The following is a 268,232-nucleotide window of genomic DNA, read 5'->3' as shown; positions in this document are numbered from 1 at the left end:
ACAGTGGGAACTCCCCAATTTTGACTATTTTTAAGTGCACATTCTGTGGCATTAAATACATTCACAATGAGGACTCATTTAAACAAGCACCCCATATGATTCTGATGCAAGTTGAAACAGGCCATTCTTTGATGCTTAGTGTACCTGAGGGCCCATCCAGTCCTCTCCTACATGTTTTTCCTGGGGTGAGTTCCTCCACTCCCAGCTACCTATATGCTAATAACCCCAAATCGTTCCAGGCCCCACCTCAACAGTTCCAGATTAATATTATTTCCTGTTTTGTATCATATTACCCTAGATAGTTCTTTGGCACATCAGCATATCCCAAAAGCAAACTCATTACCCTCATTCCAAACCTAATCCTTTCTCAGTTGTTGGCACCCACCCATTGCTCAAGCTACAAACTTCAGTTAACTCTCCTCCCTTATATTTCCCAGTGGAATAGTCACACACAGTCCAGTGAATTCTACCAATAACACGTAAGTTCACATATTCTATCCACGGGGCTGGCGCCTACCAAAGATTTCTGCATTGTCATCTACCTTCCTATCCATTCCGTCTTGCTGCCAGTGTTCCCTTTCTCAAACATCTAGCTATGCTAGTATTATGCTTAAAAAACTTCAGTGGTTTCCTCGTGCCTAGAGTCCTGTCCTTTGTCCAGTGCCAAAACCAATATTTTTCTGTAAGGTAGCCCCTTGCTATTTAAATTTAAATGAAGTAGGAGTTCCTGTCATGGCTCAGTGGTTAACGAATCTGACTAGGAACCGTGAGGTTGTGGGTTCAATCCCTGGCCTTGCTCAGTGGGTTAAGGATCTGGCATTGCCATGAACTGTGGTGTAGGTCGCAGACACGGCTCAGATCCCAAGTTGCTGTGGCTCTGGCTCAAGCCAGTGGCTACAGCTCCAATTGGACCCCTAGCCTGAGAACCTCTATATTTGACAGGAGTGGCCCTAGAAATGGCAAAAAGACAAAAAAAAAAAAAAAAAGAGCATGGGCTTTGGAGTTACTGTGCTTCCTCAAATTATGGGTTCAGACCTGGGAATATGAGACCCAGCCAGGCCACTCTTAGCTATCCCTAATGTTCTTAGAATTCCCCTCATGGAAGTCAGGCCTACCTGAATAGTAGCCCCCGCTGCTGCCTACCAGTTAAACAGGCATGTGTAGCAAACACAGACACTTATGTCTCCATAAGTCTAAATCCCCTCTCATTGTACTCTTGACTTACCAGCAACCCTAATCTTCCCCTAAATTCCTAGAATTTCCAATCGGCCCCTAGCTTTGGCTTCCAGGTAGGACCTCTAAGAGTGGGTTTTAATCTGTTTCATGCTCAGGAAGTAGGGATTCCAAGGCCATCTCCAGGCTGTATGAAGATCCCAAGGTCAGTCAGATCCTGCTCAGCCCTCCAGGATTGAGTCTGGCCTGGGAACAGTGCAATGGAAAGAACATCAGGTCAGGAATCTAGATCGGCTAGTAACTCATTGCGTGACCACCCTATTCAATTCACTTAACCTCTCTGAACCTCTGTTTACTCATCTGTACAACTGAAATAACAAGACCTTCCTTTTCCTATGCCCAAATAAACTAAAGGATATGAAGGTATTTTGCCAAATATGGAGTATTAAACAAAAGCAAAGTACTGTTACACTCTTAAGCATGCTACAGACCACAACTATGCCTGTTAGAACAAAAGCTATGAGGGAAACATCTCATCTCTGTAGAAAACACTCACCTTACTATTTCAAAAAATTTGCTTTTTAGGATGAGGAAGTAATAAGGAGTTCAGCTTCAGCCTACAGAGCCTTGTAAAGGAAGCAGTCCTGGAGGGAGTGATCGTGGCTAGTGGGAATGAGATTTAGGATGGTCTCAGAGCGATAATAGTGATCACAGGTGAGAATTTACCTACTTCTCTATAGATCTTAGTTTAAGAACAATTTGAGGAGTTCCCGTCGTGGCGCAGTGGTTAACAAATCCGACTAGAAACCATGAGGTTGCAGGTTCGGTGTCTGCGCTTGCTCAGTGGGTTAACAATCCGGTGTTGCCGTGAGCTGTGGTGTAGGTTGCAGATGCGGCTCGGATCCCGTGTTGCTGTGGCTCTGGCGTTGCTGTGGCTCTGGCCTAGGCCGGAGACTACAGCTCCGATTCGACCCCTAGCCTGGGAACCTCCATATGCCGCAGGAGCGGCCCAAGAAATAGCAAAAAGACAAAAAGACAAAAAAAAAAAAAAAAAGAACAATTTGAAAGCTTGTGACCCAGTGCAAAGAAAAATATATGTGGCTATGGCAGGCTGAATAACGGTCTCCCCAGATGTCCACAGCCTAATCCCTGGAATGTGTGAATGCTACCTTGGTAGTGAAAGGCCCTTTGCAGAAGTGAACAGATGTGTAGATTAAGGCTCTTGATGAAGGACTTTGAGATCAAGAGATTAGTCTGGTTTATCAGGGTTAGCCCTAAATGTCATCACAAGTATCCTTATAAGAGGGAGGCAAAGGGAGATCTGACCACAGGAGATGTAATGACAGAAGAAGCTGGCGTGAGGTTAGAAAGGGCCGCGAGCCAAAAAACAAAGTTAGGAAAAGCAACAAAATGGTTTCTCCCCTGAAGCCTCCGGAAGGAATGCAGCCCTTGCAATAGACTTCTGACTTCCAGGACTATAAGAAACTAAATTTGTGTTGTTTCAAACCACTAGGTTTGTGATAATTTGTTTCAGCAGGAACAGGAAACTAATTCGGGGACTCTGACTACAGTGAGACCATGCCACCAGTCAAGTGGCACCTGTCCCAAATAACTCCTTGATGGCAGAAAATGGCTGCAGTGACCAAAGGAATAGGCTAGGGCTCCATCTACCTGGGTAACTGAGGAATCTTCAGTCAGTAAAAGCTTCAGGAGATGCTTCAGCATCTGAACCTGACTTGTTCCCTCCTAACATTTCTGTTGGCTGAGCAGTTTCCTGACCTGTTGGGAGAAACTGTTATATTTGAAGTCTGTGGCAGTTAGTTTCAAAGAAGATTTCTAAAGAGTGCTCATAAAGATGAGGCCCTGGTACCAAGAAGGTAATGATTGGATAATGGCCTAGGGGAGCCCTTGGAGATGGTGAGACTATCTTTGGCTCCCAGAAAGGATCGTCTTTATTTATCCTCAAACCAGTCTAATTTGGGAACCAACACCAAACATGCTGAGAGACTTCAGGACAAGAATGGAGAATAGTCCTGGATATACTTTAACTCTCTCTTTATGTGTGTGTAAATATGTATGTGTGTATTTATAAACATATAATTTAGTATATATATGTGTGTGTGTATATATATAAAATCTAATAGACCCAAAAATCATTTTAACATGCTGTAATATAAAAATTATTAGTGAGATACATTAATTTTTTAATACTGTCTTCAAAATCTGGTGCGTATGTTACAGCCACATTTCCGATGAGATCGGGTGTGTTCAGAGCGGTATGGCTGTAGACAGAGGCAGGTGCCGCACTAGACCAGCCACATTTCAGATGCTTATTAGCCACATGTGGCTAATGCTACATATTTATGGAAAATCAAAAAGTAATTTATCAAATTCTTTTCATATCCCCAGCATGCTTTTTAGCTGCTGGGGAGGTAAGGAAAAGTCAGTTAAACAACCCTATACTTCCAAAGGTTAGATTTGATTCTTTGAGCAAATATGTCAAAGTTGAGGAAAACGGAAGAGGCTGATACATGGTAGCATGTGATCATGTGAGCTTCAGAAAAGGGAAAATCTTTGTGGGCTACAATGGGCAAGGAAGATTTTTTTTTTGAGCTTCCCTGAAAGTCAACCCTCCATATTCACAGGTTCCACATCTACAGATTTAATGAACCATGAACTGAAAATATTTGTGGGGAAGAAATTCCAGAAAGTTCCAAAAAGCAAAACTTGAAATTGCTGTGCACCTCCAGCATAACATTTACATTGTATTTACAACTCTTTACATAGCATTTACATTATTTTGGTATTATATATAATCTAGAGATGATTTAAAGTAGGGGAGTTCGTGCGGAGGCTCAGTGGTGACAAACCCGACTAGTATCCATGAGGACGCAGATTCAATCTCTGGCCTCGCTCAGTGGGTTAAGGATCTGGCGTTGCCGTGAGCTGTGGTGTAGGTTGCAAACACAGCTCGGATACTGCATGGCTGTGGCTGTGGTGTAGGCGGGTGGCTACAGCTCAGACTTGACCCCTGGCAAAAAGTCCAAAAGCCATAAAGATAAAGATCAATAAATTTGACTACCTAAGGCAAAGGAAAAAAAATTCCACTAAAGTCACAGGACAAACTCCTAAGGGCAAATTTCATTAAAATACAACCAACTCTTACACATCTATGAGAAAGACATTCACAGAAAGTGATAATGGCAGATAAACACCTGAAAATTGTTTAATCTTACTCCTTATTAATTACATGCAAATAAAAACAATGAAAGAACATTTCATCACTTAGAGTAATATTCACAATTTTTTTGTTTTGGTTTGGTTTTTTGGGGGGTTTTTTTGTTGTTTTTTTTTTTTTGCTATTTAGGGCTGCATCCGCAGCATGTGGAGTTTCCCAGGCTAGGGGTCTAATCGGAGCTACAGCAACACAAGGTCTGAGCCTCGTCTGCGACCTACACCCCAGCTCACGACAATGCCAGATCCTTAACCCACTGAGTGAGGCCAGGGATTGAACGCGCATCCTCGTGGATACTGTCGGACACATTTACGCTGCGCCACAATGGGAACTCCCCTATTTTGTTTTATTTTGTTTTTTATACCTTGTTAGTGGAAATGTAAATTAGCATAACCATTCTGAAAGGTTATTTGTCAATATTTACCCAAAATAATTACTGCACATACTCAGGAATTCCATTGCTAGGAATTTCTGCTGTGGATATATTTACCCTGCAGATAAGTATGCAAGGATTTGTGTACCCTGTTATCCATTACAGTTGGTTGAAAGCTGGAAACAACACAAATGCCCATCAGCAGGAAACAATGTGGTGCAGCCATAAGTAGACTACTCTGCAGTTGTTTAGAAGAACAAGGTAGATCTGTATATGCTAATATCAAAAGGTCTCCAAGATATTTTACCTACAAGAAATAAGGTGCAGAACAGTATGAATGGTAAGATCCCATTTTTGTGCCTTTTAAAAAGAATATATAAATAGAGGATAATGAAAAATCAAAGAATTAGCATATAAGCATATTCAATCATATTGAAGAATCAGCCCAGAAATTAAAACGGCTCATGGTTGGGGATGGGAAATACAGCAAATAATTGCTTCTGTATTGTTTGATTGTTTTAAACCATCTGCACACAATATTTTTTTAAATAATTTTGAAAATTAAATTAAGAAGCCATGTCTTTCTAAAAATAATTTTTCTAAAATAACTCTCATCCCCCATTGCCACACCCACCTACCTGTCTAACTTCTTTCTCACAGCATAGCCAAAATTCTTGAGAAAGCTTTAAATGCTTCTTGTCTTCATGCCTTACTTTGTACAACCTTTTCGACCCCTCAAAATATGGTTCTGCCAAAGTCACCAACCACATGTGGCTAAAGTCAGCAGATTTGTCTCAGTCTTGATCCAGCTTGGCAGCAGCAATATCATAAACTTATTAGTCTCTTTTTGGAAACCAACTGGGCTCTGGTGACAGCAGTCAGCCAGTTGTCTTCCTCCTTCTCTGGAGACCCCTCTCTAATGGGATTCTGTTCCTTAGGGTTCTGTTCCAGTCCATCTGCTTGCCTTGCATGATCTCCTTTACCCCCTGGCTTCAGTTACCACCTACATCTTTATATTCTTTCTGATGACTCAAAAAGGTCTTGTCTCTAGTCTAGATATGTCTCCTGAGCTTCAGAGTTATTTACCCAACAGCATTATACATCAGTACTTCCCAGCCTTTTCCACATCATGGCACACATAGAATATGATGGTGTTTTCATGGCAGTCCGTCTTACTGAGACTGCTGCCTGTTGGAGGGAACTTGTGCTGCTCTGAGTTTTGAGAAGATCAACATACAGCACACCTGTAACCTCTTCCTGAGGCACAACGTTTGCAGAGCTCTGACCTCTTGGATAGACATTTCCACTTGGACGCCTCCCAGGCATTTCAATGTCAACATATTTGGAAGTGAGCATATCATCTCCCGAACTGCTCCTCGGGTGTTTGATGTTTCAGTGAGTGGTCCTACCATCTGCAGGTTACCCAGTCCAAAGGTCTTGACTTAGCTCTCTGCTTCTCTCCACTGCAATCCCAAGACCTGCTGACTCTAATACTGTTTATTTCTTGAAGTCATCTCCTCACCATTACCACTATCATTTTTCTAGTCCAGAATACATCATTTTTCCCCTCAGTTACTACAAAAACTTTCTGTCTGGTCTGCTTGACTTCAATCTTGCTCTCTCTAATCTTTTCTCTACACTGCAACCACAGTGATCTTTAAAAAATGCAATTCCAGGAGTTCCCGTTGTGGCTCAGAGGTAACAAGCCTGACTTTATATCCATGAGGATGAAAGGTTTGATCCCTGGCCTTGAGGGTTGAGGATCTGGTGTTGCCGTGAGCTATGTTGTAGGTCACAGATGCTGCTTGGATCCTGCGTTGCTGTGGCTGTGGCGTAGGCCGGCAGCTACAGCTCTGATTAGACCCCTAGCCTGGGAACTTCCATATGCCACAGGTGCGGCCCTCAAAAGCAAAAATAAAAAAATAAAAATGCAATTCCAATTACAACACCTCCCTGCTTAAAGCCATTTAAAGGCTCTTCATTGCTTTTAGGATAAAGTATGACCATCCCACTGCCTTTCAATCTCATTGCTTATCATACCCCACATGAATTCCTTATCAGTCATCTAATACTATATACACAGTGTCTGGCATACAGTAAAGACTCAGTCAGAATTTTTGAATGATGAAAATGAGGAGAAGGGGTTCAAGGACCCGAGGAGATCCATCATTTCTGTACTAGGTAGAAAGTTTCAAAGCACTTATTGAAAGTGCTGCCAGAGCCCAATGAATATGTTGTCCTTGCAGATTAGGCAGCACTAACAAAGATCTATTCCCGTTCAGCAAATGGGCCAAACATTAGCCTCTCCCCAGTTCCTTTCTTCCTCTTACTGAGCCGGAAAGACGTCAAGAAAGCACTTAGAGTCAATCCAGTCTGGAGAATCGTCAGATTATTTAAATGTTTTGAGAGGCCAGTTACCAACCTGACCATCTCCTGATGTCAGGAATTCTAAACTGGGGTCAGTTCATCAGCCAATGTAACACAATAGCCAAATGACTACAGTGCCAAACTGAGGAATGAAGGTGCTCCAGTGCTGAATGAATGACCACAGAGTATTGAAGCAGAGGACCCCATTTAAAGTACTGATGTGCGCAATGAGGACATCGTTCTCCTAGATACCATCTACCAGTCACTCATCAACACTATATGCAGTTAGACCAGGCCACCAAACTAGTGTGTTACCAGTAGCTTGCCAAAACCAGAGATTTAAGAGGCCTAGCTTGGTTTTTGGTTTTGTTTTGCTTTTGCTTTTGGGGGCCATATCTGTGGCATATGGAGGTTCCCAGGCTAGGGGTCAAATCAGAGCTACAGCTGCCAGCTTACATCACAGCCACAGCAACACAGGATCCAAGCCTCGTCTACAACCTACCCCACAGCTCATGGCAACACCAGATCCTTAACCCATTGAGCGAGGCCAGGGATCAAACCTGCAACCTCATGGTTCCTAGTCAGATTTGCTTCTGCTGTGCCGCAATGGGAACTCCTTGTTTTGTCACACAATAAGTCAAATGAAGAACAATTTATGATCAGTAGTATATAACAAGGATGGAAAACCAACTTTGGGACTTCAGTATAATTTTAAGTAAGTGAATAATACCATTGTGGAATTAAAGTATGTTAAGCCTCATGAAAGACAAAAAGGAATCATGGAACAATGGTAGCTATATTTCTTTCACCTCCTCTCAGTAAAGATGAAGATCTGTGAGGCATAGAGAATCTGCCAAAATCTGAATGTCTAAACTTTCAAGCGTGCAAGTTCTTTTAAGTTAAGGAGGGCAGGTACTTGTTCGGACAAGTGCAGATGTTCTGGTTGTGTTTACTAAACAAAGGCAAATGGACCAAACATTAGCCTCTGATCTTAATGAAAAGTAAAAAATCTAGATGGTTTGTTTACTTTCAAAAATTTAGTTATTTGGAAACATCCAAAAATAGTTAGAAATGCTTGGCAGACTTGTAAGGTTTTTCCACCCCATTGCTTTGGAATGCAACAGATTCATGGATTTTACTGGACTTTTAAGACCTTTGAGGAAACTATTATGTCTTAATTTTTGCTTTTTGTTTTGCCTTTTCTAGGGCCGCTCACGCAGCATATGGATGTTCCCAAGCTAGGGGTCTAATCAGAGCTGTAGCCTCCAGCCTATGCCAGAGCCACAGCAACTCGGGATATGAGCCACATCTACAACCCACACCACAGCTCACGGCAATGCCAGATCCTTAACCCACTGAGCAAGGCCAGAGATCGAACCCACAACCTCATGGTTCCTAGTCAGATTTGTTTCTGCTGCGCCATGAAGGGAACTCCTTAATTTTTGCTTTAAACCCAGGACAAGGATACTGATTCCTATTCAATAAATATTAGATGATTGAATGAATAAGAATTAATCAGTGCCGTCAGATTCCAAAGTTACCACTATCTATCATCAAGAAATAAGGTGAGCTTTCTCAAAATGGAAACACATTCACAAGATTTGCACGAGAATATTTAGAAAGGCTTCATTCACAATAGCCCTAAACTAGAAACACCCAAATATCCATCAGCAGGAGAATGGGTAGACAAATTATGATACATTCATGCAATAGACTATCACTCAGCAATATAAAAGAACAGACTACACACGAATCTCAAAAGCGTTACTAAACTATGGAGTTCCCACCGTGGGTTAAGAATGTGATTGCAGCAGTTCGAGTTGCTGTACAGGTGCAGTTCTATCCCCCTCCTGGTATAGTAGTTTAAAGGATCCAACAACATATCCACAGCTGCAATGATCAGATCCAATCTCTAGCCTCAGGGATATTCCATATGCCATGGGTGCAGCCATAAAATACAAATTTTTTAAACTTACTAAGCTAAAGAATACAGACACAAAAGAATATATACCGTATGGTTCCACTTATGTGAAATTCAAGAATGGACAAAACCATGGTGATAGACTCCAGGAAGTTGCAAGGGGTGGGTATTGGTAGGTACAAGGTAGTTGACAATACAGGGGCAGGAAGGAATTCTCTGAGGTAATGGTTCAGTATCTTGTTTGGGGGGTTACGTGGGTGTATATCACTGTTGAAATTAACCAAACAAAAACCTAGGATCTGTGCATTTTATTGTATGTTAAGGATAAATCTGTTTTTTTTTATTTTTATTTATTTATTTATTTATTTTTGGCTTTTTAGGGCTGCACCCTCAGCATATGGAGGTTCCCAGGCTAGGGGTCGAATTAGAGCTATAGCTGCTGGCCTACACCACAGCCACAGCAACGCAGGATCCAAACCATGTCTGCAACCTACACCACAGCTCATGGAAACCGGGGATCCTTAACCCACTGAGCAAGGCCAGGAATTGAACCCACAACCTCACGGATACTAGTCGGGTTCATTAACCACCGAGCTATGACGGGAGCGCCCTAAAATTGTTTTAAAGTAAAGTTGAGAGAGCTGGTGGGAGTAACCTTCATGACATCTCTTAGGGTTCAGTAATCACTATCCATAGGTACTCTTTTCACCAAGGTAACTCTAGGCTCAAGAATCCAAAATGACTTTTTTTGTTAAATCACCTGTCCTGACAATTCCATATCCTTATTCTGTGCCCCCCCCCCCATACAAAACTTCCTCCATTAACTTCTCCCCCTTCCCACTTTACCAATGTGCTCCCACTCACAGGTGATTCCCACTGACCCATCCAGATGATTTGCCCTTTTCTACGTGAATCTCCTTGTGTCTTTGTCTTGCCTGGATCTTACTCAAGTTCTCTCTGCCCTTCAAATCCCATTTTAAATTAAGGCGCCTCCTTCAGAGGGGATCTCTTGACTGATCCTAGTCAATTTGAGCACCTTATGCTCCCTCGGCTTTTATGTTCATTTATCAGATAATATGACGCTTTAATACATCCCGTATACCTTCAAGAGAAGCAATTTTAATAAAATGGGCAGAGACTATAGCTAGGAATCCCATTGTATTTCTCTGCAGAACCCCGTTCTGAACCTGCACTAACGGGCCAGACTGTGAAGATTGTATGGTATCCAGACAAGGGCAAAGAGTTGTTTAACTAAGAACCAAAGAGAATGATATCAAAAGGAGGTCTGAGCCCCTGCAGGGGCCTAGGTGGGCTGTTTGCTTTCCCTCTCTTAAGCACGCAGTTAGTTTAGCAGGGGAGGAACTCATCCCCACTGAGACAGCAAGTGGCTGAGAACAAGCCTGCATCTTTTTTCTGCACAGCCTTCCCTCCTCCTAAACCAGTGAGCACTGCTCTGAGAGGAACAGAGCCCGTTCCCAGCGCCCAGGTTTCCCAACTGCTGGAAGGACCGGATGCAGGGGGAAGAAATGGGAGGCGGGAGCATTTAAGGCCAAGCAGGCACTCAAGCCCTTCCCCATAGATTTGCACCCAACACGTACGCAGTAAGGCAAATTACAAACACCAACGCTCACAACCACATACACGTGCACGCCCAGCCCTACAGAAGCAGACGCGCATGCCCATGGCTCCGCGTGCACCTACTTAGTTTTCTCTGCTATAGATGTCCCCCCACCCATTCCACCCCTGCTCGACCCAGCCCGGCTTCTCCTACCCGGGCGCTGGGTAGGTTTACAAAGCCAGACCCCGCCAGGTCTGAAAAGACTGTTTCACTATAAGGGGGAGGGGCGGTCCTTCCCTGCAGGGCGGAAGCGGCGCCCTCCGGACGGGCGGACTTAGCTCTCGTCCTGGGAACATCTGGAGGGGGCTAGGAGGGGCGCGCATTCAGGGTGAACGTGGATTGGCTGCGCGAGAGGAGGGAGGCGGGGTCTGGGCGAGGGGCGGGGTTCACTGGCCCCTTTAAAGCCTTGACATCAAGAGGCGGCCCCAGCACCCCCCCTTTTCTCTGCCCCCCGCCCCCGAGGCGCGGTCATGGACCCGTTGGATCCGGCCTGTCCTGGCCCAGCTCAACACCTGATTTTGGTGAGTTCTCGGCCTACTTGGGATTTAAAGGGCGGCGAGTGGGGGGGGGTCTGTAAGCCCTGGGCTGGGTGGGAGGTGTGGAGGGGGTAAGGGCTCTTGTGGCAGCCTTGGGTCGGAGAGGGCGGCGCCGCTTCCTGCGGGACCTCGCTCCGCACCTCTCCCTCCGGCCTCACTACCCTGGGGGGTCCGGCCGCGACTCTGTCCACCCCCACCCCACCCCCTCCCGCCCCCTGCGCCATCCTCGCGCACACTCCGTGGCCCCGGAAGGGAAACTTTCCGGAGAGGGGGATGTTCCGGGGGCCGGTCTCCCTCCCCCTTTGAAAGCCCTGACCTTGCCCCGGCTGCGCACCCCACCCCACCTGCATCCCACTGTCCGGGTGCAGCTTAGCGGTGCCGGGTTGTTGCGGAGGGGAGGCTCTCCCCAAAGCGCAGGCGCGGAGACGAGCCCGGGCTTCCCTTCTCACTCCTTGCAGTCCCCGTGGCCTGGGGCTGTAGGGCGTGGGGGAGGTGGGATGAGACGGAGAGATCGGGGTCTCTCTGAACGACTGTTCGGTGGCTTTGAGGGGCTGCGGGAAGGAGAACGGGAGCCCAGCGGACTGAACACTAAAGAGAGGCTGAGGAAAGGAGAAGGGCTGGGCAGGGAGTGGGGCCAGGGCAGCGCCTGCAGGAAAGGCTCTCTGGGTCCTGGCTGCGGTGCCAGAAGAATGCAGAGAATTTATCTGTGCCCGACACTCCCCTGGCCTAGACCGACTAGGAAAGCGGCTGTCCGAACCCAGCTCCCCTTTCCTTATCCTGGGTCCAAGGCCGAGCAGTCCCTCCAGTCCTGGCACTGCCCCAAGGACAAGGAGGACCCTTACACGTCCCACAGGCCTGGTCTTGCAGGTGTCTCAGCGCTATCCACCAGCTTGTCCAGCTGCTGCTTCTTAAATGCCCACCTTCCTGAGAAGCTAGGGGTCTTAGGCTGTCGGCTCTATGGCCATAAAGGCAATTCTTCTATTCCCTCCCCACCACTGCTCTTCCTCCCACAAGGGTCGTCCTGCTAAGCAGAATTGTGTGCCAGAGGTGGTGGAAGCAGATGCCTGGGACAGGTGTAGTCCTGGAGGACAGTAGCAAGGGGTCAACATCTAACCATCCTGTGAGCAGTACTTTAGGGAAAGTGAACCTGGTCCAGTTGCCTTGTTGCACACCCTCTCTTGCAAGACATTCCCGCTGACTCCAGGACCCCTGCCTTTCAAGAAAGGAGACACAGGACTTCCAATTGTGGCTCAGCAGTAACAAACCTGACTAGTATCCACAAGGAGTCTGGTTCGATCCCTGGCCTCACTCAGTGGGGTTAATGATCTGGCGAGGGTGTGAGCTGTGGTGTGGGTCGCAGATGCGGCTCCCATCCTATTTGTGTTGCCATGGCTGTGGCGTCGGCTGGAAGCTGCAGCTCCAAATTGACCCCTAGCCTGGGAACTTCCATATGTCACAGGTGTGGCCCTAAAAAGACAAAAAAAGGAAGGGAGGGAGGAAGAGAGAGGGAAGACACAAAATTCACTTCTCACGCTGGGTCTCTGTCTTTCTAAGAACAGCCTGGGGTTGGTGGGTTTCTTACCTCAGAGGAACACCTGTTTTCCTTTCTGGAGAGATGCCCACTTAGTTCAGCTCTGTTTTCAGTCCATGTTCTGTGCATGAGGTGGTATGAGCCCTCCAGTAGCTCCGTCCAGCTCAGGCCTTTAGAAGAGAGTGAGAACCCGGAGAGGCAAATGGCTTGGGCTACGGGGAAGAAGGCCCTTCTACCATAGAAGCAGGCAAACACCAGCGTGTATGAGGACCAAGCTGCTATCACTGTGGACTGAGAGTCAGAAGCTCTGGTCCCCGTGCTTCATAGGTTGCTGTGTGACTTTAGCCAAGATCGTTTGCTTCTCTGGTGCTCATTTCCCCCATCTGTAAAATTCAGCAGTTGGACTAGAAAGCCCTGTCATTCTCTTCCACTTTTTGGTATTGTGTGCTTCCACTGATGAGTGAAGTTGGAGGGGAGTAAGCTTCTCCAGCAGGGTGGCTAAGTTTGGAGAGATAGGTTGCTTAGGATTAGAACCTTTGGTAGAGGGGAGCAGACTCCCTTATCCTGCTTAAGAATAGCTACTGTCCTCTTCACCCCTGGTGCCTTGGAGTATGAATTCCTGCTGGCTGGGATTTGGCCCACCCATCGAGGCCTCTGGTGGGCCACCCTGGCAGGCCAGTCTTTGAGCTGGGCCTTTGGGGAGGGGTTGAGAGAGGAGGAGGCAGCCAGGGGCCAGCGGGGTAAGCAGATTCCCAGGAGACAGTTTGCATCTCAGCTGTTGGGACTTGTTTTAGGATCTGAGCCAAGGAGTACAGCATGCTCAAGTCCCTTCTGATGGGGAGAAGACAAGGAGAGCCCCACCGCTACTGCCCATCCCACCCCCGGCCCTACTCACCTCAGCTCCATACTCAACACCCAGCTCCCAGGCAGGGGGCTTAAGGAATCTTCCCCACTGCCCTCACCCAGCCCAGCCAGCCTCCCAGGCCTTGCCGTGCCAGTCAGGCAGCAGCAGGGAGAGGCTGCCCCAACCCCACCTTTCCCAGACTCCTTCTCTCCTGGGGGTAGAGCTTTCTCAGGAGTCAGGCTTTCCAGGTTGGGACTTGCTCTGTAGCCCAAGAGCCACAGGCCTTCACGTTTTCCCGGTTTGTTTTCATCCTTGGTCTCCCAGGTGCTAAGAGGGATGTCAGAGGAGAGGTGGTGATTAGAGAGGCCGTGGTGTTGGTTGGATGTGGGGCACATTCTCCTGCATTGCTTGTCCCTCTGCTGGCTCCCCTGGGACTGGGGAGTCCTCTTCCCTGGGCCCTGCTGCCCATGGGAGTTGAACTGCAGCAGGAGGTATTCGGGTGAGAACCCAAGGAAACCTTCCTCGCTGCAGGGCCCCCTGGAACAGAGAATGGATGCTCCCAGGGAGGTCAGTTTCCCAGAACATGGCTAATGGTGGAGTCCCTGTCAGAGTGAAGGATGCGGCTGTTGCTAGGCAGAGGCTGCTGCTTCCTCTTGGGGTGTGGCTCTGAGGCCGGCCAGCCAGAAGCCCCGTTAGAAGTAGGAGGAGAAAGGACTCTTGCTTGATGGCTGAAGAGGGGTCCCTGGCCCCATCAGCCCCAGGTCACCAGAACCACATCTCTCAGAGCAAATGCTGCCTCTGCCCTTGCTTCCCCGGCTCCTCCCCTAATTCACTACCATGTCTCCTTTGACGATCCTTGCCGAATCTGGCAGGCTCCTCCAGCCCCAGTCTGGCTGCACTAATGGACTGATTGGATTTTCTATACTCCGGAGTTTGGGGTTTCTGATTGAACATGCAAATTTATGTAAATCAATCTGGGATCTGCCACCACATCAAAACAACATAGAGTCACAGGCTGGAAGGAATCCTAGAGACAGTCTAGTCCAACACCCTCGTGTTAAAAATGGGGAAACTGCAAAAAAAGGGGGGGTGCCCTGGAGTCCAAAGGGGGAAGTGATTCATACCATGGTGAGTGTCAGAGCAACGCCTCCTGACTCCGGTCTGGTGTTTTAAATTGTACCATTCTGCCTTAATTTCTTGTGTTCAAGGGGTCCTGGCTGGGTTTAAAGCGGAGAGGACCATTCTTGAACCTGAGATTTCGGAGAGCTGAGACCTTGGGGTCAGAGTGTTATCTCAAAGTCCCCCAGAGGCTCTGGTCAGCATCTCTTAAGAGGCTGAAGAAAAACAACTTCAAATCCCTTAGAACAGCACCCTTAATATTTTTGCCCAGGCCCTTCCCTGGAGAGTTGGAAGACAAGGTCATTGGTTGCTACCGGACTTCGCCCTTAGGCTTCCCCAGAGCTGAGACTGTGTCTGTTCCCAGCATCTCTCAGAGTACCAGGCATGTACTGCAGATGGATCTGCAATTGGCAGTGCCTCCATCTTCACACTTCTGTGTCCATTCCCATCTCTGCTGCTTTACCCTGTGGCCACAGCAGGAAAAGACCTTTGGTCTTCTGTGACTCTTTGCCCACCCTCCGCTAACCTCCTGGAGGAGGCACAGGCCAGCTGAGCTTCCTCTGCAGGTTGCTAAAGCAGTGACCAACTAGGCAGGCCTTGCCATAGGAAAGATCTCATTTTAAGATCAGTGTCAAAGACAGGCAGGGGGTGCAGCGATGGGCTTGGGGCCCCAAGAAGCAGTCTCCCACTTGACATGATTTTGATCTGATCTACCCGTCCGGCTGCCGGGTTCCCCCTGCTCCCTCTTCACAGATGGCACCTGTAGTGTGGGACCCTTTGGAGAGCTGGGCCCTCATTTACCCTGGAGAACCTGTGCCTGTCGCAGAGATGGCAGAGATGCTCAAAGCAGCTGTTGGCCCTCTTTGCAGTGCTTTGGGAGAATAATGTTTTGGCTCAAGATTAGAACCCGGGACCCCCAGCCAGGGCTACCTGCAAAAAAAGGGGGGAGCACTGGAGTGATTCATACCATGATGAGTGTCAGAGCCAGACACCCCCAGAATGTGCCCATCCTGCTGCAGCCTCGGGATGGGGGCTTGGGACACCTGTGTGGGGTCTTCTCACCTTCCCCCCCAAACCCAGATCTGGCTGACTCTGAAAGGAGTGCCGTTGTCTTCAGCATCCTCTCAAAACATAGTAGATACGGAGCTGGCACCTCTGGTTCCTCATTGGCCAGCCGGCTTCGGCACCTGTATCCTTAGCTCTGTGTGAAAGAAATCCTTCTCCCTGGGCCTCAGTTTCCCAGCCTGTGCTGATGGATTAATAAGACAACATGATTGGGGTGTGGTACCTGCTTGATAATTACCGTTTTCCCTGCTCTGGGAGTTACACAGATGAAAGAGGGCTGAGGAGGCCAGGCTGTTATTAGGGTGAATTATCATTGCTGTCATTCCTGATTTCTCAAAATCCAGCAGCTGCTGAGAAGAGCCCAGTCAGGCACAGCTCTCTGAACCTTATGCTGGTCCTTAAACTCTAAGGGTTCTCCAGTACTCACTAAGCTGTTTAATTAATTTATTTATTTATTTATTTATTTTAAGTGTAAAGGTATTTTGAAAGGAGAGATGCCCCATTCTGCAGTTCATACTGTTGCCTGCAGGGTTTGAGTGGTGAGTGCTCCTTGAGGCACTGGTCTGCAGTCTTCACTCTCATGCTGGGCTCACAGTTGTCCCTCCCTGAGGACCCTCTGGATAGGAGAATGGTGAGGTTTGTCCTAGAGGGAAATGTGAGGGGCCCAGAACTCCAGGGGTGTGGCCATGGGGTTCTCACCAGCTGCAGTTCCCAGGGGCTGATTCATTTCACTCTTAGCTGGCTTGATGTGGGGGCTGTAATTGGCCCTTTTGTGTGAGGATCTGTTGAGACACCCCCGGAACCTGCCCGCAACAGCCCCAGGCACTTCCAGGAATCCTTTACCCCTGCCCTTATCCCTACCTGCCCCAAGCACTCCCCTTGCCCAAGCTCCCACCTCAGCGTCTGCCCTTGGCTAAGACCTTCCCCTGTCACAGGAGTGGGAATGAACCCAGTCCTTACCCAGCCAGAAGTGGCCCTGACCAGCTTCTGAGCAGTTTGTTGCTCTCAGTGCACCCTGGGGTGGGGGGGGGGCGGCTCCCCTACCCCAGGGATAGGTGGCCGGGAAGAAAGGGCGTGAAAACACTGGCGCTCCGTGGCCAGACACCCCCCACACACTCATCTGTCTAGACCTCCTCGCCCCTCCCTTGTCCCAGGGGCCTGGTCCCTACTTCCTAATATGGGAAGGGAGTAGATGACCCCAGGTGGGAGGGGCTTTAGAAATCACCTGCTTAAGTGGTTTTTCCATCTAACATTTTCTTTTAAGTTTTATGTTCTTTTGTTTTTTCATTAGATTTTTTTTTTTTTACATAGTCCAGAGATCAAAATGATACAAAAAGACATACATTGAGAAATCACACTCCCATCTCTACCTGCTTCTTCCTCTGTAGATAATCACTTACAATCATATAATATCAAGCTATGGGAGTTCCCATCATGGCACAGCAGAAACGAATCCAGCTAGGAACCATGAGGTTGTGGGTTCGATCCCTGACCTCTCTCAGTGGGTTAAGGATCCAGCATTGCCCTGAGCTGTGGTATAGGTCACAGACTCGGCTCAGATCTGGCGTTGCTGTAGCTCTGGTGTAGGCCAGCGGCAACAGCTCGCATCAGACCCCTAGCCTGGGAACCTCCATATGCTGTGGGTGTGGCCCTAAAAAGACAAAAAGACTATATATATATATCTCAAGCTATGGCCTTGGTGCTTGGTGTGGTGCCAAACTCTGGGGGCACAGTGGTGATCTCAGAAGTCCATGTGAATCAAATAATCAAACAGATATAAAATTACACCTGTGATGGAGGCTGTCAAGAAACATCAGGTACTGTCAGACCAGGTAATCAGAGGCCCCGCCCACCTTGGTGGGCACGTGGCACAGTGCAGTGCTGGGCTGCAGACCAGGGGCCATGTGACCTGGGAATCTGGGCTTCCCAACTGGACTGCCGTGGAGTCTCTTCTCCCCCCACGGCAGTCTGGGCCCATTGAGTTTTACTGTGTCCAAGAACAGAAGCCCCTCCTCTGCCAGATGGTGCTGCCAATAACACCCTTCCCTCACCTCCATCCCATCCCCTCCCCGACCCGCCTCTCCCCCGTTCTCCTCCGTTCTCCCCCCCACCCCCCGACTGCCCTGGCCTGGGGGCTCCTGAAGCTAGAGCCTTCCTTTCTACTGCAGGCTGAGGGGAAGTTGGGGGGTGTTTGCTTCTCACTTCCTCCGTAGACGGCACCTCACTTCCTGTCCCCGGGGCTGGAAGAAGGCTAAAGCTCTTGGCTTTGCTGCCCCTTCCTCTCTACCCTCCTGCTTTCCTGGGAAGCCTGTGGGGCCTGCAGGAGGAAGGCAGCATCAAAGCCAATGGTTTGTCCCTAAAGGCCCTGCTGGATTCCTCACCCGCATGCCCGCACCCCACACAGGGGCACTGTCTTCTCAGCGGCAGTTCCTTTCCAGACATGATCTCATCCTTCTCCTCTATGCCCTGCAGGAAGAGAGGAGTCCGAGAGAGCTCACCCCGTTTCACAGATAGGAAAACCGAGTCAGGGGGGAATTCTAGGCTTCACCTAGGGGCATGCAGTGTGATGGAGCCGGACCTGGAATCCAGGAAGCCTGACTCCCATTTGTGGGCACAAACGAGCAGAGCCCAGTGGGACTTATAGGTGAACCAGAGCTACTTTCTCAGAGCAGACCTGGCCACTTAGGAAGTCACCTGTGGGCTCTGGCCGAATAGCAGCCATAAGTCAACACTGAAACTGCCTGGACGCGGAAGGTGGTTGGCTGACCAGGGCCTGTTCCCTTTATAGAAAGAGGCCAGGATATAAAGCTTGAGGGAGTGAGCACTAGGGGCTGACATGGGGCCCAGCTCTTTGGGGCCTGCAGGTGCAGTGTGAGAGCCAACAGCCCCCTTTTCTCTCAGATCCGAGAGCAGGTAGCTGACGTTCTGGTAGTCAGCTCTGCTATTGCCTTCAGGAGTCTCTCTGCCTGGGTTCCTCCTGTGGGACCTAGAATGTGTCTCTGGTTACACCCAAGATGTTGAAAAGATGCTGACCCTCGTATTCAGTCAGGGGAGAGGAGACAAGTTAGCAACTGCCATGGGCCAGGGCACCAGGCAACACTCACCTTCAAATGCCCTTCAGTCCAGCTGCACTGTTTCCATGCACACCCAGAGATTTCCGCCTCCTGCTGCCTGGAATGGCCCGTTTTCTGTGTCCCTAAACCCTACCTCTCTGTAAAGGCTCAGTTCACTGGATGCCTCAAATTCTTGAAAACTGTTCTGGTTCCAGCCTAATATTTCTCTCTCTCTCTTTTTTTTTTTTTTAAGGGCCACACCCATGGCATATGGAGGTTCCCAGGCTAGGGGTCGAATCAGAGCTGTAGCTGCTGGCCATGGCCAGAGCCACAGCTACACCAGATCCTTAACCCACTGAGTGAGGCCAGGGATCAAACCCACATCCTCATGCTTCCTAGTCAGGTTCATTACTGCTGAACCACAATGGGAGCTTCTCTCCTGATTTTTAAAATTCTCCAAAGTCTTCTCTCGTGGAAACTTCTTCACAGTACAACTCTTTACCTCCATGTCTTTCATCCCCTACTCACCTGAAAGCTCCAAGAAGTCTGAGAAGAGCTGGCCCATCTCTAAATAGTCCTCCAGTACCCAGCATTGTACCCTCATGCTGAGTGATCTGTCCAGAGTGTCTGCGGCGTGAATAGGTTAGTCCCTTTCCCAGAGGGTGTCACCGAGGCCTGGCAGTGGGTTGAGAGCTTGGAGAAGGTCCCATCAATGTTGGGGGCATATCCGAAAATGGCCCTTGTTCACCTCCCAGGGTGGCTTGTCATGTGGGCCTTCCAAGCCACTTGGGTGGGGGTGGGGATAATTGGGGATCTTGAAGGGAACCTGATGTGCCCACTGTACATTCTCACCTGTTCTTCTTTCTGGTCTTTTTCGGTCTGGAATGAAAGGGGGTCACCAGGTTAGGGCTTTGCTGGCAGGAGCTGTGCCCTGGTAGGAAGTGGCGGGAGTGGGGGGGAACAGAAGCATATGCAGGGCCCCTCAGGGAGCTCCCCATCTCACAGCGTGGAAGTGCCCCCTTCGCACAGGGGGACAAGAGAACAGGATGCATTACAGTTTGAAACACAGATCCTGCAGGAGGGACTTGAATAAGCGAGATCCATGTGGGCCTCGTCAATGCAGGACAGCTTTTCAGAAGAATCGTGCTCTGGGACCAGCCCAGAGCAGGGCTTCCAGGGTCATGTCGAGAGCTTTCATCTGTTCCCAGAGCAGTAGGAGTTCATGGGAAGATTTGAAGCAGGAAAGACGCAATCAGATTTACAGTTGTAGAAAGAAGGTTCCTCTGCTAAAGCTCCTTGGAAAAGAGACTGTGCTGTCAGGACAATGCAAGATAAGCCTGGAGCATCTTCTGGCGCCAGAAAATAAGCACATGTTAAAAAGTAATAGTAATAACTTTTTTAAACAGAGGCATATTGAAAAGACATAGGAACCAACCTAAAAGAAGGGCCAAAGCTGGAATTTAAGCAACAAAATAAGTGGTGATGACAATATCGAATTAGAATTCAAAGAACATAATGCATGTGAGTCCATACTAATACAAATATGTATATAAGTAAATAAATGGGAGTGAAGAAACAGCTTTTCCTCAGAAAACTTCCAGTTAAATGACAAGGAGCTGGAGTTCCCGCCACAGTGCAATGAGTTAACCATCTGGCTTGTCTCTATGGAGGCGCAGATTCAATCCCCAACCCAGCCCAGTGGGTTAAGTATCCAGAATTGCTGCAGGTCCCAGCTCTGGCTTGGATTTGATCCCTGGCCCAGGAATTTCCATTTGCCATGGGTACAATCAAAATAGAAACAATTTTAATAAAAATGTTTAAAAATGAATTACAAAGAATGAGGGAAACTGAAAACTTATTATTGGAGCACCGTAGTAATTGCTGCAAGCAAGATTTGCTGATGAATCCTTAAAATTAGTGGGTGAAAATTTAAGCAGAAACAGGATTTTGCATAGTCACCGAGTGTTGCCCCCTCCGAATTATTTATTGATTATAAAAGGAAAATAGTCATGAAGTTCCCTGGTGGCTAGCAGTTAAGGATCCAGCATTGTTACTGCTATGGCTTGGGTCACTGCTGTAGCATCGGTTCAATCCCTGGCCCAGGAGTGTGTTCATGCCACAGGTGCAGGCAAAAAAAAAAAAATTACTAAGGACCCAGCAATCCCACTCCTAGATACATACCCACGGAAATGAAAACATTTATCCCCACAAAACTTGGACACCAGTGCTTAGAGCAACGTTATACATAATAGCCAAAAAGTGGAAATGGCTCAAATGTCATCAGTGAAATGGATAAACAAATTGTGCCATAGCCATAGGGTGGAATATTACTTGGTCATAAAAAGGAATGTAGTACTATACGTGGTACTACATTTTCCTACTTCAACAGGGATGAACCTTGAAAACATTATGCAGAGTGAAAGAAGCCAATCACACAAGACCACCTATCATGTGATTCCATTCATGTGAAATGTCCAGAATGGGGACATCTATAGAGATAGTAAGCAAATTAGTGGTTGCCTAGTTTGGGGCGTGAGGGTGATAACTAAGGAGTAATGGAAGCGTTCTAAAATTGACTCTAGTCACGATGGCACATCATCTGTGACTGCACTACACACCACAGAATTGTACCCTTTAAATTGGTGAGTTGCGGGGCAGTCCAACTATGTCTAAAGCTAAAACAAAATGAAACAAAACAACAAAACCAGTCCAGCAGGAAATGGCCATCAAAGGCACTTGTGCCTGAGAAGGCAATGAGGACTGGGAAATATTGTTGGATTTAGTGTTGGATTCAGTTATTGCCGAAGTTGGACCGGGTTGAGGAAGGAGTGAGCAGTGAGGATGGCTTTTTTTTTTTTTTTTTTTTTTTTTTTTTTGAGAAGATTGGCTGTGAAAGCAAAAGAGAATCTGGAATATCTGGAGACATGTCAGGGGGAAATTATCATTATTATTTAGAGCCCAATATACTTTACTTTTTCGACTTTGAGGACCTCCGAATCTTTAATTTTTTTTATTATAGTTGACATACAGCTTTCTATCAATTTCTGCTGTACAGCAAAGGGAAATTTTTTTTTTTTTTTTTTTTTTTTTTGCTTTTTAGGGCCTCGCGCAAGGCATGTGGAGGTTCCCAGGCTAGGGGTTGACTCAGAACCATAGTCACTGACCTGCACCACAGCTCAACGGCAACGCCAGATCCTTAACCCACTGAGGGAGGCCAGGGATCAAACCCGCCACCTCATGGTTCCTAGTCGGATTCATTTCCACTGTGCCACAATGGGAACTCCAACGGGAAATTTTTTTTTTTTTTTTTTGTCTTTTTGTCTTTTTGTTGTTGTTGTTGTTGTTGTTGTTGCTATTTCTTGGGCCGCTCCCGCAGCATATGGAGGTTCCCAGGCTAGGGGTCGAACCGGAGCTGTAGCCACTGGCCTATGCCAGAGCCACAGCAACGCGGGATCCGAGCCGCATCTGCAACCTACACCACAGCTCACGGCAACGCCGGATCGTTAACCCACCGAGCAAGGGCAGGGACCGAACCTTCAACCTCATGGTTCCTAGTCCGAGTCGTTAACCACTGCCACGACGGGAACTCCGGGAAATTATTTTTAAAGATGAAAGACACTTGAGAAGGTGGAGAGGTAGATCCTGAAGACGTAAATGGGGAGTGTCTGGGGTGGGAAGGACCGGCCTTGCCCGGGAAGAGGGCAGCCCCTCTCCTATAACAGGAGGAGGGGGAGAGGTACGGGGGGTTCCAGTGGGACCAGGACGATGGTGGCGGGAGGCTTGAGGGGTTTCCCCTCTGCTGGTTTTAATCTGGGGAAACGAGGACCAGAAGTTTAAGGCGAACGGAGAGGGTGAGAAATAGCCATTGCAGAGAATGAGAGAGCAACTCTAACAGTAAGGCTTGGTAAAGGCGCCCGCAGAACTGGCCATTTGACTGAGATGGCCTTGCTTCGGTGAAGAGAGGCTGAGAAATAGTGGGGGCCAAAGCCTGGGGACAGGAGTGTCAGGTCCTGTCCTTTCCTACCCCCAACCTCTAGACTGTGGGAAGAAGTATTGACCACAGATGCTCAGGTCAAGGAGTCCCAAGGACCTTCTAACCGTGCTGTCTAGTGTAGACGCCACCAGCTGCATGTGCTATTTAAACTTAAAATTCAATTCCTCCGTTGGACTAACTACATTTCAAATGTTCAGTAGCCGTGTGTGGCTGGTGGCTATGGTATTTGACAGCAGAGAATAAACATTATCATTATCACAGAAAGTTCTGCTGGACACTGTTCTAGAAAAGTGATTCTTTTCAAACTCTGTGATCTACACTCTTTAAAAATTGAAGATGCTGGGGCGTTCTCTTGTGGCTTGGCGGGTTAAGGATCCAGCGTTGTCCCTGCTGTGGCCCTGGAACTTCCACATGCCGCAGGTGCATCCAAAAAAGAAGGAAAAGAATTGAAGACCCTAGAGTTCCCGTTGTAGCTCCCAACTAGTATCCATGAGGACTCAGGTTCCATCCCTGGCCTCACCCAGTGGGTTAAGGGTCCAGTGTTGCTGTGAGCTGTGGTGTAGGTCACTTTACATGGCTTGGATCTGGTGTGGCTGTGGCTGTGGTGTAGGCCGGCAGCTGCAGCTCCGATTCAACCCCTAGCCTGGGAACCTCCGTATGCCACACCCATGGCCCTAAAAGGAGAAAAAAAAAAAAAAATTTGAAGCCCTTGAAGAGCTTTGGTTCATCCGTGTGAGTTATACCTATTGGTGTTTACTGTCATATGGACTAGAACTGTTAGGTTTAAATATTTAATTCCTTTTAAAATGATAATAAACCCATGTTAGCATATTTTGTGGAAAATAATTGTGTATTTTCCAAAACAAAAAAAAAATTGTGAGAAAATGGCATTGTTCTTCATTTTTGCAAATCTGTCATGTGTGACTTAGTAGAAGGCAGCTGGGTTCTTGTATCTGCTTCTGTAGTCGATCTGTCATGTTAGCACATACCACATAGTCACTGGAAAAGGCCGCTACATACTCATGAAAGAATGAGAGTTACAAAGGCAAATAATGTCTCAGTGATATTATGAAACTAGTTCTGAGCCTGTGGATTCCGTGAAAGGGCCTCAGGGTCCCCGGACCACACTTTGAGAACTGCTGTTTGAGACCCACCTCCTCTTGGCCTGAAGGAACTTGTCCCCTGAGAACCTGAGTGATTTGCCTAAAGCCACACAGCAAATAAATCGCCTCGCTGGGACCATAAACCTTCTGCCTTCTGCTCTGAGGTTTTTTCCAGTACCCTTGGCTGGGCTAAGATGGGGCCTGCTGGGCTTTTGGGAGTAGGACCTGGGCTTCTTGGCTGCAGAGCCCCTGGCATGTGGCCCTATAAATAAACCCATTGTGTCTGTGTTGGAGCCCCTTCCCTCTCCCCACCCCCAGCAGCTGCTTTTATTGTTACTGGGTTGTGCCTTGGACAGGGAACTCGAAGGATGGGGTGGGGGGAAGGGAAGATAAGGGGTGTTGAACTCTGTAGGCCTTTTGGACTCCTAACACTGCTGCCCTTCCTCCTGCCTTTCCAGGCAGGGCCGGGACTGATCCTACTGTCGGTTTGAAAGAACCTATGCTATGGTCTGGCGGTTCTTGGAGCGCCTGTGAAGAGGAAATGGGAGGAAGGCTATAGTGGGCCCCTTCCCTGTGGACACATGCCTCTCAGAAGGGCTATTGTGTCTTGGGGCCAGTTGTCAGGAGGAGGGAAGGAAATTCTTGTCTGCCTCTTTCCCTGCGGGGTGGGGTGGGGGAAGAGCAGTTGAAATGCTTAGGGCTGGAAGATGCTTTAGGCCGGACTGCGGTGGTCACGTTGGGGCTCAGGATGCACTGGGGCCTCGGTCCCTTCTCTTCTTCCCCACATCCCAGGGCAGCCCAAGGCTGCTCTCGTCTGGAAAGGCGTGTTTGCTGTGGGTGCCGAAGCTGCTGTTTACAAGTGGACTTGGGTGTGACAGGGATTCCAGAAAGCAGCTGGGGGAGGGGGGAGCAGAGGGAGGACGGTTGGTGTTATGGAGGATTCTGTTATTACAGGGAGCTCCATCTCTGCCTTCCCACAGCTGCCCACTCCTCCCCCAGCCCCCGGCCCCTGGCTCTTTTCCCCGGAGGCCTCTGGGGGGAACAGCTGGTGAGTGAGGGGGCTCATCAGGGCCCGAAGGCCTTGGCTGAGGACCAGGGTAAGGGAGCCTGCAGGACAGGCTCCCTGCCATCTCCCCGGCCCCTTCCTCCCGGGCCTAGACTCTGAGTTTAGGGAGGGGTCTTGCCTGTGCCCTGGCTGGGGAGGGGTGGGAGCAGCAGGCTCCCCTCCTTTGATCCCGCTGCCTGACCATCGAAAAAAGGCCAAGACCGTCTGATCTTTGGGGTGGGGTCGGGGGTGCCGACCAGGCTGAGGAGAGAGGGGTCACTCAGATTCACTCAGCGATTGGGCTGAACCCGCCTCGCCACTGGTTACCCAGAGACCCCTGAACAGCTGTTCCCTTTCCCTGTCTCCTCTGAACGAGGGCCAGAGAGGCTCAGAGAGGCCGGGCTCTTCCTCGCTTCCCCTCCCTCCCTCCCCTCAGCACTGAGGTCACCTCCCTCTGAATCAGCCCTTTGTGGGGGGCGGGGTTGCCCGTTGGCAGTTCTGGCGGGAGAAGCCTCCCCGATTCAAGTTCAAGCTCCCACCCACTGCAGCTCGGTCCCTACCCAGCCTGGCCAGCATCATGTGTTCCAGACCCACATCCAACATCCGGGATATTTTGTGGGACCATCAGAGGAATGCATGAAACCAGGGCCATCCTGAAAAACCCAGGCCAGGGGTTTTCCTGGGCCCCAGGTGGGGCTGAGCACAGAAGCTGTGAGTAGCAGTGGTGGGGCCTGAGGGAGGGAGGGGGCCCCCCAACCCCTGCCCTGCAGGGACAGCCGCTGGGGGATCAACTGGGTGGTTTTGTTGGTTTTTTTTTTTTTTTTTTTTTTCCTTCATGAGATTTGGGTTGAAAACCCAGACGCAAGGGCCAAATTCCTAATTGGGTTCAGATCAGGAACTAGAGGTGGTATTTTCTCTCTGGATCTTCATGTTCCCCCCCCACGGAGGGTGAAAACGCAGGATGTATTTTCACCATAGAAATCTTGAGCTCCAAGAGCGTGCGTGCCTCCCTAGCGCCAAGTTTAAATGCAGGCCTCTTCCGAGTGACTCAACAGTCTGGGCTGACAGCTTCCTGCCCTCTGCTTGTTGCCCTGCAGACCCCGAGGAGGCCTGTGGTCCTGAGCTGGCCCGACCACTTCGGCTGAGGGCAGAGAACTTCTCCCCAAAGTGGGGCTGAGTCACAGCCCATCTTCAGCTGACATAGCCAGGGCCTCTCCCAGGCCCTGCGGGGGCTAGAGACCCACCCACGTGACTGAGCGCTTACGCTGGGGTCGCCTGTCCCTTAGAGGGACTCCCCCAGGTCACAGTGGTTCTCGGGCCACCCTGCCTTGGCCTCACATGGAGAAGGTGGCAGAAGCTGGCTTTGTGGCGTGTGTCAGGTCCCCGCCCTCCTCGGCACGCACAAAGCCACACGTACATGCTCCACAGTCAGCCCTCAAAGTCTGGGCCTCATGCCGAACCTGGGTGCTTTTTTATTTTGGGGGGAAAAGATGTTCTCCTAAACCACCTTCACCCTGAGTCGGGGTCTTGTTGTTGTGCGAAGGACACCAAGACTCAGGGTGTCTCCGACCTTATGTTGCCCCATTCTGGCCCCGGACGCTGCCCTGGTCATCCCACCCCCTCCCCCGCCCTCCCATTTTCTGTCACATGCCCCAGCACTCGGTCCCCTCCCCAGCCTCCTGTTCACTGGGGAAATAAATGGTCAGGGGGTTGAGGGGACACTAGTGACCCATGGGGACCGGCTTCCCCTAGAGCAGTGGCAGCTGCCACCTGGCAAGAGGATGGTGGCCCTGAGATGAGCCCTGGGAGGGGGCTGGACCTGGGCCCATGGTGGAGGTCACCGAGGACTTTCTTGGTTTTAACGCCTATTTGTGTATGTAGGAAAGAGGATTTTTCCAGAATTTTTTCTTTTTTTTTTTTCTAGGCCTGTCTGCTTCTAAATGTATCAAGCTTGATAAAGCAAAATTGCACTTGGTACATTTTATGATGTGAAATGACAAAGGGGTTTAGATTTCGGTGGAGTGTTAACAATAAGTATCATGGAAGTTCCCACTGTGGCTCAGCAGGTTAAGGACCCAACGTTGCCTCTATGAGGACACGGGTTCCATCCCTCACCCCGCTCAGTGAGTTAAGGATCTGGTGTTGCTGTGGCTGTGGTGTAGGTCCCAGACGCGGCTCAGATCCCAAGTTGCTGTGGCTATGGCGTAGGCTGGCAGCTGCAGCTCCAACTCCACCCCTGGCCTGGGAACTTCAGTGTGCTGCAGGTATGGCCCTGAAGAGAAAAGAAAAAGAAAAAAGGTATTACCCAGTTTTTCCTTTCTCTCTAGTTTTCGGAAGCCCCCTTCCCACTATTGTGCACACAGGCTTGTTCTCTGTTGTGCCTCTGCCTCCTGAGAACCAGCATTCTTCCTTTCTCCGCCCTGGAGCTGGAGGGCTGGCAGGGAGGGGCCTGGAGAAGAGAAGGGCCCCGAGGGCTGGCAGGGGGGCAGCACCTCAGATGCTCAAGAGCCCCTCCTACTAAGACCCTCCTGCCCAGGGTGAGGGGCCTGGGACTTAGAATCTGCTTACACGTGAACAGCTGGAGTAGCAGCTGGCTCTGAAAGGTAAAAAGCCTCCGTTTGTTTGAGTCTATGAAAAACACCCTACATACCTTATCTCACTTTATCCTCCAACAACCCTTTAGGCTAAGTATTCTCACCCCTTTATATGGGTGAGGAAGCCTTTCGCAGAGTCAGATTCCAGCCCAGATCTATCCAGCTGCAGAGCTCCAGGAGCACTGGGACTGATGGTACGCGCGTCTACAGAGAGGCTGCCTAGGAAGGGGGCCTCCAGGCCCGTCCCGTGTGCTTTGGGAACCAGCCAAATGGTTTGGGCAGCATCCTTTGCCTCTGGAGCCTGCTTCAGACCAGGCTGGCACCTCGCATCCCCCTTAGAAGGTTGATAGGAGAAGCAGATGCAATTGGTGGTACACGAGGAAGTGCCAGCACACAGGACGCACACACCGGGTATGTGGCATCACTTCCTGTGCCTCGGTTTCCTCAGCTCAAGTGTAGGTGTGGGTCATGGCGCTAATTCCCTTGCGGCGATGAGGATTAGAGAAGGCAGTGCCTGTTGTGGAAAAGTGCCTGCTGTGTTCATTCCTCTCCGGCTAAGAGCTCGGGACCTTTTCCCTGGCTCTTTCCTCTGCCCAGAATGCTTTTCCCATTCCAGGGTTTCATCCGGCCTTCGTTCAGGTTTCAGCCTTGCTGTCACCTCCAGTGCCTTCTCAGGGTCTGTTGTTTGTTCTTTGGTTTATCCCGTATTACTTGCCTCCCCCAATAGAATGGAAGCTTCATAAAGGCAGGGTTTCTCTGGCGTCTTCATCCCTTTGGCCCAGGGTGCCCAGCAGCAGGAACCCAATAAATGCATGGCTGACATGGTCTCCCTCTGTGTCTCCCCAGGCAAGGTGACCATTCTGGCTGCTAGCGTGAGTGTGCCAGCCTGGGTGAGGAGGCAGAGACAGGTGAGGGGTTTCGGCACCTGTGCATGCTGGTGGGGGGACTGGAGGAGGCAGGCTGGTGGTGAGAGAGGCCGCCCCTGGGTCCCCTGGGAGGGATGGAGCCCTCAGATGCCTAGTAGGTGAGCTGCCGTGGGCTCCTCTCATCCTTGGTCCAAAAGCACTAAGCCCCTTTTGTGGGGGCTTCCAGATCAGAGAGGCAAGCGATCAGCTGTAGACTGGGGGCCTCCACCCTTTCATATTAGGAAGGGTTTTGCATCTCCTGGAAATTTCTGCAATATTTGTGCAGAGGAAGGAAATGAGTACTTTGCTCTAGCCAAGACATGGAAACTCGGAAGATGAAGACTAGTCAGGTAAAGCCAGTAGCTATGGCAACAGTTAAGGGTGAGGGGGATCACGTGACGTGATACAGGTCCGAACCCTGGCTCTGTTGTGTTCAGGCAATGACAGACTCATCTGTTCAGTCATCAGTCCATCTCTTACTCGCCAGTAAGTGTGAGTCTGGACCGTGAAATGAAAAGTGTCCCTGCCCTCGCAGTGTAGGCAGCCTGGAGGGACAGGTACAGAAGCATGTAGGAGTGGTCCCTGGCCTTGGAGTGGGGGCCCCGAAGAATGAATAGGGAGGAGGGCGGGGGACAGGTGTCAAGAGACCCCTGCAGAGGGCCCAGCGAGTACAAAGAAGCTGCTCTGGGTCTCACCAGATGCAGGGAGCCTTGGAGGCATGAAGGCCGCCTCCCCCTGTGCCCAGGGGAACACAGGTGCCAGTGCGAGGCCAACCTAAGCGGAGAATTCGGGTTTCTTGGCTCCTGGCCAGTGTCTGTGTGACCTGGGAGAGGGCGAGGGGAGTTACAGGAGTTGATAAAGAAATGGTCTCTTGTTGAGATGGGACGAGTGCCTTTAAGTCTGTCCTGTGAGCTGGAGTCTTAGCCTGACCCAGAGTCGTTACAGTGTCGGTGGCACATTGGTTACACTGATCCAAGACTCCGAGAATACTGACAAGTTTGTCTCTGCCCTCCTTCTCCTCCTCCTCCTCTGCTCCCCTCCCTGTGCCCTGGAGTAGCCTGCCAGGGCTTCTCTCACTTGCCTGATGTCAGAGGCCATGGACCAGCCGGCTGAGAGCCCTGGAAACCCGAAGCCTGGAGAGGGTGGTGATGACAGCATGGAGCCGGGCACCTGCCAGGAGCTCTTGCACCGGCTGCGGGAGCTGGAGGTGGGCAGGGGGCCAGGGGGGGCAGCAGTGCTGGCCAGAGCCCTGGGGGAGATGGGTGTGGGTTTATGCGTGGGGGTGGACCCTCCTCTCAGCCCTCTTCGCCAGGCTGGGGCAGAGCTGAATGTTTCTTTAGCAGAAGCCCTTTCCTTGCTCTTAGCTCTCTAGCCCACATGCCAGCTCAGGGCAGGAGGTGTGCACAAGGGTGAGCCTGTCCTAACCCCACAAGGTCTCCCTTCTTTATGCTGCACCCCCCCCCCATGTCCATGCCCCCGCAGTGGTCACAGAGGGTCTCAGGAGTTGCGGGACGAGGGCATGGATCCTTCCATGAGCCCTTTCAGCACATTTTTAAGACCCTGCCCTCCTCCCTCCAGCCTCCTTTCCCCTCTCCCCAGGGAAATAAGGGCTACTTTTGGCGCCTCCCTCCTTAGGTTCTCCTGGCCACTGCGTCTCCCCAGCCCCTCCAGCCTCACTGACTCAAGTCGGGGTGATCAAAACCCAGCCCCCTCAGCTCTGCCTTCTGGATGCCCTTGGCCATCTCTGCAGGCTTTCCCGCCTGGCAGAATCGGACCAGAGCCAAGAGCTGGGGCAAGGCTGGAGCTCGAAGACTCCTTGCCTCCCCTTCCCCAAGAGGAATTTGCCCCAAGGAAGAAAGGTCCCCTGGCCTCTTACCTGCCCTCCCCCTCCCTCCTGCAGGCAGAGAACACGGCGCTTGCCCAGGCCAACGAAAACCAGCGGGAGACCTACGAACGCTGTCTGGACGAGGTCTGTGGGACGGATGCTGGGGGAGCAGGCGGGTTAGCTTGTCTGCTTGTCTGCTTCTCTGCCCCAGGCAGAGGCTGGGTCAGCTAACAGCTCTGCCTTTCTCTCCCCAGGTTGCCAACCACGTGGTGCAGGCACTGCTGAACCAAAAGGTAAAAAGGCTGCGGGAGACGTTCTCACCACTGCCCTGCCTCCCCCCCAGCAAACCCAGATGCCCTGGGAGGAGGCTGTGGGGATCGCAAGGGAGAGCCCTCCTGGGGACCCCTGAGCCTGCTCAGCTAGAGCAGGGAGAAGGGGGCCTGGTAGAAATGGCCTCTTGGCCCTCCAACGAAGTTCCCCTTTCTCTGCCTTGGACAGTCTATGCTGTTCTACCTAGAGCCAGGGTGGGCTAGGTAGGGCCAGGTCTCTGAGCTAGAGTAACTTTGATTTGGGCTTGAATCCTTCTGTTATCCTGGCCCCAGCCAGTTGCTCCAGGTTGTGATGGCTCTGATAGCAGTGTTGATGTTGTGAGCATGAGGTGGCAGCTAAATATTTACCCGGGCATTGTGGGTAATTTCTCGACATGGGAGCCACTCTGACCCCTGGGGTCTTCCTCTGCCTTAGAGGGGCCCTTCTTCTGTTTTTTTTTTTTTTTTTTTAAGATATTTTATTTTATTTTTGCCTTTTTTTAGGGCCAAACCCACGGCATATGGAGGTTCCCAGGCTAGGGGTCAAATCGGAGCTGTAGCCACTGGCCTATACTACAGCCACAGCAACGCCAGATCTGAGCCACGTCTGCAACCTATACCACAGCTCACAGCAACGCCGGATCCTTAACCCACTGAGCAAGGCCATGCTTCCTCATGGATACTACTCAGATTTGTTTCCACTGAGCCACAATGGGAACTCCCCAGGTGGGCCCTTCTTTGATATGTGGTTTCTAAGAGGCAGCAGATCGGCTCCAGGGATGGGAAAGCCACCAAAGAGAATGAACTAACCTTGGACCGTGGGTGGTAAACTTTAGAAAATTTACCAGCCCCAGAAGATGCACTAGCCATAAATATAGGCCTCCCTCACAGGAGGTCGCGAGAGAAGGGCATGCCCAGCAGGCGTGTCCGCTGCTCTGACAAAGGTGACGGTGCTCATGCTACCCGCTCCACCGTCCCCTCCTTGTCTTCCTCCTCCTCCTGGGCGGGCGGCAGGACCTGCGGGAGGAGTGCATCAAGCTGAAGAAGAGGGTGTTTGACCTGGAACGGCAGAACCAGATGCTGAGCGCGTTGTTTCAGCAGAAACTCCAGCTCACGGCAGGCTCCCTCCCTCAGGTAGGCACAAGCTCTCCTCCTCCTTCCTCCCAGCTCGGCTTCCTGCCTCCCCCCAGCCCCGTGGTCATCGTCACCCTCTGTTCTCCCAGACACCCACAGAAGCAGGCTGTGAGCCACTGTCCTCCATCCTGGCGGCCCCCCTTGCCTGATAGATCTGAGCCTTAGATGGGGGTGGGGGGACTTCCTGAGTCCCCGTAAGCTTGACTGTCCCCCACTTCCAAGATGCTCCCCACCGCACTGGATGGTATCCCTTCTTGTTGACAGAGAAGGTCCTTGCTTCCTCCACCCTGTGTAGGGAGCTGGGTGGAGGCTGAAATTGCAGTTATTTCAAGCTCCCTAGGGGCCCCTTTGGCCACTGCATTGCCTCTTCTTGGCCAGGGGCCGGGGTGGGGCTGGGCGTAAGGCACCCAGTGCTTGGTGTCACAGAGAGGTCAGGAAAGGCACTTGACCCGGATCTCTGCACGTCTGGTTGCCTGTGCTCAGCCACTGACACAGGCCTGGCCGCGGATGCCGCTCCCTGCTTCCCATCCTGATGCCTGCTTTACCCAGGAGAAGCAGGAGGCTGCTAGGAGCGAGTCCTGGGCCCACTTAGGTTGTCACTTGGGGTCCCAAGTTGTCAGGAAGCCCCAAGGATGGGGTGAGACCTGGGGGCCTCAGGAGCAGCTCCAGGAACCTGGGGTTCTGAGGTCAGCCAGCACACCTGCAACCTACCCCGACCTTGACAAAAAGAGAAACACCTTCTGGGTGTGTGTCTGAATTTGTGTGTCTGTGATGCAAACCAGGCAGCTCTTTCTTGGCCGCCAAACCCTGAGCAGGATGCCCTCAGCTCCCTGGGAAGCTGGACCCCTGGCGGAGGAAGCTTCTCACTGCCACGGCCTTTCTACACCCCCTGTCTCACCAGGCTGCTGCAGGCCTGGGGGGAAACTCTGCAGCTCCCACTACCCTGGGTCTGTCCCTGCTGTCGGGTTCACCCAGGAGTGCCCAGAGGCCTGATTACACCGGCCAAGTTTATCCCGTCCCATACCCTTCTCAGTGACCGCAGAGGTGTAGATCAGCCTTAAATCATTTCTTTTTTACTTAAATGAACTCTGGGATTTGAGTTGGGGATTTTTAAATGAATTTGGGGGTTTGGGACCGTAGAGTTCTCTTCCCCAGAAGTAACATGACATAATGGAAAGAGCACGAACCTTGGCCTCAGATAACCTTGGGTTGGGTCCCTCGCTTAGGGAATTGTTAGCTGTGTGGCCTTGGGTAAAGTATTTAACTATACAAACCACGGGGGTTTTTTCCTTTATAAATGGGGATAAAAATACCTATATTGCAGGTTGTCATGATTAAATGAGATAATATCTCATGCTTGGCCCATAGTAGATAATCAATAATTAGCAGCTAGTTGTTGTTATTAATGTTATTTCCAAGTTGTGCTTTGCTAGGATGGAAGCTCGGTTGAGCAGGTGCTAATTAAGCTCTTACTGTGAGCAGTGCCTTTGCCAACACACATGGAGCTGTGGCCTGTGCAGAGTGAACGTAACCCCTGAGAGGTAGGGCTCTCGGGCACTAAGACAGGTATACAGAGCATAACAGTGCTGCCCCAGAGCCCGGAGGGGAGAGAGGCCATCGGAGATAGGCTGGAGAGAGTTCCCTAAAAGAGTTGACATTTGACCTGGGACCTGATGGACGGGCCATTCAAAAAGAATGCAATGGAGGAGTTCCTGTTGTGGCTCAGTGGTAATGAATCAGACTAGGATCCATGAGGGTGCAGGTTCAATCCCTGGCCCCTCTCATTGGGTTAAGGATTTGGCATTGCTGTGCACTGTGGTGTAGGTCACAGACTCAGCTCAGAGCCCACATTGCTGTGGCTGTGGCTGTGGCTGTGGCGTAGGCTGGCAACTGCAGCTCCGATTCGACCCCTAGTCTGGGAACCTCCGTATGCTTCGGGTGTGGCCTTAAAAAGCAAAAAATGAATAAATAAACAAGGAAATAGAGAGCGGGAGGGGTGGGGCAGAAGGGAGTCCCCGTGGAAGGAATAGAGCAGGGAATCCTAGGGAGCAGAGAGCTGTTCAGCTGGACTTGACCAAAGGATGTGTGAAGAGCAGTGAGTGAGACAGAGGTGGGCACGGGGTCAGGGAAGAACTGGCCAGAATGCTGGCAGGGGCGTTCAGACTTGTCTCTGGAAGCAGTGGGCAGGCAGAAGATGCTTCAGACAAAAAAGAAGACGACAAAGATGCTTCAGGCTGCTGTGGGCACAGGAGACTGAAAGACTGCCCAGCCAGGTCAGGGAGACCGAAGTGCTGAGAGGTGCCCAGGCCAGAGGTGTGAGGGTTTTGGGCTGAAGGAGCAGCTTCCAAGGGCCAGGCCATGGGGGAGGCAGAGACGCCACAGAGACAGGAGTTAACAGCTGTGGAGAATGCAAGGTGGGGGGAGAGTAGTTAGAGCCGACCTGTGCATCTAGTCAAGATGCTCAGGAGAAGGAAATGACATTCTCGGGGATGAAGAGAGAACTGATCTGTGATTAAACACTGCTTTTGTCATCCTCGGAGCCACAGCAGTGGTGGTTTCACAGGAAGCCATTCAGAGGAGTCTCAAGCGATAACTCCCGCCATCCCCTCTCCAGGACCCAGGAACAAGTGCCTCTTCTGTTAGTCACTGTCACCCCTGTGGGTGCTGGGGTCACAGGTGGTCAGAACAGGAAGGGGCCTCGAGGCTCATCCTCTCCATAATCAGGGAGGAGGCCTTGCAGAAAAGCAGAGGGTCCTGGGGGCTTGCTGGACACCCAGGTTAGGCCTGCCACTGCCCTCTGGCCCAGAGCCCCCGTCCTGTCCCACCTCCCGGCCACTTGGGCTTGCCCTTCTTCAGTCTCCCTGTGCTGTGGTCTCGCGAGGCTCCTCAGACCAAGTGGTGAAAGCAACACCTTGGGCCAGGAGACGTCACTGAAGGAGCAGACCTGGAAGAACGTTTCCCTGTCCCTGGATGGGACGACATAGCTTCGGGAGGGAGCGGGGACTTGGGACAGACAGCACCTGTGCTAACCCTGGCCTCCCTCCTGCAGATCCCACTTGCCCCACTCCAGCCGCCATCAGAGCCCCCAGCCTCCCCGTCCCTGAGCTCCGCCGAGGGACCGGCCACCTCGCTGCCTCTGGGACGTTGTGCTGGACAGAGAGAGGTAGGCGGGCTGGGCACAGTGATGTGTGGCTCTGCTGGCTCCGGGCTTGTCAGCTGGGGCTCCACGGCTGTTTCCTAACGAGTCCCAGGGGAAGGGCTGCTTCCGGGCTCACAGATTCTTGTCCAGACTGGTGTGAGCCCTCAGCTGTCAGCCTCATACCAAGAAAAACAGATCGCCAACCCCCCACCACTGGCCTCTCGAGCAAAGGCATTAGTACTGCAGTGAGACTCACAGTTAACACCTCCTGAGCTCTTACTCTGTGCCAGGCACTGCACTGGCATTTATCTTTTTTTTTCTTTTTTTTTTTTTGGTAATTTTTGGCGCAAATGTATAATTGTACACATGCTTATTTATCTCAGTCCAGAATTATTATTCACTCATTCTTTTGCATATCCGGCTTCACTTTGAGATTAAATAGAATCACATCCTATTTCACAGATGATACAATGAACTTTAGACATTAAATCACTTGCTGAAAGTCATATAACTAGTTAGCAGTGGGCCTGGGTCTTGAACTTACACAGTCTGGCTCCAGAGCCCAGGTAATCACCCACTGTGCCAGACCGGACTGGGCATGAGAAGGGGCCAAACAGAAGCAAGAAAGGGCTCGCAGTGGAGCGGTTCCCGGTCTGCTTTGCCATGGGGATCAGCTCAGCGGAACAGCTGTCTGACCTGAGAGGGCCTGGTCTTGCCTGCAGACCGACTTAGAACTTGGCCACATCACTTCTGCTTCTTGAATCTCTGTGTTTTTTCTGAAGCCTGGAAACTGGACAGGCCTCCCTCCCCTGGGGTAGCCATAGATATCAGGGTTGTAGGTGCTCAGCCCTGCTGACCCAAACAGTGGTGGGAAGTGGTGCTGTGATAACCAGGAGGGGAAGTGGGTGCCCACTCAACCCCAGGTGTGCCAGGAGGAAGAGTTAGGGTAACTAGGGCTTAGAGACTTGAGGAAGCTTTCTGGCATATCCCAGAATCTCTCAGTTTCTTTAGGGGAGAAGTTCCCGTTGTGGCTCTGTGGGTGTGGGACCCAACTAGCATCCATGAGGACACAGATTCGGTCCCTGGCCTCGCTCAGTGTAAGGATCTGGCGTTGCCATGAGTTGTAGTGTAGGTCGCAGAGGCAGCTCGGGTCCCATGTTGCTGTGGCTGTGGTGTAAGTGGGTAGCTGCAGCTCTGATTCGACCTCTAACCTGGGAACCTCCATATGCTGCTGGTGCAGCCACAAAAAGACAAAAAAAAATGGGGGATGGGGACACAGACAAACGAGGCCAGCTCTGTTCCTGACCTACTCAGTCATGCCCACTCAGGTTCCGGGTCTGCACTTGGTCTCCTCCTCATGCCATTTCTCTCCCAAGGTGTGTTGGGAGCAGCAGCTGCGGCCCGGAGGCCCAGGACCCCCAGCCGCCCCTCCCCCAGCGCTGGATGCCCTATCCCCGTTCCTTCGCAAGAAGGCCCAGATCCTGGAGGTGCTGAGAGCCCTGGAAGAGACTGACCCCTTGCTCCTCTGCTCACCTGCCACCCCCTGGCAGCCTACAGGCGAGGGCCCCGGCTCCCCAGAGCCCATCAACGGCGAGCTGTGTGGCCCGCCCCAGCCTGAGCCCTCTCCCTGGGCCCCCTACCTGCTGCTAGGTCCTGGTAGCCTGGGAGGCCTGCTGCACTGGGAGCGCCTCTTGGGGGGCCCAGGGGAGGAGGAGGGTGCTGGGCGGTCATGGGGCCCTGGTCGGGGCTCCCTGCAGGCCCAGGGCACAGGTTCTGGGCCTCCCTGTGCCCCAGGCAGCAGCTCCTCCTCCTCTTCTGATGAGGCAGGTGACCCCAATGAGGCCCCCAGTCCTGACACCCTGCTTGGGGCCCTGGCCCGAAAACAATTGAACCTGGGCCAGCTCCTTGAAGACACAGAGTCTTATCTACAGGCCTTCTTGGCCGGGGCTGCTTGCCCACTCAGCGGGGACCACCCGGCTCCCAGGCAGCCATCCTCCCCAGACCCGGGGCCCCCGCAACTGTCCAAGTCCAAAGGCCTCCCCAAGTCAGCTTGGGCCGGGGGTACCCCAGAGGCCCACAGGCCGGGCTTTGGTGCTACCTCAGAGGGCCAGGGGCCCCTCCCCTTCCTCAGCGTGTTCATGGGTGCAGGGGACGCCCCCCTGGGTGCTCGGCCTGGCCACCCCCACTCCTCATCTCAGGTGAAAAGCAAGCTCCAAATTGGCCCCCCTTCTCCTGGGGAAGCCCAGGGACCCCTTCTGCCCTCTCCAGCCAGAGGTCTCAAGTTTCTAAAGCTGCCTCCAGCCTCAGAGAAGGTCCCTAGCCCAGGGGGCCCCCAGCTCAGCCCCCAGCTCCCCCGGAACTCTCGAATTCCCTGTCGGAACAGTGGTTCAGATGGCAGCCCCTCCCCGCTCCTGGCCCGCAGGGGTCTGGGCGGAGGAGAGCTGTCCCCAGAGGGGCCACAGGGTCTGCCCACCAGCCCCTCACCCTGCGTCACAACCCCGGACTCCGCACAGCTCAGACCTCCCCAGCCAGCCTTGCCCACTGCGCTTTCCCCGGGACCAGTGGTGTCTCCTTGCTATGAGAACATTCTGGACCTTTCCCGGAGCCCCTTTAGGGGGCCTTCCCCAGAGCCACCTCCATCCCCCCTGCAGGTGCCCACCTACCCCCAACTAACTCTGGAGGTGCCCCGGGCCCCTGAGGTCCTCAGGAGCCCTGGAGTCCCATCCAGCCCTTGCCTCCCAGAATCCTGCCCCTATGAGAGCACCCAAGAGAAGAGTTTGGACAAGGCAGGCTCGGAGTCTCCCCATCCTGGCCGCAGGCCCCCAGGCGGCTCATCCAAGAAGCCTGGCCAGGGGGCAGGGCGGCGACCTGGGGATCCTGGCTTTACCCCCTTGAGGGACAGACTGGCAGCCCTGGGCAAACTGAAGACTGGCCCCGAGGGGCCCCAGGGCCCAGAAAAGAATGGGGTGCAAACCAGGCCTGGTACAGAGAAGGCCCGGGGAGCAGGAAGGTCAGGGGAGAGTCCTGGGGACATGGTGCCCCCTGCCTCCAGGCCCCCTGAGCCACCAGAAGTCAAGGGGGCCCTGCGGGGGGCAGTGGCCTCAGGCACAAGCAGCCTGAAACAACAGGAACCTGGGCTCCTGGGAGACCCTGGGGCCCGCGTCTACTCCTCCCACTCCATGGGGGGCCGGGTGGACCTGGAGCCTATCTCACCAAGGAGCTGCCTCACCAAAGTGGAGCTGGCCAAGAGCCGGTTGGCAGGGGCCCTGTGTCCCCAGGTACCCCGCACCCCTGCCAAAGTGCCAACCTCAGCCCCCAGCCTGGGCAAGCCCAATAAGAGCCCCCATGGCAGCCCGACAAAGCTGCCTTCTAAGTCACCCACCAAGGTGGCACCCCGACCTGTGGGCCCACCAGCCACCAAGGAGGCCCCCAAGGCGGACAAGGGGAAGGGCCCGCCTTGGGCAGACTGTGGCGGGACGGTGGCCCAGCCTGCACCCCCAGCGCCTGGCCCTGCCGACCCCAGCCCAGGCCCCGAGGGGCGGCCCCCACACTCAGCCATCGAGGAGAAGGTGATGAAGGGCATCGAGGAGAATGTGCTGCGGCTTCAGGGCCAGGAGCGGGCGCCCAGCACCGAGGCCAAGCACCGCAACACCAGCAGCATCGCCAGCTGGTTCGGCCTTAAGAAGAGCAAGCTGCCAGCGCTGAACCGCCGCACAGAGGCCACCAAGGGCAAGGAAGGGGCCAGCGGGGGCTCCCCGCTCCGGAAGGAGGTCAAAGTGGAAGCCCGGAAGCTGGAGGCCGAGAGCCTCAACATCTCCAAGCTGATGGCGAAGGCGGAAGACCTGCGCCGGGCGCTGGAGGAGGAGAAGGCCTACCTGAGCAGCAGGGCCCGGCCGCGGCCTGGAGGCCCAGTGCCAGGGCCCACTGCAGGCCTGGGGCAGGTGCAGGGCCAGCTGGCCGGCATGTACCAGGGGGCGGACACCTTCATGCAGCAACTGCTCAACAGGTGAGAGCTGCCAGGGGCTTGTTGCCTGGGGCCACTTTTCCCTCCACGGACACCCCTGGTGCTGGCAGCCGGGCCTTCCCAGAGGCCAAAGGGGGTAGGAAGTCAAATGAAATGGCACCAAAGCAGATGGAGGTTCATGTCCTGGCCCAGAGGGGAGATCAGGGGCTCAAACAAGGATCTGGGGCTTTGTGCCCCAGCTCCCCTTCTCTCTGGCTATCTGACATTAGACTTCCTGAGACCCAGTTTCCCATTTGAGAAAGAGTTAGTAGCCCACATTTTCCTGGATCGTCTCAAGTCAGATGCAGCGGCCTGTCTACGGTCCGTGTGCCTGGTAATTAAGGGAGTGCTGGTCCCTAACTGTGGGCTGACAGGGTCTTCTTGCTCTGGGGTTTTCTGTCCTGTAGACCAAGGAAGCCTCTCTTCCCATCTTGCCCTTTGGCACCTGCCACAGACTCAGCAAAGGGAGCTGTGGTTTAGCAAAGGGGCTCCCCCATCTTGGGGTTGCTCTCTCTGGGCCCGGGGAGGCAGGATGTCTACAGGAATCAGGCTCCAGGTAGGAGGTTTGAACAGCAAGTGCACTCACGTTCAGCGGGGGCAGGCAGGGCATGTCACATGTGGACCAGGATGTGACTGTGGCTGCTGTCTCCCGGCAGATGTTGTCAGAGAGGCCTCCAGGCTTGACCCTGGGTAGTTTTAGGGGAGTTCTCCACCTTCCCTGGCCCTGCTGGTCCTCTGGGGTTTTCCCTGGGGTCTCTGCCTCTTCCCAGTGTCAGGAGAGAAGGTACCAGGAACATGTCCCCGTCCCCAGGGGCAGTGGCTCCTCACTAGACCCGGCACCATTGGAGGGAGTGAGGCCAGAAAGATGTGGGGGGTGGGCCCGGGCCTCCCTCACCTCCTTCTACACTGCTTTTAGGGTGGATGGCAAGGAGCTGCCCCCTAAGAGCTGGCGGGAGCCCAAACCTGAGTATGGTGATTTCCAGCCAGTGGCCTCTGACCCTAAGAACCCCTGGCCAGCCTGCGGGCCCCGAAATGGCCTGGTGGGCCCACTTCAGGGTTGCGGAAAACCTCCTGGGAAGGTAGGTTCCTGGGGAAGGGGCTGGCTGGAGGCTCTGACTCTGTGGCCCTGGCGAGTCTCCCTTACCCCCTGGAGGGCTCCCCTTTCCTGGGGCTTGGAAGCTGCTGGATGCATTTCTGGTGTCTGACGAGAACAGGGTGGGGAGAAGGTGGCCTGAGGGCTGGCAGAGTGCCAGGACTCTCAGACTCAAACTCCAGGGCCCTAATGGAGGGGTGCGGGATGGAAGAGGAACGGACTCTGAGCTCTCCTGTCCCCCGAACAGCCAAGCAGCGAGCCAGGGAGGCGGGAAGAGATGCCCTCAGAGGACAATCTGACTGAGCCAGTGCCCACGTCACACTTCACAGGTCAGCAGGGTCAAGGGCTGAGGCTGAGATCTCCCCCTGCCCCGCAACCCCCGCTCACTTTACTCCTTTCTATCACTGCAGTTGGTGCCAGTCACCAGTGGGCACTGGGGCTACACAGGAACAAATCTCTCCCTGCCCCATAGGGAGGTGGGGGGGAGAGGCAGGGCAGGTGGGACTGAGCCCATGGTAGAAGTCCTGACCAAGGGTAGAGCCTGGGCGGGACCAGGAAGCCAGAAAAAGGGGAAAGGGGCTGAGCCACGCACAGCCTAACGTCCCCGACTTCCCCTCCCCTCCCCAGCCTGTGGCTCTTTGACTCGAACCCTGGACAGTGGCATTGGGACCTTCCCACCCCCAGACCATGGCAGCAGTGGGACCCCCAGCAAGAATCTGCCCAAGACCAAGCCACCTCGGCTGGAGCCCCCGCCCGGGGTGCCCCCAGCCCGGCCCCCACCGCTTACCAAAGTCCCCCGCCGTGCCCACACGCTGGAGCGTGAGGTGCCCGGCATAGAGGAGCTGCTGGTGAGCGGGCGGCACCCCAGCATGCCAGCCTTCCCGGCCCTGCTCACCGCTGCTCCCGGCCACCGGGGCCATCAGACCTGTCCCGACGGTGAGTGCCTGGGCAGGTGGGGGGGGGGCCCCTCCGGGAGCTCCACCCACCACCCACGTTCCCCTTGTCCCTGGACAGATCCCTGTGAAGACCCAGGCCCTCCCCCTCCTGTCCAGCTGGCTAAGAACTGGACCTTCCCCAATGCAAGGGCAGCCGGCGGCTCCTCTGACCCTTTCCTGTGCCCTCCCCGGCCACTGGAGGGGCTACCCAGGACCCCCATGGTGAGCATGGCTGAAGGGGAAAGGGAACAGCCCTGGAGGGAGTGAGGTACAGCCCTGCCCAGAAGAGGAGTGAGCGGCCAGCCCCACCCCCCATCCCCCTGTCCCCTCACCCACCCCCACCCCCGCCTTCTTACACCCCCTTGGGGAAAGGATTTCTCCCCCTCCGGCACCACGATGGGACTGTGCTCGGTCCTGCCTCCAGCCTGCCTGCTCCCGAGCCTCCCCTCCTTCCCCAGGCCCTGCCCGTGGACCGCAAGCAGAACCTGGAGCCCAGCAGGCCAGCCCCTGCGCTCCAGGGCCCGGCGTTTGGGGGCAGCCGCACCCCCAGCACATCGGATGTGGGCGAGGAAGGGAGAGTGGCCAGCGGGGGCCCCCCGGGGCTGGAGACCTCGGAGTCTCTCAGTGACTCGCTCTACGACTCGCTGTCCTCCTGTGGGAGTCAGGGCTGAGCGGCTGCGCGTGCCTCGGCCCTCTCTGGACTCGGAGAGCGCGGACTGGACCCGCTCTCCTTACGCCCGCCCCCTCGGGGCCCGCGGGGCCCCTCCCCAAAGGGACCAAGGAGGCAGATGGACAGGAAGGGGAAGGGGGTCCCCGGCACACCCCGCTGCCCGCCGCCGCCGCCGCCGCCGTGGAGGAGATGACCGCTCTCAGCTCAGGGAGAGACCCCACCCTTGGTCCCTTCTCTCACCCAGAGTAAGGCTCTTCTTCTGAGGGACTGGGGCTTCCAGGCCGCTGTGTCCCGGCCCCCAGCTCCTGCTTCAGACTGAGCCACCTTGTGGTGCTGGGCTTCTGCCCACCGGCCGTGCCATCTCACCCACCCTGGCGGCTCCCCCTGCCCTGGAGCCCCCGCTGGTGCAGTCTAGGAGCGAGGGGTCAAGTTGCCTTCTGTCTGTGTCTGCCCCGGTCCTCCCAGATGTCTGGATGGTGCTGCCCTCCCCTGCCCCGTGTCTTTGGGGTCCATTTGTCTTTTTTTTTTTTTTTTTTTTAATTAAAGCTCCTGGCCCGGTCCCACCCCACTATCCCCGCACTGCGGTTAATTTATCTGTCGTTTAAAATGCGGCTGCTCTGCTTCCAGCCTCTGCTTCTGCCTATCCCTAATAAAATGTGGAGGCCTCTCCCTGCCCAGACTCGGCTTGTTCTGTGGGAGGACTCAGGAGTGCACAAGTGGGTGGAGACTGCGTGGGCCCCAGGGTGCTGGACTCCATGGACCAGGACGCTGCCCAGGCGCCCTGGCGAGGCAGTGCCCATACCCCCACCACCACCACCACCAGGGGGACTGGTTGGAGTCACCCTAAAAGGTAACTAAGGGCTGGGGCAGAGGGACTTGTTTAGGCTTGGATTGGTGCCTGAGGGCAGGGAGATCTCCTGGCCCAGGGCTGGGTCAGGCCAGAGGGCTGAGCTGCCCCTTGGAGAAGGAGGTGGGGGGTGGTTCTGGGCATGTATCAAACCTGGGACTTGCCAAGTGTGGTGGGGATGTGCCATCTCTGAGCTTTGGGGTGGGGTGGGGAGATAGAGTTAAGTGTCTGCAGCCTCCTGTTGCCATGAAGTGGTGCACACCTGGCTCTCAAACTGCCACCTTCGAATTTCTCCTCAGACTTTGGGCCTTCCTCAGATCTTCTCGTCCCTATTTCTAACTCAGATTTCAACCAGAAGTTCCCCTGGCTCGTAAATTCTCACTCTAGGAGTTCCCATCATGATGCAGTGGTTAACAAATCCGACTAGGAAACACGAGGTTGCGGGTTGGATCCCTGGCCTTGCTCAGTGGGTTAAGGATCCGGCGTTGCCGTGAGCTGTGGTGTAGGTTGCAGATGTGGCTCGGATCTGGCATTGCTGTGGCTGTGGTATAGGCCGGTGGCTACAGCTCCAATTAGACCCCTAGCCTGGGAACCTCCATATTGCCACGGGAGCTGCCCTAGAAAAGGCAAACAGACCCAAAAAAAAAAAAAAAAAAAAAAATTCTCACTCTAGAACAGGGAGGCCAGCAATGAGGCCATGTGTAAGGGTCTAAACGTCTAGGAGTTATTTCAGACTCCCCACACAAGCTGAGAAGGCTGTGGGAGTGGGGAGAGCAATGGTGGTGGCCCTCTAGCCCTCAGATTTCTTGCGGAGCGTGTAGCTGGACAGTGACCTGAAAGTGAAGCAGGTGGGCCCCAGCCTGTCTCATGCTGGCAGCCAAGTTGGGCCTAGGAAGGCCTCCTTCCTGCCCGGGTTGCAAGGTGTGTGGGATGACTTGTCGAGAGCACCACCTGCGGTGGTCTACACTCGCTGCCTCCCCCATGACGTACTGTCTGGAGGCCCCCTGGCATTGTGCATACTTAACACTCCCGGCCTGTGGCTGGGACTCTGGACAGTTCATCATGCAGGTGGGGGCCCTGTAGGGAATACATGGTCTGTGCTGACCACACGGGTGCGAACTGGGGTCAGGAGTGCCTGGCAGGGGACTCCGTCCTGTGCTCTGAGCAGCCCAAGGAAGGTTGGGTGAGGGGACGGTGTCAGTGCTTCCCTTTTTACTAGCTCCTTCCAGCAGTGTCTTTCCAGCCTTTGAACGCTCCAGAGCGCAGGGAAAGAACTCCCCATTAAATACTCCCCCGACTGGCCATTATTCTTCTTGTTTCCTTGCTGATGTCATCACTGGAGAAATTAACACGATGCAGAGAAGGGGCCAGTCAGATGTCTTGATTTTCTTAAAATGTCAGGATCCTTTTTTTTTTTTTTGGCCACCCCTTGGCATATGGAGTTCCTGGACCAGGGACCAGATCTGAGCCGCAGCGATGACCTATGCCGCAGCTACAGCAACACCACTGTGTGTCCTGGGCTCCAGAGCACTGTCAATCCCACTGCACCACAGAGGGAACTCCAGCATTTTTCTTCTATCTTCTACTTCCAGGTACCAATCCTGCTGTCCCTTCTGCCATGTTTTTTTTTTTTTTTTCTTTTTTCTTTTGGCTGTGCCTGCAGCATGTGAATGCTCCTGGGTCAGGGATCAAACCTGCACCATAGCAGTAACCAGAGCCACAGCAGTGACAACACCAGATCTTTAACCCGCTGAGCCACCAGGGAACTCTTTTTTTTTTTTTTTTTTTTCGCTGCAGAGTGCTTGATGTGGGATTTCAGTTTCCATACCAGGGACAACCAGGCCGCAGTGGTGCAAACAAAGAATCTTAACCCCTAGACCACCAGGAAATTCTGCATCCCATCTTGCTTTTATGGGCTTTGGGGTGTTTTTGCCAAGCTGTAGATCTCTGCCTCTTGCCAGCCAGACTTAAGAAGTCTACATCCCTCTCTTTAACTTTTTATTTCTTGGTTTCTTAAGCCCTTTTCTCTGATTGAACCTGATGGATTACCTCATTTCCTTGTTAGAACAGAATTGTTTGCCTACAGGATATTTATCCTATTTCCTTTCTAGGAAGGAACGTGGCATGGTGGGTTCAGTTCTGGACTCCGCCTCCTGCAAACTGAGACCAAGGGTTACCAGGGTCGGCTCGGTCTGTTGCTGGGCCCTGTCGTGCAGTGTTTGCAAATGTAAGGTGGCACCTTGGGCCCCGGAGCAGGGTAGGCTACCTGGAAAATGTCTCACTGTCATTCACCAGAGCAGAGCAGCATCAGTCACACCTGGTCCCTGGAGCCTGCCCTTCCCTACCTACTGTTCCAAAGAGGGGAGGTCTTGTTCCCAAGTCCCCCGTGTGAGACTAAGGGATGCCAGGCCCAGACAAGCCACCTGCAGCTCACATGACTGTGTGCCCTCCACACCAACTGAATAATTCTGTGGCAGGAGACACACAGATGAGCTCAAGACGCTCCCAGTAAACTGAATTCTCCTTGCCCTTCAAGGAAAGGTTTGACTAAACGACCACTTGGTCCTCACTCTGACAGAACACTTCATATCTCAGTTTCTCGGTTTGCAACATCTGTTTGCAGGGTTAAGGTGACCTCTCTGTTTCTCTGTGAACAATGGGAGAATATTTTGCCTCACCCCTGGGTATGACCCTTTCTGCTGGATTTCCCAAACAGAAAACATCAGAACTGCCAGACCTACTTTGTCCTCCACAAATGGCATCAGTAAAAGACTATAAAAAAGCAGAGTTTCCGTCGTGGCTCAGTGGTTAACAAACCCGACTAGCATCCATGAGGACGCGAGTTCGATCCCTGGCCTTACTCAGTGGGTTAAGGATCTGGCGTTGCTGTGAGCTATGGTGTAGGTTGCAGACTCGGCTCAGATCCTGAGTTGCTGTGGCTCTGGCGTAGGCTGGCAGCTAACAGCTCCTATTCAACCCCTAGCCTGGGAACCTCCATGTGCTGAGGGTGCAGCCCTAAAAAGCAAAAAAAAAAAAAAAAAAAAAAAAAAAGTCCATGTTCATGATTTTAAGAAATAATAAAGGTGTTCCAGTCGTGGTTCCCTAAAAGGACAAATAAATAAAATATAAAATTGAATTAAATTAAAATAATTGAAATTGATTAGAGTATTATATAAGGAAGTAGAAGTGTCTCTTATTCCAACTTCCGGTCTCACTCTCCAGACAACCCAAGTTGATTAGTAATCCTTTCAAATCACCTTTTAAATGCACACACACACACACACACACACAGCGTGTTTATGTTGACCTTCTATTAGGCAATGAGATCATTTTATAATTACTGATCTGCTGCTGCTTCCAGCACTTACTGATATCTCCTGGAGAGCTGTCCAAGCCCATGAATCCCCACGATCATCCACGGTCTCCCACTGTTGGTTGTACGAGGTTCGCCTGTTTTGCCACATGACAAACGAGGCTGTGGTAAACATTGCGCCTGTGTCTGTGGCCACTTGCGTGTCTCCATACACCAAATTCCAATAAATGGAATTGCTGGGTCATGGAATATGCTTGATTTCAATTTTTTAATAGATGTTAACAAGTTACACTTCACTAACAATGTATTGGTGGGACCATCTTCTACATAATTGAGTATTATCAAAGTTTGTTTTGCTGTACACTGTCACTTTTTTTAAATTTATTATTTATTTTTATTATTTTTTTTTCTTTTGTCTTTTTAGGGCCGAACCCGTGGCATATGGAGGTTGCCAGACTAGGGGTCTAATCGGAGCTGTTGCTGCCGGTCTATGCCACAGCCACAGCAACCCCAGATCCAAGCCACGTCTGTGACCTACACCACAGCTCATGGCAATGCCAGATCCTTAACCCACTGAGCAAGGCCAGGGATTGAACCCGAAATCTCATGGTTCCTAGTCAGATCCGTTCCCACTGTGCCACAACGAGAACTCCTAACTTTTCTAAGAGTATTTTATCAGACTTATCTTATCAGACTTTTTTTTTTTTTGCTTTTTAGTGCCACACCTGCAGCATATGGAGTTTCCAGGCTAGGGGTGCAATCAGAGCTGTAGCCAACGGCCTATGCTATAGCCACAGCAATGCCAGATCCAAGCCACGTCTGCGACCTACACCACAGCTCACGGCAACACCCTATCATTAGCCCACTGAGCAAGGCTGGGGATTGAACCCGCAACCTCGTGGTGCCTCGTCAGATTCATTTCCGCTGCGCCACGACAGGAACTCCTTATCGGACTTTTTATTCTTAGCTAATTTGGTAGGAGTAAGTGATGGTGTCTTGGAGTCTTGGAGCCCAATGTAGGGACTTTGGCTTTTACTCAGAGTGATGTGCAGAGCCATCACAGAGTGATAAGCACAAGTTCCCAGGTGGCTCAGCAGGTTAAAAATACAGCATCGTCACTGCTGTGACAGAGTCTAGCCCTGGCTCAGGAATCTCTGCACACCATGGGCACGGCCAAAAGAAGAAAAGAAGAAGAAACTGCAGAGAGCCAGTAAGGAAGCCTCTTGGATCACTCCAGAGAGAGAGGGGGTCTGTTCCAGGGCAGAAGCCCTATAAACAACAAGATATGCTAATGTAATTGATGCGAGGAGAAGAGAAGAGCCAAGGATAACACCAGGGTCTTTGCAGCAGTTGGTAGGAAGAAGCTGCCGTTAAGTGATATGGAGAAGACGGCAGATACAGCAGACCTGGGGGAGTGAAGATCAGGAGTTAAGAATTGGACACATTAAACATGAGACCTCTGTTGGACAACATCCAACGGAAAATGTGGAGTAAGCTGTGGGTTACAGACGTCCAGAGTTCAGAAAAGAAGCCTGAGCTGGAGATAGAAATTGGTAAGTCATCAGCAGATGGATGTTATTTAAAGCCAGGGGACTGGATGAGATCACCAAGGCGGGGAGAAGAGGAAAGGTCTGAGTCCTAAGCTCTGGGCTACGCATTTCTTTAGAGTCAGAAGAATGAAGAAGAAACAGTGCAGAGCTTAGTGGGGAAGTACTTTGAAACTATGTAAATATTTCACTTTCACCAAGCTTTCTATTTATGCATTTATTTAGTACGGACTCATAGCTTCCCATTCTATTCAATGGTTTATCATCCATTACTCTCATTATTTACTTTGGTGCTCAAGTTGTCCTTGATTTGGCCAGTAGACGCCCCTTCAAATTGGCTTCTGGGGTTTTAATTGTTGAGTGTTTTTTACAAATCCTCATCATTCTTTTTGAGCCCATATTTACTTACTTTCTGGCATAACGTGTTCAAAATTCATCTTCTCAAACCCAGCCCTGGAAGAGCCCTCGTTTCTTTTAGTGGGGAAGGATCCGGGGGCTGGATGTGCTCATTTGTATGGGGGAGTTGCTGCTCCCAGGCTCTAAGAGAGTGTTTCTTTTTGGCCACGCCCATGGCATGCAGAAGTTCCCAGGCCAGGCATCAAACCCTCGCCACAACAGTGACCCAAAGCACAGCAGTGACATCGCTGGATCCTTAACCCCTAAGCTACCAGTGGTTTTTTTCTCTTGATATAATGTTATTTTTATTTTATTTTAAACTCAATGAATTTTATTACATTTATAGTTGTACAATGATCATCACAACCCAATTTTATAGCATTTCCAACCCAAACCCCCAGCTCATCCCCCCACCCCCCCCAACCTGTTTTCTTTGGAAACCATACATTTTTCAAATTCTGTGAGTCAGTGTCTGTTCTACAAAGATATTCACTGTATCCTTTTTTTAGATTTCACAGGTAAGTGATAGCATATGACGTTGGTGTCTCACTGTCTCACTAACTTCACTTAGCATGATAATTTCTAGGTCCATCCATGTTGCTGCAAATGCCATTATTTCATTCCTTTTTTATGGCAGAGTAATATTCCATTACATATATGTACCGCATCTTCTTTAACCACTCCTCTGACCATGGACATTTAGGTTGCTTCCATGTCTTGGCCATTGTATTCAGTGCTGCAGTGAACGTTGGAGTACATCTATCTTTTCAAGTCATGGTTTTCTCTGAATAGGTGCCCAGGATTGGGATTGCTGGATCAAATGGTAATTCTATTTTTAGTTTTGAAGAGAGGGTTTCTTAAAGAAAGAAGCTAAAGCATTTTCTTAAATTGATGGGAATGATAAAATAGAAAAAAACGGATGATGCAGGAGAGAAAAGAGGAAGCTGTTGGGTTTTAGTGCACAGGTGGCCTTAGCGGCATCCACAGGTACAGGAGGAAGGAGGGCCCAGAGGCAGGTAGGTGAGTGTACGTGGTGGTGTCTACTTATACAGGAACTCTTCTGATTGCTTTTATTTTCTCAAGGAAATAATCAAGGTCATCAGCCAAGAGGAAGGATGGGAGGAAGAGGTGTTGGAAGTTTGAGAAGAGAGGAGATAATATGGACATTTATCTAGGAACTCAAAAGCTAGTGAATGGGCTTGAGAATGTAGAAGGGTTACCAGGCAGTATGAAGGGTCCACTTGGTGATTAGGAATTAAAAGTGACGAGTTCCCTTGTGGCACAGCAGGTTAAGGATCAGGTGTTGTCGCTACTGTGGCAAAGCTTCCATCCCTGGCCCCAAACTTCCAGTGAAGCCCACCCTCCCACCCAAAAAAATTCTGAAGTCCTAAACCCTAGTACTTTGGAAAATAGCCTTATAGAAGTCATCAAGTTAAAATGAGGTCATTTGGGAACTCCCCCTGTGGCTCAGTGGGTAAAGGACCTGACACTGTTGCTGTGAGGATTCAGGTTTGATCCCTGGCCTCAATCAGTGGGTTAAGGATCTGGTGTTGCTTCAAGCCGTGGCTTAGAGCACAGATGAGGCTCAGATCTGGTATTGCTGTGGCTGTGGAATAGGCCTCAGCTGCGGCTCCAATTTAATCTCAAGCCCAGGAACTTCCATATGCTGCAGGTGCTGTGGTAAAAATAAAAATGAAATAAAGTCAGGTCATTTGGATGAGCCCTAGTCCAAAATGACTGACATTCTTAGAGAAAGTGGAAAATTGGAGACAGAGATAGCCATGTGAGCAGGATGGCAGAGATGAAGATGGCCAAGGAAGGTCAGTTGTGGCCAGCACACCACCAGAAGCTGGGGGAGAGGTCTCAGGGAACAGTCTTCTTCAATAGCTCTGAGAAGGCAGTGACCCTGCGGACACCCTGACCTCAGTCTGCAGTCCCCAGAACTGTGAGACCATACGTCTCTGTTGTTTAAGCTGCCTAATCTGCGACACTTTGTTACAGCAGCCCTGGTACAATGATACAGAGGGGGTGGCGCTTATCTGTAATGACAAGGGCCAGGGAATGACCAAGGGAGTGAGTGGCTGAGATAGGGTGGAGGGCACCCTCATTGGAGAGGACATCATGGAACTCAGAGGCCAGGGGAGTCGGAGGGGTATCTCCGTAGACGCTTTTTTTTTGTCTTTTAGTCTATTTAGGGCCACACCCGCAGCATATGGAGGTTCCCAGTCTAATTAGGAGTCTAATTGGAGCTGTAGCCGCTGGCCTACACCACAGCCACAGCAATGCCGGATCCGAGCCAGGTCTGCAAACTACAGCACAGCTCACAGCAACGCTGGATCCTTAACCCACTGAGCGAGGCCAGGGATGAACCGGCAACCTCATGGTTCCTAGTCAAATTCATTAACCACTGAGCCATGACGGGAACTTCTATAGATTCTGATCTCTAAGAATCAGGACAGAATTAGCATCAGAGGGGGTGACAGTGAGGCAGGAGCCCAAACCTCAAGAAATAAGAGGAAGTAACCCAGAGACTCACAGATGAGTGGAAACGGGGGCTGGGGGGCAGGGTGGGTGGAAGAGTCACATGAGATTCAAAGCTGAGGGACTTGGGGCAGAAGAACGACCTGAAAGCAGCGCTGAAGAGGAAGGAGGGCGCCCATACCCCTTCAGCACAGGGGCTGAGGGAGAGAAAGCAGCGCCCCCTTGAGAGGGCTGCAGGGATGGCAGTGTCCTCAGGGAGACCCAGGGCGGGAAGGGAATGTGGAAGAGGCGGTGCGCACGGGGAGCTCGCTGATGAAGAGCCATGCGCTCTAGGGGGCCTGGTGGAGGGCTTTCAGGAGACGGGAAGAGGGGCGTGCAGGACCCTGAGGATCAGTGTTTTGGAGGTGAAGGGTCCTCACCCGTCAACGGGAGCAGCTACGAAATGCTGAGGCTGCCCTTTATCAAGTTGCCACCCAGGGATCCTTTTTTCACTGTAACCTCTTACACCTATTGAATTTCATACCCCATGGACAGGGAAGGTGGTGAGAGCATGGAATGGTCCCTGCAGGTAGAGGAGAGAGACCAGGCTAAGGACAAGTCAAGGATTTTTCAAAGGAGGCTGGAGCCCAGTGAAGGATGAGAGGCACGAATGTCCAGTGGGATTTTTTTTTTAAGGGGCGCACCTGTAGCATATGGACATTCCTGGGCTAGGAGGTCTAATCAGAGCTGCAGCTGCCAGCCTGCACCACAGCCATGGCATCCACAGCCACGGCATCGCCAGATCCAAGCTGTGGCTGAGGCCTATGCCGCAGCAAGCAATGGATCCTTAACCCACTGAGCGAGGCCAGGGATCGAACCCACATCTGCAGGAACACCATGCTGGGTTCTTAAACCGCTGAGCCATAACAGGAACTCCCAAGAGAGTGGGATTTTTGTAGTTCCTGTTTCTTCTCTTAGCACAGAGGTGTGTTTCTAGGACTAGAAGGGGAAGATTGTAGGGTTAGTGCAAGGATGGGCTTTGTTGAGGTGGCTGGTGAGGTCATTCAGCATAGGCTCCTGCTGAGCAGTAAGGATAACATAAGAGCAAACCCTTTTCCAGTGTGCCAGGCAGAGTTATCCTCACCACAACCTTTTTAGGTAGGAATTGTTTTTATCCCCATCTTAATATGAGTGAGGCTCAGAGAGCTGAAGTAGGTTGCCCAAGGTCAAAGCTTGTCCGTGGAAGAGCTGTGGTTCCAATCCAGGGGTTCAGCTCCAGAGTCTGCCTGAAACAAAGAGGGAGGTGATGCTACGAGGGCATTGAAAGGAGCAGGATAAAGTGGAGGGGTTAATGGAAGTTCCCCCGTGGTGCAGTGGTTTAAGGATCTGGTGTTGCCACAGCTGCGGCATAGGTCCAATCCCTGGCCCCGAACTTCCACGTGCCTCGGAAATCAGGTTTTTGCCATTGACTCGTGGGGATTCTCTAAGGCAGAAGCACTCAAAGGAGTTGCTTAAAACTGCAAATTTTAGGAGCGATGGGATTAAGATGGCGGAATAGGAGGATTGGAGCTCAACTTCTGTCCTAAAAAACAACAAAATTCACAACTAAAGGCTGAGCAATCTTCAACCAAATGGACCGGAAACCTTCAAAAAGATATCCTACTCCAGAAGACAAAGAGGAGGCCACATCAAGAGGTAGGAAGGGCGATTACGTGATATAAGCAAACCCATACCTCCCGGGTGGGAAGCCCCACAGTCTGGAAACTAACTGATCACAGAGACTCACCTACAGGAGTGAGAGTTCTGAGCCCCGCATCAAACTCCCACGTGGGGGGATCTGGCACTGGGAGAAAGAGCCCCTGGAGCACCTGGCATTGAAGGCCAGTGGGGCTTGTGCGCAGGAGCTCCATGGGACTGGGGGAAACAGAGACCCTATTATTAAAAGGCGCACACAGACCTTCACGTGCACTGAGTCCCAGGGCAAAGCAGTCTCCATAGGAATCTGGGTCAAACCTGACTGCAGTTCTTGGAGGACATCCTGGGAAAACAGGGGTGAATGTGGTTTGTTGTGAGGGAAGGACATTGAAAGCAAAGCTCTCGGGGATTTTCAGCAGCTGCCTTTCTCTGGAGGGGGCCATTTGGGGAAAATCTGGCCCCACCTGTCAGCGCTGAGAAGGAAGGTCTGGGGCAAACAACAACCCAGATGGGATCACAGCCCCACCTCTCAGCAAACTGGCTGCCTAAAGACCCCCAGGCACACAGCTGCCTCTCATCCCATCCAGAGACTAAGCCCCACCCACCAGAGGGATTAGAATCGGCTCCACCTACCAATGGGCAGGCATCTGCCCCTCCCATCAGGAAGCCTACAGCAAGCACCCCCCCCCAGCCATACGTACATCAGCCACAAGGGGGGCGGCCAACAGAAGTAAGAGAGGCTACAACTCTAACTAAATTTTCACTTTTTATTTAGACATTTATCATAATCGAGAAGACATACATTACATGGCCAAAGTCTCCTAAAGCTAGTTCTGATTTTCTAAGTTATCCAATGTCAGCTATTTTTTTGTCTCTCTAATTTGCCTAATTTTCAAGCTAGAGCTAACTTGAACGTTATGGTGAACAGCTATAATTTTTGATTGCCCATAGTCACACTTTATTTGGAGAACTGTCCCTTGATACTTTTTTTTCTTTTTTTTTTTATTACTCAAATGAATTTATCACATCTGTAGTTGTATAATGATCATTCACAGGATTTCTATCCCATAACCCAAGCACATTTCCCCACCCCCCAAACTATCTCCTCTGGAGACCATAAGTTTTTCAATGTCTGTGAGTCAGCATCGGTTCTGCAAAGAAGTTCCTTGTGTCCTTTTTTCAGATTCCACATGTCAGTGAAAGCATTTGATGTTGGTGTCTCATTGTATGGCTGACTTCACTTGGTATGATAATTTCTAGGTCCATCCATGTTGCTAAAAATGCTGGCATTTCATTCATTTTAATGGCTGAGTAATATTCCAGTGTGTATATGTACCACATCCTGATCCACTCCTCTGTCGATGGATATTTAGGTTGTTGTTTCCAAGTCTTGGCTATTGTAAATAGTGCTGCAATGAACATCAGAGTACATGTGCCTTTGCAAGTTGTGGTTTTCTCTGGATAGATGCCTAGGGTGGGATTGCTGGATCAAGTGGTAGTTCTATGTTTAGCTTTCTGAGGAATCTCCATACTGTTTTCCACAGTGGTTGCACCAATTTACAATCCCACCAACAGTGTAATAGGATTCCTTTTTCTCCACACCCTCTCCAGTCCTTATTGTTTGTAGACTTTTTGATGATGGCCATTCTGGCTGGTGTAAGGTAATAATGAGTAATGACTATCTGTAAAAAGGTTACCACACCAAAAAGCTCTAAAAATGAAGACAGAGAACTATAACTCAGATGAGGGAGAAAGGAAAAACCCCAGAAAACCAGCTAAAGTGATGAGATTCTCAGCCTCCAGGAAAAAGACTTTAGACTGTTGATGCTAAAAGCTGCAAATTTTAAATCAACTATGCTTCAATAAAACTTTAAAAATGGGGAAAATAATAGTTAACCACGAAGACAATAAATAATAGTACTAAAAATGCCGCAAATTTATGTTTGCTGCATGTGTTCTTTTGCGATTCTTCATACTTAAAAAATCATTTCCTACGGAACAATTGGAAAATGTATGGCCACCAGGTGGCGCAATGGCGGCAGCGCCCACGTGAGAGGTTTGCAGGCGTGAACTGCCACCCTGTGGCGAGAGTAGGAGATGCAGGGTGCCCTGCTTTCACCGTTACTGACCAACACACGGAATCCCGGCTACTCTTTCCCCACACCCACCCCACACATTGCACAGAGAACGTGAACGTGGACTTGGACCGATATAAACTCTTTTCTGTCGGAGTCTGTTACCCCTGGAACCTCCCCTGCCAGTCGGGCCCCCAGCCGGGCCTCGTGGTGGCCACTTTTCCCGCAATAAGGTAGGTAGCGTTGGCAAGGGAGCAGAAGGGGCTCTGGGCCTGGTTTGCCTCTCCCTGCCCCTTCTGAAATCAGGACCCTTGGCAGAGGCCCTTCCTCCCCACGCCATGCCTCCTCCTCATTCCTTCATTCTCATCCACCCATACTTGTTTATACAACAAACATTCATTGGGCACCTAGCAGGTGTGAAGCTTCAAGCTAGATCAGGGACCGGAGACGAACGGGGCATGTCCCAGCCCTTGGGTCTCACAGTTCTACTGGGTGATGCCAGTCACCGGGTGATCTGTCATAGGAGAACGTGGGCAGTGCTATGATGGCGGGTGCCCCAATGCCATGGGGGCCCCCGGAAGGGGCTCTCACCCAGTTTGGAGGGCTCAGAGGATTCCTAGAAGAGGTGGTATCAAAACTAAGACCTGGAGTTCCCGTAGTGGCGCAGTAGTTAACGAATCCGACTAGGAACCATGAGGTTGCGGGTTTGGTCCCTGCCCTTGCTCAGTGGGTTAACGATCCGGCGTTGCTGTGAGCTGTGGTGTAGGTTGCAGACGCGGCTCGGATCCTGCATTGCTGTGGCTCTGGTGTAGGCCGGTGGCCACGGCTCCGATTCGACCCCTAGCCTGGGAACCTCCATATGCCGCGGGAGCGGCCCAAGAAATAGCAAAAAAAAAGACAAAAAAAAAGACAAAAAAAAAAAAAAAAAAAAACTAAGACCTGCAGTGGAGTTCACTTGTGGCACAGCGGGTTAATCATCCAGTGTTGTCATTGCAGAGGCTCAGGTCACTGCTGTGGTATGGGTATGGGTTCGATAGCAGGCCTGGGAATTTCCACATGCCATGGGTGTACCAAAAAAAGGGAGTGGGGTCGTTCCCACTGTGGCTCAGCTGGTTAAGAGCCAGACTGGTATCCATGAGATGCAAGTTCAATCCCTGGCCTCACTCAGTTGGTAAGGATCCTCCATCCCTGTGGCTGTGGTGAAGGCCTGCAGCTGCAGTTCCGATTTGACCCCTAGCCTGGGAATTTCCATGTGCCGCAGGTGAGGCCCTAAAAAAAGATAAATACATAAATAAATAAAACAAAAAATTAAGAGCTGCCGTGTACAGTGAGTCAGGCAAAGTGTGTGGAGGTGAGTGTTCTAGGCATAAAATTAAAAATACCAAGACCTAGCAGTGAGAGATCAAATGGAACATTCTAGCATAAAGACGAGTTTGTTTTGGCTGAAGCTCTGAAAGAGGACAGAGATAAGCAGGAGACTTGAATGTATGATGGGAAGTTTGGACTTTATCCTGGCAGCAAAAACACGTCATTGAAAAGTTCAGAGTTCCCCATCAGAAAGATCTGTCTAGAAATAGTGTGCAGAGTGCACAGGAGAGACCCAGGGCTGGGGCCTGGGAGGCCAGTGAGGAGGCCAGATCAATATTCCAGGTAAGGCGTTCCCGTCGTGGTGCAGCGAAAGTGAATCTGACTAGGAACCATGAGGTTTCGGGTTTTATCCCTGGCCCACTTAGCGGTTAAGGATCTAGTGTTGCTGAGACCTGTGGTGTAGGTCGCAGAAACGGCTTGGATCCTGCATTGCTGTGGCTGTGGGTAGGCCTGCAGCTGTAGCTCTGATATGACCCCTAGCCTGGGAACCTCCATATGCCTTGGGTGTGGCCCTAAAAAGTGGGAAAAAAAATTCCAGGCAAGATTCAGTAGAACCTGAACTTAGGCAGCAGGAGTTGGGTTAGAGGGCAATGGATAGATTAAAAAGATTCCCAGGAGTTCCCACTGTGGCACAGTGGGTTGAGAACCTGAGTAGCAGCCCACGAGGTGAGGGTTTGATATCTGGCCCAGAGCAGTGGGTTAAAAGATCCAGTATTGGAGTTCCCGTCATGGCTCAGTGGTTAACGAATCCAATTAGGAACCATAAGGTTGTGGGTTCGATCCCTGGCATTGCTCAGTGGGTTAAGGATCCGGCATTGCCGTGAACTCTGGTGCAGGTTGAAGATTCGGCTCAGATCCCGTGTTGCTGTGGCTCTGGCGTAGGCCAGCAGCTACAGCTCTGATTCAACCCCTAGCCTGGGAACCTCCATATGCCGCGGGAGTGGCCCAAGAAAATGGCAGAAACACACACACACACACACAAAAAATCCAGTACTGTGGCTCAGATTTAATCCCCGGCCCAGGAACCCATATGCCCTGGGTGTGGGCATAAAAAAAATTTCCATATGCCCTTTTTTTTTCTCCTGTCTTTTTTTAAGGCCGCACCTGCAGCATATGGAAGTTCCCACGCTAAGGGTCGAAATGGAGCTGCAGCTGCTGGCCACAGCCACAGCAATGTGGGATCCTGGCCTCATTGCAAACTACATCACAGCTCACAATAATGCTGGATCCTTAATCCACTGAGAGAGACCAGGATCGAACCCACATCCTCATGAATACTAGTCGGGTTCTTAACCCACTGAGCCACAACGGGAATTCCCCCCATGTGCTCCTTAAATGATGAGGTTCCTTGAGTTCCCACTGGGCTCACTCATTCTTCATAAAATAATGCCTTTGAGATCCAAGTTGTATGTATCTGTGGCTTATTCCTTTTTATCACAGAGTAGTATTCCATCGCACGGATATACCACTGTTAGCCTGTCCATTCCCCATTGAAGGATGTTCTGGGTTTTGGGTATTACAAATAAAGCTTCTCTGAACATTTGTGTACAGATTTTTGTATGAACACACATTTTGTTTCTTTAGGTTAAATACCCAGTAGTGCATTTGCTAGGTTATATGGTTAATATGTTTAATTTTATGAGAAACTGCTAGTTGTTTTCCAGAATTTGTACTTTTTTTGGGGGGGGTCTTTTTGTCTTTTCTAGGGCCACACCCGTGGCATATGGAGGTTCCCAGGCGAGGGGTCTAATCAGAGCTGTAGCCACCAGCCTACGCCACAGCCACAGCAGCGTCTTCAACCTACACCACAGCGTCTTCAACCTACACCACAGCTCATGGCAACGCCGGATCCCCAGCCCACTGAGCGAGGCCAGGGATCAAACCCACAACCTCATGGTTCCTAGTTGGATTTGTTAACCACTGAGCCACGACGGGAACTCCAAGAGATTGTACCATTTTATCTCACCACTGGTAGTGTGTGAGGGATCCAGCTGCTCTACATTCTCAGCAGTACTTAGTTTTTTATTTTTTGGGTTTTTAAAATTTTTTTGTCTTTTTAGGGCCGCATCCGTGGCATATGGAGGTTCCCAGTCTAGGGGTTGAATCAGAGCTGTAGCCACTGGCCTATGCTACAGCCACAGCAATGGGGGATCCGAGCTGCATTTTCAACCTACACCACAGCTCAGGGCAACGCAGGATCCTTAACCCACTGAGCAAGGCCAGGGATCGAACCCACGTCCTCATGGATGCTAGTTGGGTGTGTTAACCACTGAGCCACAACGGGAATTCCTTGTTCTTTCTTTTTCAGCCGCACCCTTGACATCCTGGGCCAGGGATCGAATGTGCGCCTCAGCTGTGACCTTTGCCACAGCTGTGACCTTTGCCTCAGCTGTAGCAACACCAGATCCTTAACCCACTAACGAAGCCAGGCCAGGGATCAAACCCAAATCCTCACAGAGACAACATGGGTCCTTAACCCACTGAGCCACATGAGAACTTTTGTTTAAGAAACCAGGCTTTTTGTCCTTAGGGTTTTCCATTTACTCGATTTTGCTGCTCACATCCCTATGATGTCATTTAACGTGGTCCTCTGGCCACAGTCTTTTCTGGAAACGGGTACTCAGATCTAGAACTTAATATGACTGAGATTCAATTTTTTATTTTTATTTATTTATCTTTTGCTTTTTAGGGCCGCACCCATGGCATGTGGCGGTTCCCAGGCTAGGGGTCAAATCAGAGTTGCAACGGCAGGCCTGCACCACAGCCACAGCAACCCCAGATCCAAGCTACGTCTGTGACCTACACCACAGCGCACGGCAATGCTGGATTCCCGACCCACTAAGCAAGGTATGATTGAACCTGCATCCTCGTGGATACTAGTCGGATTTGTTTCTGCTGAGCCACAACGGGAATGCCTTCAATTTTTTTTTTTTTTTACAATTTAAACTTTATTGGTAGTGTTGTTTACGTCCATCAAGAACATATAATGTCAGATTGTGTCTCTTAATATGTTGGTGGCTATTGATCATTGTTGCCTAGCTTCATTATTTCATCAGAAGTTTACAAAATAGTGATGCAAATCCTATTTTCTTTCATCTATTAACTGGAATACATCTATAGAGAGAAACTTTGACTTTTTAATTACCCTGAAGTACAGTTTTACACAGAAAAGAAAGAATAAATGCTGCTTTCTGCTTATTGATAAGTATTCATAAGTGACTGGTTTCTAGTATCCTCCAAAGGTGACAAAAATATCATCATGAACTTAATTATGAGTTTAAAAATATTTGATTTCAATCTTTTGCCCTTAGAATTCTTTTTTTTTTGGTCTGTCTTTTCTAGGGCCGTACCTGCAGCATGTGGAGGTTCCCTGGCTAGGGGTCTATTTGGAGCTGTAGCTGCCAGCCTATGCCAGAGCCACAGCCATGCCAGATCCGAGCTGCATCTGTCACCTACACCACAGCTCATGGCAACGCCAGATCCTTAACGCACTGAGCAAGGCCAGGGACCGAACCTGCAACCTCATGGTTCCTAGTCAGATTCGTTAACCCCTGAGCCATAATGGGAACTCCTGCACTTAGAATTCTTATTGATGCTCAAATGATCCCATCTTGGCCAGGAGGAGCCTCTTTAGATTAGCCCCTGAGTCCCCCCCCCCTTTTTTTTTTAATGATTTTTATTTTTTTCCGTCACAGTTTGCTGAGTCCTTTTGAATTAGACTACAATAGTCACCTTTGATCGCTTCTTTGCTTTCTGGCATAACACTGTGTTCCTGGGGTCCCCTTTGTGCTTTTAGTGGGTTAAGAACTGGACTAGTATCATTTCTCCAAGGAGCTCTGCTTCTAGTGAGCAGTGACACCACAATCTGGGCATTAGTGTGTAACTGCCTGTCAACGAGCCCCTTTTCTTTCACCTGTGAGGTGACAGCGCAAATCTGATTACTCCCTCCCTCGCTCAAAGCCCTTCAGAGCACCCTGCCGCCGTTGGGACAAAGCCAGCTCCTTTGCATCACCCATCAGGCCCTCAGTTACTGTTTACCCACTCCTTCTCATTTCCTACTAGTCCCCCTGCCTTAAAATTTACAACCCAGCAAACCCTCTTCTGCGCTGAGCACTCTGCACTCCTGTGCCTTTTTTCCTACTAATCTCTTGACCTGAAAACACCCACTCTCACCACTGCCTTTAACCTCGTCACCCATCCCACTTGACTCAGCCTTGACATTTCACCTTAGTTCAAGCGTCATCTCCAACACACTTTTCCCTGAACCACGGGCAAGGCTGTGCCTCACTGTTGTTCTGTGGCCCTGTGTTTATGTGTAAGGACTTAATGTCTGCATGTAGCTTTTCTGTGCTGCTCAGCTGTGAGGACTGAAAAGCAGTAACTGCCTTACTCATCTCAACTCCAGCAGGGAGCACGTTGCTGGTGCCCCGTGGACACCCCATCTGACGTCCTGCCGAGGCAGGACAGACCGCCTCTTTTCCCAACACAGACATCTTTCTACTTCAGCCACCCACCTTGGCCACGCTGGCTCAGCCTGCACGTCTGCCAAGACCAGGTCATGCTCTTGTGTGTCATGAATGGTGGGCTGGTGGGGAGACTGCAAGGAAACTCTCTCTGACTCTGGTTACAAAGATTGGGGGTGGGGAGATTTTGCTGAAACACCTCCCATTTCCTGCTCCACCTCAGCTGGAGCCTGGCCAGGAGCCAGAGTAACAGGAAGGGGTTTACAAGGCGCGTGACAATCAGAGGGGGAGTGTGCCAGAACGAGGAACCTGACCAAAGCGAACTTGGGGTTATAATTGCAGCGTATAAACACTGTGAGGACAAGGATTTTTGTATTCTCACTGATGATTCCTAGCATCAAGAATAGGTTCTGACCCAGTGGGTGACCACAGATACTTGCAGAATGAGTGGACTAAGATGCTTTTTTTCACCATGCATCCCCAAATGTCGCAGCTTGGTTGGAGGCTGGAAGCAACTACACATGCCCATACCAGGGACACCCTACAATAAAGGCTGGGGTAGGGGGAAGACCAGAAAAAGGCAGGGGCTCTGTATGGGACAGAAATTTCCAACATTTGTGGCAAGCTGGGGCTACACAGTGGGAGGCCAAAGGCGGGGAGCGGGGAGGGGGGTCGTCTCTGTTTCCAACATACCCAGAGCAGAAACTTGACCCTGCCCCATCCCTAAGAATAAGTCAGACAGCAGCCCAACCCCACGTTCGGCTGTGGCCTTGATTTTCACACACACACACACACACACACCATGAAAGGTTAAGGAATTTTCTTTATTTTTTACAAATTAAGACTATGTAGATTTCATATATTTCTGAATCAAAAACACCTTTGTCTTCACAGTATGAGTTAGAGAATGCAGCCTGAGCTGAAAACCAAGGAACTAGAAAAGAAAGTAATAATTACAGTGATTACTGTATTAAAAACCTGTTAGGCATTTTCTTTAAAAGTAGTTTTTTTTTTTTTTTAATATCTTGTCATTCTTGGCACTGTTTCTAAAGAAAAACTCCTTTATCCCAAGCAAAAAAAAAGCACAAGATGTGGAGTTTGGCTTCAAGAGATGTAACTCAGATTCTCAGGCCTAGCAGAGAATTGACAACTTTATGGAGAGTTGCTACTGGGGGTTGACTGGGAAGGAAATCCCTTTTAGTAAATTCTCAAGCCACAGGCTGGAGAGAGCAGCTCAATCAAAGGGCAGCATCCTCTGCAGAAGTGAGCCATTCGGGGTGGCAAGCCCCTCCAGGAAGCCACGTCGCCTGGGACCCGAACTATTTCATGGGGTGGCACAGTGATGTGGTTAGCTGTGAACCAGAAGCCAATGGGTCCAACTGTTTTGTGTACTGGTTGTGAACAGGGAAAGCCAAAAATGGTGAAGCAATGAAAATTCCCATGGCTCAGTCCCCCTTATGCTGAAGCCCTGCAAGAAGCCAGAGCCACAAGCGCTCCTGAGGCTGCTCGCTCTTCTGTGCCTGGCTCTTCTATGCTTGCAACAGTGGCAGCTCACAGGGAAGGACTGGGGATTCCCATTAGCACTGCCCCACCCCCCACCCCGCGGCTTCCTTGCAAACACAAAGCTGTAGAAAATCAGAAGTCTTGCAGGTTGGGTCACCTGGCCCCTGCCTGAAGAAGCCTGCGGATTCCTAGAGAACAGGTGAACAGACCAAAAACTAAAGTGCATCTATAAACAGACATCTATCTACTGCCCCAAGTCTCGGGCCTGACACTATTAGTGCCCAGATGGGATAAGACAAAAATACACCCAAGGACTTTTGAATGCTGCTTCCCCAGTCATCACAGCCCATCCCACTGGTCTGAACAAAGATCCACTCAGCAGAGATTTTGTTCTCCTCTGCCCCAAACAGGTCCTTATCTTGGTTTGTCTGGCAGGATTTGTTATAATTACCCTAGAGACTCAGCCAATCCCCTGCTCTGTCCTTCCTCTCCAGGGACCCTTAATCATAGCCGCCTGGTAGAGGCCACTCAGTAACTAAGGTGATAATCAATGAAAAAAAAAAAACCAGGGGAATTTGGGAATTCTACAATATATCTTGCCATACATAATCAGCCTTCATAAATGCCTGACAAGAATTAGTCTTCCCTTTGTGCTGAAATCCTCCCACCCCACAAATGTAAAGCAGGCAGGTTCCCTGCGGGTGAGACAAGGGACGGGAAGGGAACACACAATCCACACTCCTTTTGTGACAGCAGGGCAGAAAGGTGTCTTTGCCAGACCAGCAGCAACTCCGGCAGCTCAGAGGAAGCAAAGCATCCATGGGAAGAGGCTTTTCATTTTCCTTGTAGGGGTTGACAGCTCAGATATCACGAGCCTGAGTTAACAATGGGATCAGCAAACTTCTTTCCCAGGGAACCCACACTGCCTAGTCCCACAGGAACTGCGCACAAACCAAACAATGCTGAGGAAGGAAGGGCCGCGGCGGCTCTACCAAACGGTTTAAGTCCACTTGATGAAGCTCGGTGGAAAAACGGACTCCTGGCGTTTGCTTCCTCTGCAGATCCCGTTCCTCACCTCGGTGGGCTGGCTGCCTGAGCAGAGGAAGACACTAGGCATGGGGCTGACAGAAAAGGGAGCGGGGACGAACCCCAGGAACACGAAGCCAAACTCCAAACTATAGTCTGCTAATCAGTTTTTTGATCAAAAAAGTCAAAATAGAGAAAACCACAAAGTACAAAAGCTTTTCTGATGCTTTTCATTATCACAGAACACGCCACCTGTAATGTGTGCAAAGAGGAAATGAGGGGCGGAGGGAGAGGAGGTCAAACTGGGGAAGGCTGGATGGTCAATTCACTTCTTCTCTTTCTTCTTGTCCTAGAAATGGAGGGAAATTTCCAGTTAGCTCCTGGTACTGACATTTAAGCCAATACCTGACTTCCTTTAGTTAGAGACTGGAAGGGAGCAGGACAATAAAAAGGAAGGAGAAATGCCCCTTCAGTGTAGGAGCCACTGGTGGGCAGGCCCCCACGGTGCCCCGGACCTGACAAGAACAAAGGTTAAGCAGCTGCCCCCACTCGGACCTCACCAGTACCTGGGCCCCCTGACCCCTGCTGGCTACTCACAACCAGTGAAGGCTGCCGACTGGCAGTCTACCCTAGAAGAACTAGAGGCCAAGAGCAAGCCGAGATCAACTTTCCACTAGGCCTGAGAAGTAATAAGCATAAATCCTGAGCATAAACCAACATTCAGAATCCTCTGGTCCCGTGGAACTCTTTATTGCCCAGGGTGGAGGCCCAGTGCACTCTGACATGAATACAAGGGAGGTGTGCTGACTGAAACGGGGGGACCTGCTTGGTGCTCAGCCCAACCATGGCACAGATGACCATCAACCCCACCGAGTCCTGTTTCCACCACCACTGCACTGTCCCCCGTTCCATCACCGCTTCTGTAAAGAGAAGCCTGGGCCTCCATTTGTTCCTCTACTACCAGAGAGAATGATGTTGGCCACTCATTGATCCTACGCAGAATATGCCTCTACCAAAAAAAATTAAGACCAGTGAATGGGTAAAATTGGTCTACTTCTGAAATCTATTTACAAAAGCTGGCTGTCAATATTATACAAATCCTCTAGGATATCTTTTTGAATCACAACTATCTTTGCAGCCTTCAATTTTTTTATTTTATTTTTTTTTTTTGCTTTTTAGGGCTGCATCTGTGGCATATGGAGGTTCCCAGGCTAGGGGTTGAAAAGGGAGCTGTAGCTGCCAGCCACAGCTACAGTAACTCGGGATCCGAGCCACATCTGTGACTTACACCACAGCTCACAGCAATGCCGGATCCTTAATCCTCTGAACAAGGCCAGGAATTGAACCTGCAACCTCTTGGTTACTAGTCAGATTCATTTCCACTACGCCACAAGGGGAACTTCTCAAATTCTTCATATAATAGATTGTTTCTTGCTGCTCCTGAAGCTATTTCCCTTTTGATACTAATCTCAGAGATTAGCTTTTTTTTTTTTTTTTTTTTTAAAAAGGATTGTTTTTACTTGCTTCTTTTTCTCCAACGGCTGAAGATTTATGGTTTAACTCTTACTCAGTGGCCTGCCTCACAGTCACCCTGGACCCACCCAGAGTGTGAGCAAACTCTCAAGTTTGAAGTGCTGAGCTCATGAGCCAGTCTTTCACCTTTGGGTGGTACTGACTAACCTTCTCATTCATAGCCAGAATCATCATGAGTTTTCTGAAGAGAGTAACAAAGTCTAAGAAGAGGTCAACACAGTGCCTGCAAGAGAAGAACCAGGTTATACAATGCACTTCCTACTTTGCTTTACCCACAAGCCCACAAAGGTGCAAAACATAAACCCCCACCCCAACCCCACGAGTCAGCTTCACCAGCGCTCCACCACCAACTAAGCACAGCTCTAGTGTCTGAGATCTCTTGAAACTCAGCAAAGCCATATAGCACAGAGGAAAGAAAATTTAGACTCTGCAGCGGCCCAAGCGTGAACCCCTGAGTTACCACCTAACTAGTTAGAAGACTGAGAGGATTACTACATGTGAAAAAGTGTATGCATATCTTCTCACTGTTAAAGGTTTAAAGAATACAATGATATAAAGAGTAAAAGGTGGAAAGATCCCTTTCCCTCTCCTCGGCCTAGAGGTAACCACTATTCAAAGTATTGATAATTAAATATATACTTATTAGTCCAATTTTTAAAAATGCGATCTCTTTTAGGAATTGAGGGAGACGATGCTATGGGGTGCATAGCTCCATAACCACGGATATTCGATCATGGACACCCTGACACCCTGAAGGCTGGTCTCGAACACCAGCCAGTGCCCTCTGGTCCACTCTTTTTCCTACCGATGTGGAAACAAAGTGAGTAAGACAAAGGATCATCCCAGAGATTCAGAAAAGAGACGCGGAATGGAAGAGTATGCCTCACCCTTCAGACTCAGTTTTTGAACTCACCAGATATAATCTTTATCTCCATTTTCAGCCTTTTCAATAATGAGTTGAGTATCAAACAGGACAAAGCCACACATGACCACCAGCCCCACATACAGGTTTGCCTAGCAAAAGAAGAATAAGACGAACTTACCATATGGTCCATATGGTAGACACCGTAGGGAGAAAAACAGCCATACCTCTTTCTGGCCCTGGGCCGCTTGAAAGTACGTCAAATGCTAACCCAACCGACGAGAACATTCACGGGAACAGACGCCTACAGTGAAGACCATACATACACTTCCCCAGGCACTTTTTTTTTTTGCAGGGGGGGGGGATCACTGGGAGAGCTTCAGTCATTTTAACAAGGAGCCACTGTTGGAACTGGCTTTAGAAAGATGATCTCTGAGCAAGTCATCTTCTCCATTGCAATGCCCAACCCCGGTTCAATCTGTACTTTCACCGCTACCTGTAGCAGAAGACTCCATCCTGGAAGGGTTTGTGGAAAGGCTTCAAGAGCACTGCCCAACAATAATGAGAATTCTGGAGGATTCTTAGTCTATCTTGCTTTAGAGGATTAAGCAAGAAAACGTGTGAGGTCAATGGCTACCGGCAAGTTCTATGCAAAGTCTCACCTGGAAAAGCCAAATGGATCCAAAGAAAAGGTTCCCCAGGGAAGACAAGACCATCAGGCTCATGGCTGACATCAAGATACCTGTGAGAGATAACAAAAAGCCATCTTGAGAAAAGCCAAAGCAAGGTAAAGCAATCCCATTAAGGCCATTCCTTATTTCCCCTCAAAATGAAGGCTTTCCAATTCAACCCAAGAGTAGGGAAAGGGTCCTAGTGAGAATTCTGGCTGAAGCAGAGAACCTCCCTCTGTTTCCCAATCCACACGTACCTCCCAGAAAGAGGTAGCTACGGCGCCTGGCATAGAGCGCGCTCAGGGTGAAGCAGGTGAAGATCATTGCCGTGCCCATGAAGGCGGTGGGAAGGATGCTGTTAAAGGAAAAGACCATTATATCAAGGGCTACAGGTACATCACCTAGATTTCGAAGGTATATTCCTAAAGGGAGAAAGAAGACACTACTAACAGAGTTACCTGGGGTTAATGGCAATGCACAAGTCCAGTGCAGGGCCGAGGCCAACTCCTAGAAAACAAAAAGCCCCAGGATACGGTATTACCACCAATTCTTGAAGAGGACCCTTATCCACAACCATCAATAGTGTGGGATGTCGACAGTCCTAGGAAAAAACAATAAAACTATGGAGTCTGTTCCCATCGTAGCTCAGCAATAATGAGCCCAACTAGTATCCATGAGGATGAGAGATTACAAATAATGAAGCAGGCATGTCAAACATCTTTGAGCTAAACCGTAAGACTGCACAACTCTGAAGAGCGGTGATGTGTGACGGTCATGTGAGCCAGATCAGGAATTAACAACAGAAAAAAGGAGAGCAGGTAATGTGGCCACCAACCTGTAGTCAGAGACTGACCCCCTTTGTAGCGGAAAACGCTGGACCAGTTCTGCAGGTGCACACTTGCCAAGAGGAGGGTGCAGCGGCAACCGGTTCCAGCTCCATCACTTCCTCTACTCTGGCTATTCCTACTCCTTCTGAGAATCCCGCCCCTTTAATTCCTTCAAAAACAAGATTTCCCTGATCTAAACATCTTAATCTCTAAATCCCTTCCTTTCTATCATTTCTTCAACACTGTACAGATTAGACACACTCAGAATGACTTGTACTAACTTAAATGTTGCTTTGCAGGTATTTTTATTATGTAGCTTGAGACCTGTTTTCCTTCATAATTCTAGAAGAGCTGTGCTTTTTTAATTCTGTTCTTGAGAATCAGCAAAGTGCCCTGCAGGAATGGATCTCAATGTATGGCTTTAATTTAACTGTCAGCAAGATTCAGAACAGAGGCTCCTATTAGCAGCGTGAGTCCAACTAAGCAGATTCCTGGGCCTAGTTTAGTCCCACATCACCATTAACAAGTTATGCTACCTAAGCTCTTGAACTTCATTCATTCGCACACAAATGCTGATTTTTGGATGTAAAAGCAGAAGTCACAGTCACTAGTAACAAAGCTCTGGAGAGAGAAGCAAGATGCATCTGTATAAAACAAGGAAGCAAACAGGGGAACTATACCCAATATTTTGTAATAACCAATAAAGGGGAAGAATCTGAAAAAAAAAAAAAGATATAATGTATGTATAACTGAATATCACTTTGCTATACACCTGAAACTAACAAAACATTGTAAATGAACTATACTTCAATTTTAAGATTTAAAATAAACAACTCAGGATCCAAAAAATTAGAACAAAATACAAGGCACACTCACAAACAAATAGGATAGATAGTACTGTGTGCCAGCTGGGAATAAATACCTATCTTGGGCCTTAGTCTAAAGAGATACTAAAAACACAGTTTCCAGCCCTCAAAATTAGACCAATCCCCTCACATACCTGTAAGGAAAGCAAATCCAGCAAGAAGTCCCAGTCTTTTTTGCTCAGTTTCATGGCTATGAGGTGTTGCCATCAGCCAAATCATCAACCCCAGGGAGCCCAAGGCAGACAGCAGGCCAGCCTGTCAGAGTCAGAGTCAACAATGAAATAATTGAAAGTATCAAATTTATTCTGCAGGGGACTTATTGAGTTCAAATATGCATGTGAACTTCCTCCTATTTGCTTCTAACCTGAGGCAGTGGAAAGGCAGTGAGAACTGGGGAGAGAAGCCAGAAGGCTTTAAAGGCAGGGTTAGGACCATGGTGGATGCCAGGGGCAGTCCATCAACTGTTACTACCAAGGCAAACTGTGAGTCTTGCTCAAGAAATAGAAAAGATGAATCAAAGTGACAAGTGCTTGAAGCACATTCCAATCTGTAGAACAAATAGAAACAACCCTTTTGATCACTTTAAAACACACATATACACAAATACACAGAGAAAAACTGAATGACTGTGTTCCCCTCTACCTAATTCATGTTTAAGCCTAAACCCCAATGTTACGGTATTTAGAGGTGGGGTCATAAGGGTGGAAGCTTCATGGAAATTAGTGACCTTATAAAAGAGATCCCAGAGAGCTCCCTTGTCCCTTCTACCATGTGGGGACACAGGAGAAGATGGCCATTCACAGAGGAACCAGGCCCTCAACCACACAACAAATCTGCCAGCGCCTTGATCTTGGACGTCCCAGCCTTCCAAAGTGTGAGAAGTATTTGTTGTTTCAGCCACCCAGTCTATGGTATTCTGTTATGGAGGCCTGAATGAACGGAGGCTGAGTGAGAACAAAACCATTGTTAACAGTTATTTCAGGGTGATGGAGTTCTATATTTCTTCCTCATCAGTCCGTTTTTCAAATCCTCTACAATGACATGCATTAATTTTGTGAGGAAGGAAAAAAAATCTTAAAAAAAAAAATTTTTTTTAAGCAAGTAGGAAAAGTTCCAGGCATTAGAAAGAGAGGGAAATCATTAAGGATGTATGTAGACACCAGAGTTCCTTCTTGCCTTTTTTTTTTTTTTTTTTTTGCCTCACCCACAAAAGTGGAAGTTCCTGGGCCAGGGGCTGAACCTGCACCACAGCAGCGACCCAAGACACCACAGTGACAATGCTGGATCCTTAACCTGCTGTGCCACAAGAGAACTCTCTTTCCTGATTTTAAAGAGAGAGCCATATGCGTTTTTCACAGTAGAAAACTCTTTATGCTCTATAAAGTCACTGTGAGCAATGAATTAGTAAATGCAGAACAAATGCTTCCGAAGGAAATAAAGGTTTGAGTTCTTTCGAGCCTCTTGTCATAACATTTTCATCAACTGATAATACATAACCTTGTTTTATATGTTTTCTGTTTAAAGATACTTTTATACTGCTGACTCATTAACACGAACTCATGTTCACTGGAACTATAATCCATGCCTGAACAAAGCTTAACACACATATTTTCTCCATAAGGCACATCACGGGCTTGCACTGAGCAATATCAGACAGCACTTTAGCCCCTTGCCTGGAGCCATCTTAAACATCAAAATCACCAACAAAAATTATAAAAATGCAAAAAATGCCGCACTAAACGGACTGTGAAAAGAACACTTGTTAACAGTTTGAGAATTTGAAATAAGGCAGTGTTGCCTTGTCCAACCTCAGCTAGAACATGATGCAATGTACAATCTGAATATTTTTACTGCTGTGTACGGTTGCAAATGTCTGCAAAATCACAATGAGGACTGATTTTAGATTACAAATGAATTTTGGCCAGTAGGTAAATTCACAAATACGGAATCCATGAATAATAAGGATGACTGTATTACACTATATTACTTAAAAAAACAAACAAAACACAACCAGACACCAAAGGGCTTTGTTTGCCTAGAAGGTAGAATACGTTTTAGTCTAAACCTGAGGAAGTAAAGCCTTATCTTTGAATGTCTAAAATAATTTTTCATACACATGCTGCCAGGAGATGCCTGAGCACAGGGATGGTTCCCCTCAGCAGTGGCAAATGCCAGCACAGGTACACCTGTGTACTTACAATAATAAGGACACTCTAAAAGGGACAAGTCTTAGTGAGAGCTTCAAATTTTTGGTTATTCTTCAACCATCCCTTTTATTGCGCTAGCCAAACTCAAATTCTCCCTCAGCACAGGAAAATGAGCTGTTGGTTTTCATTCAACCACACAAATATAAGTCTATCAAAGGAAAAAATGGGCCACATCTTTAAAGGTCTCAACCCTGTCTCTCCAGATAATTAAGCACACAATCAGTGTTTTGTATCCAAGTACTCTACAGTCATTTAGGCAAAAAAGAGGAAGATTGGAAGAAAAAAGGCTACTGTGTGGAACCACCCCAGCATGCATGTCAAACCCCTACTCAGTGGGTGGGGGTCTTGTATGTCAGCAGCACACCAGTGACAGGGTCAAGACATCCTGTTTTTAGTTGCCAGAAAAATTAAATGGCCCTGCATGTCCTGATTTACCAGTTGGCTTTGGCTGGGTTCAGATTCCAAAATACTGAAAAGGATTAAGGAGGGGCAAAGGTTTGTACCACCCTACGGAGCTAGCTTCTTCCTAATGCAATTTGTGCCATAGCAACTAAAAGAGAAAACTGCTCTTACCTGAATGAAACGGGTGACCACATGGACATAGGCCCCCGCAGCCGCCACAAACATACAAAGGGCAAAACTGGCATAGACCTTCTTCAGGTGCTGCTGTGTCGAGGGGGTTCTAGGAAAGAATGTTAATAATGGCCATCACTCTGGAATCAATCTCATCTCTAAGCGAAGAATAATTTCCCTTCTTCCAAGGGAATATGTGAAAGTTATAATTAAAAAAAAAAAAAACAACAAAATGCTTTAAAAATTGGGTAATAAACAGAAAATCTGAAATGTTGAGGAAGAGCCCAAAGCCCAAAATATGAACAATCAGTACCCAAACTAAAATAACTAAATGGCTTTTCAGTGACCACACAGCAGCCCTTAAAATGTAGGTGCTTTTGGAGTTCCCATTGTGGTGCAGTGGAAATGAATCCAACTAGGAACCATGAGGTTGTGGGTTCGATCTTTGGCCAAGCTCAGTGGGTTAAGGATCCAGCATTACCGTGAACCGTGGTGTAGGTTGCAGATGCGGCTCAGATCCTGCGTGGCTGTGGCTGTGGTGTAGGCCAGCAGCTATAGTTCCAATTCAACCCCTAGCCTGGGAACCTCCATATGCCATGGGTGTGGCCCTAAAAAGAAAAAAAAAAAAAAAAAAAAAAGTAGGTGCTTTTATCAGATCCTCCGGATTTTAGTAAAGTTAATGTTAGTTTATACATACAAAAGTTAATACATTAGGAAAAGAAAACAAAACAAGATGTGAAAGAAAATGTAATAAGGAAGGTCAAAGCACTTACATGTGGGAAAACTTTAAGAGGGCATCAAAGTTGATCTTCCGATCAAATATATTCATGATGCTAGCGTCTGTGGGACACAGCCTCCACTCTGTGGAATCAAGGATAGAAAAAAATTATTTTAAAAGATACAAAGAAATACAAAATTACAAAAAACTTTCTTACGAAAAACAGCAATATACAACCTTGGAAAAATGAAAGTTATCTAAAATCCCACTGCCCCAACACCACCATTTTCTTTTCTTTCTTTTTTTTTTTTGTCTTTTTGTTTTTTTAGAGCCACACCCGAGGCGTATGGAAGTTCCCAGGCTAGGAGTCTAATCAGAGCTGTAGCCACTGACCTAGGCCAGAGCCACAGCAACACCAGATCTGAGCCTCATCTGCGACCCACACCACAGCTCACAGCAACGCTGGATCCTTAACCCAGTGAGCGAGGCCAGGGATCGAACCCGAAACCTCATAGTTCCTAGTCAGATTCGTTTCCACTGCACCACGATGGGAACTCCCCCATTTTCATTTTTTAATACTTCCTTCTAGAATGAATTTGCAAGCATACTCAACCATTTTAAAGGGGACAGAAGTGTCTCACTAAACTATTTCATTAATAGCATTTGGATTCTATTCTTTCAGAAAGTAACCTGCTCCTTTGAAAGACAGTTTGTTTCTTTGAGAAATTCTCAATTAGCAATCTAGTTAAAGGGAGCATAAAGCAGTCCTACTGGAACATAAAACAATTTATGTCACTGCTTCAAGATGCCAGAAAATTTCCTCAGCAAAAGCACAGAGGCTTAAAGATAAAAAAGAAAAACTAGAAATCTGGGTCTGGCACCAAGGCTTGCATTTTAAAAATACACATTTAAAAACTTTCCAGCTAATGCATTTTAAACTGAAAGGGATCCACAATTTTAAAAAGAGGAAAGTTCTTCCATGACAAAGGAATTTGTGCAGAACCTTTCTTACAGAAGAGTTGGAATAGTACAAGGAATCTCTGCATACTTCACTCAGATTTCCTAAATGTTAACGTTTCACTCTATCTGCTTTTTCCCCTCCTCTCTATATAGCAATGTACAGAGACTTAAAAATATTTTTTTCCTAACCATGCATGACACAATGCCACTTTACACCTAAACACTTTAATATGCATATCCTGAAAACAATGATCAAAAAGCAGCAAAGTAACAATGATGTAATGCTTATCTGATCTGCAGACCTTATTCAGAACTTAACAACTATCCCAAATGTCAGAAAACTGAACTATACCCAGATTACATTACATCTATACCATAAAGTCAGGATCTTAAATTCTGCTCCCTCCCCTATCTCACATGCAATCCTAAAAAAACACATTCAACCTACAGACTCAAGATCTAATCAAGAGCTTTCATCTTTCCTAAATATCAATCCTCCAGGTTCTCATTAGACCCATAATACCCAATCATTTCAAATCAACCAAAAGGGAGGAAGCGGACAGGATTAAAACACAGAAAGCAAATTGTGTGAAAGACAAGCGAGGAGTTCCCGTTGTGGCGCAGTGGGTTAAGGATGGGGGTGGGGAGACAAGCCAACTACTCATATCCATTCTATCAGCACTGAGCCCAACGATTGACAGCATTAATCCAGGCAATAAAAATTAAAATCCCAAAACGGACTTCCTTAGGAATCCTGGGCCAGTGGAAAGATGGCATCCTTAGAGTTCACAAGCTATTTGTTTCCCTGAGGCTCTCTCACGAATGAAACAATTACAATGGCTGGCTGGCTTTATCTGATTTCCTCTTTCCTTTCTTACCTGCATCCCTTACTCACCCCAACTCTACTGCTAGTTTTGTTCTTAAGGATGGAAATAGTGAGAAGCTGCAGAACCTACTGAGGCTGCCTCTCTCACCTCTAAGTCACAGGGCTCTGAGCTCTCTTGATCTAGATGGTGCAATTATTGCAGGCTGTTGCACGGCCAAGCACAGCCTTCCATAACCATGATGAATAAGTCCTCTAGAGAATACACCTTACAGGATGGCAGAATCCAGCACCTGGAAAGTGTCTTTGTTTAAAACTTCCATTAACAGCCCTAATGACATCCCTAGACAGCACTGAAGCAACCTTCAGAGCCAAGTTTCTCAGTATTCACAACCAAGCTAGAGTGTCTCTTGCTTCCAGTTTCAAGAGTTAAAGTGGGGGCAGGTCAGCTCCTCAAATATCCTGAGGATTATTAGTCAGAAAGGGGCAACACTCTGTAACCAAACCCTACTAAGTGGAAACTGTGGGAGGGGAGAATGGCAGAAACTTCCCCTTCCCACTGTGCGCTCTGGCTATCAAAGGTTGTGGGGGCAGGGAGGGAAGTGCCAAATACGAATTTCTTCATGATTTAGGGGCTTGTGATTTACAATCATTTAAAAATTAATCAAATAAAACCAGTTTTCCAACATTATGACCAACTCTAAAATTCAAGTGAAATACGTAACCACCGAACTTTCTAGATGCAAAAGTACACAGCAATTTTAGTAGAAACTTTATGGGAAAAAAATGCAATGAAGTATACATTTAACAAACTGATTGATTGATTGATTGTCTTTTTAGGGCCGAACCCACAGCACATGGAGGTTCCCAGACTAGGAGTCAAATCCGAGCTGCAGCTGCCAGCCTATACCACAGCCACAGCAACACGGGATCTGAGATGCATCTGCCACCTACACACAGCTCACAGCAACACTGGATCCTTAACCTGCACACAGCTCATGGCAACACCGGATCCTTAAACCCGAGCGAGGCCAGGGATCGAACCTGCATCCTCATGGATGCTTGTCAGATTCGTTTCCGCCGAGCCACGACAGGAACTTCTATTTATTTGACATGATTTGTAATTTATTTCAGAAGTGTTAAAATTAGCAGGGAAGGAGCTTAGGTTTTAGAATCAAGGAAATAAATGACAGTTTGCTCTTGGTCTGTTCCAAATAGATAAGAACCAATATATGGGGAAGTAATGAGTTAAAACTGTTCTTGCAAGTTTTGCCAGATAGACTAAACTTACCAGTTTTCTATCTGAGCCTCAACTACTTGTGCTCAGAAGCTGCACAGAAAAGATATCTACATTTCAATGGTTCATATGCAAACTCAGCTGAACAAGATTAAATTGCATCCGTAACTCAAAAATAGCAGCTCCCATATCCAAAGTATTTTCAGTCCCAGGAATAGTCAGCTCTCAACAGGGCTTGAAGTGTCAAAACCATCAACGAAGTAACTTAGCTAACATTCCAGAGGGGCCCCAATAGTTAAATAAAAACCTTTGTTTAAAAAGAAAGTAAATTAAAATGATAAACTTTAGCAGTTCCTTTGCAGGGCAGAGAGTTAAGGATCTGGCATTGTCACTGCAGCAGCCAGGGTTTGATCCTTGGCCTGGGACTTCCACATGCAGCAGGCATAGCCAAAAATATAAAAAATAAACTTTACATTATGCATATTTTACCACGATAAAGGAAAAAAAGTACAAGTTACTAAAAAATTACTCAATATAGAAGTCCCCCTAACAGACATCAAAGCCCATTACAAAATGGATACCAGCACTGGTCTATCCTGAACCCTAACTCATACACAATTCTATACACAAATCGAAATCAAGGAGGAGGACAATGCCTCTGAGGCTCCTGGGAAAATCTGCCTGCATTGCATTTGTAAAGGAGAAGTATATGTTCAGGTGTTAATCATAACCAAATTCCTTTAATTTAGTTCAGAGCCTCATTTTATGCTTTCATCCTTAGAAAGGCAGAATGGCAAAACTTGTCAGTCTGTCAAAATCTGTCACGCATGAACTGCTAATGCTTTGTTGGAAGTGTCACCATCTGTGGTTCTCCAGGCCAGCCTCCTCTGCCAGAGCCACTCAAAAACAAAACAAAAAACTTACTGCATAACTTTACGAAGAAAGAAAAACTTAAACACACTGTTTTGACTCCAGTATTCCGAGGGTCTGCCTTTTAGGAGGAAGAGATGGCAGGGGCAGGTAGGAGAGTCTCATCAATGAACATCTATGTCTTAAATATTATTAAGTCTCTTGTTTTGCTTTAGGAGTCTTTCTTACCCTTGTCCTAAAACAAAATATTATTATCAAGGGCCAAGCCTTAAATGAAAAAAAAAAACCCAATTCTCCTCAACCTTATTCTAATACCTATTAAGTACAAAGCATATGAAACAGAGCCAAGTAGCCAAAAGCTATGCAAAACAATCATCCATTTAGTATTCATTAAAACAAAAAAAAATCCTTTTCTTAGAAAAAGAAAAGCTTGTGAACTGGAGGCAGCACAGAAGCTGCCTCAGTGTACACAATTAAACAACATTACACTAACAAGTCAAAGAAACATTGTTCACAAATTAAACATTTAGTTGTGAATTACAGGATTCTTCATTCCTGCTATAGTATTTTAACCATCTTGAATCCTGTTCCCACATATCCAAAAGGGAACAATTTGGAGTTCCCGCTGTGGTGCATTGCAAATGAATCCGACTCGTAACCAAGAGGGTGAGGGTTCTATCCCTGGCCTCACTCAGTGGGTTAAGGATCTGGCGTTGCTGTGAGCTGTGGTGTAGGCCGGCAGCTGTAGCTCCAATTAGAACCCTAGCCTGGGAATCTCCCTATGGCATGAGTTTGGTCCTAAAAACCAAAAAGAACAAACAAAAAAAAAAGGGGGGGGGGAAACAAACTGATATGAAAGAAGAAAAATCCCATGTGGTTAAAAAAAGTGGGAGATCGTAATTTTTCAGCAATTTTCCCTACTAAACGTTTTCAGACTCTCTACAACCATGTTCCTATCATACAGTTAAGAACATGGGCTGCTGCTCTTTGAACCCTGGCAATTTCATTAGCTGTGTGATGCAGCAAGTTTCCGGCACTTAATCTCGCTGTGCTTCAGTTTCCTCATTTGTAAAATTGTAACACATAATATTCCCTATTTCATAGACAGGAGGACCAAGTGAGATAATACAAAATAAAGGACTTAGACTAGTGCTTCATACATGCAACCAGCTCAATATATTAACCATTGTCATTACTGGTATAACTCATTACTCTCATGCCCTCAGTGCATGATTTTGCCTTTTAAAGGTCTGGTGTTAGAAGATATTTATCACAGGCCTAATTTACATATGCTTTCAACCATTAACTCATAGCTGGCTATATCCTGAAGGCTTAATATTTACCCAAATGAGAGTTAAATTAAATGGGGGGAGGTGTCCTAAGAATATTATAAACTAGAATTTAAAGGAACTTGGTAAATTTCATCACTGATTAAAATGACTTTTGTTTAAATGGTTTGTCTCTCCTCTGGTACGTTTACCCTGTACCTCCCATCCCCCAGGCCCACAAAAGTGTTTTGAGACAGTCTAATAACCACTAAATGATAATCTGATGGGGTAGAGAAGCAATGGAGCAAACATTTACTTATTAGCTTGATGCTTTCCTTGCCATCTCTAGGAAGTAGGTCAATTTGGTTTCAGGAAAGCCAAGGAATTAATTCTATTTCAACCAGGGCTGTGCTTCGCTCATCCTAGATTTGGACTTTAGATGTCCCAGCCTATCCCTTAACTTGAACCAAAATCTCTGGATTAGCTAACACTGGATCTCTAGGGGGTTGCCTCAGAATGAAAACTGGTAATGAGATGGAATGCCTACTGCCTTCAATAAATTATTTTTTTGCACCAAACTCTGACACTACCGAACCCCCTTCCCTATAAGAACAACTGTTTGACAGGTCCTGGTGTCCTAAATACATAATCATCCTCCAGTATAAACCAGCAATCCCTCCCCAATAACATGAGATTTAGCCCAAATGAGAGCATGGATAGATTAGGACAGAGAGTACAACCATTCAAGCCTCACTCTTGAAGCTCCTTTCAAGTGTTTCGGATTCCAGTTAATTACATTTCATTGTAAGCACCCTGAGAGAAGAGCTTGCATCTGATTCATCCCATTATCCCCCACACTTAGGCACATCCAGAAGTCTCCATAGTAAATCTAGACTCCATCTAACCAAGTGTTGCAACCACAAATCCACATTCCCCAGATGGCTCAGAGAGGAACCTACTCGAAAGGGTCAATCAAGTGGCCCCCAAAGCTAATCTCTACAGTCTTTCTCTACTTGGTTTAAACACTGTTTTTGGAAAACAAAAATGTATATGATACAAAAGCTACTCCATGAAATTTGGTTAGAAACTCTAGAGGGAAACAGTGTGGAGTTTAAGATACTTGTACCAGATTCTACAGCCAAGTCAAAGTAGCAAAGGAAAATTTAGCAGGTAGAGCATCATGGGAATATTCAGTGTTTTCCCAGAGGAGACTAATACCCTTGGGTAGTTTATGAAATAAAGTGAAACACTTCAGGCCAGCAATAGTACCATCTCTAACAACACCACTGACTACATTCATATAAAATTTTACAACTTTCAAAGTGTTTTATTATATACATTATCCCCTTTGATCATCACACCAATCCATGAAGAAAGGGCATGATTAGTACCACTTTAAAGAATAAAGTGAAAGTTCAAAAATACAGTGTCATAGTGGCATAAGCACTGGCTCTGGAGCCACAAGTCCTGCCATGTTCTACCACATAACTTTGGGAAAATCATTTTACCTAAGGACAGCGAGGCTTCCTCATCTGTAATATAACGATGATTAATTAAAACCTGCACTACCAAGCTTACTGAATGTCAGTAAGAAAATCTGTGTGGTGCTCCAGTGGTTAGGATTCAGCACTTGCACTGCTGTGGCCAGGGTTCAATACCTGGTCTGGGAACTGAGATCCCACATTAAGCCACTGCAGACCGCAGCCAGAAAAAAAAAAAGAAAATTGTGCAAGATTATTATACAGTGCCAAATATTTTATGATGGACATTAAATGGACGGTAGTACCAACCAACATGAGAAAGTTAAGCATGAGAGCCAGAACCAGCTTAGCAGCCTTCTGATCTCCAACGCCTGGTGGGTGCTCTTTCTATTACACCCTACAGTGGAAAAGCAAGTTTTCCTTAAGGCAGTTTCAGCTACAGGTCAAGAGAAATCTTAACAACAACAAATATACGCTGATTCCTATTATACTTTTTTCTGTACTTTTCATCATTTCTACAGCAAGCATGAACCATATGCATATTTAGAAAAAAACTCAGAAATGCTAAGTATCTGGATTAATTTTATTCTTTAGGAAGGTGAGAATGCAGTGGATCAATAATGGGGAAAGGAGAAAGGAAGAAAGAGGGTACTAAGCCATGTTTCCACAATAAGATGAATAAGAAAATTCTGAATCCAAACTAGAGACTGCACTTTCTCAAGGATTCAACTATTCTGACCCCACCCCGAAGGAAAACGGCAGAAAATCTAAATGCCAAGATATTCTTGAAGCCAGAACAACAATAAAACATCCCAGACAAGGACGAGTAAGAAAACACCAGAGAGTAAATTTAATACATAACTAAGCATGTTTGCAGAAGCCGTAAGAAATGTGGTTAGGCAACTCTGATCTTTCTTGAACTAAATTCTTAAAACTACATATTTGACCAAAAGATAAACTTGAATAAGTATCAAAAAGTAACTAGACTATCCAATATTCTGTAATAGCCTACTTGGGAAAAGGATCTGACAAAAAATGGGTATGTGTATATGTATGACTGACTCACTTTGTTGTACAGTAGAAATTATCACATTAAAATCAACTATAATTCGATAAAACTTTTTAAAAAAGTAACTAGAAAAGCCCATTCGCCATTAACCTTTAACCTGAAATCTTTGTTTCAAGTACAGTCAGCTCTTCCACCAGGTTACAGTCATTAGTTAACTATTGCTAAAACAGAGTCTCAAGTTCAGAAAGGTTTTTGTTGTTGTTTGGTCGATGAAAGGTTGATGGGGCAAGCAATGTAACCTGGCTGGCACGGGGCTGCAATTCCTCACTTAACAAACACACGAAAATACCACAGCTCCAGCAAGTAGGTCCAAGAAACCGCCCAACAACGCCTTTCCTGACCGGACTTTGGGAAAGACGCCGCCCACGGGGCTCAGGACCAGCAAAGCCAAGGCCACCTCACCTGTCCAAAGGTAACCAATCAGACCAGAGCGGGGCCGTCCAGCGGGCCTGGCAAGCCAGGCCTAGCCCGGGTCTCTCCTCACCTCCCGCCTCTGCTGTTGGCTTCAAAGTAACGAAGGAGCCTAGCATGTCACAGAGGAGTGTGACATCATCCACTCCGCCGTGACAGGGCAGCTTGCCGGACCAGGCCCTCCTGAGTCCCGGCCCCCACCGCTCACCCAGAGGCGGCCCAGCCAGAGGACCCCCAGCAGGCCAGCGATCTGTCGGGAGCGGCGGGGATGACCACAAACCCGTGAGGTTTCGCTTTCATTCTCCCCGGAAGAAAGGCGCAGGGGACGTGCCCTGAATTAAGGGGGTCGAAGCTGGGCCTGGGCCAAAGAGCCTCCGAGTCTACACTTGGCGGAGGAGGAGGAAAGACGCGGACTAAGGGGGAAGCAATTCCGGCCAAAAAAGGCCCTTAGCCAGCGCTCCCCAGCCGACTGAGCGCCTCGACACCCCCAAAGACCCAGCAGACTCGCCCCGCCCCTCCCCCACTCCGGTACAGTTGCGCCTGCGCGGTACTAGTTCCCCAACTCCTCCCCTCCCAGCCTAGCTTTCCGGAGTCCCGCCGCCCAGCAGGGCCCAGTTCCTCCAGGGTGCGGTCCGTCTGAAAACGGAAACTACTCCCACTCTTGCTCAAGAAGTAACTAATCCCCTTTCCATTTCTCAATCCAGGCTTGCGCAGTCCTAGCTTCAGACGTACCTTCTAACCCGCTTCTCAAGAGCTCACACAGCTCCTCTAACACCGGATGTGCTTCTGACTCTCCCAGGGTCCGCTCCAGACTCTTTACCTTGCGTCCGCCCCTCGAGGGAAGCCCCGCCCCCGAGTTCCGCTTGAGGCCAGTCCTGATTGGCCATGGTTGCTCTTCTGCCTTTCTGTTGGCTGTAGGTGCATAAACAACGGCTGCTTACTTCAGAGCCATTTGCTTAACGCCCTTGTCGATCAAGACTCTGGCAGCCAAACAGCGCGTAGCAAAAGACCTCCGCCTTCTTCCAGCATAGTAAGGCAGGGTCGTAGTCCGAAGTCGCCTCTAGTGGACAAAGAGAAGAGGGGAGGCCCCACCCAAGGCATAAGGCAAGTAATGCAGCCTCCACCACAAGCGATGGAATAGCTCTGCAAAGTCCTGGGATTTGGGTTTTATGCTTGTCGTAGAATGCTAAAAGGGGAAAGAGATTCAGAGAACACATAGAAAAGCATTCTCATAGGGAATGCTTCACGGTAAATTCTCAATTTACCGTGAACCTTGTGAAGCTTAAACTTCAGAACATCTTTGAAGGCTCAGAGAATTTCTCAGGAACGGGGGGAGGAGGAATTAGCAGCCCCAGTCCTGCATCAGACGAATGTACTCCTGGAGGTCACCCTCTTGGCCCAGATTGTGGTCCTGGAGTCGTGGGCGGGGCCAGTGGGCTGCCACCTCCTCATCCACTTTGCTCTGGGGAAGGCGGTAGTAGTGGGGTGAGTAGGGCAGCTATCTGGCTGAGCTGCCCCAGCAGCTCTGAGGAAACTAAGCCAAGGGAGAAAAAGGGCTGGAGCGCCTTGGGACGTGTCTCCAAGAAGCAACACTTACAGAAGAACTGAGAGTAAGGAGTTGTGAAGCTGCTTAAAAAACGTTTCTACACTGTCAAATTTTTTTTCCAAAACTTTTTTGCTAATTTATCTAACATCTCTATATAAATAATACAGCATGGTCATACGAAGAGGCAAAGCGTATGCAGCCAAAAAAAAAAAAAAAAAGAAAAAAGAGCTTATAGTGGTTAACAGGCAGTTAATAATAATGTGGTTTTGTGGGGTTGTGTGATATTTGTATTTTGTCAGCATTTTAAAATCTGTAATGGATCACTATTAAAAAAATTTTCAATTTTAAAAATTAAAAATTTTTTAAAACCTGTAATGTTTTATTTTCTTACTCTAAATACTGATTTTATTACATAATTTTGTATTCTTTTTCTTAAATACAGCCATACAACTGTAGATGTTTCCAGCTGCACAAAACAGCAAATGAGGAAACAAGACCATGGACAGAAAAGGTTCTGGCAAAATAAGGGAAGAAATTTAGACTAAGCATTTGATCAAATCAAAATGCAGGATTCAAGAAACTGCTTTCTAGATGGATAGACTAGCCATCTTTTCCATAAAGAATACAAATGTGCAGGGTATGATTCCCAGTACACATTCAGATCTGCAGTAAACATTTTTCTGTAGTGCAATCTAGTGTTTACTAGTGCAATCTAGTGTTTACTCTGAATCTTCCACTGGAGTGGGAGAAAATATATCATCAGTCTTCCTTGAGGTGTTTCTCCCTACTCTACCCTAATTTCTGCCACATTTCTGAGGCTAAAGTGTTTGAGAACAGGGCCTGTCTGGTTCCTGGTCATCAGTTCACATGGGCTGTGAACTGGTTTTTTACCTTGGTACTGGTATGGCCCTTTTCACGTACAGCAGTAGCTATTTCCACACCATACTTAAGGCACAAGAAACTGTTTGTCAACCTGTATTGAATTCTCCACCTAGAACAAGAGGTTGCTAAGAATTTGGCCGTACAGTGTTGACTGAAATAGGTTATTCATTCATTGATGACAGATTACACCGTTTCTGACTCAGGGTCTCTTGTGAGGTTGCAGTGAGATGTCGGCCCAGGATCCAGTCATCCAAAGGCTTGACTGGAGCTAGAGGAGTTACTTCCAAGGTATGGCTGACAATTTGGTGCTGGCTGTTGGTAGGAAGCCTTAGGTCCTCTCCAGATGGGCTCCTCCAGAGGGCTGTTTGAATGTCCTCACAGCATGAGGATTAGCTTAATCCAGAGTGAGCAATCCCAGTGGCAGAGAGAACTAGATGGAAGCTCTTTTTACAACTCATCCTCATAAGTTGCATAGCAATCACTTCCTTACAATAATACCCTTATTCCCAAACCCCTGACCTGGTTCCTGTGCCTCAGAGGGCCTCATGGTTTGAGGGCCTTCTTGGAAATTTTCTAAGTCTCCCTTATGTACATATAACAAACCTAGGCCATCAAAGCTCAGCGCAGACCAGGTTATACATGAGTCTTTGTTCCAGTTTTTCCCCTTCATGGGATTCTCCACTTCTAGGATGCTTGAAGAATTCTGGAACTCATGTCTATGGAATTACCCCAAGGCCCTGTGATCAAGTCTCAATTTCATGACAACATCCTAGTGCCCTGATCACTCTTGCTAGCCAGTACAGTATTTCTTTTGTGGAACTGCATGAGACTGGGTCTCCAGGATCATGCCGAAATGCCTACTTGGAGGTCAGACAAGATGAGCTCAGGTCTCTGGGCTACCAACAGTCAACAGTCCTTTACTAACCCTTGGGCTTGAGTTGTGTGTATGGATCACTGTATTGATCCTCTCCTGTCTGTTCTGATTGTGGAGCTGTGTGTGGTCTAAAGCACCAGAGGACAACAGAGTAACAGCAAGCATCTTTTATCCCATATATCACCACACACAACCCCCACCCCCGTCCACCCCACCACTGGCACCCAGGGCAGTTACTCCATCTCCTCCAAAGATTCTAGAGCATATGGCAGGCAGTCCTCCGGGAGCAGACACACTTTTCTGCTCCAAGACCATTCCTGGGTGCTTTTGAGACTGTTGTTCCACCGTGCCAGCAGGCTCTTCCCAACTAATGTCCTCTTTTGCTTCTGAATGATGTGGGAATAGAATGTTCTCTCATATGTCAGTCTTAAGTCATGCCGAATGAGGTGTGTACAAACGGCATCAGCCCTCTGGTTCTATCCGTGATGTGTGGAAAGTAGGGCTGTGGTCAACACTGAACGGGGTCATGAGCTGGGAATGCCATGACAGTGGCTTAAACAGTGTAAGAGAAGACATGGTTAGAAGAGGTGTTGTTCTATGGTTAGGGTATAAAATTCTGAATAAAAGATAAAGTAAAATCCTGAATGAAAATTTAACATGATCATAAAACAAATTATTGTTCAAATTTCCATAAGAGTCTGGGTAAGACTTGCGTTTTTTTTTCCCCCCACTGTACAGCAAGGGGATCAAGTTATCCTTACACGTATACATTACATTTTTTTTCCCCCACCCTTTGTTCTGTTGCAACATGAGTATCTAGACATAGTTCTCAATGCTACTCAGCAGGATCTCCTTGTAAATCTATTCTAAGTTGTGTCTGAGAACCCCAAGCTCCCGATCCCTCCCACTCCCTCCCTCTCCCATCAGGCAAGGACTTGCGTTTTTGGTCATCATCAACAAAGCACAGTAATAGTTTTTGAGAGAGTCATGGGAGACATGGTAGATAATGTGGTGTCATGAGTACTGATATAACCAGGAATAAATAAACAGTATAAGGGAACTATAAGAACAAGAATACAGATTCCAAAGACCCTTGGCATCGTATTTACAGTGTTACTAGGCAACCAATCAAAAAATGGGCAGAAAAACCTAAATAGACGTTTCTCTGAAGAAGACATACAGATGGCCAACAGGCACATGAAAAGATGTTCAGTGTCACTAATTATTAGAGAAATGCAAATCAAACCCACAGTGAGGGTATCACCTCTCACAAATCTGAACTGCTATCATCAAAGTGTCTACAAATAATAAATGCTGGAGAGGTGTGGAGGAAAGGGAGCCCTTGTACACTATTGGTGAGAATGTAAGTTGGTGCAGCCACAATGGAAAACAGTGGAAAACACTATGGATCCATAAAAAACTACAAATAGAGTTACCATATGATCCAGCAATCTCATTCACAAACATATATCTGGAAAAGATGAAAACCCTAATTTGAAAAGATACATGCACCCCAATATTCATAGCTGCATTATTTACAATAGCTAAGATATGGAAGCAACATAAGCGCCAATCAACAGATGAACTGAGGGAGTTCCATCGTGGCTTAGTGGGTTAAGAACCCAACTAGTAGCCATGATGATAAGGGTTCAATCCCTGGCCTTACTCAGTGGGCTAAGGATCCGGCATTGCCATAGCTATAGCCAGCAGCTGCAGCTCTGATTCGAATACTAGCTGGGGAGTTTCCATATGCCACAGATGCAGCCCCCCCCCCAAAAAATACACAAGATGAACGGATAAAGATGATTTGGTATATTTATACAATGGGCTATTACTCAACCATAAAAAATGGAATGTTGCCATTTGTAGCAACATTAGTGGACCTAGAAAATATCAAGTGAAGTCAGAGAAAGACAAATATTACATGATACAACTTATATGTGAAATATAAAAAAGTAATACAAATGAATCTATTTATAAAACAGAAACAGACTCAGACACAGAAAAAAAACTTAGTTACCAAAGGGGAAAGGGATAAATTACAAGTATAGGATCAACAGACACATACTACTATATATAAAATCGATAAGTAACAAGGATTTATTGTCTAACAGAGGGAACTATATTCAATATCTTGTAATAACATAATGGAAAATAATCTGAAAAAAATATAACCGAACCATTTTGCTGTACACCTGAAACCAACACAATATTATAAATCAACTATACTTCAAACACTAAAGAAGGGTTTCTATTACTTTTCTCCTTGTAAAAGATATTAAATTAGCCAGGAATGACATATTTGACAATAAAGAACATGAAGAACATAATTTCTGAACCTGAACAAGAAGAGATGATACCTAGACACTAAAGAATCATCACATCCTTTGATGTGTACAATTAAATGATACCTTTCTCTACCCATTATTCTAAATCTTCATCCATAAATCATTATGCCTCACATAATAAATTTGGTAACCCATTTTGAAAATGAGCTATAGGAATTCCAGGTGTGGCTCAGCAGGTTAAGAACCTGACTAGTATCCTTGAGAAGGTAGGTTCCATCCCTGGCCTTGCTCAGTGGGTTAAGGATCCCACGCGGCCACAAGCTGCAGCAGAGGCCTCAGATGCAGCTCGGATCCCATGTTGCTGTGGCTGTGGCATAGGCTGGCAGCTGCAGCTCTGATTCAACCCCTAGCCTGGGAACTTCTGTATGCTGCAGGTGTGGTCCTAAAAATAAATAAATAAATAAATGAGTTAAAGGAGTTTCCTAGTGGCTCAGCAGGTTTCCGGCATTGTCACTCATGTGGTGGAGGTTCAGTCCCTGGCCTGGGAATTTCTGCATGCCACAGGCACAGCCAAAAGAAAAAAAAAAGAAAAATTTAAAAATGCAATATAATTCACATACTATAAAATTCATCCTTTCGGGAGTTCCTGCTGTGGCACAAGGGGTTAAGGATCTGGCATTGTCACTGCTGTGGCCTGGGTCACAGCTGCAGCTCAGATTCAGCCCCCAGCCTGGGAACTTCCATATGCTGTGGATGCAGCCAAAAAAGTAAAAAATAAAATTCACCCTTTTAAGCTGTACAATTCAGTGTATTGTGATTTTTTTTTTTTTTTAGTGTAGTTTATAAGGTTGTGCCATCAACACTGCTGTGGAATTCTAGAACATTTTAATTACCATCAAAAGAAACCCTGTACCCATTTCCCTTTATCCAGGGCTAGTAGCCATTAACTTACTGTCCAACTCCATGAATTTGCCTGGACATTTCATAGAAGAGAATCATATAGTATTGGTCTTTTATGTCTAATTTTTTTTTTTTTTTTTTGGCCACAGAACAAGCATGTGGAAGTTCCTGGGCCACAGACTGAAGCTGAGCCACAGCAGCAACCTGAGCTGCTACAGTAACAATGCCAGGTCCTTAACCCACTGTTGCACAAGGGAACTCCCTGACTTCTTTAACTTAGCATAATATATTCAAGGTTCATCTATGTTGTAGCATGTATCAGTACTTCGTTCCTTTTTATGGCTGAATCATATTCCATTGTATGGCAGTACCACATTTTGTTTGTCTATTTATCCATTGACATTTGGGTTCTTTCAACTTTTTGGCTCTTATGAGCAATGCTGCTATGACCACTCATGTACAAGTTTTGTTTTGTTCCACACACTCACAGCATGTGGAAATTCCTGGGCCACAGACTGAACCCTTGCCACAGCAGCAACCCTAGCCACTGCAGTAACAATGCCAGATCCTTAACCCACTGTGCCACAAGGGAACTCCTCATGTACAAGTTTTTGTGTGGACATGTGTTCTCATTTCTCTTGGGTATATTCCTAGGAGTGGAATTGTTGGGTCACTGAAGCCATACTATGTTTTTTTTTCAAACTGGCCTTGTATGCTTGACACTTATCAAGAGATTGAATCTATTCCCTTCCCCTTGGATCTGGGCAAGCTTCTGACTGCTTCCCAAAATAGACTGCAAAAGAAGCTGTGTGACTGCCAAGGTTAGGTCATAAAATGCCATGCATATTCTGCCTGTTTCTCTTGGAGCACTTGCTCTCGGCCACTCTCTAGAGACTCTCTTAGAACCTAGCTGCCAGCTTGTGAGTTCAAGCTACTTGAAGAGGCCATGTATAGGTGCTCCCATAAATAGTCCCAATTGTGGTACAACCACTATGGAAAACAGTATGGAAGGTCCTCAGAAAAGTAAATATAGAACTACTGTATGATCCAGAAATCCCACTCCTAGGCATATATCTAGACAAAACTACAAATCAAAAAGATACAGCACCCGTATGTTCATAGCAGCACTACTCACAATAGCCAAGACATGGAAACAACCTAAATGTCCATCGACAGATGAATGGAATAAGAAGATGTGGTACATATCTACAACGGAATACTACTCAGCCATAAAAAAGAACAAAACAGTGCCATTTGCAGTATTATGGATGCAACTAGAAATTCTCACTCTAAGGAAGTAAGTCAGAAAGAGAAAGACAAATACCATATGATATCACTTATATGTGTAATCTAAAATGTGGCACAAATGAACCTATCTATAGAGCAGAAACAGATTCACAGACATGAAGAAAAGACTTGCAGTTGCCGAGGTGGAGGGGGAGGGAGTGGGATGGACTGTGAGTTTGGAGAAAAGAGATGCAAACTATTACACTTAGAATGGATAGGAGTTCCCATCATAGCGCAGTGGAAAGCAATCCAACTAGAGACCATAAGGTTTCAGGTTCAATTCCTGGCCTCACTCAGTGGGTTCAGGATCCAGTGTTGCTGTGAGCTACGGTGTTGCAGGTGCGGCTTGGATATGGCATTGCTATGGCTCTTGAATAGGCCAGTGGCTACAGCTCTGATTAGACCCCTAGCTCAGGAACCTCCATATGCTGCAGGTGTGGCCCTGAGAGGACAAAAGATGAAAAAAAAAAAAAAAAAAGAATGGATAAGCAATGAGGTCCTATTGTATAGCACAGGGAACTATATCCAATATCTTATGATAGAACATGATGAAAGATAATATGACAAAAAGAATATATATATGTGTGTGTGTGTGTGTGTTTGACTGGGTCACTTTGCTGTACAGCAGAAATTGACACAATAAGTTAACTATAATTTAATAAAAAATTAAAAAAATATTATTAGCAAAAAGAAATGGATGTTTCTATGATTGATCAGCATTGACAAGTGGGATTAAACCAACCTGTAACTGTGAAAAAAAAATCCCAGTTGAATCCAACTTTTGAGTCATCCTCACCCAGATGTGAGCAACAGAGGCTTCAGAGGATTCTAGCCTCCAGATGATTCTAGCAATTTCAGTCTTCCCAGCTGATACTTTGCTGTGCTCGCTCCAAATTCCTGCCTCATAGAATCCACAAGCCTAATAAAACGGTTGTTGGTTTATGCCAAGTTTGGAGTGGCATAGATAACTGTGTTCTCTCTACAAATCAGTAAGAAAAAGACCACAACCAAAATAAAAAGGGGCAAAGGGTATAAACAGGCAAAGCAATTCACCCAAGAGAAAATCCAAATGGCCAATAAATGCATGAAAGTATTTTCATTCTCACTAGTAATTAGGAAAATGCAAATTGAAACAATGGTACACCATTTTACACAAGATTGGTAAAACCAAAAAGTCTGACAACTCCAGTACTGGTAAAGAAGAATAATTTAACAAGATCTGGCAAAGCTGAAATGAACATGTCTCATAACTTCTAGATATATATTTTAACATCTACATTTAAAGATACAAAACTAAAGCTGTTCATTACAACTTTTCTTGAAAAGCAAAAAATTAGAAACATGATTTTTTTTTTGTCTTTTTGTCTTTTTAGGGCCGCACCCACAGCATATGGAATTTCCCAGGCTAGGGGTCGAATCAGAGCTGTAGCTGCCAGTCTATACCACAGCCACAGCAATGCCAGATCTGAGCCATGTCTGTGGCCTACAACGCAGCTCACAGCAACTCCAGATCCTTAACCCACGGAGCGAGGTCAGGGACCGAACCCGCAACCTCATGGTTCCTAGTCAGATTAATTTCCTCTGCACCACAACGGGAACTCCAGAAACATGGTATATTTATATCATTCATTCTCAACAGGGACAGTATCACCCTGAAAGGAATGAGTAGGTTCTTAGAGGTGCCAAAAATTGGATGTGGTTTGTGGTAGTGACCCTCGAAAGCTCAATTCTAGCCAACAAAAATCTTCCTTAGTATTTAATTTCTTTTATTGGGAGAAATTAAGTTAAAATTAGGAGTTTCCTGGTGGCACAGTAGGTTAAGGCTTGGGCATTGTCACTGCTGTGCTTTGGGTCACTGATGTGGCACAGGTTCGATCCCTGGCCCAGGAACTTTTGCAAGCTGCATTTGCGGCCAAATAAAATAAAATTAAATATTATTCATTTAATAACTAATAGTTACATTTTCTGTCGGGGGGGGGGGAATAACAAAAGAAAGGTTAAGAAATAGATTTATACAGTGAAAAACCATGCAGCTGCTACAAATGTAGTAGACTTGTACTATCAGCTCGGATACATCTTGAACAAAATGTGAATGAAAACAAGTTACATAATGTTACATGCAAAATGGTGCAATTGATATAAAATAACACCAAGAACAATAATATATATTGTTTAAATATACACATAGCAAAGGTTTTTTTTTTTTCAAACTTGTACTGTATAAACATTAGATTCATGATAATAGGTGCCTCAGAGAAGGATGGGTGGTGAATGAGATTAGGGAAAGGAAGTTTCGACATATTGATAATATCCTATCTTTTTTTTCCCCCCTTTTTAGAGCCCCAGGTGCACATATGGAAGTTCCCAGGCTGGGGGTCAAATAGGAGCTGCAACTGCCAGCCTACGCTGCAACAATAGCCACGTCAGATCGGAGCCACATCTGCAACCTACACCACAGCTGGCAGCAATGCCAGATCCTTAGCCCACGGAGCAAGGCCAAGAATCGAACTCACATCCTCATGGATACTAAAGGGGTTCATTACTGCTAAGCCACAAAGGGAACTCCCTATGATATCCTATCTTTTTGAGAAATTATCTGAAGCAAAAGGTATAAAATCTTAACATTCATTAATTCTGAGCAATGGGTACTTGGGCATTTGTTTTCTCTATGCTTTTGTTTTTTCCCCCCCAAATTTTTCAAATTGAAAGAAAATAAAAATTTAAATATTAAAAAAATTCTTATTTGTTTTAGGTATGTGTGAAGTGCATCTGTTGTGAGTGGGTCTGTGCCAATGAAAACCAATTTAGGAGGATAGAATATTAATGGATGGAGCAGACAGGGTTTGCTTGTAAAACAAATAGTTTTTAAAAACCCTGCCTGCTTCTCCCCATTCACATTATCCTCCTGGCCCTGAAGATATTTAGGTTTACCTGGCCCAGAAACTCTGTTCTTAGGCCCCTGGAGACCTCCCCCGGCTCCTCACCCTACTTACAATTCAGAGAAAGGAAATTCTTCTTAGTTTGGTGAAGTGAAGGTCCTTCTCCTTCCTTATCTGGCTAAGACACCATGCCCACGCCCTTGAGTACTTTGCCAAGGAGCGAATTCCGTGGCTGCATTATTTGTTCACCGACCCGGATCTTACCCTACTTGCCATATTTTCCTCTGAGACAAGAAGCATAAAGCCAAAAAACTGCTTGATAGGGAAAACAGGGGAAAAACAAAAGAGAAAGTCTTAAAATGTGATTTAAGGTACTCGGCCATAGCTGCTGTGTTTGTGCTGCGCTCTAGATCCTCTTACATGTTGCGAAATTTAAACTGACAAGACTCCTAAATCAGGCTTTGTCTGCTTTCCCCCTTGCTTCTTTATTTGCCCACATCACTGTCTGCCCTTAGTTTCCTATTCTATCCACCTATAAATGTGTATTTAATATTCTGTTTAAGATTCAGGAGAAGCCTTTTCAGTTCCCAGATCTTATTTGTATTTCCATTGACATCTGAAGGGCAGGAGTGAGGAAAATTGAGCCTCCTTTTTCCAACCAAAGTATTATGGGCTATTATTACTAAAGACTGGTAGAAAAAAACCAAAAAACTAAAAAATAGAGTTTGCTATATTTTTTACTTTTTTTTCTTGTTAGGGCTGCACCTGCAGCAAATAGAAGTTCCTGGGCTAGGGGTTGAATCAGAGCTGCAGCTGCCGGCCTACACCACAGCCACAGCAACATGGGATCTGAGATGCATCTGCGACCTACACCTTAGCCTGCGGCAAAACGCCCGGTCCTTAACCCACTGAGTGAGGCCAGAAATCAAACCTGCATCCTCACAGAGACTATGTCAGATTCTTAACCCGCTAAGCCACAGTGGGAACTCCAATATTTTTTACTATCAACTGGCCCCTTGTAATTTTTCAGAATGCAGTGGTAACAGTAACAAGAACATTAGGAATTCCGCTGTGGCTTAGCAGTAATGAATCTGACCAGTATCCATAAGGATGCAGGTTCAATCTCTGGCCTCGCTCAATGCGTTAAGGATCCAGCATTGCTATGAGCTATGGTATAGGTAGCAGATGTGACTTGGATCCCAAGTTGTTATGGGTGTGGCTGTGATGTAGGCTGGCAGCTATAGCTCCAAATCGACCCCTAGCCTGGGAACCTCTATATGCCAAGGACAAGGCCCTAAAAAAAAAAACCAAAAAGGAGTTCCCGTCATGGCACAGCAGAAACGAATCCTACTGGGAACCATGAGGTTTTGGGTTCAATCCCTGGCTTTCTTAGTGGGTTAAACATCCAGCGTTGCTGTGAGCTGTGGTGTAGGTCGGCAGCAACAGCTCTGATTGGACCCCTAGCCTGGGAACCTCCACATGCCCACAGGTGCGGCCCTAAAAGGACAAAAGACAAAAAAAAAAGAAAAAAGAAATAAAGAAAATCAAGCAGAAAACTATCAGTAACATTTTAGCCTATCTAGTTCCATTCATATATAAAGAGTGGGGTTAAGAATAACTTTTTATTGTTTATTTTTGTTTATGTTCTTGTTTTCACTATGGTGTAGGCCAGCAGCTGTAGCTCTGATTTGACCCCTAGCTTGGGAACTTCCATATGCTGTGGGTGCGGCCCTAAAAAAAAAAAAAAAAGAAAGAAAGAAAAGAAAAAAGAACATTAGAAGAACGTTTTACTCTTTTCAAAGTAATTTTCCACCTGCCATTATCTGTATAACAATTCAGTGGAGAAGGTAATGCAGATATTATTAATCCTATTTTACAGATGAGGAACCTGAAACTTAAACAGATTAAATTCGTTTCTGTAAAGAGCTATGAGAGCTGCTTCATTCTTAGAAGTAGTTAGCTGTCTTCATTTTACTGTGGACCTTCTGTCTGAGTTTCCGAGCAATTACTTCAGTATTCCCAAGCACTCAACAGTCTACACTCTTCTACCCCATCACCATCTCCAAGCCCTAAACACTTGGCCAACCTCTTCATCTGTTTCCCTGGTCCTGCCTCTGTCATGTAGAGCAGAGAGTGAAACCAAGCAAAGGGCTCAGGAGCCAACCTCCGACAGCAGGAGTTTGCAGCAAAGTCAGGACTTACTGCAGGGGGCCAAGCAAGGGAGCGGGAGACAAGCCTCAGACCCACTCCCACTTGAAGCTAGGGGCTCTTTAAAGGGGAAGAACTAAGAGGCTGGAATTAATCATCATGTCATGGTATTCCTGTGACTTTTTTTTGGGGGGTGGGGGTCTTTTTGCCTTTTCTAGGGCTGCTCCCAAGGCATATGGAGGTTCCCAGGCTAGGGGTCGAATCGGAGCTGTAGCCTCCAGCCTATGCCAGAGCCACAGCAACGCGGGTTCCGAGACATATCTGCAACCTACACCACAGCTCACAGCAATGCTGGATCCTAACCCACTGAGCAAGGCCAGGGATCGAACCCGCAACCTCATGGTTCCTACACGGATTCGTTAACCACTGTGCCACCATGGGAACTCCATGACTTTTTTTTTTTTTTTTTTTTGGCTGTGCCCAGGGCAGGGATCAAACCTGAGCCATAGCAGCGAACCCAAGTGGCTACAGTGCCACTGCTGGATCCTTAACCCATTGAGCCAAAAGAGAACTCTGTGATGTTTCTTAACCATGGTTTTGGGAGTCAGGATATCTCTGGTTTATGATTCTCTGGCCAGGTGGTCCATGGCTTGGGGGTCTGTTAGCTCTCTTGCCCTGGAGAAACAAACCGAGTTTGTACAGTAGTGACATTATCTACGACAGCAATTTTAGTCATTAACGCTGTTCTTGACAGTAGCAATTTTAGCCATCTGACTCTATTTGATTAGCATTCAGTCAGTACAGGATTGAGGTCAGAGGAGACAAGAAAGGGAGTACAGCTTTGGACAGAGAAGTTAATCATAAACTGCACAGGGAACTTGGCTTTAGGGGGACTCAGTTTCAGTAGAAAGGCACTGGAGTTCCCGTCGTGGCGCAGTGGTTAACAAATCCGACTGGGAACCATGAGGTTGCAGGTTCGATCCCTGCCCTTGCTCAGTGGGTTAACGATCCGGCGTTGCCGTGAGCTGTGGTGTAGGTTGCAGACGTGGCTCGGATCCTTCGTTGCTGTGGCTCTGGCGTAGGCCGGTGGCTTCAGCTCCAATTCAACCCCTAGCCTGGGAACCTCCATGTGCCGCGGGAGCGGCCCAAGAAATAGCAACAACAACAACAACAAAAGACAAAAAGACAAAAGACAAAAAAAAAAAAAAAAGAAAGGCACTGCACTTACATAACTGTTGCTTATTGCATGGACTCCCTGAATCACTATTCACAACTGATGAAACAAATCTTTTCTTCCTCAAGGGTTCAACCTGTCTTTTTTTCCTTGCCTTATTGTGATCGTTTTAAAACAGGTTCAGAAATTCTTTGAGACTCCTCCCTGCGAGAGGGGGAGCTTAATTCTCCTCTTCCCTTCAAGCATGAGCTGGACTTAATGAGTTAACTTCTAATGAATAGATTATACATCTTCCTCAACTTATAATGGGGCTACATCCCAGTAAACCCATCAAAAAACTGAAAATATTCCAGGTTGAAAATGCACTTAATATACCTAACTTACCCAACATTGTAGCCTGGTCAACCTTAAATATGCTCAGAATATATACTATTAGCCTACAGCTGGGCAAAATTATCTAACACAAAGCCTATTTTATTCATTTATTTTCTTTTTTGGCCACCACATGGCATATGAAGTTCTTGAGCCAGTGATCAGATCTAAGCTGCAGTGCAGGCTACACTGCAGATTCTGTAATGCCAAATCCTTTAACCCACTGTGCCAGGTCGGGGATTGAACCTACGTCCTGGTGCCACAGAGAAGCCGCCGATCCACTGCACCATGTAACAGACACTCCAAGCAGCAATGTATAACTAATACCCTTGCTCAATTTCCTTTCTTGATTCCAGCTTGAGGGTTTCTTGACATAGCTTGAGGGTTTCACAGCCTAAGCACACGGGCTGCCAATCATCCTCATAAAGACCCAATTAGTGCTTTATAACCACACCCTCGCTGATTTGTGACAAACGGATTGTAAGAGAACAAGAGTGGGGTCCAAGAAAGGAGTTAAGCTATTAGAATAGAACAAGTGAGAGAGGATGAGGACTTGGACTAGAACAGCAGCTTGTGAGGATGGAGGGGACCAAATGGGTATTTTACTCTACAGGAAAGTTTTGTGTTTTGTGTATGGGGAACACCACAGGAAGGAAAAACAACATGCCTTCTGTCTGAAATCACTTTCTTCTAACTGCTGAACACAGGAGTTCCCTTTGTGGCTCAGCAGTTAATGAACCTGACTAGGATCCACGAGGATGCAGGTTTAATCCGTGGCCTCTTCTCAGTGGGTTAAGGATCTGGTGTTGCCGTGAGCTGTGCTGTAGGTTGCAGACATGGCTTGAATCCCGTGTTGCTGTGGCTGTCGTGTAGGGAGGTAACTACAGCTCCAATTCAAATCCTAGTCTGGGAACTTCCATATGCCATGGGTGCAGCCCTAAAAAGCAAAAACAAAAACAAAAAACAACAACAACCAAAAAAAAAAAAAAAACCTTCAAAAAAGCAAAAAAACAAACCCCAAACTAATGGCTGAGCACAAAAATCCAATGTCCTTTTCCTAATCCTTCTCCTCCTTGAAACGACCTCTTCCTTTGGCTCCACTGGCACAGCATTACCTGGCTCCCCTTTTGCCTTCTCAGACTGCTCCACCTCTGCCTTTCCTCCCAATTCCTCTATATCTATACCCCATTCTCTCCTACCCAGGGTTAAAACTTAAGAGTTATTCTTCTCAATTCTTCTCTCTCTCTTTTCTTTCTTCAGCAAATATTTGTCACAACCTTAATATGCACCAGATTCTGCATTAAACATTAGAGACACACCAGTGCATATGGGCATGGCCCCAGCCTTTACGTAGTTTTCACTCTACTGGGGAAGACAGACAACACTCACACAAGTGAATACACACAAGGAGTATAAGGGTTTTGTTTTGGTTTTTTTTTTTTCAGTCCAAATGCCTTTGCTTCATTTTAATTTTTAAATAACTTTGTTTAGGTATAATTGACATATACAATAAACTGCCCATATTTAAAGCGTACAGCTTCATGAGTTTTGATGTGAATTATCATCATAATCAGGTAATGAACATACCCCTTACTCCCCTAAATTTCCTCAGGCCCTTCTGTAACCTCTCTTGCCTTCACCCTCCCCTACTCCATGGCAACCACTGACCTGCTTTCTACCACTACAGTTCAGTTTGAATTTTCTAGAATTTTAGTTGTTGGAATCATAAAATAATGCACTCTTTTCCTTCGGCCTCTTTTTACTCAGCATAGATTTAAGATTTATTCATCGTTGTGCATGCAGAAGTTTTCAGGGCCAGGGACTGAACCCACGCCATAGCAGTGACCCAAACCACAGCAGTGACAATGCCAGATCCCTAACCTGCTGCACAACCATGAAATTCCTCATTACTTTTTATTCCCGAGAAGTATCCCATTGTATGGATTACTATAAATTGTTTATTCATTCATCCAGAAATGGACCCTGGGATCATTTCCAGTTTTTTTGCTACTAGAAATAAAGTGCCAAGAATATCTGTGTAGAAGTACAAGTCTTTCTGTGCTCATCTATCTCCTTTTTTTTTTTTTTTTTTTTTTGCTTTTTTTAGGGCTAAACATGCAGCATATGGAGGTTCCCAGGCTAGCAGTCGAATCAGAGCTGTAGCTGCCAGCCTATGCCACAGCCACAGCAACGCAGGATCCGAGCCACGTCTGCGACCTACACCACAGCTCACAGCAACACTGGATCCTTAACCCAGTGAGCAAGGCCAGGGATCGAACCCAAAACCTCATGGTTCCCAGTCAGATTCGTTAACCACTGAGCCATGATGGGAATTCCGCCATCTATTTCCTTTTTAGGGGGTTAAATATCTAGGAGTGGGAGTTCCTGTCATGGCTCAGTGGAAACAAATCTGACTAGTATCCTTGAGGACACAGGTTTGATCCCTGGCCTCACTCAATGGGTTAAGGATCCGGCATTGCCACGAGCTGTAGTGCAGGTCGCAGACTTGGCTCAGATTGTGTTGCTGTGGCTGTGACTGTGGTATAGGTCAGCAGCTGCAGATCTGATTATACCCCTAGCCTGGGAACTTCCGTATGTCACAGGTGCAGCCCTAAAAAAAAAGAGAAAGAAAATATCTAGGAGTAGAATGACTGAAGTTCCCTGGTGGCGTAGTGGGTTAAGGATCTGGCATTGTCACAGCTGTAGCTTGGAATGCTGCTGTGGTGCAGGTTTGATCCCTGGCCCCAGAACTTCTGCTTGCCACCAGTGCAGCCAAAAAAAAAGAAAACAAAAACAAAAACAAAAACATATGGTAGGTATATGTTTAACTTTTTAAAAAACTGTCACATTTTTGTTTTCCAAAACGGTTGTACCATTCACTTTACACCCCCACCAGCAGCATATGAGAGATCCAGTTTCTACACATCCTCACCTATATTCATGTCAGACATTTATTTATTTATTTTAATTTTTTTTTTTTTGTCTTTTTAGGGCTGCACCCACAGTATAGGGAGTTTCCCAGGCTAGGGGCCCAATTGGAGCTGTAGCCATCAGCCTGCACCACAGCCACAGCAATGCCAGATCCAAGCCTCATCTGTGACCTACACCACGGCTCTTGGCAATGCCAGATCCTTAACCTGCTGAGGCCAGGGATCAAAACCACGTCTTCATGGACGCTAGTTGGGTTCATTAACTGCTGAGCCACAATGGAAACTCCTATATCAGACTTTGAAATGTTAGGTGTATAGGAGTATCTCACTGTGGTTTTAATTTGCATTTCCCTAATGACTAATGATACCATCTTTTCATGTGTTTATTTGTCCAGTATCTTCTTTGCTGAACAATCTCTTTAAATATTTGTCCAATTTTCTTTTCTTTTCTTTTTTTTATGGACACCCCCCATGGCATATAGAAGTTCCCAGACCAGGGATTGAATTCCAGCTGCAGCTGCAGCAAGCGCTGCTGGATCCTTTAACCCACTGCAATCACTGGGGATTGAACGTACCCCTCTGCAGCCACTGCAGTTGGATTCTTATTTCTTTTATTTATTTATTTATTTATTTATTTATTTATTTATTTATTTATTGTCTTTTTTTTTTTTTTTTTGCTATTTCTTGGGCTGCTCCCGCGGCATATGGAGGTTCCCAGGCTAGGGGTCCAATCGGAGCCGTAGCCACCAGCCTACGCCAGAGCCACAGCAACGAAGGATCCGAGCCGCGTCTGCAACCTACACCACAGCTCACGGCAACGCCGGATCGTTAACCCACTGAGCAAGGGCAGGGACCGAACCCGCAACCTCATGGTTCCTAGTCGGATTCGTTAACTACTGCGCCACGACGGGAACTCCGGATTCTTATTTCTTAACCCAGTGCACCACGGGTTGGTGGGGGGACTCCTACCCCATTTTTTTATTGGGCTGTTCATTTTCCTTTTCTTTTTTTCTTTTTATTTGGCTGTGCTCATGGCATATGGAAGTTCCAGGCCAGGGATAGAACTTGCACCACAGCAGTGACCCAAGCCACTGCAGTGTCAGCACTGGATCCTCAACCCACTGCACCACAAGAGAACTTCTGCTTGTTTTCCTATTATTGATTTTTGAGAGTTATTTCTATGTTCTTGATATGAATCCTTTGTCACATATGTGACCTGCAATACTTTCTCCTGGTTTGTGGCTTATTTTCAGTCCTCTTAACAATACCTTTCAATGAGCATTCATTTTTAACTTTAATGAGGTATATTCATTTGTCTTTTTTTTTTTCTTTCTTTCCTTTTAGGACTGCACCTGAGGCATATGGAAGTTCTCAGGCCAGGGATCAAATCAGAGCTGCAGCTGCCAGCCTGTGTCACAGCCACAGCAATGTGGGATCTGAGCCACATCTGTGACCTACATCACAGCTCACAGCAACGCCAGATCCCTTAACTCACTAAGCAAGGCCAGGGATTGAACCTGTATCCTCATGGATACTAGTTGGGTTCTTAACCTGCTGAGCCATGATGGGAACTCCTTCACTTCTCTTTTTAAGGATTGTGCTAAGGATGGCTAAGAAATGTTGTCAGAGAGGGCAAACTGTAGTCTGAAGGAGAAGACTAGAGAGACAGGACCAGAGATTAAACCAGTCGGGGTGGAGTGGAGAGGAGGAGACCCAGTTACAGGTAGACATCGAGTAGATCCACACAAGCAGAATGGTGGATATGGTTAATGAGCATTTGACATATATTCCCGTATTCCCAGCATGTATTCTCCTTCTAGTGTGCTTCCTATATTGCAGAGGCTGAACAGATAAGGATTATATTTCTCAAAATACCTTGCAGCCAGTCAGATGTACCAAGTGGGATTTAGAAGGCAGACGTGAAACAAAGGCCATCATGCTGTTACTCTGGCTATTTCTCCTGGTAAGCAAGGCCATTGGGATGTGATATATTCCAGTGATGTCAAGCTTTGCAAATATTGAGAGGTGGTTGCATCAGAGGGTAAGTGGCAATGTCCTGATTCCTTGATCACAGTTGCAAGTACCTGCTCTCAAGCCCCATCATCAATGGAGACCTCCAGGTGCCCTCCCACCCCCGACTATGGCAGAGGTAGCAGCTTCCCTGAGGAGCACTTTTTTTTTTTTTTTTTTTTTTTTGTCTTTTTAGGGCCACACGCGGCATATGGAGGTTCCCAGGCTAGGGGTCTAGTTGGAGCTGTTGTTGCTGCTGGCCTACGCCAGTGCCATGGCAACGCCACATCCAAGCCGCATCTGTGACCTACACCACAGCTCATGGCAACGCCAGATCCTTAACCCTCTGAGCAAGACCAGGGATCGAACCCTCAACCTCATGGTTCCCAGTTGGATTCGTTTCCACTGCGCCATGACGGGAACTCCAAGGAGCACTTTTTATCATGTTCTGGAACTCATTGCTAGAGTTTCAGCCAGAGTGGGCCCTCTAGACTTTCCAGTTGATTTTGGAAGCACCTATGTCCTGATATATCCTTATACTGTTTGGTAGGGGGGTTTTGTTTCCTGCCTTGAACCCTCAGTGATACCAGCAGTCAGACCATATCTGAATAATAATGAATCAAAGGGCCCCGTGGTTTAGGAAGAATGTCACAATGTATGAAGTCATTCATTTGTTCAATGAGCATGTAACCGACACAACGTGGGTGCTATTTCTAGATATTAGGAATACCAGCTTGCCCTGAAGAAGCTTACACAATCTGATGATTCATAATATGATGAAAGAGATATTGGGACATTATGTGCTCTCAGACATGTTCTCATCAAATTTGGAGAAGTTATCAAAGAAGTGACGTGTAAGCCTAGTTTTAATGGATGAGTAGGAATTAGCCAGCCAGGAGGAAGGCTTCTTCTATCTAATAATAGTGTAAATTATTATTATTATTATTATTGTCTTTTTTCCTTTTATAGGGCTGCTCCCGTGGCATATGGAGGTTCCCAGGCTAGGGGTCTAATCAGAGCTGTAGCTGCCAGCCTACACCACAGCCACAGCAATGTGGGATCCGAGCTGCGTCTACAACCTATACCACAGCTCACGGCAACACCGGCTCCTTAGCCCACTGAGCAAGGCCAGGGATCGAACCCACAACCTCACGGTTCCCAGGCGGACTTGTTAACCACTGCGCCACCATGGGAACTCCAATAATAATAGTGTAAATTATTAAGAAAAAGTTTAAAATTTCTGCATTCACATTTCCCACATACACACCTCCCAGAAAAAAAAGAAGAGAGAAGGAGAAGATGTGTGTTTCTAAAGACCTTATCAGATGGGGCTAGTGATCAGGTAGGAGCTTCCTAGGTGGGAAGGGAGCAGGCAGAGGCAGGGGTTTGAAAGTGTTCTGAGTAAGAAGGTGGAACCCATCAAACTAAGAGAGATTCTGGGCTTCTCTGGAGACTAAGGGTCAAGCATCCTCAGGCCAGCCTCAACATTTTTTTTTTTTTTTTTTTTTTTTTTTTTTAGGGCCGCACCCATGGCATATGGCAATTCCCAGGCTAGAGGTTGAATCGAAGCTGTAGCCATCAGCCTACACCACAACCACAGAAACGGGGGATCGGAACTATGTCTGTGACCTACACCACAGCTCATGGCAACACTGTATCCTTAACCCACTGAGCAAGGCCAGGGATCAAACCTGCATTGTCATGCATGCTAGTCAGGTTTGTTTCCACTGAGCCACAACGGGAACTCCACTTTTCAGTCTTCTTCACCCCACTACTTCTCACACGAGAATCAGAATAGCATGGGATTCCGAGTCCAAGGCCAGGTTCAGTGCCAGGGTCTTCACTTACTAGCTATAAGGCCTTGGACATATTATTTAATTGCTTTTAGTCTGTTTACTAATTTATGCAATGAGGAGAATGACAATATCTCCCTTCTACACTGTGAAGGTCCAACCAGATAATGGATGTAGGGACATCACTGTTTATTATAAAGCAGTATAAAAATGCTAGTCACTTTTTTGTTGTTGTTGTTTTTTTTGGTGTGTGTCTTTTTGCCTTTCCTAGTGCTGCTCCCATGGCATGTGGAGGTTCCCAGGCTAGGGGTCTAATCGGAGCTGTGGCTGCCGGCCTACACCAGAGCCACAGCAACATGGGATCTGAGCCGTGTCTGCAACCTACACCACAGCTCAAGGCAAGGCCAGAATCTTAACCCACTGAGCGAGGCCAGGGATCGAACCCGAAACCTCATGGTTCCTAGTCGGATTCGTTAACCACTGAGCCACAACAGGAACTCCAAAATACTAGTCACTGTTACCTAATAGGTAACTAAGTCTTGTGGATTCTATCTCAGGGCTAGCTCTATCATAGACTGAATTGTGTCCTCCCCACATCCATATGTTGACAGTGTGACGGTATTTGGTGATAGGGCCATTTGGGAGGTAATTAAGGTTTAAGGAGGTCATAAGGATGAGGTGATAATCTGATAGGATGTTGTCCTCATTAAAAAGAGAAAGAGGAGTTCCCGTGGCTCAGTGGAAACGAATCTGACTAGTATCCATGAGGATGCAAGTTTGATTCCTGGCCTCACTCGATGGGTTAGGGATCTAGTGTTGCCATGAGCTGTGGTGTAAGTCACAGACATGGCTCAGATATGGCGTTGCTGTGGCTGTGGTGTAGGCCGGCGGCTACAGCTCCAATTTGACCCCTAGTCTGGAAACCTCCATATGCTGTGGGTTCGGCCTTTAAAAAAAAAAAAAAGAGGAAGAGAGACACTAGAGCCCTCTTTCCATGTGAGTACAGAGGAAAGGCCACATGGGGGCACAGCCAGAAGGAGGACATCTACAAGCCAGGAAGAAAGGGCTCACCAGAAACCAACACCCATGGCACCTTGATCTTGGATTTCCAGCCTCTAGGACCGTGAGAAAATAAACCTCTGTTGTTTAAGGCACCCAGTCTCTGGTATTTTATTATAGTGGCCTGAATGAACTAATGTAATATTTTCCCCCAATTTTACTGCTCTTCATCTCCCTATCCTTTTGTGTGTGTGTGTGTGTGTGTGTGTGTGTGTGTGTGTGTGTGTGTGTGTGTGTGTGTGTTTAGGGCTGTACCCATGGCTAGGGGTTGAATTGGAGCTTCACCTGCTGGCCTACACCACAGCCACAGCAACACAAGATTTGAGCTGCCATGAGGTTGAGGGTTCCAGCCCTGGCTTCGCTCAGTGGGTTAAGGATCCAGCGTTGCCATGAACTGTGGTGTGGGTCACAGACGCAGCTCGGATCCCACGTTGCTGTGGCTCTGGCATAGGTCAGCGGCTATAGCTCCAATTAGACCCATAGTCTAGGAACCTCCATATGCTGTGGGTGCTGCCCTAGACAAGGCAAAAAGACACAAAAAATAAATAAATAAACCCACTTCCTCATGGATACTAGTTGGGCTTGTTACCCCTGAGCCATGATGGGAACTCCCCTCTCTCCGTCTTGATTTTCTTCTGGGCCTTCTCTTCTCCATATCATCTCTGCAGACCTCTCTGTATTCTCAAATGCTGCTAAAGGAATCTTTTCAGGAGTTCCCACTGTGGTGCAGTGGGTTAGGAATCTGACTGCAGTGGCTTGGGTAACTGCGGAAGCCTGGATTCAATCCTTGGCCTGGCAGTGGGTTAAAGGATTCAGCATGGCCGCAGCTGTGGCATAGATTGCAGCTGCTGCTCAGAGTCAATCCCTGGCCCAGGAACTTCCATACGCTGCAGGTGAGGCCATTAAAAAATAAATAAATAAAAAAGGAATCTTTTCAAAGAGTATACTTAAAAACTGTCTAGGACACAGGACTATCTACAGCATAAAGGGCTCAGCTGAGCATGAGATGCCTCTAAACTTTTTTTTTTTTTGCTTTTTAGGGCTGCACCTGCACCTGTGGCATACGGAGGTTCCTAGGCTAGGGGTCCAATTGGAGGTATGGCTGCCGGCCATAGCAACTCTGAAACTGAGCTGCATCTGTGATCTACACCACAGCTCATGCCAACGCCGGATCCTTAACCCACTGAGCAAGACCAGGGCTCGAACCCACAACCTCATGGTTCCTAGTCAGATTCATTTCCACTGCGCCACAACAGGAACTCCTCTAAACTTTCTAGAGGAACTAACTCCTTTCTAGCTTTGTCTCCTGTCCTCCCACTACATACTCTATGCTTTAGCCTCACTGAAATTCTTTTTTTTGTTTTTTGTTTTTGTCTTTTCTGGGGCCACACCCATGGCATATGGAGGTTCCCAGGCTAGGGGTCTAATTGGAGATATAGCCACCAGCCTATGCCACAGCCACAGCAACATGGGATCCGACTGCATCTGCAAACTGCACCACAGCTCATGGCAACACCGGATCCTTAACCCACTGAGTGAGGCCAGGGATCGAACCCATAACCTTATGGTTCCTAGTTGGATTCATTAACCACTGAGCCATGATGGAACTCCATAGTCTCACTGAAATTCTTACCACTGCTCAGACATTCCATGTTCTTTCACAGTTCTCCATTTTCACCTGCATGGTTCCACCTTCCTGAAATGCCTTTTCCCCTTCCTGATCACGCCTCTTTCCATCACAGTCTCACTTTTTCCACTGACACATCCATTTGTCCTATCCTTTAGCCCTGGCTCAAGTGTCATCTACTCCCTGAAGGCTTAGGCAGCACTTTGCACACCCGTTTATTACAAAACGTATCATATTGTTTTGTAAACATAATTTTGAGAGTCTTTCCTATTAGATTCTGAGAACATGAAAGAAAGACACCCATTCATCATTGAATCTTCGTTTATACTTGAAACAAAGCAGGCACTGGATACATCTATCTTATATAAACAAACAAAAAAAAAGCCCACAGTCCAGACAAGACATACACAAAAAATTAAACAAAAGGCAGTTCAAGAACCACGAGTGACACATTGGGTATCCTTCATGGCACCAAGCCCAGTGTCTTGCATGGAGTCGACTCTCAGTAAGATCACTGAATTAAGCTCCAAGTGAAAAGTAGAGAAAATAAGAATCAGGATCATTTAAATCTAGGAGAACAGCAGGATGGGATTTAAAAGCTGGTACCCATTAATATAATGCCAATGATCCTATCTGGTGCCTTCAAACTTAGTCCATCCTCCTCCTCCTCTCTGCCTTTCCTCCCCTGCCCAGACTGTGAGGTCTTTTGAAGTCATAGGGAGTGGTGGTGGTGGGGAGACCATGAAGGGGGTATCTCTTACTCATCTTTGTATCTTGTATTCTTTTTCTATCTACTGGTATTTAGCCAGATGCTTTGCACATGATAAGCATCCAACAGTGGTTGCTGCATCTTGTTAAGAACCAAAGATTATGCTGAATCTGGGGGATTTTTGAAGAGGCCACTTAGAAGAAAGTGGAAATCCAGATCAGGGACACAGCAGGACTATATATGTCTCCTACTGCTGCTCTAACAAATGGCCACAAACTTAGCGGCTTAAAACAACATGGGTTTATTATCTTATAGTTAGATAGTTATCTTAGAGGTCAGACATCTGAAAATAGGTCCTACATGGCTCAAATTAAAGTGTTAGGACTGTGTTCCTTCTAAAAACTCTAGAGGAGAATCTGTTTCCTTGCCTTTTCCAACTCTAGAGGTTGCTACATCCTTTGGCTTATGACCCTGCATCACCCTGACCTCTGCTTCTGTTGTCACATCTCCTTCTCCTGATCCTCCTGCCTTCCCCTTTAAGGACCTTGTGGTTACACTGAGCTCACTCAGACAATCCAGGATAATCTTCCATCTCAAGATCCTTAACTTAATCTAATCTGCAAAGTCCCTTTTGCCACATAAAATAACATATTCACAGGTTCTTGGGATTAGGATGTGGATACTTTAGGGAATCGTTACTCTGTCTTACCGCAAGGATCAAAGCTGAAGACATAAGATTGCACAGCAAATGTATGGAGATGGATCTTTCCAGCTGAAGCAAAGCATTCATGAGTATTAGAGTCAGGTAAGATAGGAAAAGTAGATTGAAGAGGCATTGGGGTTTGGAGATGATACACATCACTGAATAACAGATTCTGTTTTGGACTTAACCTTTATAAAGTAAGAAAGCTTTGAAGGTGAGTGAACAGAGAGTTAGCAAGGAATGCAGTAACCTAGCAGATTCCAGAAGACCCTAGAGTATAGAAATTTGGTGGTCAACAAAACCTGAAATAAAGGTTTGGTATCAAGCAATCGCACAGGTTAGTACACTGCTGTTTCTGTCTTGTCAAGTCTTTCCTTTCTGCTAGCTATCACTTGAGCATCCATAATAAATGACTGATGAATTATTTCCCCTCTTGAATTCTAAATTTTTGTCTAGTGGAAGTCTTTAGTTTTGTTATAGCTTGTCTATCCTAGAAGAGTCAGCTATAGCAATTGGGAAAGTATGTTTGGGGTGGGGTGGGGGAGGAAAACAGGGGACAAGATGTGAATTAACTGATTTGTCCAACTGACTGGAAGAAGCTGAGCTTCCTGGGAGTTTCAGTGGTCTGCAAAGACAAGGACTCCATTTTTTTTTTTTTTCCTTTTTAAGGCCGCATCTGTAGCATATGGAGGTTCCCAGGCTAGGGGTCTAATCGGAGCTGCAGCTGTTGGCCTACACCACAGCCATAGCAACGCCAGATCCGAGCCACGTCTACAACCTATACCACAGCTCACAGCAACACCGGATTCTTAACCCACTGAGCAAGCCGGGGACTGAAACCTCATCCTCATGAAAACTAGTTGGGTTCATTCTGCTGAGCCACGACGGGAATTCCCTGGACTCCACTTTTTGGTTGTAAACAATAGAAACCTAACTCAGACTGACTTACACAAAAGTAGAATATATCAGCTTTAAATAGCATCAATATGCTGATGATTAATATCGTCAGCCTGCTTCTCCAGTCTCATACATTTCCAGTCATCTAGTGACTACCTCTAATTGGATGTCCGATCTGCAAATCAAACTCAATATGACCAAAACACTATTCCTGAGCTTCCCCCTTTGGCTGTCTCTCACCAAATCTACTCCTCCCACAGTCTTTCTCCATTTCAGTTACTAGAAACGTCAGTTTCCCTGTTGCTTAGGTGAAATGCTTTGGAGTTAACTTCCATTCCCCTCTACATTCACACTGTCAAACAATTTTATTGGCTTTACTTTCAAATCCATGGAGACTCTGACCATTTCTCGCTACCTGTACAGCTACTACCCTGCTCCAAACTACCATCATCTCTCACCTATATTATTGCAATAGCCTCCTTAACTGGCCTTCAGGCCCCATGTCTCTTTCAGTTTGATTCAATGCAAGAGCCAGAAAATCCTTTAAAACATAAGTTAGATCATACCACTCTTCTGCTCAAAATCATCCAATGGCTACCTGTTCCACTTAGAGAAAAATCAAAGTCTTTGCAGTAGCCTACAACACCCTACACAATATGACTTATGGTTACCCTTGTGACCTCATCTCCTCCCCCACTGCCCCCCACAAACCTGTGGCATATGGAAGTTCCTGGACCAGGAACTGAACTTGAGCCACAGCTGTGACCTATGCCACAGCTGCAGCAACACTGGCTCCTTAACCCACACAGCAGGAACTCCTCTGACCTCATCTTTTACTACCCTTCCCTTTGCTCATTGCACTCCAGCCACATTGGTCTCCTTCCTGCTTCTCAAATACATTAGACATACTATGCAGCTGCCATTCCCTCTGTCTAGATCACTCGTCCCCCACATAGTCACATGGCTTATTTCCTCACTGTTTCAGCTCTTTATCCAAATGTTATTTTATCAGTGAGGTCTGCTCTGATCATCCTGTTTAAAATTTTAACCCCCTTCCACCTCTCTCCTTTCCATTTTATTTTTACTAACATTGATCACTGACATCTGTACATTTTACTTAGTTTATTGTCTACCTCTTCTTCTACCCATAATGCAAATTCCAGGAGAGCAAGATGTATGTCTTTTTTGTTCACAGATGTATCTTCAATGCGTAAAACAGTATTTGACATATAATGAGCTTTTTAGTAAATATTTGTTGAATAAATGAATGCAAAGTCAAGGTGATAACTTCAGGCATAATTGGATTCAGGTTCTTGGTATGGTGTTGTTCTGTTTTCCTTTTGACCACACTTGCAGCATGTGGAAGTTCCTGGGCCAGGGACTGAACCTGCACCATAACAATGACCCCAGTCACTGCAGTGACAGTGCCAGATCCTTAATCCACTGCATCACAAGGGAACTCCTTAGCATTTGCTTTCCTCTGCATTGGCTTCATTCTCAAGCAAGCTTGAAGTGTTATGGGTGATGGTATGGGAAGAGATTGCCTCTTTTTTTTTTTTAAGTCTTTTTAGGGCCACACCTGAGGCACATCGAGGTTCCCAGGCTAGAGATTGAATCAGAGCTACAGCTGCTGGCCTAAACAACAGCCACAGCAACGCCAGATCTGAACCACCTCTTCAACCTATACCACAGCTCAAGGCAACACCAGATCCTTAATCTACAGGGCAAGTCCAAGGATCGAACCTGCGTCCTCATGGATGCTAGCCAGATTTGTTTCCACTGAGTCACGATGGGAACTCCAAGAGAATGTCTCTTTCTTGATTATTCCAGTGAAAGCCTTAGAAATGAGTTTTATATTCTGGCTTAAGTCAACTGTCAATTCCTAAAACAGTCTCCAAAGGTAGAGGAAGAAAATGCTTTGATTCGCCAGGCCTGGGTCATGGGACCTCCTGGAATGGAGGTGAAGTTCAGCTCTACATGGACTGAGGACAGGCGAACGTAGTTCCCTAAAAGGAGACGGGATGTTATCGCTTGAGGAAGAGGTATGCAGGGTGGCAGAAACAACAGAAGGCCATCACATCATAAATGACGACCCTCCCAATAGACCTAGCCCAGAGCAGCATCCTTCTCCTGCCTCACCATTTTCACATTCAAGCAGATCAACGTTTGAACGTCGGTAAGGTCCTCTCCTAAATCCTTTTCACCTGTCTCAGGCAGTTAAGGTAGTCCCCATTCCTAAATGCCCGATTCAAATTCTCCCTCTTACCGTGACTCTAACAGGTGTGGTCTCTCTCCCACTTCTGAGTATCCTAGACGTTTCTACTTCTCTTGCAGTTATCTGTTCACTCGGTGCCCTGTATCTTATTTATTTGTATATATTATGAGCTATTATGGTAAAGGGCCGTTTCCCAGGGACCAACCCAACACCTCACGCCCTCAGCAACTGCGATGATTAGATACGCACCAGGGCCGCCAGGGCGCGCCAAGCGCCAGGCGCGAGGCCACCGCGGTGCTGGAGGCACTGTGATTGGCAGTTGAGGCCGTCAATCGGACTCAGGAGGGGGCGGGGCGAGGCGGGCTGCCCGGGAGGCCCGTGGGCGAGAGGCGGGGCCTGCATGAATGGGGCGCGCGGCTGCAGTCGGCGCTCGGGGGGGAAGCCGGAGTCCCGGCCGGGAGTGGGTGGGAGGAAGCGAAGTAGGGGGGGGAAGGGAAAGAGCGCGGGGGGCGGGGAGGGGCAGCGCCGGGGCGGCGCGCTGAGAGCGGCGAGGCGGCGGGTTTTAGCTGGAGCCGGTCGCTTCGGTGCCGCTGTCCGCTCCGGGTCTTGCCGGACCCTAAGGAGCCCCTCAGCCCCCGACCCGGCCGAGGAGTCGGGACTAGGGTAGCCGGCCCTGAGGGAGGAGCCGAGTCCGACAGGCCCAGCCCAAGACCCCCGGGCTTGGAGGTGGGGGGCTGAGGCCCCCGAGGGGGCCCCGCAGCGATGGGCAACCTGGAGAGCACCGAGGGGAGCCCGGGCGAGCCGCCCTCTGTCTCGCTGCTGCCGCCGACCGGCAAGATGCCGATGCCTGAGCCCTGTGAGCTGGAGGAGAGGTTCGCCTTGGTGCTGGTAAGAGCCGAGCCTAGTCCCTTCCCCCTCCTACCGCCCCCCCCCCCCCCAGGTCCCAGCGCCTCAGGTGGGACTTTGCCCGAGTCCCTTGGTCCGGTCCACCTCTTCAGTCAGGGCCTTGGACAGACCTCGGCCCCCAGCGCCTTCCCGGGAACCTCTGAGCAGCCCCATCAGGGACCTCCCGACCGACCGCCTCAACCGCTGGACGCTTAAGAGGAGGGGTCCCCAGCCCGGGACCGCCCCGGGACCCAGACTTCTTCCTCGCCCCTCCCCCTTCTGCCGCCCTTCTCGCTCCCCCCCCCCCCCGCCCCACTTCCCTGACAGTCTCCCCAGGTCCTTAGAATTCTCACTCCTAAGCCTCTGGCTGGTGCGGGGGGAATTCAGAAGCGCAGGGCCGGCCCACTCCTCAGCCTAAGTCTGCGTTCTCTGACTGGGGAGACCACCTCTGATGTTAACATGGAGACTTTCCAGGGAGTGGGTCCTACTCCCAGCCGGGACCAGATGTTTGGGGGAGAGGGGGGTGGGTAGGGAATGGAGGGGAGCTGGCAGCTCTTGAAGAGGGTGGAATAAAGAGTGCTGCCATTCCTCTTATTTTCAGAACGGCCTGCAGGCATCCTGCAAAGTTACAGTGGGTTTGCCTAAAAGGCCTGAACATGTGGATAAGCCATTTCACTAGTGTATTTTTCCAATTGAAACAATACACGAACCATCCTGCCTCCCCCGCCTCCCCACTTTTTATGTTAAGCCCTAGCGACTGGGTTTGGTTTTTGGGGCTGTACTTTTTTTAGTCTTTCTGTAGGTTCCTAAGTGATCTGTATGGATGAGTTTTTAGAGCTGACTTTGGGATTCTTTGGTGTGGGAATTGGACATTGATGTCAGTGGCTCTGTGGACAGAGAGGATCTGAGCTGGTATCACTGAGATGGAGCCAGAGAATCTGTTGGAGCTAAAAATGAAGTTTTGGAGAAAGAAAGTGAACTAGGAGATGGAACATTTACTAACAGAGGTAAATCTTAGAGAAACTTGGGGAAAGGGTTTCCAGTTCCTCAAAGAACTCTCTAAGAGGCAGTGTTAGTACTGCAGTAATTGTTACTATGGCCTGAAGGGCCGACTTTGCCTTTGCCTGTAAGGAGGAATAAGTTGTGGACTTAGCAGCCTTATTGGATTTCATCTGCTTTGGAATGATTAGATCTGTTGGCATCAGTGAAGCTGTCTAGGGATCCTGGCCTACTCTGATGGTGCAGAGTCTGACACCAGCCCACTGGCACCATAGCCAGATCAGGGGGGGTACATGGGTTCCGAGGGGAAGCTGGTACCTCTCTGCCCATCAGCTCTCTGAAGGGCCAAAGGGATCTGGGCCACACATCCTGTGGCCCTCTGCATTTCCCCCAGCCTCCTCAGAGGGATGGGGTGAGTCAGTGATTACTAATATGCCGTGGCCATCTCAGAGGCTGAGGAGGAGAGCCTTGGACTTGGTGCCTTTGAGAACAAGAGCTCAACTGTTGGGGAAAGAGTAGGAGGGATTTTGCACTCCAGTGGGGGTGTAAAAACCTCCATGGAGTGGCATGAGGTAGCTACAGAGAATGGAGAGAAAGGGATGGTCAGAGATAGAGTGGATGGGGGCTGCCAGGCTGTTTGTCGCAAGAGCTCAGAAGCATAGTCGATCATGTCCTTATTGGAGTTTAACTGACAAGTCTGTTTAGTTGGCAGATTAATGGCTTAATATTCACAAAATGTACACGATACCCTGATTACTAGCCAGAGCGCCCAGGTCAAGCCTGGGACCAGACCACCCACTTGCAAGCCTGCCTTTCTGTATAAAGTTTTGATTTGTTTCCTCGTGGCTTTTGTTTTGGTCCTATTTCTCGGTGCCTGAGCTGTGGATGATAGGGGGCTGAAACAGGCCAGGCCAGGACGAGTTAGCTGTTTTAGGAGAGGAGGGGATTTTACCCCAGTTTTCCAACACGGAGAAAAATCATGCTTTCTTGGGGATTTGAATCCTTTCTGGGGGCTCCTAAAGATTCCTCTTTCCTCTGTTCATGAAACATGTCCTTTCCACTCTCCTTTGGGAACAGTACTGTTTCTTGGATGTTTGACCCTGGAACAGGCTCAGGTGTATTTCCTGACAGCAGGTGCTCTGTCTTAGCAATTGTCTTAACCTCTCTGAGCCTAGATTTTTCTCATCTGTACAATGGGGCTAATAATTCCCATCCTGGTGGGATTTTGAGAATTAGGTGAGCCATGTATATAAGGTGCTTGGCACCCAGTAGGTTCTTAATATAGATTAGTTTCTTTTCTTTTCTTTTCTTTTTTTTTTTGTCTTTTGTGTCTTTTTTAGGGCCCCACCTGCAGCATATGGAGGGTCCCACGCTAGAGGTCCAGTCGGAGCTGTAGCCACCAGCCTACGCCAGGGCCACTGCAACGCAGGATCCAAGCCGTGTCTTAGACCTACACCACACCTCACCGCAACGCCAGGTCCTTAACCCACTGAATGAGGCCAGGGATTGAACCTGCGTCCTCATGGATGCCAGTCAGGTTTGTTAACTGCTGAGCCACAATGGGAACTCCTAGTTTCTTTTCTTGATGGTGTAAGAGAGTCAGACAAGTTGCTCCTTTTTCACCATCTTCTTTCCCAGATTGTCAGCTTCACTATGATTGATTTGGTTTAAGAAAAAGCTGTTTATTGGTTTTGTTGAGGTGACGTACTGGTGTCCTGATTAAGCATATGGATTTTCAAGTCAAAACTAGTGCAAATATTGGCTCTTCACAGTATCCAGTTAGAAAAGTGCTTGACTTCAGGCAAGTTACTTCATTTCTTGGAGTCCCAGTTTCCTCTTATAAATGAGGATAATAATAGTATTTGCCACATGAGGTTATTGTGTGACTTTAACGAAACTAGAAGTCAAGTACTTTGCTCAGTAAATGGTAGTTTGAAAGTTTGTAGCTCTCAGCAGTGACTCAAATCTGAGATCACTTGCATTCCCAAAAAGGTATTTTAAGTTCGGAAATCTGATGAAACCAATTACCCCATTCTGTATAGCCAGCCTCAGGATATGCTGCTGCTGGAGGGCTTCCCCAGTCCCAGGGTATCTATGGAAAACCCCCCCTGTAAAGCACCCTGGCTGGGGAAGTTGTATCATTGCTGAGTCAAGACCACAGGCTCCCAGCTTTCTGGTGCAGACACATGATCTGACCCACAGCCTGTCAGCCGAGGTTGGAGAACTCGAGGTCTGAAGCCATAAGGTGATTTGTGCAGGACGTGGCTCCCAAGAGTCCTACCTAGCCGGGTGCCCTAATTCAGGGCTTTCCTTCTGGTGTGCTGGGATACAGAGCCCCTCAGCCCTGGGAGCAGCTCAGGACCAGGATCGGTCCCCTCTGGCTGTATCAGCTTCCACCATTTACCCCTTGTGTACTGTACAAATTATATTATTTTCTACGTGTGCCCTGATATTAAAAAGGTTGTGAAGTTGCTGTTATACTGTTTCCTTGGGATCCTTCCTTACCCTTTGTCTTGGCAGCAGCCCCTATTCTATTGATGACTGACAAGTTTAGGATGGGCAGTTATTGGAGCTCCCCTTTATTAATAATACCTTAGTTAATACCGTGATAAGAGCCAATCTGTGGTCTCCTAAAGCACTCCCCTGTGAGTTTTGTCCTAACTAGATTACTATCCAGCCTAAGTTGCTCAGAAGCTAGTATACTGGCTAGTACTGGCCTTTCCTTAGATAGAAAGGGGAGGCAAAGGGCTTTGATGGCTTTAGAAGAATAGCTGTCTGCTGTGTTTGCGCCCTGATTTTCCTATTTGCTGACTTATTACAGATTTGAGATGAAGTCTAAAGGTTCTGATGATGCCAGAAAAAGGCCTGGATATCCCTCAGGTGGAGGGTCTCAGAGCATGAGCGTTGGGGCTGTGTGACAGGCGGTCCCTGCTGTGGTTCCTTCTTTCGCATTTCCCTAGTGATGACCCATGACTTGGGGTTTTGCTAAAAGCGTAGTATTAAGGTAGGAGCTAAACTGGCCTGGGTGCTAGTTGTCAAGAGACTTTGAGAGGCCTCCTGTGACATAGGAAGGGGCTGGGAAAAACTTGGACTAAATATCAAGTTCCAAATCACCATGGTGGAAATGTTTTTCCCAGCCCTGGGGATTGTGGTGAATTAGTTCAGGCTGCGATAGGACTTGGGGGAGGGAAAGGGCCCTTGACAGCAGCTGGTCAGAGGAACCCCCTTGTTTGGAGACCTCACTGAAAGACCCCAGGCCATCGAGGGGCGCCTCATTCCCTGACCTTCCCATATGACCCTACTTTAGACTGGGGAGGTGTGGGAGTGGGTGGGAGGGGGATGGAACCGATGCAGTGGACTTCTTGTCATTTGGGAATGTTTTCATTGCTCAGAAGGAGTCTCAGCTTTTTTTTTTTTTTTTTTTTTTTTCGTCTTAGAGTAATACTCATTTTCTAAAAAAAAAAAAAAGCTTGGGCAATTTAGAAAGAAGAACAGATTGAAGATTTAAACTGAAAAAAAAAGTCCATATTTTCACCATTCCTTTAGCAACTGAAGATAGTATATTTTAAAACCTTTCCTAGTTTTTTCTCTGCATAGGGCTTTGTACAATATTGTGATAGTAGCATATATATGTGTATACACACACCACACACACGCATGTATATATCCAATTTGGCTTTTCTTCTTCTTCTATTTTTTTCTTTGCTTTTGTTATTTCATTAGTTTTCCCAGGCTAGTCCCTGTAAATATTTTAAAATGCTTGTATAGTGGTCCATCAAGTGAATGTACCATTGTCTACTTAATTATCCTCTTATTTTTGGACATTTAGGTTGTTTGTTTCCGTTTACCTTCATAAACAGTGCTGTGATGAACATCTGGCTGTAACTTTTAAATAGTTGGAGTTTGCCTTGGGAGAGAAACCCAAAATTGAACTTGGTAGATTGTAGGATATGATATTTTTAAGACCCTAAATACATATTTAGACATGGTTTTTTTAAAAAAAAAGGTATTTTAAAAAAATGTATGTGAGTTTCTTTAAAGGGAGGGAACAAGGGAAGGATTGAGAATGGCTTTTTTTTCCTCCTGATTATGAAAATAAGATACGTTTATTAAGCATATTTAAAGCAAAAATATGGAAAATATAAAATATATAGAAAGTATAAAGAGAACTAAAATCATCTGTAACCTCTCCATCTATTAACATTTTGATGAACCTACATTTATTTTAACAATTAGAATCATACCATGCATATTGTTTCCTAAACTGATCTTTATTTTACTGTTTTAAGCATTTTCTCATTTGTGTAAATATTCTTCAGTATCATGATTTCATAGTTGCAAAAAAAACCCTCCATAATATTTTATTACTGCCTTATATTTCTCTCTCTCCTTTTTTGCTACTATAATTAACACTGTAATGAATATCCTGTGCATAAGTATTTGTGTGCATCTTTGATTATTTCCTTGGGATAAATTGCCAGAAGTGGAATTATTAGATCAAAGGTATGTGCTTTTTAAAGGCCTTTGAGAACTATGCCTTCTAAAAAGTTCTACCAATAGCCTTTTCCACTGATAGTGTCTCTCTTTCTTGATAAGCTAACCATTACTTTAAACACCTTTGCCAATTTAATTAGTGACAAATAGTATTGTGTTTTACTTTGCATTTCTTTTAACATTTCATCGTAAGTGTTTTGGCCGCCTTTTATTTGTGCCCTTGGCTGTCTGTTGGGGGTTTATTATATATACAAATTTCTGTGTAATAAATGTATATATTTTTCACACTTTTTTATTATAAAATATTTGTCACATATGAAAGAGCATATCAACTATTACATAAGATTAATAATAAAATGGATACCAGTGTATCCACTGGGGAGTTGGAATTGCTTCCTATTCCTTAATTTCTTCTCCCTGCTGTTTTATCTGGGATGAAAAAGCCCTTTAGCCTAGGACTTACTGGGTCTGTTTCTGCAGCTGGGACAGTCCAGGTGGCAGCCACACCAGTGCTTCATAGCTCTGTCTATGGGGAAACAACTTCTACAGCTGGTGAGAACAGGAACTTGTCGGGGTGGAAATAGCTAATCTTCAATGAAGTGAAAAAACAAGCCAAGGTGGAGAGGAAACGAGAGCACAGATCCTCTCCTGCCCCCAAGGTTGCCTGGGAAGGCTGGTCAGAGCCAGGACCCTGGTTCTGTGGTCAAGACTAAAGTATCTGGCCCAGAGCTGACTGTAGTCGGCCCCGGGGACGGCAGTGCTGGCTGCCTGAAGTCAGCATGTTATCTGGTCAGCCAGGCTGGTCACCTCCATTCTGGGAAAATGTTTCTCCCAAGTCTGAGCTGAGCTGAAGCAGTGCCAGGGAAAGGCTGGGGGTTCATTCCAGTTCGGAAATGCACTTCAGAGAAGAGGAAGGACCTTATTCTTTGAAGATAAGAGAGAGTGCTGTCTCCACACAGCCCCTGCCCCCTTCTTCTTACTGGGTCCTTGAGGGCCCCCTCTTGGCATAGCACTGTATGGGAACTGAGGGTTTGAAGATGGGCAGCCATGAGGAGCCTTCCAGAATAGAGATGAACTAGGCGGCTTGAATTCCTGAGTTCCCATTTCTAGTCTCTTTTTTGCTTCCCTCCGTGGAGCCACATTTTTATGTCTCGTTTCCCTTTCATGTGGGAGAATGAGTCCCCTGAGAAAGATGTAGAGTATCTGGCAGCCTCTCCGTCCTCGAGATACTCTGTCTTTGCCTCCCACCCTCCTCTCTACTTCTCTCTTTATCTTTCAGAATCCTCTTTCCAGAATCTCCTTTCTGTCTTCCATCACTTCACAGCAGAGTTCTGGGTTGGGAGTTGATGTGTGCTGGGTCAAGGAGGACCTGGGTAGGGTTTTAGGGAAGCAGTTTTCCCTCATCTGCTTTGCTAAGATGCATACTCTTTTCAGTTTATAAAGCACTTTGAGGTCCTTGCAGGGTGTTCTAAATACTGTTCTGAACCACAAGGGGATAGCAGAATTATTCATGTGAGAAATTTCTCAAGTAGAGGAAGGATCTAGGCTGTTACATATCCTCCATGGTTCAATTCTAGTCCTCATCTCTTTCCTCATTCCCTCCCCATATCTTTTACCACCTTTTCACCCTTAAAGGTTATTGCCAGGGCTGGGTGGGCTGGTGGTCCTGCCTCTGGGTCTCTAAAAACAGGGAAGGGATGTATTCTCTTCTTGCCCTGCTCGCTCATCTCTATTCAGATCGAGACTAGAGAATGGCATAGTCCCTATTTTAGTAACAACGAGGCATGAGCCTGGTATTTGGGTACCTCCAGAGATGGTTAGCCTGTTTTAACTATCTACAGCTTAGAGTAGATGTAGTTTCTGCTCAGTTTTTACTTGCTTCCTTGAAGGGAGCTGGGGAGCCAGTCCCTAGATCTTTCCAATATTTCCCATGGAAGCTTAAAAAAAACATCTGTCCTTGGTGGAAGAAGCTGGTTTGAGATCTTGCAAGCTAAGGATGTTTTGAAAGAAAGAACATCAATTTTGGAATCAGAATTGGGTTCTGATCCAGCTTTATAGCTTTTTTTTCCCCCAGCTGAATGACCTTCACCTGTTAACTTTTCTGAGCTAATTTCATCCTTATGAGATGGGTGATGATAATACTACTTTTCAGGGTTTTGAGGATGTTTAAAATAGACAACATAGTGAAAACACTTTGTAATCTATAAAGGTTCTACAACTAAATGTTTGTGGCATATGCATTACCCATTATACATCACCTCTATTCTCATCAGTTAAAGTGGTTTTCAGCTGTCCCAGGAGGGAGTTTTTGGCAAGTGAGGATGTTTTGGTTATCACACTGACTGGGGGTGGGGAGGGGGTTGCTTCTGAGGGTGTTAACCATCCTTCAGTGTTTGGGTCAGTCCCACACCATAAAGAATGATCTTACCCACAATGCTGATGATAGCACTTCTGCTGAGACTTATCCGCTACTAATCTGTACCTCCGTTATTTTGGGTCCCATGTGGGGATGAAACTTTAAGCGCAGTGGAAGTAAAGGCAGAGGAGTTCCCATCGTGGCTCAGTGGTTAACGAATCTGACTAGAAACCATGAGGTTGTGGGTTTGATCCCTGGCCTTGCTCAGTGGGTTGAGGATCCGGCGTTGCCCTGAGTGTGATGTAGGTTGCAGATGTGGCTCGGATCCCGAGTTGCCGTGGCTCTAGCGTAGGCCAGCGGCTACAGTTCCAATTAGACCCCTAGCCTGGGAAACTCTGTATGCTGCAGGTGCGGCCCTAGAAAAAACAAAAAGACAAAAAAAAAAAAAAAAAGACGGTAAAGGCAGAGCAACAGTTTTGGTGCTTTCTTAGTTTTCTCATCTCCTATTACACCTTCAGGTAAGAGGTAGACCTTTGTCTTTTTATTACCTCTCTCTGTAGGTTTAAAGGACTGATTCCCTGGTTTCCCCAATACTGTGGGCTCTTCCCTAAAACTTGTCAAGGAGCAGTTTGGGGTATGCATACTTTACCTCCGACCTTTACTAACCCCATTGGCTCCTCAAGCCAGGGTAATGTGTTTAGCTTGGGAATATGTTTGAGAGATCTTTGAACAGCACTTCTGGATCTTTTGAGTAAAAGGCCCTTTTGAAAATCTGATTAAACCTGTGACTCGTAATTCTGTGCACACATACAGTCCTTTGTGGGTTTAAAATCCATTCTTGGACCTGCTAGGAAATCCTGGGCTTTGAGCCTCAAAGAATGGGAAGGGAAAACTGGGTGAGAAGCCACTGAAGGAGCTCCTTGATACAAACAGTACTCAGTATTTTTGTTAGGGGAAGGGAGCCCGATTATCAGTTCAGATAAAATGATGCCTCCATTGGTGGTTCCAAAAAGAGAGCTTGTTGAAACTTGGTTGACTCCCCTTCAAAGGGAGATATTCTGGCCCCTGGACATCTTAATTTAACTTTGAGGATACTTTGTGGTGGGGTCTGCCCCTTTGAGCCAGACCCTCAACCTCCAGGAACATCCAGGTAGGGATGACAGGACGTATTTAACAAGCTGGGGGAACCAGTGGCATTCTTGCAGTGAGGCCCAAAGGTTTGGTCATATCCTGTGTTTGGAGGTACTACCTGCCCAAAGTCGCAACTCTCTTCCACAGGCCTAAGGTCTCTTGGAAAATCCAGGCAGTCGTAGCTTCCCAGGGTGTGCCTAAGAGGAATTTTGAACAGCAGTCTCTGGTAGTTAATTTAATTCTATGCTTAAATCCTTTTGCTTTCTACCTTAAAAAAAAAAAAAAAAAAAAAATCCCTGGGAGTTCCTGTTGTGGCTCAGCGGTAAGGAACCCAGCTAGTATCCACGAGGATTTGGGTTCCATCTCTGGCCTCGTTCAGTGGGTTTTGGGGTTAAGGATCTGGCATTGCCATGAGCTGTGGTGTAGGTCGCATATGTGGCTTAGATCCTGTGTTGCTGTGGCTGTGGTGTAGGCCGACAGCTGCAAGCTCTGATTTGACCCCTAGCCTGGGAGTTTCCATATACCACAGGTGCAGCCCTGAAAAGCAAGGCAAAAAAAAAAAAAAAAAAAAAAAAGTCCTCTACTATTTTGACTGCTCAGAATATTTCATAGCCGTATTTTTGAAGAAAAATTCAGATCTTGAGGGGAGGCTTATTATGAAAAAAAATTTTTTTTTTTCAGGACAGCATTCATTAAAAATGCTTTTTCTGGGTGGAGTCTCCTTATCTCTTCCTTATAGAAATGGCTCAGTTTCTGGTCTCTACTAAATGCCTAGATTTAACTTGTATAGGTTAAGGAAAGAGAATTCACATTTGTTGGGAATATGCCACATGCTTCTATATATATTATCTCATTAAACTTAACAATAGTGCTGCAAGACACTTATTTCACTTTTGTTTTACAGGGATGAAACTAGGGCTAACAGGGGTTAACTAACCTGGAGAAGGTCTCAAGCTAAATATCACTTACTTAGGCCCTAAGTAAAAAATTTCATTAGTTTTTTTGTTCATGCTAAACTGCTAGAAATACAACTTCTAAATGATGCTTCATCCTTGATTATATGTACATATTTTTAAATGCATAGAAAATTTTCTGGAATTACATGAATAAATCTAGTAACAGTGGTTACCTCTGAAATACAGAGAAGAATTGTAATAGGAGGAATAGAAAAGTCAAAGGGAATTTAGCTTTATCTATGATGTTGACATTTTTTACAAGGTGAATGCATTTATATATTAGTTATATAATTAAAAGTTAAGGAAGGAGTTCCCGTCGTGGCGCAGTGGTTAACGAATCCGACTAGGAACCATGAGGTTGCGGGTTCGGTCCCTGCCCTTGCTCAGTGGGTTAACGATCCGGCGTTGCCGTGAGCTGTGGTGTAGGTTGCAGGCGCGGCTCGGATCCCGTGTGGCTCTGGCGTAGGCCGGTGGCTACAGCTCCGATTGGACCCCTAGCCTGGGAACCTCCATATGCCGCGGGAGCGGCCCAAGAAATAGCAACAACAACAACAACAACAAGACAAAAAAAAAGTTAAGGAAAAACTTCTTAACCTTATTAGAAATCAGGGAAATGAACATTTCAATGATACACATTTATACTAATCATCTAGAGATTGATGATGTCTGTGGTTGTCATTAATGGTAATGTAATTTGGTTGACCTTTCAGGGTCTCCCGGTTTGAAATGTACATACCCTTTAACTGGTCACCTCACTTCCAGGAAACTGTCCCACAGAACTGTTTATACATGTGCATGAAGGTTCATGGGAAGGAAGCTAAGGCTGCTTTGCTTAACAGTGAAAACCCGAGAGGAACCTAATTGTCCGTTTCCTGTCCATATCTATTTCTTTTCCATTCATCTAGTTACTCAAGGCAAATACTGGGAGTTATCTTTAATTTTTCCTTTTTCTTTCTCCATACCCAGTCTATTAGCAAGCCTTGCCAATTCCATCTCCAAAAACATGTCTCAAATCTAGCCATTCTCTCTGTCTCTACTGCCTTTGCCTCAGTCCAAGGCATTATCAACTCTTGGCTTGTATTACATCTGGCCAGCTGGCTCCCAGATTCTTCTACTACCCCCTTCTCCATCCTCCCATCCATTACCCACAATGCAGCCAAATTTAAAATATCAGTCAAATAGCATCATTTTCCTACCTAAAAATCTTTAATGATTTCCCTTTGTACTTTAAAAAAAAAAAAAAAAAAAAAAAAAAAAAAAACCACGCTGGAGTTCCTGCTGTGGTGGGGTGGGTTAAGAATCTGCATGGAGTTCTGGTCATGGCGCAGTGGAAATGAATCCAACTAGGAACCATGAGGTTGCGGGTTCCATCCCTGGCCGTGCTCAGTGGGTTAAGGATCCAGCATTGCTGTGAGCTGTGGTGTAGGTCGCAGACCCGGCTCAGATCTGGCATTACTGTGGTGTAGGCTGGCGGCTACAGCTCTGATTAGACCCCTAGCCTGGGAACCTCCATATGCCACAAGTGTGGCCTTAAAAGGACAAAAGACAAGAAAAAAAAATCTTACTGCAGTGGCTCAGGTCACTTCAGAGGCGAAGGTTGGATCCCTGGCCAACATGGGTTAAAGGATCCGGTGTTGCCACAGCATAACTCGCAGCTGGGCTCAGATTCAGTCCCTGGACTGGGAACTTGCATATGCCACAGGTACAGCCATTAAAAAAAAAAAGTGCATTATTTGCCTCCTGATTGTCAGCCTCCGCATTAGTCTTCCTTTAGTTCAGGACAAGCTCCTTTCTCATCTCAGGGCCTTTGCACAAGCTGTTTCCTCTCCTGGAATGCCTTGATCCTGGATGTTCAAATGGCTCAATCTAATTTATGCTTCGGGAATCAGTTTTAATAATACCACCTCTCAAAAAGGCCTCTCTTCTTTGCATTCTCTATCTTAGCATCCTATTAACTTCTTTTGCATTATTTTCTGTTTTAAAATTATTTGTTTAAGTGTTCACTGTCTGTCTCCCCAGACTATTGACTCCATGAGAGAATAGACTTTCTTTATGCTTATCACTGTCCAGCCAAATATCTGGCACCTGGTAGACGTTCAATAAATGATTGTGGCTGTTGGGAATCTCCAAACTGTGTGTGTGTGTGTATAAATCATCTAAAAAAGGCAATTAAAAGGAGATTACACATTATGTTTATTAAAAGGAGATTACACATTATGTTTCACAAAGCCACATGTTTGTATGTAAATGCATGGAAAAAGTTCTGAAAGAATCAACACCAAGCTGTTGATCCCCATGGTGACTTATGGAGGGGGAAGGGGAAGGTTGGGGCCTAACAGTGACACTCCTTTCTTATTCTGTTTGAGTTGATTAATTTCACAATCTATTCCATGTGTGTGTTCTTCCTTTAAGGGAAAAGGAGGAATAAAAATAGGGGAGGAAGGCTCAACCTTCATAACAAAAAAGAAACCTCCTGTCTCTTACTCTCTGCGCTGAGCCCAAAGAAGAGAGCAAGAGGGAGAAAGGACACCAGTGGGGTCATTCCCTGCTCTGTGCTGAGCTTGGAACTGGTTTTTGTAGTAGAAAGAATCCTAAGAGATGCCATTCTGCCCTGAGGCTGTATTTTAGATTCTTAAATGTAGGCACAATCTTGGTCCCCCAGACACAGCCAAGTCAAATATTTTTAGCCTCTTTCATTTCTAGGCCAGTGAAAGCTGCACCTCCAGTCTTAGCAGAGCTTGAGCAGGTGAAGTCAGCGAAGAGAATACACATGAGCTCTGGGCTTCACTGCAGCGAACCTCTCAAAGTCAAGTCAGTTCAGCAGCCCTGACCCCTAGGGAAGCTATGTTCTCTAGATTCTTGTCTCCCAGAAATATGGCTAGCTAATCATTTTCATAGCTAATGTTTGTTGCATGCTAATGGCTTGCCAGGCACCTTGAAAGACTCCTTACACATGTTATCTCATTTAATCACCACAACTCTGGTCATTACTGTTATCACCATGTTATAGATGAGGACATGGAGGTCTAGGAAGGTTAAATCACTCATGTAAGATCACACAGTTAGTAGGTGGTGAAGTACAAATTTGAATCCAAGCACTTTGACTCCAAAGCCCACGTCCTTAACCACAATCTCCTTCCCTTTGCAGGATCAGCCCTTGCATTCAGTACTGCTTTGGTGGGGATTGTGTAGGTTACAGCAGCATACACAAAAGTAGAACAAGTCTCCCTTTGCTAAGAGGTGTGGTGGGAAGATTTGGGCTTTGGAGTCAGCCAGACGTGGGTTTGAATCCCAGCTGTCTTACTAGGACATTCACTATTCAACAAGTATTTCATGGGTTTTTTTGTTTGTTTGTTTTATTATGTGCCAGTGATACTACTGGGTATACAGTGATTAAAAACGAAACAAATATCTCCTTTATGGACTTTATGGGAATGACAAGATACTAAACAATATTTAATTACAGGATGTCCTTGAGAGGCAAAGAACAGGTTGTTAGGAAAGGGTGTAGCCAAGGCTCCCCTCTAAATGAAGGCCAGAGGCAGCCTTGGAATCTGTGAGAGACTTTCTACTTTCATTTTCCTTCCTTTTTCTTGATTCCTTTCATTTTTATTAAGGAAATATGTTTTAGGTGCCTGCTGTATGTAGAGCACTTTCTCAAGTGCTTTGGAGAGTATCAAAGAATTTGAAGATAATGCTAAGTTGGAGAGACAAAATATATATTTAGAAATGTACTTTGAACAAAGTACATTTTTTTTTTTTTTTTTTTGTAGAATGAAGTGCATATCCTCAGATATCTGTGAGGCTCTCTGTGTGCTTCAGTTATTTTATCCTTAACACGAGGATACTGTTTGTCTTGTCCAATTGCATGTTTTTATGAAGACCCAATGAGATCCTGAGGTGATGAAGTCCCACACAGCTCCAAGCACAGAAGGACAGGTGGGTTAGGGGATAGCATGGCATAGGATCGCTGATCAGGCAGTGCTCTCAGGAGGGCATGGAGTTTAAGTTGGATCTTAAAGGTGACTGGTGTGGATCAGGAGAGAGGAGGCTGTAGGCCAGAGTGGTATGAGAGGGAATTAAAGAGGAAGAATGAGCCAGACATATGAGGGGCAGCCAGGAGCCCCACCTACTGGGGGAAAGGATCCTAGTTAAAGACAGAGAGGTGAGCATGGATCAGGACGGTTGGTCAATTCACAGAGTTTTGTCTGAAGAGCCCCTGATTGTTAGAAAGTGCTCTGGAGACTTTCCTGCCCAGGGTTTCGGTGGAAAATAGAGATGAGTTGGTAAGTGGTTCCTGGCCATTCGTGATTTTGCTGGTCATAGTGAATGATTAAAATATATAAGAAATAAACTCTCATTCCTTACAGATTAGAGAATCAGAATAATTCGATTTAAGTAAAACTGGATGCAAGATGGTTCCACATGTTACCCCTGAATTGCAGAAGTCTAAAAAGTGTAGATGCTTCTCTATCTAGTTACCAAGTTTGGGGCTAAGTTTTGTCTTTGCCAAATCCATCTGGCCTTCATTTAAGGTGGAATGTTGTCTTGTACTAATTAATTTGTATTAGTAAACATTGCCTTGTTCGTGTTCAGTAAATACTACTCATTGCGTAGTGTCCAGGGTCTGTGATCTACTTCCTACCTGCTAGTGTTTTCTTGCACATTGTGTTAGGGTGGGAGGTGAGGGGATGCCACCCTCTTCCAGCCAGTCTTCCAGGCCAGACACCTGGAAATCACTCTAGACTCCTCCTCCTCTCCCCTTCTTTCCATATGCACTGCCACTGCTGTGACTGGTCCTCATCTCTTGCCTGATCCATTATAGTAGACCCCTTGGTGGTCTCTCTAGTCTTCCAGACCCAGCCCACCTACCCGCCTCCCATCCCTCCTTGTAGCCATATATAAAGATCTGGCTGAAGGGTTTTCTAGGAAGAGAGAACAACCTGAGTAAAGCTTTGGGTGGGAAAGAAGTTTGCATATTCCAGGAACTGAAGGAATGCCAGATTGGTTGGCAAGGATGCTAAAGAGAGATCCTGGAAGACAGAAGAAAGGTGAGCAGGCCCCAGGTCATGGAACCTTGTCAGCCTTGATAAGGACTTTGAGGAATGACCCGATCCGCTTTACAGTATTAAGAGTTCGCTGTGGCAGCTGTGTGGAGAGCCCTGGAATCTGGCTTCCCTCTGGGCAGCACATTGACCTGAGTGAGACCGGGCTCCTCAGTCATCTCTGCCCAGCAGAGCGATTGTGCCCTCTGCCCTTTCAGGTTTGACTGGTGCTCAGCCCTCCCTCTTCTACCCACTTCAGCCAGAAAGGGCAGGGCCTCTGCTGGGCTGGTCCCAGTGTTTGGCGTGCCTGCCCGTGGCCTGAGCCTATAATTTGGTGGGTTGGCTGGTTACAAAAATAAAAAGTGCGACCTATAACTAAAGCTGAGTGGATTCAGTAAAGAGGGAGCTTTTAATTTGCAGAGGCCCTGGGCTGTATTTAACTGGAGGAGAAATGTGTCTCCTCCCTCGGCGCTGCTCCATTTTCTCCCTTTAGTACCTGCTCTGGGTTTGGTGGGTTAGGTCTTGTGGGCCTTGGGGCTGAGCTTTAGGGAGCTCTTTGGAAGGGAAGTTAGGGTCCAGCAACAGGTTTGATGGTGCTTCCTGGGAAGTTGGCATTATTCAGTTTTGCCTCTTATATAACCTGCTGGGAGGGAAGTAGAGTTTTTAACTGTTTGATCATGTGATCACTCATTTATTCATTCAACACAAATGTATTGAGTGTTTACTGTGTAATTTTTTTTTTTTTTTTTGTCTTTTCTAGGGCTGCACCCACGACATATGGAGGCTCCCAGGCTAGGGGTTGAATCGGAGCTACAGCTGCCGGCCTATACCACAACCACAGCAACGTGGGATCTGAGCCGCGTCTGCAACGTACACCACAGCTCATGGCAACACCGGATCCTTAACCCGCTGAGTGAGGCCAAGGATCGAACCCGAAACCTCATGGTTCCTAGTCGGATTCGTTAACCATTGAGCCACAACAGGAACTCCTACTATGTAATTTAGACATTAGGGATCCCATAGTGGACAAAAGAGACAAAGGGATTTGCTCCATAGAGTTGATGTTGTAGATGAGGACAACAATAAACATATAGAGATCTGTAATAGAATATACTGAGGAGGGGTAAGTGCCATGAAGATAAAGAAGGTAAAGGGATAGAGAGTAGGGGGTGATATCTTAATGAGGTGGCAGTTTGTGGGGGGTTGAAATAGAAGAGAAAATAGAAGTAGTGAAGACGACTTTCTGTGGACTCTGGACCCCAGCTCCTGAGAGTCCCTCTAGCGCAGGGGCTCCTTGAGCAGCACAGCCAGTCTGGGCTGAATCAGGTCCATGCTCATCCAGGGGCCTGCTGGTTTCTAGCCCCAGGTGGGCCCAGTCAGAGCCTGTGGTTGCCTCTTCCTGGCTCCACTTGTCAGAACTGTCTGCAGGGCTGGGCAGGGTGCTGATTAACTGTAAATAGATACTTGTCTGTCCAGGGCTCCTCAAGCTTGATTCTCTCAAGATTTCTTGACATTGTTGAGTGTTCTTGGCTAGAGGGGGACTAAGAAGTCTGGGCTAGGAAGCTGGAGGGGGTGCAGGGGTTCCTTCTGCCTGTGACTGCTGCTCAGCCAGGCATTTTGCAGGGGCTTTGAGGCTCAGTGGATTTGGATTTGAATTTGAATCTTGGTTCTGCCATTTATTAGCTCTGTGACCTTGGGCCAGTGCTGTAACTTCCTGGAGCCCCAATTTCTTTATCTGTATAATCAGAATAAGAATACTTAGCTTTAGGCATTTTGTGAGGATTAAATAACATATATAAAGGATGCAGGGTGATGTCTGGCATAGTGGGTGCTCAACAAATTTTAAGTAGAAATAATATTCTAAGACTACTAACCTCTTAAAATCAGGGATCTGGTATTAAGGACTCCAAAGAAAATTTTAAAGACATATAGATTATTATTGATGGGTAAGAGTCTCTTACTGGTTCTTTGTACCTCAAAGTTGCAAAATTGCTGAACTGCACACCGCATATTAGTCACCTTGCTTCCCTTCTGGGTGAGGTTGGCCTTGTCATGACCCCTCCACAGGCCTTGGGACCTCCGGGAACCAGCATAGCTCTTGGCCTACCTTTAGCACATTTCATGTCTATGGAAGGATCGGACTTCAAGAGCCTCTGGACTGGGGTATTTACCACGGCCAGAATAGCCAGCATAGGCCTGCTGAGGTTCACACCTGTGCTCCTGGGACTGAATTGAACTCTGGGGTGGTCGTGGCCACTGCTGAGTGGGCTCATTTGCAGAAAGAAGAGATCACACATTCCCTTCCCCTCAAAACCAGCCTCACAGTGAGTCCTAGACAGTGTTCTAGAGTGGATGCATGAGGAGCTCCCTTGTGGCACAGCAGGTTAAGGATCCGGCATTGCCACTGCAGTGGCTCAGGAGGCTGCTGTGGTACGGGTTCACTCCCTGGCCCAGGAACTTCTATATGCTGTGGGTGCAGCAGGAAAAAAAAAAAAAAGATGGATGAGAGATAGCTAAATGGGAAAGAGCATCTTTGTTTGAACCTTCTGTGTCGAGAGTATGCTTGGACCCTTTACTTTGGACAGACTTCTTGTTTATGGTTGTGGTTATTTTGTTTTTACTTGCCACTCAGCAGAATCAGCATCACACAAACACTCATTATCCTCAGGCCCTTGGCAGTCAGGGCACTTGGTAAATCCCTTGTAAAGTGCTCACGTCTGCAGATTATTTTCTGATGCATCTGGCATGAGTTCCAGATTGATGGTCCAATAGCAACTATTAATTGCTCCCTTTGGGCTTGGCTAATTACCGCTGGTATTGTGGGTGAGTAAGGAATTAGGAATCTCTTATGCATTTATGGAGCAGCAGGTCCTGGTGAGCTCCCAAAGCATTTATCTGTCGTTTCCCCTGAATATCTTTGTTAAAAGTTGGGAGCAAAACCTCAGGAGTTGACGAGTAGCCAGCTAGACAGTATCTGGTGGCATTTGGCTTCTCAGTTGATTCCCACCAAGGATTGTAAAGAAACTGTCTGGTACTTGTTGGCTACAGATGCCTAGGGAGATGTCAGGTGGTGTCATAATGTTATAAACACACGACCAGCTGCTTCCGATCATCTTGGAGGCAAGTGAGCAGAGAGGTTACTCCAGCCTTATTCTGTGGCGCGGTGACTATCCACTCAGTGCTCTGGAGGGCCTCTGAGGCCGCGAACTGAGAATGGCCAAGGTGTCATCTTCCTCACCTGGAGACAAGGAAGGACAAGCGATGCTCTCCAGCCCTCAGAGGCTTCCGCGTGCAGTCCGGTGTTCACTCATCCAGCAAGCACTTATTGAGCACTTAGGATTGTGTTGAGTGCCAGAGAAATAAGGGTGACCAGGAACCATGAGGTTGCCGGTTTGATCCCTGGCCTCACTCAGTGGGTTAAGGATCTGGCGTTGCCGTGAGCTGTGGTGTAGGTCACAGATGTGGCTCGGATCCTGCATTGTTGTGGCTGTGGCCAGCAGCTGCAGCTCCGATTTGACCCCTAGCCTGGGAACTTTCAAATGCCACAGGTGCAGCCCTGAAAAAGCAAAAAAAAAAAAAAAAAAGGTTAACTTTGGGAGGCTGGCGGACAGATTAGATTTGACCTTGAAAAGGTAAAGATAAGGGAAGGGGAAGAAACTCAGGCTGGTGCTCAGATTTCTAGCTTAGGATCAAAATGCGTATTTGAGGGTCATTGGTATCTACTGGTCAAATAAAATTTGGGGCTAAAATATCCTCATGCCGCTCTCTATATTCCCATGGACCGCACAGCGCTTTAGCGACTGGGAGGGACAACTCCTGGGACTTAGACAATGTCACAAGGAGAGAAACAGAGTTGTTGAGAAGAGTGGTTAGGTGGGGTGGCGGGGGGCGGGGGGGGGAGGCAAAAAGAGATTCATGGTCGATCAGACCTCAGGTTGGCAGACCTCAGGCTTAACCTGAGGAAGTCGGGAGACAATGGGGAAGTGGGGGCTTTGAGATAAGGCGGAAGACTCAAAACAACTGCAAAATCTCCCCCAAAAGGTTAGAGTCGTCATCCCAGATCACTCAGCAGAGCACCTTAGTTAGTCAGGGACTCAATTTTGTCTCCTCACTTTTTGGTCCCAGCTTTCCTCTGAATCCCTGAATGGCGCTTGGTGTTTTCAGTCTTGTCTTTCAAAGGGGTATGTGTGCAACTGCTCTAACCTAGAGAATTAATAAACATTTAAATATGTATATTTCGCCTATACTGTTCAGCTACATCTATATACTCTCTCTTTTATGTATTTTAAAGTACTGTGAAATTGGAGTTCCCGTTGTGGCTCAGCTGGTTACAAACCCGAATAGTATCCATTAGTATCCATGAGGATGAGGGTTCAATCTCTGGCCTTGCTCAGTGGGTTAAGGATCTGCTGTTGCTGTGAGCTGTAGTGTAGGTTGCAGATGTGGCTTGGATCTGACGTAGCTGTGGCTGCGGTGTAGGCTGGCAGCTGCAGCTCCGAGTCAACCCCTAGCCTGGAAACTAATAATATGCCTCACTTGCGGCCCTGAAAAGCAAAAAGGAAAAAGTACGGTTGAGTTGTATTTTACTCATGTGCTTAGAAGCTATCTAGAGTAACTCCTGGGGTAGCTTATCCATTTATACCATTTATATAGACCTTTTCCTGGGCCATGCACCATGCAAAGTCCTTTTCATTCATTTATCCCTTTACTTAATTCTTCTAAGAGGTAGCTATTAAGATTCACATTTTATAGATGAATAAGCTGAGGTTCAGAGAAGTCTAGTAACTTTTCCACTGTCTCATGAAAGAGTACCAGGATGCAAATCTAGGCCCTTTCTGATTCCAAAGCCCACGCTGTTATCTGTTGCACTCTGAATGTTTAAATGCCATTCAAGTCTGAGAGAATTGTCACCTTGTGGTGTCCAAGAGGAGAGTTCCCTTGTCTCTTTGCTCTGTGTGGTCTCCCTCTTATCCTGAGACAGAAGCCTTGAACTTCAGGAGTCCAGCACCCATACCTCATTGAGCTGATTTCACCCAGTCTTGCTGGACAGAGAAGCAGTCTAATAATTAACCGGAACCAGTCAGGTAAATCCAGGTGGACTTTCCCAAGTTAGAAATGGAGACTTGTAAGAAACCAATAAAGATGACTTTCTAAGCAAAAAAAAAAAAAAAAAAAAAAAGGAAAAAAGAAATGGAGACTTGTTTTCTTTGTAAGGAGATGGCAGAATATGGTAGAAAAAGCCCATATCCTGGCAAAAGTTTTGTTGGAGGCCACATATCTGTGTTTGAATCTGGGTTCTGTCACTTTCTGTATGACTTTGAGAGCCAGTTAGTCTTAGATTCTTAATTCTTTCCCTAGTTAAACAGGCATAGTATCATTTACCCCCACTGGCTATTGAGAGCGGTTAGTGAGGTTATGTGAGGAAAGTGCCTGGTATGCAAGAGACGCCCAGTAATGTTTTCCTCCCCATCCGCGGTCCCTAGTGAATATGGCACCAGGATGCCAGACATTATGAGAAGCAGAAGCAGAGAAGAGTCAGGGCCTCTTTGAGTCATGAGATGGGAACTCGCAGAAGGCTACCTCTGAAGAGATGTTTTTTCCTAGGTGGAAAATCAGATGTAAAAAAGCTGGGACCCTCAAGGAAGGGGTTGAGGTATAGGCAGTCATGACTTCTGTGTCAAGTTCTGGTTTTAAAGGCGTGAGGGTCAAGAGCAGCCTGGGGTCTTTACTATTCCTCTGCAAAGAGGACAGGAGCCCTGAGGCACTGAGGTGGACCCCCATTTGGGAGCACTCGAAAAAGCAAGGAGAGACAGGACTTGTGCCTGTCCCCAGTTGATAACGACTGGTGACAGGTGTGAGCCCGTGCTGGACCTCAGTTTATCCTTCCAAAAAGCAGGAGTCATTTGGTCTGGATGTAGGAAGGGATTCATTAAGTTTTATGATTTGATAATAAGCTCCTGGATTTGTAACAAGACTCCTGGAAAGCCTGAGCTGGGCCCCCAGCTGGTACACTGAGAGAGGTGGAATGCTGCCCCTAGCCAGCCTCTACTGGCCACATGGGCAGCTCGCATCATCCACTAAGCTGCTTCCGTGTGTCAGGCATACTTGTCTAGGAACAGGTGTATTCAAGGAAAGTTCATGGCCTCCCAAAGCTTGTGGTCTAGTTCAGGAAATAATACAGAATGTGAAAGGTAATGGAGTTTCCTGATGGCCCAGCAGTTAAGGATTTGGTGCTGTCACTGCTGTGGCTTGGGTTCGATCCCTGGCCTTGGAACTTTTGCATGCTGTGGGCGTGGCCAGAAAATGTGAAAAGTAAGTCATAATATAAGACTGAAGTAATTTTTTTCATGAAATCTTGTAATTAAAGGGTCTAGCTTAGTAGATGTTTATAAGCCATGGTTTTCCCTTTTTGGGTAAATATACAAGAACTATCACAAGGCAAAACAGGTCTTGCAGTTGGCACAATGCACAATACCTAGAAGACACTGGTGTTGAAGGAATGACTGAATATGATTGTTGGTGGGAGGCAAGAGCAGTAAACCCTACAGAAATTCAGAGGAAGGAGTGTGCAGAGCTCTGGGTTGTTTGGAGGGGGCTTCGTGAGGAAGGTTGATTGTATTGATCCTGCAGGATGCATCCATTTGAAAAGATGCAGAGAAGGGCTACAATAATTTATTGTCTCAGAAGAGGCATTGTGTGGGAATACAAACCCAGGCTTTGGGGTCAGATCTGGTTTCAAATCCAAACTCCATCACATACTGGCTGTGTGACCCTGGGCAAGTTCTATAGCCTTTCTGAGCCTTTGGTTCCTCACCTGTAAGAAGAAATACTATTAGTCTCAACTTCACAGCGTTGTTGTGAGAATCTGACTGCAATGACTCAGGTCACTGCAGAGATGTGGTTCAATCCCTGGCCCAGCAGCGTGGGTTAAAGGACCCTCACACTGTGAGATTTGTTATAGGATATTTACTGAATACCTAAGAAAAGGCAAAGAGACATTAGCCATAAGTTACAAGTCCATGAATATATTTTAAAAGCATTAGTAGGAGTTCCCTTCATGGCTCAGCGGTTAACGAACCCTGCTAGGATCCACAAGGATGCAAGTTCCATCCCTGGCCTCACTCAGTGGGTTAAGGAACCAGCGTTGCCACGAGCTGTGGTGTAGGTTGCAGATGTGGCTCGGATCCCTCGTTGCTGTGGCTGTGGTGTAGGCCAGCAGCTGTAGCTCCAATTTGACCCCTAGCCTGGGAACTTCCATATGCCGTGAGTGCAGCCCTAAAAAAAAAAAAAAAAAGTAAAAAGCATTAGCAAATGTGTGGAGGCACTTTTGTGGAGTGCATTTCGACTTTACCACTCTCGATTATGAAAGGTTTGCTAGAGAGCAGGGATTTCATCTGTTGTGAATTGGAGGAGGGACGTGGCTCGCAGTTGGGGACGAGATGATCTCTCTGAGGATAATGGAATAGAAATCTTAGGGCAGGAAGAAGAGGAGTATACCTATGGGGAAATTCAATTTGCCCAGTCTTTATTGAACACCTACTGCAGTGATAAACAAGCTGGTGGTGATGGTTCCTGTGCTCCGGAGCTTGTGGTCTAGTGGGCTGTAAGATGAGTCTGGGGAATTCCCGTCTTGGCACAGCGTAAATGAATCCAATTAGGAACCATGAGGTTGCAGGTTTGATCCCTGGCCTCGCTCAGTGGGTCGAGGATCCAGCGTTGCTGTGCGCTGTGGTGTAGGTCAAAGATGCGGCTAGGATCCTGAGTTGCTGTGGCTCTGGTATAGGCCGGCAGCTACAGCTCCAATTAGACCCCTAGCCTAGGAACCTCCATATGCCGAAGGAGTGGCCCTGAAAAGGCAAAAGACAACAAAAAACAAAAAAACCGAGTCTGGTTAAAAGATGAGTCAGGGGAGTGGCTTAGATTTATGGCATAGAGTTGAAAAAATGAGAAGTGGGAGTTTGCTGAGGGAGGAACAGCATATGAAGAAAGTGATTTGGGCTGTAGCACATAAGGCAGATTATAAGAGAGAGACTAGAAATAGCAGGGTCAGTTGTGAGAAGCTGGATAATTAATTCCCTCCAGGGGCTGAAAAAGGGACTTGGTGATAGTAGAGGTGGTAGCAGGATCAGTCACATATTTATTAAGCACCTGCACATGATTCAGAAAAGGATACGGCATGTCCTCCACCCTTTTTTTTTTCTTCTTCTTTGCTTCACTCATGTGAATCTCATTTCCAAGATCACCTCATGGTCTGGAATAGCTGCTGAAGTTCCAGCCATCACCTCTGCATTCCAACCAGCTGGAAGCAGAAAAGAGAAAAGAAGGGTGTACTCCCTCCCTTTAATGATACTTCTCAGAAGTTGTACACACTACTTCTGCTTGCATCCCACATGATCACATAGCCACACCTGAATTCTAGGGAAGATGACAAATATATTCTGGGTTGCTAAGTGCTCAGTTGAACATTGGAAATAACTACTAAATAAGATAAGTCAGGGATAATAAGTCTCTGCCATATCATTCTTCACATATGATTATGCGCTAGAGCTCAGAAGAGCGGCTGATTATTCTAGGTTGAGTAGTCACAGAATTGGATTTTGAGTCAGGTAGTAATAGGTAAGGATTCTGAAGATGGGGGAAACATCATTTAGAAGCAAATCCTATGGCAGGAGTGACCTTTCCAGAAGAGAAAGTCCAGGAGAGCATGAGCTGGTCAGAGATGCTGGGGCCAACCCTGGGGAGAATCTCACCTCTGAAGCTCTTCCTTATTTTAAGATGCTAAGAACAGCAGGCCAAGGACTTTAGGTTTTCTTATGTAAATGAAAAGAGTCAGAAAAGATTTCTGAACTAAAAAGAAACATGATTTATCTTAAGTGCTAAGAAGTTTAGAAATTTCATCCACATGCAGGTTGGAGGGAGGGAAGGGCTGGAAGTAGGGATGCCAGCTCGAAGGTTATCCCAGAGGGTCAGGCGTGAACAGAAAGGTCCATCTGATGGTGATAGTGGGAAGGGCAGCGAAGGTATGAATGAAAGACCCTGGGAGGGACACGCCCGGGGTGAGTAATGGGCTATGGTCTGAGGAGAGAGAAGAAAATGACTTTTGTGGGATGTAACCCCAGAAATGGTGTGTCCTCTGTGAGGGGTGCTGCCTATTAGGGCTCTCAGGTGGAGGGCAGAGTATCATGAAGAGGAGGGACGGCCTTGGTTGGCTACAGGGACAACGTGAGGCTCTGCCCCAAGACTCCTTCGCTTTGGAAAGCCAGCTGCCCCCAGCAGAATAGTTTCCATTCTGCGTAACTGGGGAGTGTGTGGGTCTGGCTAACCGCGAGGAGGGGCTGAGGAGCCAGCAGACAGATCAAGTTGCTGTGGCAGTGGCTTTTTAAGCTGGGGCTTGGGGGCCTGTAGCTAACCAGAGTTTTTTGGCCTGAGGTTTTGTGCTTCTTGATTGAATGGGCCAGAAAGGGCATCCTCTGCCAGGGTCTGGGGACGAGGTTACCTGCCGAGGTTCCGAGATGTCAGGTGTGAAGCCAGCAGAGGGTAGAGCGTAGAGCTGGGGGGCTTTGCTGGCACTGGGGACGTGGCTGCTCAGGATCCAAGGCAGGAGTCCTCCAGGGCGAAGGGGAGGCCTCGGGGGATGAAGCCACCTCTTTGTTTGATTGATGCTGGCCTACTAAGACCTCTCCTTTCCCCGACTGCCCTGGTATGAGCTGCAGAGCTCAGCCTGAGACATCTGGCAAATCCATCTCTTTTTCCTTCAGACTGCTCAGGGACTTGGCCCATAACTGCCCAGCAAGTCATTTCTGCTTATAGAGTCATCAGTGACCACAGAAGCATGTTCTCCAGACAGGGTTCTGAAAGTTGGCTTTTCCCTGACAGCTTGTCCCCCAAGTGATAGCTCCAACTAAACAAAACCAGAAAGCCAGGCCTAAGCCGCTACAGACACGTAAGTCAAGGAGCACCCACTTTTCTGATGTCTTTTGTTGTGAGGTACCCCAGCCACCTTCCCACAGGTCTATTAGGGCAGCTCAGGCCTTGAGGAAAGGGTGTGTGTGGCTGAAGCTGTGTCACACCCCTGAGCGCTCCCTCCCCCCCACGCGAATAGGGCTGCAAATGCAGGCAGATGAGGAGGGATGGGGAGCTGCACTGTCGAGCCTGTGAGCCTGCGGGGTTTGCAGCACCAGGGCGGGAGGCCTCCAGTCCTGGGAGGTGACTGCTGCTGTCCATCCCTTCCTGGTTTTTTTTTTTTTTTTTTTTTTTCTTTTTTTTTTGCTATTTCTTGGGCTGCTCCCTCGGCATGTGGAGGTTCCCAGGCTAGGGGTCTAATTGGAGCTGTAGCCACCAGCCTACGCCAGAGCCACAGCAACGCGGGATCCGAGCCGCGTCTGCAATCTACACCACAGCTCACGGCAACGCTGGATCGTTAACCCACTGAGCAAGGGCAGGAACCGAACCCGCAACCTCATGGTTCCTAGATGGATTCGCTAACCACTGCGCCACGACGGGAACTCCCCTTCCTGTTCTTGAAGTGTTCACCTCGCTCCGTTGTGGGCAGGGCTACCTGCCCTCCAGCCAAGGGTCACGAACTGTTCCTGTGATTTCCTTTCTGTCACAGGATACAGTTCTTCTCCCAGAGCCTTTCCCAGTTGATTTAGGCTCATTCTAGGCTCTGTCTCAAGTTCTCTCTCTGGATGGGAGGCCGGCCGACGGGGAGAGCCGTCTTGAGCTTCATGTCCCGGGTTGGCAGCAAAGCCAGGCACTGCTTCAATCCACGGGGGCTGCAGGGGGACCTGGCCGCTGATGGAGTCCGCTTCCTCCCCTGCGCTGCTCCTGCCAGTCACAGAGCTGGGGAAGTGTGGGTGTTTGCAGGGGCTGCTGTACTTTCCATGTCTGGACCTTCTTAATTTTAACTCTTGGACCTTTGATCAACCTCCCCCAGTTTTTTGGTTTCCTTTTGCCAGGATCATACTCTTGGGGGGGGAGTAAAAAGGAGCCATGCTGAAACAACGAGATAAACAAACAGTGACGCAGAGGCGGCAGCAGCGTAAGCAATGGGCCGGGCCTGCTGTCTGGGCGGGCTGGGTGGAGGAGGACTCCCGCCCTGCACACCGGCCAGCTGGCTTGTGTTAAAGCGCTGGCTGAAAATAACTCTTATTGTCTGGGAGCTGCTACTGCGGCAGGGCTGGCAGGACTGGCTGTGGCCGCCAAGGGGCCCGAGGCAGCGGGAGCTGGTACCTCCCACCTCCTTGGGCCCTTGCCCTTCGGGAACAGCGCCCAGCTGGCCACAGCTGCGTCTACTGCCCAGCACTATAGACACGTGGAGGGTAAGCTGGGCCACTCCCAACACTCCATCCTTTTGGCAGCTGGGCACAGGCTTTTGTGCCCGGGTGTTGCCTGTTTCACCATTGATTGGGGGCAGAGATGTTGGCTTGTGAGAGGGACCCTGGCAGGAACACAGGGTGGGGACACAGTGCTCCAGCTGCTCCTCCAGCAGTCTCCTGGACTCCCCAGCCTTGTACCTTCTGACTGCATTCTCCTTTGCCCATCTGTACAAAGGGCTGATCTGCGGATGCCCGAGAAGACTTGCTTGCTGGCAGCTGTGACTAGGGCCTCAGCAGCATGTAGTGCCCAGGACAGTGCCCCATTTCATCTCTGGAGAAGTTCTAGACTCGGCTTCTCAGGCCTCCCCACCCCCGTGGGCTGAGCATGGTGGCTGGGGATACCACACTGGGGAGAAGTGGCCAGCCATAGGGCACTCGGTGGGGAGGTGGTTCTCAGAGGGAAAACATTGAGAAAGCCACAAGCTCACATTCTGTATTTGCTCAAAATCAACAGCCCCTGCCTGCCTTCCCTAAAGCCTCCAGAATCCTCTTCGCAGAAAAGCTTCAGACATCTCTCTCCCTTCTCTCAGAGAAGCTCTGCTGTTTTCGTCTCTGTTCCTAAGCTTTATCATGGTCGATTGGGACCAGTAGAAGCAGTTGGAAATTTTTGGTGGTTCCTATTTCTGTTTGTTGGGTTTTCCCCAGGCCTGGCCCAAGGAGAGCGACAGAGTCAGGGGTGAGTCCCAGCACAGGACCCACAGCTTTGAAGGAAACTCCAACCCCACCGGCATTTCCCTTCCCCTGCATGGGAAGGAAACGAGGAGGGGCTAACTGGCCAGTTAGCAGGGGGTGGGTGTGGAGGGGTGCAGGGCAGGAAAGGGAAGGGAACCTCTGTGACCGGAGCTACCTCCCTCCTTGGCTTTGCGGGGGCTGATGGGGGTCGGGGGAGTCAGGAAAGCTCGCTGCAGGGACTGACCAGGCCCTTGTTCCCACAGAGCCCAGGAAGCGGGTGGCCACTGAGCAGAGCACTCTGCCTGGCCTCACACTGGCAGTAAACCAGAGCAGCCTTGCCAGACGCATCAGATCCACCCCTTTCTGCTTCTTCCTGTTATAGGTTTTTATTATTAGACTTCTGGCTGGTTCCCTCTGATTTAGGAATCCGTCCCAGAGTTGCTTTCAGTCTGAGTTCATCTCCTCCCATCTCCCTGGGGTCTCTCCCTCCCTTTCCAAGGAGGGTGGTATTTCATGGCCTCCTGGTCTTAGAGGAAACCAGAGAGGGATCCACGGAGGGTAGGGGATTGCTCTGTCCTCAGGGTGTTGAGAAGCAGTGCTGCGGGAGAGACAGCCCAGGAGCAAGTGGGCAGGTCCTTGGGATGTCAAAACATTACTCAGGGTTTCTAGGAGCAAGAGGGAGGGAACCGCGTTGAACACCCACAGTGTTCCAGACACATATGGACCTAAAGTATTTATCATTTAATCCTCATAAGACCCTGTGAAGTAGTGAGATTATCTCTGTTTTATGGATGAGCTCACCGAGGTTCCTTGACTCTGAAGAGCCCAAAGTTGATCTTGAGCCCTCTGATTGCACATTCAGTGTCCTCTGCCCCAAGACAGCGGAGCTCTCCTTGCTGTTCAGCAAGGGTTTCAGTGAGGAATTAGCCGGAACTCAGCCTGGCTTCTGCCTTAAGAGAGCCCACGGTCTCTGCGGAGCCATGGCAGGAAAATGTCAAGGAAATAAACCTCTGACCATGACCGGAAGGAACATTGTCACATTTGCTCCCTGGCTGTCCCCCCGGAACTCAGGAAGCTGCCCTTCCTCAGGACGTTGAGCCCTGCTGGCCTCACACACATTATCAGGTGGAGGCAGAAGCCCTGATGCCCCGGTCTGGGAGAGAAAGAACTGCCTAGCCAGGCCCTGGTCCTGCCCCCTTGGTGGGTGGCTCCTTCCCCACAGTCATTGATGGATTTCTTGTGAGTGTTGGAGGCTGAGGGGTTCCCCCACCCACTTCCTCCCCCATCACACTTGGGTCCCAAAGGAGCAGAGAAGGCAACCATCACTGTCCAGAAAGGGCCACTCAGAACTCTAGACTGGAGGATGTGGGCCTGTGGTCAGAATCAATTCATGCTGCTGCCACCTGTTTCCATACTCTGGGGTCCCTCCCTCCTGGGCATCCAGAGTTTGGCCTGGTCCTTGAGGTGCTTCTTCCTTGGTCTCCGGTTAGGGGGCCCGAAGGTGATGACTCTGCTCTGTCTTTGAAGCCTCCGGTTGCCCAGATGTTTTCTCACCAGTTCACCTGGAGGAGGAAATGCGAGGCCACAGCAGCTGACTGTGGGTGGCTAAGGGAGGAAGTTGGTGTAGACGGGATGTGATGTCTGCCACAGTAGCGACAAGCTCTCCCTCCCCCTCCCCAGCTGCCTTCTTCCAGGGGACACAGCTGTTTTATATCTTCATGGCACAGACTTGGGAGAAAGGGGCAGATAACCGTGAAGTCATCTTAGGATGTGCCCAGAGCCAGAACCAGGCCTGCTCTGACTTGGGCTCAGTTGGCAGCAGGCTGGCCCTGGTCAGGTGGGAGACCTTGCTGAGGGCCACCTTTGATCTCTGCGTCCTTGTTCTGTTGTGGCCTCCTGCTCCTGTCCTGCCATCCACACAGACATACTGAGATTGGCTCTTACCACAGTCGTTCCAGAGAGAACATCTGGGGTTGTATTTGCCCATCTGGCCACCCCCTGCTGTGTCGGCAGTGGGGAGGATTGGGGTAGCCTCTCTTCCCTGCGGAAGCTCAGACAGATTCCCAGGGCAGCAGAAGCCATGGGGAGAGGTGTAGAGTGGTGGTCTCCTCCCTGACTTTTCTTCTCGTAACCTCGTCTCTATTCCACAATTCCTCCATTTCTAAACACTGAGCAGAAATCCCAACCCTTCGAGCCATAGTGACCCTGTTTCCAGCCAGGGGCTGGGCCCAGAGATCAGAACCAGGAGATCTTAACCATAGGTTTACCATCAACCTACGCTCCACGAGGTGTCTGTCACCGTGTTAGGCATTATCGGGGCTTGGGGATCATGTGAACGGCCCCAGTCCTTTAGGAGCTAGATGAGCATGCAACTGGCTTAAAAGTGTCTGTGTAGATAAATGCATAGTAAATAGATACGGGTAATAGAAATAAATCATGTTTAAGAATTTTCTTTCAGTTTCTCAGCAAACGGAGGGCCCACTCCAGGACACCTGCTGCTTCTGGAATAATGCAGGGCCTGTGTGACTCCTTGGAATCCAGGGCCCACGCAGTTTGTGTTCCCAGGGATGAGGATGGCAAGGAGTGAGCACACCAAGTGGTAAACCACGTGATCATGCTTCGTTTGCCTGGGAGCTAGAGTTGAATTTGGAGTAGTAGGTAAAGGAGAAAAAGCTGAGAGGAAGGCCTTCCAGGGGGCCTGCAGCGTGCTAGGGGAGGAGGCTGGGTTTGTGGGAAGTCACGTGGGTCATCAGACAGCTATGACACTTTAGGGAGGAGATTGTGTTTGATTCAGGAGTTGGGAATAGTGAGCAGGTGCAGTGAGCTGCCTTTGGAGCAAAGGCAGCTGGACTGGTTAGAAGGGAGGCTTGGCTGGACAGGGTAAGGAGGGGAAGGTAGGGTTCGCTTGTGGATGTCATGGGCTTTTACTCACACCTGTATTCACTTATTTGGCAGATGGTAATGGACAAAATAAAGTGAGTCCTAGTCTGTCCTGTACTCTAGGTTTGAGTGTCTCAGTAAGGGGTTGGGACACTTTACTGTGTCTTAAATAATTGGGAGTTGTGTCATAAGTAATTGATACTAATAATTAAGCACTGAAATTTTATAAGTTATCTCCTTAAAAATTTGAGCAGTTAGGAGGTCCCATCGCGGTTCAGCGGAAACGAATCCATCGTGGTTCAGCATCCATGAGGATGCAGGTTCAATCCCTGGCCTCGCTCAGTGGGTCGGGGATCTGGCGTTGCGATGAGCTGTGGTGTAGATCGCAGACTCAGCTCAGATCCTGTATTGCTATGGCTGTGGCTTAGGCCAGCAGCTCTAGCTCCGATTCGTTCGACCCCTAGCTTGGGAACCTCCATATGTCTCGGGTGCGGCCCTAAAAAAAGCACAAAGATAAAAAATAAAATAAAAAAATGAGCAGTTATCTTTATGTTAATGTCCTACTCATTCAGTTGTATCCTGGTATGAGGGAAAGGGGTAGCGTTGTAGCATCTGCACAGGCTGCGGGTGGCCCAGGATTCACCCATGGGCTTACCTGGTTCAGGTACCTATCTCTCAGGCTGGGGGGGAAAGCGATTGAAGGTTGTCACTTTAGACTGGTGGCTTTCAAACTTTTTTGACCTGTCCCATGTTCGGAAGCACATTTTACAATGTGATCTCTGTGTGTGTATATATGTGTGTGTGTATATATGTGGGTGTATATACATAAAGTATAAAAAGAAACAAAAGCTTCATGAAACATGATTTGTACTTGCCACTTGCAGTGCATTCTGATATCGCCAATCTTATTCTGTTTTTAATCTGCTCGTTTTCATTTAAAATCAAGTTACTCTTGACTCATTAAACTGATTCCACGACCTGTGGTTTGGAAAACAAACCAAACTGAACCAAACTGAACCAAATACGAAGGGGCAGCAGGAGGATGGTTGTGCCTCTCCAAGCCTTCCTTATCAGCCACGGAGTGTTGAGGTGAAGCCTGAGGGTCCTGGGGGACAAAGCTGAGCACAGTCTAGGCTGTCTCTCCTCTGGGTTGGGGGGACTTTCAGCCCCATTGACGCAGATTCTCTCCTCAGAGCTCCATGAACCTGCCTCCTGACAAGGCCCGGCTCCTGCGGCAGTATGACAACGAGAAGAAGTGGGATCTGATCTGTGACCAGGTACGGGCTTTGGGGGCAGGGCCAGAAGTTGGGGGCAGGGGGGTGTCTTGGGCTGGACAAGGCAGCAGGGCCAGAGCCACTGACCACAGTTCTGGGGGCCCTTGAGGAGCCCTGGCCTGGGCCTGACTTCAGTCCACACTCACTTCCTGTTCCAAAAGGACTGTTTTAACAGACAGGGCTGGTAAGCCAAGTTCCCCTCTAACTCCCCCACAGAGCTGTTGTCTAGCTTCCCAGTGAGCAGCAGCCTTAAGGAGGTTTGAGTAGGTGTGGGGTGTCGGGTCTGCTGTGGAGGAGTTTCCTGGTTTTCCCAGCAGAGCCTGTTTCTCCCTTTCCCCTGGGTGAGGGCCATGCCAGCGGGGAATCCACCGGACCGCTTTTCTCTCTGACAAATAGGGTTTTCCCCACTATGTACAGGCTTCTAGTTTTCTGTTCCCAAATCTCAGAACGTAAGGGTTGGAGGCTGTCCCTACATGAAAGCGTAGAGCTGAAAGAGAAAATAAAGATTATCACTTAGCTCAGAATCAAGAGCTGACGCCTTCCCCCTTGCCCTTTCCCCTGTACACATTGGAAGCTCACACGTCACGAGTTTCTGAACTCAGCCAGGCCTGTCTGCACTGCTGGGAGAGTCAGCTTTTCCTTCCTTACCTCTTGGGAAGTGTGGAAGCTCCTGGACCGAGTATAGGCAGTCTGTTGACCCAACACGTTTCTTTTCTTTCTTTTTCTTTCCTTTTTTTTTTTTTTTTTTTTTTTTTTTTGGTGTTTTTAGAGCCACATCAGAGGCATACAGAGGTTCCCGGGCTAGGGGTCCCATCAGAGCTACAGCTACCAGCCTACACCACAGCCACCACAATGCAGGATCTGAGCTGCATCTTCGACCTACACCACAGGCTCACGGCAACGCTGGATCCTTAATCCACTGAGCAAGGCCAGGGATTGAACTCGCAACCTCATGGTTCCTAGTCAGATTCATTTCCACTGTACCACAACAGGAACTCCAGCCCAGCACTTTTCCAATGGAGCTTTGCCATAAACACATTTATTATTTCTTTTCAAGCCCTGAATAAAATCACAATCATACCTACATTTAGGGTGCTGTTTATGGCTGCATAATCCCCACATCTTCTTAGCAAGCAGGAGGGCTCTTAAAATGATTTTTAAAATATTTTAGGCTCAGGGAGTACTAATTGAAGAAGAAGATGGAAACAGATGGGAAGTACCTGAGAATTAGTCAAGGCGGGGAACCTATGGTTTGGGTGATGCTCAGGGCCAGGTGACAACTTTGGGAGGCTGAGTCCCCCGGACGTCTGGGTACAAATGCATGTTTCCCTTACAGGAACGATTCCAGGTGAAGAATCCTCCCCACACTTATATCCAGAAACTCCAGAGCTTCTTGGACCCCAGCGTAACTCGGAAGGTGAAGTGCGAGGCCAGGAGGCCCCGTCTTGCTGCGCTTTATCATCCTGCGGGGTTTAGGGGCAAACCCTCTGATCTGGGTTGGGACTGCTTCTGAGCAAGGGCTGTTGGGTGTCTGTGTTCTGAGGCCGTGGCCCTGGAGCTGCTGGCTAGGAACAGAGGCGGGGACTGTCACTGCCCTCTCGTCTGCCTTCCCCTTCCTTTTCTACCCCCGTGGCTTGTATTGTGCCGTTGAGTTGGGGGCCTCCATCAGTGACAGCCAACCCCATGTTTGCAGAAGTTCAGGAGGAGAGTGCAGGAGTCAACCAAAGTCCTGAGAGAGCTGGAGATCTCGCTTCGTACCAACCACATTGGGTGAGTCAGAGTCGGCTCTCACAGTTTTCACCTGGCGCCTTGGCACCTGCTGTCCTCTGAGGAGCGTTTGCCTGTTTACCTCCCTACCATGGGGTCGAGCTGCCTCTTGAATGGCCTTTGGTTCCCCAGAGAGCTTCAGACTGTTTCTTTTCTGGCTTTTCTCCCCCTCAGCTCTGCCAGCTGCTGACTGGATGCTCCTGGCAAGTTTGGGGCCTCTCCTGGGGTCGCCAGCATGTGGCTTTGAGAGGAAGACATTCCCACAGCAGCTGAGACTGGAGTCTGCCTGTGGCCTGGGGCTGGGCCAAGGGAGGCCCGGAGAAGGCTGGGACAGGGAGTATATTGCACTGGGTAGCTGAGACCTAGTTCATAGACTCTTTGCTGCCCAGAGATTATTTGCTTGATTATAAGACCATTTTAATTCATGAGCAGAAGCCGCTTCCTGAAGCACCAGGAAAGATCTAAGACAGTGGGGGCCAGGACTTGAAAGTCTTCTGTAGTCACAGACCCTGGCACTGCCAACCCATCGACAGGCTCCTAGGAACTACACGAGATTTTTTTTCCCAGAGGAGTGGGAACCGGACCTGCCAGACAGGCAGAGGGCTAACGTGTGAGGTATAGTGAAAGACAACAGAGAGGGAGTTGCTGCTGTGGTGCAGTAGCTTAAGGATCCAGCATCATCTCTGTAGCAGCACGGGTTCGATCCCCAGCCTGGCACAGTGGGTTAAGGATCCAGCGTTGCCGCAGTTGTGGCATAGGTCAAAATTGCAGCTTGGATTTGATCCCTGGCCCAGGAACTTCCATGTGCCACGGGTGCAGCTAAAAAAAAAAAAAAAAAGACAGCAGTGGTCTCGGTTTTATGAAACCGTAACCAGTCAGAGTAAATATAGTGAAAGTGAGAGAGAGAGGAAGAGAGTGTGTGTGAGTGTGTGTACAAAGGACAGGGAAGGTCACCTATGGAGGACTGTGAGCAGGGGCCTGGCACGAATGTTGAGAGCTTACACATGTGACAAAGTCGAGCCTGCGGTGAGGGTGGGGGTTGCTGGGCAGGTGCCAGCCCCAGGGTCCTGGGCTTCCTGAGAGCATGGAGCCAAATGACATCATCTGCCTTCCCCTTCTGTCCCTGGCAGCTGCCCGCTCGTCCGCCCCCAAGCTGAGCCTGCCTGGGGTTCTTACAGGGGCTACCTGTGTGCAGCCAGCTGCCGCAGCAGCAATCACAGGGGAAACGGTACAGGAGGGAACAGGAAAGGGACAGTTCCTGGCCTCGGTAGCTGTGCTTGGTGGCCAGAGTTGGCTTCCACACCTCATGTCATTAAGAACTGACTTGTTCGGAAATGCGTAACTAAGCCTTCACCTTTATTTGGTGAAGGTCACGGAAGGAACAACTGCAGAGCCTCACGAGCTACCCCACATGTGAGAGCAAGAGCAACACAGCCGACAGCTCAGACCCCACCTACCGCCTTGCGTTCCTCCACAGGCCTTTGCCTGCCTCCTTCCCTCTTTCTTTGGTCCTCCTGTCTTCCTCACTAAGTCCCACCGTGAGGCCCTCCTGTGAGGGTGGGGGGTCTGCTCTTCTCAGGAGAGGGCCACGGAGCCGTGCGTGGCAGTCCCCTTGGCCCGCCCCTGCTACCTGGTGCCGTCCCCTCTGGCCACTGGCCAGGATCTGGGGCCAGAGCAGCATGGTTCCCAGGCCCAGGCCTCTTGGCAGCCGGCACACAAGTCAGAGGTCTGGACCTGGTGCTTGGTTCCCAGGGAGCAGCTTGGTGTCTGGCACTTTGGGAGCTCCTGTTATCCGTGTGTGGCTTCTCTGTCAGTTATGCGGGAGGGCCAGGATCCTTCCTGGATTTCTGGGCAGGAAGCGTCTGTGCGTTTGTCAGGCTGTCAGGCTGGGCTTGGGGTGCTCCGGGGCAGTAGGAGCCCAGGGCGAGGTGGGGAGAGGAGGATCTTGCTTCCGCCCATCAGCCCCAGGCCAGGAGAGGATGGGAACTCGGGCCCTGGAGCGGGCGGGCTGGGATCAGGCTGGGAAGTGGAATTCCAGAGCTTCTCCAGCTCCTCCTCTCTCTGGTTTGTATTGGTTTCTTGGCCTTGCCTAAGTGCCCTTTAACCTCTCCTCAAAGTGTCAAGATCCCGAAAATAGCAGTGTAGACTCAGACAGGAAATGAGAAGGGGGTGGGGAGCTGGAGAGCAGACAGACAGGAAACGGGAGGCCTGTCGGCCCCCAGAGAGGAAGCTAACTTCAGGCAGCTCCGGTGTCAGTCAGCCTTAGCCAGAGCCTGCTGCCAGATCTTGGCGGGCCTGGTGCTCTGCCCGGCCTCTCTCTGTCATCCCGGGGTGTGGCCATCGTCAAACATGGCGCTGGGGCTCCAGCTGTGGAGGAGAAGTGGCCCCGCAGGGCTGTTTGGCACAGCTGGCCTAGGAAGACCCCCTCATGCTCATGGGGAACAGAGCACAGGGGGAAGTCAGGGATTCATCCTAAAAGTTTTATGTCTCTGGGTCCTGTGTGTCGATAAGACAGGAAGAACCAGAGTTCCCATTGTGGCTCAGTGGTTAATGAACCCGACCAGTGTCCATGAGGATGTGAGTTCAATCCCTGGCCTCGCTTAGTGGGTTAAGGACCCAACATTGCCATAAGCTGTGATATAGGTCTCAGACGTGGCTCGGATCTGGCATTGCTGTAGCTGTGGTATAGGCTGGCAGCTGCAGCTCTGATTTGACCCTTAGCCTGGGAACTTAAATATGCCTTGGGTGTGGCCCTAAAAAGGGGGGGTGGGGGGGGAGACAGGAAGAACCTGTCCTTCTGAGACTCGCTCCTGATTTCCCTTCCAGGGATCTCTCAGCTCAGAAGGCCTAAAGGCAGACGAGTGGACAATGGATCCCTGGTCTGCCCACCCACCCACTCCACCCCCAGCCGGTTCAGTCTCTCAGTGGTCAGAGCCATTCTGGGGTTACTCGAGTTCCTGACTGTTCCTCCATCCTTTTTCTATTCTGCCAGACTCACCCTCACCAAACACAAAAGTCCCACTATCCCTCTGCTCACTGCTTCCCAAAATACCTGTCCTTGAGCTTGGTGGAAGCCCTCTGGCCTCATATGCCTCTGTTCCAGAGCTCTCTTTGGCTCTGCCTGTCTTTTGACTGAGACTTTGATTAAGTTGGGGGCGTGATGGTCTCTCTCAGGCACAGCTCTGCCCAAGGGCTGCAGTAAATGCTCTGGATAACCCCCGATTCTTCCCACCAGGGTTGTGCCAGGATGGTGTCCCCAGCTCATGCCAGACACCAGGGACCCAGAAAATGATCAAGGGGGGGGCCTGGTCCTTGAGGAGGGGGCTTCTGAAAGCTGATTAGGCTGACGTGGTGTTTCAAGGCTTATACCTTTCCCCATCCCTGGCTGCCCTACCTCAGGGAGGTCCAGGCCAGCGACGTGACCTTGGCTGGGTCTGCCATGGGCTTTGATCTTCAGAATTCTCTCAGCCTGGTGCTGAGTTCAGAGGATCCAAGAGGGGGTGGTATTTTGTCAGAGGCACCTTGTCCTCCCCCTTGACCCACTTTAGCAGACCCCTCCACTGTGTTTCTTTTATCTGCAGGTGGGTGCGGGAGTTTCTGAACGATGAAAACAAAGGCCTGGATGTGCTGGTGGATTACCTGTCATTTGCCCAGTGTTCTGTCATGTAAGTACCACCTGGGACTAGGGTTGGGAACCCGTGAGGAAGGACACGGTCCCCTTCTGCTTTGATGAGGAAGGACAAGCTTGCAGGAGTGAAGATGGGAATGGGAACCCCAGGCGGGAGGGAGGAGCCCAGGCAGCAGGGTGGGAGTGACAGGCGGCCCAGGATCAGTGAGGAATGCCGGATGGCTGGAGTAGAAGGTGTGTTTTGGGGAGCAGGAGGGGAGAGATGGAAAGGGGGCTCAGAATTCCAACTGAAAGGATCCAGACTCCATGCTGGGAGCAATCCAAGGAAATGTCCTGGCCTCTGGGAGAGGTGCCCTGGGAGATGCGTTTGCTCTGGGAGAGCTAAGTCTTCAAACATTTCCTTTGGGGCTCTAAAAATACTTCCTTTGGGTTTGCAGTTGTGAGAGGGTTACTCCAGGTCACCCCAGGAGCCATGAGCATGACCTTTGATGCTGATTGAAAATGAAGCATTCAGGGGCCTTTTTTTTGGGGGGGGGTGGCTAGTGCAAAGGCGAAGGCGATGTGGGGTAGTAGAAGGAACGAGGGCTTTCAAGTTAAGACAAAGCCCAAAGCCGGCATGGGTCTCTTCTCTCCTTTACTATGTGCATGACCTCAGGCAGGTTTGCTGAAGTCCTCTTATAAAGTGTGTGTGGAGAGGGGCTGGGAATCCATGTTCCAGAGTTGCTGTAAGGATGAGATGATAATGTGTGTCAGGTACTTTGTAGAACAGTCTATACTGTGGTGGCCACTTTATTGTTAATTGTTACTATTTAAGGTGATATTCCCTACCATAATTACCTAAATATATGGAAAGAGGGATTCATGGATCATTAACAGCATGACCAACACACTCAGGCTTATGCTCAAGACTTGGGTCAGCCCTTGGGTGACTGATCATCCTGGTTTGCTCGTGACCTTCCCGTGTTAGCCCTGAAAGCCCCAAGGCCTGGGGAATCCCTCAGCCCCAGCCTTGACTTTCACTTTTGTTGCTAATGTCCTTGCCTCCTGGCAGTTCTCCTGCCTCCAGCAGGTTTTCACTCTCATCTCCTTACACATTCGAACCTAGGTTTGGCCTCCATCACTTTTTCCAGGTCATCCCCTATGAAGAATAAGAGTGGCCCATTCCCCATTTCTATCCCCACGGAAGTCAAGCTTCATGATCCTCCTAGCCCTTAAAAAAAAAAAAAAAAAAAAAAAAAACCCACTCTTTTTATAGAAAGAAATGAAAAACATTTGCTGAAGTGTTTTTTAATTCAGAGCTTTTATAGTAAAACGATGTAGATCATTTTTCCAAATAAGCTTATCTCGTTTGAAAAGCAAACAAATTCCAGCTGCTTAAAACCAAAATACACTGGAACCTCAGTATTGTAGTGTCCACAGCGGTACCTTGGACTCTGTTTTAAGAGAAAGACTTGGGAAGAGTATGTGTTTTGGGAAGGGTTGAGAGGAAAAGGGTGAAGCCAGATCGAGTTTGTGTGAAGGCACTTATTTGGAAACTGCATGTCCCAGTGCTGGGGAGTACTGTTATCGCTGGAGAGAAGCGCCTGGCAAGCCGTCTGGCTGTCCCGGAAACCCCTCTGATGTCTGCTCAAGAGCCCCATTAAACAGCTGATCGTCAGGGTCCTGAAGTGTTTCCTTGGGAACATCCAGGCATCTGCAGATACCGCTTCCTATTTGAGAAAGCCTCGCCTCTTTCCCTTTGACCCTGGGGCTGTGCAAGTCTGAGCCAAAGGCTCCTGGGGGAGGAGCCTGTAGGAAGTGCTCAGTCCTGAGTGACCTATGGGGGATGGGGGTGGGGTGGGGGGAAGGACAGGAAAGAGGAGTGGGGCTTGTTTGTCAGAGGGGGTACATCCTGATGTGGGCATGTGATCCTGAGCTGTCCTCCTGGCCCTACCACTTCCCAAACTGCCCGTGGTAGGAGGCATCTGGCCCCAGAAGCAGAAGTGACAGAGAAACCATCCCAACTCCTGTAGGGACCTGTGATTTCTTCCCCTAAGGAAGCTGAAGCCCAAGGAGCCTCTAAACCAGAAAAACCTAGAAGCCCCAAGTAGGACTATGGAAAACCCAGACATTAAATCCCAGTGCTAGGAAGTTCCCACTGTGGCTCAACAGGTTAAGAACCTGACTGGTGTCTGTGAGGATGCAGGTTTGATCCCTGGCCTCGCTCAGTGGGTTAAGAATCGCTGTTGCAGCAAGCTATGGCACAGGCCGCAGATGCAGCTCGGATCTGGCATTTGCAGTGGCCGTGGTTGTAGGCCTGCAGCCACAACTCTGATTTGACCCATAGCCCAGGAACTTACGTATGCTGCAGCTGCAGCCCTAAAAAAACAAAACAAAAGCAAACCTAGTACGAGGGTGAGACCGTGGTGCTTTTCCTGAATGTAGAGGCCTGTCCCACTCTGGGTTTGCCAGGACCCTGTTCTCTTCCTGCCCTCATGAGCCCAGTCCAGAACTTACTGGGCCTCAGGGCACTGAGAAGCCTCTTTGGCTGCTGTCATGTGTCACCTAGCAATAGCAGTCATTTTCCTGTTCTCCACCCCTGTTCCACGGGGCAGATTCTCAAGGGGAGCCACAGCTCCTCTGAGAGGTCCCATCTGCAGTTGGGAGTTCTGAAAGAATGCCAGCTCCCGTGTTCCCCCCGCCCCCAGGCCTGTGGGGAGGGGACTCTCCTGGGACAGCTGGCTTCTGTCAGCATCCCCATCTCCTCAGATCCCTCTCCTGGTCGCTGCTATGCCTCCTCTGCCCTTCTCAGCCCTCCTGTGCTGGTGGCTCCCCTGACCAGGGTTGGGTCTCTGCTGCCCAATTCTGCCTTCTCTTCTCGCAGCCCTTGCTTCTTGTTGCCCTAGAGGTCTAAAGGACGGGGGTAGGCTCGCCAGGGGGCTTGGCACTCAATTTCTCCTGTGTGTGCGCTTGTGTGTCCTTTCCTGCTCCAGGTTTGACTTTGAGGGTCTGGAGAGTGGTGATGATGGTGCATTTGACAAGCTCCGGTCCTGGAGCAGGTCCATCGAGGACCTGCAGCCACCCAGCGCCCTGTCAGCCCCCTTCACCAACAGCCTCGCTCGCTCTGCGCGCCAGTCTGTGCTCCGGTATGTGTGCGCTCGCTCTGCCCGCCTGCCTCCCACCCTCGCCCCGGTCCAGATCTTGGGTAGCAGCGGTGAGTGCTCATGCTCCTCCCTCCACTCTTGCTTCCAGGCTCAGCTCTCTTGCCCTCTGCCTGCCAGTCTGTCTCTGGTCTGTCCTCTCTGTCTCCTTGACTCTGCCCAGCGATCTGTCCTGGGTAAGTACATCACCCTTGGCTGTGCCCACCCCATCTGGGGTTCCAGCCCTCCCCTCTCCTCTCCCCCTCTCCGGGGACCCCTCCATTCCTCATTCTCTCTCTGCCGTTCCTCCCAGCCTCTGGGCAGGGCTTGTCCTCGCTCAGCTCCCTGGTCTTCACTGGCTGGTCCAGCACCTGCCCTCATGTCTGTTTCCCTCTGCTCTGCTCTCTGCCCCATCAGCTGCCCGGAGACTAGCTCCCACCAGTCTGCTGCTGCTCACCTTCCCTTCACGTCTTCCTTTAGGCCTTTTTGCTCCAAGACTGCAGCATGTTCATCGTCTACAGTATCTGAAGAGTCATCCTGCCCGGAGGCAGGTGGATGGAACGGAGGAGTTCTCCGAGCCCCTCCGACAGAAGGAGGCTTGCCTTTGGGTCCTCTGGCCCTTTCCGTGGTCTCTGTCTCTCCGCCATACTTTGCTCCTAGCCTCCTTTGGGTTTTGCCGCCCTGACACTGCTCATTATTCTTGTCGTGCAGGACCAGATGCCGTTTGTGCTTGCTTTTTCTGCCATGAAACACCACTGGGGGCAAAGTCAGATGTAGTCCCTGGCCCTCCTAGAGCCCTTGGGGCTCTGCCTTTTCTAGCACATAGAAGTGGGATGGGAACCAAGGTGCTCCTGCCCCAGGGAATGTGTGGAAGATGCAGTGACTGGATGGAGGAGGAGGAGGGAAGGCTCAAATGAACATCTCCTGGATCCACCTTGAGATCCAGCAAGGCCAACACACCTCCTGGTGTATTTTGGAGGCTCTCCGGGCTTGGGATGGTTTGGGCACTGATTAAAACGCTGGGGTCCTGGGTAGTTACCGACAAAGACCTCTCCCGTGGAGATGCAAACAGTGGAATGCCCTGGCCCCTGGCCCCTCTCTTTCAGAGCTCTTGGTGCACGGTTCTCTGTCCCCCTTTTCTGCTGCTGTTGAGAGGCATTCTGCGTCTGGGTGATGATGAGCGCCCTTAGAGCCTTCTCCAGCAGCCCCCTCTCCCCCAGGTATAGCACCCTCCCCGGGCGCAGGGCCCTGAAGAACTCCCGCCTGGTGAGCCAGAAGGATGACGTCCACGTCTGTATCCTTTGTCTCAGAGCCATCATGAACTATCAGGTAAGGCGAGCACACTAGCCATGGGTGCTCTGCCTCTTCTGCCTCACCTCCCAAAGCAGGAGAGCTCAGAAGCCACCCGCTTGTACAAGACAAGTTCGCTGGTGGCCCGGGCTGGGATCTGCCTTCCCCACCATCAGTCTCCCCTCCCTGTGTCCTCTCCCCTTGCTACAGTATGGATTCAACCTGGTCATGTCCCATCCCCATGCTGTCAATGAGATTGCGCTCAGTCTCAACAACAAGAATCCAAGGTGAGTTCCTTCCATCCCCGTTCCTCTGTGCTCTGCCCAGGGCTCTGGAGATCTGGGCTCCCCTTGTCCCTGCCAAGAGGTCCTGCGGCCTTGGTCAGCACCTTGGTTTGCCCCCCTCACCTCTGCTGGGGGAGAGGAGTGTCTTGCCTCCCTCTGGTCTATGCAGCTTAGTGAGGGAGCAAGCCTGCCTTCTCTCCAAACCCACCCTCTCCCTTCCCCGCCGAGGTTGTCTCTGCTCTCTGAAAGGGCACACCCAGGTGTGGGGGTGAGCTGTGTGGTGGCCAGGGTCAGGGGCCAGGGTGTTCATCTTCATTCTCCTCCCCTTAGGACCAAAGCCCTTGTCCTCGAGCTTCTGGCAGCCGTGTGTTTGGTGCGGGGAGGTCATGAAATCATTCTTGCTGCCTTTGACAATTTTAAAGAGGTCAGTCTCCTACATTGGGGTGTGTGTGTGTGTGTGTGTGTGTGTGTGTCAGGGAGGAGGTGGGAGCCAGGTAAGTAAGCACCCTTTCCTGTGATCTCACAGATCCCAGGCATTTTAACAGCCCAGTGCTTAGCAGCCTTTTAAACCCAAACCAGAACTTCATTCTTACTCGGTCTTGTATCAGGAAAGCTCCTGATGGGCCAGCAAAGGATGCCCCCACTCGAGGGCTGTAGCCAGCAGTCCTCGCCTGCTGCGCAGCAGAACACCCGAAGAGCCTGTTAAATGAACAGATCCCTGGGAGGCCTGGCTATCTGTGCTTTAAGAGCCTCCCCAGATGGTTCTGGGGTGGTGAACCAACCCCCTGGCAGAACCTGAGGCCCTTATATTCGCAGTGGGAGGAGGGGGCAAGCAAGGACCCTCCCGGGTTGTTGGCTGTTGTCTGTGGAAGAGAGGGAGCTCCTGCCTGGAATTTCCCCAGCCTCTGGGCCTGGCTCTGAAACCCCCATTTGCTAGAGCATGGGATTCCTCGACATCCAGCCACAGCTGCTGGTCCCACCCCTTCCTCCTCTTTGGACCTCTTCCCTAGCATCCATTGTTCAAGCCAGGAAATGGCTCTTCCTCCTTGAAGCCAGAGGCGCAGAGGAGTCTCTGGACCCCTCTCTGCCCAGGGGCTCTCCTGCGCCCCCATTAGGACATCAGCCTCAGCCATGGCCTCCACCCTTCCTCTACTACCCACCCCCTCAGTGACCCAGCAGCACCAGACCCCTGTGTTTCTTCTTGGCCCACCCCCAGAGGCACCCAAGGCCCAGACCGTGGGCATATGCTTTACTGAGTTCCCTCAGGGACCCAGAGCAGATGCCAAGTCCCAGGCTTTCTTTTATCATGGCCCAAGTGGCCCATAGCATAGAAAGAGTTGTGTTTACATTTGGTCTGAACCTGTCCCTTTGCTGCATGTTCCTTGGAACCAGGGCTCAGGGACTTGGGTTCCACATGGGACAGATCCTGCCACTGAGAAAGTCTGCTTGTTCTCCAGGTATGCAAGGAGCTGCACCGCTTTGAGAAGCTGATGGAGTATTTCCGGAATGAGGACAGCAACATTGACTTCATGGTGAGGAACCGGGCCCGGGGCAGATGTGCAGCCCAGCAGGGCCGCTTGCTCCTGGAGAACAGGGCCCCGCCGTCAGCCTGCTTTGACAGTCTGGGTAGAACCTAGAGTGGCTCTCTGCGCGGTAAATGCTCCGTGTCCACTCGCTTCCCCCAGAGAGCTTTTAGAAACTCCAGCACAATGTCATTTTTCTGTCTTGGGTCTACCTCCTTTTCCCCTTTTCGTGGCCTTTCTGTCCCTGATTTGGATCCTTTCTGAGCTGATTTCCTTTTCTCCAGCTTTTCCTGCAGCTTCACGTCCTTTCAGTCTGGGATCTTCGGCTAAGTAAGGTTGTCTCAAGAAATACCTGCTGACGTACAAAGGCAATCAGAGAGCTGAATCTTCATTTACAACTCTTTCTCACATGACTCTCGTCTTCATACACTGAATATTAAGTTTGACACTTTTTAAGTTAAAATGCTTTCGTTGTTCCCCAGAAGACTGACCTTTTTTTACGCGCTCCTTTTGATTAGCACCTGACGATGCTGGTTCTAACAGCACCCACCCTCCCCGTCTTCTCCGCTCTCTCTGCCCCTCTGGGCCGCTCCTTCCCCAGGTGGCCTGCATGCAGTTTATCAACATCGTGGTGCACTCGGTGGAGGATATGAACTTCCGGGTCCACCTGCAGTATGAGTTCACAAAGCTGGGGCTGGAGGAGTTCCTGCAGGTGAGCGGGGCTGGAGTCCTCCCAGGGCGAGGCGCTTTGGGGCAGAGGACCAGTTAGCTGTATTGCAGAGGGCTTTTCTTTTACAAGAGCCTCGTCATGGCTGCTCCTGGTACCCTGCCTGTCTCCTGTGGCCTCGGACTCAGGCCTCCTCAGTCAGTCAGCTCTACGGGGCGGGAATGGCCGCAGTAGGAACTCCCGGGCCCTAGGCTCTAAGAAGGGGTCAGGGGGGCTGGTGAGGAGGCTCCCCCAACTACTACTCTCTCTGCTTTTCCCCAGAAGTCAAGGCACACAGAGAGCGAGAAGCTGCAGGTGCAGATCCAGGCCTACCTGGACAACGTGTTTGATGTGGGGGGTTTGTTGGAAGATGCCGAGACCAAGAATGTGGCCCTGGAGAAAGTGGAGGAGCTGGAGGAGCATGTGTCCCATGTAGGTGGCCCCCCTTTGCTGCCAGAACCACTGTTGAGGGTGGGGAGAGGGTGGGGACTTCCGAGTCCCAGGAATCCTAAGCTGACACTTACTTTGCATTTGAGCCCCCGAGAAGCCTCAGGACCCATGGGGCTCTCTAGAGCGTGTTCTGGCTAAGGCACTGGATCGTCTGTGGTGGAGTCCACGCTGACCTCAGGGATGGGGTGTGAGGTGGCTTCAGGCTGCAGAGAGTCGGATGTGGCTGTGTGCCTTGTACTGTTTCAGGCGGTCTCAGACCCTGGGGCCACAGGAGTGACATAGGGGAGCTACTGGGCCAAGCTGCCTTTGGAGCCCTGGGTGGAGGGGTCAGACCTGCGTCCTGACTGGGGTTCAGGTCGTGCTGAGTGCCCAGGCTTTAGGGCCAGCTCCAGACCTGCTCTTCTCCTCCTGCAGCTCACAGAGAAGCTCCTGGACCTAGAGAACGAGAACATGATGCGTGTGGCAGAGCTAGAGAAGCAGCTGTTGCAGCGGGAGAAGGAACTCGAGAGCATCAAGGTACCAAGTCGTCTGGGGAAGGGCTCCCTGACTGGTCCTGGGTGCTGAGCCTGGGGATCTTGCTTCCCTTCCTGAGTCATGTCAAGTCCCTGAGAACCCAGATCCTGCTTCACCCTGGAGGCACTCCGATGAGGGTGGGCTGATGATTTCGCCCCAGGTTTTAGGTGGAGAGGGAAGCTGGAGCCAGAGCGGGCCAGACACGCCCATGCACACACCAGGGTGGGAGCAGATGGGGCACCTCCGTCCACGTGGCCTCCTGCCTACCTATCCCCTCGCTTCTTCCTGACCTGCACCTCCACTGCTTCCCCAGCCCAGTGTAATGGACAGGCTCAGAGTAGCCCAGGGACCCGGGGCTATTTATGAGGACATCCACCAGGTATCCTGAATTGGAGAGCAGGGGATCCTCATATTTCAGTGTCTTCTTTGTCCTTCACCTAACTTTTTTCTTTTTGTCTTTTTAGGGCCACACCTGTGGCATATGGAGATTCCCAGGTAGGGGTCGAATCGGAGCTGTAGCCACCGGCCTGTGCCACAGCCACAGCAACGCAGGATCCAAGCCACATCTGTGACCTGCACCACAGCTCATGGCAACACTGGATCCTTAACCCACTGACCAAGGCCAAGGATCGAACCTGCAACCTCATGGATGATAGATTCGTTTCCTTTGAGCCATGACAGGAACTCCTCACCTAACTTTTTGTTAGTTATAAAATCATGCCCCAGCCTACCTCTTCTTCCACAGGAATATAATTTATGCTGGCTCTGTTGAGCTCAGCATATGTCTGCCAAGCCCCTGCTAAGAGCCTGAAGTGCTGTATCGGGAATGAGGAGGATACAGAGGTGGCCCAGGCAGGGTCTTGGCCGTAGGGGGCTTCCAACTGAGTGATTGTACAAAACAAGTGAAATGAGAGCAGAACGGAGGCTGGAGGGCCGAGAGCAGCCATGGCAGGCTGCTGGTGGGTCAAGGAGCGTTTCACAAGGGCAGCCTCTACCTTGGCCTTGAGGGACCAGTGGGACTATGCTGCAGCCAAGCGGGAGGACACCTCAGCCCTGCCCAGAGCCCTGGGGACACTCACCTGCTTTTCCACTCACCTCTTTGGTTCTGCTACATTCCAGCTTCCCTGGGTCCCCACCCAGGTTACTGCCACTCTCTTCTGAGCCCCAATGCAGAGACCCTAGATGAGACACCCTTGGGTAGGGGGTACCCTCTCGGTACTTCATCGCCTACTGTGCCTTCAGCTGCTCTTTTCTTAATGGTGCTGTCTGCCCAATAGGAGACTTACGAGAACACAAGCCACCAAGTACACACCCTGCGGCGGCTCATTAAAGAGAAGGAGGAGGCCTTCCAGCGCCGATGCCACTTGGAACCCGGTGCCAGGGGCCTGGAGTCAGTGGGCAGTGAGGCCTTGGCCCGGGTAGGCCCTGCGGAGCTGAATGAGGGCGTGCCCCCCTCCGACCTAGACCTCCTGGCTCCAGCCCCGCCCCCTGAGGAGGCCCTACCTCTGCCTCCACCACCAGCTCCCCCCTTGCCCCCTCCACCACCCCCGTTACCAGGTGAGCAGGACCCTTACCTGGTAAAAGGGAAGAGGTGCAGCCTTATTGTTGAGCCAGACTAAAACCCCAGTCAGCAGTGTATTTCCACGGGGAGAAGCTGGAGATGTGGCTGGAAGGATGTCGAGTCAGGTGGGAGAGGCTGAGAGAGGAGGGCTGGAGTCCCAGGGAGGCTCAGGTTACCAGGGAAGGGATGTCTGAGAGCAGATGTGGATCTGCTTTAAGGATCGTAAACATGCTGCTCCTGATCCTCCTGAAGACAGCCAAGGAGAGGGCTTGACCAGAGCAGGAGAGAGTGGGTCAGACCAGCACGGCCTGCCCTGTCGGGGTTAGGAGCCCGGGGAGCCTCTGGGGCAGGGAGTTCATGCAGCCTCCTTCCCTGAGACTCTTTAAGGACAGGTAGGGTGGGCAGAGGGGAGAGTCTCTTGGCCCCTGGGTCACTGTGCCAGTTCTTCTTCAGACAAGTGTCCTCCAGCTCCTCCTCTCCCTGGCGCTGCTCCCTCTGTGGTGTTGACAGTAGGCCTGTCAGGTGAGTGTCCCCAGGATTCTGGGCAGGGCTCGTGGGACCGCGGGACTGTGTCCTTGGCTCCTGCCTCACTGATCCTCTTTCCAAATTAGCCATTCGAATTAAGAAACCTATCAAGACCAAGTTCCGGCTGCCTGTCTTCAACTGGACAGCACTGAAGCCCAACCAGATCAGTGGCACTGTCTTTAGTGAACTCGATGATGAGAAGATTTTGGAGGTAGTGGGGCCTGGGGCCCTGAGGGGAGAGGCTGTGGGCTTGGGACTTGGTTGCCCTTTTAGCTACATCTCCTGGCCTGGAAAGAGCCGTCAGACTCAGCCTTCCGTGAATCAGAGCTGAGCCAATGCTGAGCTTGCTGCCAGGCTGTCCTCTTATAGGACAAGGCCACAGCATTTTCCCTTCTCATCAACTCCTGCCAGGACTTGGACCTGGACAAGTTTGAAGAACTTTTCAAGACAAAAGCCCAGGGCCCAGCCCTTGACCTCATCTGCTCCAAGAACAAGACAGCACAAAAGGCTGCCAGCAAGGTGACCCTTTTGGAAGCCAATCGTGCCAAGAACCTGGCCATCACCCTACGCAAGGCTGGCCATTCAGCCGAGGAGATCTGCAGGGCCATCCACACGTGAGGCTCCCACTGACCTTGCCCTGGTCCCCAGGCAGTTGGTAACCCACTGAGGATCTCACCTAGGATCCCAGCCCTCCCTGGATTCCAGAGCATTGACAGAGCTCCCTCAGCTGCCCAATGGATTGGCCAGAATTTACTGCATCTGTGCTGTGTGCCAGGCACTGTGTGAGGTGCTGGGGATTCAGCCTAGACCTTTACTCAGGGAGCTCCCAGCCTAGTGGGAAGAGTCCAGTAACACTGGGTGATAACTCTCAAGGTGGTGGAGGTACAGACAGCTTTGGGGGAACAGGCAGCTGAGCTTGGTGATCAGGGAAGGCTTCCTAGAGGAGGTGATGTCTCACTTGTGACCTGAGGATATGTATGAAGTCCAAGTCAGGGCCTAAAGGGAGAAGCATGGTGCCCTGGATGCTGAAAATCAACTCTGGCTTTAGGGTAAGGAAGGGAGTAGCAGACAGAGGTGAGCAGAAGTCTTGCAGGCTAGGCCTCCTAAGCCACTCTTAGGTGTTTAAACTTCTTCCTAATTACAGAGTGAGGCCGAAGGATTCTTTTGCTTTTTAGAGCTGCACCCACGGCATATGAAGGTTCCCAGGCTAGGGTTCAATTGGGGCTATAGCTGCCGGCCTATACCACAGCCACAGCAATGCCAGATCCGAGCCACGTCTGAGACCTACATCACAGCTTATGGCAATGTTGGGTCCTTAACCCACTAAGCGAGGCCAGGGATTGAACTCACATCCTCATGGACACTGGTCGGGTTCATTAACCACTGAGCCACAATGGGAACTCTGGTTCTTCCTGTCTTATCGCCACACAGGACCCAGAGAGACATAAAACTCTCAGGATGAATCCCTGACTCCCCCCGGTGCTCTGTTCCCCATGAGCATGAGGGGGTCTTCCTAGGCCAGCTGTGCCAAACAGCCCTGCGGGGCCACTTCTCCTCCACAGCTGGAGCCCCAGTGCCATGTTTGACGATGGCCACACCCCGGGCGACGGAGAGAGGCCGGGCAGAACACCAGGCCCGCCAAGATCTGGCAGCAGGCTCTGGCTGAGGCTGGCTGACCCCGGATCATTCCTGGTGCTGCTTTGCACCTTACTGGAGATGAGGCGTTGGGTTCTCTGCCTCTGTCCTTGTAGGAGCTAGAAAATGAAGGGATGACACACTGAAGTAATGTGGGCGAAGGCGAGACCTGACGTGCGTCCTCCCTCCTACACAGGTTTGACCTCCAGACGCTACCGGTGGACTTCGTGGAGTGCCTGATGCGCTTCCTGCCTACAGAGGCGGAGGTGAAGCTACTGCGGCAATACGAGCGGGAGCGGCAGCCCCTGGAGGAGCTGGCGGCCGAGGACCGCTTCATGCTGCTCTTCAGCAAGGTGGAGCGGCTGACCCAGCGGATGGCTGGCATGGCCTTCCTGGGCAACTTCCAGGACAACCTGCAGATGCTCACACCGGTACGGCCTCCACCCTTACCATGGTCGTCTGTGGCCACCCGTCTACCCTCCACCTGCTGGTCCCCGCCGCTGCCCTGCCAGCCCCTCCCTGACTTTGCCCCATCCTGGCATGGAGTTCCTCAGCCAGCCCTTCATCTTGCCTTCCAGCAACTCAATGCCATCATCGCAGCCTCCGCCTCCGTCAAGTCCTCGCAAAAGCTGAAGCAGATGTTGGAGGTGGGGAGAAGCTGTGGATGGGGACGCTGGCGGTTCCCAGGGCCTGGGGCTGTACAGAGAGGAGGAAGGAGGGTGTGGCCTGAGTTCCTCCCATGTATCTTTTGGACAGATCATACTTGCGCTGGGGAACTACATGAACAGCAGCAAGCGGGGAGCTGTGTATGGCTTCAAGCTCCAGAGCCTAGATCTTGTAAGATGGGGATTGGGGCCACAAGGGGCCAGGAGGCTTGAGGGGCAGTGGCCTCGGAGCCAGGGTGTTCAGCCCTCTTGCCTTGCCCCCTGCCTCCCTATCCCAGCTACTGGACACCAAGTCCACTGACAGGAAGATGACACTGCTGCATTTCATCGCCCTGACGGTAAAGGAGAAATACCCAGACCTGGCTAACTTCTGGCACGAGCTGCACTTTGTGGAGAAGGCTGCAGCAGGTGAGGGGAGCCTGGCCCAGTGAGCTGCCCTCATGTCCAGCCCAGGACAATCCCAGGAAGCTGTGAGGAGGGGGACCACTTGGGTGCCTTTGTTTCTGGTTTTTATTTTCTTTTTTTGTCTGCTTCAAAGCTTTCTGCTGGGGCTGTGGGCAGGGCCACCCCAGGGGGAGCCTTCCTACAGGCACCAGGCCCCGCCCGGCCCTTCCCACTGGGGAGCTGGCAGAGAAAGGCAGCGGTGGCTCTTCACTCCCGCTCCCCCAGGCTGGCCCTGGAGCCTGCGTGTGTCTGTGATGTACGTGGAGTGCTTAGAAAACCTGTGAAGCCCCCCCCCCCCCAGACAGAAAGTCACAGTTATTTTTGCCCCATTCATGAAACTGGGGCAGGCCTGAGGCAGCTCTGTCTTGGTGAGCAGCAGCCTCCAGCTCGCCTGCCTTCGCTACCTTGTGGACACGAGCCCACAGCTTCCGTTCCTTTGCCTGGCCCCCTGAGAGCTTGGCTGGCCTGGCGCGTGGGTGGCTCTGGAAGCGGGGGCACAAGGAAGCGAGTGAGCCCATGCCAAGAGGGCAGGGCCCGAGCTCCCTGTAGCCTGCCTGGGCTGGGAAGTGGGCATGTCGGGCCCTGGGTGGGCCTCATCCTGGGCTCTGGTGACAACAGTGTCCCTGGAGAATGTGCTGCTAGACGTGAAGGAGCTGGGCCGGGGCATGGAGCTGATCCGGCGGGAGTGCAGCATACACGACAACAGCGTCCTGCGCAACTTCCTTAGCGCCAATGAAGGCAAACTGGACAAGCTCCAGCGCGACGCCAAGACAGCCGAGGTGAGCACAGGGTGGAGGCAGCTGGGAGCAACCAGGCCAAGACACTGCCTCTCTAGGTGAGCTTGGTTCTGATTCTCGAGTCAAAAAACTTTGGCCAAGGGGCTGGCTGGCTGATTGTGGTGGGGAGGGGGCCTTGGGGGTGGCAGGCAGCTGCCTCTGGAGACATCACTCAAGGGGCTCTAGGAGCCCCTGGTTCTTTTCCCTCCCATGGCAGCTGCGGGGGTGGCTGCTGCTTTCCGTGGGCCTCCTGTCCCTGGTGGAGCTGGGCTTCTCCCCACCCCGCCGGGCTGACCCTTCTGCCCCCCCCACCCCCCCCCAGGAGGCCTACAATGCAGTCGTGCGCTACTTCGGTGAGAGTCCCAAGACCACGCCGCCTTCTGTGTTCTTCCCAGTATTTGTCCGATTCATTCGTTCTTACAAGGTGAGCAGGGAGGGGCTCTTAAAGAGGACTTTGGCTGAGAGAAAACTGGTAGGGGGAGAGAGGGCTGGGCTTCAAGTCTGGGCCTTTTCTGTCTCCTCCTTGGAGTCCTGGGAGGGAGCGAGGGAAGCTGGCCACAGGCCTCTTAGCTGTGAACTGGTGGGCAGGGTGGGGGCCCAGGCCCTTCCTGTCATTGTTTGGGCCAGGAAATGCCCCTCCAGAGCGTGGCCACCTGGGGTTGCTGGTCCCACTGACACCCACTCTCCACCCTCAGTGTCAGCCCCTCCCCTCACCACATACACACACAAACACACACACACATCCCGCCCCCATCTTTCATGATTCTTAGGAAGCAGAACAAGAGAATGAAGCCCGCAAGAAGCAGGAGGAGGTAATGCGGGAGAAGCAGCTGGCTCAGGAAGCCAAGAAACTGGATGCCAAGGTGGGTGGGACCAAGAGCTGGGGCCTGGAGAACAGGGCAGAGGATTAGGAGGGGGTGGAGCAGAGAGCTGGAGAGGAGAGGGACCACCCAGAGGGCCTGATGCTGGAGTCCAAAGCAATGGGGAGCGGGGCTCTGGGAGGGGATTCCAGGCAGTGATGGGGGCTGGGCCCAATCAAGGGCGTCGTCCTCAGACTGTAGACGGGGGGTCTTGGGGCAGGAACCAACCCCTGACAGGTTAGTGGTGACCTCTTTCCCCTTCAAATGCACAACCCTAGACCCCATCCCAGCGGAACAAGTGGCAACAGCAGGAGCTAATTGCGGAACTGCGGCGGCGCCAGGCCAAGGAGCACCGGCCCGTTTACGAGGGGAAGGATGGTACCATTGAGGACATCATCACAGGTGGGGCCTGCCCTCCCTGGTGCCTGGCCACTGGGCCCAGCTCCCCACCCCCACGGGGCCTGACCACTGTCTCTCTCCTGGGCCACAGTGCTGAAGAGTGTCCCTTTCACGGCCCGTACTGCCAAGCGGGGCTCACGCTTCTTCTGCGATGCAGCCCACCATGATGAGTCAAACTGTTAACCCCCGAGGCTGGGGCTCTTGACAGGTACCGGGCACTCTCTCTGCATGCCCACCTTGCGGGGGCCCAAAGGCACCTCCTCTCCTGCATGACTTGGACTCATCCTCTGGCAGCCTGGTGGTGATGGGGACACGTCCTTCTTCCCTTGTATGCCCCATGCTCTGAGAAGCATGGCTTACCCCCTGCATGCACCCTCAGGGAAGTGAGCTCTCTCCCACTAATGCTGTCCTGGCTTCTACTAAGACCCAGGGGAAGGGAGCTGCCAGAACAGGCAGGACCAGGCCACCTCTGACAGCCGAGGCTGAGATGCCCTGGGCCCGGGCTTCTACCCAGGGGCATCAGATGACTCTTGTCCTCTGTTTTCTGATATCCAGTCTTCCGGCCTCCAGTACCCTCCTCTGTTCCTCTGAACATGCCGAGCCCACGCCAGAAATCTCCCTGACCATGCCCTCCAGCCTCTCTTTAGTTTTCTCCCTCATTGGCCTCATGGCCAGCTCCTCGCTGACCCTACCTGTGGGGCTGGGCCTACAGAGGTTGGGCCTGGCCCTGCCTCCCTGCCTGTTCACAGCCTTCTGTCCTTCCCACAGGCCTCCACCACCAGCCCCTTGTCGTCTGCCACCAAGCCAGGAGTGCTGCACCACCCACTGGCCCGCCTCGGGCTCCAGGCCCTCACTGAGACCCTCTTGGAGGCAGAAGCACTTCAGCTCTGAGTCCTGCAGGTCCAACCAGTGGACCTGAAGCCCTGGAATGGCCAAGGGCCCAGCAGAAAGCTCTGCTGCTCTCCTCCCAGTGTCTACCAGCTCTCAAAGCTGCATCTTGCCGCCACTGTGGGCACTAGGTCTTTTGGGGCCTAGCGCCTCTCTGGTGCCTCCAGTACTGCACTTTGCTCCCAAGGTCTTCATTTCCTCAAGCATCAGCTCAGTGCTGGAAAACACTTCCAGCTTTAGGCTATGCAGGGGCACCTAGGCCCTCCATCACTTGAGCCAGAGGAACAAGAGGGAAAGCAATTACTCCTTTTACCTTTTCCTTGTTGCAGCCCAGTGGTCAGCTGTGAGCTAGAAGTGTCCAGGCTTAGGGAGCCCTGGGACCCTGCTAATCTCAGACCATCTTCTTCCAGGAGCAGGGTTCTCCTAAGCCTAGGCCTATACGGCTATGCCCTAGTGATAAGGGGAGAGGAGAGGCCACGCTCCCTGCCCTTGGCCCTTTGCATCCTAGGCTGACCCTGTCCTTGCCGAGGTGGGCATGAGGTAGTTTTCTCTGCCCCAACCTCAAGACAGAGAAGGGGTGTGCCAACAGCACCCTCGCCTCCTTGCCTCGGCTAGTTTTTTGGGGCAGGGGGCAGGGTCATGGTGGTCTTAGCTGACTATTTTCTCAGTCTCCTGCCAGCTTCTTCTCAGCCCCTAGAAGGAAATACAGGGGCCTACTCCTTTTTGTACATGTACCATTTCCCTTCTCTCTTGTACATAAACCCCAGACCTTCTTTCTCTCAACAAAGGCTTGAAACACCAGGCCTGACTCTGTCTCCTCTTTCTGAGTGGCGGGGGGGCTAAGGTGGCCATTTAGCCGGACAGGAGCCCAGGGACAGAAAGGAGGCTGGGCAGAGCTGCCATCTGCATCGGGGAGGTGAGCAGAAGCCTGGGGAGGGAGAACTTGGCTAGGTGGGCTCCAACCACACAAAGGGAGGCAGGCCTGCCGTGAGCCAGTAGTGCCCTCTGCTGGCTGTGTGTGCACCTGTCCAGTCCCCAGCCTGTCCCAGTAGCACACAGTGCAGACAAAAGAGCCACTCGTCACTTTATAAATACTGTTATTTAAAAAACAAAAGCAAAACAGAACACACATACACTAGGCCCTGGGGCTGGAGGAAGGAGTGGTGGAAGCCCAAGGGCCTGGGCAGGCAGGAGCAGGCACTGACGCTAGCGGGTAGGGACCCCGCCCTCTGCCACCCAGGCTGTGTCCACCGGCCTGTCACTCTTCCTAGAGGCCCCTCCTCACATTTTATCTACTGGCACCACCCTCCCCACACGGCATCCACCACCAATCTCTGATCTGGGGCTGAGGGCAAGGACTGCACTAGTTGTCCGGGAAGTGGGGGACCTTGAACACCACGAGCAACCTGGGGAGGTGCTGGCTGCGGTGTGTTGGGGTTGGGGTTACTTGAGGAAAACTGGACACAGACCCGACTAAGGAAGAAGTCTGGAGTGGACGGTGAGGGTGACCTAGGCCACAACCTCACACTGACGGGGCAGGGGGGCTCGTTGGGTCACTGGTGGTCATCTAGTTGCTGCAGGAGTGTCCGCCGCCGTCTTTCCAGCTCTCCCTCGCTCAGCTCACTTTCCGACGTGTCCCAGCCCGTCTGGTGGAGCAAAGGCACAGCTCACCCATGGCCTCCCCTGAGGGCTGCGGAGGCCTGGGCAGAGCGCTGACTGGGCTGGGGTCGGACGCCTGCCTCTCACCTTCTCCTTCTTGATTCCAAAGCCTGGGGAGCGGTTAGGGAGCTCTGCCCGCCGGAGGTCCCTGTCCTTGTCCTGTTCTGGTTCTTTCTCATCACTCTCCTTGCCAGCTTTCTCCTCAGGGTCTGTCTCGCTCTCGGGACTGTTCTGTAAGAGCCCAGAGCCCGCCTCGTCAGTTCCCGTGAAGGACAGGCCGGGAGGCGGGCGAAGACGTCTCCTAACACAGCAGGGCCGTGAACGGACGCTCCTTCGCTACGCACCGACTTGTGTCTTCTCTTCTTGGTTTTCTTTTTTGGTTTCTTGGCTTTGCGAAGACCATGATCTGGAGACAGAAAAATCCCCACTAAGTCCCACGGGAGAAGGAGGCCTCGTCCTGTTCTCTGCTCCTTCTTCGCAGCCAGGGACCTGTCTGAGGACGTCTCAGTCCAGCTCGCCTTCCTGCTCCTGGTCTCCTGCCCGGGCAGGGATGGGACGTTCTCACTCTGACAGGTGCAGCCCAGCCCTCCCAACCCACTCTACCCTCGGTGGCAGGGGAGCGGGGGAGCTCCCCCAAAGGCCTCCTCTCCAGCTCCCGATTCCTTACCTGATCCAAGGAGAAGGCGTGAGGATGGGGAACCCCGTCCTCCAAGGGCAGCACCCCCACTTTCAACAGAATCAAGTGAGGAAGAGGGCTCGGAGCCCGACTCTGAGGGGTTCCGCCGCCTCCGCCTGGGGGGCCGGAGAGATGGTGGGGGCAGCTCCTCCTCTTCTGACTCGGAGCCCTGGGGAGAGCAGCAGATGTGGGTTGGCACAGAGGTTCTCTGGGCTCCAGAAGCCCTCAGGGCTGGGAACTGGGGATGGAGAAGGAGGCTCCAGGGCCAAAGGAATCCTCAGATCCCCCTCCGGGGAAGGTGATGTAGGGGAGAAGCAAGGAAAGGGGTTCTCATTTCCCCAGACAGTCCAGCCTCACCTCCCATCCTTTCTACCCGCCAACTCACTGAAGGCGAGTGCGAACGCTTGCGATGGTGCTTCTTGCTCTTTCTGCCGTGTTTTCGGCCTTTGGTGTGGAGGTGCTGGCATTCAGTCTGGTGAAGGCAGACGGAGGAGTGAAGAAGGCACCAGTTTAGCCACAGGAGGGACCCTACATCCTAAAATCTAGTCTGGCCCCATCCTCGAACGCTCAGCTCTTGGGCTTCTGCCAGGCACCCTAAGACCTCCCCTTCCCTGGCTGTTCCAGAAAGGGGAACCCAAAGGGTGGAGGTCACCAGGATTTCCCTTAAGCTGGCCTTGGGTGTTGAAGAGCTGGGGCAGGTGCAGAGAACTCAAAGCTCTGGCTCACCTCCAGTACCTGCAGGAACTCCCGGAAGAGCCGGATCCTCTCCGACTCCAGGGTGATCTGCTCAAAGGCTGAGTCGCACACAAAGCGCTCACGGACCTTGAACAGGAGAGCACTGCTGATCAGACCGGCCCCAGCACGGCATGGATGCTGCCATGAGCACAGGGCAGGGCTGGGGCAGAGGAAGGAAGGGAGCCGGAGTTGGCCCCGAGCCGTGCTATGAGGGGGGTGGGCCCCCAGTGGTGGAGAAGCACTGCTGCCCTCAGGACTGAGGGGGTGGTGTGTGGTGCCAGGCCGTAGTCCTGACCTCTTCCCAGGCAGTGCCCAGCTCCAGAGCAGGCACAGCCTGCCTCAGCATGCTTCGAAAGGCAGCTTCCCTGCGCCGCAGCCTGCGTGCCTCCTCCTTCTCCCGCTCTCTCTCCCGTGCCTCTGCTTTTTCCAGCAGCTGAGGGCAGACAGGACAGGGTCACCCAGGAGGGCAGGCCCCCACGCACTCAGACAAACCTCAAAAGGTGGGAAATTGGAGTCTGGGCTCCTACTGTCATCCCCGGCACTGGGGCAGAGTCACACCGGGGCGGTGAGTGAGAAGGAATGGAACAAGACCGAGGGATGAGTTCGAGAACGGAGCCCTGGCTACAGCCCCACCCCGCGCGGCCCCTCACACTATTGAAAGTCAGCTTGATGTTGCCTGCATCCAGCGCAGCAGCCCTCTTGTCAAAGCTTATGACGTGGGCGAAGTCCTCAAAGGCTGTGTTCACTTCCACGCAGAAGCCCCGGTCCTGTGGGCACAGCAGTGCATGAAGCAGGGGACACCACAGGCCTGAGGCCTGGAGCTGGCTGGCCTCCAGGGCAGGCAGAGGGGTCAGACTGCAGGGATGCTCAAGTGGCCCCCTCCCACCCCCTGGCAGGGATCCCCAGGACTGGGATGTAACTTCGGAGGCTAAGTCATCCAAGTCCTCACCATCTAACAATTAAGCCTCCTGGGCCCCCCCGGCTTGGTTGTCACAGGGAACTGGGAGGAAGAGGCTGGGTCATGGGGAGGGGGTGCAAGGGGTGTGTGTGCCCTGTCTGATGCCCGAGTTTCTCATAATTCTCTGTCCCCTTGGCTTAAAGCTTGAATGCCTGCTGGGTCCAACTACTGCTCAGTAACTTCCTTGCATCTGCAGGTTCCACCCTTTGGCTGTGCTCACTATGTCCCAGGTACCATGCTGAGTGCTTCAACTATCTCATTTAATCCTCACAAATGTGAATTGAAGCACGGGTCCTAGTCTCCTAATTTTACGTGGAAGGAAAAAACAAGGTTTAGAAGAACTAAAGCACTTGCCCAAGGCCTTCGAGGCTAATACACAGCTGAATGAGAATTCTATCCCAGGTCTTTCCAACAACAAAGCCCCTACTTTTAAGCACTACACTCATCTGGATCACTCAGTCCACGAGAAATAGAGGCCATGAGGTGTGCAATTCCCGAACGATACTAAAAACACCTCCCATTGTAAAAGCACCACAGCAGCCCCATGAAGCAGAAGCCTGGAAAAGGACTCACTTGGCCCCGGACGACTCAGTGGAAAGTGAAGCCCCTGGAGTCTGAAGTCTGGGGCGCAGGCCCAGATCCCCGTCCTCTCCCTGTCTCAGCTCTGCACTGCTCTGGCCTTCCTGCTGATGGCAGCGGCAGATTCGTCCTGCTTCTCCTGAGCGGACTTCCTCCACCCGTGCTCTCCAGCCCTTCTCCTCAAAACACACCAATCTCTCTCGCTTAGGGAATTGCGAACTTCAGTCTCACCCCTTCACTGGCTCCTTCCACCAAGTACACACTTCACTTAACCTGGAACACCCTTTCCACCCTGCTCTCACCTTCAAGCTTACAACCTCTGCTGCTTCACCTTTGTTTCAAAATCTTTAAATGCAGCACAAAGGAAAACATTTATTGGCCTATCATAAGCAAGACACTACAAATATTATTTAAATCTCATGACCTTCACACATATTATCCCTACTTTACAGAGGAGGAAACTGAGGCTCAGAGACTTTATACAACTTGCTGAGGTCTCAGAGTTCCCGTTGTGGCGCACTGGTTAATGAATCCGACTAAGAACCATGAGGTTGCGGGTTCGATCCCTGGCCTTGCTCAGTGGGTTAAGGATTTGGTGTTGCTGTGAGCTGTGGTGTGGGTTGAAGACGCAGCTCGGATCCCGTGCTGCTGTGGCTCTGGATTGGCCGGTGATTAGACCCCTAGCCTGGGAACCTCCACATGCCACGGGAGCGGCTCAAGAAAAGGCAAAAAGGCAAAAAGACAAAAAAAAACAAAAAAAAACAAAAAACCTTGCTGAAGTCTCAATGAATAGCCAGGAGTTACCACCTCTAAAGCCTGTGCTACACACACTCCACTGTCTTCACGGACACTGCTCTCCTAGAGGTTGCTCATGTCCTGAGAGTCAACTCCAGGGACCCCCCTCTCTGTCCTTGCTCTTCTGGTGCCCAGCAATCAGCTGTTCCCTTCTTCAGTGCCCTCCTCTCCAGGGTCCCCTCCTGTCCCTCTGACCTCTTTTACCTCTCCTGTGCGTGCTTGTTCCCCTGAGGACAGCAGTTTGTCTTTTCAATCCACACTGTCCCGAGCAACCTCCCTGTCCCTCTGCCCCTCTGCTGATTTTCAGACCCATGAGAGACTGGATATTTCACAGACACTTCAAATTCAGCAGATCCTAAGATCCTTGTTTGCCATGAGCCCCACGCCCCACACCCACTCCTATGCATCCCCCAGGCCTGGATCTTCTGGCTCCCAGCTGTTCCAAGTCCAGGACTCTGTATTATCCTAAAGGATGTAAGGAGCTATCACAGTCTGCCTGGCTGGTGGATGGCCACAGGGACTCCTGGGCTCAGCGGCCTTCCACAGGAAGGAACAGAAGGGGAGCTGTTTAAAGAAGATTCTTTCTCAGGAGGTGTGGAGAGACAGGACTCAGCAAGGACAGAACACCCACAAGCCTGTCAGCAGTACCAGCCTCTCTGCAGCTCAAAGTGTCTGATAAAATTTGGCTCTCCTGGAATTAGATATTTCTACTTTATATGATCATCTTATTATATTTTTGGCCATGCCTGCATTATGTGTAAGTTTACAGGCCAGGGATGGAACCCGTGCCACAGCTGCAACCTGAGCCACTACAGTGACATCAGATCCTTAACCCGCTGTGCCACTAGAGAACTCCTGATTATCCTATTTAAAACCTGGTATTTGCTTTATTCTTCCCTGCCCTAGGTTGCTTTTCAGAAAAATTCCACAAATGGAATTCCTATTTTCTCCAGCCCTGTTCTTCCCACCTAATCCTTATCAATGGTGCCATCAATCCACTCCCACATCTCTGACTCCTTTCTTCCCTGGATTTCACACACACAAAAACCTGTCAATTCTACCTCTGAGTGACTCTAGCCTACTGGTTTTAAACTTTCATTTTTTTTTTTTTTTAAACAGCAAAAACATCTATTTCAATAAAAATCTTATGTAGAACCTCAATGTATAAAAGAGAAACAATGCTGTTGCAACTGACCGTAGAGGAGGGAGGATGAGGCCCTCCCCCCACCGCACCCCCAACACCCGCTCAGCCCAAGGCACCTCTGGGGAAACCTAGGAGTTTCAGGAACAGCCGGAACACCACGGCTCTGCTCACCAGCCATCCCCACTGCACCCCCCCGAGCTCACTCCCACCTGGATCACGGCAGCAGCTCCCACCTGGTCTCCTTGCTCACCCCCCATGCTTCTAACCCTGCCTGGAGAGTCCAGGGCTGCCCAGACTTTCCCACCAAATGGCCCCAACAGCAGGGGCCATGACTCACTCTGGGGGTGAGTCAGAAGAGCATGACACAAGCCCAGAATTTATGAGCCACTGGCCACTATCACTTCTAGAATCCTTAAGTCCTATCTTCCTGCCCCCCGCCCCCGTCTCTAAGCACACAAGCATCCTGGCTGTGAGCGCGGCTCTACAGCATCACTCAGGCTTTTCCAAGACATCAGCCGATCATATCACTCCCTTGCTCCCCATTACTTACAAGATAAAAACCCAAATGCCTTATTTTAGCATTCAAGGGATTTTACATACAGGGTTCTCCTTCCCAACTGGGGCATGTGGTTCCAGAGAAATAGAGGAAGCCACAGGACAGTAAGATACCTCTTACCTAATGGTAAGCAATTTTAAAATATTAAGTCTATGTTAAACGGAGAATTATTATGGTATTAAAATGCAACACCTGCATGAATTTTTGAGGCAAAACACAGGGCTTCAAAGAAATGTGTGTGGAGTGGGACATTTCTAGCTTAATTCTCAGATCCTCCTCACCTCAGGTACCAAGTCACTCCCCCTGGTAACAAGGTGCAGTCTGGGGGAATGCTCCCCATTTTTCAGTAACCTGCTCGAGGCCACACACCTGTAAGTGGCGTGCTGGACTTTTACCCCCACAGCCTTCCAGCCCTGCTCCCAACCACTGTGCTACGCTGCGGCCTCAAACGCATCAGAATGCTCGTTTCCAGAGAAAAAGGCTTCTCTTTATCCTTTTCTGAAACAGGGCTCGCCTGGTCCATCACTCACTTTTCCCCTTTGATAGACGTGGATACTGAGAATTCAATGTGCACACATGACAGTAAACAGCAAGTAACCTCGCTCCCATGTCAGGGAGGTGATAGGGAGCGATAAGGATGACGTGCCCCTTCTAGAAGGCACTAGCATCTGAGCTCACGTCCACTGAATGCCTCCAAGAGCAGCCTAGTGCCGCTAGGTAATGCAAACTTCCGAGAGAAGCTGAGATCTAGATTTTAACTGTAATCTCTTGATTTTAAAGTTAGCAAAAAAATCCAGATTTTTCTAAAACACTGTACAGGAGGGAACATATCTGGGGGCTACCAGTTTACGATGAGCTGTGCTTCTTGCCCCTCAATCGCGCCGTGCCCTGCCAACCCCTGGGCCTTTGCTCCTGTAGTAGCCTGTGCCCAGGACATCCACCCTCCCCCGCCTACTCCTTCTAAGAGGCGCAGTTCAAATGGCAACTCCTCCGACTCTCGCCTCTCTAAGAGCACTCGCCCCACTCCACAGCCACTGTCACGTCTATCTTCCTACTGAGACCAGAGCTCGAACTGGATCTTCCTCATTTCTGTGTCCCCAGTGCACAGTAAAAGATGACAGTAGCTATCCCTTGAGCCCAGCAAAATGCGGGGCAAAACGCTTCAGCACAACAGGACTTAGAAGGGAGTCCTGTCCTGGACGCCCGCCCTGCACCCAGCCTGCAACCACCCACGACCCCAGGCCTCCCTCACCTTAAGGATGTCCTTAATGATCTTCTTCTCATCATGGAATCGTGCCTTCAACTCCTCCACGTAGAACTTGAACAAGTCCAGAGGGGTGGAGCCTGCGGGGGAGGGAGGGAGGGGGGCCTGGCGGGCGGCAGCTTCCCAAGGCCTAGGGGTGGGGTCGAGGACAGGACCAAGGAGTGGGCGTGCAGAGAGGCTGGCAGGGGAGGAAGCCAGGCCACGAGAGGGGGTGCCTGGCTGCCTTACCCGGCTGGCCCAGCATGTTGGCAAAGCGGACATCAGTGCTGACTGCTGGGTACAGCTCCATCCAGGTGGACATAGAGTGCAGCTGCCCTGTCTCGTGCAGCTCATCCAGGAAGGTCTGAGCAGGGAGAGGCCAGTTACAGGGAGAGTGAGAAGGGGAGGGAGGCAGAGCCGAAGACTGGGGAGGGACAGAGGGGATGGCGGGGAGGGCAGGGACAGCCCAGACTGAGGAAATGCAGGCAAGGGAGGCAGAGATGAGGAGGTACAGACGATGTGAGAAGATGGAGTGTGAACACAAAGGGGCCGACCTAAAACGAGAATGAGCAGGACGAGGAGCCAAAGAAAAGGAACCTTGTCTGCAGCATTATCTTGCCATGACTTGGTTTCAGCTTTCCAAATGTGTTACAGCTAAGGAACCCCCACCACTACCAGCACTAATGCCACCTCCAAGCTGGGGGACAAGCTAGCCAGGCCTGTTCGGCTCCCCACCGAAGGGAAAGACTTGGCCTAGCCGTGGAAGCCAGGCTTTGAGGGTTCTCTCTGCTGGCCCTAGAGGAGCCCGGCCCAGAGCTGAGGGGACACAGCAGGAGCAAACTGCAGGCACAGAGAGGCCTTAAGGAGCTGGCACAGGACTGGGCCTGGCCGAGAAGGGACAGGGCCCGGGTGAAGAGGCGACGGTCTAGGGCAGAGCTAAGCTCAGGTCGGGAGGGTGGCCAAGATACCTGGAAGGCCTCTCGGTTCTTGCGCTGCTGGCGCCGCTCCCGAAGCCGGGCCCGCTCCCGCTCCTCTTCCTCCTCCCTCTCCAAAGCTCGGATGTGCTCCTCAAAGCAGATCAGCGCATCTTCTTTGTCCATGTCTAACGCGGGGAGGAGGCTCAGCGGGCACCGCGCCAGAGGGACACCCCTCTAGACCCAGCACTCCCAGGGCTTTGAAGATACTGCCCCTGTAGGTGTCGAGGACACCCAGGGTGGAGGGGTTGGGGCAGCAGGGGGCTCTGCGGGAGAGGCTGCTGGAACGGTGGTTCTTGAGCAGGGTCATGGATGGTATGAGAAAAAACTAATAAACATTCAACTCTTGTGAATTTGGTTACTAGCGGTCATCATACGCAACCAGTTACCTCAGGATCAGAGGTTTTACTTTTTATGGAAATAGGACCCAATCAGGTGTTGATGCAACTTCAAAGGGTGAACATGAGAAGACACCGCCGTGGTTGTAGGCCAATGGCAGTTTACTGCACCATGTGTGACCACTTAAGGCCCCCGATCCCTTGGCAATTTACCATCATATTCACATGAGCTATTAAAATCATCCCCGGGTCTTCTGATTCCTACCCCAGTGCTCTTCCTCCAAAGGCACACAATGCCCCAGTCAACAGTGGGCCCCCGAGGGAGGGAGGGAGAGTGTCCTGAGGAGTCCAGAGAGGTTCTGAGGCTGAGTGCTGGGGACTCCTAGATGTCCAGGAGGGCAGGAGGGGCAGGGAGTGGTGGGAGCCAGGTGCTGGGGGTCACTGAGGGAACAGGAAGGGACGAGAGGGGGTGGAGACCCAGGCTTACTCTGCAGCTGATGGTCCTGAGCAAAGCTGGGGTTATCCATGAGGTACTGCTGGGCCTGGGACCACGTGGTTTGGAAGTTGACGCTACTCATCCCATCTAGGATGCTCTTCAGAGCCTGGATGTTGCGGCGCCGGAGCTGCTTGGCCTGTTCCTAGGGAGCCACAGGGTCAGGGTGAGACAGGACAGGCCGAGGCTACTCAAGTGGGCCTGGGCAGGGGAGGAGTCGGGGAAAGGAAGGTAGCTAGGGAACTCAGGACGGCCAGGCTCCTGTCCCTGGAAAGGGGAAGGAGCCCAGGTCACAGACCAAGCCCGCAGAGACCTTGCTGTCCTCCCACACTCGGAGGTGAAGGCCCAGAGCATGTCGGGACATGCAAGAGCCACACCAGCTCCTGAGTAAGGAGCTGGGACCCTGGGGCCACGAGCAGTGAATGGCCAGAGTCCACAAGGGAGCGAAAACACAGAGGGTCTACGACGAGGTGGAGTCAGCCCGGTGACTGTTACCTTCTCCTTCTTGGCCAGGAAGAAGAGGACATCGTCATAAACCTCTTTTCGATCCCTCTCGGGGACCACAGCCCAGACCTCCAGCTCCCCGAAGGTCTGTTCTGCCCGCCTGTGGAGCACAGGGGCCGTGGGTAGGCAGGCAGAGAAGCGAGGCTGGGCCCACAGGTTCTCAGGGTTCCCAGGCCCCAGCCCAGCCCGGCCCCCTGACCGGTAGCGGGTGGTGGAGGTCATGCGCTCGTGCTGCTCCAGGAAATGCTGCAGGGTCTGCTTGGCCTCCTTGGCTCTTAGCCGAGCCTCTTCCTTCTCCTCCTTCTCCCGCTGCGCCTTGTAGGCATTGAATGCCTGCTTTTTCTCACTCAGTTTGGGCAAGGCACTGCGGTGGACAGGGTGGGAGTGGGCACAGAGGCGTCAGCCTGACCTGCACCACAAGGCCCACCCTGCAGCATCGTGGCGCACATGGGGGCTGGCCTCACAGAACCGACTGGGGGGTCCATGCATGGATGCAGCAGGCTGTAGGGGCTCCAAGGGACAGGGCGGCAAGACAGGTCTCCAGGATGTGGGGTGGGGCGGAGCAGTGAGGGAATGAGACAGGGCTCCAAGGCCCTGCTAACACTGGGCCCCTGTGCTCTGGGCTTCTCAAGTCGCAGTCAGGCCTCTGCCCTACCCAGCCCGCTCTTTGCCCAATTAATTCAATTCAAACCAATTCAATTCAACAAGCATTTATTGAATGTCTCCCATCAGGTCCCTCTGCCCTCCTTTTCCTGGAGGCCCTCCTGCTTCCCTTCCCCCACACACCCACCCATCTATCACTCTCCTCCCTCGAACCCCCCGGGGTTTTCCAGGGAGTCCCTGGCTCAAGTGCTCTCATGAACAGGGTCTGGGGTGCCTGCCCAGGCCTACCTGTAACGGGGGTCAGTGACCACCATCTTCATGGCCTGTTCCCACGAAGCGTTGGAGGGGACAGCCTGGAATGGAGCAGGTGGGGGGGTCAAGGGGCCTGCCCACCTCCCGCCCTCTCCAGGCCTACCCTGGGGGCCCCGCCCTCAGCACCTTGTCTCGCAGCAGCTCTTTGAAGGCCTGCTTTGCCTTCTCCCGGTTGCTCCAACTGAGGCCAGACCTCTCTGGTTCTGACTTGGATTCCTCTTCCTCCTGCTGTGGTGGCTGATGCTGTCCAGCAGAACTGAGGGGCAAAGGGGACTCAGCCATGGTGTCCCCCAGGCCCTAATTTTCAGTGCCCTGTGTGACCAGGACACCCTTCCCTTGCTCCCCAGGGCAGCCCTTTTCTATTCTTCAGAGGTCACGCCCAGATCCTCACACCCTTCCTGAAAACCTTGGCAGAGGTCAAGGGTAGAGCCTAGATGGGAGCCGGAGGCCAACACGGGAATGCCACTGGGTGGGGGCAGCCCTCACCTGCTGGGGCCCTCCTCCGGCTGCTGCAGGAAGCCCTGCTCCAGGGGCTGGCCAGCTTCTGACACATTGCAATCTTCACTCCCACCTGGCTCAGGTTCTAGGAGGCCTGTGGGCACCAAGGTGGAGCCAGGAGGCACAGGCGGGGGGTCGGGCTGCGGCTGAGGAGGCTGGGGCTGTAGGCTCTGCGGCTGCTGCGGCTGTTTCCTGCAGGTGAGCAGGAAGGGCAGTGTCCAGCAGAGCAGGGACAGAGGCGCTCAGGGGCTGGCTGGGCTCTAGCCTATGAAGGACTGGGGCCAGAGGAGACCACTCCACAGGAAGACCACTCCCTAGAGCTGGCTCTTCCTCCCACAGAGTGGAGCTCATGGGGAGAGGCCACTGCCAGCCCTCAGGTGGCCCCAAGTACGGACGGATAGGTAGGCAAGGTAGCCACATCACTCACCCTGCAGCCTCCTGTTTGACTAGAGCTGCAAGAGGAAAGGATAACATGGTTATAAGGGCAGCAAGGGCCACGCCCCACAGCCCCTGCCTGCGCCCACCCCCTCCTCACCCTCCAGGTCATCCAGGTCCTTGGGCCGGGTCCAGCGGGACTCCTTACTCTGGTTGTTATAGTAGTAAGGTTTGCCTGTGTCCGACTTGTACTCTTTCCAGGGACACTGGGACAGCAGGAGCTGCAAGAGGATGGGCCAGGGAACATCAGTGGGCTGGGCATGCCTTCCAGACACAGCTGGGGGAGCTAAGGGGACCCGGGAGTAGGGGACACAGGAGTGTTTAGCTACCACCTGGCCTGGTCACACACAGGGGAAGGTGGACTTCCTGAGATCCTAGGGAGGTTGGGGAGTACTCCGGGGTCTTGGAATCAGAGGAACCGTGTGTGTAGTTAGAGACTCAGGGGAAGCCAAGAACTCAGAAGGGTCAGGGCAGCTGAAAGGGCCAGAAAGCCTTGCTCAGGACCTCTGCCTTGGACTTGAGCACGCTGGGCTTCTCCCACACGGACTGCTTGTCGTCAGCATTGTAGTAGTAGATGCGCCCATCGGGGGCCACATGCTCACTCCACAGGGCCCTCTGGGGGTGGGGGCACAGAAGGGTGGTCAAGGCCCCTGGCCCGAAGCATCTCCTCTTCACCCCAAAGATTTTAACCATCAGCCCTCCACTTTCAGCCTTTCTACCCAGAGACCCCTGAGCTGAAAGAACTCACCGGAGGGCCAGTCCCAGGCACAGCAGCTAGAAAAGAAGCCAAAGGAAACAGGTTAAGTCCTTGCTCCAACCCCTATCTTATCCCCACCTATTCCTCCCTTATTCCAGCCCCAATAAATATCCCTGGTCCCATCAACATCCCAGGCTCCCTGGCACCCCAACAGGCACGATCCAGGATGGGCTCTAGTCCATGGTCCCCACTCCCCCCACAACCTCCGAGCCTGGGGGGAGCAGGCCCCCAGAAGACTCACAGCTGGCGGTGTCCGCACCCGGAGCCGTCTGCCGAAGAAAGAGGAGGGGGAAGGGTTGGGGCCAAGCCCAGTGGCCCCCAAGACCCAGGCCATGGGGGATGGAGAAGCAGGCCAGGCCAGGATCCATGTGTCCTGCTCCCAGGGATCTCTGTTTCCTAACAGGCTCCCCCCACCCTCTGGTGCCGGGGCTCTGGGACCCCAGGAGGAACTTGTACAGCAGCTCCTTTCTTCGTTTTCCTCAAGTGAGAGTATTTTGTTGAGTCAACCTCCACGGCCCATCTCTTGCACAGTGAATACCAAATGCCACATCCTACCCAGACTCTACTACACTGAGCAACAGCATAAGAAGGTACAGCGAGATCCCCAGGTACTGCTGCTTCCTCCAGAGACAAAGGAGATGTGAAGAGGAAATTGTATTCAGGTGTCCACAGTGCTAACTGTGTGAGGGTGAGCATGCCTGGCATGGCTGTGTTCCTTCAGGGAGCTGGGCGCCACGCGGGGAGCAGCAAGAGAGGTGTACATGCCTTTAGGGACAAGTGAGAAACTAGAAGAGCCGAGTGTGTGGCTGGAGAGGAGGACGCCGAGTGGGGAGTACTGCTGGGCCCAGGACAGAGGCGACGAGAAGAGGGAAAGAGTAGAGGCCACGTCCCTGGACTCCAAGTCAGACCCACAACGCTGCTGGGCAGAGCCCACTCCTGCTCCTTGCCCAGTGCTTACCGCTGCAGTGACAGGCACTGCTGGCATCAGCATTCCCGGCATCATGGGAGGTACCATTCCTGGTATCTGTGGATGCAAAGAAGACAAAAACTAGCTACCGAGGTGAAGGCAGGCACAGACTGTGAAGGGTCCTGAGAGAACCCACTGGGTCCATGACCCTCATGTTTGTGCCTCCTCAGACAATCCCCTGGCTCTGGGTTCTCAGCCAAGCCTGAGAGTGTCCTCCAGGCAGTCGGCAAGCAAATCCACACAGGCCTGGCCCCCAGTCCCCTCCCTCCCCTCCCCAGCTTCTAAAGTCCAGAAATCCGGCAGTTCCCATCGTGGCACAGCGGAAATGAATCTAAGAACCATGAGGTTGTGGGTTCGATCCCTGGCCTTGCTCAGTGGGTTAAGGATCTGGCGTTGCTGTGAGCTGTGGTGTAGGTCGCAGATGTGGCTCGGATCCTGCATTGCTGTGGCTCTGGCGTAGGCTGGCAGCAACAGCTCTGATTAGACCCCTAGCCTGGGAACCTCCATATGCTGCAGGCGCAGCCTTTAAAAAGAAAAAAAAAGGAGTTCCCATCATGGCGAAGCAGAAACGACTAGGAACCATGAGGTTGTGGGTTCAATCCTTGGCCGAGCTCAGCGGGTTGAGGATCCAGTGTTGCTATGAGCTGTGGTGTAGGTCGCAGATGCAGCTCAGCCCTGGCGTTGCTGTGGCTGTGGCGTAGGCCTGTGGCTATAGCTCAGATTTGACCCCTAGCCTGGGAACCTCCATATGCCAAGGGTGCAGCCCTAAAAAGGACAAAAAGACAAAAAAAAAAAAAAAAGTCCAGAAATCCACTCTCATCTCTACCCCCAGCTATATGACAGGGTTTGCTGAGGGGCAGGGAAGAGGATTACCTGTGTGAGTGGTGGTGGCGCCCCCATCGGTGGAAGCATTGGGGGCATGATGCCAGGCGGCATGGGGGGGATGGCTGGTGGTCTCTGACTCATGGGGGGGAGCCCCATTGGAGGAAAAGGTGGGGGGATTCCTGGAGGGGGCATCTGGAAATGAGGAAAGGAAGGGATACTAAGCAGAGAAGACATGGCTTTGCACCTGTCAGGAAACAGCCACTCATCTCCCGTCCCGACCCTCCACCCTGGCTCGGAGACAATTCCATGGTTTTAGTCTGAGAGACATCAAACTGCCTCCCTTCTCACCACTGAGATGGATAACAGGGGGTCCTCTGGGTATGACGGCAAGCACACGGGTTCTTCAGAGGCAGGGAGGGGAGAGGGAAGAGGGAAGTGGAACTGCCACCAGACCGCGACTGGAGGACCCCACCGCTCCAGCCATTCTCCCTCAAGAGGCCTCTCAGATGCAGCGCCAGAGGCAGGTGTTCAGTCCCCAAATCGCCCAGTCCCCTGCCTCCTACCCCTTTTTTTCCCAGCTCAATGACCACCAGTTGCCATTCCAGCCTGACTTTGTGGCGTATTTAAAGAATACAGACAAGGAGTAGTGAGAGAGAAAGACAGCCCCGTCCTGCCCTTGCACTAACGGGGTCTGCTCCCGTCCCCTTCTCCTTCCCCCAGCCCCTGTGTGTCCCAAGGACAAAAAGACAAGGCGGGGGGGACTGTCAACGTTATGGACTGAGAGCTTAACCACAGCTCCTCCCACCCCAATGCCCAAGCAAAACCACCCCTCTTCCAAGGGCAGCAGAAGAAGGCATTCCACCAAAACCGTGCTGGCGATGCAGCAGTGCTAGGGACGAGGGAGTTGGGGGTGCAGGCTGGAAAAGCCAAGCCCAGGGAAAGACATAAAACTTACGAAGGGTGGTGGCATCATGGGGGGCCCCGGTGGGAAGGGGGCAGGCGCTGCTGGGGGCCGGGGACCAGAATCGGGAACCGACTGTTGAGGGAGAGAAAAGTCATAGGACCCAAGATGGGCAAAGAGATGGGCTTTTGCAGAAGGGAAGCAGAGGGGTAAGGATGAAAAAGGAGCACAAAGTTCAGAGGAAGGGTCTCCAAGCCCAGGTTCCTGCCCACCTCCAGCTCTGAGCCCTGCATAGGTCCGTTCTCTCTCCCGCCAGCCCAGAGCCAGCTGGCTGAGCTCTTTCAATGCCATCTTTATTTTGGAAGTTTCCACTTTGCCAAAGCCAAGAAAAGATGGAGGAGGCCCTACTATGGGCACAGACGGGCTGTCCCAAGGCTTTTCATCCCCTCTCCTGCCTGTGGGCAAGGCTGTGCTTCCCTCAAACCAGTCAAACGCAGGTCTCCCGGGCCCAAAATACTCAGGAGGAAGTGGCCCTCTTTTCCTGTTTGCCTATCTGAATTCACTGTTACAGAGATTCAACCCAAAGCCATCTAAACATAGTCACTAGTCCTCCCTAAGTACTAGTTTCCCTAACTCTCCTCTCCACTACCAGTCCCTTCCTCTAACTGGCCTCCTCTTCAGTCACTCACTCACTCTTTGACATCTTCCCTTCCCAATCGCCTCCCTCTTCTCTTTAGCTCTATTCCCTGCACCCCCTCCCAGTGGCCACTGCCTCCCCAGTGGATTCTGCACTCACATCCCAGCGGATGAGGCTTCGAACAACCTAGGTCTCCCTGTCCTACACCTAATGGCCAGTCACATTCCATCCCTTAGTTCTCAGCTTGTTCTAAGAAGCCTTCAAGACTCTATTTAAAGCACCTCCAATTTAGCCTCTATCTCATCCTCTTTTTAGTTTCCTCATGTATACATTTTTGTAATTATTATGTTTGCTGGGATATGTGTTTCCTCTTACCAGAGAGTAGTAACATTCCATGAAGGCAAAGATTGTATCTGACTTGCTGAAAGCTGGATTCCTGGTACCTGCCACAGTGTCTGGCACATAATGGGTACTCAACAAATATTAAGTGAATGAGTGAACAAATAAAGAATCTTTACATAGAATCTTCTGATTCTAAAACTTCATTCTGTAGATAGAGACAGCCTCACATGTCTGTACAAGGCTTTTAGATCAACATTATTCTTAAAAACAGAAGACAGCAATCAGCCTAAATATCCATAAGTAAGGAACTATGACATTTGACACAAACATAAAATGGAATACTATGCAGTTATAAAAAAAAAATGAAGAGGCTCAGTGTCTTGATAGGAATAATCTCTAAGATACAGACACACAAAAAAAGCAAAGTGCAGCAATGTTTTACCACGTGTATAGAAATCAGAGATAAAAGATGACACACAAGAAATGAGCAGGGGGACAGAGATGGAAAGAATGCTCACTGTACGCCCTTTGAATATGCACCCACGTGACTACATTTATCCATTAAAAAAATTTTTTTTAAGGAAACCAGGGCACAGAGATGCAGCTAAAAGGCCCTGCCCTTCTTCCTTTTTGCTTGAAAGGTGAGGGGTGGTACGGAAGAGTTCCATGGAAAGGTGGGAGCTGGCTCAATGCTGCCCAATTTCCCTACTTTTCCAATTATTCCTATGGTGAGAAGGCTCAGCATTTAAAAACACTCTCTAGGAGTTCCCGTCGTGGCTCAGCAGTTAACAAACCCGACTAGTATCCATGAGGACGCAGGTTTGATCCCTGGCCTCGCTCAATGGGTTAGGGACCCAGCATTGCGGTGAGCTGTGGTCACAGACACAGCTGGGATCCCGCGTTGTTGTGGCTGTGGTGTAGGCCAGCGGCTACAGCCGATTTGACCCCTAACCTGGGAACTTCCACATGGCGTGGGTGTGGCCCTAAAAAAAAACAAAAAAAAAACCAACAAAATAACAAAACACCTCTCTAATCTTTACCTTTAGCAACATCTGTCCTTCCTCTCTTCCCACCCATCTTGCCCCGAGAAGAGAGGGGGTAAGTCAAACTACTCCAACCTGAATCACCTTTTCTCGGGATTCAACTACACTTAAGCCCTGTAATCAGACCTGTTCCTGCCCCTAAAACTGTCTTCAGTGCGGGAAGTCAGCAACCAATCAACACTTCTCTGCGCCACAGTTTCCCACCCAAGCTGCCTGAGAATCCTCTCTAACCTCCCAGATGCTACACGACCATCTTTGGTGCCTGCCAGGCTCCAGGGTCACCCGGCTCAGAGACTGGTGCCACCATCCACAGAGTTGTTGAAGAAACGTGTCACTCACCACACCTCCCTTGCCAATACATCAGTAAGTCCTATTCATTTGACCTCCCAAAGACTTCCTGATTTCCATTTCCTCCTCACTTACCACCCGTCTTTTTTCTCCTGACCTACAGTCATGGCCTGGTCTCCCCACATCCAGCCAACTGCAGGCCATGTTACTCCCCTGCTTAAAACCCTTTAATAGCTTCCCACTGTTCCTAAGATAAAAACCAAAGCCCGTGCCCAGGGCCTGGGAGGCTGTGGCGGGTTCGCTCCCCACCTGGCTTGCCTTCCTCACCCACGCTGAGCACCTGCTCTCTATCTTCCCACCTCAAACAGCCGCCTTTCCTGGGGCCATCCTCCCTCCAACCCCACACACCTGGCCGACATAACCTTCGCATCTGGCAGCCACCATGTCCTCGGGAAAACCTTTCTCCCAAGCCAGCCGCCTCATCAGAGCCCTCTCTTCCCTGCCCCTTCAGCAATTATCCACTGGAATTTTAGTTATCTGTACAATTCTAATAGAATTATTATTTTATGGGACACTAATAAAAAACACATGCTACTAGAGTTCCCGCTGTGGCTCAGCGGAAACAAATCTGACTAGTATCCATGAGGATGCAGGTTCCATCCCTGGCCTCGATCAGGGGGTTAAGGATCCGGCGTTGCTATGGCTGTGGTGTAGGCCGGTGGCTACAGCTCTGATTCGACCCCCAGCCTGGGAACCTCCATATGCCATTGGTGTAGCCCTAAAATGACCCCCAAAAATAAATAAAAGCTAATTAAATTATGATTCTCTGTTGATTTTAAGAGGCACCTTGACTTCAGAAATGTTAAAATGTCTTAGAAACAATGGAATATCTGCTACCTCCACTAACAGGGACTTTGCTTTTCCTCACCATCCCCATCACACACAGTATTTGTTGCCTTAAGGCCTGAATGGTCTTGGAAGGTCCCACAAAAGCATTGATAAAGCCTAGCGGTTATTCAGGGAACACAGAAAGGCAGAGCTGGAGAGGATTCTGGCAGCCACCCTAGGTAGTCCCCTTTTTTTCAGATGGGGGAATAACTGGCTCCAGGTCCTACTGCTGGTTAGAGACAGAATCAGGACTGGATCCAATCTGCCTTCCAGATCTATTCCCTTAAAAACACAGTCCCTGCCATAGGTAGTAGGTCTGTTTTTTTCATTCTAGCATATCCCCAGCCACTCATGTGGTTACACCAGGAAGGTTCCAACAGTTTATTGCTCAAGAACCAGTAGTGGCTTGGAGTTTCCGTCATGGCTCAGTGGTTAACGAATCTGACTAGGAACCATGAGGATGTGGGTTCAAACCCTGGCCTCGCTCAGTGGATTACAGATCTGGCGTTGCTGTGAGTTGTGGTGTGGGTCGGAGATGCGGTTTGGATCCTGCGTGGCTGTGGCTGTGGCGTAGGCTGGCGGCTATAGCTCCAGTTAGACCTCTGGCCTGGGAACCTCCATATGCCACAGGTGCTGCCCTAGAAAATACAAAAAAAAAAAAAAAAAAAAAAAAAAAAAAAAAAAGAACCAGTAGTGGCTCCCTATTGCCCACCCCACAAAATCTCTCATCCAACATTCAAACTTTTAAACAAGACCCATCCCACACTCTTCCTGACTCATCCTGACTCGATGGCTTCCCTTCTCTTTGCACAGAACTCTTAGATTACTCTATGTGTTCCTTTAATTCTGCTGTCTCTCATTTTGTTCAAGATGATCCAATATCCACACTTTCAGGTCGCCTTTATAGCTACCCTCCACACATACACACACTCCTACCTGTGTCCCCTCAGGATAAATTCTGCACTACTTTGTACAGAGTGACATGCTACTCTGCGGATGTGTGCTAGCTGTTTCACATGCGACCGCCTGTCACCCCACTCAGGTGGGTAGTTCCCTGCATACAGGGATCCCTTTTAAGCTTCCTCTGAATGGCTAGTCAGGGCCGTGCACACAAAGTGCTGTGATAAAATGCAGACCCATCCCTAACCTTATTTTTGCATACTGCAGTATCCTACAACAGACAAAGTGTGTCTGTGTGTACACATGTACCCAAGTACATTTGTTAAAATTCTCCAGATAAAAGTTGACCGTGATGAGAGAGGCAGTCTGGCAAAGGTCTGCATGGCTGGGGAAAGAGATCTGAAACCAAATACTAGCATGGGGAAACCTAACCAATTAAAAAAAATGTGTATGACCATCTTGAGCTTGGAATGGAGCCCCTTGGCCAGGGTCCAGATACTAGTCTGTTTTGGACAGTTCGCCACAGAGAACAGAGCAATGGCATAAATATGAATTACTATGGAATTTCCAAGGTCCTCCCTTCCTTAAGCCTCCCCTGTGCGATGTGCATACTTTCCTTCCTGAAAGAAACACTCCTGCCACCATCTCACTTGCTGCCTATACAACTTCAGGTCTCATTACATTTCTGGGTGAGAATCTGAAGCAGTACCTCCTGTGACAGAGGGATATAAGAAAGGGGGCTAATAGAGAAGCAGATCATTTGTCTTCCCTGGAACAAAAACACATGCGTGGGCTGAGGACAGACAATGAAGAGAAAGCTGATCATTTGATCAGGTGTTCACTGGGGCCAGTGGAAGGACTCCCCCACCCCCTCAAGATACAATCAATTCTTCTCAACCTCCACATGTGAGGGACATCGCAGGACTAAAGACTCAGAAGAACAAAAGGAGAAGAATGGAGAGACAGAAGGAAGAAAACAGAAAGAGGGGAAAAAACAGTTAATAGCTAATATTTACTGAGTGCTTATTATGAGCCAGATACCATGCCAAACACTCATTTAATCCTTGCAACTATCTTAGAGGTTAATACTCCCATTTTGTAGATAAAGAAACTGAGGCTCAGAGGGATCAAGGAACTTGACCAAGGTTCTAGGAGATTAAATGGCAGAGGCAATTGTGGAACCCAAGCAGTCTGACTCCAAAGCCTGTGCTTTCAACTATTCCACAAAGCAGTCTCCCAGCAAGCAGGATGGTGCCACAGGTATTTCTTACATTCAAATTCACTGCTCTAAGTTTTCTTTCCACCCCAATTCTCCCACAATCCTGAAATCCTCAGCCAGCCAGGTGACTGCAAGACTGGCTTGGTGTGACTCACTCCCTAAAGGGATATGTGTTGGAAAATGAAGGCTGGAAGGCACATCTCCCAGAAAGAAGTAGCCATCATCAAAGAGAAAAGTACAAGGGAGTCTGAGAGACTGGTTGATTCCCCTGTAGCCTATTTTCTACTTGCTGCCTTTCTGCAGCTGCCCTAGACAGCATCAGCCTCTCCTTCCATGTTTTCCAGATCGGCCTAGTCCCCACTCCCCTGTACCAGCCTGATTATTCCTCCTGCTCCCAAAGACTCTAGAAAATATCTTCCATTGCTTCTCTCTGATCCTGCCGTCTCCTCATCACTCTCCAGCTGATGAACAGAATGTTTTCTGGTCATCTTTCCTGGGTTAGGACTCAACCTCCTCCTTAAAGAGTTTCCCCATCCCTCCAACAGGATTCCAGAGGCGCTGGCTAGCCTGCCCCAGCCCTGCTTTGTGCCTCCCATCCCCCCACCTCCCTGGGGATTTTCTGCAGCCCCAGCTGAAGGCCTGCCTCCACGTTCAACCTTCTTTCCTTTGCTTCCCCACATCCTAGAACCCATTCTCCTGAACTCTCCCCTCAAGAATCATCCCATTTGGGAGCAGGAAGGGACCTGGGATGTCATTTTCATGCATCTTCCTTTTTTTTTTTTTTTTTAACTTAAATCGATGGGAAATCTAAGGCCCAAAGAAAAGTAGTGACTTGCCCAAGGTCACACAGAGATGTTACACAGTTTGTGGACTGCAGAGCCAGGGTTGGGACCGAGGGGCCTCTGCCCTTCCATTTCTTGACTTGTCCAGCACTGGGTGGGGGCCGGAAGCCTCTCTTTCCTCAGGAGACGATGCCCCCTCCTCACCTCAGGAGACAATGTGGGGAAATGAAGGAGGGGGTCTCCAAGAGGTCTTATGGGGCATCCAGGGCTTCCGAAGGGTCCAAGCACTGAGTCTGGGGAAGGGGCATGTCGCAGGCCAAATATCGCAAGAGGGGAAACTGTGGCCCCCAGCTTTCCCCTAGTCCCGCGGTTCCCACATTTCTCTCGCCCCTCTCTTCCTCCCCGACATTTCTCCACAAACCTACCCTGCATCCCTTCCTCCTCCTCACCCAGTCGCGCAACTCTAGTTCCCCTCAGCCCCCAACCCCCCGCCATCCTCCATCATGGCCTCCCCCGCCCCTTCTCCCCCAAATCCCCGCCCCCTCCCCCCTCCCAGGCTCCTCTCCCTAACCCCCCCAATCCCCCTGTTCTACCCCGGAGTCCTAGGTACCCCCGACGGCCTCCCCGGGCCCCGGGTCCGGGCCCGGGCAGCCGGGGGCGCTATGGGACCGCCCCGGGCCCCTCCACCCCCGCGCGGGGACGTTACCATGCCAGAGCCTCCGAGCAGCTGGGCCGGCTGGTCCCACCCGCCAGTAAAAGCCGCTCTGATTGGCCCGGCCGCAGCCGGGAAGGCGGGGCCAGTGGGGGGTCGCACCCCTTGGTGGCCCGGGCTCCGGTCGCTCCCGCCGACCAGCTAGGTCCCCCACCGGCCCGGAGCGCCCAGGCCCAGCCCCGCCCCCGGCACGGAGAGCCAGGCCCCGCCCCCGCGCCGCCGGCTCCGGGGTCCGCCCACCGGGGGGCGTGGCGCGCCTGCTCCGGGCTCCTGGCTCCCCCGGACCGCCTGCGGGCTGCCGCCCCGGGGCCGCCCACCTCCCCAGCGCGGGTCCGGCCCCTCGGCCGGCGCCCACGACTCTCCCGCCTGCCCTCCCTTCCCGCCGGCCGCCTCCAGACCACCTCCCGCAGTTTCCCGGCCTTCGCTGCTAGGCTGGCGCGTCCGCGGCGCTCCGACCGACTGGATCCCGCGCGCCCGCTCCCAGGACCAGGGGCTGGACCCAAGATTCATTCCGAATATAGGGGTATCGTTGCACTTCACAAAGCGTTTTTTACTCGATGTGTAGCTATTTTTCATTTTAACTCACTCATTCAACAGCGATTTATTGAGCACCTGTTACATGCCAGGAACTGTTCCAAGCACTGGGCAGACAGCAGTTGGGGAAAAGAAAAAAGCAGACAGACTCCCCGAAACCCCTGCCCTCATGGGCGTACATGGGCTTTTCACAGGACCCCAAAGTTACTTCTTTGGAGATTTAGCTCCCACCAAGTGGTGAAGTTGAGAGGCTCCCTATTTACTTTAAGGAATAAAAATGCGAGATAATATCATGTTGTACAGATAAGGAATTATAAGCTGAAAGTCTCAGGGCTAGTAAGTTACAGAGCTCCAGGCGTAGAGCAGCAGAAAGGTCCAACACCATCTCTCCAAGACCTTCGTAATGGTTCTTTTTCCTCTATTCTTCAACACTTAGCTGAGCCTGTGCTCTGTGCTTGGTACTGTGTTAGGTCCTGAATACACAAAGACCTCTGAGCCAGGTCCCTGATTGCAAGGAGCTTAGAGTCTAGCCAGGGAGAAATAGGAGAACAACACGAAGCAGAAGTCTTAAATTAAAGGTGACAAATGGGAGGGAAGGAAGAGAGTTATTCTCCGCTGCTGGGGTGAGAAACTTCATGTGGTTTTCATCATAATACCTTAAGTGGCCTCAAATGAGGGCTCAGGCCTGTAGTTTTCAAACATTATTGTTGAGCTCTCTAGGCATTGCAGAAGTGATTCAGAAATTCCATAGACTTTTGTCAATCACATTTTATTTTTACAGTTTTTCTTTTTTCTCTTCTCTCTTTTTCTTTTTTAGGGCTGCACCTGTGGCATATAGAAGTTCCTGGGCTAGGGGTTGAATCAGAGCTGCAGCTGCCGGTGACACCAGATCCTTGACCCACTGAGAGAGATCCAACCAGCATCCTCATGGATACTATGTCAGGTTCTTAACCCTCTGAGCCACAACGGAAACTCCTGGTTTTTTTTAATGAGATATTTTTTAGAACACATAGACATCTACTTTTATTTTATTTTTGTCTTTTGGGGGCCGCATCTGCAGCATATTGAATCAGAGCTGCAGCTGCTGGCCTACACCACAGCCACAGCAATGAGGGATCTGAGCTTTGTCTTTGACGTACACCACAGCTCACAGAAATGCCAGAGCCTTAGCCCACTGAGCAAGGCCAGGGATGGAACCTGCATCCTCATGGATGCCAGTCAGATTTGTTTCCCCTGAGCCACAACCCAAACTCTGACACCTGTTTTAAAGAAAAGAGTCGAATAATTATGTAAGATTTGTTAAGAAAAACAGCTGAGCCCTGCCTCCATCGTCTCTCCCTCCTGGAGAGCAGCCATATTCAGCTCTTTTAAAGTATTTCTTCTGACATTTACCTTCACATCTCTGGTGCTCCTCCAGCTGTGTTCCTCCCAACAAAGTGAGGAGTCGAAGGAGATATGCCCATCCAAAGCCCACTTACCCCCTTAATAGACCATGTTCTAAATACTTGGAACCCTAGAATTCCCTGCCTAGCTTGCTTCCTGGCCCTGGACCAGCGTCTTCCTTGGCTCTCCTCCCAGGGAGACCCGCTGATAGTGTGGGCATCTAGGTCTGAGAGATAGCCAAGGGCAGCTATTCGAAGTAAGAGGAGTGAGCCCAAGCTGGTATGTCCACAGGAGCCTGAGTGAGGCTGTCTCAATGCAGGACAGAGGCAAGGGCTGAAAGGAAGGGGATCTGGGAAAGAGCCATGGGCTAGGGGCTTCTATTTTCTACTGTAATACTCTGAGGATTCCAAAAATTCTAATTTAGAACCTGGACCTTGAGAAAGTATATTTGTAAAGTTAGGCGTTTAGTTGGTTTTTTATTTAACAGTTTGTTAGCTTAATTTGTAACATTAATATATGCAGTATGTGACTATTTGTAGTGTTGCCCCAGCCCCCACAAATTTGAGGATGCAACTCTTTTTCCCTTCCTCTCTCCCCACTGCTTATACCTTATTCTCATCTCCTAGCTGCCAAATTGAAATAATTTTTGTTAGTTCAACTTTCAGTTCTTAAACGTTGTAACTACATGTGCTATTTAGAGTTGAGCCGTGTAGAAAACTTTGATTACTCTTCCATTCCTGCACTTTTTATTTTTCCTGGAATTAATAATTATCTGGGTTTTTTTTCTTTCTTTTGTTTAGCTTTACATGTATTTATCACAAAATCTGCCTCAAAATCTTCCCTCACTTGCCTAAATCTCTTCTCAGAATATCTGGACTCAGCAGATATTCTATCAACCTCATCTTCTTCAAGACCTCTCTGGGAGTTCCCATCGTGGCTCAGTGGTTAATGAATCCGACTAGGAACCGTGAGGTTTCGGGTTCGATCCCTGGCCTTGCTCAGTGGGTTAAGGAGCCAGCGTTGCTGTGAGCTATGGTGTAGGTTGCAGACTCAGCTTGGATCCCACGTTGCTGTGGCTGTGGTGTAGGCAGGTGGCTACAGCTCTGATTAGACCCCTAGCCTGGGAACCTCCATATGCTGCAGGAGCAGCCCAAGAAAAGGCAAAAAGACCAAAAAAAAAAAAAAAAAAAAAAAAAAAAGACTTCTCTGCTGCAGCCTTCTGACCTGCTCCCATCTGAGTTTATCCTTCACCCTTGTTGCATCTCTGGCAACCTGGCATCTCCTTTCTCATCCCCCTGGGCATTTTCTTTGCCTCTCTCCTTTGTTGGATCTTTTAGTTGCCACATCTTTCTCTTTCTCAAATTAGTCCCTTTTGGATCATCTTCCTCAGAAAGGAAGAGGTAAATGATTTTCAGACATTGCATGTTTGTTATTCCCAGTGTTCTGTTGTGACACTTGATCCATTGTTTGGCTGGGTCTTGAATTTCTCTGGGATTATGATGGCATTGCGGCATTACCTTCAAGCTTTCATCATTGCTCTTGAGACATCTGAAGCCTTTTAACTCCGTATCATCATCGTAAGTGACTTTCCCCCTCTTTCTGAACCTCTCCTTTGTTGCCAGTGTCCTGAAATGGCAGTAACATGTCTTACAGAGGCTATTTGTAGTGGTGGGCTCTTAGTGCCCCTCACTCCTGCGAAATAATCTTGAATCATCCCATTGGTGATTTCTTCCCTTCCATTTTCTCGTTTCTTTTTCGGAACTCCCGTAATTCAGGTGATCTGCTGGACCAGTCTTTCTCATTTCTTCTTTTCTCTCCTACTTTTCATCTTTTTTGCTTGGTCTTCTGGAAAATTTCCTGGATTTTATTTTCCCATTCTTCTATTGAGTCTCTCAACATTCAAAAGATTTGTATTACTCTCGCTTTATTTTCATTCTCCAAATATTCCTTTTTTAACATCTTATTTTGTTTCAAAGTTGCAGTAGCTTCTCTCTGACACTCTTCATGATTATTTTGTGTAAGTTTTCCTCTTTTTCCATAATCAGTGTTTTCTCTAAATTTTTTTTTTTTTTCTGTGGTTTTGGTCTCTTCCATGTTAGATTCTTTGCTTAAAGTTCTTATAATCCTTGGTTGTCTGCTCACATTTAAGGATGGGTTACCAAAATACCAGTTGGAAGCATTTGTGCTCTGTGGGCTCATGTACATGGGTGAGGCTTCTCAGACAAGAGCTTGACTGCAGGGGACCCCTGATGTCACACCTTTAGGCCTTCCTTCTCAGGGTGGTCAGAGATCTGGCACAACCAGTTCTGTTTGCCCTTTGGCCGCATAGTTGCCCCACTACTGCCTTAGGATTCATCGTTTTCCAGTCTGTCAGCAACCACTCATCCATATGCTTAACAGCTCCCTAAGGTATTTTGTTCTTGTCTCCTCTCCTGTTTCCCTGTCTCTGTGCATTTATGCCCTAAAAAATCCCTTTGCCATGGTTTTACTGTATTTTTAGCACAGCAAAATTAGATACATGTGTTGAAGCTACCATTTTTACCCGGAAACTTCAAATATACTTTAACTATTTAAAAACAGTGGTTTAAATATATATACACTATACACATGCATACACGCACACACACACACACACACTCAAATACCCTATATATCAAATTTCTGGGTTCATCAAAAACAGGCTTTTTTTTTTTTTTTTTTTGCTTTTTAGGGCCGAACATGCAGCCTATGGAAGGAAGTTCCCAGGCTAGGGATCAAATCTGAACTGCAGCTGCCGGCCTACACCACAGCTGCAGCAGTGCCAGATCCTTAACCCACTGAGCAAGGCCGGGAATAAAACCTGCATCCTCAGGGTTACTAGTCGGGTTCGTTACTGCTGAGCCATAATGGGAACTCCAAAACAGGCTGATTGACATTGAATGATTTGATAACAGACATCATGAAGTTGAACGTATAAATGTATTCTAATAAGATATTGCTTTTATCCATTTTAGATAGGTTCTACAGGAGACTTTGCTTGGAAAAGGGGGTTGGCTGCTTTAAAAAAAAAAAAAAAGGGAGTTCCCGTCGTGGCGCAGTGGTTAACGAATCCGACTAGGAACCATGAGGTTGCTGGTTCGGTCCCTGCCCCTGCTCAGTGGGTTAATGATCCGGCGTTGCCGTGAGCTGTGGTGTAGGTTGCAGACGCGGCTCGGATCCCGCGTTGCTGTGGCTCTGGCATAGGCCGGTGGCTACAGCTCTGATTCGACCCCTAGCCCGGGAACCTCCATATGCCATGGGAGCGGCCCAAAGAAATAGCAAAAAGACAAAAAAAAAAAAAAAAAAAAAAAAAAAAAAGGAAAGAAAAGGTTTACAAACATCTCTCCTGGGCCAGTGGTCACCTAGTGTGGGCCCTTAAGCTGTGGTAGAGGTACTGCTCCTGACCTTAACTGCATGGGAGGGGGCCTGGAGGAGGGTGTGGTCCAGCCCCATGAATAAAGGGAATGAAAATAGAGCAGCCTCACCACCTGAGATTCACCACATTTATTTCCTTCCATTCTCCTGACTAACCTCCAGCCCCTGGCACTGTCTGCACACAACCCCTCCCCAGTCTTGGAAATTATAAAGCATTGCATTTTTTCCTATTTTTTATCCTCTTTTTAAAACACTGCATTTTTAAAAATCAGGCTTTCTCGTATCATTTACATATAATACAATTCACCAATTTTAAGTGTGTGGTACAGTGAATCTTCACAAATGTATCCAGTCAGGTATACGCCACCATAATCATGACATAAAACATTTCCTTCCCCTGGAAACTTTCTTTGTTCCCTTTTGCAGTCAGGCTGTTCCCCCTGGTCTGGCTGCTGGCACCTACTGATCTGCTTTCTGTCACTATAGTTTTGCCTTTCTAGCATTTCATGTAAGTGGAATCATACAGTTGGTGGTAATTAGTGTTTGGCTTCTTTCACTTAGTATAATGCTCTTGAGATTATCCATATTGTTGCATATATCAGTAGTTCATTCCTTTTTAATGTGAAGTATTATATTTCACTGCACAGACATACTAGAATTTATCCATTCACCAGTTGATGGACATTTAAGTGGTTGTACCATTTTACATTCTCACCTGTAATATACACAGGTCTCACTTTCCCTATATCCTCCATCACACTTTTTATCATGGGACACATCCTCGTCAGACTTGGCATCACATCTTGGTTTTTACTTGTGTTTCCCTAACAACTAATGATGTTAATAATCTTTTCATGTGCTTATTAACCATTTGAATATCTTCTCATTCATCCCCAGGGTAGGGGTCGAATTGGAGCTGTAGCCACTGGCCCACGCCACAGCTCACAGCAACACCGGATCCCCGACCCACTAAGGGAGGCCGGGGATCAAACCCCCATCCTCATGGACCCTAGTCAGATTCATTTCCACTGAGCCATGATGGGAACTCCCTGAATATCTTTAGTGATGTGTCTATTCAAATCTTCTACCCATTTTAAAAATTGGATTGTTTTTCTTCTTATAATTTATATAATATTCTGGATACAAGTCCTTTATTAAACACATATTTTGCAAATAATTTTTTCCCGTCTGTGACTTCCATCTCATTTTCTTTTATGTCCATGTTATGTCTATGTTTTTCTTGTAATATTTTGTCTGCTTTTTGTAGCAAGGTAATGCTAACCGCATAAAATGATTTGAGAAGCGTTCTGTACTGTTCCGTTTTCTCAGAGTTTGTTTAGGATTGTGTTATGTTTTCTTTAAATGTTTGGCAAAATTTACCAATAAAGCTATCTGGGGCTGGAGTTTTCTTTGAGGGAAAGGTTTTTAATTACAAATTCAATTTCTTTAGTAGGTACAAGGCTTTTCACGTTTCCTTTTTTTTTTTTTTTAGTGAATTTTGATAGATTGTATCCTTCAAGGAATTTGTCCATTTCACCTTATTTACCAACTTTATTGGCATAAAGTTTTTTCATAATATTCCCTTTATTATTCCCACTATAGAGTTTGTAGTGATGTCCCCTTTCTTATTCTTGATGTTGTTAATTTGTTCTCTCTTTTTTTTTTTTTTTCCCCTGGTAAAATCAGGCTAGAGCTTTATCAGTTTATTAATCTTTTCAAAGAACCAGGTTTTGGTTGCATTGATTTTCTCCATTTCTGTTTATTTTCTGATTGTTTGTTTTAATCTTATCTGTATAATTTCCTTCTGCTTATTTTGAGTTTCTCTGTTCTTCCTACTCTAGTTTATTCCTCTAAGCACTGCTTTAGTAGTATCTCACAAATATTGATATGTCATATTTTCATTTTTACCCAGTTTGAAATATTTCATATTTTCCCTTGTCATTTCTTTGATTCATAGATTATAGACAAGTGTTGGGCTTTTTTGTTTGGCCATGCCCATAGCATGCAGAAGTTCCCGGGCCAGGGATTAAACCTGCACCACAACTGTAACCAGAACCACAGCAATGACAATGCCAGATCCTTCATCTGCTGAACCAGGAGGGAACTCTCCAAAGTGTGTTTTTAACTTACAAATATTTGGAAATTTTCCCAGCTATCACTCAGTTATTAGCTTATATTTTAACTCCATTGTGGTCAGAGAACATATTTTGGATGGTTCTAACTTTTTAAGTTTATTGATATTTGTTTTATGGCTCAGATTATTATTCCATGTGCATTTGGAAATAATGTGTCCTGCTGTTGTCTTGAGTGTGATGTGTCCTGCTGTTGTCTTGAGTGTGAAGTTGCCTGATAGCGTTGTTCAAAATCTTCATATCCTTACTTATTTTTTTCTACTTTTTCCAGTTCCTGCAAGAGAAGTGTTGAAATCTCTAACTGTAATTGTGGATTTATCCATTTCTCCTTTCACTTCTGTAAGTTTTTGTGTGTTTTTTGTTTTTTTGTCTTTTTGCCTTTTCTAGGGCCGCTCCCTCGGCAAATGGAGATTCCCAGGCTAGGGGTCTAATTAGAGCTGTAGCCGCCAGCCTACACCACAGCCACACTAACCAGGATCCAAGCCGTGTCTGCCACCTACATCACAGCTCATGGCAACGCCAGATCCTTAACCCACTGAGTGAGAGCAGGGATCGAACCCACCACCTCGTGATTCCTAGTTGGATTCGTTAACCACTGAGCCACGATGGGAACTTCATGTAAGCTTTTTGCTTCATGTATTTTGAGGCTATGTTATTTGGTTCGTACATGTATAGGATTATGTCATTTTTATTAACTAATACCTTTATCATTATGGAATATCCCTCTCTTTTTATCTTTGCTAATATTTCTTGTTCTAAAATCTGAAATTAAGGAGCTCCCTGGTGACTCAGTGGATTAAGGATCCAATGTTATCAACTAATCTTGTGGCTCGGGTCATTGCTGTGGCGAAACTTCATTCCCTGGCTCGAGAACTTCTGCATGCTGGGGATGCAGCCAAAAATAAATAAAAGCTGAAATTAATATAGCCATTCTAGCTTTCTTTTGGTTGGTATTAGCATGGCTTATCTCTTTCTATCCTTTTATTTTTAACCTATGTGTGTCTTTTTACTTAAAATGTGTTTCTTGTGGAGTACCCACTGTGACACAGTGGAATCCACAGCATCTCTGGAGCACTAGACACAGGTTCAATCCCTGGCTCAGCCCAATGGATTAAGGATCCAGCATTGCCACAGCTGCAGTGCAGGTCACAGTCACAGGTAGGATCTGATCCCTGGTCTGGGAATTGTGTATGCTGTGGGGCAGGAATAAAAGTGTGTTTCTTGCAAACAGAATATAGTTGAATCTTGGGTTTCTCTTATTTGAATCTCATAATTGCTATCTTTTTGTTTAGGTCATCTATGTGTGATCTAATTATCAGTATGATTAAGTTTAAAATAAAGAAGAAAGATGGGGGAGAGAAAGAGAAAAAAGTGGAAAAGATCCCAGATTGAGAATCAAGAAAGCAGATTGAAATCTTGACTGTGTACCTCCCAGCTCTGTAACTTTAGGTAAATCTCACAACTCCTCAGAGCCTTAGCTGACTCTCACATATTTATAAGGATAAATAAGTGATTTGTAAATTATGGTATACTCTGAAATCATAAGGACCAGGGTGTGAGCACCTCAGAGAGAACTAGGTCCCCCTCTTTTCTGTATTTCCAGCACTAGCCCCATGCCTGGCACAGAGAATGTTACCAGTGTGTTCATTGAGTGAATGAGGTGGTGCGAGAATTAGCTTTGAATAAGAGAATGAATGATAATATGTAAAAGAGGTGGGTGTCAGGTAACAAGTTATTAAGTGGCTATAGCACTGCCAAGAACTGAATTTAAAATGTTTAATTCCTTGTCTGTTAAATATTTCAGTAGCATGGAAGAATAATTTGCGTGTATATATATTTTTACTTACATATTCATGAATTTGACAGATGTTTATTGGAGTTTCACTGTGGCTCAGCAGTAACGATCGAACTAGTATCCATGAGGATGTGGGTTCAATCCCTCGCCTTGCTGAGTGGGTTAAGGATCTAGTGTTGCCACAAGCTGTGGTGTAGGTCGCAGACGCGGCTCAGATCTGGCATTGCTATGGTTGTGGCATAGGCCAGTGGCTACAGCTCCAATTAGACCCCCTAGCCTGGGAACTTCCATGTGCCACATGTGCAGCCCTAAAAAGAAAACAAATGTTTATTAAGTGCCTACTACTATATGCCTGGCAAAATTCTAGTCCTGGGCATACAGTAATATCCATTTTAACCATTTGTTTTATTTTATTTTTTTTTCTTTTTGGCCACACCTGCAGCATGTGAAGTAGCAATCCAAGCCACTTCAGTGACAACACCAGATCACAAGAGAACTCCTGAATCATGTGTTTTAAAGTCTTCTGGCAACAATGATTACCTTCAATGAAAGTGTTGATTGAGCCCTGACCCCTGGTGCATATTGAAATACATTCCCATTAGTTATTGGTTTGCCGTAATTTTATTTTTTCTTTTCTTCTTTTCTTTTTAGGGCCACACCTGTGGCGTATGGAAGTTCCCAGGCTAGAGGTTGAATCAGAGCTGCAGCTGCTGGCCTACACCACAGTCACAACCACACGGGATCCAAGCTGCATCTGTGACCTACAGCACAGCTCAAGGCAACACCAGATCCTTAACCCACGAGTGAGGCTAGGGAATCAAACCCAAGTCCTCATGGATACTAGTCGGTTTCATAAGCCATTGAGCCACAAAGGGAACTCTTGTAATTTTTTTTTAAATTGTCTTAGGGAAAAGAACTTTTTCTAAATTGTCTTTTCCTCCTTTTTAGACATTAATGTTTAGTTTGGGAACATAACATTTAATGATTTTTAAAAAGCAACAGGTCAAGTTTATATACTTAGGTGATACAGAAAAAGCTAGATAGGGAGTTCCTGTCGTGGCTCAGCAGTTAGCGAACCTGCCCAGCATCCATGAGGTTGAGGGTTCTATCCCTGGCCTTGCTCAGTGGGCTAAGGATCCGGCCTTGCCTTGAGCTGTGGTGTAGGTCACAGACACAGCTCGGATCCTGAGTTGCTATGGATGTGGTATAGGCTGGCAGCTACAGTGCCAATTGGACCCCTAGCCTGGGAACCTCCATATGCTGCAGGAGCAGCCCTAAAAGGACAAAAAGACCAAAAAAAAAAAAAAAAAAAAAGCTAGATAATCAAGCACATAGATGACAAGGAGTCATTCTTTTTATTTTTTTGGCCATGCCCATAGCATACAGAAATTCCCAGGCCAGGGGTCGAACCTGTGCCACAGTAGTAACCAGAGCCATGGCAGTGACAATGCTGGATCCTTAACCTGCTGTGTCACCAGGGAACTCCAGAGATTCATTCTTCCCATCAGCCTGATGATGTCACCGGAGAAAAGAAGATCAGTTGGAACCTGCTGTCTGGCAGTTATAGGAAGCTGTGCCTGGGAAGAGGGTACTCAGGAGCTGGCCTGAGTCCTTAGCCCCCAAGCAGCTGACATCGTGTGTCCAGGCCTGTGTGCCAGAGACACAGGACATCTTTGTGACTGACAGAGTGATCCAAAATGGAGAAAGATAAACCCCCACAGTTGGTGACCCCTGCGTCAGTGAAAGCCATCATCTCAAGGATTGAGGCTGCTCAGCTAACTCGGACTCAAGAGGTAACCCCTGGGATGAGAGTGTTACCCTTTTGTTGGGATCTAATGTGGAAGGTGGGGACTGATCCTAGATTTGGGCAAGATTCCAGCGCTGAGCCCTCAGGGGTCCTGGGATCCTCAGCAGGCTGGTTTTATAGGCAGATTAGTGCAAAATATCTACCTCCTAGTCTTGGTCTCTGGAGGGTGAGCTGGAATCAACCCCCACCCCCACCTCCATCCTGAGGCAAAGATGGGCCCAGGGAGGGGACACCCCACAGGGAAAACTTAGGATGGCCCTGAAACACAAGAGCGGTGGCTCCTTCCTGGGCAGGAGGAGAGGCCCAGAGTTCATGATTTGGGGTCTATTTTTGGCGCCCTGTCAGGGTGACCCAGGCTAAGCCCTAGAAGCTTACAGGGAAATGGCCAAAGATTCGAATTTCCCTGCACAGGAGCCTCTGGTGCTTTTATTTATTATTAAATTTTTTAATAGAAGCCTCTGATCCCAACGGTTTCTTGGGATCTCATTTTTCTAGTCTGCTACTTCTGGATCCTCATGAGGAGGGATGTCCAGAAATCCCTAGCAAACTCTGAAGTCCTAAAGAAATGGATTGTTAGCGTTCTCTCCCTTCCTGAATCAAAATGACAGTGATAAGAACTAACACTTATTTTGTGTGCCAAGCAAGTCCTAAGTGTTTTACAAATAATGATTCATTTAATCTTTACAAAAACCCTGTGACATAGGTACTATAAGGATCCCTTATTGTAAGGATAATAAGAAGTTAACTGTCCCCAAGAGGTTAACTGTCTTGTCTAAGATCACACCGCTAGAACAAGGCATCTGGCACCAGAATTCACATCCCTAAACACTACAATCTGCTGCCTCCCATATAGGACATTTCTTCCCAGCTCTCAGACATCTTGGACAATGTCAACTGTGTCATCAACCGCTTCCAGGAAGAATTAGGATATGATTTCCAAAAAAAGGCAAAATCTCACCAAACAGAGCAAAAGGGCAGGAACAGATTGATCTTGCTGGAGAAAATTACCTCCTTCTCCAAAGATGCTGAGACTAAAGAGAAGCACTTGTATGAAATTCTCCGCTGGCTGGGTGACTGGGGTGAGTGTCCAGGCTGGGTGCAGTCCTGAGAGCAAGTGCCTTCCCTCCAGGATGCCGGTCCCAGCTCATTCAGCCTCTTCCTTTCTCTGCCCTAGGTCAGCATTCACTGGGGGAAGGGTGTAGGCTGGTAGGTGCAGAGGGAGCAAAAGACACATCTTAGTGCCTCTCCAGAGAAACATTTGCCCACTCATGTAACAGTATATCACCTCTATTTCCCAGAGGGGCACATGTGTCATTGTCCAGAACATAATAAATTGTGACATTAGGCGCATATGTGATGAAGCCTAAGTTACATGTTCATTATTACATCTCTTTTTTTTTTTTTTTTTTTTTTTTTTGTCTTTTTGCTATTTCTTGGGCCGCTCCCGCAGCATATGGAGATTCCCAGGCTAGGGGTCAAATCGGAGCTGTAGCCACCAGCCTACGCCAGAGCCATAGCAACGCAGGATCTGAGCTGCGTCTGCGACCTACACCACAGCTCACGGCAACGCCCGATCCTTAACCCACTGAGCGAGGCCAGGGACCGAACCCGCAACCTCATGGTTCCTAGTCGGATTCGTTAACCACTGCGCCACAACGGGAACTCCTACATCTCATTTTTTAGCAAGATAGAAACAAAATGCAAACTCACACTAGCTATTTTATTTTTCATTTTTCCAGCTTTATTGAGACATAGTTGACAGATCACATTGTGTAAATTTAAAGTATGTGGTGTGTTGATTTGGTATATATGTATATTGTAGAATGATTCTAAAAATAAGATTAGTTAACGCATCTTATCACCTCACATAATTACCCTTTTGTGTATGTGTGGTAAGAACATGTAAGATCTCTTCTATTTTAAATACCAGCATACCTTGGAGATATCACAGGTTCGATTCCAGACCAGCACAATAAAATGACTATCACAATAAAGTGAGCATATGAATTTTTTTGCTTTCCTGGCACATACACAGGTTGTGTTTACACTATGCTGTTGTCTATTAAGTGTGCAATAGCATTATGGCTCAGAAAACAATATACATACCTTAATTTAAACATACCTAATTGCTTAAAAATGCTCACCATCATCTGACAATGCAGGGTTTCCACACACCTTCAAGTTATTAAAAAAATGCAATTCTGTAAAAAGCAATAAAACAAAACACAATAAGGCAAAGCACAGTACAACAGGGTCTGCTGGTATATAATACAGAATTGTTAACGAGAGTCACCACACTGTACATTAGACCCTCAGACCTTATTCATCTTAGAATTGAAAATTTGTACCCTTTGACCAACATCTCTCCATTTCCCCCACCTCCCAGCCTCTGATAACCACCAATTTTCTCTCTGCTTCTAGGAGTTCAACTTTTTTTAGATTCTATGTATAAGTGAAATCATATAGTGTTTGCCTTTCTCTGTCTGACTTACTTCACTTAGCATCCATGTTGTTATAAATGGGAGGATTTCCTTCTTTGTTATGACTTAATAATATAGGTCTTCCTTGGCTTATGATGGGGTTATGCCCTGATAAATCCATCCTAAGTTGAAAATGTCATAAATTGAAAATGCATTTAATAAACTGAATGTACCAAACATCACAACTCAGCCTAGCTTACCTTATATGTGTTCAGAACATTTACATTAGCCTTCAGTTGGGCGAAATCATCTAAACCAAGCCTATTTTATAATAAGGTGTTGAATATCTCATGTAATTTATTGAAGACTGTCCTGAAAGTGAAAAATAGAATGACTGTGTACATACAGATGGTTGCACGTGTATTTGTGGCTTACCTCTGTGATCATGTGGCTGACTTGGAGCTGCCGCTTGCTTCTACTGCCTGGTATTGTAAGAGTATCATACCACATAGCATAGCCCAGGAAGAGATCAAAATTCACAATTCAAAGTATAATTTCTACTGAATGCATATTACTTTTCCACCATTGTAAAGTCAAAAAACCATAAATTGAACCACCGTAAGTTGGAGACTATCTATATTTCACTATATAGACCACATTGTCTTCATCCATCCATCCATCCATCCATCAACTGATGTTTAGATTGTTTCCATGGCTTGAGTCTTGTGAATAATGCCTCAGAGGACATAGGCATGCACATATCTCTTTGAGATAGTGATTTTGTTTCCTGTGGATATATACCCAGCAGTGGGATTGCTGGGTTATATGGTAATTTTATTTTAATTTTTTTGAGGAACCTCCATACTGTTTTGTAAAATGGTTATACCAATTTACAGTCCCACCAACAGTGCACAAAGGTCCCCTTTCCTCCATGTCCTTACCAATGTTTGTTATTTCTTACCTTTTTCGTAATAGCCATCCTAACAGATATGAGGTAATATCTCATTGTGACTTTGATTTGCGTTTCCCTAATTAGTAATGTTGAACACCTTTTCATGTGCCTGTTGGCCATTTGTATATCTTCTTTAGAAAAATGTCTATTCCCTTTTTAATTGGATTATTTGTTTTTTTGCTATCGAGTTATATGGGTTCCTTCTGTATTTTGGATATTAATCCTTTATTAGATATAATTTGCAGATATTTTCTTCCATTCTACAGGTTGAACCTTTTCATTTTGTTGACGATTTCTTTACTGTGCAGAAACTTTCTAGTTTGATGTATTTTGCTTTTGTTGCATTTGCTTTTGGTGACAAATCTGAAAAAAAAATCATTGCCAAGACCAATATCAAGAAACTTTTCCCCTATATTTTCTTTTAAGAGTTTTATGGCTTCAGGGTTGTATTTAAGTCTTTAATTCATTTCAAGTTAATTTTTGTGAGTAGTAAAAGACAGTGGTCCAATTTCATTTTTTTTGCATGTGAATGTGAAGGTTTATTGATAGCACTTACTGAAGAGCCTGTCTTTTCCCCACTGAGTGTTCTTGGCTCCCCTCTCAAACGTTAGCTGACTATATATTCATGGGTTTATTTCTGGACTCTTGATTCTGTTCCAGTTGTCTATGTGTCTGTTTTTATGCCAGTACCATACTGTTTTGCTTACCGTGGCTTTGTAATATAGTTTTAAAAAATCAGGTAGTGTGATGCCTCCAGCTTTGTTTTTATTTCTTTTTTTTTTTTTTGTCTTTCTTTTTGTTGTTGTTGTTGTTGTTGCTATTTCTTGGGCCGCTCCCACGGCATATGGAGGTTCCCAGGCTAGGGGTCGAATCGGAGCTGTAGCCACCAGCCTATGCCAGAGCCACAGCAATGCGGGATCCAAGCCGTGTCTGCAACCTACACCACAGCTCACGGCAACACCGGATCGTTAACCCACTGAGCAAGGGCAGGGACCGAACCCGCAACCTCATGGTTCCTAGTCGGATTCGTTAACCACTGCGCCACGACGGGAACTCCTGTTTTTATTTCTCAAGAATGCCTTGGCTATTTGGGGGCTTTTATGGCTGTATACAAATTTTAGGATTGTTTTTCCTAGTTCTATGGAAATGCCATTGGAATTTTGATAGGGATTGCATTGAATCTATAGATGGCTTTGGGGAATATGGACATTTTAACAATATTAATTACTCCCAGAGTTCCTGTTGTGGCGCAGTGGAGATGAATCCCACTAGGAACCATTAGGTTGCAGGTTTGATCCCTGGCCTTACTCAGTGGGTCAAGGATCTGGCGTTGCCGTGAGCTGTGGTGTAGGTCGCAGACACAGCTCGGATCTGGCATTGCTGTGGCTGTGGCGTAGACTGGCAGCTGAAGCTCAGATTAGACCCCTAGCCTGGGAACCTTCACATGCCATAGGTGCGACTGTAAAAAGCAAAAAAAAAAAAAAAAAAAAGGTATTAATTACTCTGATCCATGAACATGAGTTGTCTTTCAACTTATGTGTGACTTCTTAATTTCTTTCATTAATGTCTTCTGGTTTTTACTGTGGAGATTCTTTGACTCCCCAATTAAATTTATTTCTAAGTGTTTTATTGTTCTTGATGCTATAGTAAATGAGATTGTTTATTTCTTTTTCGGATATTTTAATTGTTGGTGTGTAGAAATGCAACTGATTTTGTATGCTGATTTTGGATCCTACACCTTTACTGAACTTGTTTATTGGTTGTAAGAGTTTTTTGATGGAGCACCCTAGTTATTTTCAGAGGAACCCAAGGGTGGTATTCAAAGTATTGAATGGACACTAGGCCAACAGCACTGATGCCAGCTATAAGCCACTGGGATAGCCTTTTGAGTGTGCACCAGCTGCACACAGCCCTGGAGTCAGGTGCTACCCTGGTTAAGATCAGAGTTATCCCATCAAGAGACCTCACTCTGCTGTGAGGAAGATGGAATGTGGATGTGTCCTACCCGCCACACACACACACTCTCTGTCCTGCCCCCGAGGAGCTGTCAGTTCATTTGTCCTTCACCTCCCCCAAGAACTAAACAAGGCTATTAATTCATTTAATTGTCCAGATATTAGACTAGGCAATGGCAATAGAGCAGTAACAAGGCAGATGCATCCCAGCCCTCATACAACAATGTTGTTTGATGTCTATTGCATATTTCCTACGTGGCAGGTCTCACATTAATTGTTTCACTTGTATTATCTCATTTAAGCCTTACCCGCCCCTTTTTTGGCAAGGCCTACGGGACTAAGTGACTTGCCTAACATCACACTGCTAATAAGAGGTGAAGCCAGTTCACCCTCACAGCCTGCTGGTGTAACCCCTGTGCTATAAGGGCTGTTTGGGCTCCCTCGAGGACAGATTGTTCTCAGCCTCTACCTCCTCTCTTTCCAGGTGACAGTCTGACCTATGAGATCAAGAACAGGAAGAGCGAGGAGGAAGAGGAAGCCCTAGATGAATGGATCGAAGTGATGGAGAAAGTGTTACCTCTCTCTCTTATCGCCACCAAAGGAGGCATCGAGTCTCTCATTTCCCTTTGCTCCACTCTCATTGAAGGGCAGAAGAAGGGGTCACAAAGTAGGTTTGGGGAGCACTTGGGAGGGAAGCTGGGTGGATGGATGCTGTCTCAGGGGAAGATGTCACACACCAGGGTCTATGGGAGTCTCTGATTCTCCTCCAAACAAGTTTTAGCAAGATGGTAAGAGGTTGGGGTGGTGGATCCAAGCTGAACACTGAGCAGTTGTGGGCTGTCCCTCAGGACTGCAGGAAGGTATGATGTGAAGGCAGATCCCTGTTGGTGCTCCTAGAGCTGCGGCTTCATGCAGGTTCTAGGGAACGAAGACTAGAAGGCAGAAAGGGTGGAGTTCCTAGCTAGAGCCTGAGAAACACCCTTTCTTTACTCTAACCTGGCTGCAGAGCCAAGGAATCTGGTGATACTCAACTAGAGGCCTTTCTAGAACCTTCTTGATTGTGGCTGCTCCAGAAGTGGACAGGGAATAATATGACTCAAACTTGAAATATGACTTATCAGCACTAGAAGGGACCTGAGATTATCTGACTCCCACATTTTGTAGTTGAGAACATTGAAGCACAGAGAAGAGAAGGGACTACCAGGAAAGCTTGTGGCAAAACCAGGCCCCACACGTAGGTTTTTCTGGCTTCTTAATCTTACTCAAGCCTGAGTTGGGATCCCAATTTCTAGCTGTGTGACTTTGGGAAAGTTATTTCATCTCTCTGAGCCGCACTTTCATCCCATGCAGAGTCAGGCGAACATTGCCCTCTTTTGGGGGTTCCGCTTAGTGTGAGGCATCTGGCATGATGCTTAGGATGTGCTCAGGGCTTGGTAACACTTGTTGACATTGCTGCTTTACCATTGATTCTCATGGTCAGGTTCCTTGCCAGTCAGGCAATGTCGACAGTTGATGCAGGAAGGAATCAGGGAAAGATGGAGAAGGCGACAATGTCTCCTACGATCCTTACCATGTTATGTCTTGAAACATAGTCATTCATATTATTTATTTCCTTACAAGATTGTAAAACTCCTGGAGGGAAAAGGCTGTATCTCATTCGTTTTTTTAGGAATTGATTATTGAGCACTTTCTAGTTACCTGGTACGATGCCCGATACAAACCATGCATAGTCTACTTAAGTCCTATGCAGTAGATGCTAAGGTTATCTCCATTTTTCAGGAACAGAGGCACTGAGAAGTTAGGAAACCCGCCTAAGCAAGTGGTAAGGATGAAATTCAAGCCCAAGTTATCTGATTCTGGAATCCAGTCTCTCAATCACCAGGCTGTGTGGCCTCTGTGACAATATTAGTTAGATGCTGGCTCGACTTCAGTGTTGTTTAATTTCCGTATTTCCTTTAGCTCCTCATCCAGAGTTAGCCAGTGTTTTTTCTGCCATTGATGTTCATTGAAGGGGCAAATGAATGGATTCTCCAAGATAATCACCCCAGCAGCCCTACACATGGTAGATCCCAGGGGATTCGGCCATGACCATGAACCATCCTGAGAAGCTGAAGCCTGTGAGGGGTTTGAACACAAAGTGCATGGAATGTGTTTATGTACTTTCCTGCTTTCATCAAAGTATCGAAGGAGGGAATTCCCTGGTGGTCTAGTGCTTAGGGCTTGGCACTTTCACCGTTGTGGCCCAGGTTCAGTCCCTGGTCTGGTAACTGAGAAGCCACATCAAGCTGCTACACGCCATAGCCAAAAAAAAAAAAAAAAGAAAAAAAAAAGTTTCAAAGGAGTTCATGACCCCCCAAATAGAGAAAGACATTAGTCTTTTTTTTTTTTTTTTTTTTTTTTTTTTTTTTTTTTTTTTTTTTTTAATGTCAACAGTTGCAGGACTGTGTGATAAATTCTCTACAGACACAGTCCTTTGGTAACAGGAAAGAGAAATAAAGCTTCCCAACTGATCTGGACTCTAAGTGCCAGGTGGGCTTCCAGAGTTTGAATAGTTGGCAATAAGTGGCCAAACACAGATGCTGAGGCTGGGAAGTAGCATGATTATAAAAATAACAAGAGAGTTCCTGTTGTGGCTCAGTGGTAACAATCTATGAAGACGCCAGTTCGATCCTGGCCTTGCTCAGTGGGTTAAGGATCCAGCGTTGCTGTGAGCTGCAGTGTAGGTCTCAGACGTAGCTCAAATCCCGTGTTGCTGTTGCTGTGTAGGCCAGCAGCTGCAGCTCTGACTCAACCCCTAGCCTGGCAACTTCCAGGTGCTGCAGGTGCGGCCTTAAAAAGACAAAAATAAAAATAAAAATAACTCGACTCCAGGAAAGTATGGCGGATCAGGAGTGTGTTGGGTTGAACTGAACTGAAGCAAATAGGTCCAGACTCCACTGGGCCCTGTAGGTGCTGTGTGGCTGACAGACCCTGTCGCTGACGGGTAGGCTCTGGGCAAGCTGTGAGGCCATCAGAGCTCTCTTCTCACAGTATCTCCCCTGACAGCATCTCCCCTGGCCTCATATAATGCCCCAGTTTCTTACTGCCAAAGCCATAGGAGGGTTGGCTAGAAATCTGGCCAAGCAGGGTCTGGAGAATCAGTATAATTCTTGGATCCATGGGAGCTTACTACCTTTGTTCTCTCCACCTCTCCTAGTGTCCAAATGCACCTTCTGGCAGGGCTGGCAGGCTCTGAGCCCACAAAAAGCCAAATCCTGCCCTCAGCCACTGAGCCCCGAGCAGATGCTCCAGGACAGGCACACTACCTGCACAAAGGTCTCCGAGGTAAAGTCCATGCTGCAGGAACTCCTGGACTCCACCATGTTCAACGAGGGGGAGGTCAGGGCCATCAGGTACATGTCAGCTGTGATAGAAAATCTCAGCAAGGCCTTGATGCTGCAGCACAAGGAAAACAGGAGCCTGGAGACCAAGTACAGGTACCTGAAAATAGAGATGACCAAGGAACTCAGCAGCCAGAGGCTCTTCTTCCAGAAGTCCCTCCAAGTCCTTGAGAGTAAGAGAGATGCCCTGCTAAAGCAGGTAGAAATTCTAGGGGGAAGGTACCATGACCTTCTCCTGATAAAGCATGCCTTAGACTTCCAGCTGAAGAAGGCTCAGTCGGCTAGAGGTGAAGCAGCAGACTCCGGCAAGATCTTGGCAGACTCCCTGGTCCCCGCTAAAAGAGAGACCCCCCCAAAGAAAGAAACAGTCCCGGAGGAAACTCAGCAGAAACCCAAGAAGGAGGAGCAGTTTTCACCGCTCTCCCCAAGTCCCACGGCCACGGCCTGGGGCAGTGGTGCCAGCCCTTCAACAGATCAGCTGCTTTCCACCATGACTGTATATTCCAGAGTTGCAGATGTGTACAGCAGCAAGAACACCGAAAGTCTTCAGCCTGGGTTGCTGTCCTCCACGGAATGCAAGTCTCCTAAGAAATGGGAAAGACCAGCGGCAGAAAGCCCCGGCCACAACGTCAAAGACCAGAAGGACTTCTTCCAGGAAGCGGCCCCGGAGAAGGAAGGACTCCAAATTCAACCCCATTTCCAGAAGCAGCTGTCCCCGGAGAGCGCTAGGAAGATGGCCTCAGAGGGCATGGCCGAGCACTGGGAAGAGGAACTCAGCTGGGAGCGGCGGAGGCAGCAGTGGCTGAAGGAGGAGGAGATGTGGCTGCAGCGGCAGGAGAGGTGGACCCTGCTGGAGCAGGAGCACCAGGCGAAGCTGCGGCAGTGGGAGGTGGAGGAGGTGGCAAGGCAGCTGCAGGAGCGGGGGCGCCCGTGGAGGGAGCTGGAGCGGCCCGAGGAGGATGCAGAGAAGAGGATCTTCATGCCCACCCGTCGATGGAGGGACTTGGAGGAGGCATCCTTGGCACCTCCCCCAAGCCGGGCCCAGTCTGCTCCCCAAGGCAGGAGGCCACACTTGCCCAGGTCTGCTAAGACCCAGCAGCCCCTCCCCGGAACCCAGAGGACCATGAGTTCAGCCAAGTTCACCCAGAAACCACGGGCCTGCCAGGTTCCCCTGAAGCCCAAGAAATCGGCCTCCTTTCCTGTCACGGTAACCTCCCTCCAAAAGGCGACCCGGCCCCCTTGGCCTGTGTCACCAGCAGCTCTGAAGGGGAAGGTATACCACTTGGGCGTGGAGGCCCAGAGGCGGAATCTGCAGCTCCTGACCGAGGAGGGTCCGCTGGGGCTGCCCCCCGACCTGCGCAGCAAGGCGCTGGAGCTCACCACCACCACCATGGAGCTGAACGCGCTCAGGCTCTGGTGCCTGTGCCATAAGTATGTCCTCCACAGACGTTTCCAGAGCCTCCGGTAGGTCCTCCCTGGCACCCACCTACACCCGCTGTAATGTGTGGGCAGAGCCAAAACCCCATGAGAAAGGAGGAGTGAGGGGGATGGGGAGAGACACCCCAGGCTTGGGCAAGGTCCCCCTGAGGGAAGGGACCTGCTGAGGACACCTGACCGCGGGGCCTTGGGCAGCCCCGAAGGTGTGGGAGGTCAGGCACTTAGACGCCGCTCTCCCTCTGTGGGCTTTTCCTCTAAGCCTTTCTTCCTCTCGTCCTGCTGCCCCGTCCGTGACCTCCTACATGCTCCCCCATTTGCCTCACATTCTCTTCTGTTTCCAGCCCAGCCCAAGGCCCCGCACCGGACACCACCTCCCACTTCTCTGCTCCCTTTTTCCCCAGCTTCTGCTGACTCCATATCTCTTCTTGCTCCCAGGGGTCACAGACACAGAGTCATCTCTGGTTAATAGAGTTGGGGGCAGGAGGAGACCCTTTCAGCCACTAAATCACTTCCCTCTCCTCCCAGACAAGCCGTGATCAACCATCTCCAAGACATGCAAGAAACCAAGGCTGCCTACAAGGCCCAGAACCTCTACCTCTTTCTAGAAAACATTGACCACCTGCAAAACGTGCAGCTGCAGGCCTGGACAAACAAGCAGAAGGACCTGGAGGAGAAGCGCCAGGAGTGCCTGAGCAGCATGGTGACCACGTTCCCCAAGGTGGGTCTCCCACCCGGCGACCTTCTCAGGGTCAGCACGGCCAGGAGGGTGGGGCCAGGGAATGAGCCGTGAGGATGCGGGGTCTGCTTGGGTGGGGAGCAGATGGGAAATAAGAGAGCAGGATAAAGCCTCTAACCCAGGAAGAGGCAAGACAGGAGGCAGCCTGAGTGTAAGGAGGGCAGGTTTCCAATCTGAGAAAAATGCAGAGAGTAAGCAAGGGAGGGACCCTCAGAAAGAGCTGGAGAAGAAAGCCTCTTCTGGAGGGGAGGTGGCGGGAGCCTGCAGTCCTGCCTCCGCACCCAGGTTCTCCCCTGGCACCTCCCTGCCCTGCTTGGTCAGATCTGGTTGCTCTACAGGCTTGCTAATAGCTGTCCTCTTCACCCTTGAGCTGGGGACTCCTTTTGCTTCTCTCTGGGGACAGCTCCCCTGCTTGCCTGCTTGCTTTTTTGCTTTTTAAGCCTGCATGTGTGGCATATGGAAGTTCTCAGGGTAGGGGTCACATCGGAATTGCAGCTGCCAGCCTCTGCCACAGCCACAGCCACAGCCATGTGAGATCAGAGCCGCGTCTGTGGCCTACACCATGGTTCCCGGCACCGCTGGATCCTTAACCCACTGAGCAAGGCCAGTGATCGAACCCACATCCTCAGAGATACTAGTCGGGTTCACTACCGCAAGGGGAACTCCTCCCCAACTCTAGATGCCAGGTGTCCCTTATTTTAGTGGAGCAGCTCTTATAGTCACTTGCTTACAAAGGGTTCCTGCAGGTAAAAATCATTAAGACTCTGGTTATCTGAAAATGTCTTCACTTAGTGTGTACCCTCAATGCTCAACCAACACTTGGCCTGGATATGGAAGTCTAAGGTAGCATCATTTTCCCTCACAGTTTTGAAGGCATCACTCATTGCCTTCTAGGTTTTGGTGTTACTGTTGAGAGTCCAAAGTCTTTCTGAATCTCAGTCCATTGGGTTTGACCTATTTTTACTCTCTATGGGCTGCCTTCAGTTTCCTCTACTCTTTCCCCTGCTGCCAGAAAAGCAGCGAGTGCTGCCGTGGTCCATGGGAGTAGCTGCCGGCCTGGAGGGACTGGAGAATCCCACAGCAGTGACTCAGAATCTCCTGAGCTCTCCTCTAGGGTTGGGCCAGGAGGTCACCCGCCTGTGTCCTGGGCAGCGATGGCCCAAGTCTGGGGTGGGCAGTGTCCTGAGGGACTCAGTGTAAGAGCCGGCATCAGGTACTTGAAAGAGCCTTGGCCATGGAGGTACCTCCCAGCTCGGGATCCTACTGCCTTCTCCTAGTCTGGATCATCCCCTGTTTGTGTCTTGATTTCTAATTTGGTTTTGAGGTTGAGAAGCAAAGGGACCCTATAATAATTCTTTAGGTAGCTATGGAGGCTCCCCCAGCTCCTTGCCCAGGGCCAGGGTGGGAGCTGGGTGACAAGCCATGGAGAGCTTTCCAGTCACAGCCTGGCCCCGTGAAATGAACCCTCCGAGTGTTCTCACAGTTCCAGCCACTCTGGCTTCCATTAGTTTTCTCCTTGCTGTTTTTCCCATAGTCCAGCTTCTCCATGACAAAGGAGAAAACAGAAACTATCCCAGCAAATAATAATTCAAGAAATATCTAGGAAATGCAGTACCTTGAGCCCCAGGGGTCTCTAATTGGAGGGATTCCTTGGGCCTCGGCCTTTCTGCTCAGCCACAAGTCAGGCAGTGCCCCCTTCCACTCCAGAGGAGATAAATCCCTGTCTCCCTGACACCTCTCTGCTGGTCCCCTAGCTCCAGCTTGAGTGGAGCATTAACCTGCACACCCCTGTGGTCACCTCTGCAAAGTCAAAGAAAAGCAAGCCTCCACAGTCCTTGCTCCGGCACATGCGCTTCAGCAGCTCCTCCTGCAAGCCCTGGGAGCTCTTTACAACAAAGCACCTTCAATGTGTGCCCCTGCACATGGCCCGGTAGGTGCAGGAGGCCGGGACAGCTGGCTGGGTGGCTGGGTGGGTAAGGAGACAGGAAACAGGGCTGATCAGACTGGGGAGACTGGCAGCTTAGTGAAGGCGCAAACAGGCAAAGCTCGGCCTGTGAGTTACAAGGAACGCATCTTCTCAACTGCCCTGCCAGCTCTGACCATGGGCCCAGGGTGTGTGTGTGTGTGTGTGTGTGTGTGTGTGTGTGTCCGTCCCGGGGGGGGGTGTCTGTCTGTCTCTCTGTCCCAGGGGGTGTGTGTGTGTGTGTCCCGGGGTGTGTGTGTGTGTGTGCATGCGCTTCAGGGGCCAGCCTGACCAAGTATGTTTCAAAGTATGCAACTGAAACACTCCAAGGACCCATAGCTGAGAACTTAACCATTTCTGCCCTGAGCATTGGTCTGCTACCTGCCATCGGTCAGTCCATATAAACAAGCCTGACCCTTCCCACCATGTGACCCCAAGGCTCACAGAGATACTGAGTGGCCAAGAAGAGCTACACCCACACCCACCCTGGTGTAGCCAGCTCCGGGCTGCAGCCCCAGGGCATGTCTCAGCTGCCTTTTCCAGTAGTTCCTCAGCTAGAGGAGACCCCGGGTGGTGGGGGGGGAGACTTAGAGTTAAGGGGAAGACAGGTGGCAAGGAGAGTGGTGATAACTGAGAAGGAAAGAAAACCCCAAGAGCTTGTTGCTTCCCAGTCTTTCCTTTTCTATGCATCTAACTCTGCATCTCTTTTTACACTTTCAACCCCCACGCCCCAGCCAACAGGATAACCAGATGGAGGCCATCTGGAAAACCGATGTGGCCTCGTCCAGTCACCCAGTAGAAAGGAAGACCCCCATCCACCTGTCCTGGGACCAGCTGGGGGGCTACCCAGATACTCCCCGGCTGTTGGCATTGGACGTGCACTCCTCCTACTGCAAAAGCTTGATGTCCCTCAAGGCCCGGTAAGGTGCAAGGCCATATGGCTAATCTGGATCAGGGAGACCTGCCCACCAAGGGCAGGGGCTGGAATACACACTTCCTGTGACCAACCACCCGACAGATCTCCCAAACGTTAGTAATGACCTCATTTATCACATCAGACAGAGAGATGCTTACTTGCCGCATCGGCCACGAGCTTGGGTCCCCACGCCAACACTATTCTAGTCCTCTCAGAGGACTCCATGTGGCATCTCAGAAGATCACGGCAGAAGCCGTTCCTTCCCACTTGTTTCCTGGGCTGCGCATGAATTGCGCTCCTGGGCCAGGGATCAGATCTGAGCCACAGTCTTGACCTAAGCCACAGCTGTGGCAACTAGGGATCCTTAACCCACGGTGCTGGGCCAGGATCGAACCCGGGTCCCAGTGTTCCCACGACACTGCCAATCCTGTTGCGCCACAGCAGGAGCTCCAAGAGGGGTGTGTTGCCCTAGGCCTGGGGGGTGTCTTCAAGGAGAGCCAGGTGCAGGGATGAGACACCAAGAATCTCAGGATTAACCTGGGCCTGTCTTTGGCCTTGTCATTTCCTTACTCCCTTCAAGAACTGCCCTCAGGATGAGTAGCTGAAGGGAGGAATGCAGGACTCAGTGAGCCAACAAAGAGGGCTGCTCTGGTTAGGAAGCTTCCACTCTGCCTCTTGTGGCTTGAAGATGTCAGTATTGAAAACTCAAGGCTCTTCCAAGGAGCCTTTCTGGATTCCTAATCCCAGCTGCCTCGTGTGGCCCTGGCCCTGTCCTCATTAAAGATCTTTGACAGGGAAAGGACACTGATGCCTGCCCATCTAGACCTAACCAGAGTCAAGGCCGTAAGGTCCAGCGCTGCCCCATCCTCTAGATGGGGATTTAGGGAAGATGAGGTGACATGGCAGCTTCAAAGGAGGCTGGTCCTTGGCTGTGCTTCTGCTCTGAAATGGGCCGGAGAGCCCCAGCTGGACCTCAACATTATAGGCACCTAGTACACAGACACCTGGTTTTCAGGTTTTGGAGAGTTTCTGTGTGTGCGTGTGTGTTGATGTTGTCTTGCCCCCCCACCGTGGTATCTCTCCTCTCAGAGCTCCTTCTCTCCCTCTGTTCAGTGTCTTTGAATCACAGGCCCCAATTCCCTTGAGCCTCCCACACACAGAAACATGTGCACATAAATATCAAGGGTACACCCTCCACTTGACCCCAAGCATTTCAGGATGTTAGTAACTTTCTGAAAATTTGGGAGGATGATGGGGCAAGGGATTCACAGTGAACCACACCAAACAGCAGCCTCCTTTCTTGCCCTCTCTCTTTGCATAACATCCTAAATTCAAAAACGCTTTCCTGTCGCACACAGAGCTGTTCCACCCACACCCAGGCCTCCACTGGGATCTCAGTTTCAGACGAAAGCACTTATCAAAATATTGTTCCCAGCAAAGACAGCTTCCCCTTTTCAGGGGAGTTTAGGTGAATACAATCTTCTTCCCGTTTCCCTGGCTCTGTACAAGTTGATTCAGTTGATCACACTACCAGGTGGAGAGGCCAAGCCCTGCTTCTTCTGTTTCTTAATCCACCTGCCACTTGGCACCCCCTCCCTGCGTGTCAAGCTGGTCCTCGACATTTCAGTGGAGGGGCTCCCTGCACTGTCTGGTTATCTCATTACTGTGGCTTGAGAGTCTGCTGCTCCTTAATGAAAGTTCCCTGCTGCCACCCAGGGTGGGGTGGTGGCTGTGCTGCTTCTTTGCGAATTCTGCCTGCATCTGCGCCTCCATGCAGGCGCGCCCCTGGAGACACACTGCTTCCACTCCTAAAGTGCACCCTCTCTTTGGCTGCCTGCCCCGGCCCACCTCGAATCTGCATGTCCACCTGTTGTGCGGGTCCAGGTCACTCATCTCTTCGTGACCCTGCCTACCTCACCAGCTCCCCTGGCCATGCTGTCTAGTTCCCAGCACCAGCCTGTCTTATAACTAGGACCATCCTCGCACCAGCTGCCCCCAATCTCCTGGCCTGCCTGGCCTGCCTGGCCTTGGCAACCTGTTGCATCAAAGGCCCACTGGGGTGTCCTCTCAGCGCATGAGGAAGGGCTGTTCATCTTCCCTCTGTGGTTCGGGACCACGTGCCTCAAAACCCAAGTGTCTCCCCTGGGCTGTCTGTCCGACAGGTGAGATAGTTGTGTGCCAGCACACACCAAGCCAAGCGCGGTCTGCAGTTGGAGGAGAATCTTAACCTTGACTCCAACTGCCCTGCCCGGCCTTGCTCAGAACCTATTTCTGCACAGAGTACACAGTGCTTCCCATCATGCACCCAGAGACAGCAAGCACAGACTCTCACAGACTTGCAACGTGGTGCAGACAGAACAGACCAGAGAGAGGGCTTAGAACTTGGTTTCTGGGAAGGAACCAAGATGGGGGTGGAGAGGAAGCAACGTGGATGGGGAGGAAGGAGCAGAAAAGAGTTAAGGGTTGGGAAAAGGAAGTATTCTGTGATGTGAAACGAAAGGAAGAGTCACAAGAAAAAGAAGCAGAGAGCCCCTGGAATGTGGCAGGAATGTTGTGTTAAGCAGTCCCACGTCTGGGTCAGTCTGGGCCCAGCCCTGGACGGGTCCCCCAGAGATGACCAGGCAAGCTCTCAGGCAGGCCGGGTGGGCACGCACATCTCAGGGCCTTGACTCAGCCACTCCCATCTCAGGGCCTTGACTCAGCCACTCCCTAACCTGTAACTATTAACTCTTGCAGGGCCCCAGTCACTCAAAGAAAGGAATGCCCGCAACCCCCAGAGGAGTCAGCTGAGCTTGTTCGTAAAAAGTCAAACAAGTCCTTCCCTGGAGCCCTAAGAAGCCAGAAGGCTCCAGGCAGTCCCAGTCCTGACCCCACGCCTTAGCCAGTGATTCTCAGACTTCAGGGTGGCTAAAAAATCACATGGGAACTTGTTCCAAATACAGGTTCCCAGCTGGTGTTTTTAAACAAACACTCTGGGCATTGCTAAGTAGTCCTGGAACCTTGAGAAACGCTACTCTCTTCCTTGAGTCCCCAAACTGTACATTTTTAATAAAGTAGAGATGTGTTTGTTTTTAAAATTTTCCGTCTCCTTGCTAAAACCCACACCTCCCAACTCATGGACAGAAGTAATGATATACTGATGATTAGCATGAAAATTCAGATGAGAACAAAAGGAGATACTGAGTACGTGTCAGAGCCAGTGTGACTGAGGGCGAGGTGGGTAGGGGGACAAAGGCGAGGGCGCCTCTGAGGTGTGAGGAGAAAGGTGGAAGAAGTGGAGACTCGGAGGTTCCAAGTCTAGATGGTGTGAGCCTAGGGGGCCACCGCTGGCAATTGTGTGTTAAGACACTGCTTTGGTTAGTTCCTTCAGCCTGAGAGCACGGTCCCCGCCTCCCTCTCCCTTGTCTCCCAGTTGGCCTCCGCCCTCCCCTTCCTTCTCCTCTCACCCAGCCAGACCATAATAAAAATTACCCTGTCCTCATAGGACTCGCCATCCAGTGATTCTCTTTCTTAGGAATGGTACCCATCCCTGCTTCCAGCTTCAGGTTGAAACTCTTCAAGGAAGAGGAGGATGTGGGATGCAAACAGATGACCCTTGGATGATGCTGGAGTAGGACTGGATTTCTGAGCCACAGCTTAACAGATCCCAAGGATGTCTGGTGGGGGGAGGAAGGTAAGAGGCATTCCGGATGCAGGTCACACACTCTGGACAGCTGAGGCCAGGAAGGGCCAGTTCTAGCCTTTCAGGCTTATTGTTTTCTGAATAAGCCAACATGTTAAAGTGCCCTTATACTAGGAGTTCCTGTTGTGGCTCAGCAGTAACGAATCCATCTAGTATCCATTGAGGACGTGGGTTCAATCCCTGGCCTCCCTCAGTGGGTTAAGGATCCAGCTTTGCTGTGAGCTATGGTGTAGGCTGCAGATGTGGCTCAGATCCCACATTGCTGTGGCTGTGGTGTAGGCTGGCAGCTACAGCTCTGATTCAACCCCTAGCCAAGGGTGTGGCCCTAAAAAGACTTTTTTAAAAAAAAAGCTCGTATACTAATGTATTGCTTTATGAATAATTTGAAAGGATTTTTATAAAGAAATTTTATAATTTCCAGCTGCCCTGGAAATTAACCAGCTATGACTACATTTTGTTTGTTTTTCTTTTCTTTTTAAGGCCACACTGGCTGCATAGGGAAGTTCCGAGGCTAGGGGTCAAATTGGAGCTGCAGCTGCAGCCTACACCACAGCCACGGCAACACCAGATCGGAGCCGCATCTGCGACCTGTGCTGCAGCTTGTGGCAATGCTGGATCCTTAACCCACTGAGCAAGACCAGGGATCAAACCCTCATCCTTATAGAGACAACATTGGGTCCTTAACCTGCTGAGCCACAACAGGAACTTCAGTAAGGTTTTTTTTGTTTGTTTTTTTGTTTTTGTTTTTGTTTTTTTAAGTGTAGTTGGCTATGACGTCTCAGCAAACATTCATAGAGATGAAATCTAATAAGTTTTGTAAATGTAATTAGAATATTTTGAATGTTGAACTTGACAGTATAATGCAACTGACAATATTATGTTTTATAAACATTTAATTATGTGGTTTTTTTTTCATTTTTGTATTTTGGTACCAAGGACATTTTTAAAGTTTTCATAGGCTTTTGGCACTGTGATGGAATTAGAGTGCTTTGCAGCTCAACCTGCTTTGGTGATGGAGGACTTTGACTTTCTGGATGTCCTCTAGCAAGCTCTCTGGCAAGCAAGCAGAGTGTCTGATAGATGGCCCAAGCTCTGAAGCCAAGAGGGTTGAAGCCCAAGGAGATATATAAATATATGGTGTTTCTCCAGTAATAAGGTTGTTTAATAATATACAAGAGCCTTATTTTTTTTTCCAAAGCAAAGTTGATGTATTTGGTCAAGCAAGATACTTCCTCCACTCTCAAAAAAAAAAAAAAAAAAAAAAAAGGCATGAAAAGGAATACTTCATAGTGTATTTCTTCAAGCCAGATTTGGGGTTGACCATAACTCTGCTTGCATGGCCTGTGGCCTCAGGAGCCTCCAAGATGAGGAATCAATACTAATATGAAAGGGGACATGCAGGAAGGGAACACTTTAGCCTTGACTGTGACCTTCAAGGAGGCACTGGTGCAGTGGAAGGGACAAAAACCATTTGTAAACAACCCAGCCAAAGATCCAGGGAGGGGAAAGCCATGCAGGGTCTGGTGTGTCCCATGTGCTGGGAGGCCAACTGGGAAAAAGTCAGAGGATGAGCATGACTCTGGAGCAGTCATCTTCTCAAAAAAAGAACACAACCATCCCTAAGATAAAATTATCAGTTGGGGCCTTTGAAACAGCTATATTTGCTATGTTAAAGGATCTAGTCTAGTGGAAAAGGTGGACCACATGCATTAACAGATGGGGAATTTGAGGAGAGAATAGGAAGTTATAAAAAAGAAATGGAAAATTAGAAATGCTAAAGTGAAAGCCTTAATATCAGAAGTTAATCAACAAACTGAGGGAGTTCCGTGGTGGCTCAATAGGGAGCCACTGGTGGCTTAAGCATTCGGCATTGTCACTTCTGTGGCGCATTGTCACTGCTGTGGCTTGGGTTTGATCCCTGGTCCAGGCATGCCTTGGGTGCAGCCAAAAAAAAAAAAAAAAACTGGACCAAAACAGAGGGGAAAAAAATCTGTGAGCTTGAAGGTAGGTCAGTAGAAATTTAAACAAACTGTGACACAAGGAGTAAACAAATAATTAAGCAAACTTAAAGCTAAGCACCAAGATGTGTGGGACAATGACAAATGGTCTAACACACATAACGGAAGTCTCAGAAGAAGGGAGACAGAATGGGGCAGAAGAAATATTTGAAGAGATAATCACTGACAATTTCCTAAATTAATGACAGACAACAAACCACAGATCCAAGAATCTCAGAGAATCCCAAACGGAATAAACACAAAAATGCACCTAAGCATGTCATAGTCTAACTGCTGAAATCAAAGTTGAGAGACCCCTTGAAAGCAACCAGAAAGAAAAACAAATTAGCAGTCTTCCCATCAGAAATTTCACTAGCCAGATGGTTCTGGAGGCCCGGCAGTATCCCTGCCTTATAGGTCCACAAGACAACCCATCTGTATTTCAATATATCCCTGGTTTAGGGGCTGATAATTAGGTTAGGTGCGAAACAGCAACCGGCTGGAAGTAAGCAGTGGGTAGTGTCTTTCCGGACATGGGCTCCGTTTCTCCACAGTGCCCAGCCCTCCCTCTCATGTCACACCCGGGCCCTCCTCTCTTTACACACATCTGGCCCTGAGCTGGCTGGTGGCCACATCACCCCTTAAAGACTATTTATTGGCTGTGAGTTGGAGGAGGCTGAGTAGGCAGAGGCTAGATAGACTAGTCAACTGGCCTGAATGCCTCTCAGAGTAGGATCTGGGCTCTGCCTGTTGTTCAGATTCTTTCCCCAAAGGTAACCAACCTGGAACAACCAAAGCCCGAGTCCAGCTGGCATACCTGTCAGGGCTCTGCTGACGTGCGGTCATGGTCATTGCCATTGGCGGTAATGTCCGCGAGGGGGAGGGGGAGTTGCCAATAATTCGGGGTCACCATGGCGGTCAAGAAGGTGCAGGTTTCTTCTCCCACAACTTCCCTTCTAAGAGTTCCTTTGTAGGCCTCTGTCGCCTCGCTTTCCAGAAGAGAGTTCCTTCACTGCAGGAGCCACAAGGAGGCAGCAAGGTGCTTGGTTAAGGGCCTTTGCTGGCCTGGATAGGGAGGGGGCCAAATTAAAAATACAGCACAGTCAGTTAAGGATAGGGCAGTGTCGCTCTCGCGGCTTGGGTCACTGCTGTGGCGTGGGTCTGATCCCCAGTCTGGGAACTTTCATATGCCATGAGCGCAGGCAAAAAAAAAAAAAGGAAAAAGTATGGAAACTGCTGAAGGATGGATGCAGCTGAAGCTGGACGGAGCTCATTGGAGACGGTGCTTGGCTGAGTGATGACAGCACGTATGGTAAAGGTAAGGGGATGAGAGAAGGGACTCCTGACCCATCCTTTGGACATCTGGATCCTGCAGACAGTTCTTGGTGACCAGTCTTCTCTCCCTCAGCCTAGGGCCACATCCTCCCCACTGGACCACCCACTCCAGCAGGGCCCTCAGCTCTGCAGTTCAGTTATCTGTCCTTATAAATGATTCTTCAGGCAACTGTTTTTCAGGAACTCCACCCAGAGGCCCTTTCTGTAGACTTCAAACATGTATCATGTCCTCATTCATTCAGTCATTCAACAAATTCCTACTGGGTACCTAATATGAGGTGCTGTGGTAGGCATTAGGGATGCGGTACTGAAGCAAATAGTTTTGTTTTTGTTTTTGTTTTTTGTCTTTTCTAGGGCCATACCCATGGCATATGGAGGTTCCCAGGCTAGGGGTCTAATCGGAGCTGTAGCTGCCAGCCTAGGGCACAGCCACAGCAATGCAGGATCCAAGCCAAGTCTGCGAATGACACCACAGCTCACGGCAATGCCGGATCCTTAACCCACTGAGCAAGGCCAGGGATCAAACCCACAACCTCATGCTTCCTAATCGGGTTCATTAACCACTGCGCCACGATGGGAACTCCTTTTTTGTTTTAAAGTGCTTTCACAGAGCACTGCTTTCACAGTGCTTTCTATTGGGCAAAAAAGACAAAAAATTAGTAAAAGACGCAGGATGTCAGATGGTAAAAAGGGCCATGGAGGAACACAGTTCAACAGAGGAATGGCCAAATCTCAGTGGAGAGTAAGAGAAGAGCAGTGAGGAAGGTGCTGGAGAATGACCGGGGAACAGATCACTTAAGGCCTCGTAGGCCACTGTAAGGACTATTTTTTTTCTCACTCTGAAAGAATAGGATCCAATTTTGCTCTGATTCAAATGAGAACCATTGCAGAATTTCGAGCAGAGAATTGACATAATTTTTTTTTTAGGGCCACACCCACGGCATATGGAAGTTCCCAGGCTAGGGTCAAATCAGAGCTGCAGCCACTGGCCAACGCCACAGCCGCAGCAGCACCAGATCCGAGCCCCATCTTCGACCCACACCACAGCTCATAGCAAAATGCTGGATCCTTAACCCCTGAGCAATGCCAGGGATCCAACCCACATTCTCATGGATACAAGTCAGGTTCGTCACTGCTGAGCCACAGCAGGAACTCTGACATATTTTAATTGAAGTATAATTGAGTTACAATGTTGTGTTAATTTTTGCTGTGAATGATTCATATATATACATCTATCATATAGACACACACATAGACACACATACAGATATAGACACATTCTTTTTTAAAATATTCTCCATTTTGGTTTATCATAAGATGTTGAACATAGTTCCCTGCGCTATACATTAGGACCTTGTTTATCCATTCTGTATATAATAGCTTTCATCTGCTAATCCCAACCTCCTACTCCACCCCCCCCAGCCCCCTCCCCCTTGGCAACTACAAGTCTGTTCTCTGCCTATGAATCTGTTTCTGTTTTGTAGATAGGTTCGTTTGTGTTGTATTTTTGGCTTCCCACATAAGTGATATCATATACTATTTGTCTTTCTTTTTCTGACTTCCCTCACTTAGAATGAGACACTCTAGTTGCATCTGTGTTGCTGCAAAGGGCATTATTTCATTATTTTCATGCTGAGTAGTAGTCCATTTTATATGTATGTACCATATCTTCCTTAGCCATCCGTTGATGGGCATTTGGGTTATTTCTGTGTCTTGGCCATTGTGAATAGCGCTGCTGTGAACATGGGGATGCGTGTATCTTTCTGAATTAGAGTTTGTCTGGATATATGCCTCGGAGTAGAATTGCTGGATCATATGGTAATTCTATTTTTAGTTTTCTGAGGAACTTCCGTACTATTTTTCATAGTGGTTGCACCAACTTATCTTCCTACCAATAGTATAGGAGGGTTCTCTTTTCTCCACACTCTCTCCAGCATTTTTTATTTGTAGACTTTTTAATAATGGCCATTCTGATTGGCAGGAGGTGGTACCTCACTGTAGTTTTATTTGCCTTTCTCTAATAATTAGCGATGTTGAGCATCTCTTCATGTACCTATTGACCATATGTATTTCTTCTTTGGAGAAATGTCTATTTAGGTCTTCTGCTCATTTTTCAATTAGGTTTGAGATTTTTTTGGTTGTTTTTGTTTTTGAGTTGTATGAGCTGTTTATATTTTTTGGAAATTCAGCCCTTGTCGGTCTTCTCCTTTGCAAATATTTTCTCCCATTCTGTAGGTTGTCTTTTTGTTTTGTTTATAGTTTCCTTTGCTGTGCAAAAGTTTGTAAGCCTGATTAGGTCCCACTTGTTTATTTTTGTTGTATTTCTTTTGCCTTGGGAAAGAAGTGACATAATCTGACCTGCATCGCCCTGGCTACAGTGATGGGAACAGACTGAAGGCTGGGAGGCCAGTTGGAAGCTATTACAATTCCCTTTCTATTCAGGAAAGTTTTTTAAATGAGCTCAAATGCTTCTCCTCCTACCATGAAGCCTCTGCTAATCCTGCCTAAGATGCCCCCTTCTTCTGGAGGCTTTTTCCATCTTTGTTTATGCATCTCTTCCAGCCCTGGTCAATTTTGTCTTCATTCTGGGATTATCAGTGGACCTGTCCTCATCCCCAACAGACCTTAAGCTCTTTAAGAGCAGATGTCTACTTGCTTTATAGCTCTAGCTGCCCCCACTACAGAGTGCTTTTCTCATAGCAGAAATCAAGTCAGACTTCTCCCTAAGAGTAAGTGATTCCCATCCGTCCTTAGTTGTGCTGCCTTGTGCTTGCCTCTGAGGCTTCCTCCAAGTTGTGTTTCTCCATGGAGAGCCATGTCTTTTTGTAAATCAAAGGCTTAACCACCATGACAGCCATAATTTGGTCTGTGAGCCACACTCCAGGACATAGCTTATCAATGGCCTGCAAAAGCAGCCTGTCAGAGCTGTCAGGAAGCACATACCAAGCATTGTTTGCCAAAGTCCTTGGCCTCTCTGGAGGCTACTGAGAGCAAATTAAATTAGTAATTATTGAGCCTTTAAACATTTATTGAGCACCTGCTGTGATGTTATGCTCTGTCCTAGGCAGGAACTTATTGCAAACTTAGGGTGGAGACCGTATGCAAAGCACCAGAGTGGTAACAAAACCAAATAGAACTAGGTCCTTGTACTCCCAAGGACTTACGGTGCACCCATCCACCCATCACTCATTTAGCAATTAGTGCACTGTGCCAAGGCTGGATGTGTCATGTTGACACTGAGACACAATCCCTCTTCACCCTCCAATGTGGAGACTGTGGTAAATAGTAGGGAGCTGGCGTATGTAACAAACACAGGTTACGGGGCGAGTGATGTAATGCGGATGCAAAGTAAAATGGAAAACAGGAGGAGATGTCCATTGCAGTGAGGGTCTGGAAGGATCTTCCGGGCTAAGTGGGATTTCAGTGAAACACTGGGTAGAACTAATGCGGAGGGCAGGGGAGGTGGAATCCAGAGGAATCCAAGGATATAGAACACTTTAAGCAGAGAGCGTGTTTACAGGCCAAAAAGCGGTCAGTGTGCCTGTAGTTCATGGGTAGAAGGCAGGTGTTACGGGAGCTAAGCTGGGCTGGGATTGAGTTTGGATGAGCTCGAAGGCCAAGCTGAGGATTTTCTTCTACAGGCAGTGGAGAGCCACTGATGATTTTCAAGGAAAGGAGTGTCGGTACTACATCTGTGCTCTAGGTAGGGACGCTACCACTTCTGTCGTGTGATATTTGAATTCCCTCTTATATTCCCCTAACTCCTCTGGCTTCTGCAGGAATTCGCCATCTGCCTGTCCTCCAGGGGTGGCACCTGAGTTTGGATTCTCTCCTCTCCTCCTGCCACAGGATGTCCCACGATGACTTTATCCTCCCTTACGGAGTCAAACACCCTCTATATGATGATGACTCCCACATTTGTCCGAGTCATAGGGGAGACCTATGACTGAGCACCTACCTGAACATCTCACCTGGTTGCCCACTGATACGTCCAACTCAATTAATCCAAGTAAAATTCATCTTTCCTTTTCACCCAAACCCAGGTTCTCCTCTTGTGCTCTGCATCCCAACACATAACCATCACTCCATCTACTGCCAAGCCAGAAACCAGGGTATCATCAGTGCCTCATCTCTCGTCCCCCTACTATGAGCCTATCACCAAGTCCTATTCAGTCTACATTGTCTGTGTCTTTTCCTTGGTGACTACCTTAATTGAGGCCACTTACTGATCTCCCTGTCTCTAGTTTTCTACTCTGTCAATCTATGCTCCATTCTAGGCCAGAGAGACCTTCCTAAAATCCAGATCTCACTCCACACCCCTACTTAAAAACTTTTTAATGGCTTTTCATGGGTTTAATCATGGCCTATAAAGATTTCTGTGACAGCTTTTCAGCCCGGCTATATGATACTCCGTGGTATGGATGCACCATCATTTATTTAACTTGTTTTCTAGTGATAGATGTTTGAGTTGTTTGTAAACTTTTGCTACCATAAAGCTATAGTTTAAAATGTTATATGTAGGAGTTCCCGCTGTGGTGCAATGGGATCAGTGGCGTCTGCAGCCCCAGGAGGCAGGTTCGATCCCCAGCCTGGCAAAGTGGGTTCAAGTATCTGGCATTGTAGTTGTGGCATAGGTCACAACTATGGCTCAGATCTGATCCCTGGCCTGGGAACGCCACATGCTGTGATGCAGCCAAAAAAAAAGTTATTGTTTATTTATTTAGTATGTGTATAAGTATATTGGATCAGAAATTATATTCATTTGTAACTCCGGTAAGTGTTGGCAATTTAAAGTTCTACCAGTAACATATAAGAGGGCCTGTTTCTCCATAACCATGCCAAGGGCATACTGTTAAATATTTGGATTTTTTGCCTGTCTATAGGTGAAAAATGAGATCTAAGTGTAGTTTCAATTTTCTTGTACGTGAGGTTGAACATTTTTTTCATGTGTCTAAGAGCTATTTATCTCTCCTTTTATGTTAACCATCCCATTTTGTTATTGGATTTTTGCTCTTTTTCATATTGATTCAAAGGGATTTCGTATATATTAAGCAAATTAGTCGCTTTGTCAATGATATGAGCTGCAAACGTTTCCCCCAGTTCGCCATTTGTCTTTGTTTATGGTGTTTTTTGGCTCTGGAGAAATTATAGATTTTTATGTTGACAGAATTGTCTTTTTTATGCTTTGGGAAATTTTGTGCTATTCTGAAAGATACTTTCTCTGCTATGACATATAAATTTATGGTTTAACAATTTTACATTTATTTAAACTTAATTGATTTGTATGGATTTATTGTAGCGTAAGGACTAAGATAGAGATACCACATTATTTTTTTTTCAGGTGGCTACACAATTGTCTCAGTACCACTTCCTGTATAATCTGTCTTTTCCCTACTGATAGGCAATGCCATCTTTATCACATACTAACATCGAAATGTCAGGTCTATTTCTGGACTCTTTATTTTGTTCTCTTGATCAAATTGCCTATGCATGCGCTAGCATCCTGTGGATTTTACTATTTTAGCTACTGTAGCTTGTATCGGTATAATATCGGATAAAGTATTCTTCTTTCATTAACTTTCTTTTTCAGAATGTTCGCAGTTATTTGTGATGCAAAAATTTCCATGTGAACTTTATGTTTAGGTTATGTAGTCTGTTGGTATTTTTATTAGATTGTGTTAAATTTATAGATTAATTTATGAAGAGCTGACATCTTTATGACAGTGAGTCTTTTTATCCCAAAAGAGAGTATGCTTTTCCATTTATTCATGTCTCCTTTTGTGTCCTTTGATAGCATTTTAGTTTTGGGCACCTCGCTTTAGCTAGCACATTGTTAAGATTTCTCTTGGTTAGTTTACTTTCTCCCTGCTATTATAAATGATACCTTTTGTTCCCCTATACTTTCTAATTGGCTGTTGTTCATTGGCTTTTTGTATATTAATTTATACCTACTTTGCCAAAATGTCTTATTTGTGTTAGTTTTTCAGTTATTATCCTTGGAGTTTTCAGTTTAGGCTATTATATCATAAATACATAATGATAATTTCACCTCTTCTTTTCCACTTTTTATATCTCATTCCTTTCTCTTCTGTAGGCTAGTACTTCCAAAGCAGTGCTAAATAAAAACAGTCACAGGGCCATCCTTGTGGAAGACCTAACTTTAATGGGAATAATTTAGGCTTCCTCATTGTGATTCTGGCTTTTGGACTGAGATGTATACATTTTATCATGTTAAGAATTCTGGTTGCCGAGGGGGAGGAGGAGGGATTGGGATGGACTGGGAGTTTGGGGCTAGTAGATGCAAATTGTTGCATTTGGAGTGGACAAGCAATGAGGTCCTGCTGTATGGCACAGGGAACTATATCTAGTCACTTGTGATAGAACATGATGGAGGATAAAATGAGAAAAAAATATGTATATATGACTGGGTCACTTTGCTGTGCAGCAGAAATTGACAGAACATTATAAACTACAATAGAAAAAAAATCTTAAAAAAAATAAATTTTATCATGTTAAATAAGTTGGATGTTGGGATTTCCCTGGTGGCTCAGTTGTTACTGCTGTGGTCCAGGTTCAATCTCTGGCCCAGGAACTTCGGCATGTTGTGGGTGGCCCCCGCAAAAGTTGGATGTTTCATAGTTTGTTTGTAATTCTCTACCCTGGGGATTGATATTTCAGAGAGATTAGGTCTGTGTATGAGCCTTTTTTTTTTTTTTTTTTTTGCTGATGGTTTCTCCTCAGAGAAAAAGCATACAGATATCAAGTGGAGTATATGTTAACTTAAAATGCATTGTGGAAAAAAAAAAGCGTTGTGAATCCAAAGGCAACTCTGTATGGGTCAACAGCTTTGTTAAATTTGACTTCTGAGAAGGTATACTTGAGCCAACAGCAGAGAGATCCTCTTACTGAGTACCCAGAAGGTAACAGCCTTAGGTAAAAGGGAAACTGGTTCTGCTCTAGTGGATGGGAGTGGGGAGGAGCTATGTTCTCCAAGTCTGGGTCTTAGACTGACCACCTGGCGGGAGACACTAAGATGCAAGCCCAAAGAACAGTACCAACAGCTAACATTTTTTTTTTTTTAACATACAATATAAACGCTTTATTAACAGCAGATCATGGTGGGCCAGGTGGTCGACCCAGACATCCAGGACCGAGCCACAAGTTCCGCAAAGGCTCTCACTCTGACTCCAAAAGGGTGAGCACACCGCCCTGGCGACCGGGGTCTTTCATGTTTCGGATGATGTAATGGCTGGTGTCACCCCTGAATTCTATGCACACCTGTGTGCACTGTCCCTGCGAACCTGTCCTGCCCAGAACCTTGGTAACCCTGGCAAGCTGGATGGGCTGCACAAGGCTTGTGTCCATGATGGTGGCGTGGCAGCGGTCCAACAGCTAACATTTTAAAAATACTTGCTTTCCTGGAGTTCCCGTGGTGGCGCAGTGGTTAACGAATCCGACTAGGAACCATGAGGTTGCGAGTTCGGTCCCTGCCCTTGCTCAGTGGGTTAACGATCCGGCGTTGCCGTGAGCTGTGGTGTAGGTTGCAGACGCGGCTCGGATCCCGCGTTGCTGTGGCCCTGGCCTAGGCCGGAGACTACAGCTCCGATTGGACCCCTAGCCTGGGAACCTCCATATGCCGCAGGAGCGGCCCAAGAAATAGCAAAAAAGACAAAAAAAAAACAAAAAAAAAAAAACTTGCTTTCCTGCTTATTTAAGCAGTGAGTGACTTACTCCTCAGAACCATCCTAGGGAGTACTATTATTTCCCCAAAGATGATAAAGAAATGTAACTTCTCAAGGTCACAAGCAGGTCAGTGATAGAGCTAAGGTTAAAAATCAGGCAATTTGGCTCTGAATTCTTTTTTTTTTTTTTTTGCTTTTTAGGGCTGCACCTGTGGCATATGGAGGTTTCCAGGCTAGGGGTCCAATCGGGGCTATAGCCGCCAGCCACAGCCACACAGGATCCGAACCAAATCTGTGACCTACACCATAGCTCATGGCAATGCCAGATCCTTAACCCACTGAGCAAGGCCAGGGATCAAACCTGCATCCTCATGGATACTAGTCGGGTTTGTTAAGCCGCTGAGCCACAACAGGAACTCCCAGGGTCTGTATTCTTAACCATCATTTCCTAATCCCCCAAATGAATGAGTTCGGGCCCCTGAACAAAGATCTAGGAGAAACCGTGATTGTGGCCCCCGCAACAAGCCACATCTCTCCCAGGGGAAGGGTGCTGCACTATGAAAGATTACTCTGAGCCAGGGACAGTCAACTGGAGGTTGGGTGATTGGTGCCACTTGCTAACTTTTCTTCTTATCCACACTCTTCACTCCTCCTATTCCCCCCCCCTTTTGGTCTTTTTAGGGCCACACCCACGGCATATGGAGGTTCCCAGGCTAGGGGTCGAATCAGAGCTATAGCTGCCGGCCTACACCAGAGCCACAGCAATGCCAGATCCAAGCCGCATCTGCGACCTACACCACAGCTCCTGGCAACGCCGGATCCCTAACCTACTGAGCGAGGCCAGGGATCAAACCTGCAACCTCATGGTTCCTAGTCGGATTCATTTCCGCTGTACCACGACAGGAACTCCAGCACACTCTTCTTTTTATTCCTTTGCTGGCTCCTCCTCTACCTTACCCTACCCAGACACAGGTCTTGAACCTTCCTTATTCTCTATCTACACTCCCTCCCTAGGCATTGCCATTATCTTCATGATACTGATTCTCTGATAGGTATCTCTAGCCCAGGCCTCCTTCCTAACTGGATTGGTGGGCCCACCTCTCTACTCAACATCTGCCAAGATACCTCAAACTTAACATGGCTAAACAAAATTCTCCGTTTCCACCCCTATACTAACCTGCTCCTCCCACAGACTTCCCCTTCCCATAAGTTTATTTAACACACATAGTAAACAAATATTTACTGAGCACCTACTGTAACAGTGAACAAAACAGACAAAACACCCTGCCTGCACAGAGCCTCCATTCTTCTGCTGGGGGACATATAATAAATAGAAAAAAAAAAAGTAAATTATGTCATGCATTAAGCAATAATAAGGGCTAAAGAGACAAAGCAGGGAAGGGAGAGAGAATACAGGGGATGGGGACTGAAGTTTTTAAAACAGCAAGTGAGAGGAGCAAGAGATGAGGTCAGAGGGGCAACGGGCTGACCATGACCTTTTATTCCAAGAATGATGGAGGATTTTGAACAGAGGCTTGACACGAGGAGATTTCCACTTTGGTGTGAATATTCTGGCTGCTGTGAAGAAATTGGAGGAGGGGCGGTAAAGACGAAAGCTGGAAGACTCATTAGGGAACTGCTGCAATAGTGCAAGTGAGAGGCAATGATTCCAGGGGACTTGGATCAGGACAGAGTGGAGGAGCCAGTGAGATATGACCAGATTCTGGATATATTCTAAAGGGATGGAGTCTAGCGTCCACCCAGTTACACGGGCCAAAAATCTAGTTCTTATCCTTGATTCTTCCCTTTCCCTCACATCCATATCCGATACATCAGCAAGTCCTTGTGGTTCTACCACCAAAATACACATCAAAGTCACCATTTCTGTCCATTTTTCACTGCCCCCACAACCCAGCTAAATCACCTGGGTTTACCTGTCGCTCGGATTGCCACAACAGCCTCTTATCTGATCTCTGTTTCCTCTTTTGCCTCCCTACAATCGTTCTTCACAAGCAGAGAGATAATTTGGCACGAGATCGACAGTGTCTCTGCAGCAGCAGGGAGGAGGCGGGTTTGATCCCTGGCCCAGTGCAGGAGGTTAAGGCTCTGGCATTTTGCTGCACCTGTGGCGTAGGTCACAACTCCAGCTCAGAGTCCATCCCTGGCCCAGGAACTCCATATGCCAGAGGACATCAAAAAAAAAAAAAGAAAAAAATATTAAGTCATATTACAGGATGGATTATTTTGCTTGCCATCCTTTAAGGGCTTTAAAATGCATTAAGAATAAAGGTCAAGGAGTTCTCTTGTGGTGCAGTGTGTTAATGATCTGGTGTTGTCACTGCAGTGGCTTGGGTCACTGCTGGGACTCAGGTTCAGTCCCTGGCCCTGGAACTTCCACATGCCATGGGCATGGCCAAAAAGATAAAAAAATTTAATAAATAAATATTTTTTTAAAAAAGAATAAAGACCGGGAGTTCCCATGGTGGTGCAGTGGAAACGAATCCAACTAGTATCCATGAGGATGCAGGTTCGATCCCTGTCCTCACTCAGTGGGTCGATGATCTGGCATTGCTGTGAGCTGTGGTGAAGGTTGCAGATGTCGCTGGGATCCTGAGTTGCTGTGGCTGTGGTGTAGGCCAACAGCTGTATCTCCAGTGCAACCCCTAGCCTGGGAACTCCCATATGCCTTAGGCGTGGCCCTAAAACGCCAAAAAAAAAAAAAAAAAAGATCAAAATCCATACCATACACTACAAACTACAAGGGATATGATCTACCCTGATGACCACTCTGTTCTCATGTCTCTCCATCTTTTTCTTGCTCATCCTTCCTGTCCCTCAAACTCACCAAACTCTTTTTTTTTTTTTTTTTTTTTGCTATTTCTTGGGCCGCTCCCGCGGCATATGGAGGTTCCCAGGCTAGGGGTCCAATTGGAGCTGTAGCCACTGGCCTACGCCAGAGCCACAGCAACACGGGATCCGAGCTGCGTCTGTGACCCCCACCACAGCTCACGGCAACGCCGGATCCCTAACCCACTGAGCAAGGCCAGGGATCGAACCCGCAACCTCATGGTTCCTAGTCGGATTCGTTAACCACTGCGCCACGATGGGAACTCCACCAAACTCTTTTCTGCTTTGGAGCTATGCTGTCCCCTCTGACCAGGTCATCTTACCCCAGCTCTTTGCCTAATTGGTCCCTCAACAACTGTCACCTCCTTAGAGACCTCACCTAGTATAGCTATTATGCTATATCTAATATAGTCCATCACACCTTGTATCAGAAAACTCACAATCTTTCAGGGGAGATAAAACAGGTTAATACTCATTAAGCAAGATCACAACTGAAGAGGGGACTCTTGAAGCAGAGGGATACCATACACTGTCAGGGCTGGAAGGGCTAGCCTCCCATCTGACACTTGAATCCCCTGGCAGTGTCAATTATCAGAGTATGCTTGACACCTCCACTAAAGGGACCACCTTAGCTGGTAGACAGCTTTGGAATTGTATCTCTCTTATTCTGAGCCACAGTATGTTTCTCTAGAGCTACTACACTTATGTGCCCCTCCAAGTAAGTATAAAACAAATAGAAACCCTCTTTTCGAGGGCAGTCCTTTCTGGTTTCTCAAGGCAGATCTCACACCCCCAAACTCCCAACATTTGCTATAGGTTTGTCCTCCCATCCCAAGATTCTAGAGCACTCTCCTCTGAAGGTGCTTCTGTTGGTCATCTTGCCTCCCAGGGCCCATAACTGCCTCCAGCAATCCAGGTGGGGTTGGGCTGATGGAACCAACTGAGCCCCAGTTCTTCTCCTAGGGCCTCTACCTTCTAGGAGAATGGCACACGGACTTCCACCCGTTCCTTAAACATCACCTCCCGGCCTATGTCATACGCCACATCTCTCCAGCTCGTCAACATCATCTCCCTGTACTGTGCCTAGCACAGACCCTCTCACAGAGTAGTTTCTCTAAAACATCTCACAATCTCTAATTGGTCCTGGGAAACTATCAAAGAGTCATAGATCTCTCAGGCTGCAGGATTAGGAAGCCGAAATTTAGCCTGGCTCCCGGCCCCACCCTCGGGCCAGCCCCTCCCGAAGTTGTCCCACCTCCTAGTCGATCTCACCCCTCAGGCTATTCCACCCCGTTTACCTATCTGTCTGTCCATCTCTCTATCTACCTATTTATTTTTAGGGCCGCACCTGCAGCTTATGGAAGTTCCCAGGCTAGGGGTCGAATGGGAGCTGCAGCTGCCGGCCTACGCCACACCCACAGCAACACCAGATCCGAGCCGGTCTGCAAACTACACCGCAGCTCCCGGCTACGCAGGATCCTTAACCCACTAAACGAGGCCGGAGCTGGACCTCGCATCCTCGTGGATACCAGTCGGGTTCTTAACCCAGGTTCTTAGCCTGCTGAGCCACAACAGGGAACTCCCGTTTTTCCCTTTAATTGTTTCCTCCAACCAGGTAACCTCTCTGACGCCTATAACCCCTGTTGTCTCCCTATTTGCTGTCCCAATTGGGAACGCTTTTAAGTTCGTCTATTAACGAAACGTGACTCCTTCGCTGCCGTGGCCACGCCCCCTTACTCACGTGGCCCGGGCAAGCCGGAAGGGGTTGCGCAGCCCCTAGTTCCTAGCCCCGGAAGTAGACGAAGCTCACGGAAGCCGGCTTTGGCCCTGCGGCTGCTGCCGTCGCCGCGGAGAAATTGTTGGAGCTGGCAGCCTAGGAATGGTGAGACCTTGCGGTTCGCCTTTGGGGCTTCCGAACAGAGTTGAGGGTGAAATGGAGTTTCCCAGAGTGCCATCGGGGACGACCCCCCTCCCCCAGGTTTGGGGCCCCGCCCAGGTAGCGCCCCGAAAATCTGCGCATGCGTGGGCTGGATCGGACCAGAAGCTGGCCCGAGAAGTTACGCATGCGCAAAGGTGGCATGCCAAAGGTGGGGTGAGACTTGGCCTGGGAGTGGATTCCCTTCCCCCACCATCGGCCTGTGGGGCTTAAACCAAGGCTGCGAGACCTTCGGGGTTCACTCGGTGCTTTGCTTTTGAGTTGTAGGGCCGTCTTCATCGCCACCCCTATCCCGAGCCCCTGAAATAGACCTAGACTAACCTCCCCACCTTGGGTGTGCACTTGGGGTGAGAACAAGGCGCGGAGGGCAGAAGAAAGGGCGTCCAGACCCTGCCTCAGTTTACCTGCAGAATTGGGGCCCTTCACCCTTTCCCCAGGTGGCAAGATTCCCAGCCGTATCCACTGGAGCGGCGTGACGAGCGCACCTGGGGGCAGGGCCGGACGCTGCCGGAAGAGCCGCGCTGGTCAAAAGGGGCGGGACCCGCAAGCGGCGCGCCCTGAGTCTCCTCTACCTGAGCTCTCTGGGGGTTAGCGGAGGGCCTTCCAGGGCGGTTTGATATTTGCTCAGTTCCAAAACCGCTTTTTTTTAGCTCCCACGAGGTACCACCCACTAAATCTTCAGCCAGAGCTGCAAATGAAAAAAAAAGTGAGATGGATTCGTTGGAGTTCTGTCTCCCTTTCCTTGTCCCTGCTTTGGTCTGAGAGGGGAAGGGTGGTGCTGTTAGAGTTGAGTGGGCAGCTGACAAAAAGGAAGCCAAGAATCCCTCGTTTCTTGCTGCTTTATAGTCAAGGCCCTTACCCTAGGGGCTATGAGTAGAATTAGAGGGGTTTGTGAACACCCTAAAATGTGTAAATTTTCTAGGGTCCCTGCCTTTTGTCACTGACTCAGAGATGTTAGCGACCTTCAGAAGAGTACTGGTTTGTCAGGGTCGTTTTGGTAGAAGAGAGCCTGTGTGTCATCTCTTAGTGTCCTCCCTAGCTTACGGGGTCCTGGGGGACCTGTTCCAGTATAAAGGGGTGATGCTGGCCAGTTGGAAACCTGAGCCTCAGGGAGCCTCATTTCTCCTTTGCAGAATCTCCTTTCAGCCTCCAAGCTCACCTGGTCAGAATCCTTGGATGAGCCTGTGGGACCCTTCCTCCTAGCCTTGTGGTTTGGAACCAGTGGCTTTGGGACTGTAAGAGGATGGACAAAGGTAGTATGAGGCCGGGCCAGCTCCCCAAACGCTCGGGCGCCAAGCATCTGCTGATTCCACCCCGTGCCTGGCACGTGTGTCTTTCGGTCCTGGCTGGGCATTGCCACCTCCCCCTGGGCCAGCACCACCCACGTACCTCTCGGCAGAGGCCACAATTGACTGACTTGCTGTTGAGCTGCCGCTCTTTGGCATGGCTGCATTTTGATGGCAGAGGGAGCAGTTATGCCCAGAGCCCGGTGTGTCGGCATCACCAGTCTGACCTGAGCACCATGTGCTGCACGACATGACACGTGGCACCGGGAGAACTGCCCAGCGTGGAAGGTCTGGGCCCAGATGGGATCTGGATGGCCAAGGAACTCCCACCTTAAAACCTCAAGTGTCAGGGAAGCAAGGGCGGGGCCAAGAGGACTGGTAGGGGAAGTGGGGGGCTGAGGAGGGGTCCCATTGCAGAGGCTCAAGGCTCTGTTAGGTACGTAGGAGGCTTGCGTTCACTGCTTCTCTCTTTCTAGATTCTCAGGGGCTGCTAGATTCATCCCTGATGGCATCAGGCACTGCCAGCCGCTCAGAGGATGAGGAGTCGCTGGCAGGGCAGAAGCGGGCCTCCTCACAGGCCTTGGGCACCATCCCTAAACGGAGAAGCTCCTCCAGGTAATAAGAGTCAGAGGGCCAGAGACTGAGACCCCTGCATGCTCTCACCCCGATTGGGAATGGCTCCCTGAGCCCCTCTGGGGCCTAGGTGTTGGCAGAGCCTTGTGCTTTTCCTGTTCCTGCTAAATCCCTCCCCAGGGGACTGAGAGCGAGGGAGGGAGATCAAAGGTCTTTGACGTGGAATCTCTGTCCCATCAGAGGGATGGAGTCTGGCAGTTAGGCCCCATCCACTGAGCTGGAGCAGTTAGCACCCTGCCTGCTGGGGACCTGCTCTCTTTTGGAGGCTGGGAGTGTGTGAGTGGCTGCAGAGGCCTGGGGTGCTCACTGGGTAGGACTCTTCGCAGGTTCATCAAGAGGAAGAAGTTTGATGACGAGCTGGTGGAGAGCAGCCTGGCTAAGTCCTCTACCCGGGCGAAGGGGGCCAGTGGGGTGGAACCAGGGCGCTGTTCGGGGAGTGAGCCTTCCTCCAGTGAGAAGAAGAAGGTGAGGGACTGGGAGACATGGGCAGTGGGGAGAGAGCGGTGCCGGATTTCATGTCTTCCCTGCAACCCGCACCAGCTGGGAAGAACCCTGCAGAGGAGGCCTGTGAGAGGATCGGGCTGCCCCAGCCCCAGCCTCATATGCCTCCCTCCTGGGAGCCCACCTCTCGCTGCTCCCCCTTTCTTGCCGCACCCCCGCCGCCACCGTGTCAGTGCATCCTGTATCACATTCTGTGTGGGAGGCATGGAGCGTGCAGCTATTCTGGGAGCAGACAGCCTGTTCCCAGCATTGCTGGGTGTAAAAATAACCCCCAGGTGGCACTGCTTTGGCCCCAGCCGGAGTGTTTTCCTGGTATCCTCCCCACCCACCCTCTACTCTAGGGTTGGGGGTGCCACCAGCAAAAAGCAGACCCCATGTGGTCAGGGACTATGTAGAAGTACTTTGATGGGGGCGGGAAGGAGGGGTGGGCATGAGAAAGCCCGCTCTCTGCCTGCATTGCTAGTCGTCTAGTCGTCGGGTGGGGCTGGGGCCACCTCCCTGTGTAAACCCCTAGGCCCAAAGCCCCAGCTGCTCTGGTGCCGCCTTTGAGCTCACTCCGTTCCTGCCCTCTTCCCAGGTGTCCAAGGCCCCCAGCACTCCAGTGCCACCCAGCCCCGCTCCAGCCCCTGGACTCACCAAGCGTGTGAAGAAGAGCAAACAGCCCCTGCAGGTGACCAAGGATCTGGGCCGCTGGAAGCCTGCAGACGACCTCCTGCTCATCAATGCTGTGTTGCAGGTAGTGCCTCCCAGCACAGGCGTCGTGTTCCCCTTCTCCCCACAGCCTCCCGTTCCCAGCCCTCTAGCTAGCTTGGCAGTGTCCTGTGGGTGGCACAGGAAGGGCTCTTCCCAGCTCTCAGTCTGGAGCAAACTGCTCTGGGGCCTTGCAGACCAACGACCTGACATCTGTCCACCTGGGCGTGAAGTTCAGCTGCCGCTTCACCCTGCGGGAAGTCCAGGAGCGTTGGTACGCCCTGCTCTACGATCCTGTCATCTCCAAGTGAGTAGGACGGCCCCAGTGGTGGCGTGGTGCTGGGGACACCAGAGTTTGGCCCGTGAACAGAACTGCGCAAGGGAGGGGTGTGGGAGGCAGGGCTCCTCGGGGCCTTGCCTCTGCTGGGATGACACCTGCCAGGCTTCAGGGGGGAAGCTTCTGCCTCCTGGTCCTGGCTGGAAGCCAAGAGCAAGAATTTGGAAGCCAAGGAAGTCACATGAGAGAAAACACCAGAATGAGTGCCAGGAGCCCTGTTTTGGGCTGTATGCATTGTGGTTTGGGGCAGGTACCTCCCAGCCTTCCCACGCTAACCTCCCATGGTTACTTCTCCCAAAGAAGGAGTTGGAACAGAAGACTACAGGGCCCCTTCCAGTCCCAGCAGTCCGAGTTCCACACACAGCTCTGCACACACGCAACACACTCTCTCTCAGGTCTCTCTATTTAACATCACCAGAGTTAATACCCAGCTTCTACTTCCCAGTCCCTGGTGCCACTTAAACTGTAGCCACAACCCTGATGGGCCAGGAGATGGGCAGGGTGCAGCCAGGGAAGGAGGAGGTGGCCAGTGGGTGGCAGCTTCAGCCAAGTAAAGAGGAAGGTCCTGTGGCGGGAGCAGCAGCTGCTCTCAGGATCTGCCTCTGGACTGGCCTCTAGGCGGCTGTACCCTTGAGTCTCTTCACAGAGTTGAACACAGGAACCTCAGTTTCTTCCTGAGTTGCCTCTTCATGTTTTTGACAAACCCTTGAGGCCACAGGTGCTATGCTGAGCCTGGGGCACTTCCTCTTGAGGGCCCGGATCTTGGCCTTCCAGATCTCAGAAGGCCTGGAAGGCTCTGGAGAAGTGGGAAGCCCAGATCTCCTGACAGCCTCCCTTCAACCCGGCCCCCTGTCCCCCCGCTTCCACTCCCAGGCTGGCCTGCCAGGCTATGAGACAGCTGCACCCAGAGGCCATTGCCGCCATCCAGAGCAAGGCGCTGTTTAGCAAGGCTGAGGAGCAGCTGCTGAGCAAAGTGGGATCGGTAAGGCTGAGGTCTGGTAAGGCCGAAGGCAGGGCAGGGCCAGAGCCAGCCCTCATGCAGAACTGCTTTGAGGAGACTCCACTGCCTGGAATTGCGCCCTGCCGATGCGCACACACCTGCAGGGCCCTTGTAGGCAGGATCCTCAAGAGGGCCGAGCCTGGCTCCCTGGGTGGCCCTAACTATCGCTTCCTCCAGCTCCAGCTGGGGACTGGGGCAGGGGGCACAGATGGTAAGCCAGAGGCGTGAGCCAGAAAACCTAGATGCCCAGAGTCTGCTTCTTGCCCCCCAGACCAGCCAGCCCACCTTGGAGACCTTCCAGGACCTGCTGCACAGACACCCCGATGCCTTCTACCTGGCCCGTACTGCCAAGGCTCTGCAGGCCCACTGGCAGCTCATGAAGCAGTATTATCTGCTGGAGGACCAGACAGGTAACTGGGCCCAGGGGTTGGCGGGGGGGGGGTGCATGTAAAGGGGTGTGGGCATAGCTGCCCTCAAGTGCCCTGTACCAAAGCCTCCAGTGGCCCCCAGTGTCTTGTCCACCTCTCATTGCAGCAAAAACCACTTCCTTCTAGAGAGAGGGAGGGTGGCTGGAGTGGTTTTCAGCGTCATGGTAAAGGTAGCCAGAATTGCCTGGAAGCCTGAACAAAAAGTCTAAATGGCAGAGTCGTCTCCCACTTCTTGATTTTTTGGACACATTTTACCATTACATAGGTAATACATTAATATATTCTTTACAAATAGCATTCAAACCTAAGTAAAATATGAAAATGCTTTTCACCGCTCAGCCTTCCGCATTTCCCACCCAAGAGATAAGGACCACTTTCTCTAAGCCTCTCTGCCCTTTCCCTCTCTCCATACCTGCGCCTCTGCGCCCACCAAGCAGTCAATGCCAGGGGGCTGCCTTTGGGCCACAGGAGCAGGAGCTTGACACCCTCGAGCTGCCTGCCTTTCCCTCTGCACCTCTCTCCCTGCACCAGCAGAACTCACTCTCCCAATAGCAGATGTTAGGAAAGCAGTCTGATTAAACGGCAAGAAAGTTACACTTGGCGTCGAGGGTCAGACCCATGGCATAAGCACGCTTTACTCTCCCTAAATATTACTGCCTGTTGCCTGCTCTGTAGTTGTTCGCTCAGTTCTGAAAATGAAGCTTTGGTTCTACCTTTCTCCTTGCTTCCTGAGTCCTGCAGCTTCTGGTTAGTGAAAGATCTTCCTACCAGGGGATTTCGGGAAGTCACGTCAGGGAGAGGCCCCGTCTTTCCTGGCTGAAGGAAGACCTGTGAATTCAGTGCCCAGTGGACAGCCCTCTTTATTCCTGCAGCTTCCAGATCTCTGCTGCTTCCTCAGGCTCAGATATCACTGAACTCCCACAGAGAGAACAGACACCAGATAAAGTTTATTTTTGCTGCTAGAGCCAGCTCCTTTGTCACTATTATGAAAGTTATTTTGTGTGAATTTATGTATTAACCTAAAAGGTTTTAATTTTTCTCTTCAGGGGTCATTTTCTGTGGGTATTTGATTTCTCCTTTCCCATTTCGTGCTGGGAGTTCCTAGAAACAGGGAGCACGCCCTGCTTACTGATCCAGTCAGCTGAGTATTAGGATTCAGGCAACCGTGGCGGGGTGATAGCCCCAACTCCTGGTTTCCCACACAGTCTGAACTAAGGTGGGGGTGGTGGTGATGAAGGATATGGCTCCTAGGCAGCCCCGTGGCTTCTCTGGTGGACACATGACACTTCCGGGGTTGTTGCACTCCTCAGCCAGCTAGTGGGAGCTGCTGCTGAGCAGGTGCTGCAGCCCTGGGAGCAGCCAGCTTTAAGGCAGGAGTTCTCAGATTGCGGGCACCCCAATCCCTTTTATATTTTGACCAGAAAAGAACTGGAAAACTTTGATGAAAAAACATTTATGCTGAATATCTGATGGATTCTGATATTATTTTATTCCATTGCCTTTTCTGGGGGGGGCGGGAGAATGAATTTCATGACCCATCCACATGTCATGACCCACAGTTTGATAGCACCGGCTTACGGCTCTCTCTGAGACTTAGGCAGGACTTGACTGGCATGTGCCTGTCGGCCCCTCGCCGGGTGTGGCAGAGAATGTGGGGAGCATTTGATGTGGTAGAGGAGCAGTTTGGATGTGGCCTCAGGAAAGCTGCTTCCTGGCTCTGCCTGGAAACTCGAGTTACATAGCTTAACCCTTCCTCCTGTGTGTGTTTCCTCTTCTGTAACGTGCAGCTAAGAGTAGTGCCTTCCCGACTTAGTTCCAGGCTTTGTATATGACTCTTCACACACTAAAAGACCAAGCAATAGGTCGACTTTAATTCCCTTCCCTTTCTATTTTTATTTATTTATTTATTTATTATTTATTTGTCTTTTTCTAGGGCCGCACCTGCAGCATATGGAGGTTCCCAGGCTAGGGGTCGAATCGGAGCTATAGCCACCGGCCTACGCCAGAGCCACAGCAACTTGGGATCCAAGCCGCGTCTGCGACCTACACCACAGCTCACAGCAACCCCAGATCCTTAACCCACTGAGCGAGGGCAGGGACCGAACCCGCAACCTCATGGTTCCTAGTTGGATTCGTTAACCACTGTGCCACGACAGGAACTCCCCCTTCCTTTCCTAGAACCACCTCTGCCCTTGGCTAACCCCAGGAATCCTTTGTGCCAAGGTAGCACGCAGTCTGATCTGCATGCACTCTGTTACCTGTATCAGGTTAACTTTTGTCGATTTCAGCACAAGATCGTCCCCACTGGCTTCGCAGTTTGTCCTCTTAGTTCGGTCGTCTGCTCTGCAGCTTGGGGTTGAGTAGGAGCGTTGGCGCTGACCCTCCCTCTGTCCTTCGTTCAGTGCAGCCGCTGCCCAAGGGGGACCAAGTGCTGAACTTCTCCGATGCAGAGGACTTGATTGATGACAGTAAGCTCAAGTGAGTAGCTGGGGCCACAGGCGGGGCACAGAGAGCAGAACGTCTCCCAGGGACAGGGCTGCCTGGCCCTGCCTCTCCTGCTGCAGAGAACGGAGCCCAGCCCAGACTCAGCCCAGAGCCCCAGTGGTCGCTCTTGGTGCCTGGTCTCTCTGCCAGATGCCACCCTCTGCCCTTGTACCTTCCCCCAGCCCAGGGAAGGAGCAGCCCCCGGGGCCACTGGACTGAGGGGCTGAGGGACCCTAGTGAGCCAAGGAGCACCTGAAGGTAATGGCCGTGAGCTGGAAGTGGGGCCTGATTCCTCCTTTTCACCCCCCAGGGACATGCGAGATGAAGTCTTAGAACATGGTGAGTGTGCCCCGGTGGGGACAGTGAGGGGGTGGAAGCACCTGCTGGAACAGAGAGCAACAGGACAAGGTGCTGGTGACGTCAGGGTGTCCTTCCCACCCCACCTCACCGCAGAGCTGACAGTGGCCGACCGGCGCCAGAAACGAGAGATTCGGCAGCTGGAGCAGGAGCTGCATAAGTGGCAGGTGCTAGTAGACAGCATCACAGGTGAGGAGGCGGGGCCGGGAGGGTTGGGCTTCAGCTCCCCTCGCCGCGCTGAGCCCCCCGCGCCTGTTTCCCAGCCCCCTCACTCCCTTCCCTCAGTGGATCTCACCCTGGCTCCCTGCGTGGAAGGCGCTGAGGAGTGGGCTGTTCTCCAACACGAGCTGCCCTCCCCTAGGCATGAGCTCTCCGGACTTCGACAACCAGACCCTGGCGGTGCTGCGGGGCCGCATGGTGCGGTACCTGATGCGCTCGCGAGAGGTGAGGCCAGGCCTGTCCTCCCATCCCCACCCCCCCCCTTCCCAGGCTGCCCGCCCCGTCGGTCTGCCCGTCACTGGCCTTTCTATGTCTCATCCTTCCCTGGCCTGTGTGGACTCCCCCCCGCCCAGCCCTCCGGTCCCAGCCCTCACCTGCCCCCTTTCCCCAGATCACCCTGGGCAGAGCAACCAAGGACAACCAGATTGACGTGGACCTGTCTCTGGAGGGCCCAGCCTGGAAGATCTCCCGGAAGCAAGGTGCCAGCAGGGAGCAGTGGGAGGCTGTCCCCTGGCCTCTTGCTGCCCTCCAGCCCCAGGGCGTGGTCTCTGGGAACCCCTGGGATCGGCTGTGGCTGAGGAGCTGGTGTTTCCAGATCCCTCACTTGGGAGTCCCAGCACCTTCTATCCTGTCCCGAGGAAGCAGAGGGCATGCGGGGGTCTCAGACCCTCTTCTGGCCTCTCCCCATCCCATTACACCCCCTTTCCTCTCTGTTTCCCCAGGGGTCATCAAGCTGAAAAACAACGGTGACTTCTTCATTGCCAATGAGGGCCGGCGGCCCATCTACATCGATGGACGGCCGGTGCTGTGTGGCTCCAAGTGGCGCCTCAGCAACAACTCGGTGGTGGAGGTGAGCCCAGGGGAGCTGGGAGGGCCAGGATGCACCCCAGGGCGTGGTAAGCGAGCGTGTGGGCCTGGCCCCCCTGGGCCCCACCCTGTCCTCAGCCCCCCTTCCCTCCCCCCGCAGATTGCCAGCCTGCGATTCGTCTTCCTCATCAACCAGGACCTCATTGCCCTTATTCGGGCCGAGGCTGCCAAGATCACGCCACAGTGAGGAGGGGTGGCAGGATCCGCGGGCTCTTTCTGGCCTCAATTTCCCCGCCATCCCAGCCCCCTGGAGCTGGGAACTCAGGCTCCTGGAGAAACCAGAGTGGGCAGCAGGAGGCTCAGCTCCTGGCCCCTTGATCTGAGCCTCTGCGGGGGGGGATGGGGGGAGCGAGGCTGGCCCTCGGGAAGCCCCCAGAGGCTGGGACCCTCCTGCTTCCTCGGTGCCAGAGCCCTCCCTTCTCTCCAGGCAGACCGCCCTCCCCCGCTCCCTACCTTTGCCCCATGTCCCCAGCTAATTAGCTTCAGACGTTTCCTTTATTATTTTTCTTTTGTAAATAGAAAGCACTGAGTTCTAAAGTAGTCTCTTTTATTCTTTTTTTAATATAAAAAAATGTGGGGACAGTTGAGGCAGGGGCACATGCAGGGGGTGGCAGAACCCCTCCTTGGCCTCGGGCCTCTGTCCCCAGCCTGCAGAGGCGGTCAGATGAGCAGGCTGAGGTGAGGAAGGGCCCCAGGAGTAGGAGCTCAAAGATCCCTGGTCTGGGGCCTGCCCCTGAACGTCCAGCCCAGCCTCTGAGAGTCTGGGGCCAGGCCCTCTTTTACTCTCAGGCTCCCTGCCCTGAGCCAGCGGGCAGCACGGAGTCCCTGGGGGTGGCCGCCACCCTTCCTCTACCCTGAGGTTGGGCAGAGCAGCGGATGGCAGCATGTTGGGCAACACTGAGTTCTGGGGCTGGCGGTCAAACCCCTGTGCCTTCTTCCTGGGTCCACTGGACTGTTCCAGAGCCGTGGCAGCCGATAAGCACCATCTCCAGGCTATGGGGCTCCCAGGGCAAGGCCAGGCCTCCTGCCCCTGGTGGGGGCTCTCCAGTGCTGGCAGCTTCGGCCTGGTTCGCGGGCTCTGGGGGCCCAGTCCTAGCCCCATCCTCAGGAGGCGGCGAGCCAGGAGTGCTGGGCTCAGGGCAGCGTTCTCCTGAGCCTGGGGGCTCGGAGTCAGAGGTGGAGGTCCAGAAAGCCGTGGCCCGAGGCCAGGGGGAGCTCTGAGATGCTGGGGGCCCCCAAGGCCAGGGTGCCACAAGGGGCGAGGGTCCTGGACGAGGGTGGGGCCAGGTCCCACTCAAGACAGAGCCAGCTGGGGGCTGGAGGCAGTAGGAGGACGTCCCAGTGTCCACACACAGAGGCTGCAGGAGCCCCGAGGCACCAGCAGGGCACGGCCCCTCTCCCGAGGGTCGGGGGCACGGGCCTTCCCCGTGGGGTGCCAGGACAAGCTGCACAGCCTGGCGGAGGGACTGCAGCCCCTCCCGCATCTGCAGCACCTGCTCAGACAGCTCCATGACCTGCAGGGGAGGTGGGGGGGAGGTAAGAATAAAGGGGGGACCTCATGAAAGCGCCACCCGTCCCACCCGCTCTGTCCCCCACCTTGCCCCTCACCCACCGCCTGCCGAAGCTTGTCCAGGGTGTCCGTGCTCCTCACCTCGCTGGGCCCGAGGGGGACAGTGAGCAGGCTGTTCTCTGTGGACAGCAGGACGGGGTTACCAGCCGGGGATGGTAAGTGACAGAGCGTGGGGTCCAGGCCTGCGCCGGGTTAGCACAGAGCACACCAGCCAGCCCGGCGGGCCTGCCGCCAGCAACAGCCACTTAAAGCCTCGGCCGAGTTGCTGATTCTGTGCAAACCGCCAGGGGGCCTCAGGCACAGAGCCCTGTGCTTCCTTCTCAGGAAGCTGCCTTTGGTCTGTCCGCCAGGCAAGTGGGCACTCCCAGGGGTGCCTGGCTTGCCCAAGGGCCACTTTCAAATCCGCTTCCCCAGACCTGTGTCCCCCCCAATGGGCTACACCGTGTGCTGCGCATCTTAGCAACAATGTCTCATTTAACGTGCACAGCCACCTTTTTACAGATGGAAGCTGGGGCGAGAGCCAAGGTCACACAGCTAGAGAGCTGGCAGCAGAGATCCAAACTGCATTCCAGCTTCCTTCCAACACCAAGGGGCTGGTCTTAACCACTAACTCCCCTGCCCAAACCGTGCAGGTGGGTGACGGCAAGAGGGCATCCAGACCAAGTCTGTGCCCTGCCAGCTTCTCGGAGGCTCCCAGGGCAAGGGGCTGCCCTGCCAAGCTCCATCGGACCCAGGCCCCAGTACCTGGTCCAGGGGAGGGGCTGCTGCTACATTCCGGGCCAGACTGCCTCATGCGGAAAGAGAACTTGGGCTGGTCGGAGCCACAGCCATCCTCAATGCCATCTACTACCCTGTGGACGCAGGAGCCAGGACAATCAATCAGTTGACACTGTGGAGTTTCATAGGACAAGCCCCACTGTCCACAGAGGAGCCTGGAGCTGGGCCCAGGGGCTTGGGGCCCCAAGAGGAAGGTAACATGTGGTTCCCCCTCCCAGGAGCTGGCGGTGTCACTGGGGATTCAAGCTTGAGCGCCGTGAAACAGCAAGAGTTCTGAGCAGTGTGTGTGGCCACGAGCTAAATGGTGGAGTCGGGGCTCAGGGAGGTGGGGGAGTCAAGGGAGGCTTCCTGGAGGATGCCGGGAGGGGTCAGGATGGAAAGAAGGACGCCCAGGGTGGGGTGGGCCTGGCCGGGGCCCCAGCTCCATCACCACCCGAGTGTCGTGGCCCAGGGTTTGCTCACCTGGGGCTCAGATCCGGGGGTACATTCCACGGCACAGAGGGCAGCCGCAGCCCCTCCAAGCTCCGAGGGTGCGCAGGGGGCCCAGCCTCAGCCTGTGAAGCCGCCGCCCTGCCTGGCCGCCCTCTGCCACCGAGCCGGGGCCGGGTTCGACGCGGGGATAGCAGCTTGGCAGCCGAGGACGAGGAGGTACAGCCGGGTGACAGCAGGGGACTGGAGGGCTCATCAGCTGGGGCCGGCGAGGTCGCAGGGCCCTGCTCCCCATCTGTCTCCTTCTCCTCCAGCGTGGACATGAGGGTGTTGTCACCACTCAGGGAGCTGGTGTCCGCCTGGGGGGAGAGGGGGGCAGCAAACAGGCGGGGGTAGCCCCTGCTGTGTCCCGCTAACCTCCCCCACCCAGTCTCATCACCTGGGAGGGAGGACCTGTTCTTGTTGGACAGGATGCCAGCGTCTCCCACCGGCAGAGGAAGAGCCTCGGCAGGGGAGGGGGAGCTTTGCTGCTGCCACTGCAAAACCACCAAGCCCTGGAGGCATTCACTGCCTCTCAAAAGTCTGGCCAAATGTGGACACGCCCTCCCTCTCCTGGGTCCCTCAGGCTAACTGGACTATCCAGGAGGACCTGGTACTAAAACTAGTTTGGCATGAGTGACAAAAGGCAGGAACATTCAAAAGCCCCTCAGAGTAGTCCTGTGTCACTGTGAAGAAGCAGAGGGCACCGCAGGCTCTCTTCAGAGGTGGCCTGGAAGCCAGCGCACAGCCTGCCTGGTCCTGGTCTCAGGGTGCCATCCCTCATCTGAGACCCCACAGCTTCTCATCTAATACCAGCAGACTCAGCCAGGCTGTGTCAGGTGGGCCAGGAAGCAGGGGCGGTGGCCGGGCTAGGTTCTCAGGGACAGTGCAAGGGTGTGACGGGACGGGAGAATGTAGACCTCCCCCTGTGTGCAGGTGCTCAAACCGGGACATGGGCTCACACAGCACCTCCTGAAATTCCACTCCTGCCCACCTCCCCGGGCTCCCTGGTGCTTCAGCCCCCTCACCTCTGCAGGGCCGCCGCCAGCACCCAGGTTGTAGCTGAGCTCCCCTCGGAGGCTCCTGCTGAAGCGGGGGGCAAACTCAGGATACAGGGCGAGGCTCTCGTGCAGCCCGGCCAGCTGCAGACACTGCAGGACGCAGTACGTCAGCCCCTTGACATCAGCGTTGGCCTTGACCACCTGCTCACGCCGGGGCAGCTCACAGCCAATCAGATCACCCTTCCCTGGGAAGAGGAAGCAGAGGTCAGGAAGCCCTACCCCTCAGCCACCAAAGAGGGGTGTCAAGTAGGGCCTCTCCAGCCAGGACACGGGGAGCAGAGGAGCCCGGGCACTGGCCGAGCCCTGCTGCCCCCCACTGGCTCTTCAGACAGGCTTGGGGTGAAGAGTGCCGTGACCCAGGTGCTCAAGCACATCGAGACTCAGAGCACTGCTGAAATATCTGCGTTTTCAGTCTGAGACACTAGTTCTAGGGGTTCCCAGGTTGCCCATGGATCAGAATCCTCTAGGAAAGTTAAACCAATCAGATTCCCTGGCCCTGGAAAACCTAAATAGACTTTTCTCCAAAGAAGACATACAGATGGTCCAAAAATACATGAAAAAATGCTTATCTTTTCTAATTATTGGAGAAATACAAATCAAAAACTACAATGAGCTGTCACCTCACACTGATCAGAATAGCCATAATCAAAAAGTCTAGAAATAGGAGTTCCCACTGTGGTCAGCAGCGTCCCTGCAGCGCCAGGACGCAGGTTCCATTCCTGGTCTGGTACAGTGGGTTAAAGGATCCAGTGCTGCCACAGCAGTGGCATGGGTTGCAACAGCGGCTTAGATCTGATCCCTGCCCGGGAACTCCATATGCCACAAGGCAGCCGAAGAAGGAAAAAAGAAAGTCAGCAAACAGTATTTATTACAGATAATACATGCTGGAGACGGTGTGGAGAAAAGAGAACCCTCCCACACTGTTGGCGGGAGTGTAAATTGGTGCAGCCACTATGGAGAACAGTATAGACGTTCCTTAAAAAACTAAAAATAGAGCCACCACATGATCCAGCAATCCCATTTCTGGGCATCTGTCCAGAGAAAACCATAGTTTGAAAAGATACACACACCCTAATGTTCCCAGCAGCATTAATTACAATATTCAAGACACGGAAGCAAGCTAAATGGATAAAGAAGATGTGGTACATATATACAACGGAATATTACTCAGCCTTTATGAGGATGAAATATGCCGTTTGTGGCAACACGGATGGACCTAGAGATCATCACACAAAGCGAAGTTAAGTCAGAAAAAGAAAAATACCCTATGACGTCACTTATATGTGGAATCCAAAAAAAAAAAGTTACAGATGAACTCATTTACAAAACAGACTCACAGGAACTGAAAACAAATTTATGGTTACCAAAGGGGAAATGTGGTGGGGAGAACAAATTAGGAGTCTGGGATTAACTATATGAAATTATATAAAATATATATACTACTGTATATAAAATATATATTAGGAGTCTGGGGTTAATGGTATAAAGTTATATAAAATATATTTTATGCATATACTCTATATAGATAATTTTTAGAATGGATAAGCAATGAGGTCCTGCTGTACAGCACAGGGAACTATATCCAATCTCTTATGATAGAACGTGATGGACGATAATATAAGAAAAAGAATGTATGTCTATGACGGGGTCACTCTGCTGTACAGCAGAAATTGACAGAACGTAGTAAATCAACTATTATAAAATAATCAACAAGGCCCTACAGTACAGCACAGGGAACTCCATGTTCTATATTAACTTACGTGGGAAAAGAACTTGAAAAAGAATGGCTGCTATATGTATAATTGAATCACTTTGCTGTACACCTGAAACAACTCTGTAAATCAATTTTACTCCAATATAAAATAAAAATTAAAAGAAAGAAATGAGATTTCCCAGCCCCATCACTACCTATAGAATCGTAACACCTACTGGAGAGCCCACAATGTTTTAAGCCCTGCAGGTGATTCAGGTGGAGCCTGCCCAGGGACCAGTGTGTGGAAGCAGCAGGTTAGCGCTGCGTGCGGCACAGTAAAAATGGCAGAGGTCGTGGTGTTTCATCCCCCGAGCCTTGGTGCTTCCTCTACATGAGACCCTGTGGTGCTTTCCCGATCTTACCAGAAGGTGTCAATGCAGGGTTGTCCCACCGCCCAGCAGAGGCTGCCTCCAGGCTGACAGCGATTATAAAATGGCATCAATTAGAGTCCGCTTCCCAATCTCAGAGATGTTAAATCGGCAGGGAAGAGTGTGTGACTTCGAATCAATGAAAGAGGGTGTGTCTGATCAGGGACGTGGAGGGGATTAAATGAGTTGGTGCAGACAAAGTGCCTGCCACACAGACGGCCAATCAAAGTTCATTTCCTTCCCTTCCCTCCCGACAAGAATCCCCTATAGATCATTCCCAACAGGTCTGGCATGCCACCGAGGCTTGGGCAGAGCACGCACAGCCCTCACAAGGCAGCTCAACCCACGGCCAGACATATCACAAGATTAGACAGCATTTCCTCATCCTTAAGGAAAAAGATGGCTCACTGCCACCCCTGCTGTGGGCTGCCTCACGCTGCCAGCAGAACTCCCTGAGCTTAAAGGCCGCCTCTAAATGTTCATGGACTTTTGCTCAGAAACGCATCGTTGTTAAAGCTTATTTTCTTGGTTTCAGGCCATCTTTCTGATTCCTTGTGAGAGCCGTTTGGATCTCCGTGTGATCACTGGATGAATGAGCTCTCTCGCCTCATGTATGTCATCTGGAAATAGGCTAAGTATGTGTTTCTTGTCTTCATCCAAGAGGGGAGATAAAAATGGGAAACAGGACAGAACCAAGGACCGAGTTCCGTGCCACTGGTCTCAGGGACCAGACACTGGCCTCCAGGTGGCATCTGAGCCAGAGCCTCCTACCCAGCTCATCAGACCACGTGAGGCCCTTCCTGCACCATCACCCAGCTCACCTCGCTGCATCTGGCCCCCTTCCTCCCCCGATGCTAACTTTGCACGCACTTAGCTGTTAGTTCATACACAGAGGTAGGGGCCAGAATTGACACTGCTAGATGTGCCTCGGGCCTTAGCTGCCAGGAGCAAGCAGAAAGCACCTGGTGGGGGTCGGACGAGGGCAAAGCAGAAAACCAGGCCATGATGAAGGCTGGGGAACCAGGCGTCCAGCAGGCCAAGCTGACAGAGGAAATAATTTGTCTGGAACATATGGGCAGGGACAGGATGGATCAAAGGTGGCATAAGTCCCAGGGCTGGAGAATTCTGGAGCCAAAGGCTGGAGTGCCAGCAGTGGCCATCCCTGACGCTGTCTTAATACTGAACGTGGATATTCTGAAACCTGGAGCCTGGCGTCAGAGAAGAGACATTCTTGCAGGACCCATGCCAACTCCCAGCCACGCTGCTTCCTCAGCTCCATGCTGAAAACCATCTGTTAAATAATCCACTAGACAATCTTGCTTCAGAGTGACCAGTCTGCAACTGTCAAAATCTGCCTTGTTGCCCTTCTGAATCTCTCCAGTTCCCCATAATTTCTCAAGGACTGCCAGCCCTACATGAGAGGCTATAACTCCATTTGCTCAGAGTCCTGAGGACCAGAAGCCAAGCTCATGAACGATGCTTCTCTCAGCTTGTATGATATTTCTTTCTTGTTTCCTGCTGGAAGGCCATCCTCCTCAAGGAAGAGAGGATGGACACAGAGTCACTGCTGGACATGTGGTCTTTTTTGGCCATCCCCAAAAAAGACTGCGAAGCCAGACCCTGAACCCACTGTGCTGGGCCAGAGACGGAACCCACATCCAAGCTCTCCAGAAATGCTGCTCATCCCATTGTGCCACAGCAGGAACTCCTGGGCATGTGGTCTTCTTGGTTCTCCAGGTTAGTGACAAACTTCAGCCCCTCTGGGTGTCAGCTGTCCCCCCAGGGAATCCATAAGTGCTAGCTGCCTGAGGTTTGGCTGTGGTCTGGGTGCCACCTTGCATCCATGTGTGAGGCCCTCTCTTACACAGATCACAGCGTTCCCACCCTCTGGGGCCACTGCTGAGGGCCTCCCACAGCCCCAGAACCTGTAGCTCCATGTTGCCCACCACACTGAAAACACACCCTTTCTGCAGGACAAGTCTCCCCAGAGCAGAGCACCTAAGAGCACAGTGTAAGAAGCCTGAGGTTTATTGAGGCAAATGAGAGTGAAAACACAACCACACAAAATCTATGGGATGCAGCAAAAGCAGTTCTTAGAGGAAAGTTCACAGTGACATAGGCCTTGAGAAACAAACAAAAAAATATCAAACAACCTAAACCATCACCTAGAAGAGTTAGAAGAAGGACAACGAACAAAACCTAAAGTCAGGAGTTCCTGTCGTGGCGCAGTGGTTAACAAATCCGACTAGGAACCATGAGGTTGCGGGTTCGGTCCCTGCCCTTGCTCAGTGGGTTAACGATCCGGCGTTGCCGTGAGCTGTGGTGTAGGTTGCAGACGCGGCTCGGATCCCGCGTTGCTGTGGCTCTGGCATAGGCCGGTGGCTACAGCTCCGATTCAACCCCTAGCCTGGGAACCTCCATATGCCGTGGGAACAGCCCAAGAAATAGCAACAACAACAACAACAACAGATAAAAGACAAAAAAAAAAAAAAAAAAAAAAAACCCAAAGTCAGAAGGGGGAAGGAGATAATAAAAATGAGAGAGGAAATAAAAGAGAGATTAAAAAGCAGTAAGAAAAAAAATCAGTAAAACCTGGAGCTGGTTCTTTGAAAAGGCAAAATTGACAAACATCTGGCTAGGCTCACCATGAAAAGAAGAGGGAGAACCCAAATAAAATAAGAAATAAAAAAGGAGACATTAACAACTGATACCACAGAAATAGAAAAAACTATAAGAGAATACTATGAACAATTATATACCAACAAATTCAACAACCTAGAAGAAACAGACAACTTTCTAGAAACATACAGCCCAGCAAAACTGAATCAAGAAGAAATAGAGGAGTTCCTGTCGTGGCGCAGTGGTTAACGAATCCGACTAGGAACCATGAGGTTGCGGGTTCAGTCCCTGCCCTTGCTCAGTGAGTTAACGATCCGGCGTTGCCGTGAGCTGTGGTGTAGGTTGCAGCCGCAGCTCGGATCCCGCGTTGCTGTGGCTCTGGCGTAGGCCGGTGGCTACAGCTCTGATTCGACCCCTAGCCTGGGAATCTCCATATGCCACAGGAGCGGCCCAAGAAATAGCAACAACAACAACAACAACAGACAAAAAAAAAAAAAAAAAAGAAAAAGAAATAGATCATTTGAACAGACTGATCACTAGAAGTGAAATAGAATCTGTAATTTAAAAAACTCCCCACGAGAGTGGTGCACTGGGTTAAGAATCCGACTGCAGTGGCTCTGGTTGCCATGGAGGCACAGGCTCATTCCCTGGCCCAGCTCTGTGGGTTAGAGAATCCAGCATTGCCACAGCTGTGATGTAACTCGCAGCTGTGGCTCAGATTCAATCCCTGGCCCAGTGACTTCCATGTGCCATGGGTATGGCCATAAAAAAACCCAACCAACCAACCAAACAAAAAAAACCACTCCCTATAAACAAAAGTCCAGATGGCTTCACAGGTGAATTCTACCAAACATACAGAGAACTTATACCCATCTGTCTCAAACACTTCCAAAAGACTGAAGAGGAAGGAACACTCCTAAAAACATTCTATGAGGCCGCCATCACTCTGATACCAAAACCAGACAAAGACATTAATTACCAAAAGAGAAAATTATGGGTCAATATCTTTGATGAATATAGGCGCAAAATCCTCAACAAAATATTAGCAAACCAAATCCAACAACACATTAAAAAGCTCATATACCACAACCAAGCTGGATTCATCCCAAGGTCACAAGAATGGTTCAACATACACAAATCAATCAATGTGATATACCACATCAACCAAAGAGAAGTCAAAAACCACATGAACATCTCAACAGATGCAGAAAAAGCATGTGATAAAATTCAACATCCATTCATGACAAATGCCCTTATGAAAGTGAGTGTAGAAGGAATATATGTCAACGTAACAAAAGCTATTTATGACAGACCTACAGCCAATATGATACTGACTGGTAAAAATACTACTATGGGGAAAAGACAGTCTCTTTAGCAAGGGGTGTTGGGAAAGTTGGACAGCCGCATGTAAATCAATGAAGTTAGAACACACCCTCACGCCATACACAGATAAAGACACCAAATGGCTTAAAGACTTAAACATGAGATGACACCATAAAAACCTAGAAGAGAACACAGTCAAAACATTCTCTGACATAAATCATACCAATGTTTTTTAGGTCAGTCTCCCAAGGCAACAAAAATAAACAAATGGGACCTAATCAAACATAGAAGCCTTTGCACAGCCAAGGAAACCAAAAAGACAACCTATAGAGTGGGAGAAAATATTTGCAAATGAGGAAACTGACAAGGGATTAATTTTCAAAATGTACAAACAGCTCATACAATTCAACAACAACAAAAAAACAACTCAACTGAAAGATGGGCAGAAGACGAGTTCCCTTGTGGAGTTAAGGATCTGGTGTTGTCACTGCAGTAGCTTGGGTCGCTGCTGTGGCATAAGTTTGATCCTTGGCCCAGGAACTTCCACATGCCACAGGCAACAGCCAAAGTGGGGGGGAAGGAAGAAAAATGGGCATAAGAACTAAATAGATATTTCCCAAAGACATACAGATGGCCAATAGGCACATGAAAATATGCTCAACATCTTTTCCAATTCTTAGAGAAATGCAAATCAAAAATATGAGGTACCACCTCACACTGGTCAGAATGGCCATCATTAAAAATCTACAAATAATAGGAGTTCCCATTGTGGCTCAGCAGTTAACGAACCTGTCTAGTATCCACAGGACGCAGGTTTGATCCCTGGCCTTGTTCAGTGGGTTAAGGATCCAGCATTGCCATGAGCTGTGGTGTGGGTCACAGACGTGGCTTGGCTGTGGCTATGGTGTAGGCCAGTGGGTACAGCTCCAATTTGACCCCTAGCCCGGGAACCTCCATATGCCATGGGTGGGGCCCTAAAAAGACAACAAAAAAAAAAATCTACAAATAATAAATGCTTGGGAGGATGTGGAGAAAAGGGAGCATTCCTAGACTGTTGGTGCAATCCTACTCCTGGGCATATATCCAGCAAAACTATAACTCAAAAAGATATAAGCACCCCTATGTTCACTGCAGCACTATATACAATAGCCAAGACATAGAAGCAACCTAAATGTCTATCAACAGAGGAATGGTACATATATACAATGGAATATTACACAGCCATAAAGAATGAAATATGCCATTTGCAGCAACAAGGATGGACCTAGAGATTATCATACTAAGTGAAGTCAGTTAAATACCCTATGATATCCTTTATAGGTAGAATCTAAAAATGACACAAATGTGAGTTCCCGTTGTGGCTCAGTGGTTAACAAGCCCACCTAGTGTCTATGAGGATTCAGATTTGATCCCTGGCCTCATTTAGAGGGTTGAGTATCCATGAGCTGTGGTGTAGGGCATAGATGCGGCTCAGATCCCGTGTTGCTGTTGCTGTGGCATAGGCCAGCAGCTGTAGCTAATTTGACCCTCAGCCTGGGAAACTCCATATGCTGCAGGTGGGGCCCTAAAAAAAATTTTAAAAAGCAAAAAAATAAAAATAAAAACGACACAAACGAACATATCTACAAAAGAGAAACACATTCACAGACATAGAGAACAGACTTGTGATTGCCAATGGGGAGGTAGGGGTGGGAGAGGGATGGAGTGAGTGTTCAGGGTTAGCAGATGCAAACTATTATATATAGAATGAATAAACAACATGGTCCTACTCTAATAGCATAGGGAAATATATTAATATTCTGTGATAAGCCGTAATGGAAAAGAATATAACAAATAACGTACATATATGTGTGTGTGTATAATAATCACTTTGCTGATGGCAGAAATTAACACAACATTGTAAATCAACTATACTTCAATAATTTTTTTTTTTTAAAAGAGTGGCGTTCAAGCCTCCCTTTTTCCCGCCTGACCCTTTCCAGCACTTCCATCCTCAGCATTTGATTTTCCCCCATAACAAGAAGTGTTCCCCTCTGTTCTCTCCCAGACCAAAGGCTGGTCCTGCACTCGGTCTGGCTTTCAACACCCCCGAGATAGAGTTCACGCCTTATAGGCATGGGGCCTGCTCTGAACCTTGCCCACAGCGACTCCTGACACCCCCGGGGCTGTCTCTCCCCGGCAGCCTTGCCTGCGCTCTCTGGGTTTTCTGCGAGATGGGGCCGTGGCTCCACCCGTCTCCCGAGGGCCCGTGTCGCTCTGTCCCAGCCTCACACACCTAGGATGGCCAGCACCGTGCCGCCCTTGAGCACCTCCATGGAGCCGGAACAGACGAAGTAGAGGGCCTGGAGGGCGTCGCCTTGGTGGATGAGGTACTCGCCCGGCGTGCAGAAGGCCGGCCGCAGGGCCAGGGAGAGCGTCCGCAGGCAGCCTCGGCTCGCGGCCTCAAACAGGGGCAGCTGCAGGACCTCCTTATGAAGGTGCATGGCAATGTCTGCGCGGAGCTCGTCTGGGAGGCTCTGCAGCAGCTGAGGGGGGGAGCAGGTGGGGAAGGTTAGGGTGAAGGATGGGAGGCGGCCTCCCACCAGCCCGTCTCGGAACCAGGGGCGGCGGGAGAGGGGCCTTGAGGCCCCCCACCCCCAGCTCGCACGGCTCCTCACGCGGTCCCATCAGTGAGGGGGTTTGTCTCTGCCTCCCTCTCAATCGCTTTACCCTCCCCACCCGCCGTGAGCAGCCCTGCTTTCCTTCTCCAGGGTAGGCCTCAGGCTTGGACATCAGTGCGCAGGGCGTCCAAGCCGGCTTGCAGTTCGACGCGCCGGTCCTACCCCCTCCCCGCCCCCCCCCGGCCCCGAAAACGGGGGCGGGAAGGTCAGATTTGCGCGTCCCTTGCCCTCTTCCGGCCGGCTCCTGGGAATCTTAGGCTCCGCCACTCCTTGAAGGAGCAAAGGCTGGAAGGGCCAGCCCTGGAGGCCTGCGCACCTCGGTGGTGTCGATACCGTTGTTCACGGCCCAGGTCGCCTGGAAGTACTCGAGCATGCGCTGCTTGAGGGGCTTGGGGATGCGGTGGATGCGGATGTAGTCGCGCAGGTCGCGGGTGCGGCTGTGGTACAGAAAGCGGCGGGCGTACATGCGCTGGATGATGGCCGTCACGTTCCCAAACACCACCGCGTGCATCAGGGCTGGGGAGGGTGGCGAGAGGGGTCACCTCCAGGACTGGCCTGGCCCGGCCCGGCCTGACGCCGTGCTGGACCCTTCTGTCCTCCCCACCCCCACGCTGGGCAAGGACCACAGCCGCCGTGCTGGGGGGAGTCCTGGAGCCAAGTGGGCTCTCTCGGCCCTGGCCTTGGTTCCTTGGCCCGCTAAGGCAGAAGAACCTCAGGAAGGGGGCTCAGCACCCTGCTGGCGGTGGCGGGGAAGGGGCCGCCTGGGCGCACGGGTCTGGGAGTGGGCCCTGGACCGGGAGCGGGGCAGGCCTCACCGCCGATGAGCATGGTGCAGATGGAGAAAATCTTCTCGGTGTCCGTGTTGGCGGACACGTTGCCGAAGCCCACGCTGGTGAGGCTGCTGAGTGCGAAGTAGAGGGAGGTGATGTAGGCGCTGCGCAGTGAGGGGCCGCCCAGGAGCTCTGGCCCCGTCCTGTTGGCCTCGCTGCCACTGCTGCTACAGTTGTCACTCTGGCCGGAGCTGTTCCCTACAGCTGGGCTCCGGCCCACCAGGTAGTAGGGGGTCTCCAGTCTGCGAGCCAGCTCCTGCAGCCAGCCTGGGGAGAGGGTGGGACAGCACTGCAGCGGCAGGTGTGCCCCCTGGGACCCCTGGCAGGGATGGGGGTGGGGGACAAAGGGCGGCAGCCCCAGCGCCATAGCTATCAGGGCATCCCTCTGCTACCGGCCCCCGCACACCGCTGTGCGCCCCCTAAACTCTCACCAAGACAAGCGCATGAGGATGAAGAGGAGTCTGTCATCTCCCCGGACAGTGTCTCTGGGTGCTGAGGAGGGAGTGAAGGACACTGCACCTGCCTCCCTGTGGCTGCCACTAACCTGGGCAGTGAGCCCAGCTGGTGTGTGAGGCGTGAGCAGAGGGACTGGCGGGCTCACTGCACCAGCTACAGCCTCGTCTCCAGGGCTACCTCCTCTGCCTATCCATCCAGACTCCTCTAGTTCTTTCTCAGAGCTCACCTGCTCCCATTTAACCTCATCCCTCCTCACAACCACACCAACCAGCCAACCTCAAGCACACCGAGGTGCACGTGTGCATAAACACCATTAAGGCTACAGGTGAGCTCTGCGTAGTCGAGGGGACAAGGAGAAACGTGTGAGCGCAATTCACAGGAGCAGAGCCCTGGCCCGTGCACATTTGGGAGGGAGACAAGGTTCACAGGTGCTTGCATGCTGACACCCAGGTAGAAGAGGGACGCATCTGCATGGATGTGAGCACACAGGGGTGTACACTAAAGGCCACAGACAGGCCTCCCCCATGCCCACAGAGGTTCTTGAGCACATATGCAGACACAGGTCAGCCTGGGACACTGGGAGGAGGATGAAAATCGCCCCAGTCTTCCCATCAACCCCACTTTCTCTGGCCTGGCCTTACAGGAGAGGGGGAGCTGTGTACTGCGGTCTCAGCTCATGGCTGCCCAAAGTCACAGCCCAGCTAGAGGGCTGTGGGAATTCTAGAGCGTTATGTGGGGGTTCGCAGGGTCCACAGAGGTCCCAGCAGAGGTGGGGGCCGTGGAGAGCAAGGGAGAGAGGAAAGATCTAGAACGGAGGCTCAGAGAGTAAGCCAGAGGATGGGCTCAGGATCACAGGCTGCAGCGGGACCCACCCCTCCACACGCGCTCTGCCCCTCCGCAGCCCCCACTCCACACCCCCCCTGACACCAGGCACACTGCTGTCTGTGATCCCCACACCGCTCCTCTCACCACCCACCCACTCACTCAGCAACCTCACACACGTGTGCCAGGGGCTGGAGACCCCCTGGAGCTTTCTGCAGGGTAGGAGCTGTGTTTCAGGCACACAGCACCTGAGGGCCCCAGGACGGGGCTCAAACCCGCATGCTATGGGCTAGGGCTAGACGGCTTCCTGGAAGAGGGGCCACGGGTGCTCAGTCTCGGAGGATTTGTAGAGTTTTGATACAAAGAAATTGGAAGGGGGGTCATTCCGAGCTAAGGAAAGGCGTGAGCCAAACCTAGAGGTGGAGACAAATACAGGGGAGTAGCTCAGCTTAGCTAGAATGGGGGGTCCACCCTGGGGGCCAAACTCCAGGCTGAGGAGGCTGGGGGATGTGTTAAGTCTTGAGCCAAGGTGAGGCTCCCCCCTTCTGTTGTTTGAGATGCACTGTGAGAAAACACAAGGAACTACTCAAAACTCTTCAGTCGTCATCCAGTTGGGCGCCTGAAGTGAAGCCTGTTGCCTGATGAGGAGGAAGCGGGTGGAGAGGGGCGAAGCGAGAAGACGAGGGGAGGGGGCAGAGGGCCCTCCTCTCGGTCTTGGTCTCAGGGGCATGGGCAGGCTCTGGAGCTGGTGGCGGGACAGAGTCTCTGCATGGGGAGTGTCAGCTGTGCGGGCTCTTCCAGAGGTTTTGCACTGAGAAACGCCCCGAGCAAGCTCCCTCAGTATTTAGAGAAAACCCCTCTGGAACTTAGAGTTCTGGGGTGATCTGCAAAATGACCCCTCCACCCCGCACTCTCTATGGTGGGGCTCAGAGCCGCTCCGGGAACCAGAGGTGTTCTCCATGTCCGCTCAGCAGCCCCTGTGAGGTGCTCACAACAGAGGAACCACAGGGATGCAAGACTCAGGGTGTCTGGGTCCTGCTGGGAGAGGGAACTGACCCGGGGATTTGGTGTCTCACCCACTTTGGGGTCAGGGTTGGCATCACCATTACCCACAGCCCTGTCCTCTGAGAGCGTTTGCTGGGGGGGCATCTGACTCCAGAGCCACCTCCGCTGCTGCCTCCCTCTGGGAAGGGCAGGTGCCAAGGAGCCGACACTGCCTGAACGTCCTGGTTCCTGTGCTCGGCAACTAGCGCTTTGGGGAATAGCCAAGGGGGCCTCTGGGCTACACACAGTCTCTGTGGGCGTGGCGAGGGGCAGAGGAGTCGCAGGAGTTTCCTTGTCCCCGGGAACTGATCAGAGCACGTTTCCAAGGCCAACCAGGACTCCTGGTGAGCCCACCAAGGAGCAGACAGTTGTGAGGGGCCGTCTGAGCAGCTGGCCTCTTGCCCACGGATGGGAAACAGGTGCTAAAGGCCAGTTACCAGAAAGGGGCCGGAGGGCTGGAGCGCATGAGAGGGAGAAGAAGGGTTCAATTTTAGAGCTGCGGGGTGTGGAGAGTTAGACGTTGTTGGAACAGGATGGTTCAGGGTCAGAGAGAGAGGATGGAAGTTGGGGTGGCACCAGTGGAGTGGCCCAGGGAGAGTGGGGGTGGGGTAGGGTGGGGGGGTGAGGAAGCCGGGGACCGGCAGGGCCGGGACAGAGGGGTGGTCGGCAGGGTCAGGTGCTACAGGGACAACAAGGGGATGAGGGTTTGGCCCCAGAAGGTCACCGTGACCTGCAGAGTGACATTTTGGGTTGAGAGGTGGGGGTGGAAGCCCTCCTGGCAGGAGTTAAGAAGCGAGTGGGAGGTGAGCAGAGGGAGGCGCTGTGAAAGTGGAGGTGAAATGAAGGAGAGTGAAGACACTGGTGGGACGCAGAGAAAGGCTGCCGTTCAGGCTGGGGGAGGGCTGAGAAGCAGCTGAGAAACATGCAGCCTTGAGGTGACGAGAGAGGGGAGGGGCCTTAGGAGCCACAGTAGGGGGGGATGAGCTTCCAAGCAGGTGGTGGGACAGTGCCAGGCATGGGAGAATCCCTGGAGAGGTCTCCTGAGAGGGCTGGGATTCCCAGTGGGGCAGGGAATGGAAGAATGTGACAGAAGCTTGGCCACAAGGAGGCTCTGATGGGTGAACAGCCTCCCCCAGGCAGCCCACCAGGCTTTCTCCGCAAGGCAGCGCTGCTGAAGAACAAGTCTACCTGGAGGGGGTGGCTCTGTCACACTCCCATCGGCACACACACATCCTCGTCCCCACATTCACCTCACAAATGCACACCTCCTTGCACACACACCCCTGGCACACACCTATGAGCACCTACACATGGAGACCTGCACACATCTCTCTGGCATCTCACGTCAGCTCACTGGATACACCCCGACAGACACACACTTGGACTCATATTTCCCTGACCTCGAGTGGACAGATTCCTCGGGCACATATGTGTATGTGTACACACACACACACACACATGCATGAGCGCGCGCTTGCAGCCTCTAGTACCTATCTCGGGCAGCTCAGAGGCGCTGCTCTCGATCTCCCGCTGGCCGATGTAGAACCAGACGCAGGCCACCCAGTGTGCGAGCAGGGCGAACACGGCCATGAGCAGGGTGAGCACCACGGCGCTGTACTGTGAGTAGCGGTCCAGCCTCGGGAGCAGCCGCAGCAGCCGCAGCAGCCTCACGGTCTTCAGCAGGTGCGCCCCAAAGTACTGAGGTGGGAGGCAGGGATGTCACCCCAGGGCCGGCCCCACCCGTCCTGCCCAAGGCTCACCCAGCCCGGCCACACTGACCACGTTGACCTTGAAGGCGTGTAGCAGGTCGAAGGGCAGCGCCGCAATGACATCCAGCAGGAACCAGGTGGTAACGTAGTGCAGGCAAATGGACTTCGGGGCAAACACCACCTGGCCTGACTTGGACACGAATGTGGTGCGGAAATTCAGCACTATGTCTGCGGGAAGGTGGGGCAGGAGTCAGCGTGGGTCGGGGAGGAGCCCACCTTTTCCGGGCATCCACTCAGTACGTGACACTGTCCTGGGCCCTTTAGGTGCGTTGTCCCAGTTTTCACAGTAACGCTAAAGGGTGGATATTGTTACACCTAATTGATGGAGGGAGAGACAGGCCAAGCGTGTCCCAGGATCAAGTAACCCATGAGTGGTGGAGACATATTTGGAACCCAGGTCTGATTTCAAAGCCATGGGTCCTAAATGGGGGGAAGGCCAGAGGAACCGGGGGGGGGGGGGCATCGAAGCCAAGCAGACGTCCATCAAAGCTTGAGGGGCCCCGGCCCGGGGTGGCGGGCGGGGGAGGCACAGAGCACACTTACCCAGGATGAAGAGGACCTCCACAGCCAGGTCACAGACGCTGGGGGGCCCCCGGGCGGCGCTGGGCTCCCGGGCTGTGCTCACGCACACGCTGTAGGGCACAGTGACGGCCACGTAGAGGGTGGCGAGCAGGATAAAGCCATCCCAAGTGGCCCTCAGGGCCCCGCAGTGCAGCAGGATGAAGGGTGACTTCCGGATGGCAGCTACTTTGTACTCGGGCAAATTTGGCTTCTCTCCAAACACCCCCTGAGTGAGAGGCAGGGCAGGTCCAGGCAGGGAGGACAGGAAATTGGCAAGGGTGAGTTTGGCGAGGGTCTGGAGCAGGCATCCACCGCCTTTCTCTCCCTGCATTCTCCAAACAGCCTCTGACACAGGCATTAGAGACCCCTTGCTATTGATCAGAAGACTGAGGATCAGGGAGATGAAGTGACTTAGCTGAGGTCACATAGCTGCCTAGGGGAGGAGCAAAGATTGAGCCAAAGCCCATCAAGACTCCAGGGCCAAAACTCTCCTCTATACCTTTGACAGATCAGACACGTGCGTGACATTCTCGCCACAATCCCCAACGTGCAGGTGGGGCCTGAGTGGGACATGCTCTCTGAGGTGGGTTCCGTTCCCCTCCTCCATCTCCTCAGCCTGCTCCTGCCCTGTCCCGCCCCCTAAACACACACCCTCGTGTGCAATCCACCTTATTGAGCTTGTGCTTGCCCTTGGGCTGCTTCTGCAGGTGCCCAGACAGGTGGTAGAGCACAGCCCGGCTCCGTCGCCGGTTGGCATTAAAGCCTTTGGACCCTGCCCGGCCATATCGGCGCCGGCCACCACCTGCAAAAGAAGAAGGGCCGGAGGGGATGATGGTGGAAGCACTGACACACCCCAGCCCATGGGCTTGGGGGTGGGGCTCCAGCAGCTGCCCAGTGACTAGTCTGTTTAGAGCTGGGTGCTCCACGGTTTCTCATGTCCTAGAGTCACTTGCCAGCCCCAGCAACGGGCAGTCCTGTGGGTGCTTACAGATACTCCTCCCAGTGCCTGCTTCTAGAAGAAGGCGGTTTGGAGCAAGACAAGGCAGGAGAGGATCGCCAGAGGGAAAGGCCTAAGAGAGGGGTGGGAGAGCGCAGAGCTAGCAAGAGGCCATTGGGCAGAGTTGCGGGATCCCCAGGCTAGAGGTGGGGGATGGGGAACGGACAGTACCTTCAGCACCCCCAAATGGCAAGGAGGCCTTGGAGCAGCTTCTGTGGACAGTTCTGGGAGCCGTCCAAAGGCCTTCTGCAGCCCTTAGAGGATGCGAGAGGCGAAAGGCCACAGGGACTTAAAAGAGGGCTTTGAAGTTCCCGTTGTGGCTCAGTGGTTAATGAATCCGACTAGGAACCATGAGGTTGCGGGTTCGATCCTTGGCCTTGCTCAGCGGGTTAAGGATCTGGTGTTGCCGTGAGCTGTGGTATAGGTTGCAGACATGGCTCGGACCCCACGTTGCTGTGGCTCTGGCGTAGGCCGGCGGCTACAGCTCCAATTAGACCCCTAGTCTGGGAACCTCCATATGTCACAGGAGCAGCCCAAGAAATTGCAAAAAGACAAAAAAATAAAATAAAAAATAAAAATAAAAAAATAAAAGAGGGCTTTGGCCAGCCCTCCAGACAGGTCTGCATGAAGAAGAGGAACCAGGTGGATCTGTGCTCAGCCTCACTAATTGGTGGGGAAATGGTACTTCATGGGCACTAGTGGAATTTGTTTTCTTCTGTTTCTTAGTCAAGTTGACTTTAAAAAACTTCAGCTTTGTCTCAATAAGCCTCCCATACCTGGGCCCGTGGAGATGAAAGCAGCACAGGCCTCTCGGCCAGCAGAAGCGGGGGGGGGGGGGGTGGTCAGTGAGTGAAGTAGGGGTGGGGGCCCCACAAGCCCACACTGGGTGCTGTGGCCCTACCCAGGCCCGAGGTACCCAACACCCCAGCCACAGCAGCCAAATCAGCAGCCCACAGGCACCCACCTCTCTCCTTCCAGCTGTCGGGGCCCCCTCGGTTCTTGGTATCACTGATGTCCTTGTGAGAGACCAGGAAGAGGGCCACCTCCCCTTTCTCATTCTTTATGGGTATCACATCCAGGAGACACCAGAATGGGAGCCCTGGGCACAAAGACAGACTCAGCCCAGCTCCCACTCTCCGCCCTGCCCAAGGTGACAAAGGAGCCACTGACACCTCCTGGCCAAGGCACAAGTCAGCTCCACCTAGAACACTTAGGCTCCATCAAACAGGGTGGGGGAAGGCAAGGGAGAGCAGAGATGACGTTCAGACATGCGTGTTCATAGCTCTGTCCTGCTAAGTAAGACAGAGACATTTTTCTGCTGTGGTGGGATACCCCCGACGGGAAATTGAGTGTGAGCTGAGACTAGGGTGAGGGCAGAAGAAAGGAGAGACCAGGAACACAAGGAAGGGAGGAAGAGGAGAGGGGAATATGGGAAGGTGGGATGAGATGGGGAGATGGAGAAGACAGGATTGGGAAGGAGAGGCTATGGATGGGGTGGCTGCTAGGCTGGCCAGGTGGCCCCTCACCGCTCTTCCGGTACAGGATCAGCTCAGCCTTGAACTCCTTGTGCTCATCTAGGGCCTTGCGGATCTGCTGGCGGACGAGCTCACTGGTGTCTGGTCCATAGAGGAAGGAGCAGGCACAGCCCCGCTGCATGACCTCGGCCCGGGAGAAACCCGTGAGGTCGCAGAAGCCATCAGAGCAGTAGACCACGGGGAAGAGCCCCGCCACCTGGGCATTGCCCAGCACGAAGTTACTATCTGCAAGAGAGCACCTCTCAGAGGAGGTGTGGGGTGAAGGGGCATGGGGTCGCCTAACCCTCCTTGCCAGGTGTCTGCAATACGGTGGGTGTTACAAGTCCCAGGAATCCTGGGTATGAGTGGTTGGGTCAGGGGTCGGGGTGGGAGGGAGGGTTAGGATAGGAACCATTTGTGGACAGGAAATAGGGCATCACCTGTGTGTCAGTGCCCTGCAAGGACCCACTCCTAGCATCATGTGTATAAGTGCATTTAAGAATCGGCACGTGTGAATCCTGAGGTTGGTGAATTCAGCCCCGTGTGGGTGCTGTACCCTCTGGAGTGTGGCCAGAGCAGCCTGGGGTCAGAGGGAGTTGGGAATGCCCAAAGGAGGACGGCAGGTGCACTTGGCCAGCCTCAGCCCCAGCCCAGCCTCTGCCAGGTTCACTCACCAGCCAGGTACCCAGGTTGGCTGTCTGGCTCCTCCCCCTGAGATACACCTGGACAGAGAGGCAATCCAGGCTACTACCATCTATCTATTCTGCACTCTGAGCCCCAGCCGCCTGACCTGGCTCAGGAAATTAGTGAGTGTGATCCACAATGGGGGTGTAAGAATGGTAGCTGAGCTCTGGCGGCCTGGAGCCAGGAATGTATTGAGGAGTGGGGGGCGCTGAATCAGCAGGCTGCAGGAGCCAAGCACAGGCAAAGCAGATGGAGAAGCCTGGGGAAGGCGGGGGGCGCTCAGGGATGGGCTCCCGCCCCCCTATCAGGAAGCAGAAAGGTGAAGGACGCTAAGCACAGAGCTCAGACGCCCCACCAGGTTTGAGAGTCAGGGAGTAGGATGAGGAAGGGGGTTTTCACGACTTTCCCGGTGCTCAGAGCCCCAAGATCCAGAAGCTCTGTTCTTCTCCAAACTTCCCCAGTTGGTGGGAGTCTCCAAATCTATCTTTTTGGGGTGAAATGGGCTCCGTGGGTTGAGGCTGTGAGTTTACCATGGTGAGGTGAGCTTGGACTAACAGTGCTCACCTGAGTCCTGCTGACTCCCAATCTCAGTTTGCAAACCTCTTTTCTAAATCGGTTCTTTGAGCCTCTGGGCTGTCCCTGAGCACCGCTTCCTGGTCTCACTCCCCAACCTGCCAGTTCAAAGATAGTCCGTGGGATAGAGCCAGGCTATCCCTGGGGATGGGACGGGCTATAATGACTAGGTCGGGGTTCGCGTCTCCACGAACAGACGGCATGCTCGGCCTGGGGTCAGAGTTGACTCTGAATCTTTCGGAAACGGCCTTTGGAAGGACACAGTGGTCCCAGCTTAAAGTGGGGCTCAGGGAAGGGAGAGCGAGAGCAGAAGGGCGCCAGGCTATGTCCAAGTGGGGTTGCAGGACTGGCGGGAACCCTGGCCAGGGTCAACTGGTCCGGGAGCCAGGGCGGCGAGGGTCAAACTCACGCGTGCCGTCGAAGCGCGTGGCGATGGTGTCCAGGAAAGTGTTCTGAGGCGCCAGGAGTCCCCGCATGGCCGGCATCTTAGGCGGCGGTAGCCGCCCGCCCCATCCCTCCGGGGCGCGGGGGCTCAGCGCCGGGGGAGGGCGTCCAGCTCGGCCGCCCCCCGCCGGGCCCCGCGCCCCCTAGCGCAGCCGTCGGGGCGCAGTGCCTACCCGGGGCTCGCAGGTCCCTCCAGCCGCCTGCGAGCGAGGGGGCGTCCCCGCCGTCGAGGCCGGGAGCATGGCGCGCGGCTCCTTGCGCCCTGGCCGCCCACGAATCCCGGACTCCCCGCTCGGCGCCCGCTGTGCTCTCGGCACCTTCAGCTCTCGGCGACGGTGACAGCGGCTCCCGTTTCGACTGCGGGCCGGTTACTGCTCGGGTTTCGCTCAGCACCGGATCCCCGCAGCTCCCTCCGTCTGTCGGGGAGAAGCGGCAGCCTCCCTCCCTCCCTCCGGCGCCCGCCGCCTGCACCGGAGTAACCATGGAGACGGGGCACACCCAGGCAGGGCCGCCTCCTTAAAGGGACAGGCCTCCCGCCGAGGGATTCCCCTCCCCTCGGGACCTGAGGAAGGGGGCGGAGAGGCAGTGCCCTCCCTTCCTACCCCGGCCACTCGGGCCGCCCGGGCCGCCCCGAGCGGCCCCGCCCGCCCCTCTGAGAACGCTGGGCGAGCGCCTGGTCCCGTTCGGGCTGACTCAGCCGCAGGGGCGAGGCGTCTTTCTCTGCAGCATGGGGGTTCTCAGAGAGCCTGGCAGCCTCTCCTCCCCCAGAGGGACCTGAGGGGAGCTCAGGCGGGGGTTGAGCAGGGGCTGCTGGTTTTAGAAGAAGCTTTCCCCTAGGAAAAAATGTAATGGGAAAGGGGGCTGGGCCAGCAGGCGGAGGTGGTGAAGGCCGGTGGTTGGTGGAGGTTGGGCCAGGGGAAGTCTAAAAGGAGTTTTGGGGGAAGGGGTCTAAACCCAGCTTCTAGGCATCCAAGCCTTTCTTAGCCTCAACTTGACCCTCCGGAAAATGGATTGATCCATTGCTAGGTGTTGCTGCGGCAGGCTGAGGCTGTCCGGAAATTGGAGGGCGGGTAGTCTTGGAAATAGGGTTTAGACGCTCTCTTGTGTGCCCGGGAGGTAGGGGTGGTAAAGAGGTGTGTGTGAGGAGGGGGTCGCCCCAGATCCTTTGTCTCGGCCTTGTGCTTCTCTTTGTCAAGCTGTGCCGCTCCCAGGCTGCGCTGAAAGGTCAGCTTGCAAATACAGGGGACTGTAGATGTCGGACGCTGCAGGAAACTTCCTAACCTGGTGCTAGTGGGTTCTTGCGAGCGGGGAGTGAAAGGACCGAGTCTCCGTTGCCCCGGCCCCTTCAGTCCTAGAGAACTGGGCTTTGCGCAGCGGAGCCTGCAGGGACCCTCCCCCTCTAGCGAGGGAGGAGGGAGGAGGGCCCGGCAGGCGGCGCGGAGCCGGGCCCGGGGCGGCAGTCTCTCGCTGGTCTCCCGCGCCGCGTCGGTTCCTCCAGCCTCTCGCTGCCAGTGCCGCTCCTCCTCCCTCCCACGGTTTGCCAGCGAGCGCGGCTACCGCCCGCGCCCAAAGGAACCGCCGGGGCCAAAACAGCAATTTGTTCCCGAACGAGTGAGGCGGGAGGCTCAGCACCCCCACCCCTCTAGGAGACACATCCACAGTCATCAGCATCGGAAAGAAAGGAGGGTCCCCCGCTCCACCCACCCCTCATCTGCGGCGAGGGCCAAAGCCCCAGGCACCCGTATTAAAATGAGCTGGTGCTGGCGGAGGGGAGGGAGAGAGCGTCCCCCTCCCCCAGTCTTCTGAATTCTGGAATCCCGCCAAGGAGACCCTAAGGAGTCCGCAGATCTGGCTCCTTAGCTCCTGCCCCCTCACCCCCCACGAGATTCGGGCTGCACAGTAAACCCCTCCCACTAGGGCTCGTCAATGCCCCTCCAGGCGACGTTCAAGCCTACTGCTAAGGAGAGGGTGCCTGTGGTTTAGGAATCAGCCCGCCTTGAGAGACAGGATGAGGCTTTGGTTGAAAGCAGCCAGCTTGAGAACCAGGCTACTTACCGAGGTTTGAATATAGTTCTGTCACTTGCTGTTGTGATTTTTCCTGCGGACTTAATTTTCCCCTCTGTGAAATGGGAACAGTAATAACTACAGCAGAGGACTGTCAGGAAGATTAAAAGATTAAAGGATCCAGAACAGGGTGTGACATTTGCAACATGTAAATATTATGATTTTGAATCTTATAGGAGCCCCGTGTATCCTGCAGAGTAGATGCTAATTACACTCCTTCTCACAAAGGAGGGCTAGAGAGACTTGCTCAAGGCAACTAAGTTGGTAAATGGCTGAGCTAACATTCCAGCCCTGACAGTCTCCCAACCTCAGGTCCAGAGTCTACCTCATTCCAGCAGAGCTGTCACCCACGCTGAGGACCCAGAAGCAACCCCAGGCTGGCTGCGTGGCACACACAAGGCACAGGTCGTCTGGGGTTGCATGTCAGATCCCGATGATCCTCAAGTCACCCTCGTAAGCCCAGAGCGTTCAGACTTCCAGGCTCCCAGCGCATCCGCCTGGGCTGGTTTTGCACATCACAGCAAACTAGGCACTTTAGGTTAGGGTGAGCAGGCAGTAGATGGAATTACAATAGCTGACATTTATCGAGCACCGACTCTGTGCCAAAGCACTGTGCTAAGTGCTTTACTTGGATTATCCCATTAATCTTTGTCATAACTCTATGAAGTGGTAGTCACTGTTTTAATTGCCAATTTACAGGTGAAAACATTGAGGCAGAAGGTTAAATATCTTGTCTATGCTTGTCTATGCTGCACAGCCTCCTCCAGCAGCTCCAGGCACCATGCCTGTGTCACCCTTTTGGTGCCATGGTCTCCCATTTCCAGAAGAAAATACACTAACGTTTATTCAATGTTCTTCAATGTTATGATCACTTCTTATCTCAGAATGAAACGGCAATGTGTAGGGCTTTAACCCCCTCCCCCCAGTGCCCTTCAAAGAATCTGTGAGAAAGTGTGTGTGGGGTGAGGGTGCTTTAGCCTGGCCTGAGTATTTAAGGTGTGCTTTCTGTCTAGATGAGGGTGGAGGCGTTGGATCTTACCCTCCTTCCTCTCTTTCCCTCGTCCCCCAGGTCTTCTTGCCCATCTGGCTTAGAGGTTCCCTCAGCTTGCAGCGATGAATTCCTTGCCTCCTCTTTCCACCCTCTGCCCACCCTCCCACCCCCGCCCTCTGCATGTGTGCAAACACACACATGCACACGCAGAGGGCAGGGACCCTGTTTAGGAGGCAGTAAGGTGGGATTGAAAAGTGAACAGGGCACGGGGTGGGGTGGGGCAGGAGTCAGGGAGCACTGACCTCCTCCCTGCAATTCCCCCCCCCCACTTGACTCGCTGGCCACAGTGGGGAGTCACAGGGAGGGGAAGATTGAGGGGGAGCCCTGTTCAGAGATAGCTCAGAACCACTGTCAACAAGAAGAAACTCGGGAGGCTGCGTTTTGGAGCTGCCGTGGGAGGCCTGTGGGAGTATTATCTGCAAAAGGAACAAGGAGAGAGAGCAAGGAAGAGCAAAGCAAGGAAAAAACTGCTCAAGACACAAAAGATGGAAAAAGCGCCCCCCCCCCCACCCCAAGCGCAGGCGGAGTCAGTTGCCGTGTGCAGCGGGTAAGAACAGGTGGCTGTCGAGGAATGGAGTCCAGGGGCCCCTCCCCTCCCCTCCCCTCTTCCCACTCTCTCCACCCTCATTTCTGGAGGTCCCCCCCCATTTCTGGAGGTCCCCCGGTCTCTCTCCTTCTCAGGCTGTGTTGTGTGTCCCAGGCTTTCAAATCAGCCTAGTGTGGGTTTGGATTCTGGCTCTGCCCCTGAATGACCTTGGGCGGGAAGGGGATTGGGTGCTAATCCCGAAGAGCATCAGTTCCTTGTTTGTGAAATGCTCCTTTCTCAGAGGATTGGTGAGAGAATGAGAAGAGTTTAGTAAGTGGTTGTGATGGTTACGGAAAGGCCCCCTGAGCGCTTGCCCTGGCTCTGGGTGCTGAAGCCTCGCTGAAGGCTCCCTATCTCCACCAAAACGACCACAACATTTTGGAATACTTTTGAGGTTCCAGTACTTGGCCACCCCTCGGCTGTCTCATTCTAAGCCGTTTCTTTTCTTTTGGTGGAGGATGCTAGCTGGTGTGAGGAAACCACAATAAACTTTCAAACAAGAGAATCCTGGATAAACTGCTGTATGTCACATGGCTGGCTTAGTGGGGGAACCAAAGATCTGAACCAGGAATTGACCAGGTTGACAGAGACTGCTACCATACCACGCTGCTGGGGTGCTTTGTCCTGTCCTTTGGGGAAGAGCCTATTAAAAGGGGACAGTATGGTCCTTTCGATGACTGCCCACTGGGAGCAGCAACGTGGACTTCAGGCAGTGGGAAGACACCGCCGTTGAGCAGAGGCCCTGTCTGCGGGGCGGGCAGATTACAATCCTGCCTCGAGTCCGGCCAAGAAGTGAGTCTGAAAGATCTGTCTCTCAACCTGCAATCTGCTATGTGGTGTTCTAGCAGCACCAGAAAACGGGTTTGTCTGAAATCTAGTTACAGAGAACGCCTAACTGGGTTAAGTTGAAGAGAGACAGAAAAAGGAGACCTGACTTTTCCCTGGGGAATCAGAGTGGGTGGTATTTGTTCCTGCTGTTTTGACGGCAGTGAAGGGGCGGGTGGGCTGGAGAACAGTTGTGCTGGTGGTGGCGAGGGTGGGTGAGTTTCCTCACCCAGAAAAATCTTCTTCAGACAGCGTTTCCCTTGGTCAGGAGTGGCAGAGGAGGCAGCAAAATTCCCTCTGCACCTGTATGGAAATGCTGTTCCCTGGCTCTCCCCTGGGAGACTCTGCCGCAGCCTCGCTCCTGCAGCTGCTGCGCTGGTGACTGTTGGCCCGGGCCTGAGCCACCCAGAGAGCTCCCGAGTGGGGGATGGGGTGTGCCTCCCTGACAGCTGTCAGGACAGACAAGAGGACAGACAGAGAGCTCACCGTACCGGGTGCCTGGGGAGTTGGGGTGGAATACGCGCTCAGAGGAGAAAAGCTGCCGAAGGCATGAGATGGCCGAAGTGTTTTTGCTTTTTGGGTTCATTAGGTCTGTGCTGTTAATTAGGCTGGAGTTAGGGGAAGTCTGCTGGGCACGTCTGAACAGGGTAGGAGAGGCAGAAAAGCAAAGGAGTCATGGTGGGTGGACGTTCAGCTGGTCACAGGTTATCCTGGACGCCCCGCTTCTGCTCTGCAGCACTTGATCCTCCCTCACCTGTCCCTGAAGGAGTTACCGTGGTCGCCACTTTCAGTTCAAGAGAAAGACAAATACCATATGATATCGTGTACATCTGGAATCTAATACAGGGCACAAACGAACCTTTCCACAGAAAAGAAACTCATGGACTTGGAGAAGAGACTCGTGGTTGCCAAGGCGGAGGGGGAGGGAGTGGGAGGGACTGGGAGTTTGGGGTTAAGAGATGCGAACTATTGCCTTTGTAGTGGATAAGCCATGAGATCCTGTTGTGTAGCACTGGGAACTATATCTGGTCACTTATGATGAAGCGTGACAAAGTGAGAAAAAAGAATGTATATATGTATGTGTGACGGGGTCACCTTACTGTACAGTAGAAAATTGACAGAACACTGTACACCAGCTATAGTAGAAAATAAAAATCATTAAAATAAAAATTAAAAAAAGAAGAGGCTCATAGATTTATTTGCTCAAGGTTAGTTGGTCACACAGCTACCAAGTCATGAAGCCAGAATTAAAACCCAAGTATATGTCCCAGAGGTCCAGGGTCTTTCCCCTCCACCGCACTGCCTGGCCACCAGTCACTGCTTCCCAGGATTTAAGGAAAAACTAAGAGTTCTGGTTCCTTCGCCTGCAAAGGGGTTGAGGAAAGAGCTGGAAGCGTTTATCTTCGCCTCAGAACTCAGCATGGTGCCTGGGTCACAGTGGGTGCCTCCACGTCTGAAGCAATGTTTGACTGATTTTACAGTGGGTTGTTCTGGCCACCAGCGTCGGTCTGGTACTCTGAACAGGTTAAAATAGTGACGAGATAACTGTGTATCTGCAGGTGACCTCCGAACACTTACCATTTTGGAACCTGTTCCTTCCATGAAGTGTGCTTCCGTGTGGCTATAACCCCTTCTAGGTGGGACAACGTGGGATGAACTCTACCGAGCAGACAAGACAAGCCTCACTTTGTTAAGGCAAAAGGCAGGATTTCCAGGGGCAACAAGTTCATTACTCTACTGACCTCGAAAAGTTAAGTTCACAGATTGATAACCATGCGTCCTGGCTTTTCCAGGCCACCCTCAACCTAAACAGGTTTATCCCATTTATCCCCATTCTTACATTATACTCACAAGACTCTACTCGGGTTTGGGATCTTGACATATGAGGTCACCCTGTCTATAAACCACTGAACAAATGCCTAATCACCTGTTGGTATGGTTCTAGTTCAAGTACAGGCCCCGGCCCTTCCAGCAGTGCTTCTGCATTGCACTCACAGCAGACAGCCTGGCTCTTTCATTGTAACACAATTACTTTGTATTAGTTTAACTGTATGTGTCAGTTGCCCCAACTAGTTTATCAGCCCCAAGAAGGGCCATGTTTTAGTTATCTTTATTTCCTCTTTAGCTTCTGGCTGAGCAACTGTATAAAGCACTCTCAAACAATGTCGGTGAGTGTAAATCTATTTTTAGGGCTGCGCCCACAGCATACGGAGGTTCCTAGGCTAGGGGGTCGAGTTGGAGCTATAGCCGCCGGCCTACACCACAGCCACAGCCATGCCACATCCGAGCTACTTCCTCAACCCGCCCCATAGCTCACGGCAATGCCAGATCCCCAACCCCCTGAGCGAGGCCAAGGATTGAACTCGCAACCTCATGGTTCCTAGTTGGATTCGTTTCCACTGCGCCATGACGGGAACTCCCTAAATCCATGTACCGTTTTAGAGTACTTTATCAATGACTATATGATCCAACAATTCCACTCCTGGGAATTTATCTCGAAGATACACTCTCACAATGTGATATATGTATTATGTTTATGTATTATGAGATGCTAATTTCAGCAATACTTATAATAGCAAAAACCTGAAAATCATCATTAGGGACTGGTTAAAATAATTATGATAAATTTATATAATGAGATACTATCCAGCCATGGAAGGAACAAGGTACATTTACGCATACAGACATGGAAAGCAGTCTAGGGGGTATACGTTCTTCTGATGTATGTCTACTAATACGGAAAGTCTCTGGAGGGATTCATAACAAGCTTATCAGTGTTGCCTCTAAGGAGAGAATAAATAGCCCAGAGTGGGATGAAGGCTTATTTTGCATCATATATCCCTTTAAACCATTTACATATATTTTCTTAAAACCAAACAAAAACTAGTTATAAAAAGCAAGGACAAGTTTTTAAAAAAAAGGCAAGTTGTAGGACTTCCCATGTGGTTTAGCAGGTTAAGGGTCCAGCATTGACGCTGTGGTGGCTCTGGTTATAGCTATGGCACAGGTCTGATCCCTGGCCTAGGAACTTCTGCATGCTGCATGTACAGCCAGAAAAAAAAAGCAGCAAGTTGTGGCGTTTCTGTTGTGGCACTACACAGGATCAGCAGCATCTATGCAGCACCAGGATGCAGGTTCGAGCCCTGGCCTGCCACAACTGTGGCATAGGTTGCAACTGCAGCTCTAATATGATCCCTAGCCTGGGAACTCCATATGCTGTGGGTGGCCGAAATAGAAAAAAAAAAAAAAAAAAAAAATCAAGTTGTTCAGGAATATACATAGTATGATTCCCACTAATGGAAAAGAAAGAAAAAATATATTTGCATGTTTAGATTTAGAACATTTGTGAAAAGACATACAAGAGACTTATCAATGATTTCTTCTGGGGAGTGGGGCAAAGTAGGGGAGTATTTTTTACTTTTATGTCATGTATCCTTTTGTATCTTAACAAAATGAGTCTGTATTACTTCTTCTTCTTTTTAGATGGCTGCACCCGTGGCACATGGAAGTTCCTGGGCCAGGGACTGAAACTGAGCCGTAGCTGCAAACCTCACTGCGGCAATGCCAGATCCTTTAACCCACTGTGCTGGGCTCGGGATTGAACCGGCACCGTCACAGTGAGCCGAGCCACTGGAGTTGGATTCTGAACCCACTAAGCCACAGTGGGAACTCCTGTATCACTTTTTTAAAAAGTGAATTTTAAAAACTGCCATAACTAAGGGGCCTATGAAATATTCGATGTTCATAATGAAGCCAGGACAATTTAAATTTTCTCTCTCAAGGGGCACGTAACTAACAAAACTAAACCTGAAGTGTCAGTCCTACCTCTAGGCTGGGAAAGGACCCGACACTGATCTCCAAGAAAAAATGGAAAGAGCAGAAAAAATGGAAAGAGTGATCATGAGGTAGGATCTCTCTGAACACACAGTGGGAATTGCCCGGGCTACAGAGCCTCCCTCTTTTCTCTTGGGAAGCCGGGAGCTACTATAGGGGCACAGACTGAGCTGCACAATCTGAACTTAAGAAAAACCTAACTTCTCCTCACTGAACAAAGTCCAACTGGCAAATTTAGGAGCAGAAAATCCACAACAGAAGATCCTAAGTGAATTATGATTTGGGCATATTATCTAAAAAAAGAATTATAGAATGCATATAATATGATCCTTTTCTGTTTTTTTTTTTTTTTTTTTTTTTTTTTTGTCTTTTTGCTATTTCTTTGGGCTGCTTCTGCGGCATATGGAGGTTCCCAGGCTAGGGGTCGAATCGGAGCTTTAGCCACCGGCCTACGCCAGAGCCACAGCAACTCGGGATCCGAGCCTCGTCTGCAACCTACACCACAGCTCACGGCAACGCCGGATCGTTGACCCACTGAGCAAGGCCAGGCATCAAACCTGCATCCTCATGGAGGCTACTCAGATTCGTTAACTGCTGAGCCACGATGTGAACTCCACTATGATCCCTTTTTTATAAAAAAAAGAAAAAATTATATCTATGTGTATATACACATATATGCTTTGAAAAAGGTTTATAAGGATATATGAGAAATTATTTTTTTATGGCTCTACCTGTGGCATATGGAAATTTCTGGGCCTGGGACTGAACCCGAACCATAGCTGAGACCTATGCAGCAGCTGTAGCAACGCTGGATCCTTTAACCCACTGTGCCAGGTACCAAACCCACACCTCCACAGTGACATGGCCACTGCAACTGGACTCTTAATCTATGCACTGCAGCAGGAACTCCACATGGCAAATTATTAATAGTCATGACCCATGACAAACAGAATGGGAAGGTGGAAAACCTGAACTTTTTCCTTTTACATTTCTGTATTTTTTGATATTTTAAACACTACTTTTGTAAGTAAAAAATAATGTAAAAATAAAGCTTCATAATTTTCACACTTTTTGTAGTCATGGAAAAAAAAAATCTTAAAATATTTTTCTAGAAGATTTTAATGCCAACTTCAAGGCAGTTTTGACAAACATGGGGCTTCCCGTCTGTTTAGGTGGTTAAATACAGTCTAGACCTCATCATCCTGCAAGGTCACTTCAATCTCTGGATTTCCTATAAAGTATAGGTGAGCAATTAATTAGACACACAGGGCTTTGTCCTGATACCAGCAGGCTGGTAAGTACTGTTGGATAAATTCCCCCAAATGAAGTGGCCAGCCCCTGAGAAAAGGCCTTCCTAGCACTCCCTGACTGCTGTTTTCTTTACTGATGAAAGACTCTCTCTCTCTCTGTGCAACCAACCCGAACCCTGGCAGCTCAGCTTCAGCAGAAGAGCCAGGGGAAGCCCCGAGGCAGCTAAGTTCTGCACCACTGCCACTTCCAGCCTGGGCTTCAGACTTGAGAGACAAATGATGGGGAAGAAGAAGCTCTGCTGTTAACGAAATCCCAGCTTCTGGGGCAGGTGTGGGAGGTGGGTCTGGCACCGGCACCACCTACGACGAGCGGAAACCTAATTATGCTGCGACACCCCTGTGAAACGCGGTGTGACACCGCTCCACGGTGAAGG

The 268,232-nt window shown here is 49.8% G+C and overlaps 8 protein-coding genes, 2 long non-coding RNA genes and 1 pseudogene across 65 annotated transcripts; 6 read left to right on the top strand and 5 right to left on the bottom strand.

Annotated features, from left to right (window-relative positions):
- The first annotated feature begins 1,765 nt into the window (after positions 1–1,765).
- Positions 1,766–42,260, top strand: NCKAP5L (NCK associated protein 5 like). Of its 6 annotated transcripts, none has more exons than XM_084955589.1 (14): positions 10,766–10,851; positions 28,188–28,247; positions 28,418–28,479; positions 29,534–29,683; positions 30,377–30,445; positions 30,556–30,594; positions 31,624–31,743; positions 34,793–34,906; positions 36,259–38,888; positions 39,802–39,964; positions 40,226–40,307; positions 40,606–40,914; positions 40,993–41,135; positions 41,372–42,260. In XM_084955589.1, exons 4-14 carry the CDS (start codon positions 29,561–29,563, stop codon positions 41,582–41,584), a joined length of 4,005 nt encoding a protein of 1,334 aa, XP_084811715.1. In that variant the 5' UTR covers positions 10,766–10,851; positions 28,188–28,247; positions 28,418–28,479; positions 29,534–29,560; the 3' UTR covers positions 41,585–42,260. The 6 variants fall into 6 exon arrangements, with proteins under 6 accessions (XP_013853017.1, XP_084811715.1, XP_005663903.1 ...); XM_084955588.1 differs by lacking the exon at positions 10,766–10,851 and adding an exon at positions 26,902–27,241; XM_013997563.3 differs by lacking the exons at positions 10,766–10,851; positions 28,188–28,247 and adding an exon at positions 1,766–1,887.
- Positions 11,266–20,670, top strand: LOC146403174 (uncharacterized). The gene is made up of 2 exons (XM_084955709.1): positions 11,266–17,363; positions 19,145–20,670. Exon 1 carries the CDS (start codon positions 11,721–11,723, stop codon positions 12,249–12,251), a length of 531 nt encoding a protein of 176 aa, XP_084811835.1. The 5' UTR covers positions 11,266–11,720; the 3' UTR covers positions 12,252–17,363; positions 19,145–20,670.
- An 18,292-nt stretch (positions 42,261–60,552) lies between the features above and the next one.
- Positions 60,553–79,469, bottom strand: TMBIM6 (transmembrane BAX inhibitor motif containing 6). 4 transcript variants are annotated; one of them, XM_021091116.2, is made up of 10 exons: positions 78,644–79,178; positions 70,589–70,676; positions 69,816–69,924; positions 67,170–67,290; positions 65,801–65,849; positions 65,600–65,697; positions 65,334–65,413; positions 64,723–64,823; positions 63,957–64,032; positions 60,553–62,625 (listed from the first exon to the last, which is right to left on the bottom strand). In XM_021091116.2, exons 2-10 carry the CDS (start codon positions 70,642–70,644, stop codon positions 62,602–62,604), a joined length of 714 nt encoding a protein of 237 aa, XP_020946775.1. In that variant the 5' UTR covers positions 70,645–70,676; positions 78,644–79,178; the 3' UTR covers positions 60,553–62,601.
- On the top strand, positions 78,749–80,569 carry LOC146403173 (uncharacterized). 2 transcript variants are annotated; one of them, XR_014803226.1, is made up of 2 exons: positions 78,749–79,180; positions 79,571–80,569. It is a non-coding gene; the product is annotated as an uncharacterized LOC146403173 (long non-coding RNA). The 2 variants fall into 2 exon arrangements; XR_014803225.1 differs by having other exon boundaries at positions 78,778–79,180; positions 79,357–80,569.
- Positions 80,570–107,494: 26,925 nt separating this feature from the next.
- On the top strand, positions 107,495–160,849 carry FMNL3 (formin like 3). Of its 17 annotated transcripts, none has more exons than XM_021091609.2 (27): positions 107,495–107,833; positions 138,935–139,018; positions 140,352–140,432; positions 140,709–140,785; positions 144,364–144,447; positions 147,383–147,535; positions 148,750–148,858; positions 149,030–149,106; positions 149,434–149,527; positions 150,561–150,635; positions 151,228–151,338; positions 151,618–151,764; positions 152,197–152,298; positions 153,573–153,852; positions 154,310–154,378; positions 154,468–154,592; positions 154,793–154,995; positions 156,213–156,447; positions 156,595–156,663; positions 156,773–156,853; positions 156,960–157,089; positions 157,744–157,904; positions 158,224–158,325; positions 158,672–158,764; positions 159,040–159,163; positions 159,252–159,368; positions 159,929–160,849. In XM_021091609.2, exons 1-26 carry the CDS (start codon positions 107,708–107,710, stop codon positions 159,341–159,343), a joined length of 3,084 nt encoding a protein of 1,027 aa, XP_020947268.1. In that variant the 5' UTR covers positions 107,495–107,707; the 3' UTR covers positions 159,344–159,368; positions 159,929–160,849. The 17 variants fall into 17 exon arrangements, with proteins under 17 accessions (XP_020947268.1, XP_020947267.1, XP_020947273.1 ...); XM_021091608.2 differs by having other exon boundaries at positions 151,615–151,764; XM_021091606.2 differs by lacking the exon at positions 107,495–107,833 and adding an exon at positions 133,845–134,132.
- A 279-nt stretch (positions 160,850–161,128) lies between these two features.
- PRPF40B (pre-mRNA processing factor 40 homolog B) lies at positions 161,129–182,539 on the bottom strand. The gene is given in 27 exon segments (XM_084955715.1): positions 161,129–161,694; positions 161,795–161,938; positions 162,052–162,113; positions 162,375–162,552; positions 162,769–162,855; positions 163,110–163,205; positions 163,414–163,551; positions 163,769–163,885; positions 168,403–168,494; positions 168,643–168,757; positions 169,362–169,495; positions 170,193–170,343; positions 170,694–170,802; positions 170,902–171,066; positions 171,594–171,658; positions 171,744–171,873; positions 172,104–172,307; positions 172,543–172,567; positions 172,651–172,771; positions 173,055–173,165; positions 173,299–173,324; positions 173,549–173,576; positions 174,266–174,331; positions 175,148–175,273; positions 175,275–175,291; positions 176,055–176,135; positions 182,177–182,539. Coding segments are annotated over 27 exon segments (3,036 nt in total). The 5' UTR covers positions 182,532–182,539; the 3' UTR covers positions 161,129–161,601.
- A 341-nt stretch (positions 182,540–182,880) lies between these two features.
- Positions 182,881–212,572, top strand: FAM186B (family with sequence similarity 186 member B). Of its 19 annotated transcripts, none has more exons than XR_014803191.1 (12): positions 182,881–183,334; positions 190,525–190,592; positions 191,546–191,702; positions 192,491–193,841; positions 194,709–194,934; positions 199,667–199,849; positions 202,379–204,026; positions 204,525–204,717; positions 206,490–206,665; positions 207,433–207,618; positions 211,154–211,287; positions 212,233–212,572. XR_014803191.1 is itself a non-coding variant. In XM_084955620.1 (12 exons), exons 5-12 carry the CDS (start codon positions 193,746–193,748, stop codon positions 210,493–210,495), a joined length of 2,853 nt encoding a protein of 950 aa, XP_084811746.1. In that variant the 5' UTR covers positions 182,881–183,334; positions 190,525–190,592; positions 191,546–191,702; positions 192,491–192,623; positions 193,527–193,745; the 3' UTR covers positions 210,496–210,691. The 19 variants fall into 19 exon arrangements, 11 of the variants coding, with proteins under 11 accessions (XP_084811746.1, XP_084811750.1, XP_084811751.1 ...); XR_014803189.1 differs by having other exon boundaries at positions 211,129–211,287; XM_084955620.1 differs by lacking the exons at positions 211,154–211,287; positions 212,233–212,572 and adding an exon at positions 210,351–210,691 and having other exon boundaries at positions 192,491–192,623; positions 193,527–193,841.
- On the bottom strand, positions 212,175–227,614 carry LOC146403172 (uncharacterized). The gene is made up of 2 exons (XR_014803227.1): positions 227,498–227,614; positions 212,175–214,358 (listed from the first exon to the last, which is right to left on the bottom strand). It is a non-coding gene; the product is annotated as an uncharacterized LOC146403172 (long non-coding RNA).
- On the bottom strand, positions 221,716–222,107 carry LOC110260658 (small ribosomal subunit protein eS28 pseudogene; annotated as a pseudogene).
- Positions 226,944–236,432, top strand: MCRS1 (microspherule protein 1). Of its 7 annotated transcripts, none has more exons than XR_014803206.1 (16): positions 226,944–227,039; positions 228,227–228,346; positions 228,856–228,994; positions 229,339–229,477; positions 230,091–230,249; positions 230,401–230,510; positions 231,414–231,522; positions 231,812–231,950; positions 232,075–232,233; positions 234,376–234,446; positions 234,763–234,791; positions 234,906–234,998; positions 235,171–235,253; positions 235,420–235,507; positions 235,751–235,878; positions 235,996–236,432. XR_014803206.1 is itself a non-coding variant. In XM_021091627.2 (15 exons), the coding sequence occupies exons 2-15, from the start codon at positions 228,337–228,339 to the stop codon at positions 236,080–236,082; spliced, it is 1,389 nt and encodes a 462-aa protein (XP_020947286.1). In that variant the 5' UTR covers positions 226,944–227,039; positions 228,227–228,336; the 3' UTR covers positions 236,083–236,432. The 7 variants fall into 7 exon arrangements, 5 of the variants coding, with proteins under 5 accessions (XP_020947286.1, XP_020947288.1, XP_020947290.1 ...); XR_014803207.1 differs by having other exon boundaries at positions 228,227–228,667; XM_021091627.2 differs by lacking the exon at positions 232,075–232,233 and having other exon boundaries at positions 234,371–234,446.
- KCNH3 (potassium voltage-gated channel subfamily H member 3) lies at positions 236,426–258,628 on the bottom strand. 7 transcript variants are annotated; one of them, XM_003481575.5, is made up of 15 exons: positions 258,154–258,628; positions 256,500–256,733; positions 255,938–256,072; positions 254,645–254,778; positions 253,959–254,202; positions 253,426–253,583; positions 253,137–253,344; positions 249,310–249,591; positions 248,811–249,010; positions 248,110–248,359; positions 239,739–239,956; positions 238,705–239,030; positions 238,210–238,316; positions 237,508–237,584; positions 236,426–237,409 (listed from the first exon to the last, which is right to left on the bottom strand). In XM_003481575.5, exons 1-15 carry the CDS (start codon positions 258,227–258,229, stop codon positions 236,813–236,815), a joined length of 3,246 nt encoding a protein of 1,081 aa, XP_003481623.2. In that variant the 5' UTR covers positions 258,230–258,628; the 3' UTR covers positions 236,426–236,812. The 7 variants fall into 7 exon arrangements, with proteins under 7 accessions (XP_003481623.2, XP_084811731.1, XP_084811734.1 ...); XM_084955605.1 differs by having other exon boundaries at positions 256,500–258,090; positions 258,481–258,628; XM_084955608.1 differs by lacking the exons at positions 255,938–256,072; positions 256,500–256,733; positions 258,154–258,628 and having other exon boundaries at positions 248,811–248,931; positions 254,645–254,748.
- Between the last annotated feature and the right edge of the window lie 9,604 nt (positions 258,629–268,232).

The sequence above is a fragment of the Sus scrofa genome, chromosome 5 (genome assembly GCF_054392235.1).
Source record: "Sus scrofa isolate SSC_HxYL_T2T_F1_AM1 chromosome 5, Sscrofa_HxYL_maternal_Yorkshire_Landrace_v2.0, whole genome shotgun sequence".
Taxonomy (NCBI): Eukaryota; Metazoa; Chordata; class Mammalia; order Artiodactyla; family Suidae; genus Sus; species Sus scrofa.
Note: the sequence above shows the minus strand (reverse complement) of the source record. Positions and strands in the feature narration are given on the sequence as shown.

Bases quoted from the DNA above. Each gene is read 5' to 3' on its own strand.
- LOC146403174 (XM_084955709.1), top strand. From the start codon at position 11,721: ATGAGACGGAGAGATCGGGGTCTCTCTGAACGACTGTTCGGTGGCTTT.
- NCKAP5L (XM_084955588.1), top strand. From the start codon at position 27,067: ATGAGGACACGGGTTCCATCCCTCACCCCGCTCAGTGAGTTAAGGATC. The intron at 30,595-31,623 runs GTAAAAAGGCTG...GGCGGGCGGCAG, and splicing joins AGGCACTGCTGAACCAAAAG to GACCTGCGGGAGGAGTGCAT. The intron at 31,744-34,792 runs GTAGGCACAAGC...TCCCTCCTGCAG, and splicing joins CGGCAGGCTCCCTCCCTCAG to ATCCCACTTGCCCCACTCCA.
- TMBIM6 (XM_021091115.2), bottom strand. From the start codon at position 78,771: ATGCTAGGCTCCTTCGTTACTTTGAAGCCAACAGCAGAGGCGGGAG. The intron at 69,925-70,588 runs GTAAGTGCTTTG...ATTCTTTCCTAG, and splicing joins CTCTTAAAGTTTTCCCACAT to AACCCCCTCGACACAGCAGC. The intron at 64,824-65,333 runs GTGAGACTTTGC...TTCTTTTGCTAG, and splicing joins GATCCATTTGGCTTTTCCAG to GCAAACCTGTATGTGGGGCT.
- FMNL3 (XM_021091605.2), top strand. From the start codon at position 133,860: ATGGGCCGGGCCTGCTGTCTGGGCGGGCTGGGTGGAGGAGGACTCCCG. The intron at 147,536-148,749 runs GTATGTGTGCGC...CCTCTCCCCCAG, and splicing joins GCGCGCCAGTCTGTGCTCCG to GTATAGCACCCTCCCCGGGC. The intron at 157,090-157,743 runs GTGAGGGGAGCC...TGGTGACAACAG, and splicing joins TGTGGAGAAGGCTGCAGCAG to TGTCCCTGGAGAATGTGCTG.
- FAM186B (XM_084955620.1), top strand. From the start codon at position 193,746: ATGGAGAAAGATAAACCCCCACAGTTGGTGACCCCTGCGTCAGTGAAA. The intron at 206,666-207,432 runs GTAGGTGCAGGA...CCCACGCCCCAG, and splicing joins GTGCCCCTGCACATGGCCCG to CCAACAGGATAACCAGATGG. The intron at 207,619-210,350 runs GTAAGGTGCAAG...TAACTCTTGCAG, and splicing joins TTGATGTCCCTCAAGGCCCG to GGCCCCAGTCACTCAAAGAA.
- MCRS1 (XM_021091627.2), top strand. The intron at 229,478-230,090 runs GTGAGGGACTGG...CCCTCTTCCCAG, and splicing joins CCTCCAGTGAGAAGAAGAAG to GTGTCCAAGGCCCCCAGCAC. The intron at 230,250-230,400 runs GTAGTGCCTCCC...GGGGCCTTGCAG, and splicing joins TCATCAATGCTGTGTTGCAG to ACCAACGACCTGACATCTGT.
- KCNH3 (XM_003481575.5), bottom strand. From the start codon at position 258,229: ATGCCGGCCATGCGGGGACTCCTGGCGCCTCAGAACACTTTCCTGGAC. The intron at 248,360-248,810 runs GTGCGCAGGCCT...TCCCCCCCTCAG, and splicing joins ACGGTATCGACACCACCGAG to CTGCTGCAGAGCCTCCCAGA. The intron at 237,410-237,507 runs GTGGGTGAGGGG...CCTCCCCTGCAG, and splicing joins TGGACAAGCTTCGGCAGGCG to GTCATGGAGCTGTCTGAGCA.